This window comes from Dryas octopetala, chromosome 2 (genome assembly GCF_963921425.1).
Source record: "Dryas octopetala chromosome 2, drDryOcto1.1, whole genome shotgun sequence".
NCBI lineage: Eukaryota > Viridiplantae > Streptophyta > Magnoliopsida > Rosales > Rosaceae > Dryas > Dryas octopetala.
In genome coordinates this window covers 32,404,131-32,643,917 of record NC_141367.1, presented here as the reverse complement: position 1 = coordinate 32,643,917, position 239,787 = coordinate 32,404,131, and the positions used below count along the sequence as shown (strand labels likewise).

The window sequence follows — 239,787 nt, the reverse complement described above, 5'->3', positions numbered from 1 at the left end:
TATTTTTATAGATAAATAGATAGATAGACTATAGATCTCAATCTAGTAATATTTTCTTCATTTTATTTGATGAGATTTTAAATTTAAATCTCCCAACATAAATATAAAGGGGTTTTTTTCCTTACATTAATTAAAATGGTGAAACTTTTTCCTCTTTTTTTTGCACATAGAAACTTTTCTCCTTTGGTTGCATATTTTATTCAGATCAAATATTAAATGAGTAGTTAAGTGCAAGAAGTATTCAGTCACCTGTATTAAAAACAAGGAAGGAATTTTACCAAAAACAAAACTAGGAAGGAACAGAGGAAAAAGGAAAAAAGGAAGAAAGAAAATATAATATTTGGAAAGGACATATATGGATGGGATTTGGTGAGTGAGGGGTAGTCTGGTTATTTAAAGCAATAAAGGTTTTTTCCCTTTGCTTTACCAACAAAAAAAGAAATTAGATACGTAGAGATTGGATTGGTGGAGAGAGTCAAAGTGGGTTGTGGGTTGTGGGTGTTTTCAAGATCGAATAGTTGGATTTGGATAGGGATTGGACGGCGAAGAGGCAGGAGATGATGTTAACGTGGGAGTGAGAGCATGTGATTACGGCAGGCCAACAAAACACAGAGACACAACCAGTCACAGAGCTTTTTACTTTTGGCTCCAAAAAAAGGAAAAAGCGGCAAATGTTAGATGCGGAAGGTGTAATGCACTTGTAATGTCCCCTCCCTCTCATCTTCAAACACTTTCATTTTTTAATCTAGATCTATATGTGTATATTCACATTTAATCGCTTTTACAAATTTAATTTTTTATACAAATTATACATAATAATTTTCATCATACTTTAGTTGGAGTAATTTGTTTATTTTTCTTTCATAGTTATATGTTACGTTAGCGTGATCCTGATTCCTACTTAGGTAGAATTAATTAGCACGCTAAATCTAAGTTAATTAGCGTGAGCAAATCATTATATAGGTATAATTAATTAAGAATAGAGAGCAAAACCGGATATTTTGATAGGGGGAACGCTATTCACCGACTTTCTCTTTCATTATTGTTATTCCACAATTTATTTTCATGATTAAAATCGTTCATTGTTTAAATAATTATTTAAAAATTATCTCTATAAAAAATCAATTAAATTAAAAATCTTTTTATTATATAATCGTTATCAAATAAACAAATGGTGAATCAAATTTTTATCAAAATCGTCTATTTATTTTATCACAGTTACATAACCAAACAAATCTGATTTGATTAATTTTTTGTTGTGATGATCTTTATAATTATGTCTAAAAAATAAACAGTTTTGATCATAAATTTACATTGCGAAATGAAAATAATAAATAAGAAGATTAATAAAAAAAGTAAATCGAAGAAAGTGTATAACATTCCTCTCTTAACATAATTAAATATTAGAGGTAAGGATTGTGTCCCTAATCAATTAAGTTGTGCGTTGAGAATGAGATGGATTTAAAAAGAAAATAAGAATCTAACAATTGATACATGACATTAATTGACGTACATTAGGTGATTAGGGACCTGGTAGGGACAATGATCAGCCACCTATATGGCTATATATACTATTATAGTATATGTGTATGAAGGGTTTTTTTTTTAATTTTTTTTCATGTAGTGTTATGAAGTTTGAAGTTATGTTTCAATGGTACAACTAACTCTAGTGAATCTTTAATAGGAAATTAAAAATGGGCATATATGTACGTACATGTTGGTCCAACTGCACCCTTAACTTATGATCTCAATTAACATATATAAATTATTTTGTTAGTCATGGTCCAGGCAGCTGCAGCCACATCTAATTTGTTAGCTACCAATTAAGCAAGCTGTGAATTGTTCATGATCATATATATATATATATATATATATATGAGATGGAAGATTATATATAATACAATGTCGATCTTTTGTTAATTTGGTGGCTACCAATATATGTGGTGGCCGGTGAAATTAACACATAATTAAGCACTAATTAATGGGGCCAATGAACCACATGATGTGCCCTCCAAGTGGAAGATTGTGAACCAAGTGGCCTGATTGTGTAGTGTAGCACATGGGGCTATATATGAATTTCTAAAGGCTATCTGTTTGAATTTTTCTACACTCATATTATATTCACATATGCATACATCATGTAAATTGTAAAGTCTTGAGTCTTGACCACAAAGAAAATCCTGCAATGGACCAAATATTCCAAATCCATGCCCAACCCAAACCCAAACCCAGTGAAACTTGGACCCAGCAATTCAGCCCATCTCCCCTGCACTCTGCACCCAATCAACCACGCGTTTTAGTGCTTTAATTTCCATGGTTAATTATATTTTAATCATTTCATTTCGGGACAGTATTATATAATAAAGCTTTATTTAAAAGTATGATACAAAAACATGCATAGAATAATTGTAAGGTGCAGTACTGCAGGTTTGACAGGAGTATTTGGAGATCCTGCACTTGATTAATAGTTTGGTACGTTATATTGCAGCTGGCAACTGACACTGTTTATCATACTTTATATAATACATCAAATATATTATTTTCCTAATATGGATCGATCATCTTCTTAAGTCGGTGTTCTGTCAGATGTTTTACAATTATTAAAACCAATGAGGCAATGACTTAATTTTATATATATATATATTATATAATTATATTTAGTTGTTGAAACTTGAAACTTGAAAGTTCGAAACAATCATATAAATAATATCTAACTATCTCTTATTTATTCTCTCATTGGAGACAAAATCATTCTTAGCAATTAGCACTTTAGCAGGGATATGAATAATATATATTTGTACAAACTTACTACAAAAAGTCCTGGCCTGCATATATGTCATAATATTGTTGCTTAATTATAATAGTAATTATATATAATAATAATAAAAATGAATAAGTATATATTGATCTTCTCTATCCGTACACGATATAGCACTCAGCCTGGCCTGCCAATCTGCCATGCCCGTATATAATGTTTTTAACTATTTTCAATTGAATCTCCTATAGTTATTTAATGGATGCCTCACGTGGCCCATACTTTATATAATATTTTAATAATTTTTGTTGTTTAATTTTTAAGTTTATATTTAAAGATCATTCAAACAAAAAATTAGACAAATCATAAATCATAAAACTATCTCCCTTTAATCAAATAAATGAGAGAAAAAAAATAGACGAACAAAATATTTTCGATAAACATTTAAAATAATGACCATTTAATCAAATGGGTAAATAGTTTCTAATTTAGTTAATTTTTTATAATGATGATCTTTCAACAAAGGCCTAAAATATAGACGATTCTGATTATCAAAATATAATGTGGAATAGACCCCACAAATAATCCCTTAATAAAGGAGAAATTATTCTGTATAACCGATACACTGTCACGTGATATAACCAATCTATGTGTTATAATATGGGTAAATGTTATTAATAGTATACCCTACTAATATAAACACATCGTCAAATAATACATTTACACATTGAATTGGTTATACCACGTAACGATATATCGGTTATATCCTATAATTTTTCTAGTAGAAGGGGCTTGTGTATATATATGTATATATATATATATATAACATATATATGTTGCATGATCATGCAAATTAAACTATAGTTCCAGTGAGAAGTAGCATGGTCCCGCCGATAGCTTGTTTGTAAAATGTTTGCTGACATTGAAGAAACCAATCTAGTCCAAAAGTAAGGAAATCCGGTGAGTTGGGTCAAACTATATATAATAGATCTAAAAGTCCAAAATAATGGAGCCATTATTTATCTTTAAGTAGTACTATATATATGATTAAGGGAAATGATTTTGTGCTTCAATTTTGTGCCTTAATTTGGTGCCTCAATTTGATGTGTACTCAAATTTAAGTAATATACGTTATTATTTATTGCCAAGTCATATTATTATTACTTGCCAAATCATTTTTTATTAAATACCATTTTACTTCTTAAAATACACCTCCAAATTAAAACTTTAATTGGCTGCTATTCTTGTCTTTTAATTTGGACCATTTATATTTGAGTTTTTCTCATTTTTAGTACATAAATTTTGACCCTTGTCTCAATGTGATAGCTAAATTTTTATTTGTCTCAATTGAGTACCCAAATTTTTATTTTATATCTAATAGGTACCCAAGTGAATTTCTGTTAATATTGTTAACAGAAGTTAGGTGCAATATGATAACTTAAAAAAAAAAAATATAAAATAGAAAACAAATAAATAATTGAATTGAAAAAAAAAATAGGAAAACAAAACAAGAAGCCTAGCAACCCCTTCAGGCCTTCACCCTCCTCCCTCCCCTTCCCCCTCCCCCTCCCCCTCCCCCTCCCTCGCATCGGCAACCCAACCCACCCACCACCGCACATCCATGATCTTGTCGTCCGGTCCATCAAATATTAAAAAAGGATGTGCAGAAACAATCAAGTGGCCTCAGTGGAAGTGATCTTCATGTGTTATTTCGCTGCTAATTGACTGTTGGAAGAAATGTATAGCCATTGCACTTTCGGAGTGTATAATACCAAAGTAATATCTTTTGTTTCTCTATATGATCTTTTCACAAAGGTTTGGTTACAACTCTTGAAAGAAAAGAAGAGGTTGTGGTATATTTATAGCAAATATTTTGAATAAATCCCTTCATTTATCGGTTATTAACACCTGTAATCAAGTTGGATAATATACACATGAACCACCGAAAGGAAATCGACTTCATCACCCCGATTTTGGGGTAGAGGACCTATTCGTCCACCGGTTGTCGATCCGATGGCTTCTGTAGCGTAGAGGGCGAGTCTGTCGAGTTCTTAATCGATGTCGTCGTCGCTGTTGCCGAGGACAGCAAGATCAATTAAGGTTGGGGATAGAAGGGAGGTGGGTGGGTTGGGTTATCGATGTGAGGGAGGGGGAGGGAGAAAGGTTTGGGGACAAAGGGGTTGCTGGGCTTTTTTTTTGTTTTTTTTTTCAATTCAATTATTTATTTGTTTTATATTTTATATTATTTTTAAAGATTTATTAGTTTTTATTTGAAGTGATCATATTGTCCCTAACTTCTGTTAACAGTTTTAACCTAAATTCACTTTGGTATCTATTGGATACAAAATAAAAGTTTGAGTACTCAATTGGGACAAATAAAAGTTTAGGTACCACATTAAGACAAACGTCAAAGTTTAGGTACTTAAAATGAAAAAAACCCTTTATATTTTCAAAGAGAAAATCTAAAGGTTGCAAATTTACCATGTCAACCCATTAGGTCCTAAGCACAAAATAACTTTCTAAACGTTTAGTCTTCTCCCTTTGCAGAAAGATGAAGAATAAGCCTCCAAATTCTATATATACTAAACGCGCAGATTGGCGTTACTGTAGATAGCCTGTAGCTGGAAAATTCTATTTGGCCCTTGGGTTTGTTTTGCTGTGTTGGTGGGGGTTGTAATATTCGGGGTAAGTTTGCCCTTTTTTCGTCTTTTCACGGTTTCGTGGTTTTTGCCCTTTTCTTTTCCGTTTTTTTACGGTTCCTGCCATTTGTTCATGGTTCTCTCACATATAAATTTTTTTTTGATCTGATTGCCACTGTGCAATTATTGAATTGGCCCTGCCCCTTTTCGTAATTCTGCCCCGTTTGCTTTTTGGTTTCTGGCTGTGAGGGAAAGGTCTATTTGGCCCTTGGGGTTTTTTTCCTCTGTTGGTGGGGGTTGTAATTTTCTGGCTAAGTTTGCCCTTTTTTCGTCTTTTCACGGTTTCGCAGTTTCTGCCCTTTGGTTTTCCATTTATTTACGATTGCTGCCATTTGACCATGGTTCTCTCGCATATTTCATCTTTTTTTATCTGATTGCCGCTCTGTAATTATCCAATTGGGCCTGCCCCTTTTGGTAATTCTGCTCCATTTGGCTTTAGCTTTCTGGGTCTGCTCGGTTTCCAAGTATGCAATTCTTTTGTAAGTGGATGAACGATGCATTCGAGAGAGGCGTTTGCTAACCAGATTTGCATTTCGTCGTCGCGCGAATGGGGTGGGTGAAGGGTTCAGACTATCATGTCGTTGATTGACGTTGGAGGTAAGGTGTGCCACAAGTTTTTAAAAGAAATTTCTTCTTTAAAAAAAAAAAAAAAGCGGTGATTGATAATTAAGAGATGTTGCAGGCTCTGCATCCGAGGAGATAATCACTGTTTCATCCTGATCTGGCGTTGCGATCATCGTTGATTTGTGTTTGCCATTGCGATGGGTGAATCTGTCCGTCCGCTGGTTCTTCAACAGATAAGTCTAATTTTCATTACAGTGGTTCTGTTTTATTTATGTCCTTCTGTTTCCTTGCTCTCTGTATTTCTTCTGGGTTCATGTGATTACTTCTCAGGGGTTTGTGAGTTTTCGATTGTCTTGGGTAATTCTCTTTTTAACTGATTTTGTTTGTGCTGCATGATTGTTTGTTATGAGTTTTTGTTTATCTTCCAAATTTATGTTATTGCTATGCAGTTATATCGATGGAGTTGAGTGCTATGACTCATTGTCTGATTTATTTTGCTTTTGTTCTTCTATCACTTTATTTTTATCTAAACCTCCAGACACATACCTTTTGTTCATATGGGAATTTGATGGCCCATGTAATGCGCCATCATCTTATTTATGTTTTATGAATGTATACTGAATGTATACGGGTTAAGGGGTTGAAGAGATGAAGTGAAGTAAATGCATATACTTAATTTCATCCACATCATAAACGCTTCTTTTCATATATGTATTTAGTCTATTTGATTTCCTTGATTATCTTTGACTATATTTTTAGAAATTTACAAGTGTTTTCTTTTATCTTCATTATTTATCATTTGTTTTGTTTTATCTTCATTTTTTATTATTTTGAATGATCATTTCTTTTATAAAATATCATTGTTCATTGTTCATGATTTTCTTGGTTCTATAGGTTTTTTTTTCTTTCTATTCCTCCTGTGGTTCAATCATTTTAATTTGTTCTTATTGTTTAATCCATTTCTATGAGAGTCATTTAGTGTGTTTCGGCTTTTATCATAGGTGTATTATTATTTTTTCTTTTCGCTGGAACTTATTGACAAACCTTTACATGAAAAATTCTTACTCTGGAGGTTGTGTCTCTTTTGGTTCATCAGTACAGTAAATCTTTTCGCACACAATATATGGGACCCAGGCAATATCTTCGCTATCAAATTCACTTTCTTAGTTTTGTGCTGCTTTACATATCCAGTGATAATTTATAACTGCCTTTTGGGTCATGCTACTGGCGTGTGTGTGTATTTTATTATGTTTATACTTCTCCTAATATATCTTTTACTTTTGTCTAGGGACATAATATACCAATTGTTCATACAGTAATTAAGGTGAGAATGAATGAGTTACTTTTTTCTCTTCTTTTTCCAGTATCATTATTAGAGACAACCAATGGTTTATCTATTTTCCAAACTATTCCCATTTATGGGTCTATTTTCATTCTTATATCTGCGCACAAGTGAACATTTGACCAAAAGGGTGTCCCCTGTATGACATCATATCGCTTCCCCACATCTTAGTTTATATTGTATTTAATGTTCATGGTCATTTTGTAGTACGTTCATCAATGCAGAGATATTGGAGAGGTTTGTATCATCACAGAAGGTACTTTCTTTTTATCTACATACATAGATTAAACCTTTTTAATTGGTGTGTTCCTATCAATTGTTCTCAATAAATTCTTTCCACTTCAATCATTCTTATATATAAAAAAAGAAACAAGGTCAAAGAAAACAAAAGTCTTGCACTCATTGCATGATTGCATAGTAATACCTGATTAATTTATATTCGTGTGTTTCAATAATTTAGGTTTCCTTCATTTTTAATAATGTATATTTATAATGACATAACTTCAGCTACAACTCAACGTTCATAGAAGCTAGCAATTAATTTTAACAGTCATAAACCCATTTCACTAGATATCTTCATTGTTATGAAATGCATATACAATCAACTATTGTAAACCAGCCCTGGATTAGTTTGTGTATGATGTTAAGTGCATCAACTACCTAACACATACATAACCAATTTTGATGGTTTAACAAGATCAATCATATCTTCATAGTATTATTATTTCACAGTTAACATACTTGAAGAGTTCCATGCTTGCGTTTTCCTTCAAATAAGGACAATGCCATGGAAGCTAACAATCACATTTCTATCCTTAAATATGAAATCCTTAAGTATAAACAAATGCTTATTAAGCAATTTGAATAAACCAAAACAAATTAGTTTGGAGTTCTGCTCAAAATTATTTTTTGGAGCTGGAATTCAATTACTATTTTTGAGACATTTATGTTAATTTATTTGGTTTCAAATTTATCCTAAAAAAAAAGTTAAAACTATCATTCAATGGCTTTTTGTTTGCATTCACGACTGGCATTAATTTTTTTCGTCGCTGCAGCTTTGGTTAGATTCATTCAATCTTTAATCACTGTATACATTTTATTGACTTTGTTTTTCAGATCAGTATTCAATTTTTTCAAAGTTTGTTGATTGAGCTTTTATCAATTGTGACATAGGTTCTCTTCATTTTCTAATTTGGAAAATAGAATTTGATAGTTTCTTTTTATATTGTTATGGTTTGAATTTTTTAATTTATTTGGTGCTATTATGTTTCATAGGTACTATTGTCGTGCTTTTGCAGCCGTCACCGTTGAACTCAAGTTTAAGGAATTCTGTTAGGCGAGAGGTTGGTTTCTATTCAATACTTTTTAAAGATGTACATGCACATTCATCTGTAAAACAATTCAATGAATCACCCTTAGTATTGGTTGATGTGTTATTTCACTCTAAGAAATTAATCTATGATTATGTATTGACTTAACTTCTGTTACCTTATGCATATATATAGTTGTATGAACTGGGTTTTTAGCATGCCTCTATGTTTTTGCTGACATTTAGGAGGTGTACATCATTTTCTACTCCATCGTACTATAAAATCATAAATAAATGCCTGCGTGTTATTGCAGATCTCGAAAATGTTTAAAATGTGCAAGAGGCCATTTATTTTCTACACAGCCTATAAATAACGTTGTCATTACTGTAAAATTCTTTTGAAGATATCGGTTTTAACACTTTTACTATATACTGATATATAGACCAAGGTATTTAATTTGGCGCTACAAATTTCAATTGCTTCAATCCATTTTCAATTCCAGGTTATATGTAAGGCTGCTTTTGAAAGTACATAAATCAGTTAATCAGATAACTATGTATGTCAGGCAGCAACCCAAAATTTTATGAATCCATTATATATTATTTCTGCTTTTACCAAGTTTCTTTCTAAAGAATAAAGTTAATAAACACATAAATATATTGTATTTCTTAAATCGTTGATCACATAAGCAAGAATAACATTGTTTGATGGTGGATATTCTCTGCATTATAGATATAACTACAAATTTCAATTAGTTTGATCCCTTGAAGCGTTGGTTATAACTATATATGCTCCGTCTTCGAAGTAGGCAAACAAATATCTTATTGTTAGAAAACATTTGTTCAAATTGTTTACCAATCTATTTAATTTTTTTAGGCAGCAGGTCAATTTCTATCAAATATGTTTCAATTGTTTGGTGAATTTTTTATTTCATCAAAATGTAAAAGATCAGTATGATGGTTCTTAATTCTTTGTACTGATATTGTGAGTGTGTTTTTAAAATATTAATTTTACAATTTTAACTAAAAGGATAATTTATTCTGTGGATGTTGTTGTGTTTACAGTGCAAAGGCTGTGGTGAGATTGTTTTCTTGGTGTTTCTAACTCTATCAAGCAATAGGTGAGTTTTTATTAAATATCTTTCAATTCCTCATTTTCAATTCCAGTGTTCAGTGAGCTTCAAAAAAACAAAAAAATGAACTTACTAATTTTCATGAACATTGCTAATATGAACAAATATAAATTAGTATCATGTGAGTCACTGAAATTTAAAAGTCAATACGCAAATGTCTTGCATCAAATTTCATCACTCTATCACACTTTTTTCATGCATGCATGTGAAAGTCCTCCCAAAATTTTTCATTAATCTCAATGTCATCGTAAGGTCTTTGCTTCATGTCAAACGTTTGTCTGAACCAGTGTTTCCAAAGTCCAAACTCCTCATATTCTCTGTCCATTGTCACAAAAACTTTTTTTTACTTGCTCATTTAAACATTTATACAACCTGTTCTTTGCAAATATCAATTTAATTTATGGCATAAAAAAAATACCAATGATCAAACTGAGTATCAAATAATTTAACATAAGAAATTATCATTTATACAAAAAAATATTCACTCTTAAAGTTGTCAAATTTCTGCTTTGTAGGAATTCCTTTCCTGCTTTTCTTACAGTTCTGCGCATTAAGCAAAAGGTAAGTATCTGTTTAATCTTTTTTCTAAATATTTTATTTGCAGTATCATTACAATGTGCATCTCTTATTTTTACAAGTCATGTATAATTTACAGATACTGTTATATATTCATACATTTTTTTTTTCCAGCCATCAATCTACTGCTTCCGAAATTTTTTTGAATGCAATGCTTAAAAAGCCTAGGGTGCGTGATAGAACTTTAATGATAGAACAAAGCCATAGTTCCAATATATCAAGTAGCATTGAAATAGCTAGCAAACAAGTATGTGATACTGATTGTAGCAGTGCCTATAAAAAAAAACAAATAACTCAGAATAAAAGACAAAAAACTGCTGATACTGGATTGTCTAGCTATGTAAATGCACTTGAAACAAGCACATATCAAATGCTTCTAGATCAAGTGGATTCTGATTCTAATGCTTTCATCTCTGATGAAAGTCATTTCGATTCTGGTACTGGAGTTTCCAGTTCCTCAATCATTTCTGATTCTCATGTTTTAGTCTCTAATCAAAGTCACTTTGATTTGGCTATTGGAGCTTCGATTTCCATACCTGTTGAAGATAGTTCAAATCACATGAATAGGGGTCAGGCACATTATCATAAGCAGAGACAAAGTATGTTTTCTTTTTTGTTCGAATTTTCTTTCCAATTTCAAGATTGTTGATATATTAGTCATAGTTTATAATTCTGATTTTCCCCTCTTTTGTGTGTGTCATTTTTTTTAGGCACTGTTCACGAATATGTTGATTTTGGAGATAAGAATTATAAATGCATTTATTGCAATGCACTATTTTGGTTAAATGAATCTATTCTAAGAAAATCTAAAAAGAATGAGCCTCTATTCACTCTTTGTTGTCAAGAAGGAAAGGTCAAACTTCCAATTGTCAAGCCAACACCCCCTTTTTTAGACACTTTACTTAATCCTGCTAAAGGGCAGTCAAGCTTGGCATTTAGGGAGAACATTAGAGCATATAATTCTATGTTTGCATTCACTTCAATGGGAGCCAAAGTTGATAGTTCCATTAACAATAGACCAGGCCCTTACATCTTTAAAATTAGTGGTCAAGTTCATCATCTAATCGGTTCATTAGTACCACCTGAAGGAGAATGTCCAAAATTTGCCCAACTTTATGTTTATGATACAAATAATGAAGTAATTAATCGCCTTAGTGCTGTTAACCGTCTTCAAACTAATCAAAAGTTGGATGACAATATTGTTAAAAATCTCATCAGGATGTTTGACGAATCAAATGAATTGGTTAAATTTTTCCGCACAATGAGGGACAAATTTGAAGAAAACTGTCTTTCTAATGTCAGAATCAAATTGTTAGCTAGGCAGCCAAATGACACCAAACAATATGAACAGCCAACATGTGATGAAATTGGTGGTCTAATTGTGGGAGATATAGGACTTTTTGATTCAAATAGAGATATAATAATTGAATTGCAAGGTGGAGAATTGAAGAGGATAACAAAATTACACCCAAAATTCATGTCTTTACAATATCCTATTCTCTTTCCCTACGGTGAAGATGGTTATAGGCCTGACATGAAATGGAATAATATCTTGAAAAATCATCAAATGAAAAGAGGTAGAGTGCCTATGAGAGCTTTTATCGCTTATCAAATTCAAGAAAGAGAACTTGAGTTCAGTACATTGTTAAAGGGTGGAAGATTATTTCAACAATTTTTGGTAGATGCTTATGCAACACTTGAGGAAGACAGATTAGATTATATTCGAAAAAACCAAAAAGTTTTGAGGAGTGAGATATTTAAAGGCATTTATGATGCTGTTTCAAAAGGTGATAAAAATGCAAATGATATAGGTCAAAAAATAATATTGCCAAGTTCATATACTGGAAGTCCTAGAAACATGATAAATAACTACCAAGATGCTATGGCAATTTGTAGAAAATATGGAAATCCTGACCTATTCATTACATTTACTTGCAATGTAAAATGGCCTGAAATTGTTAGAGAATTGGATAGAAAGCCTGGCTACAAACCAGAAGATAGACCTGATATTATTTCCAGGGTGTTCAAAATGAAACTAAGTGATATGATTAATTATATCAAATCAGGTAAACCTTTCGGAGACACTGTGGCAGGTACAATTTACAAACCTAGGAAGCTTCTTTTAATTAGTTATTTGGTTTTTCATGATAATCAAACTAATTACACTTATATTTTTTGAAATTATTGCAAACAGAAATCTGCGCAATTGAGTTTCAGAAAAGAGGATTGCCTCACTCTCATTTGTTAGTTTGGTTAGAACAGCAATATAAGTGCACTTTGCCAGTAGATTTAAATAGCATAATTTCTGCCGAAATACCGGATAAAACTGTGCATCCAACTCTTTACAATATTGTGAATCAATTTATGATTCATGGTCCCTGTGGAGAATTGAATTTTGAATCTCCTTGCATGCGAGGAGGTAAATGTTCCAAGTTTTTCCCAAAGCAGTATAAGAGCGAAACAGTTTTGGAGACAGATGGCTTTCCTGTGTATAGGCGTCGTGAAAATCCAAACAAATTTGTTTTAAAAAATGGAATTAAAATTGACAACAGATTTGTGGTTCCTTATAACTCAGAATTATTATTAAGGTACAATGCTCATATCAATGTTGAATCATGTTGTCAATCAATGCTCATAAAGTATCTTTTTAAGTATATAAGCAAGGGTTCAGATAGAGCTAGAGTTGTTCTTGAAAATAAACCAGAAGATGAAATCCTAGCCTATCTAAATTGTAGGTACATATCTCCGTATGAAGCTGTTTGGAGATTGTTTCAATACCCTATTCATCTTAGGGAACCTGCTGTCGAGCGATTGCCAATACATTTGCCTTTAGAGCAAAATGTTGTTTTTAGCGCTGATCAATCACTTGAGTCCGTAGTTAATCGAGAAAGTGTTCAAATGACAATGCTTACAAGTTGGTTTGAAGCAAATAAAAATTATCCTCAAGCACGAAATGTATGTTATGCAGAATTCCCTTCAAAATTTGTGTGGGATTCTCGCAATAAAATTTGGAAACCTAGGCAAAGAGGAACATCTTTAGGTAGAATTGCTTATGTTCATCCTGCATCTGGTGAATTGTATTATCTAAGGATGCTTTTGAATTTGCAAAAAGGTGCCTTAAACTTCAATGATATCAAAACTGTTAACGGCATTCAACATTTGTCATATCAATCTGCATGCCAATCTTTAGGTTTATTAGGTGATGACAAAGAATGGCTTCAAGCCTTAGGAGATGTTATTAGTACAGCATCATGCTCTGAATTAAGACAGCTATTTGTTACAATCATTTTGTTTTGTGATGTGGCCAATCCTAAACTACTTTTGGATACTCATTGGCAAAGTATGTCTGAGGATATTTTGTACAAAGTTAGAAAAACTTTTGACATGCCAAATCTAATTGTGCCACAGTGTGAGCTCAAAAATTCTCTTTTGTATGAATTAGAACAGCTTTTTAATGCATCATCTAGCTCTTTAAAAAATCATAATCTTCCACTGCCTGATGAAAATAAGATGTTAGAAATAAAAAATAAACTTTTGAGAGAAGAGCTAAATTACAATATTCATGAATTACAAAGTGAATGCTTGAGCTTAATCTCACAACTAAACACAGAACAAAGAAATATCTACGATTCTGTCATAGCTGCTGTGAATGAAAAAAAACCAGGCTTATTTTTTGTTTATGGACATGGAGGAACTGGCAAAACTTTTTTGTGGCACACAATTATAACCAAGCTTAGATCTGAGAGCAAAATTGTTTTGGCTGTTGCATCATCAGGAATAGCATCTTTATTATTACCGGGAGGTAGAACAGCCCATTCTAGATTTAAAATTCCATTGAATGTTACAGATTCTTCTATATGCCAAATCAAAAAAGGAACACATCTTGCCAAATTAATTCAAAAAGCTGATTTAATTATTTGGGATGAAGCACCGATGAATCATAGATATTGTTTTGAGGCATTAGACAAATCATTGTGTGATATCTTATCAGAAATACATGATTCATGTGATGCCAAACCATTTGGTGGAAAACCTGTTTTACTAGGAGGTGATTTTAGACAAATCTTGCCAGTAATTCCAGGGGGAACAAGAGAGGAAATAGTGGATGCCTGTTTTAATAACTCTTATTTATGGCCTTACTTTAAAATATTTTTTTTGAAGCAAAATATGAGATTATTAAAAAAAGATTTGGACATTAATGAAAAGCAAACAATAGCAGATTTTGCCAGCTGGATTCTTAAAATTGGAGATGGTCAAATTAATGATATGGATGATTTAAATGATGAAGAAGCATCTTGGATAGAAATTCCTGAAGATTTGCTCATTCAGCCATCTAAAAATCCCATTCATTCAATCTTCTTGGCTGCATACCCAAATTTTGACAACAATTTTGAAAACATTGCTTATCTAAGAGAACGAGCCATCATTACTCCTAGAAATTCAACGGTTACAGAAATAAACAATTTTGTCATTAATTTAGTACCTGGAACTCATCGAACTTATATGAGTTCAGATTCTTTATGCTCTTCATCTAGCAATTTTGAAAATCTTAGTCTGATGTATCCTGTAGAATTTCTTAACCAACTTGAATTTAGTGGTCTGCCTCCACACATTTTGACATTAAAAGTAGGTATGCCTATCATGTTGTTAAGAAATTTAAATCAATCCTCAGGCCTTTGTAATGGAACAAGATTAGTTATTACTCAAATGCTTGACAAGGCCATTGAAGCAAAAATTGTCACTGGCAATAACATTGGCCACAAAGTATTCATACCTAGAATTATTCTTTCTGCCACCGAAAAAAAATGGCCTTTCATTTTTAAAAGGCGTCAGTTTCCAATCAGGTCATGTTATGCAATGACAATAAATAAAAGTCAAGGACAATCTCTTAAAACAGTTGGTTTGTATCTTCCAGAATCTGTGTTCACTCATGGGCAACTCTATGTTGCATTATCTAGAGTTACATCTAGGCAAGGACTGAAAATCATGATAGAAAATAATGGAGAAGCACCAAATAAATTTGCTAAAAACATAGTGTACAAAGATATTCTCCAGCCTTTCTTAACAGGTTAAATACACTGTGGACATGTTATAAAAGAATGTCATTTTATTCATGCATATTTGCTATTACAAACATTTCATTGTTTTGTTTTTTTTCTAAGTCACAGTTATCTTATGTTTGCAGATCTGCAGCACAATGAGCTTGGTTCCAATCCGCAATCTGATACCCTTTGAAGACAATAAGAAAATCAGGGTCCGCATTTGCAGGCTTTGGAGGCCAAGGGCATATCGATCTAATGACCAGTTTGCTGGCTTGCACTGCGTGTTGGTAGATTCGATTGTAAGAAAATTCTTTTCTTATACTAATTTATTCATATTGTCCTTAATTTTCAAATACATAAATTTACAATCATTAATATCTGCTATATATTGCATTCACTATCCTTTAATCAATATTTACTTTTCATTTTTGTAAATTATAAGTGTTTGTTATCCATGCATGGTATCAATTGTCTATGTTATTCATTTTCTTTATCAATTGTCTATGTTATTCATTTTCTTTCTATTTCACTTTCATTAGTGACATTCAGTTCAACTTTTCTTTTTCTAGATTATCATACCAAACCTACCTTAGCATTTTACTTACAATTGTGTTTCATTCAATTTATGTTTTTTTATCAACTTACCTAATATTACAAAACATAAATCAATGATCTATCTAGCTGTGATAACATATAATAAAAATACACCAACTATAGTAAAATGGTCTCACAAAAATTTAACCACCCAAAGATGCTATTCACAATCTATCTATCATACTTAGCTGATTAATCTAATCCATACTAAATTTGCTGAAATCAGTCAAATTAATCTTCTTATATCAATTTTTGTCTCATGTCTGCAAAACCATAATCAAATTTCATTAACATCTATAACCAACTTATTTGCATTGTTTCATATAGCCTAACCCATCGCATACATCTATCAAACAAATTCTATTACTTATTAATCATATCCTTACTATTAATTTGGCTCATATATATATGTATATACATATATATATTAACTCAAACATTTCAGCAATCATAACTGTAAATGTATAATACTGCCTGACAATAATGCAACTTCCACATCACAATCCAATCACTAACTCAATGAAAATTACTTTTCCTAATTTTAACTCTTACCATAACAATTCTACACGAAAATAAGTCATCTCAACTAGACCCAACTAAAGCACCTTATGAAAAAGGAGACCTAGATAATATTCTAAATACTTTTCTGCTGCACACACGCTATCAACTAAACCCAACAAAACTACATTTCGTTTTTTCACTTCCTTATTACTTAGTCCACAACTAAACTACAATTCACTTTTTCACTTGCTTATTATCTACAATACTATCAAATTTTTGAAATCATCTATGAGTACAAGAAGTATACTTTTTATTCACTTCGTTACAATTCAGTACAAATCTACCCATAACACAAAAAGATTCATATGATAAGATTACTTACTACTCCATTTATTTAGTGCATTGTCAATCTACATTCCCACAGACAGTTTTGCTATTGCATGCCCCTCATTTATTTAAAACTGCTCCCCTGTGCCAAAATGACCCATGAATAACCAAATAAAAAAAATTAACAATTTATAAATTGATGACACAGCAATTTTCTACCTTCATTACCATACAATCTCCTGATTGGCAGCATCGACTGTGCAATCTACAAATTAATTATATTGTATATTTATACAAATAAACATATTAGAACTTTCATATAAATGTAATACACTTACTACACATTTTATAGACTTTTAGAACATTTCTTAACCTTTGTATGTATCTCTACATTCTAAACACTTCATACATCCACATTTATCCAATTACATCAGTCCACCTTTTTATACCTTTTATTCCAATCAACACTTGCGCTTATTTTTTAAAACCTTACTCCATTACGCTTCTTTTTTAAAACCTTACTCCATATTTCATAGCTCTTTTATTCCATAATCATATTAAATCTACCATCAATTAATTAAAAAAATCCCTTATAATTAAACTTCCTAAATTACTAACAATTTCGAGCATCTTAACAATTTCAATATCCTAACACTAGCAAATTATCTTTCTATACATTGTTCACAAATTCTCAGCTTAACTTCATTCCTCTTTTCAAATTACATTGCATTCCTTAAATTCCTGATCATTTAAATCAATTATGATAAGCTCTTATAAACAACTCGCACTTAAAATAATATCCATTTCAATACATTCAATATCTTCAGTTTATACTGCAAGTATAAAACATGAACTATCATCCACAGCCATTTAAAGAGTAAACCAATCACAAACAAATCCAAAATTCAATTGGTTTCCTTCTCTAATTAATTTGTGTTTTTAAACATTTGTTTTTTTCTTTTATTTTTTTGGTAAACCTTACAACATGACCATACTTATTGATGATTCTAAATTTTTTCCCCTAATTTTCTCTAACACATTTAAAAAATTTATTGTCCAATAATAATTTTCGTTTATGATCATTTTAACTCTGATGCTTATGTGATTTACTTTATTTGCTCACCAACCCTATCTTTTTTGATTAAAACATAGTACTCTTAATCCGTAACTCCCATTTTAAATTCCAACATCTATCCTAATATCTTCTCAACTCTATACTTAACATACTCTCTAATCCAATATACTCATGTGCACAACAAAATATTTAATTTCACACTACAAATTTCAATTAGTTCAATCCCTTCAAAACTTGGTTATATCTAACACTGCTCTTAAAAATAGCCAAACCAATCAAATAACCATATATCTCAGGCCCTCAGATATTTAAGAACCCAAAATTTTATATATCCATTACATATTATGAGTTATATATGTTATATGATTATGTGGCAGTTAACAAACATTCTAGGTATTATGAGTTAAGGATATTACATATTATGAGTTATATATCCATTACATATTATAAGTTATATATCCATTACATATTATGAGTTATATGTCTTATATGGTTATGTGATTAGGTATTTAAGAAACATAATATGCTATGTGTTTATCAACTTTGTTGTTTAGGATATATATGTGTTATATCCTCAGGTATTGTTGTTGATTAGGTATCCTTAACTGAATTCTCAAACGTAAAATGGACCTACAATCATCTCAAGCATGACTTTAAGTCTCTTAAAATACAGACTGCACTTTCTGCTTTTCTTTTTTTTTTATGCTCAATCCTACTCTACAAAAGTCATTCCACTTTTTGCCTTCTTATATACCTTATAATTTAACTATGTATCTATTCTCAACAATTTTCCAGACCAAGCTTACTTTTGTTCATTCATTATTATTAATATTTTAACTTTTCTTTCCCTGTATTCATTATTCAATTATTTTTTTCCCAACCATTTTTGTCTCTCACCATCAAGGGAGATGCAATCCAAGCAACAATTAAAGAGATAGATTATGATATTGTTGGTCCAAAAATTGAGGCTGGGTGTGTTTATGAGATTTCTCATTTCCATACTGTCAACAATCGATCATCTTACAAGATTGTACCTCACGTTGCAATGCTCATCTTCAATGAGAGAACAAATTTCAAAAAATTAACAGCCATTCACCCAGCCATCCCAATCCATCGTTTCCACCTCCTTGACTACAGTCAACTTCCATCACGGATCAATGTCCATACACTTCTTACAGGTAATCATGACACTTAATGTCATAGTTTTGGTTACAAATTTACTTAAGTTGAATTTGCTAATTCTCAGTTGCATTATTTGCTTCAAGATACAATAAATTATTTAACTTTGCTCACTTTGTAATGCCATCAAATACAAAATTATGTGCTGTCATTTGATTCTGCTACCTATTTTACAAACATATCAATTAATTATTTGCTTTTATGTTTTTTTCCAACTATCAAAATGCAAATTATCATTTAATTATGAATTCTTCCTAATAGTAACATAATAAATGCATGGCAAACTGTCAAATCAGTTCTCCTAGGTTTAAATTTTCACACTAATGAAAAATCATTTGAATTTAAAGATCTTTCAAATATCATTTATCCAATTTCAAATCATTCAAACTGTTGAACATCTCATGCCAATGATTACCAGATTTAATGGGACGGATAATTGCTATCCAACCTTTGGAACACATGATGGTTGACAACGCAAGGATTGAGAACAAGTGTGAAATTCACATAGAGAATATGAGGTAAATTCTTAAAAACTGTCTATCAACTTTCAAATTTTTCATATTAATGCTTACACATGCTGTTTTATCTCTATTACTGTAGAAGAAATGAGATCAGAGTTACACTATGGAGTGATGCTGCCAAAGACTTTGATCATGAAGCTGTACAACAATTACCACCGCCAGTGTTCGTTGTTTTCACCAGTTTAAAAGTCAAGGAATACCAGAGTAAATAAGCAATTGTTTTATCCTTTTTCCTATTCAATTTATTTATAATCTTATAGTAAATATGATAAGTTCACCCTCTTATAAACATGTAGAAAAACCAGTCCTGAGCAGCACCAATGCCACTGCAATCTTCCTCAATCCAGAGATACCAGAAATTGATTCATATAAATTAGCGTATGATTCTCACACTTTTTCACTATACAAATGTTACTTTTTTTTCCTTTTAATTAACAATTTTCATTCCTTTTTAAATATGAAACTTGCAGTTTTCGTGGTTTTGCAATGCCTATCAACATCTTACCACCTTCCACAGCCCCACGACTACCTCCTCAGCAGCTAGAAACTACTGACAGATTAACTGTCAAGGCTTTGAATCGTCTTGATCCACAACTTTGCAAGGTAAACACTTATTTACAAAATACATTTAACAATTTTCATGAACTTTATTTTCCTTTCTGATCTAAATTATCTTTAACTCTTATTCTTTATCTCTAAATCTAATGCAGGATAAGATTCTTACCTGTAGAGCTACAATCACGCGTTTTGACACGCATGCTGGATGGTGGTATAAAGCTTGCCCAAGTTGCTTCAAACAACTAAGAATCACTGCCCAAAATGACAAACTCATCTGCCCGAAGCACAGTGCAATCAATCCAATCCCTTGGTATAATTAACAGCTATTAACGTGGAAATTTCTTTACATGATTTATGCTAATTTCAACAATTATACTTGATTGATGCAACATCTAACAAATTCAAATTACAGGTTCAAAGTAAGCTTTGTAATTGCAGACCAAACTGATGTGGCCAATGTGATTGTGATTGGAAAACAAGCAGAACAATTATTCCGGGTTTCATGCTACAATCTGGTTGTTGAAAGTGGTTTCATTGATCAAAACCAATTTCCAGAGGCGCTGCTTCGCGTGAGAGGAAAGGCAAAAAATTTTCAGCTTCGATTTGGAACCCTGAAAAGTGATTTGAATAGGAATGATCTCCTTATACATGCTGTGTTTGATAAAGAACCCCTTCTGATTGAATCATCATCAACTCCACCTGCTGAGCAAGTACCCATTCCAAAAGAAAATCCATTACCTGAAAAATTGCTTCTCCATAGCCCATCACCTTCTGCTAAAATAGCTCCAGTTACACCCACTCCCAGCTCATCCACCAATTTGAGGAAAAAAACCATATCAAAAGCCAACCTCACAGTGAGAAGAGCTCTTTTCAGCGCTATCAAAAAACAAAGGAAAAAATACCAAAGGTAATTCCTCTTCCAATAATTTACATTTTTTTGTATTCTTACTCTTTACCTATAACTTACACACAAGCTCTAATACTTATTAACAGCTTTTCATTTTTGTTTTGCTTTGCATCTCATTAAGTGTTAGTGAAACTGAAGAAAAAGCTGAAGAAAGTGATGCTCCAAATCCTCCAGAACAATCTGATTCAACTTTCGACGATATTCCACTCAAGCAATTGAAGACTAAACCAGCAGCAAAGAAAGCTAAAATCAGGTTTGTTTTTCCCTACACAATGCTACACACTCTTGAATATATCCCCCTCCTATTTATAATTCATAATTTATTCAACTCCAATTAAATTATCTCATTTCTAATTTTTATTCATTACATTAGAACCAACCTAATTCAAAACCAACATAAATTTTGCTTCATTCACAGTATTCTTCAACTCAACCATCTTAAACAAACATAGAAAAAATATTAGAAATAAAAGAAACTACAAGTTTTAACACTGTGTATGTGTATCTATGTTTTGTAAACCATTTTCGCTGATTTCACAATTCCAAACATTTATAATCTCCTCAATATATATAACAAAGAAATTGTTCAAATCAGCTTACAAGTAATATACCAATATAGGAAACAATTCTAAAATTTTTTCCCTTTAAACCATCTCTTTTCCATGTTTCTTTAAAATAGTTTAGCTGCTATATAAAATAATGTAATTATCAAATAACTAAATCTATGCCAAAATATATTGGATAACATCAAACACACAACATACCTTCTCCCAACTATCTACTTTAGATGAAACATTGCACAATTTCTTTTGTTAACTAACTGCTTTAATAATACTGCTTACAATCATTCATTTATCTTTGACGCTTATTTACTTTATCATTAGTTTCCAAAGATCAATTCTTAATCTATTATGCGAAAACAAACTATATACTCTGCTGGACAAATTATTTTTAGGCCAACATTGTTTTCAGAAAAAAGCATATACTCCACATTATTTTCACATCCACAATTCATTCAAACCATTCAATTCCTATTCAAAAATATCATAATGTTACTGAAAAATTGAATTCACATTACTTTCAACTACCAACTGTTCTTAACTCCACACAGTCACAGTTTCACTATTCATGTACACCTAAGAAATAACATATTCTAATTTTTCAGCAGAACAGAGGAGCATCCACTTGCAGGAGACAACAAAGAGGATGAGCAACCACCCAATGTTGAACAAAAATCTCCTCAAACTCATACATCAACCTCTCCAGATCCATAAAACAACTCTTCAACAGTGCATCTTGCTCTTTTTGTTATGTATCACATACAATTCTATAATCAAGTGTTGTAATATTTTGCGCATGCTGTTTGCTTTATTAAGATATCAGCAATATCTTAATCTCGCAACCAGCATAAAAAACATACTGTCAACCATCATTTTGTAACTTTAAATGCATCAGCAACATTGATGCTACTATTCCAGTTCTGCACATTTATCATATCTTCACAGTTTCATACTTCCATGCACTTCTAAAAAAATTCACGTGATAGAGTCTTTACACATTTTCTAATTACAAATACTTTGTTTATTTATTGCTTCAAATAATTAATTTATGTTTATTGCTGTATTTATATTGCACACGCATGACTATAACTTAATTACATTAAATATGAATTTAACAAACCTTAACAACATTTCCAAAATTTTAAACTTAAATATTATAACGTTCAAACACATTTTAAAACTTTTTCAGACCCGCAGCATCGCGCGGGCACGAACCCTAGTCAAACCTAGATGTGATTGCTGTAATTTTTGAGTTTGTGATTTTAGATGAGACTTTAGTTATTTTTTTGTTTACTTTTTAGTGTGTTATTATTTCATACATCAATCCAATCATAAAAAATAAACAATAATGAAAAGAATTCAATCCGATGAGCCCACTAGGGCAGTGGGAAGTGATAGAGAGAGAAGCGTAAAATAGGTTATACAATATGTGATGTGTCATGTATTTTAATTAACATGGTAATTCAGACACCTATGATTAAAGTGTGTAGGTTGAATATACATGAAGAGAAGATTGATTGCAATGACAATGTCACAATGGACAGGTACATCGATCGATCTTCAAAGTTCAAACCCATGTGTCCCTACTTTGTAGGAATAGATAGATACCTATAAATAGGGTAATTACCTATAGGCCATAGAAAAAAAAGTGACTTCATCATCTCAAGGAAGCTAGGAAGAAGAGGTAGCTGCTACATCAGAAAAAAAGAGAGAATTGATGGCATGGGGTAGCGTGGCACTGTGGCAGACCAGCATCCATGAGTGATGGATGAGACCAAACCAGGCCGGCCCCTTCAATTATTAAGCCTTTTTCCATGTTGAAAATTAAGAAAAGAGACTTTCCTTTAAAAGTAACTTTTCCACCTTCAATTCCAATATATCTTGAGTATGCATTATTAATCCTTCTTTCAGGTACCTTCACAATTCGATCTTCAGCTAGTTAGCTAGGAACAAAGCACCTAACCACGCAAGTTATATATATTTAGACATGGCATATAGGAAGCTAGTCACTAGCTACTTCATATATATCCGGCTTTAGATCCATCCATAAAAGTTGCTCATTTGCTAAAGGTTTTAGAGTTAGATCGACCTCATTTGCCTTTATAATATTATATATAGATTTTTGTAACACCGTACAGAATAAGAATTGGCTAATTGTGAATGTGACCCCAATCAATTATCACTTATCAGATTATTGGGGCATCTTGTGAGTTGTGAATTGTGACATTAATAATCACAATCACTCTTTTATAACCACCACAAACCACAAGGGAGCCAAGGGCCAATGGGAACCGAAGAATATTAATTCCACAAAATGCAGCGGCAGCCTAACAGGACCAAATTCGATCTAATTGCCCCTAATTTCTTTTTCTTTATGTATTTTTAATTAATGAATAATACAATGAATTGAAGGATGGTTTCAACTTTCAAGGGCCAAAGATTGATATATAGCTATTTATATAATTTCTGATTGAATTAAATTTGATTCCTGATCATGGGTATGGTATAGGAGGAGGAGGCCCAACATAGATACATGGGAAATGCCAAATCAATTAGAGAGAAGAGATGGGCTCGATCCAAATTCCAAAGGGAACAGTTTGTCTGTCTCTAGTCTCCACTCGATGAACGTTACTGTCCCAGTCTCTTAGATATAGTGGCCTTATCACTTGTACAGGAGGTCAAACAACTCATACCACAAGCACAGCTTCTTTCACTGCAACAAATGAAGCATTTAAGCTAGAACAATACATGGGAACCTCAAAGGGTTATATAGCAATTAGTGTTTACAAAAGAATCAATCCCACATTATATGTGCCATGCATGCATTTATCATTTATGTTACATTTTGCTATTGGTTGTCTTTTAAACAGATAACCCTGCTAATTTACCTACTTAATTGAATATATATTCTCTTAATAAAACATGTTGAATGCATGTTCCTTTAACACTTTGTAGAGTCTTATATATGAGCTACCAAGTACCCAAGTACCCAAGTACCCAAGTACCCAATACCAAGCTTATGAGTTAAAAATAACCTAATATATCTCTTTGGTGCTAGCTATGAGCCTATGATATATGTACCCACAATTACCCTTTTATTTATATATATGATCAGGGGCAAAAAAAAAAAAAAAATTTGTCTACGTCCCTTTAATTTGATTGTACCCTTTATATATGATAAAGAAGACGCGATCATGGGAAACTAAGGGCCTGTTTGGTATTCTATTCAAAAACTATTTTTTGTTTTTAAAAACAAAAAAATAAGTTTTAGTCAAGAAAACGTGTTTGGTAGACCATTTTTAAAAACAATTTTTAGAAAAAAAATTCAAAAACATGCCTCTTTTTAAAAATGATAAAACATCGTTTTTCTCATTTTTTTTTTTACACTTCCTTTTTTCTTAGATGTCATCATTTTTTAAATTTAAAAATTGTTTTCAAATTTCATACCAAACACGTTTTCAAATTTTAAAAATTGATTTTGAAAACTCACATTTAAAAAAAAAATCTTAATTTTTGAAAAAAAAATTTGAGTAGGATACCAAACTGGCCCTAATTATTCAAGTAGTGCAAATTAATTAAGCTTAAATTGATTGATAAAGAAGTTAAAATGGGGTCTCTAAATCGGGGGTTCGCTGATCTTATGTGGTTGCTATTCCTTATCGCGACACTAATGGTTTTGGTAAGTGATGATCATGATCATGTAGAAGCTAAACCAACTTCAGGAATTAAGAGGGGCAATTACATTGTTCATATGAACGTATCAGCCATGCCCAGGAGTTTCAGCAATCCCTACACATGGTACTCTTCTATGATAGAATTAGAGCATCCAACCCAAAATCAATTGGCAATGGGTGGAGAGGCCCAAGACTTATAAGCACATATGTTAAGCCTTAGTTTTCCGATGTGGGACATTGCTCCACATTACTTTCTATAGTTGAGTCCCTCAAACCTCCAAATGAAACCTCCTCCTCCTCATCATCCCTCATATACACTTACGATGAAGCTCTTCATGGTTTCAGTGCTCACCTCTCTTCACAAGAAGTAGAGGCTTTAAAGAAGAGCAAAGGTTTTCTATCAGCATATGCTGACAAGCCTTTACTGCTTGAACAAACAACTCACTCTCTAGAATTCCTCCACCTCAACCATGCTTATGGCTTATGGGCTTGTTCACAACATGATGACCAAGATCAACATGTCATTATTGGCGTAGTTGACTCTGGAATAAGGCCAGAATGCGAAAGCTTCAGGGACGAAGGTATGAGTGCAGAAATGAATCCACAAAAAAGATGGAAGGGGGAGTGCCAAGTTGCAGAGGATTTTAATTCCTCCATGTGTAACAAGAAGCTCATTGGTGCCACTTACTTCAGCGATGGTCTGGTACGAGAAATTCCGCAAGTTAAAGATAGAGCCAGGTCTCCTAGAGAACTTACGGGGCATGGCACCTTTACTGCCTCTGTAGCCGCTGGGAATTATGTGAATGGTGCATCTTATTTTGGGTACGCCACGGGAACAGCAAAAGGTGTTGCACCGCGTGCTAGACTAGCCAGCTACAAGGTTTCTTGGATGGGAATAAGTTACCCCTCAGATGCTTTTGCAGGTATGAGCAAAGCCCTTGCTGACGGTGTTGATGTGCTTTCGGTGTCTTTAGGAAATAACCAAGTAGCATTACAAGATGATGCTATGGCCAAGGCTTCATTTGCTGCGATGGTGAAGGGTGTCTTGGTTTGTTTTTCTGCAGGAAACAAGGGTCCTTCCTTAGGGACTGTAAACAATGGAATCCCATGGGCCTTGACCGTTGCCGCGAGTACGATCGACCGTTGGTTTGCTGGAACCATTTCTCTAGGAAACGGAGAATCCATTGTTGGATTTACCTTGTTTCCAGGTGCAGCCTCTGTCCCAAATATGCCACTCTTGTATGACGACAAGGCACTATCGCAATGTGACAAGGTGTTTGATCAAGTCCCTCGAGGCATTATTATATGCAAGCCTGGACCAAAATCAGCTTCCTTGCAATTATCCTACATTGCCTTGTCAACCAATGTCAAGGGAGCTATATTTGTTGCTGATAGTCCCGACTTCTATGAGTTGACAGATAGTCCTTGTCCTTGCGTTGCCATTAGCCAAAAAGATGAACAAGTATTGATGGCATATGTAGCATCTAGTGACAAGCCCGAAGCCGCAATCACATTCAAACAGACCATTGTAGGAACAAAGCCAGCACCAACTGTGGCTAGTTTCTCTTCACGAGGTCCTTCACTCACAACTCCCACAATCTTGAAGCCAGATATCATGGCACCTGGGACTCTAATTTTAGGTGCTTGGGTTCGAGAAGCAGGAATAGTGCGACATGATATTCTGCACAGTGATTTCAATGTCATGTCTGGTACATCTGTAGCTTGTCCACATGCTGCTGGCGTGGCTGCGCTTCTAAAAGCTGCACACCCAGAATGGAGTCCTGCGGCTATTAAGTCTGCTATTATGACCACTGCTATTGTGTTGGATAATAAAATGGATCCAATTCGTGACACTGGGTATCATCTTCAAATTGCTTCCCCTTGGTCCATGGGTGCAGGTCACATTAATCCAAATCGAGCACTTGATCCTGGTTTTATTTATGATGCAAGCCCACGAGACTATGTCAATCTTTTATGCTCTCTAAACCTTACAATGCCTGAAATTTCCATCATCACTAAAATAGACAACATTGATTGCTCAACCAAATCTTCTGATCTCAATTATCCATCTTTTGTTGTTTTTTATTGTGACGTTACAACGACAAGGGTAAAAAAATTTCAAAGGACGGTAACTAATGTCGGAAAAGGTGTTTCAACTTACAGGGCAAATGTGACAGCACCAGCAGGTTCTACGATTACAGTCATACCACAAACATTGATATTTGAAAAGATGCACGAGATTAACTCATACACTCTTACTGTGAAATACAGAGGAAACCACGAAGGTAGAGTTTCATTTGGTTCACTTGTATGGATTGAAGAAAAAGGAAATCGCACTGTAAGGAGCCCAATTGTAGTGTCACCAAGGGTCGGAGATATGCACACTGATTTTTGTTAATTATCAATTAAAATTTGGTGGCACATATAATGAAATAAATAAGACATTGTCTATGCTGTCACATCTCGAGCAAGACAATAGGTGACAGTCTTTAAAGAACAGTGCAGATAATTTAGTTTACATCATGTGATCAAATCCTCCCCCGGACTGTAGTGCAGGAATCCGGCTCACACCGACGTTTTGCAGCAACTGTTGCAGCCACCTCCTAGTAGTTGGATCTTCCTGGATATACACAAAAAAGATAATGAAATAAAAAACTTCAGTGAAATTCAGCAAATGACTAGATCATGCAGCATCAGCTTATTCTCATGCAAAGGAAAATAAAATCCATTAAACAAGGTCATTCGATATACTGCAGAAACTATAAGGCCTTTTTATGCAACATATGACCCACGCAAATCCAAATTAAAGTTCAAGTAGGATGAAACTCCAATTCATCAGAAAATAACACTATAAATGCAGCATTTAATTCTTAATCTCACAAGTAAAATTCCAAATTTTATGAGATTAAGCGTTGATGCTGGTGCAACATTTGCCTTTCCATGGGGGCCTGGGGCCTCACATGCAGCATGTCTTAAAGGAAAATTTGATCATAGGAGTGCAATGAAGCGGCTATTTGTCACTCAACACCATCTCTTGCTCTAATACTACTTTCAAAACAATCATTTAGCCTTACAGCTTAAGCAGTTGGAAAATCACAACTTTTGACATGTTTATAGTACAAAGATGCTACACCCCTCAAACAGCATACCATAATAATGGGCTTGCAAGGCAAAATTAAAGACACTAAACCCCTCAAACAGCATACCATTACCAACAAAGCTGATGCCAAAGGTTATGAGTCTCAGGATTATTATTATCCAGAAGACTATTTTGAAAGGGAAAAAGAAGAATGATAACAGAGATACTTACACAAAGGAAATTACTGAAGGTAGCATCTCTTAACATATCTGGAAGGCAACTTCTTAAAGCATCACAAGCCCTGCACAATAAAAGAATAAAGAACAACTTTATTAGAGCAATAATAAAAAAGAAATCCAATGGAAGGGAAAAAGAAAAGAATACATGGAAGAGTTGGTTTTGAGAAATGGAAGCTAACCTTGGATTATCTGACAATCGAAGATAACATCGAATGATATGTTTCAAAAGGCGTGATGAGGGTTGTTCAGCAAGTACTCCAACCATGTTCCCTAAAACCCGACCTACTGCAAAAAACCGCTCTGCTGTAGTACATATATAATCCAAGCCCATATCATCCAACAATATCTTTTGAACAATAAATGTGGCAACCTGCCATAAGACCATTTGTCAAACAACTAAGAACTTTTAAACCAGTCCCATGTAACAGGGAAAGTGGCTAGATAAAGTATAAAGTGATATTTTGAGAATAAAGTAACTTCAGCAGTCAACCAATTTAAATGAGCAAGGATTGTGTCCAATTGTACTTTTTTGTGTTATTCCATGACATATATGTATAATCTATTATAAAATCTGCTGCCTACTATGCAGCGGAACAGTAAAGCATAGTAAAGGCAGCCTCAGGATTGTCTATGGCCACTGCTAGGCAGAGCCTGTTAGGAGAAGCAAATGAGGCAGCATATAATTTTACTCTAAAAGGACAGGTAGCAGACAATTGCTAATGGAGTATAAAGTCAAGTTATCTAGTTTGTCATTTTCTTGGAACTAATAATACTTCCACCAATCTTGAGAAGCATGCTTCAGATGATAGAATATTGGTCATGTGGTAATGGTACATATGCTATTACAGCATACTACATTTCCAGTCGGATTCAGATGGAAAGCATTGTAAACTTTACATGAAATAATCACGAAACTCAACTGTTTTTGACAGTTCACTGCCCATTTCCATAGTGCGAAGGCATAGTGGAATTATTTCTGTTGACAGAAGGAAACTAATAACTTCTGTATCATCAACCTGACAAAAAAAGAAGAAAACAGAGAATCAATGTAAAAATATTATGGAGTCATAAGAGATTTGTGATTAAAAAGTAAAGCTAACAAGTGCAGAAACAGAATTATCAATATCCATTTCTTGTGTCTGTGCATGCCTGTGTGCAAACGGGAGGGACAGAGAAGGGTATAAGAAGAATATGACAGGGATTCAATATCTCCTAGTCTTAATTGAACATTCACCAGAGAACTCAAGGTTATAGAAGTAGTAGTTATATTTAATTCAAAAGACTAAAGTATCCTGCATGCAAAATCATTTCCCAAAACAGAGTGAAGTGTCACCCAACAAAGATAATGATCAAGAAAAGTTATCTACGAAATAGTACCTTCACCAGGGCACCAATGACACCCAAACTAGTAAGCCTTAAGTACTCAAATGGTCTTGACTTGCTAGTTGTATTGAGGAAAGGATACAGATACAAGGGTATATGAGCTGCAACGAAGAGAAGTTCAATAAGAAGAATTCGATTTGAATAAATTAATGCAAGTGTAAGCATCTACATTAAACTGCCAGCTACATATTTTCCTTTCAATAAACAAGAAGCACATGGAGAAAAAAAATTTCACTGAAAAAGAATAACAAAATGTAACAACTTGTCATGAAAATGCATATTTAAGCACCCAAGAAAAGGCGTGGCCAAAAAAAAAAAAGCACCCAAGAAAAAAGGAAGACATTATTTCATAGCAGAAATGGGAAACAAAGACAAAGAAATGCCAGTGGATGGACTTGACACCTACCTAAACATCCTGGGGTTCAGTCAGTGATTAAGTACCTAGATCCTAAGCCAATCCAGGCAATCATATCCTTTGTTTGTAAGCTATGCGTACTGAACATAAGATGCTCAGAGGGTAGGAACATTTATAACAAGGCTATCAAACAAAACAAGAGCATTGATGTTCAAACATGAAATCAAGGCATCAAGCTTTTCGCCACCAAAACTTCAACTTACAAACAATGATATATGTACTATATGTATCTTAGTTAGAATTTTCCTAATATGTGTAATACTGTCTTGTATTGCATATCCATATCCATATCCATGCTTCACAAAGTAATAACTCAAACTTTTACATATGCTGATGCTTTTTTAAGTGGATAGAAATTTCTTGAAACAGAAACTTCAAGAAGGTAAGACCTAGGAGCCACTATGTTTAATTTGAAAAAGATATTAAAATAAAGGTGTCATGGAGAAAATAACAGCCCTTGTTTTGCACATTCCACCACTACCACTGACCAAATTATTGAACACTGCAGTATTGCCTGTCTCAAAAGGGTTGATTATGGGAGTTGTAGACACTTGACCTCACATAACATTCAAAGAAACAATGGGATGAGTAAAAACCTACAAAATTAAAGAAGATAAAAGGAAATATAGACTTTCAAATAAACAAAACAAAAGAGCACATATGGTTCTCTCCCATGAAGCAATATAGCACACACTGTAATAGGAAAAATAACTTTACATACTACAAAAGATCAAAGACCAACTTACCATTGAGGAATAACATCCTTGTATCTGGGTGGGAAGCTACACACTGCTAGAAAAAAAAAAAAAAATAACACAGAGAATTGTTAGCATTAAAGTGAGAAGAATTCATGACCAGAAACAAAACAAAAATAAAATTGATTTTTTAAGTCTAAGCAATGCCCATGGTGAGGAAAATAAAACTACGAGCATAATCATCATATCTAAATTTCAAAAGATCAGAATCACTATTGTCTGATTTCAGTTTATTTAAAAATGGACTTCCTAACTCAATCACTTAATTAAGTTAAAAAATAAAAAAATAAAAAAGAAGCTAATCCCTGTGGTTATCACCATGAGTCAGAATGTCCTTCTCATTTGAATGAATTACAGAATTCTAAGTTTATAACAATGAAGAACACAAGTGTAAAGCTAATAAAATGATAAAAATATGATGTAAAATTGAAACTTGAAAAAGGAAAGCATGTGACCTGAAGAAGAGCAAGAGCATTGCAAACTCGATTAGATTGAGCAGGAGTCAGATTTGGTGGTGATAGGACAGGGTATATTGAAACTATCTCCTGCAAGTAGAAATGCAATCAACATTAGGAATATCCTCAATAAGCATCCTTCAAAGAATAAAATGTCAAAATGCCTTCAAATGTGAAAATTGAACTACTAAAAATAAGCTGTACATACAAAGCACAAAAGCTACCAAAGAATCTTGCATGTGGTAATAATGTAATATAGGCAGAAAAATATAAAAAAATATGTGCACAGAGAAAAAACTGACAAAATTCATTTTCTCAGAACAACTGTTAAAAAAAAGAAAAAAAGAAGAAGAAGACAAACAATCCACCTAGACAAGCAATTAAAATACATCATAAACCCATCTTAAACAAACTAAAACTATAAAAAGCTACCCAAGTGGCAGCACAGATTGATTCCCTAAGCTATTTCCAGTTCCCAAAATAAGCAGTTGTATTACTAGCATTAATAACCTTTAGAAAAATATGCCTCTGGTTGATCTATGCTCACCCGTATTTTTGTCAGATAATAATATAATGATATTGAAACCATGTGAAAATTCAACAAGAGACGGGAGGAAAACAAAAAAAGAAGACAAGTAGCAATGACAGAAACATTATTAAAGGAACTTCCTTTACAAACCAAACTTAGTTAAAGAGTTGAGATAGACAAACTCGTGACAAACATATATGAGAGGAAAAAGATGATGGGACTATACTAAGATACCAACTTAAATAACATACCTGTAACAGTGCAGCAATAGTACCAAAAGAATTCCACAACAAAGGAGCCAAATCTTGAAATAATTCTCTCTTCTAAAAATAAAAACAGAAAGAAGCACAAGTTACCTGTATGAGTGCAGCAATAGTACCAAAAGAACTCCACACGAAAGGAGCCAAATCTTGAAATAATTCCTTGTTCTAAAAAATGAAACCAAAGGCACACAGAGTTTATACCACAGCATACCAATGTTGTAAATACAAATTGCACAACCACCTAAAGGAAAGCATGGACATAAATAATACAGGGTTATCGACAAAGACAATCAACCCATGTAGAATAATTAACTTTAATATATGTTGAAATAAAAAATTACGCAAACTTCCCACGGATCATAAGCATATAGCATTTAATCTGTTGAAAGCAATGCAGGTCCTAAGTACTATATAACATATGTATCAAGATGCTGCAAGTAGTTTATGAGATCGTATGTAATAAAGAAAAGGTTAAAGTTTGGAATCCAAACTCATTCTAATGCAACTACTGAGCTCCTGGATCCAGTTTTTCGCTATGGGAAACAAAGGCACTTTCTTTCCTTTTATTAATTATCTCTACAACCAAACATGGGGCAATCAGATAAAGCAATGACATCAATAAGGGTCAGTAATTTCCTAAAGTACCAAGCCCCGGACTTGGAGCTATATAAGTAACAGAATCAAAGCTTGCAATAGATACCTTTGAAAGTTCAAGAAGCGCGTTTTCTCGAAGATCAGGATTACTGAGGTCAAGCACCAAGTGCTCTGCTGATGCCATTTTACGATCCTTGTTTGCTTGCGCTCCAGCGATGCTTGGTGCTGAAACGCTTGGACCTCCGAAAGGTACATTTATCGAAAGCGACTGGGGCCGATTTGCCATTAATTGCAAAGACCCTCGATTCACTTTCTCACTTTACTACTTAGGTATCAAGTTACAGATATTATTGTCAAGTGGATTAGACAGACTGCACCTGCAAGTACTTAATTCAACTGATTAATTTAAATGAGAGATTAAGTATGGAAGTAATAGGTCGAAACGGAAACCATTTAGCAAGAGCAAAAGCACGAGAAATTTATATGGTTACCAAATATTTAAATTAACATCATTAAAAGTACTTATTACCAAAATAACCACTGTGTATGAATTGCTAGTTTGCTACTATAAGTATATGAGCTATTAAGAAACAACGGTAGAAAAATATAGGGATGTTTGACAATCCACAAAACTAAACCTGCTGTGAATTGAGTAACTCGTGCAATCTTTTCTCTTTTGGTAAACTTTTAAAAACAATAAACAATTTCTTAGCTAAAAATATGAATACTCCTGAAAAACTATTACACACACACACAATATTCCAATAAAAATTATGAACCCTCTCTCTCTCTCTCTCTCTCTCTCTCAGTACAAACACACAAATGTTTCATGTTTTTTTTTTTTCCCAGTGGAAGTTCAGCCAATTGAATATCAACCCAAACCAATTCAAGTTTCAGTTGATCCCAGAATTGGTTCACAACCTGGGTTTTTCAGTCACACCATAATAGCTCAATACCACAAAGGGATTTTCCTTTTAACAATAGTGATTATACATTTGAAAGGAGAAGAAAAAAGTGCCAGCATTTGAAAAACCATCAGGAATACTTGATTGCAGCTCTGTTGTATTAAACAAAGAGATAATTATAAGTCACCCAATCAACATTCAGGGCACAACAGAACCAACAAGTATAAGCAATTAAGCATCACTAGCTTGTACATGGGCAAATTCATCAGAATAATGCACTGAAATTTCAAAATAGAGAAAATCCATCAACCTTTCCAAACAATTAAATATATATAATTTGTTGTTAAGATTGAAACAATACATAAAATTGAAACTTGAATAGAGCAGATGATTTGGTTGCCGGTTCCTCACCTGAAGAGCGTTTGGCGGACAATACAGACGTTGCCGATCTCTCTCTCTCTCTCTCTGGCTTTTTGTTTCTCTTTGTGGGCTTGGGTTTGGTTACGTGAGAGGGCTGTAGCTTCAACGTGTTGGCCTACGCTTGTTCATTGTGGCTTAGGTGGGTACCAACGGCTCTTTTGCTCCAATAGCACAGGCTCGGCCCTAAATATTTGAAAAAGCCCAATGAACTTGGCCCGGTCTAAGCCAAACTTTGGGCTTTGACCAACCCGACCGGCACGTTTTAGGTACGGTCAGTGCTATTCCGACCACTCTAAATTGCTGAGTTGACCACCCTATTTCAAAATTCCAACTTTACCCTTAAAACAAAAAATTTTAATTTTGTTCGTCGGGTCATTCGACAGTTATCTACTGAAATATTTATGATTATTTGACAGTTATCTGCTGAACATTGGTGGATTATTCGGTGGATAACTACCGAATGAAAATGAAAAAGGCATTCGACAGTTATCTGTCGAAATATTTGTATTTATTCGACACTTATCTGCCAAACGTTGATGGATGTTTCGGTAGATGACCACCGAATGGATTTGGGTGATTTTATCATATTTTTGCAATAAAGGGTAAAATAGAAAAAAAATTTAAAAAAAATATGTTAGGGTGGTCAACTCAGCAGTTAAGAGTGGTCTGCATAGCCTCACTCTTTAGTTACCTAGGTGTTAGGTGTGCAAGAGGAGGGACAAGTTCTATATGACCATCAGTCCAACACGCAACGAAAAACCTAACCAAGAAAAAATGCAATTCAATAAATAATCTTACTTCTTTGCTTTCATTGTTTTGCTACGAATAAAACGTGGTGCATTGAGGTGCATAATGTGAGACTAATTTACTCGCATTATCTTATAGCAGTTATCAATTATCAGTTATGTTTTAGTGAGATTGATTAACGAGCAATGATGAGATATAATTTGTAGAATACATACTTTTTTAAATCAGAGACTTAATTCATTATCTGACTCTAGAAATACCTCAACTATGAGGGGCATAATAATCTCCAACACATGCACCTAGGGGTGTAAACGAGCCGAGCCAAGCCGAATACCACCGTGCTCAGGCTTGGCTTGTTTTAAATTTTTCGAGCTTGAGCTTGGCTTGGCTTGTTTCTTATACGAGCCGAGCTCGAACGAGCTAAAAAAAAATCGAACCCGATACGAACTCGAGCTGTATCGAGCTTTTTAACATAATTTTATCGAAAATATTTTATTAACTACTATTTTAAAAAAATATTAATTTCTATTGAACATTTTCTTCTTGAAAGTATTATAATATGTTAATTTTAAACTTAAAGTTAATATATATTGTTAATTAAATTAAATTAGGCACCAAAGACTTCTTTAAAACACTATATAGATGAATCTGGTTTCCATGAAATACAACTGTACCAAATAATTCCATCTAAACATTGATAACTTATAACTTTTGCAAAAATTCTCATTAAAAAAGAGACGTAAGATAGTAGAAGTCTTATAACCAAACATTACAAAAATAAAGTAGGAAATAAAAATACCAAGTCCTCATATAAGCTATGAAAAATGAGATATCAAACATATAAACTAGAAAATACGAGCGGCTCACGAGCTTTTCGAGCCAAACATACTAAAGCTCAAGCTTGGCTTGTTTCTTAAACGAGCGAGCTTCGGCTTGGCTTGTTTGTTTTCGAGCCGAGCTTAAACGAACCAAGCTCGAGCCGAACTCGATACGAACTCGAGCTGTATCGAGCCGATTTACAGCCCTACATGCACCCAACTGATATGAGACCCAAAATTGTATTAAGATGGTCATTAACATTAATGCTAGCAATAAACCGAGTTGCTTGATTAATTATGTTTTATGTTTGACGATTTTGGCCAACAAAAGGCCTGTTGACAAATCTATATTCATTATTCATTAATACATAAACTTCAATTCAAGATATCATGCGTGAAATTAACATATCCCTTAGGCAACCTTATATTGAGCCTCACAGCATAATAAGGCTTCATCAATCTTGCTTCATTTAGTTCGAAGATCATCCACCTACTAAATACTGGCGCTTTAAACATCAATCTTATGTGGCGCAAAGCAAACAATTAACACCAACAACATATGTGCATGTGTGCGTGTGTAAAAATAAAGAATAGGAATGCCTCGTTCATCTGAATTTAGGTTGATATATTGTACATTCTGTGAACAAATCCTGTTATGGCTGGACACATGTCTGGTGAAAAGAAAATGAGCCATAGCAAGAAACCAGCCTTAACATTAACACTTGTAATCTATCAAGTCAGTAGTGGTACACTGCTCCAAGCAACGACTAAGCTGCAGTAGGAGATGAATAATTCTCAGTTCTTGATGAAGCAAGATGAGTGTGGCAGGGAAATTCAACCCTGCCCACAGAATCCCTATCTTCACTTAATAAAAGGCACCCCAGAAGGCACCCGTCTGGCATATTCGTCATACTGTGACCCGAAAAACTGCCTCAAGAAAAACTCTTCATACGGAATTCTTTGTGCAAAGAAGCGCCAAACTATAAGTGCAAATGCAATTGTTGATATGGGATTACAAAGCATTACCTGAGTGCCCACTGACCATATGAAGAAACCACAGTAACCAGGATGTCGAACAACTCTATAAATTCCACTTGTAATCAATTTGTGATGCTCTGAGGGATAAATCCTGATGAGATGTGTGAAGGCCTGACCAGCTGTAATTATTGCCATCTTCCGAATGATTTCCCCTATTATAACCATTGCAAGGCCCGAGTTACTGACCCACCAGTATTCCTTGAGGCCAGGAAACAAAATAATTTCAATGCAGTACTCCAGCAGGGAAAAGATCATTGCAAAAAGATAGCTTTTGCTGATCAGAAGAGATTTAAGAGTAACATTTGCTTTCCCATGAATACCAATTGCTAAAATGTATTCAGAACAGTGAAAAAAGAATATTGCCAGGAACATCTGGGACAAGTGTCTGCAGGCTGTGTAACTGAAGACTTGTTCCATGTTTGTTACAATAGAGTGAATCAAATTTTGGCTCTGGTGTACTGTAATGAGACCTAAGATAAATAACTGCCTCAATCAAGGTTATGAATCTTTGTCTGCAAGCTGCAATGAAGTAATAAAGAAAGTATCTGGGGGTTTACTTCAGACCTGACAACGATGAACCGCTATATGGCATTAAAACCAAAAATTGTCTCTCAACGCCACCCCAAATATGCTTCAAGAATGACATACCCTGCACCCTGCACAAAAGAAAAATAAAAAGATTATGAAATAAAGTTGAGACTTAAGGAAACTGTCAGGATGCTGTTCTGCTAAAGATCTTATAGATTCATACAAGTTTTTTCATGTTATTAACTATGAAAACGTACTTGTTTCTGTTTGGTTTTGGTTTCTGCTGTATGCTGGACTTTGTCCTCTGTTGTTGTCTGGTAGTTTTGTTTCTTTGTTTAGCAATTTAGTTTGTCTTCTGGTTGTACTGTCTGGGCTTTGCCTTTTGCAATGAAAGTATTACATTCCCTGGCCAAAAAAAAAAAAAAAACTATGAAAATGTACATGATACCCGAGCCCAAGTAAAATTGTCATAGAACTACCAACTCTTGTAATCTTGTAATTGTATCACACAAGCTAACAATGCCATGAGAATGAAGGTCATAATAAATAAAACCCGTCCAAAATCAAAGAGCTAAATCAGATGGGTCCCAATTGAGAGATTAGAGGAACCAAAGCTAATCAATGCCAAAAGCAACGAAAAACTTGAGGTGCTGAAGAAATCAAATTTACAACCTAAATTAAACCCCAAACTTGAACTTCAATTAAAGCTTAAATTAAAATCTTAACTGAAACCTAATTAAATCCTAAATTAGAAAAAATAAAAAACGAACAGGAGAGAAAGTGAAATGAATACCAGGGGTTCGTTGGTGAGGCTTAGAAGAAGAAGATCCCAACAACAACAGTCAACAGCAGCAGCAAAAGGAAGAACGGAAGAAAAGCAAAACGAGAAAAGAGAAGAGAAGTGAGTGAGAGGGGGTTACGTTCTGGACTTGGGGTTTGGACTGATGGGCTTTCAAGGTGGGAAAGGATGGGCTGTGGGGGTGGGTCCTCTTGCTGATGTGGCAAAACTGGGTGGGTGGCACAAGGGTATGGAAACTTAAGGAGCCGTTTGGTATCTTACAATTTGTTTTTGAAAAATTAAGATTTTTTTTAAACGTGAGTTTTCAAAATTAATTTTTAAATTTAAAATATGATAACAGCTAAGAAAGAAGAAAGTATAAAAAAAAAAAATATTTTATCATTTTTTAAAAAAAGCTTATTTTTTTAAATTATTTTTAAAAATAGCCTACCAAAATACGTTTTGTAGAATAAAATTTATTTTTTAATTTTTAAATAGAATACCAAACAGACAGTAAGCTTTGCCTATGCCAAAGCAGAAGGAAGGAAAAGGAGGAGCTTCAAGTCTTCAACCTTTTAGACTTACTGTGCAAGTAGTATCTAGTATGAAGTATCTACTATTTCTATTATAGTACTATATACATGTAAAGCTAATAAATTCATAGTGTTGCTGGTGGCGAGTGGCTTCCTTTTCTTTTGTTTTTGTTTGTTAATTAATAAGTAGCTGCCTTCGTTTACTTGTACAGTTGTACCCAGTAATCAGTGGTCAGCTGCAAAGTAACGCAACAAGCCAGGTGACTCACTCCTTAGATTCTTGGATCATCTTTGTAGTCATACTCAGTTACTCACTATAGGTCCCTGGTAAACTTCTTTTCTTGGATTCATTTGTAGATTAAACTAGTAAATGATCTTAATTTTATTTTTGTATCGTGAATACTGTAATACGTCTAATCCTCTGCTTAAATTTGCACATTTTAAGTAATCAGTCTACATCTTGATTCGTAATACTTGTTTTGGTAGATTTGAATGAGTCCATACTCCATACTTTAGAGTTTAGACACTAGAACGGTTCGGTTCTTAACTTCTTATAAATGATCAATTATTAGTCTTTGTGTTTAATTTGATCACGGAAGGACAGCATGACAAATTGTTTTGATTTCTTAAGATGCCTTGTTTGTTGTTTCGATGAGGATGATTATGATAATCAAACTTCCAGTCAAAGAAATAGAAACGCCGCTGCTCAGTGTCCAGTATTTGAAGTGACTCAGGATTTGGAAACTTCGTCATTGCTGCCTCATCGTTATTGTGATTCACCCCGCTGGTCTTATAAACCACCTCAATACACACCCCCCCAACCTCCAACATCTTTATCTAAAGTTAAACCACCACCCCCAACTTCTACTTCTATTGCTCCATTTCCAATCATCTTTAAACCCCAATCAACTTCTTCATCGAAACCAATTCTATCCCCTTTTAGTCCATCTTCATCTTCCTCTAAGCCACCTCAGGCTTCATCTTCCTCTAAGCCACCTCAGGCTTCATCTTCCTCTAAGCCTCCTCAGGCTTCATCTTCCTCTAAGCCACCTCAGGCTTCATCTTCCTCTAAGCCTCCTCAGGCTTCATCTTCCTCTAAGCCACCTCAGGCTTCATCTTCCTCTAAGCCTCCTCAGGCTTCATCTTCCTCTAAGCCACCTCAGGCTTCATCTTCCTCTAAGCCTCCTCAGGCTTCATCTTCCTCTAAGCCACCTCAGGCTTCATCTTCTAAACCATCTCCATCTTCGCCAAAGCCCCCTCCAGTCTTTAAGCCACTTCTATCCCCAGCCTCCTCAAATCTAAGAAACCAAGAGGGGAAGGAAAATTATGTATGGGTTGAAAAGGATTCATTACCCATATTCACAATTCCTGAGGATATCAAAGCCTTGATCAAGAACGACATTGTGCCCAAAGTTCTAAACCGGCCTTTGTCTCCCACGACATATAAGGATTACTTTGCTGCTCTGTTATATTCTGAAGATTTTTACTCGGAGGTATGCATGAATATTGCCCTTTTGTAATGCCTTTTCCTTTAACTTGTATATCTAAATAAATTTAATCTGCAACCTGGAACTTGGAAAAGATTTGGACTCGATTGCTTTCTTTGAAACATTATATGCACTCATTTGGTAGTTGTCCTATTGCATTGCACCAATGACCAGAGGTTGGATCCAGTTCTCTGGCTGGTTAGCTTTAGCTAAGATGGTTCACAAACATTTAAAGTTTGGCTCTCCAACCTGTTTTATCAGAATGATTATCTTGCACCTTTTTGGACATCCTATTGTAGCCTCTGCTTTCAGGATTTAAATTTTGGATAGTTCTGATAGTCATGCAAAATCAAAATTGAAAACTTAAATAAAATATATTAGGAAGTATTTTAGAATCCTATTTAAACCAAATAGCATAGTTTTAATTGTATATAGCATTGTGATTTTCAGTATCTTAAGTGCTTTTAACCTTGTGGGTGGTGGAATGGATAATGGATTGTAGAATGTTGTGAGTGATAGAATATTGTTATTTTCTCAATCTTGTATGCTTTTGCATGCTGGCTTTAAAAAAACCTATGCTGTTATTTGAATCAGAAATGGAGTGATTTCCTTTTGGAGGCTGTGACATTGGAGTTGCATAAAGCTACAATTTATAAAAATCGAAAGCAGGAAGTAAAAACCTTTATAGCATTTGAGATTGATTCTGTTCGTGAGAAGCGGCCATTCCTCTTGTCAAGGGACTTAGTTCATGCACGACCATCGGGGGGTACGAATGATAAGCACTTTCAGGTAAACTCCAAACATCCATTAGCATATGCTGGATTCTATCATTAAGTTTTGCTTCATTGTGAAGACATATACATGGGTAACTTTGTCATATGTGCCCATTGAGCAACTTTGAGAGGCTGCTGCCTGAGTGGTATTGGCAATTTGATTCACTTGGAATGAGAATGGCTAGGACATATAGTTATTGACAGTATCTGCATTATTGAATTTTCCACATTATAATGATCTCACATTACATGTTATACAGGGCATTATTTATCGCATTGTTAAGAGCACTCGTGTTTTAGTTGAATTTGAAGATGGCTTTTATACTCATCATCATTCGTCCCAAAAATATGATGTCAGCTTCTCATTCAATAGAGTTTGTTTAAAGAGAGCTCACCAAGCAGTTAAAGCTGCATCAGACGCTTTGTTTCAGAACTTCCTCTTTCCTGATTGTGTCTCCCGTACGAGCATTCTCAATGCACCAGCACTGCATTCTACCTGTCATAAGCTTGATCCTGATCAATTTTCTGCCGTTAGTCATATTTTAAGCATTCAGGGGTCAACACCTTATGTAGTAGCAGGCCCACTCTGCGTACCTGAAGGGAAAGAATCTGCATATTTGAAAAAACCATCGAGAACTGGAGTGGTTGTTAGTGAAGCAGTAAACCATTTATGTCAAACATCGCTGGAAAACCGGATTCTTATATGTGCGCCTAATAACAGCTGTTGTGATGTGCTTATGAGAAGCTTGGTGAAGAAGATTCCAGAGTCAGATATGTTTCGAGCCAATGCTGCATTCCGTGAGAAAGATGAGGTACCTGTTGACATCCTCCCCTCATGTCTTTACAAGGAATCTTTATTTTCTTGTCCTCCAATCCAGCAACTCCGGAAATTCAGGGTGATTTTCTCGACTTTCATGAGTAGCTTTCGGCTACATGATAAAGGCATATCTGCTGGACATTTTAGTCATATTTTTCTGGTGGATGCTTCATCTGCTATTGAGCCGGAAACAGTGATCCCCCTGACTCATTTTGCTGAAAATAATACCAGTGTGATAGTTACTGGTAAACCTGGAAATAGTCCACGTTGGGTTCGTGCTGACATTGCAAGGCAAAATGGACTCAAGATTTCATACTTTGAAAGACTTTGTGAGCGCAGGCCATATAGAAGGCTCAATCCATTGTTCATCACACAATTAGATTCAGACCAGACCTAGTACACCTACAACAACAACAAAACTTTTTGAGTTTGTTTTTCAGCTGCTTTTGAAGGTGAGTTGGTCACTCACTGTGTGTGTATGTATTATCATACTTACCTGCGTATTCATCTCCTATATATGATTTCTGGATCTATTTGTATGAAGTTTCTCACTCTCATAGATTATTGATGAATGTGTAGCCTAGAGGAAGTGATGTCCTTCCCGTTAACAACTTACAAAATTTTACTTTTGACTTTGTGGGTGGCACAACGAATTAATGACCTATGAAGCTTCAAATTGCCATTCACAAAATTCGTATCATTCCCACAACTAGCCAGAATCCGAAACAAGGAAAAGGTGCCATTAGCATCCGTTGCATTTTACCAGACCAACTTTTAAGAAAACCCTTATCTCAACCAAACATTTTTGCAAATTGAACCTTTTTCCTCTCAAAAAAGATGAAATTTGAAACAAGCAAATAGTTAGTATAAGTAGCTCTGCCCTACTACACCACAGCATTAGTGTTTCTAGATTCAGAAGGATGACTTGATGCAACATCAGATGGAAAATCAATCCCAAAAATATAAGGCAACAAAACAGCACTTGTTCTCGCTCAAAAACCAGTACTTGAACATGATTTCCAAATTGAATATCATAAAAACACAACCTAAGTCATCTAGTCCTATGGCGTTGGAGCCAACTGCTTCAATTTAGCTTGCAAAATTGCCCCAGCTTCATCAGCTTCATCAAATTGTCTCTCAACGCCACCCCAAATATGCTTCAAGACTGACATACCCTGCACCCTGCACAAAGGAAAAATAAAAAGATTTAAGAAATAAAGTTGAGACTTAAGGAAACTGTCAGGATGCTGTTCTGCTAAAGATCTTATAGATTCATACAAGTTTTTTCATGTTATTAACTATGAAAACGTACTTGTTTCTGTTTGGTTTTGGTTTCTGCTGGGTTTTGGTTTCTGCTGTATGTTGGACTTTGTCCTCTGTTGTTGTCTGGCAGTTTTGTTTCTTTGTTTAGCAATTTAGTTTGTTTCTGGTTGTACTGTCTGGGCTTTGCCTTTTGCAATGAAAGTATTACATTCCCTGGCCAAAAATAAAAAAGGCTTATTTGCGCCAATGCCCCTGAAAGTAACTTCGATTTTTAATTTGCCCCCTGAAACTTCATTTCTCCCACTTTGCCCCCCGAACTTTACAATTTCAATATTCCGTCAACTCCGTCTATGGGTCTGTCAAAAAACGCTTACGTGTCCCATATTCGGAACTGACAACCCGCCATGTGGACAAAAAATTATTATAAAACTATAATATATAAAAAAAAATTAAAAAATTAAAATTTGAATTAAGTAAAGAAAACAATTAAAAAAAAAAAAACCCCAGCATTCCCTCTCCTACCTTAACCTCGACCCAACCCACCCCACCATTCACTCCCTCATCTAAACCCCAACCCGACCCAACCCACTAGAGGTGGGCATCAAACCGTCTGAGTTGACGAAACTGCCTCCACCAACCACCGAAAACCTGAACAAACCACCGCCTGTCGCCACGACGTTTTACCCGCCTAACCTGATCAATAACGGGTCAGTTTTGGTCCAGAGCTTCCACCGACCATCGGCAACTAACCTGCCCGCCACCCAACCAGTCATCATCTTCCTCAGCCCAGCTAACCACCCCTTATATTTTCTTCTCTCCTCTTTTCCAACTTCTTATTCTCTTCTCTGCAAATCACAGCAACCTTCACAGTCACCCTCACAACCACCATCTTCTCCACTCTTCAGCCCAACTGCATCCTCTCTTAGCCCAAACCACCACCGACCCACATAACCTGCAATCCGACTACACCCCCAACTGACCAGACTGAAAAGAAATGGGTCGGTGGCAGGCCAGCACCACCGCAAACCGAGCCTCTCAGCCGGCTGGTGGTTTGGGTCCCAAACCGACCTACCTCGACTGATGCCCACCCCTACAACCCACCCCACCACCCTCCCCATCTTTCCTCACTGTCGGCAGCTCCTCCCCACCTTCCTCACCTTTCCTTCTCTCTATCTTCCTCTCATTCTCTCTCCCTCTCCCTTTTCCCTCTTTCTCTCAGATCTGGGTTTTGAGGCAAACCGAGCCGCCGGCCACCCACCAACGACTTTCGTAATTGGCAACTTACCCGAAGGTCAACAACTTTGGGTTTTGATGTGGTCTGGATCTGGGCAGAGATGACAGAGAAAGAGAGGGAGAGAGGGGAAGATAGAGAAAGCTAGAGAAAGAGAGAGGGGAATAGAGCGAGAGAGAGAGAGAGAGAGAGAGCGGGAAGGAGAGGGAAATAAGAGGGAAAGAGAGACAGATAGAGGGAGGGGAGGTTGGTTGGTGGCTGGGTGATGTGGGGTGGGGTGCTGCACAAGAAAAAGGAGTCGTCGGGCCACCATCGGCGGCTGAGTGGGTGGGGTGGGGTTTTTCTATTTTTTTATTTCCTTTTTTTTAGAAAGTATTTATTTATTTATTTTTAATGTAAAAGACCTAATTGCCCTTCCACGTAAGCGCCACGTAAGCGTTTTTTGACAGACCCATAGACGGAGTTGACGGAATATTGAAATTGTAAAGTTCGGGGGGCAAAGTGGGAGGAATGAAGTTTCAGGGGGCAAATTAAAAATCGAAGTTACTTTCAGGGGGTATTGGCGCGAATAAGCCAATAAAAAAACTATGAAAATGTACATGATACCCGAGCCCAAGTAAAATTGTCATAGAACCACCAATTCTTGTAATCTAGTAATTGTATCACACAAGCTAACAATTCCATGAGAATGAAGGTCATAATAAATAAAACCAGCAAAACCCGTCCAAAATCAAACAGCTAAATCAGATGGGCCCAATTGAGAGATTAGAGGAACCAAAGCTAATCAATGCCAAAAGCAACAAATCACAATGAAACGAAACACTTGAGGCGCTGAAGAAATCATATTTACAACCTAAATTAAACCCCAAATTTGAACTTCAATTAAAGCTTAAATTAAAATCTTAACTGAAACCTAATTAAATCCTAAATTAGAAAAAATAAAAAACGAACAGGGGAGAAAGAGAAATGAATACCAGGGGTTCGTTGGTGAGGCTTAGAAGAAGATGATCCTAACAACAACAGTCAACAGCAGCAGCAAAAGGAAGAATGGAAGAAAAGCAAAAGAGTGAGGCTATGCAGACCAACCTTAGCTGCTGAGTTGATCAGCATAACATATTTTTTCCAACTTTTTTCCTATTTTACCCTTTATTGCAAAAACATGATAAAATTACTTAGATCTATTCGGTGGTCATCTACCGAAACATCTACTAATATTCGGCAAATAAGTGTCGAATAAATACAAATATTTCGATAGATAACTGTCGAATGCCTTTGTCATTTCCATTTGGTAGTTATCCACTGAATAATCCACCAATGTTCAGCAGATAACTGTCGAATAACCATAAATATTTTGGTAGATAACTGTCGAATGACCAGAAGAACAAAATTAAAATTTTTTGTTTTAAGGGTAAAGTTGAAATTTTAAAATAAGGTGGTCAACTCAGTAATTTAGAATGGTCGGAATAGAATTAGCCAAAGCAAAACGAGAAAAGAGAAGAGAAGTGAGTGAGAGGGGATTACGTTCTGGACTTGGGGTTTGGCTGATGGGCTTTCAAGGTGGGAAAGGATGGGCTGTGGTTAGGGCCTGCCAGTCAGAAGACTTTAGTCTTTATCTGGGGTTAGGTCCTCTTGCTGATGTGGCAAAAGCGGGTGGGTGGCACACTGGCACATGGGTATGGAAACTTAAGCTTTGCCTATGCTTAACCAGAAAGGAAGGAAAAGGAGGAGCTTCAACTTTTTTGACATACTGTGCAATTGTGCATATACTATCTACTATTACTATTATAGTACTGTATACATGTAAAGCTAATAGATTCGTAGTGTTGCTGGCGAGTGGCTTCCTTTTCTTTTGTTTTTGTTTCTTAATTAATAAGTAGCTGCCTTCGTTTACTAGTACCCAGTAATCAGTGGTCAGCTGCAAAGTAACGCAACAAGCCAGGTGACTCACTCCTTAGATTCTTGGATCATCTTTGTAGTCATACTCAGTTACTCACTATAGGTCCCTGGTAAACTTCTTTTCTTGGATTCATTTGTAGATTAAACTAGTAAATGATCTTAATTTTATTTTTGTATCGTGAATACTGTAATACGTCTAATCCTCTGCTTAAATTTGCACATTTTAAGTAATCAGTCTACATCTTGATTCGTAATACTTGTTTTGGTAGATTTGAATGAGTCCATACTCCATACTTTAGAGTTTAGACACTAGAACGAACGGTTGATTATTAGTCTTTGTGTTTAATTTGATCACAGAAGGACAGCATGGAAAATTTCTTGAGATGGCTTGGTTCTTGGTTCGATGTGGATGATCAAACTTCCAGTCGAAGAAATAGAAACGCCGCTGCTCAGCGTCCAGTATTTGAAGTGCCTCGGGGTTTGAAGTGCCTTGTTTGTGGTTTCGATGAGGATGATTATGATAATCAAACTTCCAGTCAAAGAAATAGAAACGCCGCTGATCAGCGTCCAGTATTTGAAGTGACTCAGGATTTGGAAACTTCATCATTGCTGCCTCATCGTTATTGTGAATCACCCCGCTGGTCTTATAAACCACCTCAATACACACCCCCCCAACCTCCAACATCTTTATCTAAAGTTAAACCACCACCCCCAACTTCTACTTCTATTGCTCCATTTCCAATCATCTTTAAACCCCAATCAACTTCTTCATCGAAACCAATTCTATCCCCTTTTAGTCCATCTTCATCTTCCTCTAAGCCACCTCAGGCTTCATCTTTCTCTAAGCCTCCTCAGGCTTCATCTTCCTCTAAGCCTCCTCAGGCTTCATCTTCCTCTAAGCCACCTCAGGCTTCATCTTCCTCTAAGCCTCCTCAGGCTTCATCTTCCTCTAAGCCACCTCAGGCTTCATCTTCTAAACCATCTCCATCTTCGCCAAAGCCCCCTCCAGTCTTTAAGCCACTTCTATCCCCAGCCTCCTCAAATCTAATAAACCAAGAGGGGACGGAAAATTATGTATGGGTTGAAACGGATTCATTACCTATATTCGCAATTCCTGAGGATATCAAAGCCTTGATCGAGAAGGACATTGTGCCCAAAGTTCTAAACCAGCCTTTGTCTCCCACGACATATAAGGATTACTTTGCCGCTCTGTTATATTCTGAAGATTTTTACTCGGAGGTAAGCATGAATATTGCCCTTTTGTAATGCCTTTTCCTTTAACTTGTATATTAAGAAAATATCTAGTATATCAAACCATTATGTATACTGTCTGCTTACGAAATCTTGTTTGTGGCGACGTTTAAACTCCATGCTTATGTTGTTATCCCTTGATACACAGGCGAAAAATATCTGTGTTTAATGGTTTTTCTTATTAGCGAGAGAACTGGAAAAGATGACAGAATATCTAAATAAATTGAATCTGCATCCTGGAACTTGGAAAAGATTTGGACTAGATTGCTTTCTTTGAAAGTTGAAACATTATATGCACTCATTTGGTAGTTGTCCTATTGCATTGCACCAATGACCAGAGGTTGGATCCAGTTCTCTGGCTGGATTAGCTTTAGCTAAGATGGTTCACAAACATTTAAAGTTTAGCTCTCCAACCTGTTTTATCAGAATGATTATCTTGCACCTTTTTGGACATCCTATTGTAGCCTCTGCTTTCAGGATTTAAATTTTCGATAGTTCTGATAGTCATATAAAATCAAAATTGAAAACTTAAATAAAATATATTAGGAAGTATTTTAGAATCCTATTTAAACCAAATAGCATAGTTTTAATTGTATATAGCATTGTGATTTTCTTTATCTTAAGTGCTTTTTCCCATGTGGGTGGTGGAATGGATAATGGATTGTAGAATGCTTTGATAGATAGAATATTGTTATTTTCTCAATCTTGTATGCTTTTGCATGCTGGCTTTAAAAAAACCTATGCTGTTATTTGAATCAGAAATGGAGTGATTTCCTTTTGGAGGCTGTGACATTGGAGTTGCAGGAAGCTACAATTTATAAAAATGAAAAGCAGGAAGTAAAAACCTTTATAGCATTTGAGATTGATTCTGTTCGTGAGAAGCGGCCATTCCTCTTATCAAGGGACTTAGTTCATGCACGACCATCAGGGGGTACAAATGTTAAGCACTTTCAGGTAAACTCCGAACATCCATTAGCATATGCTGGATTCTATCATTAAGTTTTGCTTCATTGTGAAGACATATACGTGGGTAACGTTGTCATATGTGCCCATTGAGCAACTTTGAGAGGCTGCTGCCTGAGTGGTATTGGTAATTTGATTCGCTTGGAATGAGAATGGCTAGGACATATAGTTATTGACAGTATCTGCATTATTGATTTTCCACATTATAATGATCTCACATTACATGTTATACAGGGCATTATTTATCGCTTTGTTAAGAGCACTCGTGTATTAGTTGAATTTGAAGATGGCTTTTATACTCATCATCATTCATCCCAAAAATATGATGTCAGCTTCTCATCCAATAGAGTTTGTTTAAAGAGAGCTCACCAAGCGGTTAAAGCTGCATCAGACGCTTTGTTTCAGAACTTCCTCTTTCCTGATTGTGTCTCCCGTACAAGCATTCTCAATGCACCTGGTACAAGCATTCTCAATGCACCTGGTAGAAGCATTCTCAATGCACCTGGTACAAGCATTCTCAATGCACCAGGTACAAGCATTCTCAATGCACCTGGTAGAAGCATTCTCAATGCACCTGGTAGAAGCATTCTCAATGCACCAGGTACAAGCATTCTCAATGCACCAGCACTACATTCTACCTATCATAAGCTTGATCGTGATCAATTTTCTGCCGTTAGTCATATTTTAAGCATTCAGGGGTCAACACCTTATGTAGTAGCAGGCCCACTCTGCGTACCTGAAGGGAAAGAATCTGCATATTTGAAAGAACCATCGAGAACTGGAGTGGTTGTTTGTGAAGCAGTAAACCATTTATGTCAAACATCGCTGGAAAATCGGATTCTTATATGTGCGCCTAATAACAGCTGTTGTGATGTGCTTATGAGAAGCTTGGTGAAGAAGATTCCAGAGTCAGATATGTTTCGAGCCAATGCAGCATTCCGTGAGATAGGGGAGGTACCCGATGACATCCTCCCCTCATGTCTTTACAAGGAATCTTTATTTTCTTGTCCTCCAATCAATCAACTCCGGAAATTCAGGGTGATTTTCTCGACCTTCATGAGTAGCTTTCGGCTACATGATAAAGGCATATCTGCTGGACATTTTAGTCATATTTTTCTGGTGGATGCTTCATCTGCTATTGAGCCGGAAACAGTGATCCCCCTGACTCATTTTGCTGAAAAAAATACCAGTGTGATAGTTACTGGTAAACCTGGAAATAGTCCACGTTGGGTTCGTGCTGACATTGCAAGGCAAAAGGGACTCAAGATTTCATACTTTGCAAGACTTTGTGAGCGCAGGCCATATAGAAGCCTCAATCCATTGTTCATCACACAATTAAATTCAGACCAGACCTACTACACTACACCTAGGGCTGTAAATCGGCTCGATACAACTCGAGTTCGTATCGAGTTCGGCTCGAGCTTGGTTCGTTTAAGCTCGGCTCGAAAACAAACAAGCCAAGCCGAAGCTCGCTCGTTTAAGAAACAAGCCAAGCTTGAGCTTTAGTATGTTCGGCTCGAAAAGCTCGTGAGCCGCTCGTATTTTCTAGTTTATATGTTTGATATCTCATTTTTCATAGCTTATATGAGGACTTGGTATTTTTATTTCCTACTTTATTTTTGTAATGTTTGGTTATAAGACTTCTACTATCTTACGTCTCTTTTTTAATGAGAATTTTTGCAAAAGTTATAAGTTATCAATGTTTAGATGGAATTATTTAGTACAGTTGTATTTCATGGAAACCATATTCATCTATATAGTGTTTTAAAGAAGTCTTTGGTGCCTAATCTAATTTAATTAACAATATATATTAGCTTTAAGTTTAAAATTAACATATTATAATACTTTCAAGAAGAAAATGTTCAATAGAAATTAATATTTTTTTAAAATAGTAGTTAATAAAATATTTTCGATAAAATTATGTTAAAAAGCTCGATACAGCTCGAGTTCGTATCGGGTTCGATTTTTTTTTAGCTCGTTCGAGCTCGGCTCGTATAAGAAACAAGCCAAGCCAAGCTCAAGCTCGAAAAATTTAAAACAAGCCAAGCCTGAGCACGGTGGTATTCGGCTTGGCTCGGCTCGTTTACACCCCTAACTACACCTACAACAACAACACAACTTTCTGAGTTTGTTTTTCAGCTCCTTTTGAAGGTGAGCCGGTCACTCACTGTGTGTGTATTATCATACTTACCTGCGTCTTCATCTCCTATAGATGATTTCGGGATCTATTTGTATGAACTATGTAGTTTCTCTCTCTCTCATAGATATACATGCCTTTACTGGCTGCTGCTTCTAAGCTTCTTCCACACGGGGCATCCGGCTTTTGTTTTCTTTTTATATATCTTGCTTCGATCTCCTTTGACTGAGAGAAATTATTAAACTTCTCCTTAACAGGGTAGGCACAACCTTTTTACAGATCCTTTGCTACAGCGATTGAGTTTCTTACCATCTTGATGGCCAAAACACTGTAATTCATGCAAAGCAATTCTAGTAACTAGATTATTTGCCATTTTTTTTTTCTTTATCTAAGCCAATAACCGGATTGATATCTTCGGTGGCAATTCTCCAGCCTCCATTTTTAACTTTTCCAAAGTGCAGATTTTTGTGGTAGAGTTTGTACATAACCCATTTGGATCTTTTGTATTAGATTATTGATGAATGTGTAGCCTGTAGAGGAAGTAATGTCCCTGCCGTTTAACAACTTACAAAATTTTACTTTTGACTTTGTGGGTGGCACAATGAACTATGAAGCTTCATATTGCCATTCACAAAATTCGTATCATTCCCACAACTAGCCAGAATCCGAAACAAGGAAAAGAGCATCCGTTGCATTTTACCAGACCAACTTTTAAGAAAACCCTTATCTCAACCAAACATTTTTGCAAATCGAACCTATAGCATATCTTTCCTCTTAAAAAAAAAGATGAAATTTGAAACAAGCAAATAGTTAGTACAAGTAGCTCTGCCCTACTACACCAAAGCATTAGTGTTTCTAGATTCAGAAGGAAGACTTGATGCAACTTCAGATGGAAAATCAATCCCAAAAATATAAGGCAACAAAACAGCACTTGTTCTCGCTCAAAAACCAGTACTTGAACATGATCTCCAAATTGAATATCATAAAAACACAACCCAAGTCATCTAGTCCTATGGCGTTGGAGCCAACTGCTTCAATTTAGCTTGCAAAATTGCCCCAGCTTCATCAGATATGCTTTTCTTTTTAGAAGCAACCTGCGTAGTAAATTCACAATTTTGTAATTGGAAGAAAACAGCAATACAATAGGGAGAACAAACGAGTAAAGCAAAGCAATAACTGAAATTAAAAGAATTCCCAACATTATAAGAAGTAGGAGATGAACAGAATCTTAGGTTAGAGCTTAAGATATTCATTATTTGTGCTTGTCAGTTTGGCAGTTGCCACACACACCAAGTTGAGATTTGAAATTGGCATGCATAAAATCACCAATCATCAATCCTAGCAGCCAGCAGGGGTACAATTTACAATTTACAATATAACCTAAGTCAAAAATAGACTAATGGAGTCGGTCAGGTTCCAGCCCTAATGATGCAATAGGATGGAATAAGTGGAATTACTCAAAAATAGAACCAAATTTAGATGGAATTTTATAAAAATAAAAAAAGATGAATAGTTTACCTCGATTAGTTGGTCGAAATTAGATTTGAGCAAGTTGATCTTGCGGTGGCAGTAATCTTTGGCTTGAGGCATGGTTTTCTCGATGAAGTAACCGGTGCCGACGTCGACCAAGACTTGGTCGGCGTCGTGGAGGGTGCCAGGGACGTAAAGCGACGCCGTAAGAGGGACGAGCATCTTCTTACCTTTGGGGCGGAGGGAGAGGTCGTTGAGGGCGGAGGAGGCGATCTCGAGGCGTGCGCTGGCAGTGCGGATGTTGCTGAGGCTGTCCTGCAGAAGATTCACTTCCAAATCTGTTTGTTCTTTCACTGCCTTCAACTGCTCCAAGCTCAGCTTCTCCATCTCCGCTCTCACGCTCATGCTCACCTTCTCCATCTCTACTCTCTTCCAAGTTCCAACTGCGACTCACTCACTCACTCTGCCACTTTTTATTTCGGTCCCTAATTCTAATTCATCTCTCTTTTTCATTTTTGAGTGGATAAATTAGGTAGTAGATAGCTCCAACATCAACGGCCCCTATAGCTCAGTGGTAGAGCGTCAGTCTTGTAAACTGAAGGTCTGTAGTTCGATCCTGCATGGGGGCAACCTTTTATATATTTGTTATCAACTTTTTTCCAATTCTATATGTTCATTTTCTGCAACACCGTCGAGGAAGTGACACGACACCGTTTTGGAATAAGAGAAGCCGTGAAGGCGATGACATTCACTTACTCAATTTCCACTTTACCACTCGATCGATCTTTGGAGTTTAGTGTACGTACATGCACAACAAAATATCTTATTCACAAAAAGTTTCGACACTCAACCCAAATATCTTGGAGAACCAGAATTACTAGTCTACAATTAAGGCTCTCTTTCTCCAAAGTCTTATCTAGAAACAAGTGCGAACGAATTAAGATCCGAAATGCCAGCAGCATGTCTTCCTCTGTATTATACTACTACTCCCACTGCTTGGGCTTCAAATATTATAACAGGAAGCAGGTCCTCATCAACCACCCCAGCAGTAAGATCAAGTTCAAGAAGTTGGGGTTTTCAGTACATGACTAGTCCAACAAGAGAAATGATTACATGCTGCAGGGCTAGGGATAGTAGTAGTAGTACTGATATCACAGACTTTGATCTGTACGACCTTTTGGGAATCGATAGCACATCCGATCTCTCCCAGATCCGAAGTGCATATCGCACTCTGCAGAAGCGCTGCCACCCAGACATCGCTGGCCCACCAGGCCATGACATGGCTATCATCCTCAATCAAGCATATGCTCTTCTCTCTGATCCTAATTCACGTTCTGCTTATGATAAGGTCAGTCCATTCAATCTCTCACACTTTTTAATTACTGGAATATTTAAGAGCTAGTTAAGCATTAGATCGCTCTGCAGGAGCAAGCAAAATTTGCACAACTTCGAGGTTACTCGGGGAAACCGATCTATTCAGTATGGTTTGGTTCAGAAACCGAAGAACGAGCAGTTTTTGTGGATGAAATCAAGTGTATTGGTTGCTTGAAATGTGCGATATGTGCTGAAAAAACCTTTGCAATTGAATCTGTGTATGGAAGAGCCAGAGTTGTTGGACAGTGGGCTGACCCTGAACACAAAATTCAAGAGGCAATTCAGGCTTGTCCTGTTGATTGCATCTCGTAAGTACCAAGTAGATTCTTTGTTAATTCATTCATTTCTCTTTCTCACTTGAAAACCTTCCATTTATTTTTGGATCATATAACACTCAATATCTAATTAAGTCACTTACTTGCACAACAATATTCTAGCTATTACAACATGGCCGGAGAAGAGGCTCTGACTCATTCACAACATATACATATATGTCGATTTATCTTTGGTGAATCAGCTGTCATTTATATATTTACAAATGCTCTCTTGAATCGATAGAGGCTTTGACATTTGAACACACAAAGCAGTTTGCTTCACTATTTATGCCTTTTCCATGAAATTGGGACTGGCTATCTGATTTTTACATCTCCAGAAGTAGTTCCGGGTAGTTCTAGTGGGGTCAAGCTAACACTAGCATCACCCCACTCAAATTGATTTTCTCATATAATTAAAGTAATATTAGGAGTGGAAACAGAGCCACCCTTCAGTTTTTCCACAAGTTTGAGGACATTCGTGATCAGCAAGGATAAGTTGTAACTTGTAAGTAGTCCTATAAATAAGCTTATATATACCTCACATTAGTATTGTGTGAATATGGTTTCATTTTATCAAGCATGCTCTTCATGGAGAAGATTTTAAGAGATATTATAGGATTGTGGGTATGGTTTCATTTGACTATGCACAGCACAGCACTGAATTATAATATGTACTTGAGAAGTTATTTCTTACTGGTTGATCACTTGAACTATATATGTAGGATTGTGGAGAGGTCAAACCTAGCAGCTCTGGAGTTTCTAATGTCCAAGCAGCCACGTGGCAATGTAAGATTAGGCATGGGAAATGCAGCAGGTGCACCTGTCTCCAACATATTTGTAGATGTTAAAAAATTCCAGAGCAGTTTGGAAGATGCAAAAGAGAAAGCTTATACACAAAGTAGCATGGTTAGTTCTACTTGCGATAACTGTTTATTTTGCACTTGATCTGCAGCCTGCAGTGCAGGATCGTCTAAACATTGTTACTAGTTACTTTCCAATCTGTCTTTGACTGTGAGTAAGAATTAATTAACGATACACCATTTCAGGAGACAGAACTACAAAGAGAAGCCAGACTGAAAGCAATTCAAGCTATCAGATCCATCTCCAACTGGTTGTATTGGAAAACACCTCCCCATGCCAATGCAGAGTCTCTCCAAAATTTGACCCAAATTGGGCATAAATCCAGTAGTACTGAACAAGAACAACCCACCATTGGCAAGCTCCGAGATGCAGCTGCTGCTATGAAACAGGCAAGAGAGAGCACAACATCCCCCAACCGCCCAACCACAACCCCATCAACCGAGGAGGACTACTATTGGGTTCCATTAAGTTCCAATGCTGTTCCGGCCTCATCATCACAACCTTCACCTGCTGCTGCTGCTGCTGCTGCTGCTAAAAAACGGAAGCAAACAAACGACTACAGAGAGTATAGAGTGGCACAAGAGAACAAGCAAAGGAAGAGGAACCCCATTCAACGGGTGGTTCCAGTGGGAACTGCAATGGTGGCTGCAGTTATAGGTCGATTACAGGGAGATGGGGCTGCTGTTGGTGGAGTAACACAACATATGGCTGGCTCTTTCGCATTGGAGATAGTTAACAGTTCTTGGTTACCGACCATATTGTTGGGAATTACATGGTACATCATCGGAATGCTAATGGTTGGACTTGTAGATGCCATTAGAAGTAAGCAAAGTTAACAAAGATTGATTCTTCATAATTTACAGAATTATAAACAAAATGTAAAGCACCAAGTACTGTAAGAAAGTGATCACAACTTGTTAAATAATACACAGGAGTACTTATGTATATAATATTTTATATATATTCTGTACGAATTTTCAACTAAAAAATTAGAATAAAAATGTGGGTACTTGGTGTTGTGTCCACAAGTCACCTAAAAAAACTGAATGGAACTCCATTCCATCCAAACCAGAAGATTTTCAGTAAATCTAAAATCTAGAATCTATAGAAATTAAGACCATGAAATGGGGTTTCTAATGTTTGTCTTACAAAGTCTGAAATCAATTACAAAACCTAGCTAGTAGCGGTATTTGGTGGAGTAATCCTTTGGAGCAATCACCAGACCACGTCCCTTCCTTGCCCCGCGGTACACCGTCTCAACAATGTCAATGAACTCTTGCTTGTCCTTGAGAGCCCAGTTGATCTTGTTGTTGTTCCCAGTGCCAAGGTCAATCATAATCTGCTTGTTTCTGAAAAAGAACATCACCGTGGATGGGTCATACAGCTCATACATTGTGTTGAAATCAGGGACCTCCGTGATGTCCACAAGGTAAATCACAGCAAAGTTTTTAATTGTCTCAGCAACAGAAGCTAGCACTTCATCCATCTAATTAATAGATAACAATCCAGAAATTAGCCAGCATTCAAACCAAGGTTAATAAATAAATAAAGTCAATCTAGAAAGAATTGCTACATGAAAATAGAAGGAGGACAAGATGCATATACATAATTAAAAGGTAATTATATATAATTTATACGATTCCCATGGCCCATCTAAGGTTTACAATATATAAATAAGGAGGAGTATGTTAAAACTTGAAAGCATCTTCATCAGAATTAGAAAGCTAAAGACCACGACAGGGACAAAGAACAGTGCTTCTCGTCCTCCTCTACAAACCTTATCCCATATCCAACGGACCCTAGAAAAGAAAAAAACAAAAGCACACTAACAAATCTTTGGCATCAGAAGGTCGGTCCGCACAGAATGCGTATGAATTATCAAGGCCGTTGGATGAAACGAACGGCCAAGATTGAAACATGAGAAAAACGAAGAGAATCGGAATGACCGGAAAACCCCAGTGAGTCCTCGGACCAATCTGAAAAAGAGCTTGCAAAATGTCCTACTTTCATCGTCGTCAATTCTCTCTCTCAATTTTTAAAAGGAGTTTTAATTGAAAGCAATTACATGAATGAAGCATATATAAAATGAATTAAGGAGGTAGGTAAGGTAGAGATGGAGTAGAGAGAGAAAGGAGCGTACCTGCATGCAAGTGTCGTCCCAATCATGGCCGAATCGGATGATGACGACACGCTCTTCCTCGGCAAGAATGGCCTGGTCGACGGCCCACCCTGAGTGCAGGTGTGGTAGCAAGTACGACATTGCTGCTCTCTTCTGATCTGATCGCGAGTTGAGACTCGAAATACCAATGCCAATATGCCATGCTCATGGTTATGGTGTCGGAGGAAACCTCCAGAAGGAACCCGACCTTTCTTCTTTGTGAAATCTACCCACCCCACCAATCCTATTCATCCACGTGTACCATGAATTTGTGATTCTGTGTAGTGCGAGGATACACAAGTAATCCTCTTCTTCCATTCATATTACTCCAACCAATACTTACTCTCCTCTCAGAAAACCCAAATTGAAGTTTCTCAAAAAACGTACCTCAATGGCCTCCTCCTCCTTCTCGATTTCAAACAATTACAAAAAATACGAGATCAGAAAAAGAAACCCAAACCCAAAAGTGGCAGCCCTTTTCGTCATCGATATGCAGAACTACTTCTCCTCCATGGCCAAACCCATCCTCCAAAACCTCCTCACTACCATCCGCCTCTGCCGACGGGCCTCCGTCCCCGTCATTTTCACGCGCCACTCCCACAAGTCTCCCTCTGACTACGGCATGCTGGCGGAGTGGTGGAACGGCGACCTCATCTTCGACGGCACTCCCGAATCCGAGCTCATGCCGGAGCTCGACCTCAGGCCCCACGAGGACCTCGTCGTCCACAAGAACACTTACGGCGCCTTCAGGGGCACGACCCTCGAGGACTATCTCAAGGAGAGAGGCGTGGAGGAGGTCATCGTCACGGGCGTCATGACCAACCTCTGCTGCGAGACGACGGCGCGTGAGGCCTTCGTCAGAGGGTTTAGAGTGTTTTTCTCTACAGACGCGACTGCCACGTCGGATCAAGAGCTGCACGAGGCCACCCTCAAGAATTTGGCTTATGGCTTTGCCTATTTGGTTGACTGCAGCAGGCTTCAGGAGGGCCTTTTTGCCACTTAACTTTTTTAATCAAACCATAAATTAATGTTTCTCTTTTATGTATTTTTACTTTAATTTCATTTCCTTTATGCTTTTTGTCCGCTGTTTTTTAAGTTTGGCAGCAACTTTTTTCTGCATTTTGCTTTGCCTCTTCCATCTCGTGTCATTTGGTTAATAGGCCATATTGTGTGCTTTCGTTCTTACAAGTTACAACTTTGTTTTGTTTTTTCTCCAAAAAGAAACCAATAACGATAATCCCTACTACACCCTAAAATCAAAATATTTTGGATCTAATTTAACACTTATATCTCACAAACCTTCAATATGTAGTTGTCCACTTAGCAATTATATCTGAATTAGTTTCTTGATATATAAAAATCTAGTCACCATAGTTATCAGTCGTCAAAGAATGAACTCTCTATGGAATAAGCACTCTTCTTCTATAAACAAGATGAATAACAAGTTTAGAACTACTTTCAACTTGAATTCGACTAAATTTGCGCAAAAGTCAAAACATTCTATAGCCAACACATACGTAATCCTAATATTTTGTGGAATTTGTCGTCAAAGAAAAAATTGAAACTAATTCATGATCAAAAGTCTTTTTATGATGCTGTGGAATTTCTTGATTAAAAAAAGGATAATAGAACTCAAGGTAAAAAAGACCCTATCGAAACAAAAATCAAGGTAAAAAATGATATTTATTTGATAGGATCGTAAATTGTCTGGATGGTAGGCCCATCATGATAAGGTTTTTCTCGAGTTATATATTAGACGAAGCCCATGAGAATTGAAATCCGATTTAAAGCAGATCGGATCTGGTTCGAAAAACCAACGTGGCGGGCCGTATTGGAGTGGAGCCATACCCTGCAGTGCAGTGCAATCCCAATATCCTAATATCCTAATATCCTATCTATCCATCAACAACCTCAGACAAAACTCCCCTTCAAAGCCAAACCAATCCCCCCATCTCCTTCACCTCTCTCCCTTGTTCTCTGAAAGAGTTTGTTTGTGCAATGGAGGCCCTTTGTTCTTCTTCTTCCTCTTCTTCATCTCTTTTGACGAAACAGGCTCTTCCTTCATGTCCAATCAAGTTCGCTGGAGTTGGGTCGGTCTCAGTCCTTGGCTTCTCTTTGCCATCCCTCAAGACTCGAGCTTTTCCCAATTGTATCAGAAAGCACAGTGCTGGGATCACAAGGGCCTCTGTGGCTGTTGAGCAGCAGACCCAGAAGGCCAAAGTGGCGCTAATCAAAATTGGCACCAGAGGAAGGTACACTTTTCATGTTAGTGCCCACTTCTTACTTCCGGGTTTGCTCATATTTGAAAAATGTAACTAGCTGTGGCTCAGTTCACCATTTATTTCTGTTCTTTGTCAACTGGTATATTTAGTTTTGCTCAATTGCTAAAAAGTTTAAACCTTTTCTTATGAAAAAAGTTGTAATTTTGATGCCATCTCTTGCTAACTCGTACGGGGTTGATTTATTCTATATTTGTAATTTTTCATACTTTGACTAAATTCTACTTCTGGATCTTATTTGTTACATATCATTTTCTGCTTGTATTAGTTGCATATTGATGGTTTCTTTTCTAATCTTGTGCCAGATGTGTTGGATTCCATTATATTTTTTTTCGTGAATTATTCATACTCTTTCTGGATATAGGATAGCCCACTAGCACTTGCTCAGGCTTATGAGACAAGAGACAAACTCATGGCAACGCATGCAGAGCTAGCTGAAGAGGGGGCGATTCAGATTGTAATTATAAAAACTACAGGTGATAAAATACTAAGTCAACCCCTTGCGGACATAGGTGGGAAGGGCTTGTTCACCAAGGAAATAGATGAGGCACTAATAAATGGTGAAATTGACATTGCTGTCCACTCAATGAAAGATGTTCCTACCTACTTACCCGAGAAGACAATTCTGCCATGCAACCTTCCGCGGGAGGATGTCCGAGATGCATTTATATCCTTAACTGCATCTTCGCTAGCAGAGCTGCCAGCTGGGAGCACTATTGGTACTGCTTCCCTTAGAAGAAAGTCACAGATACTGAATAGATATCCATCGCTCAATGTAAGCTACCATATTGTGTCATATGTATAGGTGACCTTTTACATACTTCATACCCACGAGATGTATGCTAGCCTTTAGTGTTGTTTAACTCAAATTTGAAATTGGCTTTCTGGTTCATTGTAATGGAGCCTGGAGGGAGCAAACTGTTTGGAGCTATGTGCTAGTTTTGGAAAGTCATAGACTTGTGTTTTTCCTGGACTATTGGATATCCATTGGTCATTTTACTTCATTCTAATCTATCCCACTGAAAAGGTTTTGTTCTAAGAGGGGGTTGCGTATTTGTTGGGGTTGGTTTGAAGGTCAGTTGTAGAATGTTTGTTCTCTGAATGCAAAAACTATATGATGATTTTAGTTCCTTCCTAGGCAATTGTTATCATGAGCAAATTTTGAGGATGGATATGAAGTGGCACCAGATGTTCAGATCCATGACATGCATGCCCTTTAATTCTAGCTTTCCATGAATAGATGGATGTCCCCCCTCCCCCTTTGCTTCCTGCATACCCCCTTGAATATTATTAAGGCATGACTCTCCTTTACTTTTCAATCCATAGTTTCCCCATGTGGCACTTATGCATTTCATTTTTGAGATTTCTGACATGTTTCTGTTGCTTCTCATTCATGTTTTGGTTAATTCTTGCAGGTGCTGGAGAATTTTCGGGGTAATGTCCAGACACGGTTGAGAAAGCTTAATGAAAAGGTAGTCCAAGCAACCTTATTGGCCCTAGCTGGACTCAAACGCTTAAATATGACGGAAAATGTTACTTCAATTCTTTCATTAGATGAAATGCTTCCAGCTGTTGCACAAGGAGCAATTGGAATTGCCTGCCGAAGCAATGACGATAAAATGGTGTGTTTTAATCCTCTTTTCCATTGTGGAGCTACCATATTGAGTGATGTTACTTTTGTACTAGTTGATTAAAATACTTCAGTCAGTAAATTGGCCCCATGAACACACTTGTGAATTTGGCTAGAGAAGTTACATTGGCTAAAGGGGAGCAATCCAAGCTAGTTTAGTTTGAATTAGTTGTAGCTAGAAAATCATGGATGATTAGGATTTAAGCGAAAAAATAGAATAATGAGTTTTAGTTGATTGCTGGTGGATTGATGGCGTGGGACAAATTGTATCTTGAAAGTGGGAGGAATGGATAGTTTTATTTATTGGCATTTAATTTTTATTAGAGGATCAATCATAGAGGTCATTAACCTGCATAATATAGCCGCAATTTTGATCAGTTTGTATGGGAAGGAGCATTCTTTGTACCAGATATACATAATTGAAACTTTAGATCCATGTGTGACTCGTCAATGAGAATGCTCCTAACTTTTCTTGTGGCAATTATATATATTTATATATATATATATAGATTTTTTCTGACTTCATATGAAAATTTTAATCTAAATATTAATGTTGAGATGGTTGCCTGCTAAACTTTGTTTTGCCTCTCTATAATTTTGTTCATATTTTGGTTGGTCTTTGGTTGCAGGCTAATTACATAGCCTCATTGAATCATGAGGAAACAAGACTAGCAGTTGCATGTGAGAGGGCATTTCTTCTGACCCTGGATGGGTCTTGCCGAACTCCTATTGCTGGATATGCTAGCAAAGATGAGGATGGTAATTGCATATTCAAAGGGTTGGTGGCTTCCCCTGATGGAACTCGCGGTATGCTCATGCTCTGAGGAAAATTCACTCAGTTTCATTACCTAACTAAACATGATACTAATTATGCTTCCCTCTGTCTATTTTCAGTACTTGAAACTTCTAGGAAGGGCCCGTATGCTTTTGAAGATATGATCAACATGGGTAAGGATGCAGGCCAGGAACTTTTATCACTAGCAGGTCCTGGTTTTTTTGATGGTTGAAGTGAACTTGAAAATAATAGAGAAAGCAGCGGAAATCAATGCGCCCTCCCTCCCTCAGCATGCAATTTTTGGTGATTGCAAGCAATGAGTTCATTTATCATCCTTTGAGCTGTCTGTTGTAATAGTTTAGTATTGTTTTTTTTTTTTTTTTTGGTTGCTAGGGTGCCTGTTGTTACAATTTTAAGAAGGATAATTGCTTGATTGATTGTATATTAGAATTTAGATGAGAAATCAGTCACAATAGGCTTAGCTTGTTTGTTGATGTCTGAGTTTATTTAATTGCCAAAATTTTGTGACTCTCTCTTTCTCTCTCCTCGTATAATCGAAAATGGTTAATTGTTCTATTTGTACCTTTTTTCCCCCAATGGAGGCTGCCTGATCTGGGATGCAGTAAACTTTGCAAACACAAAAATCCGGCCTTGTATTTTTTTTCTTTCTCCACAAAAATTATGTGCCAAGATTGAAGAAAACAAATTGCACGTAAGTTGACCAAGGATTTTTGAATTTTCTTTTTCAACTACTACAAAGTAGAAAGTTTCGAATGATGGCATTTAAGACTTGAATTTTGACTGACTAGTAAAATTGAAGGTCTAAACCACTAGGAGAATGTCTGATGTGAGAGACTCGCCAAGAGTAAGACCAAGGTGCTTTACAAATTCCAAAGAAACGTAAATTGATCTATTTATTAATATGAAAGAAAAGGAAAGAAGAAGAAAAAGAGTTAAAAAGGTTTAGATGGGAGTTTCCTATCAGCCAAGAAGTGTTCTACGAGGAGGAGTGACTGCTTTGGTGCAAAAATTGGAACTTCGTGGCCTGCACCTCTTATTGTCACAAACATAAGCCCATCGTAGGCAACTCTCCACCCACCAACCTAGACATTATAATACAAAACGTACATAATCAACAATCAATTGGCAATTTGGCATAAATACATTGAAAAAGAAAAGAGTAATTATATAAGCTGGAGTACCTGTTTGTTGTTGTACCAAGGAGTCCAATCCTCCTTGATCTTCAATCCCAGCTTTCTCAACGCATATCTTGTTGATGTTACTGGAACTCTCCCGTCAGTATCCCCACTGCATACACACACACACACACACATGTCACCAGCTATTTATTAATTGTATTTGACAAATAATATATATTCGATCACTATTAATTATGAGATGATTGGTTTGTACGTGTACTTTACTACTATATATATATATATATATGTAAGAAAATTCATGTACCTGTAAACCCAAACCCGGAGACCCCCGGCTACAAGCTTTTCAATTACAGGAAGAATCGATGCTGGTGCATCTCTCCAGAAGGTGATGTTATTGCTGTACATACATACGTACGTGCACAGTAGGATTAATTATTTAATTAATATACATCACTGATGAGTGATGATGCATTAATTATGCTTAATCTGGTTACCATGCATATATACTGATAATAATAATACCTGCAGTGAGTCCATGGATAGGGAATTTTGGTGAGATTGGCATGCAATGCCTTCTGCACATCTGGCCTATTCAAATACGCATATGTGTAATCTGATGCACACGGATCATAACCTGCACCTGGCCGTCTCTTAAGATTGTCTCCTCCATTCTGCAGTACATGGTAATGCAAATTAAGTAATTATTCATTTTCACTGTCATGATATATGCATTTAATTTGTTAATTATTCTGAATTTAATTTTGGGGTTATTTGTGATGATATATGACTCACAGCTGATCTAGAAAACAAAGCGGAAGCGCCTTGGATAGCTCGGGGTTTCCTGGTGGTGCTACTGTTACTATTACTGAGACACCTGGGAGTGTACAAGCTGTACATGTCTACAAGATTGTACACTTGAAAATACTCATCCATCAGATCATTACACTGTTTTGTTACGTTTGATGCACTGAAGTTGCATTCGCTTTTAATATCATGGTACAGCCGATCAGAAATCACGGCGTGATCCCACGCATAATCAATCAATCCCGTCTGATCTGTTTCATCGTCAATTGCTGCATTACCAATCTGCATTGTATACTTTGTAAATTTACTTAATTCGTGTTTGTTATATATATATTCAACCCCATAATTAAGACAAATCTCAGCAATATATATATAACATAAAATAAACTAGCTAGCTAGGAGCCTAGGATAAAAAGTTGACCATGAACCCTTGAAGTTTATAAACTTGTCCTTGGATGCATGCTTGTTATTGTCAAAAATGAGCTCAGAAAGTTGTGGAACGTAATGCCCTGTAAAATGCATGCGTATATAAAACGTTATATACTCAAACCAAAAAGTAGATATGTAGATATAACTTATTTAATGAAATAAATGACAAATAGATGCTTTATAATTAATTTGAATTAATTTGGGTTTCAGGGAACTGCCATACTCAGATTCAATTGAGCTAGTATGAGCAATATCACATTATGCATGCATTTATTATAAACATTGTGTTTCATATATATATTGTACCTGCATAGCTTTCTCCAGCAATATAGAACTCATGGGACTTGAATTGTGGAAACCGTTGAAACCAGTTGAGGAGAAAATTGTATGAATCCTTAGCTGAAATTAATTAACAACTGGCTGAGTCATAGTCATATACTCATATGATCATATCTATAAAAGAAATGAAAATTATTGACAGATCGAAAGAATTACCTGTAATTGTGTCCCCAAGTTGCTTGATATCTGCACTCGTATTGGTGTAAGAAAATCCCACTCCCACCGGAGACTCCAAAAACAATACATTGGCAGCTGAAATTTACAAAGAGCGTACATTACGATATTTATTATCTTAATTGCTTAATTAATTTAAGGCAACCAAGACAAAGTTAAAAACTCTGAATCTAAAGCATGCATGCAGTTCAAATTAAGTTCAAACCATTGTTCCAGGTGTAAGGGTTGAGCTTTAGCTTGGGTTCGCTGCCTTTTTGAGGAAAGAAAGGCCCTAGCTCCTCTGCCGCTCCGTACCCAATTGAAGAACATCCAGGCCCTGAAATTTTGAGATTGATCGACACAATCAATTTCTCATAATTAATTCACAACCTTTTTATGTTATGCACAATTAATTCCCGGTCCAGAACCAAATGGGCCATTTCCTAGGCCCGGCTAGAGCTACCGTGTTGGCCTTTCAGATTTAAGCCCATCAAATAAAGAAGCATTTCCCATCATAAAAAACACAATTGGCAAGCATACATACCAATATACCATCACTGAGATACGGATCATGCATATGTCTACGGTCTACCATTATATTTTTATTACCTAGATATAAAATTTACAAATATAAATGGAAAAAAGATTAATGTATTTCCACGAGGCAAATAGAACCACTATTGGATTCACTTACGTATAGAATCAAAGTTGCCAAGTTGGAATACAAACGACCCACTTCTTTTCACTTTTTCGTTTTCAGTTAGTGTTCCTAATTTTTTAGTATAAATTAGGGTATAAGAAGAGAGAGAATAAGCCAAAACAAATGATAAGTACACTGGTTGAAGTCATCAAACCATTATAATATTTCTGTTGAAACTATTATTCAATGAATCCATCATTGTAGGGTTTGACAGCTTCTATGAGGATATGGAAGTTACACCTATATATGCATATATAATACATAAATATATATGCTTCATTGCATGCATGCTTATAATTATTTTATAACATTTAAAAAATGAGCTTTAAAATGTTTTATTTGAAGGTCGCTTTCTCACCGGACCCATCTATGCGAAGAAAACTGAAATTAATAACAGAAGTTATGATTGTATGGTTATTGTTAATAACTAAATATTAATGAATTAATACGAAGATGGTAAATTATTTTCAATAAATATGAATACTGTTACATAGAAGTCAACATTACAGACCATATATGGGTCTTTGCTAGCTAGCTATAATTAATTTGTATATATACGTACATAGCTGTATATGATTATGACAGGTTGCTTGCGTTAACAATTAATTGGGAGTATCTTTGGGATATTTCTAGTGATAAATCGCAAAAAAATAAAAAAGGAATAGATCAATTTAATTAAGACAATAAAAAAAATTGTCAATTTCCATGCTGCAGCTAGCAAGATGGAGAAGATGGTAATAGACATAAATTTATATATATATATCTGACTCCATAAATATGGATGAATTACAACAAAATATATATGTTTGTTGGATTGGATGGAAATATCAAATATATATGGAATTTGGTTTCTGAGCTTAATTAGGTCCCCCTCCTCACCAAAAAACAAAGGGAAATATATATGGAATAGAAATAGAAGTGAATTGAATTGAATTGAATTGAAATATTACCTCCATTAAGCCAAAGGAGGAGAGGTTTTTGTTGAGGGTTGTGTATGGCTTCAAAAAACCAATAGAAGAGTGCTCTTCCATGAGTCTCGTTGACTGTGACATAACCAGAATAGTGGTTGAAGTTCACCGGAGGCTGACCAGGAAGTCCAATTACTTGGTCTTGTTTTTGTCGAGCCAAGACGTCATGGCTGAGTACTACTTCAACATTAGCTGAATGATGATGAAGTCTGGCTAAAGTTTGTGTAGCATTTAAGCAAAAACTAATTACCAAAACATGAATAACAACAAGATTCAAAGACAAAGCCATTGGGACTGAGTACTCGATATGATCGATCCCTCTTCTTCTTTATCACAAACTGACACTACCCTACCTGGCCTCTATATAATCCTATACTCCTATATATGCACGAGCGCACACACACACACGCACCTAGTCCTCCGTCAAACTTGAAATGGTATATAAGGGACCCAACCAGGCAACCACAGATAAGAATGAATCAGCCGTGTGGTTTATATAGTAAGGTCCTCATCATCCGATCCCAAGATGTACAGATAAGAATACTACTCTATACAGACTAGCTAGCTGTATATTTATACCCTTGCTATTAATTAATTAATTAATCAATGCCTTTAATTTCACCATTAATCTCTCTTGGTATAAAAGATCCAACTTGATTCTCTCTTGTTTCTCAATATATCCTACCCATATCTTATCAATCAATTTAAAGATTATGAATTTACAATATATATTTGAAAAGTATTATAAATGCACCGATACTCTTTTAATTTCTCACCATTCATTCATAAAAGATTGACCATCTTTTTATTCCCAGTATTTGTGGGCACACTTCCTTTTGGCAGTATGCTTCAGAGAGTAGGTAATGTAATATTTTATTTTATTACATTATAAATTAGATATTTTATGCTTGCTTACCTTTGAACCAAAGGGTAATATTTCTTTTAGACTTTTGACTCTAGTACTACAGCTTTGATGCATCATGATATCATTTGAAGTAAAAATTAGGCAAATATGCATATATGCATATATATTTGAAAGGGAATGACACGTACACCTTGGCATAACCTAGTTGAAGATCTACTTAGATTGACATGGCACGAGTAGTGCTAGACATCCCACATTTTTATATCATAATTTCATACCACTTTATGTGGCAATTTATATGACATTCATGCATTGGACACTAAAAAATAAAAACAAAAATTCAAAAAGAAAAAGAAAAACTTTGTCCAGTAAAATAATGATACGTAAGATGGTATAAAAATATGGTATAAGAATGTGGTAAATATAGCATTATTCTTAAGGTTAAGATGATGGACATCCATCCAATTAATGTAATTAAAGCTCCTCCTAATTACAAGGATCGATCAAACCGCCCATTTTATTTGATTTGATCTATCAATTTATTGGGAGAGATTTTCGGTTGGTTGGGTGGCTGAGGTGAGGCTCAGTCAATTGCTTTGAATTAAAGCTTTTGAAACTACGCATATGTAAAGAACACCATATATATATATATATGCATGATGCATCATAATGTAACTTAATTTTGTGACCGTGACATAATATATCTTTGACCCAAGTCCCCAAATATTAATCGTAGCATATATCAGGCATCGATCCATCGAGTGTGGCCAAAGGGTGATCATCAATCCTGATCATGATTAAGCTGCACCAGAGAATTAATTGGCTGAGTGGATGAAGGTGATCGTTTTTGGAATTCGCCCAAGGCACACTGAGTATTTTTATATATATATATATATATTGTTTCTTTTGTTTTTTTATATTTTTTATATGGCTTCATTTTGTTTAATTTCAGTGGAAAATAAAGTCCGGATTATTACTATTATTTTACTACTTACACCATATAAAAGGTTTGCGGTCAAATTAATAATCCCAATTTAATTTAGGCTATTTAACTTGGTTGTATTGTTCATTATTTTTCTTACATTTCAAACCTTGTATAAAAGGCTAAAAGCTATGCGCTTTTAATAAAAAAATATGATCTCAGCGAAGCAAGACAAATCGATAATGCAAGGGTCCCGACTCTCGACTCTCGACTCTCGATACATTCCAAGAAAAATAATTTTGGCCAAATTGATATGTAGTATTTTATGTTGGAAAGAGAAGAGCACATCAAAAGTCGACAGGTGGCAGCTTCTTATTGGCCAAAAGGCGTCTGATGATCTGGAGAGAAGGTCTTGGACCAAATGTGGGCACTTGATGGCCTGCTGGCCAGAGTGAGACTCGCAAAAAATCCAGAACCACATTTCAAGAATGAGATTCATGGTGGGGGATTTGGGAATGTGACTCATTCAATCATGAATGAATATTTTTTTCTATTTTAATAATAAAATTACCCTTATTAATTATTTTCACACGATGCTAAAAACGACTTTATATGAATGACATGACCAATTTCTTAACTTTTAATCATTCGGGGTGATATCAGTTATTACAAGGTTATAGACTTATAGTGATCAATTCTCATCGCTGAATACATACATATACAGTTAATACAGATACTGATGAAGCCGGCCATAAAAATCTAATTCATATATACAAAGTTTGTGAACAATATCAATCGATTCTAACTCGTCGTCTTGACTGTTTAGGCCTGTTGTACGATCCAAACACTAATTGCTCAACAAGCTGCTCACATTGTATTTTTGTTTTTCCTCTAATAGAACAATTCTGGACTGCTCATGATTCATGAATGAAATTAAGTAAATAACCAAAAGGAATTGATAGAAGATCAACTTAATTAGGTCACAATAAAAGACAAAAAATTCTCAACCAAGTATCAACAAGAATTAAAAGTACACTCATGGTCAGAAGTAACCACAAATATGGGATACACATAACACAAAATAATCACTTCAAGAAAATTTAGCTCCACCTCCTTCGGTCTTCCTCTTCATCAACTGGAGTATACCACTCTGGCCGACGCTTAGAGTTGCTCAACCTGTAGTTTAAAAGCACTTCTTCATCACAAAGTGCCCTGGTAGCCACCAGAGCAAGAGTCTTCAAAACAGGAGCATCTGATCCACCATTTTTTGAACCCCCAAGTTTGAACCAAAAGCTGCCAAGTCTCTTCATCTTCACTTCTTCTGCATCTCCAAATACTACATTTGGAATATAGACCCTCATTTCATTTTCGGCCAATGGAAAGTCATAAGGGCAAACCATAACATTTGGAGCCATACCCTTTCCAGGGTGGTTTGCAAAATGAGCCAAAGCTAATGGGTTCCTCCGCTCTATAATGTCACCACTATTTCCCAGTTGCCTGCTATCCAAAGGCTTACTGAGGAGTCTCCACAACCGGTCTGAACCTTTCTCATCTCCTTGCATATTAGACCTTATTTCTGGTACAGTTAAGCCACCCCAGAAATCACGGGTTTCACCCCCACAACCCCAAGGTTGTGCATTGATCACAGTTCCATCATACCTTGTGATCAAATATGAATTATGTGCATCAACTCTTGGGTACCCAGGAATATAGCGGTAGTAAGCCGGGGAATATATTACACCAGGGTACATGGCCACCACTGCACCAACATCAGATTCACCATTCAAAAATAAACCCTGGCCCGCTTCCTTGTGGGGTATTTGAGAAGCTTTGATATCAAGCGTGTAGCCAATGAGATCTTTTAATCTTTGGGAGACATCAACATGCTCTAATGGCCTTGTCTCAGGCACATCTGTGCTGAAAAATCATAACTAATCAGTACTTATTATCTATGTTATTGCTGAGAATAGATGAAGAAGATTGCATATAAAAACTCACCAGCATGTCTAACAGGTGGGCTATTCCCGCCAACAGCAAAACTAAGGCCACTTTGTCGAGGAGCAGCATTTGATTGTTCAGGTGATTCAGTTGCCTCATTTATCTTCTTTACATCAGGGAGAAGAACTTCATCCATAGACGTGCAGAAGCTTTTAATCTGAAGATGAATGTTTTCTTGGACTTGCTTCTGTTGATCAGCAACAGAGGCTTTACTAGCCATGTCAATGATCACATCCACATCTGCCTCATCAGCATTCCTTCCCAAACGATTGTAGCTGGATATATAAATCTTTAGTAATCAGCATTCAAATATTTAAAAGAAAAAGCAATGCAACATGCACAATATATGAATGAGAATGGTAGCATCAATTCACAGAGGATGCATTACACTGAGTAAATATAAAGAACATAATACATTATATTTGGAAAATAAAGATTAATCATGGTTCTTTAAGCTTTTAAAGCTTTAAAAGTTACTTGAAATTTAAGATCAAATTATCAGACTAGTCTCATAACAACAAAGTAATGTAACTTTTTTGCAGAAACATACATTCATATCAGAAGATGGTAACGTGTCACAAACCTGGTATATAGGAATAGGCGATTAATATCTGCTTCAAATTGTAGTTGCCTTGGATTCTTGGCAAACTTAGGATTTTTTGCAAGAGTTTTTACAGCCTGGAAATAAAAATGATCATAACTCATAACCAAAGTTTCATACTTTCATGAAGAGGCACAGAGGACAAAATAGCATTCATTTTAGGTATAGCATGGCGGTGTAATGTGGTAGCCCATTTGGAAATTCAGAAAACCAAATTCCACCAAGAACTTAAACTGTACTAAAACCCCAAAGTGGTACAAGCTGACCTCAGCAATAAAATAACATAAGCAAGTATAGTACCCAATTTTTGGCATCTCACACAGTTCAGTTCACGTGTTTAAAATTTAGTGGGTTCCTTTAGAACCAGTACACTAAGAATCAAAATCCTAAACTAGTATTGTTTCTTATGGGGCACTGAAATAAAATGATCTATATGAACATAAAACAGATCCTCCAAAATAAATTACATATTCAAAGAAGTAAAGTTTGGTGCTTTTTTTTGCCAGCTAGTATACATCTTTTAGAGGCTTCTTCACGAATGTCCCTAAATTCGTGGAACCCTCTTGATATTTTCATCGAAAACTAATCCCAACCACTCCAAATCAGAGAAATGAAGAATTTAAACAAAGATAAAGAAGCATTCCAAATCTGTAGTCACTAAACTCTAGTGCAAATATCTAATTGACCAATTACAAATACTGACAGCAGACTGCAGAGACATAAAAGAATCAGGAAAGCACGGAAAGGAGAATCCTTAACCTTCTGTTTGGCTGCAGTGAAATTTTTGTTTTTTTATCAATTATATGGTTTCGTATAAACAGAGAGGCGGAATGTTTAGGAAAAGAGAGAAAGAAAAAGATACCTCCTGAAACTTGTGGAAAATAAAAGCCATCGGCAATTCCCCAATCACTAGTAGTAGTCAGTAGAATCAGTGCTCAGGAAACAAAAAGATCGGAAGATCCTTGTGCGATTTCTATTCTACATTTCTACTTCATTTGTTTCCTAGGAAACCAAATAGAAAATGAATTGGGCCAGAAATGAAAATGAATTGGGCTACAAATGAAAACGAATTGGGCTGTAAACAAGGACAAGGACCGCTGTTACGTTGAGTCCTAGGGCCCTATGGGTCAGATTGGACAGATGGGCCATCAGTCATCCTCATGTATAGGTTTTTTTTGACTTTTTTACAAATCATCCATCTGGATTATAACTCTCTTTTGCCCCATTTTTTCAAGAATTTTTTCGTCATTCCAAGCCTCTCTTAAATTAAGTTGACAAATTGATTCAATTTTTATTTTGAGTGGTGAAGTGCAAACGGGATCATAATCTAGATGAATAACTTGTAAAAAAACCTTTTTTTGGGTAGAAAATCTCATGTATCACAATGACTGGGGTTTTTTTTTTCAGTTGATTTTTCAAATGCTTGATGGCGAATTTAAATTCACAAATGCTCATATAAACAATTGGACCCGTGATGCTTGTGAAATCTGGGTAAGAGTGACAATTCGTGTTAACGAGTTGTATATGTGTCGTATCATTTCCTTATTTTGTATATAATTAATCCATCATAAGCCTAAATATTTTTGATTAATGTCTTTTTATTTATTTTGAATAAAAAAGACAATTTGCAGGTATTAATAAGTGGGTGAAACTATAGAGGGATGAATAATTATAGAATGGTGGATTAATATGGATGATTATTGTTGTTCCACTAGGTAGGTAGTAGGTAGAAGCCTATAAGATAGAGTAAAAGCTAGCGAGAAGATGGGAGGGTGTTGGCAGAGAGGAAATGGGTGAAGAGAGAAAGAGACTGGTGAGGAGCAAAGACTGGGACTTGGTGGCCTGCACCTCTGACTGTAGCGAAAGTGAGACCACCCTCGTACGTCTCTGCCCAACCGGCCACTTGAGCCTCATGAAACCAAGCCCTCCATTCTTGCTTCACTTTTAGCCCCATGTTCTTTATGGTGTACCTTGTTGATGTTACGGGCACCCTCCCATCTGTGTCACCACTGTAGATCCATATGCGCAGCCCAGCTTTTAACAGCTCCTCAATCATAGGCACCACGCTGTCCGGAGATTCATTCCATCTCTTGATAACTCCACTATACATATAAAGCAGCCAACCATTCATTCATTCATTCATTCATATAAAGCAACTGAGATTTCGAGAATGTGGGCCTGAATTAATTGTGGCAGTGGAGACACAAAGAATGCTCCAGTTCGTGCAATTAATTCATTCATTCAATTAAATAAAAGAAGTAGGTACCTGCATGGGGTGTAAGGATAGGAGAGTTTGGTAACATTGGCATGTAAGGCCCTCTGAACATCCTCTCTGTTGAAATATTGCTCCACATAATCCTCTGTGCAGGGATCGTACCCTGATGGTAGCCTCTGCCAAAGCTCCTATATATATGTATAGGATCGACTACTTAATTAATTAATTTGGTTAATTGTGAAATTAATGATGATGATGATGGCCCCGCGGGACTTACATGTTGAGTGAGGAGGCGAGGTGCAACAGCAAGTTTGTTGATGCTTGATTTGGGTTTGGGTTGAGAAGTAGCAGTGGCGGAAGTGAGGCATATTGGTGTATAAATGCTGTATATATCGATATCAGAATAAGCCTGTAAGAAGCTTCGGATGTGCTCATTACACTCATCTGTTATGTTAACACTTCGAACATCGCATTCCTTCACTATATTATTGTACAGCTGGTCCGAGATTATGGCGTGACTCCATGCGTAATCAAACATCCCACTCGTGTCTGTTGCATCATTCATCGCAGCATTCCCAATCTACGTACGTACGTACACTTAATTCATTAAATGAGATCCAAATGAATGCCTGCATCTCCAACTCTAATTAGCTTAATTAATTACGTACCATGAAACCTTTGAGATTTATGTAGGAGTGAGATGATCTGGTGTTGGCTGCTCGTTTGTTTCTCTGGTAGATGACGTGGGCAAGTTGGGGGACATAATGGCCAGCGTAGCTCTCTCCAGCAATATAAAAATCATGGGATTTGAAGCTTGGGAACCTCTTCAACCATCCCACCAAGAAAGCATACGAGTCTCTAGCTGTAACTCCATCACCCAGCTTATATAGATCGTTTGAGTTGTTCGTGTACGAGAACCCTACTCCAACTGGTGCTTCCAGGAACAGCATATTTGCAACTGATCCATCCATCATCATTATCATCGTTATCAATTTAATATTGCATATTAATTAATTAACTAATGTCGAACAACTCAAACATATATGCAGTAATTAGATTAAGATTCATTAAGACATAGAATTGTACGTTCAGGGTTTGATCATCGATCACAACCTTTATTCCAGGAGAATTTGTTTAGAACTAGACTTCCATTGTTTCGAACAAGAAATGGGCCAAGTTCTTGTGCAGCTCCATAGGCTATGGATGAGCAACCAGGTCCTGCAATAACATTACGTACAATAAATAAATTTCCGACCTTGTGAAAAAGAATAACTACTACTTAATTGCAAAAGAAGGGTTGGTCTTGGCTTTTGAGTGGCCTAGCTGCCAATAGTGTAGACTTTCTTCTCGATCCTAAAGAACGAATTAATCTTCATATGATTTGGAAGAAATGGGCAATAATATCATAATTAGAAAATTAGCTGAGCGCACCTTGTTCCACAATTCATACTAGCTAGCTAGTTATGTAGGAAGTATACAATATTTGAAAACTATGGAAAAAGCCAAAATAAAAAGAGGGGAAAAAAACAAGAAAAAGAAGTATATATAGACAACTGACAACCTAGCAGTTGTCAATTTCAGTAAAAAGCAAGTAGAATGAAGCTCGTGAGTAGTGGCCAGTAATTGCATGCCTAATTACTAATTAGTAAAGTATAAATGACTCACGGTTTCCAAAAAATCAGTACTTAGGGGCTAAATTAGAAATTGGTGGGTATAGTACTATAGTGTGAGTAATGGGCCTAATGGCTAATGCATAGATATAGATATATATGCTCTACCAAGAAAAGAAAGAAAAGTGGATAACATGTGGTGGGTGAAAAATGATGGAAAGGAAGTTAGAAAAGGGGTGTATTGCATGCATGAGAGGGGTGAGAATAGTGGGTCCTGCCTGTCACTACACACTAGTAGCACTTTTTTTCTATAGAAATGAACGAGACCATAGGCCAGGCCTGCCATATGGCCCATATCAGTGATAGGCTAGCTGTATGTGGGTATGTATGTATATGGCTATATGCCAATTGCCATTAAGCGTTGGGGGACAAAATAGATAGGGTAAATTACAATTTAGTACCTCAACTTTACCTCGGATTTCAAGTTAGTACCTCAAGTTCAAAAAGTTGCATGTCAGTACCTTAACTTTCATTTCGTTGCAATAACATACCTCCGTTAGTTTTTCCGTCTGTCAGACCGTTAAGCGCCTACGTGGGCACGGTGACGTGACTTTAAAAAATGCCACATAGACAAAAAAAATTAATAAAAAAATAATAAAATTTTTAAAAATAAAATAAATAGTTATAAAAAACAAAAAAAATTAAAAAATTAAAAAAACCAATAATTAAATTATAAAAAAAAACATTTATTTTCCATTTTCTCTCCATTTTTCAGCCCCCTCCCCCCGATTCTCTCTCCTTCCTCCTCTCTCCTCACTTCTCTCTCTGCCCGATCTCTTTCTCCAGCGCCCATCTCCGGCGAGAACCTGCATCTTCTTCCTCTCTCTTTCTCCGGTGACTGGTGGGTCTCGGGTTGCCCACCCCCTGATTCTGTCTCTTCTCTCTCCTCACTTCTCTCTCTTCCCGATCTCTTTCTCCAGCGCGCATCTTCGGCGAGACCACCCCCATCTTCTTCCTCTCTCTTTCTCCGGTGACTGGTGGGGTGGGTCTCGGATTGCTCGGGTTTTGGGGTATCGGGTGGTGGGTTGATTTGTGTGGCTGGGAGGGAGGGTTGCTCGAGTGGTGGTTGTGGGTTGGGGTGGGTCTCGGGTTGATTTTCTCTTGCTCAAATCTTGATGATGGTGAAACTACTCTAATCTCAGGCAATCCCCTTTTATCAGATCAGATCGAAGACCCAAAAATCACAATCTTCTGTAATCAAGAAATCAATTGATACCCAGAAAATCATATAATTCTTAAGACTTGAAAAAGAAAAAAAAAAGAGAAATAAAAAAAGGGAAGCCTGTCAGACAACCGTGCGACCACCCCAACCAGAAGAACTCTGACTGAGAACGATCATCTACAGCCACACCTCTGCATCTCGGGGTGATCAAGGGCCGAGTTGGGGTAGTGGCTGAGTTGGCCCGAGTCAGACCGGAGGTGACTCAGGGGTTGATTTGTTGGGGAAGAAGGAGGCGGTGGCAAATGAATTTTGGGTTGATTTTTGTTAATTTATTTTTGATGAATTTTGTTGATGGTTTTTATTGATTTGTTATTTGTTTGTTTGTTTTTTTAATTTAATTTTGGTTTTTTTAATTTTTTAATTTTTTTGTTTTTTATAATTATTTATTTTATTTTTAAAAAGTTTATTATTTTTTTATTAATTTTTTTTGTCTATGTGGCATTTTTTAAAGTCACGTCACCGTGCCACGTAGGCGCTTAACGGTCTGACAGACAGAAAAACTAACGGAGGTATGTAATTGCAACGAAATGAAAGTTAAGGTACTGACATGCAACTTTTTGAACTTGAGGTACTAACTTGAAATCCGAGGTAAAGTTGAGGTACTAAATTGTAATTTACCCAAATAGATATATCATATATGGTTGTATGAATCATGAATCATGATGATATGGGACATTTGGGTATGGCCATGGAGGCCGTTAAAGATAACGGCGTGGGGGGAATATTCCTTACGGCTTACAGGTTACTTTGTAATAAATTAATAATAAGTTATAACTGAGTTGAACCCCTGTTCTCTGAGTCTCTCTTCTGTTGTGCTCTGCTCTGCTCCTCTCCAGTAGTCCAGACTCCAGAGAGGACCAGACCGCCAGAGAAGCAAGTCCCTTAGCAGACACACATGTACTTGCACTCTTGTCTCTCGTGCGCAGAGATCACGGCCGTCCAACATGACGGCAAAACTACTCCATCATTCGAATCATCTTAATTATCCAATACTAGCTAAAACTGCCTAATCAAATATATATGAACTAACATTTAATTCAAACTATATTCAATTCAAGATAGACTCTTACTATTACTTACTAGTGGTACAAGATTTGGGCACACTCAAGTCTCAAACTTACAAATTGTGTCATACTATTACTACCAATAAAAAAAAAATCGGAGTTTGGAGAAGGTTGGTGGGGGAATATGATTATTTTATGAATTAAACTCATACTCAGCCAAAACATTGTACGATCTCTTATCGATCCTATGTATTTAAAATATTTCCTAGGTAGGAGGGAATTCCAAAAAAAAATCTGAAATGAATTATATTTTGGGGAGGGAGAGAGAGATGAGTCCTGAGTGCTGACCTCCATTGAGCCAAAGGACAAGAGGCTTTTGTGAGGCATTTTGTTGGGCTTGGAAAAACCAGTAGAAGAGTGCCTTTTGGGAATGGGGTTGGAGTTGAACGTAGCCAGCGTAGTGAGGGAATGAGACAGGCGGTTGTCCAGGCAAGTTGGTCACTCTGTCAGCTTCTCTTTGATTCTGAGCTGCTGCTGCTTCTTCTTCTTCTTGAGGTCTCATGCCCACCACCATGGGCACACACACAGTAAAAAGTAGACAACAAATGAGCAACTTCAAGAAAAAGGCCATTGGAGATAAGAGAATGAGCTGTTGCCTGTTGGTGTGCAAAATGTGAGTCACTGCAGCGTCAGACAAAGAAAAACAGAGAGAGAGAAAGAATGCAAGGGTCCGTTCGAGTTATTATATAATATAGAAAAGTGGCCAGCTGGCAGGGTGGGGACATCCGGAGATGGTAAAAAACATCCCCCGCTCCACACTCTCTCTCTCTCTCTCTCTCTCTCTCTCATAGTCTCATATACTCACTCATATAGTCATATAGTCATATGTATTTTTCCTTCCCAAACATCGTCTTTTCCTCTCATTTCTTCTTCTTTCTTTTTTTTTTTGGTCAGATCTCTTGACATTTTTTCTCCCCCCATCATTTTTCAATTTTCTTCATCATTCATCTGAATATTTTCCCACCAAATTCCACAGTTTTGTTCGGAAGTTAGACTTTTCTTCTATTTAATAAAATCTGGGTGGTATTAGTGCAAAACATTCTTTTAATAATTAAGACTCCAAAAAGAAAAATGGTGAGATTTCTCAAAATTCGTCCTAGAAAAAGCTACAACGTCTGATATTTACCAAGTAACACAATTTTAGGAAGCTTTCTTGAACACACCGATGTAAACGGCCTCATTTGTTTGGTCCTCAGAAGGATCAAAGGCCCAAACTAAACCAATCTACCCAGTATCGATCGTGGGCACATCAGAGAGAGAGAGAGAAATTAACAAATAAGTACACACTTATTGCCAAATTCTCACAATGAGTTGGTAACAAGAAATTAACAAATAATTAAATTAAAAACACAAATATGTCACCACTAAAATAACAAAATTATTATCGGCCATCATCGTATGGCATTATGATATGATTTTTCAAGCTATCAAATCCTGCAGTAGCAGTAGTAGTATTACTGCAACTAGCTCCTTGTTCATCCTGAGCACCAAAATAACTAGGCTCACAAGATTTGAGCAAGTATTCAGCCTCTTCCGAACAAAACCCATCATTTTCCCATGGATGCTTCCCCAAATTAATGAGTCCTTCTAGCTCTGTTGTCACTTCCTTCATGCTAGGCCTGTCCTCTCCTCTCACCCTCAAACACCTTTTTGCAAGGTTGGCAACTTCCTTTACTTGCTTCATCATCCTTTCTTCAGAGTCAGTGACAACCACATGATGGTCAAGAATTTCAATCAACCGATCCTCTTTCACTAAAGACACAAAGTGCATTGCTAGATTTCTTTCATTCTCTGGCCTGTCAAAAGCAAGTGCCTTCTTACCTGTTAGTAGCTCTGCAAGAACAACTCCAAAACTATACACATCACTTTTTTCTGTCAATTGGCTACTATGAAAGTATTCTGGGTCTAAGTATCCAAGTGTACCCTGTACCAAAGTGGTTAACTGAGTTTGATCAATGGGAATAAGCCTTGAAGCTCCAAAGTCAGCAACCTTTGCTGTGTAATTATCATCCAATAGTATGTTGGTAGTCTTCACATCTCTGTGTATGATAGGCATAGAAGTTGCAGAGTGCAAGTATGCAAGTGCCCCTGCAGTTTCTGCTGCAATTTTAAGGCGCATTTCCCATGAAAGGGATGAGGAATATTGGGGTTTGTCATGAATATGACTTGAGAGAGTCCCATTTGTGATGAACTCGTAAACAAGTAGGGGCACTTCTGTCTCCAAACAACAACCCAATATTCGAACCACATTTCGATGGTTGATTTGAGAAAGCACAATCACCTCATTAATAAATTGTTCAATTTGGCTTTGGTCACAAATTTTGGACTTCTTAATGGCAACCACTTTGTTATCGGATAGCACTCCTTTGTAAACGGTTCCATAGCCTCCTTGCCCCAGGATCATACTCTCCTCGTAATTATTAGTGGCCTTTTTGAGATCCTCTGCAGTAAAAACTTTGGCTGTCTCAATAGATCCTCTGCGATTAGAGAGCTGTTGTTGTAACAATATACCCCCATTTTGTTGGAAGTATTTCTGTCTAAGTAGAATATACTTTCTTTTCTTCATTCCCCAATAAATCCAAGAAGCTCCTACAAGCAACGCCAAAAGGCCTATGCAGATACCTGCATCAATAGTCACAAGTTTTGAAATGGTAAATGCATTCCACCTAAAAGCTATATGCTGTGGTAAAATCATATATTTGACTTTTCAGTTAATGTGAACATTTTAAATAGACATTAGAATTCAAATCGAGAGAAACTTCCTATATATTTGTAAGCTAGTAGCCTAGTACTAAACTCTGACTAATCAAACATGGAATGAAGCATAGAATTTGGGCAAAGCAATTAATGCTAGCTAGTACAGAGGAAACCAGCACGAAAATGAATGGATTTCGTGTTTGATCAGTTCTCCACGCTGACCATTTGGGGATTAGACACAAACAAATTATGGTCCAAGGCCAATAGCCTTAAAATCATTTAAATGCTAACTGTTCATAGATGCCTTATGCTTTTGAAATTTATGAAGATTAAAATAACAAGGCAAAACCTTGAATAGACAGCTAGCTGTCATATAATAGAATCAGTCCACATAGAAAAGTCGCAAAGTTATGAAGATGTGTTTGTGTTTGTGACTAATTAGCTAACCCTTTGGCTTTTGTACACCTGTGTTCACTTGTATCTTTGTTTCTTTTGATTTGGTCAATATTACTTGTTTATAGAATGATGACATTATATAAATAATATATGTTCAAGTTGTGTGGACTTTGAGATTAATCTGCACATATTGATCAAAAAAGAAATCAATCTGCACATGTACCTGCACGAGTTACAACTTACAGGAGACCTAGACTAAGATTGATTTGAGATTGAGAGAGGTATAATTATTTATCAATTATATATATATATATACATGTATAATGTCACACTCAAGTGGCCTTAACTGGATTTGATATCATACAATACAAGAAGATCGAATAAATAATAAGTGTTGGACTTACCCAATGCGATTGCAAGTCTTAGAGATTGAGTACGACGCTTGTCTTGTGGGCTGCAACCTGTTCCATCTATCTTTCCGTCCCCCTCGTGTCCCTTTGGACACAAGCAATTAACGCTTCCAAGAATATTGTTGCAAGTTGCTGTACTACTGCACGGGTTTGAAATCTCGCACTCGTTCACATCTGAAATTACAAAACCAAAATCCCTCAAAATTATAATTAAATAATTTATAGCAATACACACATATATGATTTATGACATGTACCTTGGCAACCATCAAGGAGGTAAGGGTTCCCTTGATAACCTTGATTGCATTTGCAGATGTATCCAGGCCCGTTGGTTGAATTGTGACATTCACTGTCCTTTGCCTGACATGCATAATCTGCAGTGCTACTATTACTGCTCTTAGCTTCTTCACATGTCTGATTTCCAACCGCCCAATTGAGAATCACAGGGACACTCTCTCTGTTCTGGAAATTCTGAAGATCCAAGGTGGAAAAATTGAAGGCATCTTCTTCCACAACAAAAGCATATCCACATGGATTGAAGCTTCTAACATCATGATGGTTGTCCAAGCTTGCAGTAGCCGTAGCATAATCTATCACATCGTCTGGGATAGGTATTTGGCAACAACCAATGCCAGAGCAAGTCCCACTCTCGACATCCTCAATTTGGTTACAGAATGATACACATCCAGTTGTGTAGTTACGCCCTCTTGAGCTTACAATAACCCCAACAGTGTCACACCCAACAGCAGTGAAGCTGTTGCGGCTGCTTGAGATAGGAAATTTGGAGAAGGTGCGCATGGAAGTTGATGAACTGCTATTGCTAGTGAGATTGCCCGACTTGTTGTACTCGTAACAGTCGTGGGATATGGAGCTTGAGACTCGCAATTCATGATTAAGCAGTGATATGTCGAGGATGCTTACGTTACTTTTTGGAAAGAATAACGATTTTTGACCATTTGTAGTATCATTACAAGCGAGGAGAAAAGAGTCGTCATAGTAGCAGTCAGGGGTTGTGCCAAAAGGGTAGGGGATGCTTAGAGAGCCACAGGTGGCTGAGCAGCCAGGCTTGGGTTGCCCGAATGCTGATTTGGCTGCCAAACAGATGATGATGGCCACAAGTAGCAGGAGTTGTTGTTGTAGATGTGCTGCATGCTCATCACCCATGGCTCATCAATTAATTTCTGCTTCTGTGTTCTATGCATGTGTGCAGCCTGCAAGTGTTTGATGACTCAATGAACCCAAAACAATTTAGATGGCTTCCTTATTTCATCTCATTATTAGTGACAAGGTAGGCGGACACTTTAATGGAAAGACTGGGTCGTCCAGACTCGGGATCGACGACCAACAAAAACGCGTTTCAAAGTTAATATCATGATCTACTTAAAAAATGAATCGAGATGAAAACCAAAAAAACCATTCTACCTAGTAGTTTAATTACAATAAGAAATTAAAACAATATTAATCTGTAGCCGGCCGGCCCGGCCGGCTTGCAACTTAATTAATTTATTATTGCTTCGAGTTCTGTTGTGACTTCCTTCATGGTAGGCCTTTCTTCTCCCTTCAAACTTAAGCACTTATTTGCAAGGATAGCAGCTTCCTTTAGTTGATTGACAATTTCCTCGTTGACAGCGACTTTACCGTCAAGAATTTCAGTGAACCGGTCCTCTTTCATATAAGAAACAAAGTATATCGCGAGATTTCTTTGATTCTCTGGCCTAGAAAAGCAAAGCGCCTTCTTACCGGTTAGTAGCTCCACCAAAACAACTCCAAAGCTATACACGTCACTCTTTTCTGTGAGTTGGCTACTTTGAGAGTATTCCGGGTCCAAATAGCCAAATGTTCCCCGCACTAAAGTGGTCAATTCAGTTTGATCAATGGGAATAAGCCTTGAAGCTCCAAAGTCTGAAACCTTGGCTGTGTAATTATCATCCAACAATATATTTGCAGTCTTCACATCCCGATGTATGATTGGTATACAAGTTTCAGAGTGTAAGTACGAAAGTGCCCCTGCAGTTTCTATTGCAATTTTAAGACGCAATTCCCATGAAAGTGGTGAGGGATAACGCGTTCCATCATGGATATGGCTATAAAGAGTCCCATTTGTGATGAACTCGTAGACAAGAAGAGGTACTTCTGTCTCCAAACAACAACCTAAAAGCTTGACCACATTGCGATGGTTGATTTGAGAAAGCACAATTACCTCATTAATGAATTGCTCGATTTGATTTTGGTCCGAAACTTTGGACTTCTTAATGGCAACCACTTTGTTATCTGATAGAATTCCCTTGTAAACTGTTCCAAAGCCTCCTTGCCCAAGGACCCTACTGTCATCGTAGTTGTTAGTGGCCTTTTTCAATTCCTCTGCAGTAAAAATCCTGGCTATCTCAACCGATCTTCTACGATTATTGGAGAGTTGTTGTTGGAATAATATGCCACCATTTTTTTTGAAGAATTTCTCTTTGAGCCTGATGAACTTTCTTTTCTTTATTCCCCAGTATATCCATGAAAATCCTACAACAAGTACCAAAAGGCATATGCTTATACCTGCCCACAAGTGCAAATTAGTAAAGGGAAATTGAACAACTTAAGAAATAAATAAAAAAAAGTGCATTATGTTTATGAGCAAGTAAATAAAATGGCAGCCCTTGCCTCCCTTCATGAATCATGCATGATATTAACAACTATATATTGTAGTATGATATATGATTGGACTCAATATAATTAATATGTATCAAAATAATTAAAAAAAGGACTAAAATAATAAGATTGAAGTTACCCATTCCAATAGCTAGAGATTGGTTGCTATCATTTTTTCGGGTGCAACCTGTTCCATTTCTCATTCCGTCTCCTATGTTTCCATTTGGACAAATGCAATTTACGCTTCCAGGCACGTTGTTGCATTTTGCTGTGTTAATGCAGGGGCTTGAAGTCTCGCACTCGTCAATATCTGAAACAACAATTCATTTACTTGGATCACAATTAACCTTACACGTTACATAGAAATTAAACGACAACCAACCATGCCATTATTGCCACATAATCACAAACACCTCTCAACCACATGGACAAAGTAATATCTAAAGAGATTAACAAATACGTACTCAAACACTATATATAAAGCATAACCACAGTACTCTAATATATAATTAGCAACATATATATGTACATTACTCATATGCAAGTAAAGTAAAAATTTAGAATTAATTAGTTAAATTGAAGAAATAAATGAACGATCGAGTTTAATTAAAATAGGTAGGTACGTACCTTGGCAACCATCAACGAGGTAAGGGTTTCCTTGAAAACCTTGGCGGCATTTGCAGATATAGCCAGGTCCATTGTTGGATTGGTGGCATTCACTATAATTTGACTGACAAGCGTAAGAAGGTGACTTAGGGTTTGTCTGGACTTGTTGACAGGTCTGATTCCCAACAGCCCAATCGAGCACGACGGGAAGAGTCTGTCTGTTTTGAAGGTTTTGAAGATCCAAAGTGGAAAAGTTGAATTCATCCTTCTCTACAACAAAAGCATAACCACATGGATTATTGAATTTGGTTACATCAGAGCGGTTGTTTACGCTTCGAACAGTATAGGTAACAAAATCGATGACATCTGTTGGAATAGAGATTTGGCAACAGCCAGCCCCGGCGCAAGTCCCATTCTGCAAATTCTCGAACCGGTTACAAAAGGAAAAGCATCCAGTCGCGATATTATTCCCCACAGTTTTTGAGGTTTCATTATTGTCATTGGGATCATATTGAATGAGGCCAACAATGTCACACCCAACAGCAGTGAAGATGTTGTGTCTGCTTGAGATTGGAAACTTGGAGAGAGTGACCATGGAAGAGGTCGTACCATCGTCTGTAAGATTGCCTGCTTGGTCGTTGTAACAGTCTCGGGCTACGGGGCTCTCCACTCGCACTTCATGATCTGCTACTGATATGTTGAGGATGGCTATGTTACTTTTCGGGAAAAATGCTTTTTTCTTTTCACCTGATCCATTTCCATTCTTTGTATTATTACAATCGACCAAAAAGGACTCGTCAAAAGAACAACCAGGGGTTGTGCCGAAAGGGTAGGGGATGCTAAGAGACCCACAGTTGGCTGTGGCTGCGCACCCAGGCTTGGGTTGTCCGGATGTTGCTTTGCCTGTCAAGTAGATCATCATCGCCACAACTAGATAGGCACCCATGGCTGCCTGATCGATCAATTCACTTCTTGCTCGATTTCTATCTAGGCATTTCTCTTTGGATCGATTTCACCCTATACCTAAATAAAAGACTAAAAATCTTCCTTTCATTTATTCTTTTTCAGTACGTTTTACCTTTTTTAGTCCATCAAATCTTTCCTTTTCTCTTTTCAATTTGATTATGTCTTGATTTAAATTTTACCATATGAGTGCTTCTGTTTACAAGTATATACACATTTTTATAATCCAAAAGTGCCAAATAGGTCTATAGAGAAATCAAGACGATATAAGAATCAAAATCATTTATTATTTTTTTTGGCCCTGAAAATCATTATTAATGAATCAAAATCCTTCATTTAATGACGGGTATTATATATTGACTGATAATTTTATTTAATGCTCCTTTTGGAAACATAATCAATTTTCTGACTAGAGTCAATATTTTATTGGTTTCTTTAAAAACGTCAAAGATCTCTCTCCCTTCTTTTCTATCCATATTAGAGCATTTCCTCATCTCCTCTCTCATTGACTATTTGACTAGTTAGTTTGTAGCTAATTAGCTATTAGCCTATTACGATGAATCGATCAAAGAAGAGTAAGTACGTGTTATGGGGCTAATTAATGCTCTGGGTGGAGGATCACGTTATTTTGCCATCTGTTTGTTTGTTCATTCTCGATCTCGCTCCTTGAATTAATATTACAAGTCAGCGTTAATTAAAACCCACATATCATTTATATTTGAAATTCAAGACCTCATGAATCTCATGTTACGTCATATCCGGTATCCCCTAGATCTTTTTTTTTTTTTTTCTTTTTTTAAATACATGAATGATCAAATTGAAAATCAAATAGCTAGGGACGCGCGTCATGGAATAAGTCTCCAAGGAAACAAGTCACATTTTCAAAGAAACTAATAAACATGAGAGAGAGAGAATTAAATATGTTACAATTTAATAAAAAATTCAATTATAATAAAAAAAATAGTACTTCACATGCAATATATATATATATATATATATGATTCCTATATAACATTAATTTAAAAGTCCTTCTAGCTTTGTTGCGACTTCCTTCATAGTAGGCCTTTCCTCTCCTCTGTCCCTTAAACAAATGTTTGCAAGGCTAGCAACTTGGTTTAGTTGCTCCATAGTTTCCTCATTGACATTGACCTTCACTTGTTGGTCAAGAATATCAAGCAATCGATCCTCTTTCATTGAAGAAACAAAGTGTATTGCTAGACTTTTTCTACACTCTGTCCCATCAAAGAAAACTGCCTCCTTACCAGTTAGTAGCTCCGCTAGAACAACTCCAAAACCATACACATCACTCTTTTCTGTCAGTTGGCTAGTACGAAAATATTCTGGGTCTACATATCCAAATGTACCCTGCACCAAAGTGGTTAATTTAGTTTGATCAATTGGAATAAGCCTTGAAGCTCCAAAGTCTGAAACCTTTGCTGTGTAATTATCATCCAATAGTATATTGGCAGTCTTCACATCTCTGTGTATGATAGGCATACAAGTTGCAGAGTGTAAGTATGCAAGCGCTCCTGCAGTTTCTGCTGCAATTTTAAGGCGCATTTCCCATGAAAGTGATGAGGAATATTGGGTTTTGTCATGAATATGACTTGAGAGAGTCCCATTTGTGATGAACTCGTAAACAAGTAGGGGTACTTCTGTCTCCAAACAACAACCTAATAGCTTCACCACATTGCGATGATTGATTTGGGAAAGCACAATGACTTCATTTATAAATTGTTCGATTTGGCTTTGGTCACAAATGATTGACTTTTTAATTGCAACCACTTTGTTATCTTGTAACACTCCCTTATAAACTGTACCATTGCCTCCTTGGCCAAGGACTTTGGTCTCGTCGTAATTGTTGGTGGCCTTTTTGAGATTCTCTGTACTAAAAATTTTGGTCATTTCTTTATATCCTTCATGGCAGGAGAGTTGTTGTTTTAACAATATGCCACCATTCTGTTGAAAGAACTTCTCTTTCAGCTTGGTGAGTTTTCTTCTCTTCATTCCCCAATAAATCCAACAACCTCCTATAAGTAACATCAAAAGGCATGCGCAAATACCTGGTCACAAGTTAAGAAACAAAAAAGAGTGCATTATTAAGGGGAAAAAAGTAGAATGGATTAATTCATAGTATCTAATTTTTGCAAGAATACTAATAATTAATATCATATTCATTTATATTCCAAATGATGCTTATTGAAGCGCTAGCAAATATAATTAATCAGAAGCAATAGATATTAAATGTTAATAGATAGTACTTAATTACCCAATGCAACAGCAAGTGTGAGAGATTGATTGGTGACTCTATCTATTGGGGTGCAACCAGTTCCCCTTCTCATGCCGTTTCCTATGTGTCCCTTTGGACAAGTGCAATTAACGCTACCAGGCAAGTTGTCGCAGCTTGCTGTGCGAATGCAGGGGTTTGAAACCTCGCACTCGTTAATATCTGTAATAATTAATATGGCACAATTAAACAAGATCGAATTAAGCATCGATTCTATATAGGTGCAAATTAATTGATTAAACAGGAGGTTTAATTAATTAAATTGATTGATTCGTGCGTACGTTATACGTACCTTGGCAACCATCAGGGAGGTAAGGGTTCCCTTTGAAACCTATTTGGCATCTGCAGAGATAGCCAGGTCCATTGTTTGAATCGTGACATTGAGTGTGGTTTGCCTGACATGCATATGTGGTAAGGTTGGTCTTAGCCTCTTCACATGTTTTGTTGCCAACAGCCCAATCGAGCATCAGAGGGAGGGCAATATTGTCTGAGTCTTGTAAGTCTTTAAGATATGAAGAGGAAAAGTTGAAGGCGGCTTCTTCTACAACAAAACTATAACCACAAGGACTGAAGCTCGTACCTATATGTTGAACCTTTGAAGGGCTCTTTGAAGGATTCAAAAAGTTGATATCAACCATTGTCCAATAACCTATGAGATTGTCTGGAACAGGCATTTGGCAACAGCCAAAGCCTGTGCAAGTTCCATTCTCTACATCGAGAACTCGACTACAGACAGATACGCATGCAGTTGTGAAGGGACGACGCGAGCCCTGATCGGCTGGTAGGCTTTGAAGAAAACCTAATGTGTAGCAGCCAACAACAGTGAATTTGTTGAGCGTCTTTGAGACAGGAAACTTGGACGGGGTGTTGATGAATGTTCCATTGGAGAAAGGCTGCTGATCCTTGTAACACTGTTTGTCTATTGGGGTGGAGACTCGAAGTTGATGATCGTCGAGTGATATGTCCAAAATGGGCATGCCACTTTGGACCCGGGCGGTTTGATTTGCACATTCAATCAAAAAGGAGTCATCCAAGGAACAATCAGGGGTTGTGCCGAAAGGGTAGGGGATGGTAATAGAGCCACAAGAGCCTGGGCAACCTGCCTTGGCTTGCCCGGATGCTGCTTTTGCTGTCAAGTACATCACCACCACAACTACTTGCAATTCTAGTACTAGGACTTGCCCGAGCCCGAGGCCTCCTTCTACATCTTCACTACCCATTTATGCCTAAATGCCTAATTCAATTCTCGATCTGCACGGACACTCCGCTACCGGCCTCTCTTTAAATTCACTACTAGCTGCTAGCTAGGGTACGTACCATTTTTATTTCTTGCGAGCAAAGATTGGAGTCCATCTTTAGTATTACCCATATATTTAACTAAATCATGAATTCAATTTTACGCGATCAAACTTAAGGAAATTAAGATACATATAAGATTTTCGATCTTTTTTCTTTTCTTTTTTTTATCTCGGTACGTACATATAAATATTAATATATATAATTTTAAAGACGAAATCAAATCTCAAATTAAGATTGCATACAAAAGAAAGATAAAATCAAATTAAAATCTTAATTATATGATATTGGGAATCAACGAATTAAGACCCTTAATATGAGTTGTGAGCTGGGTACGTAACTGGGTAAGGAAGGCCTTGTATGCTCAAAAGAGAACAACTGGCCTAGCCGCCTAGGTGATATGATTTGGGGAATCAATTGGACCATATACTGTGTTCTCCTTAAAATAAATTAACTAACTAATAAGTGTCATTTTATTTAAAGTTATATATATGGCAACTAATTGATATCTAAATAAAATAAGGTCCGTTAATTTTAGGTAACAAATTATAATGTTTTTTCATTTTAACTACTAAAATATTTATGTCATTTTACTTTAGGTACTAAATTTCAGTTTAGGTACCAATTTTAAAAAACATGGTTATATCGAGCTGTGACTGTCTAACAGTCATAACTTTTTTATTGATTTGTTGTTTTTTCAATATTTGCAAGGCTTAAACTTTACTGTTTAGTCTTTGAGTTATATGACTTCATCCCCCAAGCCTAAATCAAAAATATTAAACTCTTAAAAATTTTAAATTTTTATAAATTTGAAACAGTCACAGTTTAATCACAACTGTGATTGTTTGACAGTCACAACTATATAACAAACTGATTTGTGACCTAATCCAAAATGTTTTACTCTAGGTTAGTACCTAAACTAAAAAAAAATTAGTGGCTTACTGCTTTATTGAAAAACTATTGATATTTGGTATTTAATCCTAATTTTCTAAATAAAATAATGAAAAATAAGAAAGGCGTATATTGAGTTTTTTTTTTTTTAATAGTAATTTCGACAATTTTAAGAAGGGAAAATATTGAGTCAATGAAAACAAATGAAACCATATCATGATATGAAAAATCGCTCCTAGTGCCATAACAGGACGCGGATCCTCTCCTGAACTATCCTTAGCTTTTAATCTATTAATTTAGATCTATACAAAATTTTAATAAATAAATAATATGGTAATTATACTTTTTTGTTTGCTAAAGATATATGGTAATTATACATTGTCCTACTTCAACCTACACACTTTCATCTCATATACGTATGTACTTTTCACATTATTTTTGTCTACCGCGTAACCTTATTTTTTTCCTACTATATATAATTTCATGTTGCATATAATCTATTTGTTAGTATGTAAAGTAAAATAAAAAATTAGAATAACTTTTTTTCTTTCCAACTCAGATTTTTTTGTATTCTTCAAAATGATGGGATTTAAGAATTCGATCTCTACCAATTTTATTAAAATCATACTTTAATTCCAAGTTAATTATATATATTCTTCTTCTTCTTTTTTTTTTTGGGTACAATGGAGGGTCCAACTTATATTCTTCAAAAAATAAAGAAGCTAGCAAAAGATTCATCTTATTGCTTCAATTCCGCCGCATGTAGATCGATCCTGTGCCAAAGCTAGATGTGGAAGTTACGTGTTAATTAAGTAAGGGAAAGGGATGACATTTAATTTGGAAAGACTTTAATACGATGCAGTATAATACTTTAATTCATATAATTTCCCAAAATATATTATTAGCTAAAAAGTAAAAAATTGCAAAAAATAATTAGGCTGTGGACCATATCTTTTAATTGCAGCAAATTACAATTAGGGTGGAAATTTTTTGGTTGAAATTTTTTTTAATTTTTTTTAAAATCTAAATTTTGCAAGATTTTTAAAAAGGTTAAAATAGTCTTTGTAAAAACTTAAGTGACAATGCCATGTCATTAGGGCACTCTACCACTCCCCTTAGAATTAATACTATTGAATTAAACCAAAGATAAATATTAGAGGAATTATGGGCGGAAACCTAATTGTTTAATTAAATCCGTTAAACATGTACGTGTGTCTGAGGTACGTAGCTTGCCTTGATCTATGGAGATCAACTTTGCAAACTAACTAGGGGCGGGCATTAATCCCGTAATCCCGGACCCAAACCAATTCCATCCAGATCTCATCTCGTTTTTTTTTTTGTTTTTTTTTTTCAAACATTTCGAGATGATCTCGTCTTGTCCTGTTTGGTATGGGACGGGATCGAGAATGACATTCCAATCCCGTTTGATCTCATCCCATCCCGTTTAAAGGGTGCTAGGTGTAAATTAAATGACTTGGTCTTATTGGATTATAATAAATATATTTTCTTATAAAGTAATAAACACTAGCAGCTGGTGGTGTGGTAGGTCTATGCTCCTTGTGGCTTCTTCTTGGTCTTAGGTTAAAGTCTTATTTCAAGTGTTATTGTAAATGTTTTGCTGATAGAGAATTTTGTAATTGGTCTCAATCCCATCCCAAACCATATGGGACGGAATAATATTGGACCATTTTTTGAAAATGGTCATCCTATCCCGATTCTGATCCCGAACAACAACTCCGAGATGGGATCGAGATGAGGTCCATCCCGTCCCATCCCTACTTTAAACTCTATAGTCTATACTAGTATACTATATATTTTATACTCGTATACTCTATACTAGACCATTGGCCAGCCATATGGGACATAATGATACTGGACCATTTTTGAAAATGGTCATCCTATCCCGATTCTGATCCCGACCAACAACTTCGGGATGGGATCGGGATGAGGTCCATCCTGTCCCATCCTTACTTTAAACTCTATAGTTTATACTAGTATACTCTATACTTTATAGGGGATGGAATGATACTGGACCATTTTTAAAAATGGTCATCCTATCCCGATTCTGATCCCGACCAACAACTCTGGGATGAGATCGGGATGAGGTCCATCCCGTCCCATCCCTACTTTAAACTCTATAGTCTATACTAGTATACTCCATACTTTATACTCATATACTCTATACTAGACCATTGGCCAGCCATATGGGACGGAATGATACTGGACCATTTTTGAAAATGGTCATCCTATCCTAATTCTGATCCCGACCAACAACTTCGGGATGGGATCGGGATGAGGTCCATCTCGTCCCATCCCTACTTTAAACTCTATAGTTTATACTAGTATACTCTATACTTTATACTCGTATACTCTATACTAGACCATTGGCCAGCCATGCTAATATTAAATTAAAGCATGAATCCAATTAATAATATAAGATTTCACGGTTCACACTAACTAGTTCATGAATTATTTGTGTAACATACGATATATACATGCTGAACACAATATCTAATCAATGATTTTAGGAGATTAATTCACCTAGCTACTTAATTAGCTAAATGGTGATCTTCTCTAATCTATAACATATGGTCTAAATTAGTTAGCCACTTAAGTTTAATTTAGTATTATATGTATATAATTGTAGATGCTAAAAATATATATTTGAGCTATATATTTATAAGATTTTTTAAGGCTCCATAGAAATTTTTTCTAGGTGAAGCTATTTAATTTTACACATACTCCTGAAAAGCGACAGGACACGCAAACAGAGTGCACGCATTTCTCTACTCCCTAAGTTCTAAGTTTCTAACTTGCCTATTCGATCAATTAGCCCTGCCTGGTTGGTTTCCGGGAAAGATCATTCCAATTATTTATAAGAAGTTGAGAATTGCATGGTTTAGGCAATAGCGTACAGGTCCAGCCCAATAATGAATAATCGATCTGTCAAATCAAAACCCACCCAAATATTATTAATTTGGGTCTGAAAACTCAAGTAGGTAAGTTTCCCAAGAGTGATATATAGTGAGTGATATATAGTGATAGAGGAGTGCTCTACAACTAATCAGTTAGTATGATAATATAGCGCTAACTATCATTTTGAGCTCACTACACAATGTAATTTTATGATCTAAATTGTTTATTTTTTAGGCTCTCATTCAAAGATCATCCCTAGAAAAAAGTAACAAAATCGGAAATTGTTTAGCCAACTATTAGTAAGCTAATTGTGCTCATATAAATGAACGAACACAAGTTTTTCAATAAACATGAATTGATTGTAATGATAATCGAATGATTAAATAATTTCTGATTTGGTTGATTTTTTGCAAGGTTAATCTTTGAATGAAGATCTAAAATATAAACGATTTGGATTATAAGATTACATTGTGTAGTGGGTCCAAAATAGTGATTAGTATTGTATTATCTTATTAACTAATTAATTCTAGAGCATTTTTGTATAGTAATATATGTATATATATATCAAGAATACTCTAAAACTAACTAGCTATAGTTAGTAAGTTAATACAAAACTAACCACCATGTTGGGCCCACTGCACAATGTAATCTCAAAATCCGAACCATTTATTTTTTAGACCCTACTTCAAAGATCATTCCTGTAAAAGATCTCTAAAATCAGAAGTCATTTAGCCATTTGATTATAATAATAACTATTTCTATGCTTTTATCGAAAATACTGATCGTTTATTTATTTGATCTTAATTACATGACTCCATGATTTTCGATTTAATTGATTTTTTGCAATGATGATCTTTAAAATATGGCCTAAATAATTGATGGTTCGGATTATTAGATTAGTGATGTGGTGGGGCCAAAAGTATGGTTAATTTCGTATTAACTTGCTAACTGATTACCTTTAGAACACTCCTCTATATATATATAATACATCATATAATATGTATATAACGAAACCTATTCCCACTTACCCCGTCACCATTGATTAAGACTAATTGTAAATTTGTAAGTTAATTAGAGATAAGCTTGATCACGAAGCTAGCGATCTACCATCAACCAGTACTCGGACAGTCGGACGCAGTATACATTTATAACAGTTACAAATTAAAATGATTTGTTTCGAATGTACTAATTGATTTCCGTGGATTGTGAGCTAACTACTTCATTTGTTAACAGTCAACACCGTATTTGAAATTCCAATACGTCACTCGATCACACCACGTCACCACTGCACACTGGTGCTGGTTGGGTATATGCCACGTCCACGTCTTGAAACATATTCGGTCACCATAATTTTCGTTGTATCCGAATATTCATGATGAGGTGGCACTATTATATATATAAAGGAAATGAATTTTGTGCCTTATTCTTATGTGGCAAACTCAAATAATACACATCATTCTTTTGTTTTTTTAATAATTATACACATCACCATCTATTTTTAATATGAAATTAATATTATATTTATTAAAACACCATTTTGTGAGTCATTTTGTTTTTGAATCCACCACCTCAAATCAAACTTTGTTACTAACTAATATCAATGAAAAAAAATAATCAAAGAGACAAACTATTGTTTGAATTGTAAATAGTTAACATTCATGGTAATTAAAGCAATAAAATACTGATTTAGTGAAGCAAGCATACATGGAACCATCTTCGCCCTACAACCTCTAATTCTAGTAAAGCCTAATGGGGAGATTCTATCACAAATCATTAAAGAGATAGAAATAGTGAATTAAAGAGAAACTTAATGCACCACTTGAACAAAATTTTTCTAAATTGTAGATGCAATAAGAGAGATGATGTAGTAGCTTTTTAAGGTTTTAAAATTAAGAAAAAATTTCTTAAAGAGATGAACGTACGTTTAATAGTTTTTTTAATTTTGTAGTGAAACCTTTTTCTAAATTTTTTTCCTTTTGTAATTTAATTAATGTCTTGTAGAATTTTTAACGAGGTTATATTAGTCTTTTAAAAGCTTATGTGACAAATATATTATTAGATGTATTAAATGATAAAATTGATATGAAAATTCCATGTTATTAGGATACTTTAGCATTACCTATATATAAAATAAGGTTGTACCCTACTCCCTACTTATTTATTATTATTAATTAATAAATTAATAGGAAACTTGGGAAAGCAAAACTGTAGAAATAGTTGCATCGTAGGTTATCCGCTGCATCCACTTCTCAACCTCCTCCTTTAGGCTTTAGTACGTCCTCCTCCTCTTGGCTTTGCCTGGCTCCCTCTTAGTCCTAGAATTACAAAAGCGTCAACCTTACTTATTTAAATTCACACTCAAACCAAACAGGCAATTACGTACCAGACCTGCATTTGGTCCAAACTCTCTCGATCTCAACGTACAATTAATTAGAAGAAATATTATTCCCAAAAGTGAACAAAGGCTGGCCCAAATTCACACTAGCCCAATTAATTAAGCAGTTAGTTAATTACTTACATCACATTAAATTATAAAAATGCGTAGCTGGGGTACACTAGACAGGCTACACATATAACATTTCAGCTCACCAAATCAAAACCGGTTGGGTAAAGTCAAAACATGCACGCCAAGAAATTAAACACGTACAGTCAGCACCCCCCATGTATATAACACATGACCACCACTCCTCAACCTAACCATAAGGCTATGATATTGTGATCCATCAATAATGAAGTGTGCAGATCATCATTCCAACTCCATGATCATGAGTACTACTTGTGGCCTCAATCTCACCTCTCCCATCTCCTCCTCCTCCTCCTCCTCCTTGGTTTCCCGGCAACTCTTTTTCCTCCACAATATCCAAATCCTGGAACTGTTTGTGGCAATTTGTGTGTTTATAACCATACACTCGTTACGCCAAAGGAAGCAGCAGGGCGTACCCGTTTGGCCGGTGCTCGGAATGTTACCCTCTCTGTTTCTGGCGGTGGTCGGAGTCCACACCAATCTATACGAGTGGCTATCCGATGTTCTTTCCCGCCAAAACGGGACGTTCACATTCAAAGGCCCTTCGTTCAGCAGCCTCAACTGCGTCATCACTTCCGACCCTCGCAACTTGGAGCACATTCTCAAGACCAAGTTCCCCAATTTCCCAAAAGGCCCTTATTTCCAAGACACCGTGCGTGATCTTCTCGGGGACGGCATATTCAGCGCCGACGACGTGACCTGGCAACGACAGAGGAAGACGGCAAGCATCGAGTTCCACTCCGCTAAGTTCCGGAAATTGACCACCGATTCACTGGTGGAGCTGGTCCACGCAAGGCTGTTGCCTGTCTTAGAGGACTCCATCAAACACTCGGCCCCAATCGACCTCCAAGACGTTCTTTTGAGATTGACTTTCGACAACGTTTGCATGATCGCATTTGGGGTTGATCCCGGTTGCTTGCGCCTGGGGTTACCCGAAATTCCCTTTGCCAAGGCCTTCGAGGACGCCACGGAAGCAACGGTGCTACGCTTTGTGACACCCGCGTTTTTGTGGAAGGCCATGAGGTACTTCAATTTGGGGCCAGAGAAGAAGCTCAAGGTCTCCATCAAAGGAGTCGATAAGTTTGCAGACGAGGTCATTCGGACAAGGAAGAAAGAACTGCAGCTCCTGCTTTCGAATAATAATATGAATTCTAGTAATATTGATGATGCTGATGATAAGAAGAAGCAATTTCGGAATAGATCGGACCTGTTGACGGTGTTTGTGGGGTTGGAAGACGAGAAGGGAGAGAGGTTTTCAGACAAGTTCTTGAGGGATATATGCGTCAACTTTATACTGGCAGGGAGAGACACATCGTCTGTGGCATTGAGCTGGTTCTTCTGGCTGCTTCATCACCATCCTCAGGTGGAACAAAACATTGTTGCAGAATTAAGCAGAATAGTTGCTGCAAGAGACCATCAAGATCAACAACTAGTATTCCATCCCGAAGAGATAAAGAAGATGGACTATCTTCAGGCCGCTCTATCCGAGGCTCTCAGGTTGTACCCTTCTGTTCCTTTGGATCACAAGGAGGTACGTAAATATTTTATCAAGTAAATACTGCATGTATTGGATCCCCATTGCAAGAATATAATAAGTTGTTGATAAATTAATGTATAGGTTGTTGAAGATGACACACTTCCAGATGGAACAACACTGAAGAAGGGAACAAAAGTGATCTATGCAATTTACAGCATGGGGAGAATGGAGGCAATTTGGGGAAAGGACTGCCGGGAGTACAAGCCTGAGAGGTGGCTTCGAGACAACGGCCAATACAGCAGCGAGTCCGCCTACAAATTTACGGCTTTCAATGGCGGTCCTCGCCTCTGCTTGGGAAAAGACTTTGCCTATTACCAAATGAAATTCGTTGCTGCCTCCATCATTTATCGCTACCGTGTCAAGGTGGTTGACAACCATCTGGTCCACCCAAAGCTCGCATTGACCATGTACATCAACCATGGATTGAAGGTCACTCTCCATAGCCGTCACCACCATCTTCCATCACCTCCCACTTAATTAATTACTCAAGGATTTCCATCATTAATTAAGCACCATAATATCCTCCTCTTAATAATTAATATTAAGTTATGCCTTCTTTTTTTCTTTTCTGTTTTAACGCTATCTAAATGGTACGTACTGCCATATACATGAAAAGGATTGAAAAGTTGTAGGGAACACTTTTAATTTAATAATATGAACTTTGTATGCGCTTGGATGCTTCGTATTCTTTTTTTGGATGCTTCGTATTCTTTTTTTGGATGCTTCATATTCATTAGAAGAAAATATTGAATGACTGGTGGACCCACCCACCCTTCACCACTATATTATATTATTATTACTTCCTTCTTGATTCTGTTTCTGGAATGTCCTGTCTTGGGCCATAGGCATTACGAAAGCTTTTCACGGATATATTTGAGTTGGGCCCTTGGGCCCTTCATCGTGAGACCAGCTCATCTTTTGTCCAATATGGATAAATGATAGCATAATTCTAAAATGACCCCATAGACTACTTTCTAAACCCTCCACATAATTTTTTTTTCCCCATAAAATACCACATTTGCCCCTAAATCAGATTGAGGTGTATTTGCTTAGGCTTCTTCGACCGTACCGTAAGAAGGTCGTCGGGCATGGGTTGCTTCCCTAAGTAGGTATCCATATTAGTTTTTGTTTGTTTAGTTTTGACAAAAAATTTTATTATATTTCAGGCATTTGACGCTGGTGGACTATAATAAAAAGCTCCTTCTCGTCACATTGCTTACTTATTTGCTTCAATGAGTTAGTTCAATGCAGGAAAGAGGGGTTGACCCTGCCAGGTAACCATGCATACCACATACATGACAGTAAATAGTAATCATACAACACTCACCAACAAAGCTTCATCAAACCATAAACAAGACAACTTTTGAAGCAGCCTCCAGGACCGAAATTGCTAAATTCTAACATATTCACAAAAATTCAGCATTGTTAGCACAATTGTGTTCTAGATTCTTTTTCCTCCTTTTGGAACTTTAGGAGTGCCACAAAATTAAAGTACCTCAGACCAATCCAAATAAGTAAAACGTACCTCACTCAAGCCCTCCCATCCCACTCTTCATAAAACTCTACAAGAAACTCCTCCATAAACTTGTGCCTTCTCTCAGCTCTCTTCTGCCCAGCCTGAAATCAGTGGTCAAACTCCATACCACATATTTAAAATTCTCTACTTTTATTTGGTTAGGCACAAGGTGTATTTACCAATTACCACCACGCTATCCTCATACATGGATGATATATATGAAATTTAGCACATACATGTTTTATGTTGTAAGCATAAATACACAAAGATGAATGAAAATTTGGGAACTCTGTGTCAAGAGTGTATAATATCACGTCCTGTTTCAATAACTTTACCTTTGTTTTCATCAGATCCTTTAGCTTGAGAAGTTTTTCATGGAAGTGATTCACGGTAGTCTGCTCTTCTTTTTTCATGTATTTCTCCTTGGATAAATCAGATCGTGGCTGAATCTTAGGATCATGTAACACTCTGTTCCTACTTCCACCAAAAGTAAAGCAACGTGCAATTCCTGTGAGCGAAAGACTAATTAAGCTTGTACAAAAGTGTGAAATGGCAGAATTTGTTCTATTGTCTAAAGCACTTTTTAACAAAAATATTTGCCAAGTTAGATGATATATATATATATATATAGCAATACCAGTAAAAACTTCACAATACCACTAAAACAATTCGAAATATATAGACCATGTCATTAGAAAGGTGGTGGCCAAATAAACAATAAAAGGAGTATAAATACATTTGAAAAACTTCTTTCTATTATTATTGCCAGTTAAGAAGACAACAGAGATCATTGGGCCGTAGAGAGTAAAAAACTATCATCAAAGTTACCATTCCAGCAGTCATCCCAATTTTAAGCTTACGTAGTGAAATTAGGAAGACAAATTTTAGTGGTTTTAAAATCAAACACTTATCAAGTCCACAAATTACCAATTGCACCAATTGCATCAAGACGATCAGCATCTTGTACAACCCCAAATTCTGGAGAAAATTCACTATTTGATAGCCCTGCAAGCTCATCCTTGAAACCTGGAAAGTAAAAGTACATCTACAATGGTTACATTCCACATCAACTAAATGAACCTTGAGTAAAGAGAAAAAATAACTACATTGAGAGGTTCAAGACTACAGAATTACATCATGTGTATTGAAAGACTAAGAAATGTTGGAGTGCACAACACAGAGAGAGAGAGAGAGAGAGAGAGAGATCTGTGGTGGACAGCCACATAATAACATGTACAAAGGAACATTGACATGCAGAGGGGGTTGCAAAACAAACACAACTACTACTTAATCGACATTGCAGACACCTACAGGGACAAATAATGGGAATCATGAGGCAAGGAGGACGCAAAACCAATTAAGTAATATAATATTAAGTATATTTTCCCACATTCCTCACAGGACATCTTCACAGGAAAGGCCTCAAAAGGCCATGAAATTTATAACAATTACAGATGGTCAAATCAAGCTCAAATTAAATGGTAGAAACCATTTAGTGGTCAAAACCAAGGATGCATATTTTAGAGCATGTGTTGAAATATACAACATTTTCCTATCTGAAAAATACACGACATGGACATTTTAGCAGTTTAAAATTCTGACTGTACACTGTAAAATGAACTTGAATGTACTAGAAATGTATCAGCAGAGTAGGGAGAAGATAATGTGACAGAAGGAGCAGCAACTAACTCACCCATTCCCTTAACAATCCTTATAATCTTGATTCTCTTACTCTCCTCTATGCCCTCCTCGTTAAGAAAGTTCTCAACAATTTTTTCCTCCGAGGGATCTCTACATGCAAAGGTAGTTCTCAAAAAATTTTCTCCTTTTCAGGTTCACTTGAAAATTCAATGTACAGAATGCAGGGCTGTAGCCAAGACATACTAAAACACAAGAAGAAATCCTTCATGTATGTAAGCAAGAAAGAAAGAAAATACCAACCTCAAGTATTTATAATCACCTGCAATAAGAAACCAATAACTGAATTATCAGTAGGTTATACAGGATGTGATTAGGAAAATGAGTGCAATGCTGAAAGCATGCAGGAAGAACCATGAAATGAAAACAATGTAGAGTATAATTTTGTGGGAATGGTTTGTGTAAATATGGGTATCATAATGATTTGATCAGAAATTTAAGAAAGAACAAATATTGCTACATAAAAATTGTGCCTGAGGTGTTTAATACAGCTCACATACACAAGCACATAAGTATCAACGGCATGTAGCCAAAACGAACTTAAAGGTGAGTTTTAATCGTAGGTGCATGTTTTGCATTATTAGTCTTCCCCTAAAAATCCATATGTGAAGGCATAGGTCACCTTCCTGCACCCATTTAAGCACAAAGAAACACATTTCAATGTTAAATTATGACCTTAACACGAACCTATATCGTGGAGAAGTGCAGCAAGTTCTACCTGCCGAGGAAGAAAATTTCAGATTTAGAAAAAAGGGAATGAACAAAAAATAAAATAAAATAAAAATTGAAGACAACAAAATCATTTAAGTCCTTCATGTCCAAACAAATCTCAACTACTCAATCTACAAAAGGTTCAATGTTGTTTCATTATCCAAGAGAATAACATGTCATCATAAGATAACCATAACTCGAACTTGTTGGAGGAATGAATATAAATGATTTAAGTTGAATGGTTTGAAACAATCTGGGACTCCTTTAATGTCCAATGTGGGATAACATGGTCCACTGCTAATACTCAAACTCACTCAACCATCCGTGCAACTGGGCAACTGTAGGGAAAGGAGAAAAAAGTGGTGCTACACTATCAGAATTACAAACTGGTACTGATACCATCTCAAGTAGCATATAATGAGCAATTGTATTTTCCCTAAAGGATTAGCAGCTCAATATATGCTCTATTACTAGCTAATAGAAAGAGGTCAAACAGATGATAAAAGTAGTTGTATGTAAAATCAATGGCCCCAGATGCTGAATGTTAAATAAATTAAGTAGAAACAAACAAGGAAACCCAATTTATATAATGAGATTGATTATTGAAGTTTGCGAGGAAAGGCATAAATGGGAGTACAATTTGCATGGAGTCAGAGTTGGAGGAGAGGCCTTGTTCACGGGCGAGAGAGAGAGCGAGGTCTCTGACCCTCCACACGTGGCCTGCGTCGTGGGATGCATCATTCTCTTTCATGACTTTTTCGACCAACTTCTCTGCCTTTCTCACCGTCTCTTCCCACCCCATCGCTCAATTTCCTTTCTTGCGAACACTGATCGACTCAAGAACAAGGATGACCTACACCATTCGGGTTCGGGTTCGGGTTCCCACCATCGACCAGCCTCTCAGGCCCAAATAAACTTTCCGGGCGGACTGGACTGAAGAGATCATGTCAGGTCCAGTGTCTGCTCTAAAAACTTAAATATATTCAAAAAATATAAGAGGAAATTACAGATTTGGTCTATTTATTTTATACCTAGTTCAATTTTGGTCCACGATCTTTTTTAAGTTCTGTTTTGGTCCACTAATTGTTTCATTTGTTCAATAAAGGTCCAGATTTGTGACTTTAAATCCTTTGGGTTGTGTTTTCTTCAATTATAATTGAAGTATAAGTTATATTTTATCATTCCTTAGTCATAAAAACAAATTTGGAGAATTATAATCTAAGAGAATTGAGATTAGGTGAAATTTGAAAAATTGGCAGTTTCGGATACCCTACTTTGGGGTCAATTATCTTGAGTTTTAGAACTTCAATTTGAATGATCTTTATATGTTTGTAAAGAAGAAATGCATAGCTTTAAAATAAGTATATATTTGCTGAATTTGAGTGAGATTTGATAGGATAAAAGACAGACCAAATTTGAGAAAACAAATCTGGACCTTTATTGAACAAGTGAAATAATTAGTGGATCAAAACAGAACTTAAAAAAGATTGTGGACCAAAATTAAACTAGGTATAAAATAACTGGACTAAATCTGCAATTTCCTCAAAATATAAATACAAGAAATCAAAATTAAAGCTTCATGAATTTTATTCTATTCATAATTAAATTAAAAAATTCACTGTTTATACGTTGTTGCTATGTTTGACGGAATCCAACATTTGACTGATTTTAATCTTAATTCATAATTAATACATTTTGAATTAATCATTAAAATAAAAATTATAAGAAGAATAAGAAGTGAAAAACTTTAAAATTACAACATGTCACATTGAATTGTCAATGAATGGTGTGAATTGTTTATTACATGCGACGAGGTGCACCATATACCACACCACTGATCGTATGTAATATATTAATTACAATACTTGACATCTCATGAATTGTATTACATATATGGATATGACATTGTAGCTTTCCCTTGACACACATATTATGCAATTAGACATGCAACCACACACAAATGCATATTTAATTAACTTGTACATATCTCATATACCATATATAACAAGTGTGAAATTCTTTTTAAATTGGGACCGGGACTAGAACTTTGAGATCTAAATATATATGAAATCTTTAATTTTCATCCTTAACTCAAATTCTAATGGTTTTTATATAAGGAAAATGTTAGCAAAAGGACTATAAATATACCCCTATTTTCAGTTGAGGATTCCGATTTCACTTTGATTCAATTAAGGACTATAATTTTTCAAATTGCTCAATCAAGTACATTCCGTCATGTCTGTCACATTTACCGTTAAAAATTGGTCACGTGACCCTCACGTGACCAATTTATAAGGACAAAAAAGTTTTTTCTCATAAAAAATAAAACTAAATAAATTTAAACAAATTAAAAAAAAAAAAAATTCCCTCCATCTCCCTCCATCTCCCACCTTCGCCACCCCCTGCACCATATCGACCCAACATTCCCCCCACACAGCCCAGCAACTCCCCTCCCATCCCCTCCCCTCTCCTCTCTTTTCTCTCATATCTTTCTCTTTCTCTCTGCCCCCCAGCCAGCTCCCCCTCCTCCCCGTCACCCATCCCTGCCCCCTTCTCCCCCTATACATCGCCATCCCTCCCCCACCCTGCCCTGGCCCCATCCAGCTCCACCACCCCAACCCAGCCCCGGCCCCATTGCAAAACCCACTCAATCCCAAATCTTGAAATTTGATCTTGACATGCTAAAAAGTTGTGAAATTCCACAATTCTTTTTTTTTTTTCGATCAAATGAAAGTTGGGGTAAATAGCATTGTGTACCAGAAGATCGGTTTGCAGCTGACCCAAAACACAGAACGGATTCTATTTTTTCAGAAAAAAAGGACAGAAGGAAATATTCTCAGCTTCAGAATCGCTTCTCTGCTGAAATGGAATATTCTCTCTCGCAGCGACTCGTTGCCTGAGAAGGTAGCCTTAGGGCCGCCGTCTCAGACCTGAAGCACCGCTGGCGAGTTGAAGACGGTGTCGCGGGAAAAGTCAGGAGATTTTGAGATTTTCTTGGTGCCTCTGAATCTCGGCGAAGGTGTTGAAGAAGTGCTAGAAGGAAGTGTCGTCAGCGACGGAGTGGTTGACGGTGCATCCAATAAACACTCCGTCGGCGAGCTCAGTGACCTGGACGGCGGCCAGGGGCTTGAAGTGGCCGGAGTAGCTCAAGGTCCGGTCGAAGGCGAAGAACTCCTTGAAGCAAAGGGGGACGTCGGAATTGGGGACCAGGATGCCGTCGATGGAGAAGTGTTTGGCTCTGGCATGGATGAATTCGAGGCCCGCGTCGTTGCACACGATGTGGACGTGGCCGTCGGAATCGGTCTGGAACAGGCCGGCGAGGGCAGGAAAGTGGGTAAGAGCGAGGGACAGAGAGTGCTTAAGTGAAATGAGAAGGTCGGCGATGGAGTAAGGCGAGGAATTGAACAGAACCCCCTTTTGCGACGGGGCCGAGGCTGGATTTGTTTAAATTTATTTAGTTTTATTTTTTTATGAGAAAAGACTTTTTTGCCCTTATAAATTGGTCACGTGACTAGTTTTTAACGGTAAATGTGACAGACATGACGGAATGTACTTGATTGAGCCATTTGAAAAATTATAATCCTTAATTGAATCAAAGTGAAATCGGAATCCTCAACTGAAAATAGAGATATATTTATAGTCTTTTTTGCTAACATTTTCCCTTGTATATATATGTAGTCAGAACTTATCTGCACAAGGTCGGGTCTAGTTTTTTTCAACCCTGTAATTGAATGCATGCATATGACGTATGCTCCATTCATTTTATCCATGCCACGTACGAACTATATATATATATATAGATAGTTAATTAGGACCAATACACCTACCTAATCCAATACTATGTCAAAGCAATGCCACAGTACGTAGTACCACACTACTTGTAAGTTCTAGCTAGCTAGAAGAGGTCCCTATCTACTATCTAGCTAGCTCATTAATTAATTAAATAAAATGACTTCATATATAAATGGCATTTGTCTTCCGACATATATATTTGGCCACATTCATAACTTAGTTCGGTCAGGTTCATTATAAGATACATCTCTAGTTCCATGGCCAAAACAAAAATTAATATTGCGATCATCTAGTTCTTTTTGTCCCTTTTTTATTATATATATATATATTTAAAATTTAAATTTAAAAATCTTCTAAAAGCTGTAGAAATTAATGATCTTTTATTGATTTTCATTCAAGCAGCAGGCAATTTAATTAATTACATCATTGAACTAAATTTTTTAATAATTGGTTAGTACTTATAATTAATTTTCAAACAATAGTTATTAATTGTATTGTAATTATTACAGAAAATGATCAATAGTCCGTATCTTTAATTCAACTCGTGCCTGCAGGCTATAAGTTAAAAGTTTCAGTTTGGCTAATTGAAATAAAAGAGGAAATTATAGATTTGGTCAACTTATTTTATACCTAGTTTAATTTTGGTCCACAATTTTTTTTAAGTTATGTTTTGGTCTACTAATTATTTTATTTTTCAATAAAGATTCAGATTTGTGACTTTAAATTTTTTAGGTTGTGTTTTCTTCAATTATAATTGAATTATAAGTTATATTTCATCATGTTTTAGTCATAAAAACAAATTTAGAGTATTAGATTTTAAGAGAATTGAGATTTGGTGAAGTTTGAAAAATTGGCAGTTTCGGGTACCCTACTTTGGGGTCAATTATCTTGAATTTTAGAACTTCAATTTGAATGATATTTATATAGTTGTATAGAAGAAATGCATAGCTTTAAAACAAGTATATGTTTGCTGAATTTGGGTGAGATTTGATAGGGTCAAAGACATGCCAAATTTGAGAAAACAAATATGGACCTTTATTGAACAAGTGGAACAATTAGTGGACCAAAACAAAACTTAAAAAAGATTATGAATTAAAATTGAACTAAGTATAAAATAAGTGGACTAAATCTGTAATTTCCTCCTGAAATAATTGTCACTTTTTAGCCAGCTCATGTTAACATATTTTTTTAATAATATCTTCAGATCTTCAAACGAATAAATTTCGTACTTTAAGTTTCACAACTAGCCAATGAGCTGTAATCTAATTAATGGAGGATTAAGTGTCAAAAGACTCAAAATCAAAGAGATCGAAGAGGAACATTTCCAATTATATATCTTTTCCTTGACTTGAAAATTAATCCAAACGAAAAAGAAAATTAAATAAGTGAAATAGTGGGTCAGATAGTAAGAAACTGTCTGTGCTATTAAATATTAAATTTTTTTTTAATATTGGAGAAAATCGAAGTCTGACATATTTTAACTCATTACTTATCCATTCTTACCATTTAGAGACTAACCTTGGGCTTGTAGAATATTTTTAGTTGCATCAGGAAAAAAAAGGACCTTTCGATATTTTCCATTGATAAAATAGGAAATATTATTTGATTTTTCAATTCATGCAAAAAAAAAAAGTAGCAACTTCTACGTGATTTTATAGATATTTTGTGCCGGGCTCCACGTGAGTCCCCCTTGTCTGAGTAGGAATAGGTTATGGGGTTCACGTCTTGGCTATTTGCATGGACGTTTTTAATTTATATATAGCATATTATTATTAAGGCCAAATCATAAGTCATAACATGGGTAATTAAAATTTAGAAAAAAAAGGGTAATTAAATTTAAATAGTAAAAAAATTGCAATATTCATATCGCATGCCTATATAAATTTCGTATCAATTGTATGTACGGATAATTGAAATAGATATAATAATGATATATAAGTATAGTTACAGTGCGTACAATTTTGTGGTTGATTGCATATTTGCATAATAAAGAGGACTCAAGTATATGTCCAACTAATAAAGGTTTTTTTTTTTTCTTTTTGGTCTGACAATTAAAAAAGGTTATACTTATATATTTACGTGTACATACTTTCAGTTTTTCTTTTCCAAATTTTGCACATCTTTTAATTAATGAAGTGTATCTGTGTATGAAAACATATTAAATTGATATTCTACAATTAGGATTAAAACAAGTAACAATTAATAGGACAGTGAGAGAATCTAAATTCAATTAAGAATTCAATTGTTTGAGAGTGTTAGGCAAGGCAAGCGATATATGTGATCGTAAATAGTGATGGAAATTAACGCGGACGTGTTGAAAACGGAGAAAGCCAGGAAGGACTTGTTCTTGTAATCTTGTTAGAACCACGAAAGTCCAAGTCATACATATCCCTAGTCATAGACTCATAGCTAAAGTCCTGATTCATAACCAAACCCATTATTAATTATTACAAATCCGAAAAATAACCACCAATTCTAAAATGAAAATGCAAATAATAAATTAGTAAATTAATATTTAAGTTAAGTGTAGATTAAGATTTTTGATTAGAAAGTTGTGAATATATATAGCGACACTGCAGGCAGGCAATTACCTGACCTCGGCTCCATGTCCATGCGGGCTCAGCCGGCCTCCTCTCTCTGACTTCCATGGCCAAAATCCAAAAGAAAAGCTCTACCGCAGATCCATCTAAACCCAAAGCTTCTTTTCTCGCTTGTTTCGGGTTCTCCAAGGAAACCAAATATATCGGGCGATCCGATAAGAGGCGGTGGTTTTGTGGGTCAGGGTTTGGTGTGAAGAAGTCGGCCACCCAAACCGTGCCCATCGACATGAGCTCCACCGCGTCCGAGAAAAGCGGACCAAAGCCGTCCAAGGTCAACTACTCCTTGGAGTCAAAGTCAAAGCCCGCCAATGACCTCGTGGTTCCGGCCACCGACAGGGAGATAGAGGTTGTGCCGCCTCTACTCACACACTTGGATTCTTCGAAAGAGGACACGTGTCAAAAGCGGGTGTCTTTTTGCCGGAAAATTGATTCTATACGAACGGCCGTAGCAGGAGGAGGAGGATCCAGCTTCGGGGAACCGGGTTCACCCGTGGAAGTGGCGGTTGCAGCGGCTGCTACCAACCGAGCAGCCGCCGTGATGACGCAGTCGGCGTCATTCCCCACTCCGAATCCTAAGAAACAGCCGTGGTTTGTGCGGTCAAACAAGGGCGTATGGGGAAATATTAATGAGACAATTAGCAGCAAAAAATTGGACCCAGTGATTGGTATGTCAATTATTATGGTGACATTGTTTATTATGATAGTATGGGGTCGATTATGTGCGATTCTTTGCACGTCCGCATGGTTCTACTTCCTCCCTCGATTAATTAGAACCACCAGTGCTCCTACTACTCCTCATCATCAAATTATGTCTGCACCATACAATTCCCAATATTCCAATTCCAGGAATCACTTGGATTTCAATTCCGGGGAATACAAGAAGAAGGTGGTGCTGGAGGGATTCCTTGAAAGGAATCACCGCAACGTCATATAATGGATCATTGGTTTTGGTCGTTGGTAGTTGGCTAGCGAGCTTGTGTAAAAAGTAAAAACATATATGTATGAATATCGAATTTCTGATTTTGTATTAGCTAGCTTGGTGCCTTGGTAGATGCATAAATATATCTTTCGACTTTGCTGCTGTTTGTTTTTTAATTGGCAGTTGTAGTTTGTCACGTGAAATTGATGTGCAGCAACTGCTTTAGCCTCTAGCTTAGCTTAGCTAGATTGCTAGAGCTAATTTTTGGATCAACATGACTTTCGCTAACTATTCACTTCTGCTCTGCCTCTCTTTGTCTTCTTCCCCAGACAATTAAGGCCAAGACAAAACCATATATATCCCGTCAAAACATGCATGTTTATTTTTTCTTAAATCTCATTATTTTTTATTGGTTATATCATATTATACATGCATGTCTCTATTTTTTGTACAAATCAAAGATTGAGGGCTAGTTAACAAACTATATATGTTTAATTTCTGATTCGGAAGTCTATCTAGACAACTGAAAATGGGTTTGTTGTGTAACATATATGCCAATTAACCACACCCTTTTTTTTCTTTTGGCCAAGCCAACCACACCTTATTTCATCCAAAACCCAAGTAACAGAGCTAATTTTGTAATACAACAGTATATATTGTAGTTAATTAGTGGGCTGAAGATTTTACAGGCTGAGCTAGAGCTGACCCTAACTTTAGATTGAGGCTAAAATTGCTTGTCGTCGGATTTAGCCTAGTCCAATTGAGATCGAAATAAAGTTTTGATAACTTTTAATCAATTTGGAATTTCTTAGGCTTAAAATGAATAAATAAATTAACAATTACAACAAAGTACGTAACAAACTATATATACATAAAGGTTGGTCAACCATTCAACAATTCAACACATCATAACAACTCCACAACATATTAGAACATACACTACAAACAACACCCGACAAAAATTAATAAAGTGTGATGATTTTATTATCTGTCACATATATACAGATACAGTGGTCGATAATCAAATCAGCAGCAGCTCATCATCTGCTTCCCATTCCCCCAACCAACCTCAGCCAAGAATTGAATGCTACCATCATCGATCTCATAATTCATCTATGCCCCTCTTGGTGAAAGCTTAAGCCTTAAGGCTGGGCCTGGGAATCTGGTACACCTTCACTGACCTAGGGCACCAACAAACAACACTCAGAAGATCGATGGAAGTATGTTTATGATCACCATTCACCAAGAAATTAAGATATCCTTTTTTTCTTTCTGAAAGACAAATACCAACTTTCAATTCTCCAATTATTCACAATGATATACTAATTATAACATTCATAATGAAACAATTAATTGGGTAATGATAACAGTATAACTGTGACCTGTACGTCATAGACAACCCAACAAGAACTCAATGTCCATGCGTGTAGCTAGAAATCTTTTCAGTGATGATGATGAAATGGAGTGGTAGAGTAGGTAGTGAGTCGGTGATTATATATATTCCAAAATTTGGATCACCAACATAGACGATGAGGGGTTGGGCACAGCCTCCTCTCTATTAGTGATACCAATTACCCCATCACCAGTTTTATCATTTTAATAACATTTCTAATTTTCTAATGCAAATAAACTTCCTCTAAAACCTAATATACCTAGCCATGGCCTCCATTGAAAAAGAAAATGGTGAGTTAGACTTCAACTTAACTTCTAATTTCAAAACAAAGCAGATAGAAAGTAGGTAGTGATCTATAATATGACATATTAGATTACATATGTATATTTTAGATTCCATTTTTACTCACCACAAAAAGGTGATGGTGAACATTACCACTATCGTGCATGAGTGACACGTATCCCCCTGTAACAAAAATAAATCCATATATTCTATCCTGTCCTAATAGTAATAGGTATTCTTGTTGACGTATTCGAATCCATGATTTATGTTTGTGTTGGCTCAACTCAAATCTAAATAGAACAAAGGTCAACAAACCAACGCAGCCCATTTGAATAGTAGACTGGGCTTGCTTTTGGGCTGAGAAGGATTTATTAATTTGTATTTATTTTATTTTTTAACATTTTCATTAAATTACCAGCTAACCAAAGTAAAAAAATATAAAATTAAAAAACAGAAAAGAGTAAAAAACACTAAGAAGTCAAAAGAAACCTAAGCCAACACGCACGAGTTACGAGGGAGTCTCCAGTTGTAAATTGTAACTGAAATGTTATTTGAAATTATGGTAAATGTAAAATATATATAATAAATTAATAAGAAGAGGCAGAAATCAGAATGAATAATAATAAAGAAGAAGAATAGTTTGACATGCTGAAATAAAGGGGAAAACAGAAAGAGAGTGAGAGGGAGAGGGAGAGGGAGATGTTTCATCCATATCTCCCGGAAGAAGAAGAGCAACATCCAAGAGCAAGCGAAAATTGAAGAAAACACGAAGATCTCTCTCATCAGAGTCATCTGGGTTTTCCAAATCTCGGATCCAAATTCAAATTCAAGTCCGAGGAGATAGATATGGTTACGTTATCAGATTCTGATTGGCTATGCAGCAGCAGATGGAAACCCAGTTTTGTTGTAATTATGCAGATCCCATAAACACAATCAAAATCTTGATAATAACATTAATGGATTACAATATTAATAATTCAATGTCCTTGTCTTCGTCTTCGCCTACCCCTTCCAGCGCCGGCGCTGGTTATATCGAGCATCCCGTTTCTAAATTCGATACGCTTGCTGGGGTCGCCATCAAATACGGCGTTGAGGTACTTTTTTCCTTCCTATTTTCATTTTTTCGTCTCTGCTTCTTTTTATTTTTTGCATCCGTAGAAAATGGAATTTCTATTTAGGATTGCTGTTTTTTGTTGTAATTGAATATTCACAATATTAGGGCTCATATAGCTAAGCTGGTCAATGACAATGTGTATAATTGTTTGAGTTGTAATGTGCTTATGACTTCCAAAGGGGCATTGGTAATGTGTGTTTTCTTCCCCAGTCTAAGAATGATATGATTGAATCCTATTGTGTTTCTTCTGTTATGGACTTTTTTTAATTTTTTTTTTCTTTTAAGAAAGTATTATTTTGGTGATATTGTAGGTGACCGACATCAGAAAAATGAATGGTCTTGTTACAGATCGTCAAATGTTTGGCCTGAGGTTGCTTCAGATTCCACTACCTGGGAGGCATCCACCATCCCCTTTGATATCAAATGATTCCGAGACACCAGGGTAATTATATATATGCCTCCCGATACTCTTTATTTCATTATACTGTTTGTATCTCTTTGGTAACAACTTTTGGTTTGCCAACCATCTCCTTCTTCTTCTTCGTCTTCCTTCTTCTTAATGCTGGAGAGGATATGTTTTGGGTATTCAAAGTGGAACTGTGGATATGCCCTCCTCTTTGCCTTGGGATATGTTTTGGGTTTTAAAAGTAGATAGCAGGACTGAATTTTAGGTCAATGCCACATCTGAAACCATAATTCACGCTTCAAGTTACCCTCAACTAATCTAGTGACACACAGGGTTTATGGTGTCCTGACGGAGATAGGTAGGGAAAAATAGGATCTGGAATGAATTGTTAGGAAATGCACTTCTGGGGCATCTTCATATTTCTCTGATATCTAATGAGTTTAATTGCCATTCTATGTCACGTTTCCAGATGTTGCTTCCTTTTTGAAGGGGGCAGCCTGGATCCAATTTAAAGGATATGTCATGATATATTAACTTCAAGGGGAATCATAAATTCTGTTGTTAAGAATGTTTGTAATATGTGAATCTTAGAACATGAAAATAATTTTATTTCTTTTTAGTTTATAAATACTGCTTGAAATTTGTGTCATATAATGATTTAATACTTTAAAGTGGATATTATTCTAGTTCACTTGTGACTTACCATGTTGACCCTTGTACAGCCAGAGTAGTTCTGAGCGGACACCACCCCTCCGTACACCCCTCAGAGTTACACCTCAACGAAAATCCTCCTCGGCTATGAACTCTTTACAAAGTTATTATGGGCTGAAACCAAGAAATCTGAACTCTACATCTGAAGGTTTTGAAATGGCAGTCTACAAAAAAGGAGGTGCCCATTATTTAGAAGATGGACCATTCCTTGGAGCCTCTCCAGCTTCTGACCAACCTTTGAGCCATCATCGAAAGTCCAGAAGCTTGGTGAAGTTGGTTGAGAATGCTCAACTTTCTGATTCCATGCCTGTTGCAGAAGCTAGAGAAGGTGACTCTGATCAATTGGGTGAGAAAAAGATTAGAAGGCGTCAGAAATCTGAAGCTGACTTCTCTTGCACCCCTGAGATGCTGTTGGATAATAACAGTGGTGGTGTTGGTGGCGGGTTTTCAGCAATTACAGGGAAGTGCTTGGCCCTTAGACCCAAAGCGGCTAATCGAACTGCTGTAGCAAATGATGTTGAAGTTGGTGGGTTGAACCCTATACCTGTAGGTCTGGGTGATTCTGTTATAGCAGATGGGTTCTCTGTGAGGAAGTCGTCAAGCACATCAAATTTGCAGGTTAATGACAGTAGCAGTTCTGCATCAATGTGGTCAGCATCTAAGTGGAGTTTAAAGCCAGATTTACAAGCATTTTCGACTGCTGCCATTACAAAACCAATATTTGATGGCTTGCCTAAGCCAATTATTGGTCGAAGAAACAAAGCTGCACTTGATTAATTTACTTTAGATTAGTTGCCAATTTTGATCCATATTTTGTCACATCATCCATACCAGCTTTCAAGGGGTAAATAGAAAGAAACAAGAAAGGAAGAAAAAGATTTAATAAGACCATATATCATTAATCGTTGAAATATATGTGAATTCTATTTGATGGAAAACAGTTCCATGCTTCTAAAGGAGGTAGCAGTCCAAGCCATGGAGATAACGATGGAAAGAAGTAACTGATTACATGTGCAGTTTGAACAGATCTTTATTAGAAAAAATTGTAAGCATATTGGTTCTTTATAGAGGATGTATATTAGGTCCGACTATCTATAGTTTTATGGAAGGATCTTTTTTATATATGTATTTTATACTAGCAATTATTTTGGGATCTTGGTTTCGCTCTATTTTCTTTTGGATGGATGTCTTATCATAACCTGACGCTACTATTTACATTCTTATTTGTACGTATCTTGTTTTGGAATAAAATTTATGCAAAATGATGCAACAAAACCCTGAGGTTTGTATTCGAGGTTCTTCTTCTTCGTCCTTGTTGATCATATATCATCCCCAGTTTATATTGGGTTTTAGCCGATTTTTCTGGTTCATCTTCTACTTTAATTAATCTTCATTTGTTTATAGGTGTTTCCAGTGAAACCGATTTCTAAATTTGACTTCTCTTGTTGTTACTAATAGGTGACTCTGACGGGCATGTGCTTAGATACCTGAATAATTATGTACGCTCCGTAGGTTCCACCACACCCATCAAAACCAAATATCCCAAAAGAAGCAAACACTTTAGCATCACAAGAATTTAGAGACGTATCTGTAATTTACTCTACAGGCAAAGAAGAAATTACCAGTCCAGTCCTCTACCAAACGCCACACTTGTACTCGGCTTCCTTTCATAAAAATACAATGTTTTTTTGCAAGATGGACGGGATTGGTTAATAATCCATTTAACACAACCAAAGGGCCAGAATCGAATTTGTGACAATCAAAAACCATGTTAAAATTGAGGTCTTGCCACAAAGCAATTCTAGAGACGCTTTAATCATGAACCGTGGTGGTTCATGCTAGCAGTTCAGAGGGCACACTGACACAGCTTCCTCCAAACAGTAATTGAGTAATCAAATAGGGTGCAATCAAATTTCACCAACAAAGAAAATCAAATAGGAAATAGTGCAATAATGGAAATAGGGAAGGGTCACGTCCCTTAAAGTGAAGCCAAAGTCAATGTTAGAGAGCGGCAGAAAACATTGGTGGAAGGTTTTAACATTAAAACTTAAAAGGCAACAACGGGTGGACGTGCTGCATCATCCAGGGTTCAAAATGCCCATGTACTGCATGGTAAGTATCCTTTGTGGAAGAAAAAAAACGAAAAACGAAAAAGAAAAAAGAAATGAAAGATTGTTTTACTCTCATTAGTACAAATACTAATCTTCTCAGTATAAAAACCTATCTACCTTTACAAATGATCTGAAGTCGAATCAACAACCCCTACAGCCCCAGCCTAGGGGAATGCAGTGATTTCAAAAAGGATCAATAACAAAAAATCTGAAATAAAAATGAAAATGAAATCAAAATGCAGTGATTTTCATTAGGTAATGCTCAATGTTTCATAATACAGAAAGACAACAGAACAATCAAACTCAATACTGTCCAAGAAAAAAACTTGCTTTGATGTTTGCACAAATCCACTGTTACAAACAATGTATACCAAATGATTGAAAGAAAAAATACCAAATAAATGTTTTCAAAACAGTCAAGAAGCATCAGGAAGACCTACCTTTACATTGGAACAGATACTGTTGCATCAAAACTGTACTCAACTCAAAATAATTGCGAGCATTTTCTTGGTCCAAAAATCCATGTCAAATGTTTACCTGAATGTTTCACAGCAGTGAATATGCCAGGAAGTTGGGTTCCTTTTCCTTTGTGAGTGACCGATAGAAAACCCAAAAAAGTGGTCGCTATATCTGTTTTAATCTTTTGCCAAAAACCTGTAACAGTATATGTAGTTATGATGTCGTTCCGAACTAAATACCCCATTAGAAATAAAGGTAAAGCACAAAATTCATCAAAACTCTCAAGTCAAGATTTATTTCTTCAAGGTTCTCCTTGCCTTTTTCTCCCCTTACTTTTTTCCGCTATTTCTGTCTTACAGTACAGTACAAGGGAGTGGCATGCATTTTCAGATGCCATCTAATATAACAGACATATATAAGCAAATTTTAAACAGGAAAAAGAAGGCTTTGAAGCAGACCTTGAACATATATCGATATTTTCCAAAATCTAAATATAAATTAAAAAAATTTCAAGTTGAACACACCACCAAAGCAAAGTGAGCAGAAGGGCTAAGAATAGAAATAGTTTCCACATGCATGGCTCTTACACCTTTATTAATACAAAAAAAAAAAAAACATGCCAGGAACAAGGATATCTCAATGAAGGAGAACTCTCCATGTGTAAAAATATCTAAGAAGTCAATTTACAAACTAACATAGCAGCACACTTGACACAGAATGCGTAACATACAACTTTAACAGTGTATTGAATGCACAAAGTGAGCGCCTAGTAGGGTACCATGTATTACAAAGTTGTTTTTTGGATAACTGACATAGCATTGTCCCGATGCAACACCAATTTGTAAAAGAAATCAGATTCATTTGTAGAACACGTATTCAGACAGCACACCCAAAAGTACAGAAAGTGTAAAGTGAACACATGAAACTGTGATGTGCATCCAACACAAATACAATGAGTTACATTAAGCTTATTGACATAACGACCCTCATCTGACTTTTCCTTCACATTCAATAGAAAAACTACAAATTATAACAATAAAAGGTCACAGATACATTTTGAGCACGTCTTCCCAAAAAATAATCTTTCACTTACCTTCTATAATGATATTTCACAAGTACACAGCACACCAACCTTATTAAGTTACCAACTTACCTCTTCGTTAACAAAGTTCAAGAACTATCATCCATATATTAATCATCATTACAAAGTTCAAGAACTACCAATTTACCACTTGGTTAACAAAGCTCAAGTGAAAAATTAATCATCATTACAAACAGTTACTTTAACTGGACTCGTTTTCTGCTAAACCCCATTGGAATGCAGCTCCTCTCAATGCACATCATGTTCACTAAATATCAAATAAACTGATACAGGGAGCTATCCAATCCATCTGGTGTTCATGATGATTCATATAATTTAGAAACATTATAGAATGTCCGTTTTAAAGGTGTAATAAAAACTGATGGACAATCCACATAATATTGTAATATGTAATTATGTACAGGGGAGGGAAAGGTGTAATAAAAATTGATTTTAAAGTGAAGTTCAATTTAAAGCTGCCTATCCCCCCTTCTCATGCATATACACTTGGTATTGCGCAGGAAGAGAGAGAGGAAGAGAGAGAGAGAGAGAGAACTCATCCCAAGCTGAAAATTACTTCTGAATTTGGATAAAACTCGATAATGTAACAAAGCTAAGACAAACCAAGAAATTTAATAAACAATACTAGTTAACCTATAATATATTGTTAACTAACAAAATCCAATTTTCCTTACCAAAAAAAAAAAAAACTCCCAATTTAAAAAAAACATTTACCATATGTTAGAGTACATACCTAAGAGTCCACCCCCTTATTACAATACTATTGGGGCGTCCACCCTCCCAAATATAGCTAGAAGTTGTTCACTTCCATTTCTTTCTTCCTTTTTTCCCCCCTAATTTTTACTCAAACATGTCTTAGAGTCTATTGGTCTTAGTTAATCTTGCAATATTTAACTTAAATTCATGTTTTGTTATGTTCAGTAGGATTCAAGTTATTTGATTCCTCTTTATTTTTGGCTAATATTCCCGCATGGGTATAATAGAGACTCAAAGATTAAACTCTGAATCTCTACTTCTGCACTACATACATTAGTATAATGCCACAGATAAGCAGCGTAAAAAAATGACGTAACTATGCATATAAAAAATAATAGTAAAACATATTTATCAAAGATTAAAAATCATTGCATAAAATTGATTTCTATCTATTTGATATTGGGTATAATTACATCAGTTAAGAAACAAGTGTACTAACCAAGAAAGAAACATGGGCATACACTTGGAAGCAAATGTTCTTGGGATACATTTGTCAGGAAAAATTACAATATACAGAGTCCTGCCAAGAGCCTCCACAAGTTCTCAATACTGCACCTTCAAGTGGTACTTGGGTTTAGTACACAAGACGAATCTAACGTTGAAGCGCGGAAAAATGTTGATTTGTCACCCTGAGCGCTGAAAAAAATTGCCAAACAATAAGATTAATCATCCACGAGAGAGAGAGAGAGAGAGAGAGAGAGAGAGAGAGAGAGAGAGAGAGAGAGAGTTACAAAACTAAGCTATGATGGAAGCAGTGAGAAAATATAGCTGACCAAATGGATTTGGAGCACATGAAGTTGCACAACCATTATTTATAATGTTTTGTTAAAAGAAAGGTGAGAAAAAAAGATCAAGTTAGGCTCCCATGAGTCAAGGTTGAAGAATCATATAAATGCAAATATGATAAGGATTTCTCAATAATCTTTCTCAACAGAGAAGTAGCACAAGGTCTCAACATATATCTATATTATCTAAACTATTATAAAGCTAGAAGTTTTTGGTTTGGGCATAACTTTGAAAATCCGAATATACCCTTTGTTAAAGAAAATGAGCAGTATCGTAACCAAAATAAATGGAACAGTACAGTACAGTTTAGATTAAAAGGATAAATGAGCAAACTAAAAAATTAACTGCAACTTCTTCCTGTAACTGCTACGTTTTCTTCTTTAACACAATAAAAAGCCTACTGGCACACGTGAGAGCGCATGCCAAGAGGCTATATCTATTAAAACAAGAGGTGGCTGTCAATTTTAATTAGATGATAGACTTCAATTTGGAGATAATTAATTAAATTGTTGTAGTAGGATCAAGCCATTCCAGAACTACATGAGCAACAAAATTAAAAATTAACTTACAAGAATATTTAAGCAGGGCTAAGATTCATTATTAAGCTGGTCTCCAACAATTAACAGCAGGAATGTCTGGCCTACATGGCAAGATCTGTGCAGTGCTATGACCTGGATAAAATACAGCCAGGAAGTCATTTTATGACTGCAATAGTAGTTGACTTGTTTAAAAACATGCAAGCAACTTCCAAACAAATAAACTTTTCAACTTGAATAGGTCAAGGTCACCTGAAATTGGAGCACCAGACGGTACATTATTAGGGCCAGAACGCTGAAAACCCATATTATTTGTTGGTGGCGGTGGCCGAAAATAACCTGCCATAGCATCATCTATTATAATATCTGTAGAGATGTGTAGGTAAGTGCATCAAATTAGGTTAAAATATTAGCCAAAAGCACTCAGAAATTAATGACAGCAACCCTAAGAAGCATAAGAAACATAATGGACTGGCAAAAATTTACATGCAATAGGTGGAAAATCATTGGCTAGTAGTGATCACAGATTTACATGCACAGTGTGCAAAGAAGAAAAAAGAAAGAAGAAAACCACAAGCACAAGGAAGACTCAATCTAACATTACATACACAGCTGAGACTTCACTCAAACATTCCAATCACAGCAAACCAACTATCAAGTACAGCTAGATAGCCCAGAACCTAACAAATTACACAAAAAACCTAAGAAGCAGATCCCACTCAGTCCACATTCAATAACAAGAAAGAAGAATCTTGAAATTTGTAAGAAACCAAAGCCCACAATGGCACCAAGAATATAACCCCTGTTCTGTAGAATACAAACACTTGATTATAGCAAACAAATCATCATTCATTATAGTCATCTAGAGGACCTACCAACTGGATATCTTAATATGACTGAGCACGCATGATATGATTTCTAAGCTCTAAGAACAAAACAATTCAACAACAATAATGGTATAAAATCCAGTTCCTTTACACCAGGTATGCACATCATGAAACTATGCAGGCTACTGCTTGATGAATAGCTTAGCCACCAGAATGAGAACTGTATACCTTCATGGCCAAATGGCAGTCCCGAATGTGGGGGTCTCCCTCCATTCATCCACACACCGCGTTGTTCATCAGCAACAAATCGTCTCTGATTATCAGGAAGGGGTGGCATAGAGTATGGACAGTGATATGGATGCTGTGGATGGTGCTGAATCGCAGGCTTTGTATAGGAGAAATGACTGGATGGATTTTGTGGTGGGGCAGGAGGTAAAGGCCTTTGTGGAAAAGGGGCATTACCTTGTTGAAATTGCTGGCTTGGTTGCGAGGCTTGTGTGCTTAGAAAAATGTCATTATGTCCATGTTCTAATTTCCTCGTTGAATTGAATCCAGAAGGTTCTCGAGGACCACAAACTCCTGTAGGGACAAAGCAAGCTTGCTGCTGCGGAAACATTTCGCTTTTCACGGCTGCATCAATGGGACCCCCATGCGGAACACTTCCAGCCATTTGAACAAGTTGGTTACCCTGCATAAATGAATTAATATGCTATAAAATCTGTCACTGTAACACAAATAAAAGGGGGGGGGGGGGGGGGGCGGATGATCCAGAAGTCTTACACTAGTGCTACAGTATTCATGAGGTACAGGTGGCTGATATGCCAACTGTGGTGAAGAATGCATTGATGGCTGAGGAGGTGGCAGCATCTGTTGGGATAATAATGAAGGCTGAGCTGGTATAGATGACTGAGGAATCAATAATGGTGGAGGACCTGAAGGTGGTAGAGGAGGAGGTGGCTGTGATGGAGGCGGTGGCGGAGGTGGCGATGGAGATGATGGGAGTGGTGGGGGTGGGGGTGAGGGTGGGGGCGAGGGAGGCAAAGGTGGGGGTGGAGGAGGAGAATCGAGAGGCAATGGTGGAGAACCCTCTGGAAGAGGGGGCAATTCAGTGCAAACATTTGAAGCTGGTTCCACAACCCTATCTGATCCCTGCTGTTGTGAATCCATTTCAAAAGAACCATTAACAAACAAGGGTCTTTCATCCTTTGGGTGTCCAGAAACATCTTCCATTTCAAGTTCACCATCAACATCCTCCAAGATACAATGTCGCCTATCATTTGGAGTCACAACACATGTTTCTGACTCCCCAGAAGCATGGGTGGTTTCCACCGGTGAAGGATGACTAGTCTCCTTATATGAACAGCTTGGGACTTCTTCTTCTTCTTCTTCTTCATCATCATCATCTTCAAATGCATGAGAAGATAAAAACCCAGGCAGCTGAAATGTAGCATTACTGACACAAAATCCAAAAGAAAGATACATTTATCAGAAAGTCCATGCATCAACACAAGTGACACATAAAAGTAATAATAGAAGCATGTTTCGTATATACTGGTCTTTGAACCCCAATTTATATACAAGTGGACCAAGTAACTGAACAAGATTATTGCAACAAGTATTTTTCAAGTAGAGAACCCAACAATTGTTGGACCATAATTGGTTCATTAACAACTGTGCACTTATTATTTATTTTCTCTTCTCAATACAATATTATCATAAATTTTTCTTTGGGGAGAAACAAATGCAACTTCAATATACAATTCAAAACAAAACAGTTAGTATAAATAAAATTTAGGAAAAATCATTGAACTGCTTGTATACAATAATAAAAATGAAGTTTCTTTATTTGCATATATATAAAATAAAAATTAAACTTCGCCAAATTATCGATTCACTCCTGACAAGGTTAATACCCATCTAATAATTGTCACATCCTAAACATGATCCAACCTAAATATTTTGGGCTTGCTAATTAAACATATCGATACGGCATTAGATCTGTGTCCTGTACCCACAGCTATGCTACATGGTCAAGCATCAATAACAAACAGAATCTTATAGTTGACTTTAAAGAACAATAGACAATATTGATAATAATAATAATAATAAACAAAAACTATTATAACCATTCAGAGGAAAATAAATAAATCAATCAAATACCTGCCATACTCATCCACAAACATTCCTTCCATTTCTCTGATTGGATCATCTATAGCACGCTCAGATCGAGATGGACGTCTAAGGGAGAAGCCAGCAGTTGTATCATCATTTGAAACTCCAATGTCATCCATGTAACGACGAAGAACAGATTCAGGAAAGACTTTCCTCTCAAGCCACAGCCGTAACACCTGGATGAGGAGATGGTTCACTTTATCTTGTATACAAATAAGTTCTCGTGAATCTTGTCCAATTATATAAGAGAACAATTACCTTAAGACACTGACGACGATTTTCGCGAGCACCAGAACCAGGTGGAGCAGCAGCACCTAGAAGACGTGGCAATGCTGCTTGAACTGTCGGAACATATGAAGCTCCCGCAATGCCTGAATATTAATAAATAATAACTATGAACACCAAAAGATTTCACAAGGAAATAGGATATCACAAGGAGATAGTATATCTAGCACTCACAACCCAGCAAGAGCGTGAGAGAAAGAAGCAAGAATATATAGTATTGCAACGAGTTTCCTCAAACCTTTTTGATTATGCGAGCATTGTGTGATGGAATCCACAAGAAAGAACAGATCAACCTTACGATGAAAACTAGGCTCGCTCTCCAACTTTCGAATCAATAGTTCCACAACCTGGCACAAAACAGGTAGTTAAAATTTTGAATTCTAAGGTCTCTTCCAATCAACATAGTGATGATTATATGTGATAATAATGTTGGATTTTGTGTCATATACTTCACAAATTCCAGAAACAAACCAGGTCGTGATAGAAAGCACAGTATAATCAGACCTGCCTCTGTAATTGTTGTTAATGTTTACTTATTTGTCAGCATAGGAAGTTTTAATCAATCACCTAACTTCCATTGAACTAGGTAGGCAACTGAAATGAGCAAAAGCAACATGCAAACTTGAACATGCGTACATCACAAATCTAGATTGGGGAACAAAGAGGAATGTGCAAATTGCTATTTGAAGGTTTCTTTTCTTTCAGTTAGAATGAAATTGTAGAAGTGAGAATTAGGGATGTTAATAGGCCATACTAAGTGCAGTAACAATTCATGATTGCAGCAAACCAAGATTTTGACTAAAAATAAACTTTTGTACTTACTTTTTAATAGACACCTAGCCCATTGACATGCACATTGCACATATGTTATAGAGTACAATAACGTTACAAATTATATAAGCAACATGCATATAACATAAAGAAAAATCTATAAATTAATATTAGATATTAATAAATTAGAGAATAAAAAAGAATGAAAAATATTGATCAAGGGAATTGATAATTTTATTTGAGCGAAATCAATCAGGTTAACAGAAAGGTGAATGTGCTAAGGATCCTACCTCACTGGCAATACCATACTTGGCACAATCAATGGCAAGACGAGTTGCACGACCAATACTTTCTTTGGTCCTTGACAAAGTCTCTATCATTCCTTCAAAAGCATCACGAGCAACAGCAGCTTCAGTACCGCCACTCAGTGAGCCTCCAGCAGTCCGATGCCCAGAACTAACTCTTCTTTCCGAGATTTCCTCAATGTCAAATTGATTTTGTGATGCAGACTGCCGAACATGAGTAGATGGAGAAGCTAGATCCATGGGTTGATTAGATCCCAAGATATCTGCCTGCAATGCACTGCTGCTAATGGGCAAAAACCCCTGAACCCCAGAAGGGCTGGGGCTCCTCCCTTGCAAATCTGAGGTAGATAAAAGAGTAGAATTGGATATTCCAAGAAAAAAATTATGCGATTGAGCTTGTCTTCTTTTTGCTTGTGCAACTGCAATAAGATGCCTCATAGAGATAGAAGATTCAGGAGTCCTAGAATCTGTCAATAAGCCACTTTTGTCTTCCCTACCAACTTCCATTCTGTTACCACGAAACCACCCAAAAAAATTTTATAACGAGAAAAAAAAAAAAACAATATTGATGCACACAATAGCAAATCAAAAGCAAGCATACCTTTCACCAGGTAAAGCATTGAACTCTGTTGCATTTTCTGTTAAAATAGCTGAGTCATTGGTTCGCGAGATTGATCCTGGAGTAAGTTTAGATTTTTCTCCAGAAGAGGCAGGCCTATTTTTTTGAATTGTTACATGATTTTGAGTAGAAACCAAACTATTAGAAACTGAACTTAAATCCTTGCCGGACACAGCCTGAGCCTTTTTTGGAGTACCAGTACTAGAGACTTTAACCAGAGGTTTTGTGGCTTTCTGCTGTTCTACTACTGATTTACTGGTAGAAACCAACTGAGGAGAATTTTTAGGAGAAGTCAAGGATGGTTTTGCCTCCTTGGAAAACAAATGCTCAGGTTCTGATTTTGCTGGACTGTGGTTGACATGCACTGCCTTTTCAAGCCCCTTTTCATCAGCTTGAGGTTGCCTTTCAGGCCTCTTCTCATCTGCTTGAAGTTTGCTAGCTGATTGAGACCCTCCATATAGCTGGGAAGATGATTCCTTTGTATGGCTCTCCTGAACTTCAGTAACACATTTGGTACTATGTTGAGCAGTATCGGAACTCTGATGATTTTCATCAGCGCTCCTTATAGCATCTGAAGGTGCTTTAAGATTTCGGGAAGAACCTCCATGAACTGGTGTTTTAGGCTTTTCCTCCTCCTCATCATCATCATAAAGGCAAACAGCTCTCCGTTTTCTCTGTGTCTGAGCTGCCAAAACTCTGACATCACTAGAAAATGAAACATCATTCTTCAGAACAGAATCCTTATCCAGTTTATCATCACAAACCAAAGTATCAGAATCAGACATAGCCTCCAGTGCTCGACGACGACGCTTTGCTAGAGGTAGCACAGCTTCATCACCAGAACCATTGGGTCCAACAGTAACATTTTGGGATTTGGATACCACATGGTTCTCTGCTTTCACACGTGACGTCGACATTTTCAAATCCCATTTTTTAACTGGCTTGTCGTCAACAACATCAGAACTAGGAGATAGGCTCTTTACACTTTTTGAGAACGAACCCCGAGGGGTATTGTCCCCTGCATCTACATGCTTTGACGTTTTGGAAGGATGTAAAATATCATTTGATCCCGAATTAGGCCTTCCAAGCCCACCTTGAGCCCTCTTTGTCCTTCCAGAAAGCCTGTCTTTGGCCTGCTCATCAGGATCATCCACAGAGTCTTTTGCCTCATCTAGGGCCTTGACATGCTTTTTGGCTTTATTTAGGTCTTTTGTCTTTTTCCCATCCCTAATCCCAGTATCTGATTTAAGAGAATCTGGGGAAAATTCCCTCTTGCTGCCCCCAGAGCCAATTTTGCCTTTTGTTGCATCTCTCGGTCGCTCACCTGATTTTGGGTGATCAACACAACCAAGAGAGCTATCATCCTTCAATGATGTTACAACAGAGTTACTTTTGCGTACTTCAACTGCACCATCACATCTCCTCTTTGATCCAGTACCCATCTTTGTTGGCCTGTGACCATTTACTAATGACCTCTGTCCGTCACCACGTTTCTTAGTGCGAATATCATCATCTACATGCTTACCACCAGAAACTTCGTCCTTCAGATGAAAAGAATTTTCTGGATTGGATGTTTTTAATGACTCTCTTTTTGGCTGTGCAGTAGACATTTTGTTTTTTTTCTCAGAAGAAAACACTGGAGATGAACTCTCCTTTACACCACATGAGGTAGATGGTTTTACATCTTCACTGTCATTTTCACCTCCTATCTGTGAACAGCGCTCCAACTTAGAGCCAATATCACCTATGCTGTCTTCCTTCACTGTTTCTCCTTTGGAACACCCTGTACCCTCCCCATCCTTTAAGTCAACATCAACCCCATTATCCTCTACCCCATCAACAGACGGAGCCTCACATCCAAGGTCTGATCGATCAGTATCATCCCTTAAATCATTTGACTTCTTTTTCTGTAACTCATCAAATGCCTCACATATTTCCTTCACAGCTTGGGAAAAATACTTTGTTCTACCTTGACACCGAGCTGATAATTTATTTTTTGCCTCATTAGTGAATGCCTGAATCTCTGCAGGCGCAACAAAAGCTCTGTGGAGTTGGAGGGAAAAAAAACTGAGATATCAGTAGTAGTCAAGTTAACCAGCAGAAAAGTAAGAACAGACGGCGCAGAAAATGATAGTAGAGCACAATACAAAGAACCAAAAATTACACAACATAGAGTCCAAGCCATTAGATAAAACCTACAAGAACTCAGAAACTAATGCAAGCGCAAACTTCTCAGTTGCAATTATGCCTTACAATATACAGAGGTACCAAAACCAAAAACAAGGGTGCTCAGATTATCTTATTCTCCTCTTTTCTTTTCTTTTGTGCAAAATTATGACAACTTTTAAAACCAAAAACATTCCCACCTCCCAATATTTGAAACCTCAAACCTATGTTTCTTAAGCCTAAAGTTTAATTTACTTGAATTCTAAAAATCGTTCTACCCCAGTCATTTTTATGAAGTTGAGATACAATTCCAAAGGATTTTTCAGTTTAATGCAGCATATCTGCCATCAAAGCCGAGCCCTTTTCTGTCCCAGTAGAAACTAAATTTCCAAAATCATATAATCCACCCCTTAAAACTGTACCGATTTGGTTTTTCCTCTACCAAAACCCACCACAAAGTAGGCAGCAATTTCAATCTTGTTCTACTGCTAATATTCCTGGATCAATATAATGAACACAATGATAAATGAAGATATAGGATAATACATCAAAAAGGGTCGCAAGAAATTCCTAGGCAACAATTGATTTACCACTCCATAAGTAACCTTTTCCTACAGTTCTAGCTTCCATTTGACCAAGAAACTGGGGAAGAGATAGTATAATGTCAAACACAGACCAAACAATTTATGGAGCCACTACAGATCTGACAACCCTAACAGAAATACCATGTCCCTTCCACCGACCAACAAATGATTTCTAAGACAGTTTTATTTTGATCTTACGAGACTTCCATCAAACCTGACACACAATAAGATTCATAAAATCCAAAAATCCAACGCAGTGCCCCAACAATCATAACACACAAAAACATACATACTAATACTATAGAATGTATATTTAATATTTATACGTACAAATATGTAAGAATACACATTTATACACGCAGATATAGTATAATACTACAAAGATGGCATCTTGCAACAGTGATATATGGCCAAAAGTTCATAATCTATCAATTAATTGAAAATGCAACCTGTAAATTTTCATTTTGTTATGTGATCCCATCAAGCACGTGCTTCCATATAATAGTCATTTTTTTTGTTTCCTATAATTATGAAAATACAAGGTAAACCTAGTGAACCAAAGCTTAATGACTTGGGAAAATCAATAGAAGCTAAGAGATAAGCAAAAGCTCAATGTGGATGGATGAGACCATACAGGTGGCATATATTCACGAGTATAACATTTCATACATAATTCAGATGATTTTGTGTAATCATTTATTTCCTTGGGCTGTGGTAGAGTCAGAATTTGCACCTATTTGTATCTATTTAGTGATCAGTTTCATATTAAGGACATTCAAAACCAATGTCACTTCTTAAATAGTTTATCAAAAAATACCCTCCATTCAAAGAAAATATCAGGGAAGAAATTACGGTCCCAAGATGAACAAGCATCCTAATACCTTCTCCAATCATCAAGACAACAAGGTGCACATGCCAAGGTCAGCATATTGGGTGTTTTCACTATACCACATTGGAAGACACTTTTCCTTAGGTAAGGGTGAATGAGGATGAATCAAGTAAAAGAATTCATGTTGGCATAATAAGTTGTCATTTCACCTTCCTGTGATCTACACACTAGGCTGTCGACATATTAGTGTCTTCTTTCTTGTTAAGAAAAACCCATGTATAACAGGTAGTTCAAAGTACATGTAACACATTTACTAACAGACAGTATTCACATGCATGGACTAATATGAAATTATCAAATGAGATATACTTACATCTTTTCCGTTCCAAAAAATTTGTCAATTTCACCTTTCTGTGATCTACACCCTAGGTTGTCAATATATTAGTGTCTTCTTTCTTGTTAAGAAAATCCCATGTATAACAGGTAGTTCAAAGTACAATTAACACATTACACCAACAGATTGTATTCAACATACATGAACAAATACAGAATTATCAAATGCAAAATACTTACATCTCTTCCGTTCCAAAGAATTGGACAAAATACTTCTTAGGATCAGGGATTTTCTTCCAATCTTCAGGCCTGCTAATCTGAAAATGAAAAACCCACAAGATCTACCTCAAATACTAATCAAATTGGCGCAAAACCTAAAAATCTAAACAGAGTTACTATTATCAAAGAGTACATTAAACCAACACTCCCAAACGTGCCAAACTACTGAAATTCTGTTCTCCAGAAGGGAACTCAATGTAAGCAAATCTGAAGCCTAATATACGTAAAACTATCAATTATATTGATACAAAAAATTGCATACTTTACTTTAAAACAATGCTACCATCATGTAAACAGATAAACGGAACCTTAATTCGCCACAAAATAGGATATGTTCAATCCCGTCAATAAATAAATTACAAATTTTAGAGCAGGATATCCTAAATGACTAAAAATCCTCACTATGTTCAGTCCCGTTTAGTAAACTGATGCAAGTCGAAAAGGCTATAAATTTTTTTTAGTTATTCCATTCTATGAAAAAAGTCAAATCCAAGTAGAACGCACCCATCACAAACAATTCAAGAGTATGATATAGGAAAACCCTAATGCTCATATACAAGCACCAACGTAAAGCAAAACCATAAATGCAAAAACTCGTACATGAAGAAACAAAGCGAAAGTGAATAAAAAAAAGCAGACCTTGGCAGGCCAATACGGGAATCCCTTGACCTTGGCAAGGACAAGATCGCCGAGACTCAACTGGCTCTTAGCCTTGGCCTTGTTCGCTCCGCGTCTACGCCCCGGAGCCATGGCGTGGACGCCGCAATCTTAGAAAGCAAAAGGAAAAACCCTAATTGAATCTTCACAATCGAAATCGTTGAAGCACGAAAGAAAACCCTATTGAATTCCCCGGGGGCTCGGAATTGGAATATTGGCCGGCGGTTGAGGGCCGGTGGATGCTCCGACGCCGGAGGTACTAGGTCATCAGATGAAAGGCGATAGAGCACGAGGGTTCTGGCATTGACAATCCTAGAGAGCCAACGAGAGAGAGTGTGTGACAGAGAGATTGTAGAGAGGAATTGAGGCGGTCGAAGAAGAGCGAGATTGTAGATTTTGTGAGAAGGAGGGCTTGGGCTTTGCGGTTGGGCACCAATGGGCAATGGGAATGAGAATGGGAATGGGACATATTGGTAATTTTCGGGTTTTTATTTTTTGTTTTTTAAATTGAGTATTTGGGAGTTGGGACAAAACCAGTACGATTTTTTTTTTTTTTTTGGGACGTTGGTCGGGACTCGCTCGGCGTGATGGTTTTATAGTTTTAACTTTTATCAGTTTTATGTGGTGTCGGTGTATGTACCAAAGACGATAGGTTTTTTTTTTTTTTCCCTATTACAGAGTTTTTTCTTTTTAATCATCTATCTCTATTTTATCATATAAATTTCTGTTTAAGTGTTTAGTAACCTTTTTTATTTTTTTAGTTAAACAGTAAACAGAAAAAAGATATGAAGGAAAAGAGACATGAGGAAAAAAAGAGAAAATGAATAAAACTACCCATTTTCATTTATTTAGGAAAATTAAATTAAGTCAGCAGCTCTTTTCTTTAAGTTGTCGTCAATGGATCTCAATTAATATGAAACTATGATCGAAAGGTGTATATAATAAAATTTAGTATAGTTTGGAGGTTGCAGCCTTGAACTTGCAGCATGCCTTTTAAGAAAAGCTCGCAGAATATATATATATATATGCCTTTTAAGTCCTACCAATTCTTATTTTACGAGGATAACTACTCATTACCCAATTGAAATTAGTGGTTACCATATTTTGATTATCCCACAAATGATTTAATTTTCTTCTTCGGTGGTTATCTCATTTTACCATCAACATAAATTTTTTTCTATAATCTCACTCAGTTAATGTTTAGAAGAGTAATGTCATGTGCTCAGTGCTGCGCTACATGATCACAAGATAACAAGATAGGAGGGCTAATTATTTTATTTTATTATTGGGAGGAAGTTAGAAAGACAGCCTTTTTAATATTTTACTTTGTAGACCGACTGCCCTGTCGTCTGCAAAATTTATCAAGGTCTTCTTCACATGATAACTCTCATCACTCCAGAGATGAATACTGACCAGCCCACACTAATTTTATAGTGAGCATGTAACAAAATTTGCAGAAACACTGAAATCCTAAATGAATGCCAGCTCGAGATACAAATCATGTTAAATTCAGGATGGTAACATCAACAATATAATTCTAACAACGTAAAAGACCAAACGGAAAGAGAGTGATGGTTCCTCACCGACACCTGAATCTCTGATCCTACTTTGAACTTTTGTCCTTCTCTTTGCCTTCACTGCCAACAGCATCACTCACTAGAGCCATTGGCCTTTCATCAATGACCTCATCAATTATTCCAAACTCCTTTGCCTCTTCTGGGGTCATAAAGTAATCTCTATCCATATTCTTCTGAATTACCTCTACTGATTGCCCTGTATGCTTTGAATACAATGCATTAAGTGAATCCCATATGCGAACAATCTGCTTTGTGTGAATTGTCATATCTTTCGCTTGTCCGCTATACCCGCCTGAAGGCTGATGGATCATAACTGTTGCATTTGGGAGTGACCGCCTCTCACCCTTTGCACCCGCCGCTAACAGAAGAGAAGCCATAGATGCAGCTTGCCCCAGACAAATGGTATTGATTGGTGACCGAATGTACTGCATAGTATCATAAATTGCAAGACCTGTATGAACCAATACACTCATCAACATGCAACAGTGGTGGTGATTTTTAACCAGATCACGAATTCATGATCATTGAGTCTCGTCTTTATATGTATAGTACTAATACAAATATACAATTCAAAATATAAATTAGGGGTATCTGCAAATCAAGGAATTATAACATACCATTTCTAAGAGGACAAACATATGCATTATAATAATGTTTGTAGTATCAACTTTCTGTATTACTGTACCTTATTGCAAACATCTAAACTAAAACTGGATGTTCAATAAGGATTTATTTGGGATGACCCCGAATAGCAGGCACATGGCTTACAATTAGTTGAGTTGAGTTAAGTCGACAGAAAAAAGAAAAAAAAAACAGGCTTGATGAAGGACACTTCAACATTAAATCCAATTTGATAAAGAGTATGATTTGGGACGTCATGCAGTCAAGTGTGGCTTTAGCCATGTCTTGCATCCCCTTGAATTTCTGTCTACCAGTTCAGTTTTACCTATAAGCTTTAAAAGACAAATACTCCTAATTCCAAAAGAGCATGTAAGTGTCAGGCTCCAAAACCTCTAGTTTCTAGACACAATAGATTCAGCAATGGAAAAAAGGGTTATGTTGCAGTTATGTGCTTAGCCTTCAGTTCTGAGACTTACATGCTTTTCAAGGATGTGACAAAGATAGTAGATACATTAGTTTGGGACTCTGGTAGAGTGGTATACCATCATCGCTCTTGGTCTAGGTCCAGGGTCTTCAAAGTGGTTTTCACGAATTTTTATTCGATCTTCTTGAATGCCAATATCAATATAGTCTATATAGGAATTTCCTTCTTTTTTTTTGAAAAGGCCTATATAGGAGTATGTGTTTTTGTTATAGTTTTGAGAAATTTGATCAAATAAAACTGCATAGCATATTCTCTCTCTTCCTCTAAACTAGGAAAATGGCTATTTTATACTATGAACTGCCATGAACAGTTTTGTATCTTTGCTTTTCAAACCTGGCAATGATTCTAATATCTTCCATCACACTTCTTGCACATGACAACCCCTAGCACAAACTTTTCAAGATTGATTAGAATTTCAAGTCCTAGTAGAGTTGGAAATACCTGTACCCTAATTTTATTTCATTTTTTTCTTTTTCAAATCAATTAAGAATAGGTTCCAGAAAATGAGGAATTGCATGACACAATCCTAGCAATTTCCATTAAAATGTAAACCTACAGCAACCTTACAGAACTCACACAGCATTTTCCTCAGATTCCCAATACTTTATAATCCCTCAAAACACAATTAAATTGCAACACATGTTATTCACGCCAATGTTTTAAAATGAACACATAAGAATTTCACACAACCCATCATAAATTAGAGAAAAAAAATCACCAGAAAGTAGATAATGAAAGCAGCAAAGGATGATATTCGAGAAAATAAAAACAGAAAAGTGGGCAGTGATAATGGACCTGCAGTGACATGGCCACCAGGAGAGTTGAGGTACATATTGATGGGCTTGGATGGGTTCTCAGACTCCAAAAAGAGAAGCTGTGCAACGACGACATGGGCAGTGTCGTCGTTGATGGGACCATTGATGCAGACTATGCGCTCCTTGAGAAGGCGAGAGAAGATGTCGTATGCTCGCTCCCCTCGGGACGAGTGCTCTATCACCATTGGGATCAAACCGTAGCTGCGAGAAGATGTGACCCATGGCCTAACCCATGCCCCGCTCGTTGCCGCAAGCTTGGCGCTTGAGATTAGGCCCCTCATCATCACCACCGGGAGACTGATTTGCAGAGGGGAATACTGGGATAGGGTTTAATCACTTCAATCTTATTCAGAAAAAGAGCGACAGTTTTAGGATCTAGGTTGGGTTGGGTAAATGTTAACTATGGTTCTACATATGACATGGACATTTTTAACTCTGGTAAGGAAGGGTAAGATAATTGATAGGTTAAATGATTCTCTCAAATTTAACAAAATTAAAAAATAAAAACTTACGGTCATGTTTGTTTGGTATTCTATTCAAAAAAAATTTTTTTTTCAAAAATAAAAAATAAGTTTTAATCAAGAAAACGTATTTGGTAGACTATTTTTAAAACAATTTTTAGAAAAAAAATTCAAAAACATACATCTTTTTAAAAATGATAAAACATCATTTTTTTTATTTTATTTTTTTACTTTCTTCTTTCTTAATTCTCATCATTTTGTAAATTTAAAAACTGTTTTCAAATTTCATACTAAACAAGTTTTCAAATTTTTAAAATTAATTTTGAAAACTCACATTAAAAAAAAAAAATGGGTAGGATATCAAACCAGCTCTAAATGTTTTTCATGCATTTAGATAAAATTGATGTATAATTCAAACTATCAGTGGTTCCACTCTTTATAAGTTGTATATTTTTAACATTACTTAAATTATGTAGGCGCTTTGTAACTTTAATGTTTAAGAATATTTATTCTTACAACAGTGTGTTTGGATGTGGGAAAAAAAATTAGGATTTCACTTAAAGTTAGAATTTGGAAAATGAAAATCTCTAATTTCCTTGTTTGGAATCACTAATATAGAAATCTTGAAATTTAATGTAGAAAAATATGTGAAATTCGGAAGTCATAAATTATGAGTTAAAATTTCACTAAAATAAATGTTATTTTCAAAAGAATCCATTAATTATAAAGTACTAACAAAGCAAAATATTAACTAAAACCACTCAATCTATTTTTATTAACTTGCGGACATTATCTACCAGCCCCCCAAAATACAACATGTGGATACCTTCCAAAAAAAAACGCATCACAACCAAACTAACTACACAAACAGCCCAAAACTGATCTTCTTCTTTTTTTTGCCAAATCGATCTCTTTCTTCAACTTTACCAAATCGACAATTATTCATCTTCACTCACAACCATCGTTCTGCAACTGCATGCCTATAACTCCAAAAAAACTGTAGTTTTAGTTCACTTTGCAGTTTCAAAAACTGCAGTTTCACTTGCAGTTAGTAACTGCAATTGCAAGCCTGCAGCTCCAATAAAATGCAGTTTCAGTTCACTTGGAGTTTCAGAAACTGCAGTTTCACTTACACTGCAACTGCAATGTTGCAACTCAAATAAACTGCAGTTTCAGTTCATTTGCAGTTTCAGAAACTGCAGTTAGTAACTGTAACTCCAATAAACTGCAATTTCAGTTCACTTGCAATGTTCTAGAAATTGTAGTTTCAGAAATTGAGCTTAAAAAAAAAAATCAAGAACCTTATACTGATAAGAAATCAAAGTATGAGTCTACGTACCACAAGCTGTGATCATGCCCAATCGAGGAGAAGTCGGAGTGGTCAGAGCAGATCTAAAAGGCTTCAATCAAGCTTGGAGCAAATCCATTAGAAGGCTTCGATCAAGCATGGAGAGAGAGAGAGAGAGGAAGCCGACGACATTACTTCCCTTTCTCGCATCGATTTGCTGCAGGTGGCGGCCAGCTGGTAGCGGGGAGGGTGGGTTGAGTCGGCGCCGGTGTAGGGAGCACATCGGTGGTTGCCATTCGTTGGGGGGAAGGCCGGAGCAAGAAGCTTCGGTGTGGAGCAGTGTGGATCGCGAGAGAAAGAGAGAGAGAGAAAATAACATATATTTTTTAATATCATAACTTACAAATGTGACCTTATTGTTAAATTTGAACAATAAATATAGTAGAGGTTAAATAAAATGCTTGTCATGTATTCTAGAGTAATTAATTCTTTTAAAAATTCCAAGAAAATAAATTTTTAGTATATATAAAAAAAAAATTGATCTACCGTAACTATTAGGGCTGGGTAAAAATACCGAAATACCAAAAAATACCGATACCGATACCGAAAAATACCGATACCGAAAATACCGATAAATTCGGTAACGGTATTGGTTTACAAAACCCGGTACCGACGGTATACCGATACCGACCGTATATTGAAAAAGTATAATTAAAATAATTTATTTTTATACATTTCTATATTATACTGGTATACCCTATATATAAAATACTTAGTATTACCTTGCTATATAATTTATAATTTTATATAATACATTTCTAATTTTCTATAATTTATATCAATATGATATAATATTAGTAATTTAGTATATTGTATAATATGATATCATATTGTAAAATATGGTATAATATGATATAATATATTAATATCAATATGAACTATAGAGTTATGGACTATTTATGATTTATGTAATTATCTCAATCATAAATGTATATTATATTATTATTAGTATATGGTATTAGTCATTTAGCCTAACGGCCCTATTAGGTATATGACCTATACCATATACCCTAAGGTTTAAAAGATGATATAAATTAAAAAACATGTAAACTATTAAGTTATGGACTATGGAGTTATGGACTATTTATAATTTATGTAATTACCTCAATCATAAATGTATAATATGGGTATAATATATTATTATTAGTATATGATATTAGCCATTTAGCCTAACGGCCCTATTAGGTATATGACCTATACCATATAGTCTAAGGTTTAGAAGATGATATAAATTAAAAAACATGTAAACTATTAAGTTATTGACTATATACTATAAATTATAAAAAACATATGTAATAAAAATATAAAACTCCAAACCCCAATTGAAATTTGAAACCCCAAAATCCAAACCCTAAACGAAACCCCAAAATACCTTATTTATTCATATACAAAATAAAACTTTATTTTTATTATTTTTTCTTTTTCTTTCCCCCTAACCCACGTGCCCCCCTTTCTTTTTTCTTTCTTTTCTTTTTCTTCTTCTCTCTTCTCCCACCGTGTCTCTTCTTTTCTTCTTTTCTCTTCTCTTCTCTTTCTCTTCTTTTCCCTTCTTTTTCTTTCTGTGTGCAACCACAGCCCCAACCACCAAGTCCACCACAATCAATTCATCATCTCCAACCATCAGTCCGTGCAACCAAATGCTAGTTGGGTTTTCTCAATCAAATATCAAAACAAGTTGCTGCCCAGCCACCTTTTAAATTTGATTTCTGCAAACAGCTAGCTTAAAGCTCGAAGTCAGCCTCGCACCACCATTGACAAGTCGAGGTCGCGCAGTCTTTACGAACCCAGATCACTTGGCACGCTCCCACGTGTGCTCATCAGCCTTGGCACCCACCCCATTGCTGTGACCAATTTCAGCAGCCCAAGCTCCTTGCGCCGATCGTCGGCGCTTCAATACGAAAAACCAATCGGCATGGCCTCTGTATACACAGCTTGGATTGATCATTTTGGGGTGTGTTTGATCAATTAGTATTCAGCATCACCACCACCACCCCCTGTATACACGGCATGGCCTCTGTCGCACCCCCTCCCTCTCTCCCTCTCTCTGTCTTATCTCTCCCCCTTCTCTGTGATTTTTTTTAATTTGGCGTTGTAGTCGGACAGCCGCTCTCCGACCGATACCGCCGCTCTCCGACCGATGCCGAAGTAATCGGTTACCGACCCATATCGGTCGGAATTCGGTATGGGTGTTTCGGTACGGTAACCGTACCGAACCCACCCCTAGTAACTATCTTCATTACTTCCACCATAACAGCCTCCATTATTGTTCCCACCACCTTGGCCGCCACCCCTAACTTACTTCCACCACCCTCTAGCCATTCTCAGTGCCCTACCACCAATTTCGTTATTGTTGTAGCAGTGGTTGCTACTACCGTTGTTCAAAGTTCAAACACCTATGGTAGCTGAAAGTGAGTTGCTGCTTATATGGATGATGATGTCCAATTTTATATATGTATTGCTCTTTTACGTTGCTGGACAAGCAATGTGATGCGATAATCAAACATTCACATTTAAAAAACCTTTTGCTTTCTTTCTTGTTTCATTTTTTTTTTCCGTTTGGGTTTCATGACCCAATCAAAATTTTTTGTTTTTATCTTTTCTTGTTTTTCGTGTGGGATTGTGGGAACCCATAACCTTAACAGGACCAGGATCCTCTGCTAATTTTTCCAATGCCAAACTATACCAGGCTTTTGATCTCAGCCCTTCAATAGTCTTCTATGGCTGAGATCTTGCCATATGTACAATTTTTTTCCTTTTTTTTTTTTTCACAAATAATGTTAAAGACTTGCTAAAATAGAAAAACAAAAAAACTATAAACCCAGCCCACCGAACTCCACCCACGCCACCTCCCTCCGATCACCCTCCTCAGCCTCCTTTTGTTCTCTCTCTCTCTCTCTCTCTCTCTCTCTCTCTCTCTCTCTCTCTCTCTCTCTCTCTCTCTCTCTCTCCTCCAGATTGGAGTCCCATGATTATGATGGCCCGACGGCGGTGCAGCGGCAGCCATTGCAGGGATGTTTCCGTCAGGAACTCAGGATTTAAAAGAAAATTGACTGACGGTGCTTCTATTTTTATGCTACAGTAACTATTGTGTGTTAAGTCCGTTTTCAACCTTAACCAATTATATGCAGAGATTTGGAGAAGATAAAGGAGGAAGAAGAAGTAGCCAGGAGCAGAGCTCCAATGGCGATCTGAATTGATAAGAAAAGTCACGACAATAACACTGCCTTACAAATAAGAGTTGCTGGCCTTAAATCCCTCCTCACCACAAATGTGAGTGCCACGTGGCCACTATAACAACTTAAGCTTAAATCTATTTTAAATGATAAACAGCAAAATTCAGAAGTAAAACTATTAACTAAAATTGCTTGAGATTGAGGAAATCTCACTAAAGCTACTTATCAATTACTCTCCCCTTCAGATGAAACCTTGTCCACAAGGTTTGACTTGATTCAGGATTGAGCTACGACGTTGCTAGACTTGGAAGCTTGGAAACTTTTTCTCAAAAGCATCAGAATCCTCCCAAGTTGCTTCTTCTGGGGTATGGCCCTTCCACTGCACAAGGAACTGAACACCAGCTGTATTATTTTTCTTGAAAATCCTCCTCTGCAGGATAGCTTGAGGCTCTTCTTGGACTAACCCCTCATCTGTGATAACTGGTAGTGTGGTCATAGTAGTGACTTGGGGACCCAAGTGTTTCTTCAAACAGCTCACATGGAACACAGGGTGAATTTTAGTCTCTGCAGGTAGCCTCAACCTGTACGCCACTTTCCCAATCCTTTCAGTTACTTCATAAGGTCCATAGAACCTAGGATGAAGCTTGTGATGAGAGTGAGTAGCCAAAGATTGAAGTTGATAGGGTACCAACTTGAGATAGACAAAATCACCAACAGAGAATTCTCTATCTGTTCTATGCTTGTTGGCTTGGGATCTCATCCTGTTCTGAGCTATCTCCAAATTAGTTTTCAACATTTTAAGCATTCTATCTCTCTCCAGCAAGCTTTTTTCCACTGCATCCATTCTAGCTGAACCCAATTCATAGGAGGAAATCTGGGGTGGGGGGTATCCATACACTAGCTCAAATGGTGTTGATTTGGCGGAAGTATGGTAAGCTGTGTTGTAGCTCCATTCGGCCCAAGCAAGCCAAGCAACCCACTGTCTAGGCTGGTAACCAGTAAAGCATCTTAGGTAAGTTTCTAGGCACCTGTTCACTACTTCAGATTGACCATCACTCTGTGGATGATAACCAGATGACATGCAAAGCTTGGACCCCTGTAGTTTAAAAATTTCCTTCCAGAAGGCACTTAGAAAAATAGGATCCCTGTCACTCACAATTGAAGTCGGCATTCCATGTAATTTTAACACATGATCAATGAAAGCTTGAGCTACAACTGAGGCTGTGTAAGGGTGTGATAATGCTATAAAATGTGCATATTTAGTAAGCCTATCTACCACCACCAGAATTACTGTTTTTCCCTTGCAATTAGGTAGTCTGACAATAAAATCCATACTGATATCACTCCAAACGTGCTTGGGAATAGGTAAAGGTTGTAACAGACCTGGAGGAGAAATTGTTTCATACTTGTTTTGTTGGCATATTGAGCATTCTGCAACCCACTTCTTAATATCTTTTTTCATTCCTTGCCAATAAAAACCTCTCTTGATTCTATGGTATGTCTTTAGCACTCCTGGATGCCCTGCAACTGGTGAAGAATGATGCTCAATGAATATCGTCCTTCTCCAAGGGGAGGTGGGACTAATCACTACTCTTGCTTTATACTTGAGGAACCCATTTTCAACATGAAATTTCTTGAGTTTAGAGGGATTAGTGGAGTTTGGATCTAGAGCAGCTAGCTCATGGAGCTTGTTGATCACCCAATCATCTTGTTCTACATGCTGTCTCAACTCATCTAACCAACCAAAGTAAGGATAGGAAATAGCTTTCAGTTCTATTGGACTCTCTTCCACTGGATCAGACCTATGTACTCTAGACAGTGCATCTGCCACCACATTTTCCACCCCATGTTTGTACTGGATTTCATAGTCATACCCCAACAACTTTGCTGCCCATTTCTGCTGAAAGGGTGTGTTAGCCCTTTGTGTTAAGAAATACTTGAGACTATTGTGATCAGTTTTGATCACAAAATGTCTGCCCTGGAGATAGCTTTGCCACTTCTTAATTGCATAAACAATTGCAATCAATTCTTTCTCATAGACAGATAGGGCTTGGTTCCTTGGACCCAAGGCTTGGCTTGTGAAAGCTATTGGTCTATTATTTTGCTGCAAGACAGCCCCTATTCCATTACCAGAAGCATCACATTCCAACACAAATGGAATATTAAAGTCAGGAAGAGCGAGAACTTGGGGAGAAACCATCACAGCCTTGAGTTGTTGGAATGCTGCTGTAGCCTCTGAATCCCATTTAAAGCCATCTTTCTTGGTCAATTTGTATAGTGGCTGGCATATTTTTCCATAACCAGGGACAAACTTCCTGTAATATCCAGTGAGACCTAGAAACCCCCTCAATTCCTTAATATTTCGAGGCTGAGGCCAATCTACAATTGCTTTGAGCTTGGATGGATCAGCAGCCACCCCATCCCTGGACACAATATGGCCGAGATACTCAACCTGACAGTGACCAAAAGCACACTTCTGCTTCTTGACATACAAGCGATTTTGTTGGAGAATCTGGAAAGCTTGTGTTAAGTGTTCTAAGTGGTCCTCCCAGGAGCAGCTGTAAATGAGAATGTCATCAAAGAAAACTAGAACAAACTTTCTCAAATAGGGCTTGAACAAGTCATTCATCAAGTTCTGAAATGAGGCTGGGGCATTAGTGAGCCCAAAGGGCATCACCAAGAACTCGTAATGCCCTTCATGAGTTCGAAATGCAGTTTTTTCAATATCCCCTGGATCCATCCTTATTTGATGATATCCTGACCGTAAATCCAACTTTGTAAAATACTTAGCGCCATGTAATTCCACTAGCAAGTCATCAATCAGTGGTATTGGATATTTATCTTTGACAGTCAGTTGATTAAGCTCTCTGTAGTCCATGCACATTCGCCAGGTGCCCTCCTTTTTCTTAACTAACAGCACTGGAGATGAAAAAGGGCTATGACTAGGCCTAATGAAACCTGAATCAAGTAATTCTCCCACTGCTTTTTCAATTTCAGTCTTCTGGAGGGGCCCATAGTGATAGGGTCTTATGCTGGGAGGTTTAGAACCAGGCACCAAGGGTATTTTGTGGTCATAAGGCCTGGAGGGAGGCAGTGAGGTTGGAGTTTGAAACACATCCTCAAATGTGCTTAATACTTCCTGCAGCTCCTGTAGTTGCTTGCTGCACAAATCACAAGCCTCCAACTTCTTAGCTTCCACAGAGTAGAGAAGTAGTCCTAAGCTGGATGTCAACAAATCTTTCTCAATTTGATGTAGTGACGCCTCTTGGACTAGTGGAGCCTGAGTGTCGATGCTTGAAAGATTGTAAGTGGTACCCAGCACTGTGAATTCCATTGTAAGAAGTTGGAAATCCCACAGAATAGGACTCACTGAGGCCAACCATTTGATCCCTAACACCACATCACAGCCACCCAAAGGCAAGGAAAACAGGTCAGCATCATAGATGTAGGCTCCCATGGACAATGGTGTTTTTAAGCATCCTCTACTGTGGACCTTACCCCCATCAGCAACCATTACCTCAAAATCACCAGTGTGCTGTGTCATCCAACCCATCCTTTTAACCAACCTGGAGTCCACAAAGTTGTGTGTACTCCCTGAGTCAAGCAAAATCTTTACGGAACGATTTCTCATCAGTCCCTCCACCTTCATGGTTTTGAGTGAATGCTTGGCTTCAGTGCCATAGAAGGCACACTCACTCAATGCCATATTCTGCAATTCGCCACTAACATCAGAGCCACCACTCTTGTCACCAAGCTCTTCATCAGTAAATTCTGTATCCTCCTCATCAAAATTCACTTCCAACATCAATAACTGCTTTTGATTACACCTGTGGCCTCTGGTAAATTTTTCATCACAGTAAAAACATAAGCCCTTGGATCTCCTGTGTTGGACTTCTTCAGGGGTTAGTTTTTTGACGGGTAGGTCGCCAAACTTAGTGGGTAGCTTTGGTTCAATCTTTGGGACAATGGCAGTAGAACTAGGAGAAGGCATAATGGCTAAGGGGTGGTGTTTCAGGAGAGGCTGAGGTTTGAGTAAATGGGATTTAGTTTCAGCGAGCTTAGTATCAATTTGTATAGCAAGAGCAATAGCATCCTGAACAGATTGGGGCTTAAACAGTTTAACATCAAATTTCAACTCATTCTTTAAACCACCCAAGAAACAACTCTTCAATAACTCAGGTCCAATTTCCCTAGTCCGGGTAGCCAATCGACGAAATTCACGAATGTAATCTTTGAGATTACCTGTTTGTTTAAGTTTGAACAAAGTTTCAGCACTATCATCAAACTCAGAAAGCCCAAACTCCGTGCAAAAGGCTCGGGTGAAATCCTCCCAACGTGGCGTCGTCTCTAAGCAGTTCATCCAGCGGAACCACTGTAAAGCTTCATGCTCAAGGTTGAAGGAGACAGTGACAACTTTCTGATGTTCCGGGGTGTTATAGAAGGCAAAAAATTGCTCCGCCTTGTAGATCCATGCAAGCGGATCGTCACCGTCAGTAAATCGAGGGAATTCCAACCGAGGCTGCCATTGGGGGCGAGGGTGAGGTCCCCCTGCACCGTCCGCAGCAAATCGACGGCGATAACGACCACCCTCTGCCACCACAGCGTCGTCATCGGACCCATGGGCCAGATCATGACGCAACTGAGTAAAATAAGGACCGAGACGAGCATCGATCGTGTCGGGGAGGGAATCAGAGAGATGTTTCAGGCCAGCGGTGAGATTCTCGATGGAGGTTTCGATGGTGGTGAAGCGGTTTTCCATTCGACGGTAACGGGTCAAATATCTGGGCATAAAAAAGGAAGGGAACAAAGGACCGAGGTCTGGCTCTGATACCAAATGTTAAGTCCGTTTTCAACCTTAACCAATTATATGCAGAGATTTGGAGAAGATAAAGGAGGAAGAAGAAGTAGCCAGGAGCAGAGCTCCAATGGCGATCTGAATTGATAAGAAAAGTCACGACAATAACACTGCCTTACAAATAAGAGTTGCTGGCCTTAAATCCCTCCTCACCACAAATGTGAGTGCCACGTGGCCACTATAACAACTTAAGCTTAAATCTATTTTAAATGATAAACAGCAAAATTCAGAAGTAAAACTATTAACTAAAATTGCTTGAGATTGAGGAAATCTCACTAAAGCTACTTATCATTGTGATTGAAATCTGTTGGGCTATTCTTGTTTGGTCTGCCATTGGGATCCTCATTAATCTGATCCATGTTTGGTACCTGGATTTCCAAGTTTATTGCTTCCAAGAAGATGCAAGGGCTCTCTGGAATTGGAGAAACAAATCAATATTGTGGAGGCACTCCGATCTGCAGTGAAGAGAGGGAGAGTATAGAGAGAGAAGGGAAGAGAGAAAGAAAAGGGAGGAGAAGGAGGCAACGGGGGTTTTCGGAGGGAGGGGCGTCGTTGGGCTGGGTAGGCTGGGCTTTTTGGTTTTTTTGTTTTTCTATTTTAGTAAGTTGTTAACCTTTTTTTGAGGAAAAAAAAAAGTTTATGGATGTGGCAAGATCTCAGCCATAAAAGACTATTGAAGGGCTAAGATCAAAAGCTTGGTATAGTCTGGCAGGTAAAAAATTGTTAATAAATTGTTAATCTTATAATATAATTATTGCATAATTGACTTGGTATAATTATTGCTTATTTGTAGGCTCTATTTTCTTAATTTGGCAGGACCGCAGGAGATTGTAAAAAAGAACAAAAAAAATAGAGATGCCCTAACGATGAACCACACAGGTGGAACTCAGAGTTTTGCAATCAGTCGACATAAATATGTAAGTAAAACAAATTTTATTAAAATCTTATTTAAATTTAAATTTTATACACTTAGGGTTTTCAATTATTAGAGAAATTAATTAGTTTTTATGGATTACATAATAAGTTCCAAGAGCATGGACGTGAGCCCGACAACATGTCCTTTTTTCAAGAAAAACATTACGGATGAAAAATGGTCTTGGGTTGATGCAGCATCGGAGCAGCATTTTGTAAGTGTTTTATATATATATATATATATATTTTTTTTTATCTTATGGTTTATATTGTATATTTACTTCTTAACTATGAATTTGCTAGTACTAATATATATTTATTAGGCTGCCATAGATGCTCAATTGCATTCAAGGCTGGAATCTGGAGAAGAGGACAACAATGAGCTGCGAGAGCAGGTGAATGTTGCAGAGATGGGTCCTGAGAGAAATAATAGAGTTCGGCTCTATGGAGTTGGTGCGACACCATCTCAGGTGCCATTTGCTAGTGTACAACGTGGGTCATCATCTCGTCAGTCAATCGTCCTCTGACTCCAAAGCATCCTACAAATAGAAGAAGTGCAGTTCAGTCAAAGGAAGATCACTAGTCATAGAAAGACTTCTAAAACTGCTACAAACTGTATTGCACACGTGAAAGGCAAGCCTGTTCTATACTTCTATGCAATTACATTCATGACTTGGCGCAAAACCAAGTAATATTACTTGTTATCCTCTTATCATTGCTAATCGCACTCTGACCAAAAATATCATTGTTCATTGCACCAACACACAAGGAAATCGAAGATTTGCTGAAAACCCCTCCCTGGGGACCAATTGGCAAAATTGAGGAACTGATAATGTCCTTTATACCCTTATTCCTTGACCAGTTAAGGAAACAAAGCAAGGGCACATGAGGCTTTCACAGCCAGAAGCACAGCACAACGGTTCTCTAATGCGGATGAGAAACTCTCATTAGCCGTTGGATAAAGGACTTAAAACAAAGGCGGGTCAACTCAACTAAAACAAGAGCAAGGCACCCGGTTGCAAACCCATTTAGGCCTTTGGGCCCCCTTTGTTAATGAAATATCTTATTCCCTCCAAAAACAAAAAATGAAATTGCTGTTTAAGGGCATAATATTTATTGACGAATGGCAATTTTTATATGTAATAATTACAGCAAAATTACAATATCAATTGAATGAGATTTGTGACCCCTCTTCGTAGCTTTTGATACCGGATCATAGATGTGTGTATCAGCAGTACAAAATTGCAAGCATTATTGATTAACCTGCATAGATGCAGATGTCAATGAATTTTTTTTCTTTTTGCCATTAGATGTCAATAATTTGGTCATTCAAAACCAATTTAAGCACAGTTTCTATATATATATATATTAGGTTCAATTTTCTTAATTTTGTCCATTTCATCCCAGCCAAAATGAAATTTGAACTGCAGATTTCATTGGTCCCAAGAAGACCCAAGGGTAGATAAGGATAAATTACCATGTGTAAATTACAACTTCATCCAAGATACCGAAGCAAGACCCCATCATTCCCCAGCACAAATCCTTGATTATCATTGATAAACCTGAGTGATAGAGAATGTAATGGGTAAAGAGCTCATAGAACCTTCAAACTCGTTCTTTCTTTTGGTTCCTTAAGGACATGAACTCATGAACTCATGAACTCATAAAAAACAAAGACAAAAAAATGAATTGCTATTCCTTTTTGGTGCAAATTCAATAAGGGGAGCATTCTTATGTTGGAAGTGGTAAACAAAAGTGATTTGATCAATTACAAAATATCAAATACATAGAGAAACTTTTTGAAAGGGTTATACTTACTTTACAGAGTATAGATTTGCCGCAATATTGTCAGCTGCTTTGTCACGGGTCCATGTCTTGCCACCATTGGTGGTTCGCAATAAAATCCCACTTCCCCCTGCTGCCCAAGCCTCATCCTGCATAATAAAGTCGCTAACAAATGTAAACATGTATAAATTAACTGAGAAATCCAGACAACACGGGATCCTTAGAAACTAGAAAATGGGAAGATTAAATTTGGCAGCTCACTTACAATGCATGAATTAAAAAAAACAAACAAAAATCTGCAAAGTCAATCCAGATAAACTTTGAAATATTGAAATAGGCCTAATTTAGCAGATGTTGAAGCTTTCACTCTTCTTCAAATAAAGATATCTACATAGTTGCGAGAATGCCAAGTGCACGGAAGCCTGCATTGGACTGAGTGCATTTACTGAGTGCATGTGCAATGTGAGCGCAACCAAAAGGAGCATTCAATATTCAATTTCTTATTGAGTGAGCCCAGACTACAGTTCAATGTTTTATCAATGGTAAACTATTACCTTTGATCGATACCCGACATCAAGAATGCCAAAACCCCGGCTTTGGACTGGAACCTCTTCAAACTCCTCTGTTATCTGAAACAATAAAAAACAGCTTAGCTTCAACAACAAGACAACAACAAGGTTACAGGGCGAAGTATTGTCATCTATGAAAAACAAACTCACACCAAAAGCTAGAACCAGGGAATCACATAAAGTGACGTACAACCCTGAAGGAGGGAAACTTGACGAGATAAAGAAATAATAAAGACATAATAGTTGTAGCATTCATGAATCATCACCTCTAGAATGATGGGTAAGACTTATATATTAGCTACATTCTCCCCTATAGTAATGTAAGGATTCAACTGCTTGAAGCACACATTTATATAATTTCATCAGGTAAGTGCAGAGCATATTGACACCCCAAAAAGGAGATATTTAATATTTACTTACCCCTGTACCTTTGCTAAGATAAAGTCCCCCTCCACGAACAAGAAGCCAAAGACCACCATCGGCTCTCCAACCCATGTTTTGAATTCTTCTTGCAACTGTTCTGTTATGCGGCTGCCAGAATGGCTGAAAATGTAAAGAAGGCAGATCACAGTTAATATGAGTAGATATCCCACACGAAACTCAAACTTTAATGAGAACATGGATAAGCCAACAGTGCATTGTTATTATCAGTGGCACAAGCAAAAAATGACTAAAATGAATGAGACTGCAATAACGCTACAAATGAGCCCTCATGCTTCACAGATACATGTGGTTGATAATTATTCTAGTGAACTAAGCTTTTATCCCAAGCCCTCCTATTTAGCCATATGTAAATGTCATCTTTTGCATCAGATCTTTGACTATCATGCCCTTCCTCCATACTTCAACGACCAGCCTATGTCATTTTTGGTCTCCTCTAACTTGTTCAACTCTTTTAAGGAATTCATATGGGTAGCAGCAAATGCAACCACAATTTCTTGATGATATTTCCAGGATTCATTAGGTCAACTAATGAACTTAGAAAAGAAACCCTCACAATATGGTTCAGTTACTTATATCTAATTTTAAAGGGATAAAAGAAAAAAAAGAGTGATTAGACAGAAGGACATCCATATTGCATCGAAGATGAGAAAACTCACCTGGCCAGGCTCCCAAGTAAGGTAGAAGTTACCACGGCTTGAGACAGCAACATAGCTTCCATCTGGCGAGCGATTCACAGAATTGAAAGTTCCTGTGTAGTAGCTTGCACCACTAATGCCACTAGAGACTGTTCTGCAAAAGCAATGAAGATACATGAATCTTGCTTTTTTATCATTAACAATCTTTTGCAAAATAATATATCTTCAGGTAAGAAAGCTTCTGACTGTTAATATTTGTTAAAGCACCATTTCTTTCAATTTTTTACCATCGCGAAATTAAAGCCCCACTTATTTCTCTTGTAGAGCTATTCATCTTTGTTGCATTTGAGTTACTTCTTTCTTCTATCTAATTCTGGAAGCAATATTAAGGGAGCATATGTTGCACTTATTGCTTTGTTTGTGTTTCATCTAGATGTATCAGCATATTATGGAGCCATTCTGTAATATTATCTGTTTGATCACTGCAGAAGCGAACAGACAAACTTTTGCCTTTGTTTATAGCAGGGCTTATTTATCACTTATAATAAAGGTTACATCTTCCTTTTTTGACCTAAGTACGTTCATCCTCTTACTAGAAATTTTATCCACACTCAGATAAAGTAATATGCCTCTGTCTCTACGCCTGTTATGTTAATATAGTACACTAGAAGACTTTGTTCCCTAATTCAAGTAATTGACTTATTTATTCTTATAGCTTTATCCTGTGGTTCTTACTTGGCCATAAAGTCCTCCCCACCACTCCCTTTTTTTGTTTTTCAAGTTTTTATTCTTGGTGCAGATTTCATTTCATGGGCATGTTTGTATGATATGAGGTGGATAGCATTCTAGACTTACATTTATATTACAAATAAAGAAGTTCCGCATGAAAGAAACTGGGAAAAAAATATTCTTCAATATAACCACCAAATGAAAACTTCCTTGAAAGGTTGGAAGGTTATGCAGTTAGAAAAGATTTTTAGATGCAAAATACCTATTAAGAGTAGCTGAAACAGTCTCCTGAACACCAGCCCTCCAGTTGTATCCCCTATTTGATGTCACATAAATTGCACCTTCATCAGTCACCATCTCTGCACTCTTCTCACCAGTTGCCTTTATATATACCTGGAGACATTATAACAGCGGACCAAAAAAAGCAAGACATTATAACATAATCACTTATTAGCTTACCTATATCCAAACGGAAAACAATGTTGACTACATCCTGTGCTAAAAAACTGACAAGGAACCTTAGTTTATTGGAAAAATGCATCCTAGCCCTAGGAAGGAATGAAATGTTTTATAATAAGAAATTGACATTAAGGGTGAGAAAAACAACAATTTAACAAAGAGAAAAGGTATTTAGCTCCATCAAGTGGTCCAATGTGTCATCGATAACAGAATGCATCGGAAACACAGCATCACCCAATTAATGTTTAGCAATTTATCCCTCACTATACTTAATACTCAAATTCCACTTTTGAAACATGCTATGGAGGGATCTTGAGGTTAAATGAGTAATGTATCTAAAATTGATACGTATCTCCAGAATTATGGTGGAGATATGTATAATAGAATTATAGAAAGCAAGCTTACCATATCTCCGGGAAGCTGAGAGCTTAGCGGTATCCTTTCCCAGCTGTCTCCAGCATCAGAAGTGTGCAACAGAATTGCAGGTTTCCCAACAATCCAACCCTCCTTCCCTTTGAAGCTAATGGCATTGAATCTGTAGTTAAAATCTTCGTCTTCAGCTGACGGAATTGAACGCGGAACCCAAGTCTCTCCACCATTCTTTGTCTCCAAAAGGGTTTGCCTCGTCCCCAAAAGAAAGCCTACCACAACAACCAAGCACTCAAATTTCTTTGATTTGATCTGATTACAGCTATGATTTTTAGCACTTAGCAGCGTATACTTCAAGAAAATTTGATATATCCAGAATGCAAATAATCATTTTCCATTAAAAATACCACTCAATAGGGTTTCTTATGTTCACATAACTCGTGTTTAGTTAAATTGATCGAGTCGCAGTTGATGAGCTCCATCCATCACAACTTTTTTTTCAAAAGAAAAAAAATATCTGGGATGGAGCAGTGCAAGAGCTTAATTGTTCTACTTTCATGTATTTTCTTAGCAACCAAACAAGAAAGAGAAAGCTGGTGAAGTTACCGTGAGTGGGGTCGTCGGGGACAAAAGCAATGTCGAGAAGGACGACGCCGGGGTCGATAGGAAGGGAGACTTTCTCCCACTCAGAAAGGGCGGGCTCTTGGGACTTGGCCGGTGGTACGGATCCAAGCAAGGGCAGAGTGAGGGACAGAGACAACGCTGCGCTCTCAGAAACAAAGTGTCTGCGACTGAGCGAAGAAGAAGCTCTGGGATTGAAGCGAGCTGGTAGATGAGTACTCCTACTGGTGGCGAAGAGAGAGGTTAAAGAGGGTTTCGGGAGACTCACTGGTTTGGAGAAGTCCGTCGTCAGTTGCAGAGTCGCCATTTTCAAATTCACTTGATGCTCAGCTCTCTCTCTCTCTCTCTCTCTCTCCCTTTTCTCTCTTATCCGAAAGAAGATCAACGGCTTCGCGGGTGATTTTTAGCTTCCTGGCAATCCACGTGGATAGGCCTTTTAATTTCTACAATAATAATACTTTTATATTCACGAAAATGAACCAAAGGGGATGTAGCTCAGATGGTAGAGCGCTCGCTTAGCATGCGAGAGGTACGGGGATCGATACCCCGCATCTCCATTTTACACTTATGTTTTTATGTAAAACAATAGCAGACGAGCTCAAAGCTAATTTTGTGTCACCAACTCTTTTTTTTCCCTCCTTTTTCTCTATCACTCGAACAATAATCATTTTATTCAAGAAATAAAAAATCGTTTATGAAGCAAGGAGTTGAAGGGAACTAGAATTTAATTGGGATTTGATCCAATCTCATTTAATCGAGATTGGAATTTAATTAGACGTAGCACCTGCATGTAATACACATGCAGACACAGATTTCCTATTCAAATCATATCCGCATAATTAAATGCATCTGGAATTTAAGAAGTAGCCTAATTCATGACTAAGCAAATTAAACATATTTATAAATTTGAATCACTTTTTTTTTTTTTACAATAAATTGAATGACTTATGAAATAGCAATTTTTTTTTTTTTTTTCTTTTTTGCGGTGAGAGTAGAAGACTACAAAACAAAACAAGATCACTACGTACACGTACAAGAGGCACAACGTACACCATGGGGAGGAAAAACAAAATGAGTCCAAATGGCAAAATTTTCGACATTGAATGATTGAAGAGCAATATTGTACATTTGTACTGTTTAGATTACGAGAGAATCTGGTGCTGTAATAAAACCAAATCCTTATATACGTACAGTAGATTGAGTAGGATATCCTTGTAATTAATAAATGAGTTGCTGCATTTTGCTGTTCTTCTCCTTCCCGTTTTGTGGTATAAATATGATGGAATGATCAGCAAGCAATGCATACCCTACTAGCTATATATACATATATACTTGTCTTCTTCAATATATAGTAGTCATGATGATGTGTGTGAGGGTCAGCAGACTCAGCACTAGTGTTTTTGGTTTGGTTGGGTTGATTTGTATGTTTCTGTTGGTTCAAGGAATTGCTTCTGCAGATTATGCTGCAGCACTTCGCAAGTCTTTGCTGTATTATGAGGGTCAACGCTCAGGCAAGTTGCCCGCTAATCAGAGAGTCATGTGGCGAGGAGACTCTGCACTAAAAGACGGCAGTGACAGTGGAGTAAGATCATCACACACACACACATATATATATTATTATATATAGATAATTAGTTAACAATATTAATCATATATATATGTACGTATAAATAAATAAATGCATGAATGAATGAATATTGAACGTACGTACGTGTACATGCAGGTTGACCTGGTGGGAGGGTACTATGATGCCGGGGACAATTTGAAGTTGGGATTTCCAATGGCGTTCACAATAACAATGCTGTCATGGAGCACAGTAGAGTTCAGAACGCAGCTCAAGACAAAACATGAGATCGGAAATGCTCTGCGTGCCATAAAGTGGGGAACAGACTATTTGATGAAAGCACATCCCAAGGCGGATGTGCTGTACGGACAAGTTGGGGAGTGTGATTCGGATCATCAATGCTGGCAAAGACCAGAAGACATGTCCACCCGAAGGGCCATCTTCAAGATTGATGACCAAAACCCAGGCTCCGATCTTGCTGCTGAAACTGCAGCTGCTTTTGCTGCGGCTTCACTTGCTTACAAGCCCGGGGACCCCAAATATGCATCCCAGCTTCTAACTCATGCAAAGCAGGTTATATATATAGTAAATTAATTAATAATATAAGCCTAGTGAGCTAGCTTCTCATTATCATTTAACATGCATATTGTTAATTGGTTGCATGCAGCTATTTGATTTTGCCCGGAATCACCCTGGTATTTACCAAAACAGCATTCCTGATGCAGGAAAAATCTACGCCAGTAGTGGGTTTCAGGTGATCAATATTTCTAAATTAGTATGAAAAAATAAAAAAGAGAAATTGAAAGGGACCGGAGAAGTATATATATAAATATAATTTTGGCATATAATATATATATGCAGGATGAAATGTTGTGGGCAGCTGCATGGCTGTATCGTGCTACAAATGAGAAACAGTACCTAGATTACCTTGGCCAAGCAGGAGATGTGGGTGGCACGAGAACCGAATTCTCATGGAATGACAAATACGTTGGGGCACAGCTCTTGACTGCAATGGTAATTAATATATTAAAGAAATCAACTATTATTCCGATCATTAATTGATTAATTAATCAATTGTGTGCATGCATATATATGTATGTATATATATATACAGCTTGTATTGGAGGGAAAGGTCGAGGCATCGGGAAAATGGGCGGAATACAAGATGCACGCAGAGGAGTTCATATGTTCGTGCATTCAGAAAGGAAACAACAACGTGAAGAGGACACCTGGAGGCCTACTATGGTTCCTCCCATGGAACAACGTTCAATACGTTGCCACTGCTACATTTCTCAAAACTGTTTATTCCATTTATTTGGAGGGCAAAAATGCCACCATCAACTGTCCCGCTGGCTTCGCCAAGCCATCTGATCTTGTTGCATCTGCCAAATCACAGGTACGTACCCAAGTAAATAAGCTAGCAAAATTTTTTTTTACTGTGAATGAATTAATGTTGTTCATTTAATTAGGTGGATTATATCCTGGGGTCAAACCCCAGAAACATGAGTTACATGGTTGGATATGGATCAAACTATCCGAATCAAATTCATCACAGAGCAGCATCAATTATATCAATCAAGAAGGACAGGACACCAGTGACATGCCAAGATGGGATGAACATTTGGTTACACAGAGAAGCCCCCAACCCCAACGTGCTGGAGGGAGCAATTGTGAGCCCATCAGATGAAACGGATGGTTATGCCGACTCCAGGGGAAATTACCAATCTGCTGAACCCACAACCGTTACGAATGCACCACTCGTTGGTGTCTTTGCTCACTTTGCTTAACTTTCTCATGTACTAGCTCTCATATATCTCATATGTATGCCTACCATCATCATTCATCCTTCAATCAACTGAAATAATGACATATTTTTTTCTTAATTTTCCATATATCAGAATTGTCCGGATGAATTCAACTCAGAGGAATGGTAAAAGCTTACCTCGATTATACCATTCGCCAGCCAAATTCTTAGCCAAAAAAAAAAAGAAGGAATAAAATTCACGGGATGGCTTTACACATAACAAAGATTAATTGTATGATCAATTACTATATTAACTAGACAATTATTTTCACTATTTACAAAAGAAATAGGGCCACCATAAGGGGCATAGAGAAAGTTCCTATGATAAAAATCAATATCAAAACTGAATGTATAAACAGAAAAATGCACAACCCCTTTTTTTTCAAACTAAAAGGGTGATCATGGCCGAAAAATTCTCACGGTTTGGGAGACCTGGAGCCGACAAAATGGACACCTGGAAACAGCAGAAGAGCACCTCCGACAAAGTACATGACCACAAGGAATTATTGTTATGTCAACTTCAGCGGTCAAGCAGACCCGACAAAGCCATGCTGCTTTTGCTGTATCGGCTTCTTTTGCTGCTACATCGGCCTTTTCCTGAAAATTAAATCAATCATATGAAATTTTTATCTCGTTCTTTTCCAGTAGCCGAAGCAACAAAAGGATATGGAAAAATCATGCAAGATATATGCTGCAGTTTTATTCCCCTCTCTTCCAGAAGGGTTGCAGTGGTAGATGAGAAACCATGCAAAATATGTATAGTTTAGTCACAAACCTGTTCGAGCAAAAGGGATGTCTGGGACTCCTTTAACTGCTCTTGCAGCGTTAGTGTTTTTTGCAGCAGGGACTGTTTCTCCACATCCATATAAATCCCAGCTGCAGAAAGCATCTCTTGTACTGCTTGCACCAGTTCTTCAGGTGATACTCGGCCATACTGGAGCTCTTTTCCACCTTGCTGCTGCCCATAAAAACACCATTTTGATCAAATATTGCAGAATCATCTGAATGAGAAAAATCTTAAAAATATAGCACTAGAAAGAGGAGAAGAGCATGCCAAACCAACTTATAATGGTGAGTTGGTGACAACATCAGAGTTGCACAAACCTGGGAAGCACTTGCTTTTCCGGTTCCAGAAGGTTCTGGCATGTCATGAGTTCTGCTATGAACTACTGTAGTATGACTATCATCCATGGACATTGATGAAGTCTCATTGCCCATCGCTATACTTCTGAATGAGAAAACATGTGAAGAAAGAAGAGGCCGCATCACCCCTGGTGAGGTTTCCACCTTGAATCTATACAGTGCTTGGCCAGCTGACGGTCTGACATCACCTGGTACTCTACCATATTTGAGCTTTTCTCCATTTTGAGACCGCCATGCCACTATCTCTCCAGCGTAAAAGGGTCTCAACGGATGAATTTGTACTTGATGAACATCTTGGGGAAAAAGTTCTTTGCCTACCAAACCATTGCTTCCACTTGTAGCTTCCGTTTCTTTCTTGTCAGAACAAAGTTTCAAAATATCAACAATTGCAGTTTCAGAGCCTCCAGGACAAACAAATAAAGATCCAATAGGTAACGGAGTAGGGGACCCTAAAACCAGGCTCACAACAATTGCAATAACATCAAACAGAGAAATATAGGGAGGTGGTTCAGCAACTAAAATACAAGTGTTAGACCGGTTAATGAAGTATAGTGTCCGATTCATGGATCCATTAACCCATTCTGGAACGATGGAATCCTTAGCCACATGTGTAATGTCTACAGACTTTGGGAGGAGCAAAAAACGAGTATGAAGGCACTTAACAAACTGCAACTTTTCTGCAACAGCTTCTAATAACTTTTTTAAGGTTTCCAAAGATAAATTCTTAATTGTAGGAATGTAACTGGCCATGCTATTTACAACAGTCCATACAGCACCCTGAAGTGACTTGCTCAACAGTTTCTCTCTGATGGCCGCTATTGGAACCGATCCAATACAATCCAAAGTCTGCAAATGCTCCTCAGGAACTAATTCCTACATCCACAAAGCAGAATTTGCATAAAGATAATGACTCCATTTTGGCCCAAAAAATAAATAAATAAAAAGTAAATAAGTTTCAGAAGATCATGCTACCTCTATGACTACATCAGACAGCTTTTTAATGCCCAGGAAAATACATAATCTCTCTGGAAGATCTGGGTGAATAAATCTAAACCTGGAAGGGTCAATGCATTTTACAAATCTGGATCCATGGGAATCAATATACACACAGGATTTTGCATGAACAAGTCTGCAGCTATCATCAGGGACTATTGCTTCTGATGACCAATTGGACCCATTGGACATGTCTTCCCCACTAGCCCCATCACAGACAAAATACAGAATTTCCAGCACAGCCCGGAGTTCATTTGGATTTAGGCGCTGATATCCACAAGTTCTCTGTAGATTCAAAAGAAGATCCCTTGCAGAGGCAATCGATAGCATATCCTGAAGTCCCAAATCTTTGAGAATCTTCAAAAAAGGAAGATATAAAGTAGGAAGTTCAAATGCAAATGGTGATAAGTTAATCGTTAGACGAGCAAAAAGCAAGTTTGCTGTCACCAAGCGTGTTCCATTTGCAGCAGGTATAAATGGAACTCTCTGCAACTCAATTATATCTGCAGAAACAAAAATAAAATGCAGAATATATTATTCAAATCATACCATAGGGACCAAAAAAATAGTCATAAATATTTCTTATCCCATAAGTCCACAAATCTGAACCCGAGTTTGCTGATAGTGCCATAAATTCATCTATACGCATGATAATGATGGGAAGACATGAGGTTTCTTTGATAGAGTGAACCATAGTGCAAGACTATTATTATTAGAAAAAAAAAATTACTCAGAGATTCAATTATAAAACAAATACAAAGATGGTATGAGTGAATGACGTGGAAAACAAAAAATTGGTATCTATTCAGAATTCTGCGGGATTTTAGCATGGTACTTGATTTTAGAACAATCTGTTGAACCGTAAAAAAATTCAAAAAAAAAATACAAAGGTTGAGGTTGAGATAAGATCCCCATATGCCATGTGCCACATTAATTTCAAATGAAAACAAATTGAAAAGTGAGATAATGTGGATTTATCTGAAAGCTTAATTATCTCTTATCTTATGAGTTTAAATTTAAATGGAGAGAGTTATCTCATCTCCATCTGATCTCATCACTTGGACTTCCCATGAACTATATAAATAGAGCATAAGGGATTCAGAAAAAAAGGAGAGGAGAGAAAGAGGAGGAAGGACACCGAAAGGCTGCAGGAAGAAGAGGAATGTGCGTCTGCCATCACCAAAGCTTTGCTAGTTAGGTAGACGACACTTCCTTTAATTTTTGTTCCTTTCAGTTTTCTCCAATTGGTTTCGGCTGAAACCACAAAAGCTTAATTTCATTTCCTCTTAATTGGTTTCGGCTGAAACCACGAGAGTTCATAAAAGGATTCGGCTGAATCCATCCTCTTCCAATCGGTTTTGGCTAAAACCACAAAAATTCATCAAAGGATTCGGCTGAATCCATATCCAATTTGGTTTCGGCTGAAACCATAAAGGATTATGCTGAATCCAAATATCTCAAGCACCAAATAGAGTCAGCCGAAGCCATGGTGTGTTGGGTTTCAAAAGGAAAATAAAATGATGCTGCACTTTGCCAGCAAAAGCCAAATGTGCTTCTCCACCAAAAGAAAAGGAAGAAACAAAACAATCTTGCTGCACCAAGCCTCACGCATGTAGCAAGCCTCCGTCCTTTTGTATCAAACTTATGAAATAAAGAGAGGATAAAGAGAAGAGGGAAACCAATAAAAAATATGGGACTAAATTCCAGACTGGCAGAGAAGTCGGCACAAGTTGCATCTGGAAGCAAAGATGATCGTGGCCCATCAAAGTGAAGCTCTCAAGTCTTGAAGCTTCAGGATAAAGGAAAGAGCTATGAAATGCAGCCTCCTAAGTTTGATGTTTTTCAAGTACTCTTTTATTCTTGCTGGCACTAATTCAGAGGAAATGAAAAAATAGTGTTTGACCACCCATTGCAATGGACAGTAGCCAAAAGCTTTGAAAGGACCAAACTTTCAGTCCATGATAAAGAAGAAGTGGAGAGAACAAAGGACAAAGGATGGTCTATGCAAGGTTCCCAAGCTTGCCCCACCTAAACAAGTGGCCTAGCAAATAAAAAGGCAGTAGACTTGTATTGGTTTCACTCCACTAGGCCTCTTGATTACAAAACGTGGAGGCCATTCCAAAACCCATTAATATTTGAAATGCTATAAATGTCTAGCATTTCTTTTAATGGGGCAAAAGTTATCACCTGAAATCTTGTGGTCAATAAACCTGGCCTATGTCAAAGCTCCAGTAAACAATTTATTGGTGAAAATATTGACAGCCAAAGTTAATGGGATAAAACCAATTGAGTTCCCAATTTACAAACCAATATATCAAATAACAAGTAATTGGTATAAAAATCAAACAAAGTCCAATGGACCTCTCCCTAAATTTTTATCGCCCATTAAAAATATAAAGTGTGTCAATTAATAAATAATTGATACAAAGGTATTAGTGGGCACATAACCAAATTCATGTTTGCCCATTAAAAAAATAAAATGTATCAATTAATAAATAATTGATACAAAACAATTATAGTGGGCACATAACCAAATTCATTTTTGCCCATTAATAAATAAAGTGTGTCAATTAATAAATAATTGATACAAAAAATATAGTGGGCACATATCAAATCCAACTCTCTCAAATTCATGTTAGCCCATTATAAAAGAATGTATCATTTAACAAATAAATGATACAAAAAAATATTAATTGGCACATTTTCCTCAAAATCCCAAATTCTTCAATTGGTACAAAACCAACACTCTCCAATCGGTATAAAACCAACTCTCTCAATCGGTACAAAACCGAAACCAAATCCAAACCCCAAATTTAAACTCTCAAATTGGTACAAAACCACCTTTCTCAAATGGTACAAAATCATCTCTCTTAAATTGGTACAAAACCAAATATCTCAAATCTAAATCCTAAACTCAACTCCAAAAATGGCACAAAGCCAATCAAGTCAAATTCTTTCACCGAACTACGTGTGGTTTGATCCTGCAATGGGTACGTAGGCAACCTAAAATACAGGTGCAACCGCAATCACAAGTAAATTCCATTTCAATGGGTCGTTTACCTATTGGAAATCCAAACACTCACCAAGTGATCCGTTGGTTTCATTACATTTGGAATCAAAGGGTGTTCCCTTGAGTCAAGGGACTATAATTAAGAGATGTACTCCATCTTGAATGGGTCGTACTCAAAATAATAAAAACCCTTATTCCATAAATGAATTTGGGTGAAATTATGTTGGGTAATATTATTATTATTATTTATTTAAAAATTTTGTTCAACATAATTTTTGGCACACCCAGTGGGACCCATTCTCCCTTTCATCTCCAATATAATGGAACTAATCCTTTATATTGCATTTGCCTCTTAGGAAAGTCAAAGGAGACAGAGAGATAGATCAAATGGCACCACAAGTCACAATCTACTTCCATGAGCTCTCAGCCTCTCAAACCGAGAGCGGATGCTCGAAACATGCTGGTTACCGTACCACATTTGTCACCGATCAAGCACCATTTTCAAGCAACGTTCCAAGGCTAAATGCTGGAGTCAAAGCTAAGGTCACCAAGGCCCAACAAGTAAGGACTTCATCAAAGAATGCCACCAAAACTTCAAAGAAGCGGATGGCAAGAGCTCTAAGGAAGAAAGCCACAAAAGCTAGTGCTGTTGAGGTTGCTAAAGCCATTTCAAAAGTAGCTGTTGGAGCAACATCCACCACAGCCAATGCCAGCAAGGCCAAAAGTCACATAGTCACCAAGACTGCCCAAATTTTGATTGGGTCTATACCAATCAACTTGACCATTACAGAGTCAACCATGATAATTTCCAGCAAAGAAGAAGAGGAGGTTCCAACAAGCCGAAAGGCCGAGACCCTCAAATCTACACAACAAGCATTAATGGAAGCTACAACAACACTTCCACCACCCATTAAAAAAGACATCATTGACACAAGTGCCCAATCCCAAGTACAAGATTTTGGTTCACATTCTACCGACCCACACATGGGGCATGGTAGAGATGTTCAAGGACCATACCCATGGGGGCAGTCAACAATGAACGAGTTAGTGGACCCGACGAAGGGGGCATTTCTTGAGTCCCAAGTCGAGCCAAGACCCCACCTAGTCCCCATCATTCCTGCATGGGTCTGGGCGATGTCATATGGGTACCCAGAGGATATGTCGATCCCAAATGATACCTCTGAAGATGAAGACCCAGCATGGTCTTCCAATCCTTTGTATGGAAACGCTGAGTCTTTCTTTCAAGAAGAGGAAACTCTAAAGAAATCAACAACCTAGTCTCATGTGTCCAAGACAAATGAGGACGTAAAGTCCGAATACATGTCAGTTATGGTTATTAGCGCAATGAGTATTGAGGAACAAAATCAAGAACTGCAAAGAAAGATTGCTGAAAAAGAGGCAGAAATAAAAAAATTGAAGGATGAACATGATGTAGAAATAGCAAGATTGACTGCTAAATTAGCCAAGGCTAATGTCAACAATAGTGGAAAATCGGAAAAAGGACAGGGTTCCACATGTCCGCTTACTAAAAAGGACATAGAGTCACTGGTAGCTGAAGGAATCAAGAAAGCTCTGATGTCCCAAAATCCACCAATTCTTGGGTATTTGAAACCTTACCCGGACCACTACGATGCATGCCCATTCCCTAAAAATTATCATAAACCAGTCTTTGATAAGTTTGATGGGATAAACGGCTCTCCCCTTGAACATCTAGCTCATTTCTATTCAGCTTGTGGGGAGACTTCACGGTCAGATGCCTTGCTATAAGGCAATTTGTTCAGTCGCTCAAAGGATCAGCTTTCACCTGGTATACTCATTTACCACCACATTCCATTCACACATGGGAAGACATGCAAAAAGCATTTCTAGCTCAATTTGTCAACGCCAAGAAAAAAGTCACACTTCTTGACTTGACTGAAGCTAGGCAAGGTCCCTATGAGAATGTTAATGAGTTCATTGCCAGATGGAGAAGCCTTAATGTTCAATACATAGAGAAATTAAGTGAACAATCTGCAGTACAAATTTGTTCAAGTAATCTCTTGCCTGAGATAGCGTCATTTGTCTGCGCTCGAGAACCCCAAACGTTTGATGCATTAGTCTCAAAGGCATGCAACGTTGAAAAACAAATTGCGCGCCAGAAAACCATAACCCAAGAGGTGTACTCAAGACATGAGACAACTGACAGTGAGGAGGAGACCGAGTCAATGGCTACCTTTGCTGAAATTGACAAAAAGTCTGATAGAGGCAAAGGAAAAGAGGAACCAAGGGAGCTAATGCTCAAAGAAAGGAAAGCAGCCAAATTCACCTTTGACGAAGAGGATGTCGAGGAAATATTCTTTGAGCTTCTCAAAGCCAAAGCTATCAAGCTTCCCGAGCCAAAACGACCGAATGAAGCCAAGAAGGCAAATAGCTCCGGATATTGTTGGTATCATCAAGTTACTGGTCATTCTACAAAGGATTGCAACATTCTCAAGAACATAATCCAAGAGATGATTGACAACAATGAGATAGTGGTGGATTTAACTTAAAGCCACATGTTTCAAAAGAAAAAGAAAGAAAAAAAAAAAAAGGAGCTCGCTAGGCTGAAAACCCGAAAGGGCGGTCTAGGCAAAAGTTAGAGCAAACCCGTTGGATTGAAAACCCGAAAGGGCGGTCCAAGCAAAAGTTAGGGTTGAGCTTAAAAAAAAAAGGGCCTGTTGAGCTAAAAATCCAAAAGGGCAGCTCAAGCAAAGATTAAGGCACAAAAAAAAAAAAAAAAAAAATTCTTCCCCAAATCAAAAGGGGTGAACTACGTATGGCTTGATCCCTTAAAAGGGTACGTAGGCAATTTAGCCTCAAAAGCTAGATGCAGCCGTAAAATCTCAAAATTCACTTTTCTCCACCAATAGTATCTGCACGTGATTAAACTGCTGTGTACTACAAAGTCTTCCATTTATGTTATGGACAAGTTGCAAAGAAGCCTTAAGCGTGTCTTTATAAATGGATCTCAAAAAGAAGAAATTTCAAGCCTCGCACGTGCAAAGCCGTTCCACGCACGATGCTTGAGGGGGCATCTGTTGAACCGTAAAAAAATTCAAAAAAAAAATACAAAGGTTAAGGTTGAGATAAGATCCCCATATGCCATGTGCCACATTAATTTCAAATGAAAACAAATTGAAAAGTGAGATAATGTGGATTTATCTGAAAGCTTAATTATCTCTTATCTTATGAGTTTAAATTTAAATGGAGAGAGTTATCTCATCTCCATCTGATCTCATCACTTGGACTTCCCATGGACTCTATAAATAGAGCATAAGGGATTCAGAAAAAAAGGAGAGGAGAGAAAGAGGAGGAAGGACACCGAAAGGCTGCAGGAAGAAGAGGAATGTGCGTCTGCCATCACCAAAGCTTTGCTAGTTAGGTAGACGACACTTCCTTTAATTTTTGTTCCTTTCAGTTTTCTCCAATTGGTTTCGGCTGAAACCACAAAAGCTTAATTTCATTTCCTCTTAATTGGTTTCGGCTGAAACCACGAGAGTTCATAAAAGGATTCGGCTGAATCCATCCTCTTCCAATCGGTTTTGGCTAAAACCACAAAAATTCATCAAAGGATTCGGCTGAATCCATATCCAATTTGGTTTCGGCTGAAACCATAAAGGATTATGCTGAATCCAAATATCTCAAGCACCAAATAGAGTCAGCCGAAGCCATGGTGTGTTGGGTTTCAAAAGGAAAATAAAATGATGCTGCACTTTGCCAGCAAAAGCCAAATGTGCTTCTCCACCAAAAGAAAAGGAAGAAACAAAACAATCTTGCTGCACCAAGCCTCACGCATGTAGCAAGCCTCCGTCCTTTTGTATCAAACTTATGAAATAAAGAGAGGATAAAGAGAAGAGGGAAACCAATAAAAAATATGGGACTAAATTCCAGACTCGCAGAGAAGTCGGCACAAGTTGCATCTGGAAGCAAAGATGATCGTGGCCCATCAAAGTGAAGCTCTCAAGTCTTGAAGCTTCAGGATAAAGGAAAGAGCTATGAAATGCAGCCTCCTAAGTTTGATGTTTTTCAAGTACTCTTTTATTCTTGCTGGCACTAATTCAGAGGAAATGAAAAAATAGTGTTTGACCACCCATTGCAATGGACAGTAGCCAAAAGCTTTGAAAGGACCAAACTTTCAGTCCATGATAAAAAAGAAGTGGAGAGAACAAAGGACAAAGGATGGTCTATGCAAGGTTCCCAAGCTTGCCCCACCTAAACAAGTGGCCTAGCAAATAAAAAGGCAGTAGACTTGTATTGGTTTCACTCCACTAGGCCTCTTGATTACAAAACGTGGAGGCCATTCCAAAACCCATTAATATTTGAAATGCTATAAATGTCTAGCATTTCTTTTAATGGGGCAAAAGTTATCACCTGAAATCTTGTGGTCAATAAACCCGGCCTATGTCAAAGCTCCAGTAAACAATTTATTGGTGAAAATATTGACAGCCAAAGTTAATGGGATAAAACCAATTGAGTTCCCAATTTACAAACCAATATATCAAATAACAAGTAATTGGTATAAAAATCAAACAAAGTCCAATGGACCTCTCCCTAAATTTTTATCGCCCATTAAAAATATAAAGTGTGTCAATTAATAAATAATTGATACAAAGGTATTAGTGGGCACATAACCAAATTCATGTTTGCCCATTAAAAAAATAAAATGTATCAATTAATAAATAATTGATACAAAACAATTATAGTGGGCACATAACCAAATTCATTTTTGCCCATTAATAAATAAAGTGTGTCAATTAATAAATAATTGATACAAAAAATATAGTGGGCACATATCAAATCCAACTCTCTCAAATTCATGTTAGCCCATTATAAAAGAATGTATCATTTAACAAATAAATGATACAAAAAAATATTAATGGGCACATTTTCCTCAACATCCCAAATTCTTCAATTGGTACAAAACCAACACTCTCCAATCGGTATAAAACCAACTCTCTCAATCGGTACAAAACCGAAACCAAATCCAAACCCCAAATTTAAACTCTCAAATTGGTACAAAACCACCTTTCTCAAATGGTACAAAATCATCTCTCTTAAATTGGTACAAAACCAAATATCTCAAATCTAAATCCTAAACTCAACTCCAAAAATGGCACAAAGCCAATCAAGTCAAATTCTTTCACCGAACTACGTGTGGTTTGATCCTGCAATGGGTACGTAGGCAACCTAAAATACAGGTGCAACCGCAATCACAAGTAAATTCCATTTCAATGGGTCGTTTACCTATTGGAAATCCAAACACTCACCAAGTGATCCGTTGGTTTCATTACATTTGGAATCAAAGGGTGTTCCCTTGAGTCAAGGGACTATAATTAAGAGATGTACTCCATCTTGAATGGGTCGTACCCAAAATAATAAAACCCTCATTCCATAAATGAATTTGGGTGAAATTATGTTGAGTAATATTTATTATTTATTTACAAATTTTGTTCAACACAATCATAAAACTCAGTTCTCAATTTTAGCATGGTGCAAAAAGGCTCTGCCAGATATCCCTTTTCTAAGCAATTTTTATTTATTTATAATTCATATATTTTTGATCTAAAAAGATGAAATAGGTGATTAATGGAAATGTGAAAAGAATGTAAAAAAGCGAAACCAGATGAAAAAAAGCTCGAAATAAACATAATTAACCAACAAGAAGCAGCATGCAGTACTTCTTTACATCAAGACCAAAGGTTTTTTTATTTTTTTATTTTGTATCTTTGGCTAAAGGATCATGAAGGTTAGAAATACTGAATATTTGAAAACAGAAGATCAACTTATGTGAAGAATCTGGACTAATGGAGACAAAACAGGAATGGAGTCTACCTGAAGAAGAAAGGATATTCCAAATCTTATCCAGGTACTTTAACACCTCACAAGAAGCTTCATCAATAGTCATCATGCCTGACGCAGTTGGCCAATGAGCAAGTGTGTCTTCACCGCCATTTTTCCCAATAATCTGGGGTAAAATTATGTTAGCAAGATTTTAGCACATGACTCATCATCTTGGATGAATAAACAGGGGACTACCAGAGTTACCTGCAAGTGTTTTAGTACTGTAGGAAAAGCTGGAGGGCTTCTAAGCTGGAGTGATCCCCAGGAGTACTCAGGAGGAATAACATTTTGTCTCGAAAGAATGGGAGCACAACTCCAAGCCAGAGGCCAATCCTTCAACAGAATAGCTTCACTATATGAAGTGAGTACTCTCTTGCCACCTTTTTTTCCAACGACATTTGGAAAGCCAAATTCAGCAGGAATGCATTTAATCTTGCCAAGGAGATCACAGAAGTTGTTTCCGTAGAGGACAGCAAAGTTTGAGAAAATTGCTTCAACAACAGATCCAGCTAATGTCCATACTTCCATTGAAACTTCACTCTGACTGTTGGTCAAGTCCTCAAAATCATCCAAATCTTTGGCCTTCATGCATTCAGCTCCAAGAAACTCCACTCTTTTGGCACATTCAAGTATTACATCAGATTCTGTTGCACTTCGGAGACCAGTTTTTCTTAAAATGCGAAGCCACTGATAAGTACTAAACCTTTCTCCTGGAAATTTTTTCCGCTCACCAGAGAAAACAGATGTTAATAAAGCATCACCAGGATCAAATAAATCCTTGGGCTTAGACAGATATGTACAAAACTCATCAGCATTCCTTACAAATTTAGTCTCCTTTAAAGCTTCAATTACAGAAGAATCTATTTGGAGGTCTTTCCAATTTGCGCAAAGATATATTAGTATATCCTCCTTTTCAGATTCAGGTTTACCTTCAAACCCAGGCAACCCAAACCTGACTAAAATCTGTTGATCATGCAATTCAGAGACTCCAAGTGCTTGAAGTAATGAAATTTCAACCGAACCGGTGGAATAGGAAAGACAACGTGCATCATAGGGTTTAAGGAACGAATTTGAAGAGATAATACATTGATCATCACTGAGCAATTGTGTGTATGAACCCACAATTGTTTTATATATAGGAAGTGAACGTAAAACTTCAAGTTCTTCCCTTCTGTAATTAGAGCCATTACACAGGAAGTCATTAGCAAAAAGTGTAAACAGTGCATCACAATTTGAAGCTGAAAGGGAAGTAAGTTCAGGGAAATAGCCAGCATTTCTAGCCGCAACCAACTTAGAAGCAATAATCTGCCCTAATGATTGGCCAGGAGCAGGGAAGCAGTTGCATGAAGCAGCACAGTCCAAAAAAGGTATATCAAATACAGGTATATTGCAGTGATTCAACAGTGACAACAACCAAGGGTGTTCGTTTTTAACTACTTCAAAAGCTGAAATGTAAGCTTGAATTGATTCAGATTCAGACGAATCATTGCTTTCAGTTGCACCCATTTCCAAGGCACCTTCTGCAGAAGTTGGATCAATAACAGGGGGTGGAAGGAAGACCAAATTACGCTCCCTAACACGGCATAAGATTGGCCGACCAAGAAAAGCAGGAATTAGGGGCCAATCAGAAAAGAGCAAGAGGTCTTCCGAAGAGCCATTGAAATTTTTCCAGAAGAGTCGTATCCATTCGGGGGAAGGACCTCCTTCACCACCAAAGATTGATGTATTAGTTTCCCATGAAAACCAAGGCACCATATTTGAGCCCATTACATGGCTCACCCAGTTATCATGAAAAACTAGCCTCATATGATTGGCAAGTAAATGAAGAGAGAAAATTTTCAGCTTTAATAATGACTGTAGCACACCATTCGAAAAAATATCAGCCAAAACTGATCTATCCAATACTTTAGGGTGGACAAACTTTTCAGCCAAAGAAACCATCAGTGCCTGTTGCTCCTTATTCCCAACCCAAAGTTCAGTAACCCCCAACTTAGTCAAATGGTTTGCTGCAGTTGGACATGGTAAACCTTTGAGCTCAGCTGCTATTGATAGAAGATTCTGGTTTACATTTCCATAGATGCTGTTACTGGTACCTGCAACCATGTTCCTCTGCAAAGGCCCCCCAGCCCTACCAATATCCTCAACAACTCCCCGACCAAAATCAAATAAAGCCTTCCCCAAACTTGTCACCATTTCAATTGCATCTCCTGAACTGGTAGCATTCTGTGTAGACAACACAGGAAAATTGCGCACATTGGGGACTGAAAGAGAAGCAGAACTGCTACCAACAAGTTGACTTTCCCTATGGATATGGTTAGTGTTACTGTGCTCAACTGTCAGAGAATTTCCAATTGAATTGGATGATTCTCCAATCTCAATATCAGACAAGCAGTATTCAAGAACATCTACAAACATATCAACTGATCGGAGAGCGATAGATGTTGAAGAAATTCTTAAAAGATTCCGAACCATTTTAGGTTTCACTTCCCGAACAGTAATCCCCAGGGCTTGGATTTCAGTCACCAACTCCCAAGGTACTGAAAACACTGGGTAGTGCTCCTTTACAAAGCTGCAAACTGTAGCTGGAAGCAAGTTACCACCCACCCCATTTCCAGGTTGTGAAAGAAACATGCCCTCTTCAGCCTTGGCTAGATTTCCCGAGTAAAGCTGCCACACAGGAAGGTCAACAACACGTACATAGAAAGGCCTTATCACCTGTTCAATTAGGCAGTCCCAATCTGATTTAAGCACTTGCATTGGAACTAAATTACTGTCATTTTCTAGCTGTTTGACCAAATTATGCCCATTAGACCTCGGCCAAAAGGAATAAATTTGATCTCCATAAGCCTTCAAAGACAGGCTGATTGCACGGCCTGTACTTGACTCAATTGCAGAACTTGAAGGGTCTCTTCTCAACCTCTGGATTTCCAATATCAGTTCAATGTAGGAATCGCGCACACATGACATCAGTTCTCTGTTCCAAGCTTCCATTAACCGACTTCCGGCATCAGCCCATGCCTCTGCTGAAGCTTCTTTCTCTTGGTAATTAAATAGAGAGCGACCTCCATTGTGACAAACCAGGAAACATCCAAGAACAGTAACAGGTATATTTATACCTCCAGACAGAGGAAGAGGGGACATGATAGAACTCATTAAACAAACATCAGCAGGATGGCCATCTCGGGATATATGTGCTGCAACTCCGGCAACAGGTGTCAAGTTGTATGCCAGATATCGCCTGCAAATAAATAAGTGGATGTCATCAAGTGCGTAATATTAGAGGACATTTCTCGAAACTTGTCTGAGAGATATCATTCATTAACAAGATGCTCTCCATATTGACAACTTTCAGAGCTTGATGATTCAAGCCATGCTTAAAAACAACTCTACATTTGTTGAAAATTTCCACCCCTACATAAAACCCTAATATTTTCTGAATGACTTATCGCAAAGCTGTAAGTTAGGAATGCTTGTTGCCAGAAACCTGTCAAAGGAAACTTTATCCAACTAAATCCTGCATCAGCTTGGTTTAAAGTAGTAATGTAGTATGGTTACTTTATGTGATCCTCTTGGTTTTGAAGTCATTACCCAAATCATAAATTATAAGGATATTGTAGGTCAGCAATTTTCCAGTTGACCCATACAGGACTGGAGCATTTTGCATGCAGGAATAAAGTCTAAAGATCAAGAGTGAATTTAATGACAGTTCAGATTATATTCTGTCAGAGCTGGTCCATTGAAATAAAAATATGGACCTCCAAATCATGGAAGCAGCATATATTTATGATTTATGATTCTTAATTATCACTTCAAAATTGTGGAAAAAGTAAGCATCATGCCAACTTATAGATGCTGATAACTTAATACAATTTTTTCCATTAAAGTCGTGAATTTTGCATTACCTATGAAAACTACTTCCCAAGCAGTTTTGCAGCCCTCAAAGAGTTGACAGATTTCAAGGGAACTCTCCAAATTAAGACAAAGATGAAGCATCAACATATATTCAACTATCTGCTTCTAAAGTGCAGACTGTGCAGTGGCAGATCAAGGAAAGAAATCTAAAATCCACTTTCTTGCACAACATACCTATCAAGAGCCATATTTCTCGTTTGCCCAGAGCCCAGACTGAGTGCAACGAGCCACCGGTCAACCACTTTTTCTGCCCCATGGTTCAAATTCATATCTATTACATGCAATTTTGTTGCAGCATTGGAGCTATTAAATAATCGAGATATTTGGAACTTCCTCCACTTTTTGTCTGAAAATGGATTCCTCATGATAGCAGATGACGAATCAATGCTAACTGAATAGTCCTGGCTTGGCTGTGGGTTTCCTTCTTCCCATGTCGAGATTGATACCTGATTATACATAAAATTATTACATATGTGCATAACGACAATACCAGCAGTGGCAACTAGTAAATCAGAATATAAAACAAAAATAATGGCAAATGTCCTATTATTAATTGTTACCAAGTGCTGACCTGACAAACTATCTGTTAAGTTTTCTTAAAACATGAAAAAAAAATATGGACATCCACAGTAAATGATGTGAAAATAGCTACATGCACAGAAAATTAAACACTAACAATACCTGCATCACTGACTTTAAGAAAATAAGTGATCTAGAAGAGTGCTCCAAGAATTTGTCACTAATCTGCTTTATTCTCCTTAATCCAAGTTCAAGTCCATTATTCAAACACTCAGACGATAAAGGCATGCGAATAATGGTAGAATCAAATGATGACCATGACATATTGTGACCAAACAGCATAGGATTAAACTGATCTCGGAATCGGTCAGTCAAATTAGTGCCTGAAAAGTGAAAACCGAGCATTAGAGAAGTTTTTAGTCTCCAATTCTACTCAGCACGAGATGAAAGTAAAGTTTCAAACTCATATAATTAGCCAGACAATAAAAAGTACAAAAACTAATAGAATATTAATTAAATAAAAACCAAAAGATTTGAACACCTTTATGCAACATAGGTTTACCGAGTTGGTATCACGCTAACCATGATGCCAAAAAATGGAAGACACAAAAACGATGCTTTTTTTTTTAAGTTTATTTTCACCAATTGCTTTGCATCACTATTATTATGCTTACTGAAGTAATGCATTTTAGTTAATCATAATAAATAAGTAAAGATAAAATGCAGGTGTCAATTTTAGCAGTTCGGAACATGAATGCACTATATTTTAAGTTTTATTGTTATTTGAAGCTTCACCTTAATGAGTTTGATACTCCCCACCCCTTCTGATGCAATTAGTCTCAGACACCTTTCAATAGGAATATGATATACTTAATCAGATAGTGTTGCCATCAAAACTATTTGATCGCATAAGTACTTAAAAGTTCAATAATACTAACAAGACCACCACCGCCACAATATAAAAATCCAATACTTTTATCACTGAGGTATTGTTGACTCCATTTCAAGAGGAAATAAATTAAAGAACTGAAAAAGAAAAAAGCATGACGCCTGTCATAAAGGTTATCAGAAAAGTACAAAAATGGATGCAAACTCATACAACGAGAGCATACAACATAAACACCTTTAAAAGGAAGGAAATAGAGAAACATGAATGGCCTATGAATAAATACCTATCAAAGAAAACATTTTTGCCGCAGGAGCACAAGTTGAAGGTGCAGCAAGCACCAAACCACGGGGATCAAACATGTAAAAGCAGCCACCAGAAACAACTGAGAGGAGATCACAGATAAAATAACAGCTAAGCAAAGCCAAACCATAGTTAAGAGTATTGCCCCTTAGTCTCCATGGTGGTAGAAATTGGAGACTACTTACTTCCTCTCTACTCAAGCTGGACCCTTCCAAAATGGCTAATAGGGCAGGCCCTTGAAATTCACCTGCGCTAGTCACAATTTGTAAACAAGATTAAGAATAAAGCTCAAATATTGATGGCAAGAAGAGGGATTGCTATGACCTTAACCTATTTCTTTTTACAGATAGCAGCTCTGGCTGACATGTTAATGGATAGTGATGAGGTTAAGAACAGTTCAAGAGATCATCAGTAAAATCTACAATTTATCTTTGCTGCTCAAAACTTAAGAAATCATCCCTTTCTCTATGAAGCCATTCCTATACATTAACTCACTCAAAGAAATAAAAATTTACAGAAATTTCAGTTACCCATATTGTGCTGCAGCAAAGACTGGCGAGGATGTTCCCTCTTGTCAAGGATTAGATGTAGCTTATTGGCTTTGCAGCAATCTGCCAACTCCAGTAGGTCAAACAATAAAAAGTCATTGTCCCCATATGATGCTAAAAGCTCTTTTATTCTAGCATAGTCCATGCAAGGAAGATCTTTAGTCATTTCATCATCAACTAAAGATAGGCAGCGAAGAGATTGTACCCCCAACCTATCTGCCAGATCATTGCTGATAGTTGGATGTATAAAATGTTTCCCAACAAGAGTACTGTTATCAATCCATGGTGCATCATTATACACAAGATCGCCAGCATCCATCAGAACTCCAGAAGAATCTGGAATTAAAATTGGAGTGTTAGAAGCTTCAAAAAGTGGCTTCTCTGAGCAACAGTCTGCTACAGCTTCAAGGACACAATGGGCAAAATTTAACTGATCTGTTGACAATGGCAATCCTTTCACATCATTTTGCAAGCGTTGTAAGATATGCAAATAGTCACAAATATCAAAACTAATTCTTACACCTAATTTCAGGAGCAAATCTCTGAATTCTGATAATTCAGATGGAACGACATACAAATATGGAGTAAATTTCACAGGTGAATCAAATGCAAGCGCATTTGGAACTACAAAGTTATCCCCAATCCAAACCCAGGGAACACCATCCAATGCTGATTTCACCTCCAAAAATTCATCAGTACTAATATACTCTTGCAGTTTTGAATAGATTGACGGAATTCCCTTACAAAGTTCAGCATCAACAACAGCTACATCAGATGAATGAAATTTGAGCTGGCTATAGAATTTGGATATCTCAATCAACTGTGTGGATAAAACATTTATGGTCGGACGATCCATCCAACCAAGCTTTTTTTGTAGGTACATCGAATGGCATTCACCATCCAGTATATGCATTGAGGAGGATACCATAAGCATCTGGGATTTAGGTCTCACGTTGCTTGGGCGTGACACCTGATTACTGGATTTTAACCATGGCATTCCTTCTAGAGGTGGATCGACACATACAGGACACCAAGCAATAGCCCTCATTTCAGACCAAAAGTCCTCTTCTGGTTTATCATGAATCAAGTTGCCTACAAAAGAATTTACATCCAGATCATCTATAAGTGGGTTATCATTTCTCTTGTGAGACTCAACATACAAAACATCGCCATCCTCAGTTCCAGTATCCTTGTGGAAAATAAGATTATTCGACTCCTCAAGATTTTCCTCTTCCTCAGTCGAGAGCTTAAATGAAAGAGCATCTAGACAAACAAGTAATTTCCTCCCATAACTGAGTGTCTCTAAGTCCCTAGAATCATGCAACAAAGAAACTGATCTAGCACAATCAAGCAAACCAGAATAGCCCAGAGTTTTCCTGAGTCCAAGCGTAATTAAAATCTCCAAAGTTTCTGTATCTGAGAATTTGTCAGAAGGGAAAAAAACTTCTCTGTGTAGCACATTTCTTAGAGCAGGTACTCGAGGATCATATAGCCTGTGAAAAGATAACAAATCTAAACAGCATTATCTCCTTAGCGTGCACCGCTGAGTCGCTGACAGATATATTTGAATACTAATGTACACAAACAACTTTACATACAATAGTCAATATTTGATAATATTTACTACAGATATAAGAGACATACATGTAAATTCTAAGCATCAATACTAAAAAAAGCTCTTATAGGTTCGAATGTATTAGATGGATTTCATCTAGGTTCGAAAAATACTAGTACTAACTCATGGAATTTGAGCAATCCTGAACATAGTATCACTAAATTTTGTTTATTAAATTGAAAATTAAATTAGGAAAACAATTATTTGATTAGTATTATTTTAATTATTTTGAACTTGCATATGTAAAGAAGCCTTAAGGATATAAGAACATCAAATTGCACTGAACCATAAAAAAAGAATCCACCATAATTAGTACTAGACAAACCCTTGAACAGAAAGCTAAAATAAAAATCAAACAGTAAGTCTTTTATCTGCTATTTGTGTCTTTCTTATGTAATAGACAGACTATTAAGACACTATCCTAACTCTACATTACAAATAAAGTTGGGGCACATGAGAAGTTATACCTGGAAGGCTGCTGCCAAGATCCATTGGCTGTCAAAACAAATGGTATTTCAGAAAGTGTAGATTTCAAAGAATTATCCTCTTCCACCAAATGTTGTACACCATGGAGAATGGCCGCAAGGGATCCCTGCTCGGAAAGGAATTCTGACATGCGGTTAAGCACATGATCTTTGTAGAATTCCATCCTAGAGGGTTCTTTGATCTCTAAATATCTTCTCAGAATCACTTGTTCTTTCTCTGACTCTGTGCGTACGAAGTCATCGCTCAAAAAATCCTCCTGAATATCACCAGGTTTAAGCAATTTGGTAGGATTACTCAAACTTACTAGTTTTCTACTTCTATATGACTCAAACATAGGAAGGTGTTTTATGATGTCAATATGTTCATATTCCATTTTCTCTTCAGTAAACCATTTGGACTGAAGAATGAAACTCCGAAGTTCATGCATCTCTCCTTCTGATGCATCATTGAAAAGCCCCTCAATCTTCTCTGGCCTACCTGCAACTGCCAGAAACGCATTTAATAACCCAATTGCTGTTGGCAACTGCACAAACTTTTTCAACTGTGGATGATCTATTGGGAGGTCTTGCCTCAGAAAAACGCATCCTATTTTCAGCAACAAAGATGACATGTTCTCACTCCACCCGTCATCTTTTATTACATTTGAATTTTCAACTAGTTTCAAGAGACAATTGTTCCCAACAGGCAATATTGGCCACTTAGAAAAAAGAGACAAGTCATCACAAGATGACCTCAAATAGCTCCAAAAAAGTCTTATCCACTCTAAACTTGGTTGACCCTGTTGACCAGGAGCCCATGTCACCAGTTTTGCATGATGCCACTCTGCTGGAAGTAATTTTAAAAGGAGTTTCTCCAGTAAATGGCATGACAGAAAAGAAATATTTGAGGCCTCGCTTTGGGCTATGCAACATAGCTTCTCGTAAACTCCTTCTGGGATTCTGCAATCTACAAGCTGATTTGGAACCGAATCCTTGAGAAGGTCATACTCACCCCCTCGTGCAATATATATTCTTTCCCCAATCCCATTCTTGTCAAATATTGTAAATGAACCGTCAGCAAGGGGTAATAAAGGCAAACCATACAAATCAGCAGATTGAACAGGTATCTTCAAATCAAGTAAGCAATATTCAAGGGTCAATATCATTGTGCTTCTGTCCTTAAATTCACGCTTCCTTCGAATTAACAAAGTTTTTAACAACTGTGGAGTCAAAAAATGCAATGAGGGGCACACCTCCATAAATCTCTCAACAATTGGCTTGGAAACAGCGACCAGAGGTAAACCAGCATCTGATAATGCTTCAATAAGCTCATCTACCTTGTCAAAAGTAAAATCAGGAAATATAGCCTGTTTGGTTGAGATCCACTGGCCTCCTCTAGCTTTTGTATATAATACACGAAGACCACAGTCAGCGATAAAAGTGTAGAGTTCCCGAACCACTAAAGCCCAAGGTTCTAATCCTCTTGTTTTAGGCCAAAGTGAAAAGAACAAATCGCATGGGCCAATCTCCAATGCGATTTTCTCTAGCATGTGACCATAAGCAGGGGCAACAACGCCTTCAAGCAGGTATATATTCCAATCTGAGCGTTTTTTCCCGCCCCCAGCCATGTCATTACCAAACCAGATGTCCCTCCGATTTGATGATAACTCAAAATATGCATTAACATGTGCTGGAAGACCAGTACTAATTGGCAGTGGTAGAAAACAGAAAGCACGGCCTTCAAAATCTTTCCTATCTTGAAAGGAGCCTGCAGGGACTTGAAATAAATTGGAAGCAACAACACAGCCATCGTTCATCTCCGGGATATCACTCATACGGGAACCAACCCTGTCAGAGTGTAAATATGCAGCAACACATGCCCAGGGGATATAAGAATGAGACTTGTCATTCAAAACTGCAGATTTGTTCTTAGCTTGTGCACCACCTAGGCACTCAGAGGTTATCCAGCAGTGTGATACGTTAACAGATGAGCTTTCTTCTGTAATTAGAACTTTCTTACATCTATAAGGCAAATTTCTGTCCACTGATTTTCTCAATTTCTTAAGGAATTGATCCTTATCCATTCCACTATACCGATTTCCATCGAAAAAGCTAAACACATCCTGCATTGCATTGGATTCCATTTCAGGCTCACTATTGCAATGCTTGTGGACACGATGTATGAGTTGCATTTCATGTCCATGTCCTTCCTTCACAAAAACAGAGATAACTTTCACATTACGCAGAAAAAGCAAAGTCTCAGAAACAACTTTGGAAAATGAAGCAAAAAGGGACATGACATCTTCGGGTGCATATCCTTCTTTCTTTATTTGGCTTCTGGAAGCAGCACTGGCACTCCTAAGTGGAAACCGGAAAAGGGTTCCAGGAAATGGATGCTGCAAGTCACAGCCAAAGTGTAAGAAAGGAGAAAATTGATCAGGAAATTGTTCCATAATCTTTCGTCCCACATATTTAATCCTTAGGCCAGGGTGAGATGGAGAGATCCCAGGCAAATTACAGGCATGAGGATCAAACATAACAATGTTTTCACCAGAAACAAATGTGGGGATGTCTGTAAAATGATAGACACAATTAAAACCCAGCCCAAATCTCCCAATTGCAAAAGGCTTCTCCAGTTTACTTTCTTGGCCAATGCGTGAGATTGCATAAAGATCTTGGGGACTGAAGACAGAGTCATTAAAACAGTACAACGCAGGGCCTTGCCAATCTGCCATTTCAGGTGAAAGAACAGAAGAAGTCCCATACTGAGTTTTGTCCAGGAGAAAGGTCACCTCAGAAGCTCCTGCATCCTCTGCATTTTGAACCAGCTCAAATAGAATTCCAGGTCCATCTGCATACATTTCAAGTATGTGTTTAAGTCTAGTTGTCAAGGCTTCATGCTGTCCAAAAGCTTCAGCAGCTCCAGATAAACTCAAGTTCATTGAATCAGCACTCTCAGCTAACAACATCCTACGAAGAGAGCAGACACCAAGCTTCTCTGCAACATCAATAGATATGTTCCCATGCACAAATTTTTGAACTGTTCTCCTTGCGTTCAGTGCTACATTAGATGGACCACCAAAAAGGCCATCATGATCCTCTGCGCCAAGCAACCAGGGAGCATCATTATAAACTAAGTCACTGACAGGATATAATCTGCCAGATACATCTGGTAAATAAATCTTAACTTTCTGATCATGTATCTGAACTTCAGCCAGATGCTGCACAATCAATAAGGCTGCTCTGATTTCTTGTGCATCAAGAGGAGAGGATCCTTTCTTCAAAGCCATTCGACATAAAATATTAGCATAATCTGTAGGCTTCAAGAATTCTCGAATACCAAGCTCTAAAAATAATTCCTTGAAAACTGCTAAATCGATAGGTATAACACGTATATAAGGAGCCAGATGGATAGGACCATTAAGGACAACCTCATCTACAGTTGCAAATCCATCTCCCACCCAAATCCATCTACTACCTTCAAGAACAGCCTTTACAATGTCCATCTCATCTGAACCAATCAATCCTGTCAGTATTGAATATATCCTTGGCATTGCCAAGGCTAATTCCTGCCGAAGAACCTGATCATTAACAATCTCATTATTTTTTCCAAGCTCAAGTAGTTGGGCTGCAATGACGCTTCCACCCGGTGGGGAAGACCACCCAAGGCTAGACGAAAGTGCTGTGGATGAGCACTCTCCATCAAGTATTCGCATGCTAGCTGAAACAAGCCACATGTCTGCTTGCAATCTTACAAGCTTTGGGGGAGCAACCATGGAGGACACGACAGGCCAAGGTAAACTTTGAAATGGAGCAGAAACTAACGCTGGGCACCAACAGATCATCCGAAGATCATTCCAGAACTTCTCAAGGTCAGATTTCAAGTTGCGAGGTCTGAATGCAGTTGCAGCTCGTGAGAATATTCTGTTCACTGTTCCTTGATCATCATTTAACGGATTGGGAATCCATTTCATTGCATTAACTTCTAAGTAGGACAGAAGAACCTTGCCTTTCAAATGCGCCTTTTTCTGATCCTCATGCATTAATCGTTCTACCTGTCGAGCACTTTGTATGACTGTCTCAGGGGTTACAGATGTTTGAAGGCCCAAACCTTGTAACATGTCCAAAATACCAGGCTCCTGAAAAGGACCGTAGGGGAAACTATCAGAATCATCTAATAGTGCATATAATTCTTCATTACGAGGATCATATAATGCAGTAGGACACCTAAGAGCACCGCTGAGGGTCGGGAGAAATTCCAAATTTCTCAAATATTCCCTGAACGATATGTCCTCAACACACAACTGTGGTAGGTTTTGCAAAATAGAAAGAACAATGCTGTCACGAACTTCAGGTTGCAGCTCCTTAACTCGATTTAACACCTGCTGCTTATAGAAACGTGCTTTCCCCATTCTCTCAATTTCATAATATCTTAACAGAATGTCCACCTCAATATCTGAGGAGCAAATAATGAACTCAGCTCCCATAAAGCACTCAGGAATGTCTAATGGTGGTAAGTACTTTCGCGGATTTTCAAGATCAGAGAATTGGAAACTTTGAGTAGGTCCTCCACCATAGACTTTATAAATAGGCAGCCTCTTGCAATTTCTTATGTCAGACTCATTCAAACAGTCTCCAAAATACCACTTTCGGTCAAGAAGAAATGCACGAAGTTCATCCCTCTCTTCCACTTCCAAATTATGAAAGCATGTTAGTATGGTACCAGAATTTAAAGAGACAACATCATATATGGATTCCAGGAGGCCTGCAGCATTACCATCACTTACATAATGAGATAAATCTGAATGTTCAACTCCATAATTGGGGTTCAGAATCTTGCAACCAATTTTAACAAGTATGTCTCGCATCTTGTCAGACAGCTTTTCTGCATTGATCAATTTTGATTGTCTAGAGGCTCTATACAGATGGCCAGAAATAGATGGCAAAATGGGCCAATCACTAAACAATGACAGCTTCTCACACTGAATCCGAAGATATTGCCAAAATAGATTAAACCATGCTGAAGTAGGGTGATTATGACAAGACTCTGGATCCCAGAATACTTTGCTTTTATATTTCCAATCAGCAGGTACAAATCTTGGATAAAATTGAAGAAAGTACTGAACATTGAAAATAACAAGATTTGCCTTTGAGGACTTCGCAATAGCAGAGAGTCTACTTAGTATGTTGGTAGGAACATTCTTATCAATTATTCTATCATATATTTGTTGAAGAAGCATGAATTCTAAGTCATTGCAAATAAAATAAGAAATTCCTTTTGAGGCTTCTGACAATAATCCAAATTCACCATTTGCCAATGGAAGCAAAGGCAGGTTATATGCTTGTGTTCCAACATCAGCATCAACCAAATCTTCAAGACAATATTCCAACAATACAAGCTTGTAATATTTACCCAATGTACTAAGAGATCTGCACTCTCTGAGAAAGCAACGTACTGTATCAGGAGTGACCACCTTCTGCCGAAAACTGGAAGCATAATTCAAGAGCATGTTAAATAAAATGTTGGGCAAACACACAATAGGCATTCCAAGCTCAATGAGGGCTTCACCTAGTTCCTTGCTCTTCGTAACTTCCTCATCTTGCAGAAAAGCTTCAACTGGTGACACCCACTTTCCACCTTCAATATCAGAATGCAACAAGGGAGCATTAGAAATGTTTCTGTATATATGTTCAACAAGAATGTTCCATGGCTCTTCAAAAGCACCACTGGGCCATAAGGAATAGTACAAGTTCCGGGAATCTAGCAATCCCCGTACACCAAGAAGAAGTTGTGTAAAAGCAGGGGCCACAACATCTTCTAAAAGAAGCCTGTTCCAGACAGAACGGATTTTTCCACTTCTGTCCATGTCTGCCCCATACCAGATGCCGCGACGATTCGACGAGACCTCAAAGTATCCATTAACTTGCACAGTCAGGCCAGTTCTTACAGGCAGAGGAAGGAAGCAGAATGCCCGACCAAGCTTTAGAGCATCATTCTGTTTAAAATCACATTGCACCAATATAAGTTCTTTTAGATCTTATAAGAGGAAAGCAATATAAAAACGAAAAGGAAGACAGCCTGCTAAACCAGAAGTCAGAGGGCAGATCAGTAAGGACAAAGGAACACAAAAGTACATTAAAATAAAAATTTTAAATTTTAAAAAAGTGCAATATGCAAACTAATTTTTTCTACTCCAGTTCCATTGAGAAGCATTAAATACAGCTAGTCATACCAATCATACAGTCTATAATGATTTAAAAAATCAAGTGATTCAAATCCACCACAAAATCCATCATCTAAATTATGTTCCGAAGTCAAAACTACATTTGCAATCAAGCATACACCCCCAAGGCTGCACGCACATAAGGCACATAAAATGGTAATAAGAATCATAATAAGTTTCCGAGTCAGGAGATTTTAACCAATACTGTACAAAACTGAAATATTCTCTATGTGTTGGATGGGCCAGCAGGTGGGTGCATGTGAGTGTGAAAGAGAGATAGAGACAGAAACAGAGAGGTGCTGCATGGAAAAAGAAATAAGTGGCAGATACTGCAATGTAAGTGCAACGAAATAGCAAAATCATGAATGCAATAGATATCGCAAATTACATGTGATGAATTATCGGATGTGCAAGCTGCAACTGATGCCCATGGAAGCAAGTGAATATCATATTCTTTAGAAGCAGTAGCTGCGAAAGAGCCAATCCTACTGGATGTGGATGCCAATGTTTGTACTAGATAAAAACTGTCGGTTTTCTTCACAGATTGGGTCCCAACTGTTTTCTCACTTAAGAAGTCCAATGAATAGAAGTCGACCTGACTATCAGTAGAATTTACTGACTTGGGAAATCTCAACACTGCCTGCCGATGCCAAACAATGTCATCACTCACGGAACTGACAGAGCAGGAATAAAGCTTCCTGGGCTCTGAGTCCTGGGCGTCCCACACATACATTTCAATACGCAAGACATTCTTGAGGAAGAGTAATGTGAAAACTCCTTCTTCATATAGCTCAACAAACAAGGAAGAGACGTCGTCTTCCGAATATTCTTGCCTGGAAAGCTTACTGGTTGCCGCCCGCTCTGCATTCCTCAACGGGAAACGGAATAGAGTGCCGGCAAAAGGTGTTTTCATGTCGCAACCAAAAGCACAGTAGGGAAAGAACTGGTCTCTATATACAGATATAGCTTTAGAAGAGACATAATCAATTCGCTTCCCAGGATTCGATGCAGACACATTTGGAAGAAACATGCCTTGGGGATCAAATAATACCACATATTTCCCACTCACAAACGATGGCAAATCAGTTAAATGGTACACTGAGTTGAATCCAACCCTACAAATTAGACAAAATGAAACAAAATCAGAACCCTGCTATCTTTTTTTCCCGCCAAAGCATTTTCTGTATGCTCGCCATGATTACAGTGGCAAGTGGAGGATTTAAGAACTTACCCGAATCGGCCGGTTTTTGAGGCCTGGCCGTGCTTGCTACTGCCACCGATCCTCGAAATACTGACAAAATCCTCCTCAGTGAAAACGGCGTCGTTATAGGCCAAGAGCGAGGGGCCCTGCCACGGCGCCAAGGTCTCCGAGAGAAGGGAGTCGGAGCCATGGAGCCTGCGGTCGAGGCAGAGTCGCACCGTGGTGGCACCGGCATCGTCGGCGTTCTGAATGAGCTCTTTGAGCACCGTGGTTCCCTCCGGGTAGTTCAACAAAACCTCCCGGATTCGCCGCGTCAGGTCAACCTTTTGGCCGAAGTCTTCTAGAAAGATCGACTCCGGTGCCGCCGCCGGAGACTCCATTCTTTCTTTTGCTCTTTTCCGGCGAGTTTATGATCCTTGTTTCTTGTTAAACCATCGTCATGGAATTTTGAGGCAATTCTGGAATGGCGATTTTGAAGAAATCAGGACACACCGACACAGAGAGTGAGTGCGTGTATTTTCCTGTAACTCTAATTATTATTGCTTTTGTGTTTCTTTAGCCGAAATTTTATGGGAAGGTTGGTTTGTCGTTTTGGGCCCGGCGCCTCTGTTCTGCAGATTCAGCTCTTGTTCCTTGTACGGTCAACAAGGGTCTACGATACGGGCGGAGTTTCTAACTTGCGCACTGCGTGTTAGGAGCACACACCTCATGTTTAAGGTTCTAATTAGAGATTTATTGAGATTAGTCCAAATACTAGGGAGAGTGTGAAAATGGTTATAATTAAGAATTTAAGATAGAACTATAGAAGTTCAATCCTTGACAAAAAAAAAAGCATAGAAGTTCAATACCTCAAGTTACCTCATTCTCAAAAAAAAAAAAAAAAAAAAAAACAAACAAACAAACAAACAAACAAACAAACAAGTTACCTAGATTTTTCTTCTTCTTGGTTAGTAATACTTTAGTATATTAATTTCTTTCGAAAAAAATACAAAACACATTTCCTCTCTTTGCATATTCCACTCTCTTTTCATTATTTTGTATTAAAAGAAAAAATGAAGTGTGCATATAACAGCTCTCAATATTTTTTATTATTCATTAAATTTTGTTTGTTTATTTGTAAACTAGAGTTTAGTACAATTTAATTTTTATCAGAAAAGTGGCCATAAAAGTAATAATTAAGAAAAGGAAAATGCAATAAGTATCTTTCACTCATCGTGTGTGATTGCATGGAGGAATGTGACAAGCTTAATTTGATAGAGCACATTAAAGGTTATCCATTAATTTTCCAAAATAGTCGCATGCTTGCTTCTTACACGATAATAAGCATAATATTTGAATCCAATATAAAATCAAGGATGTACAAATTAATTCTCCAAAATGTATTTCAAATTAGGGTAATTTGATCAATTATTAATTAATTGGTATTAAACTTATTTTTTATTAATATTATTTGACGAAAGTAATATTATATATTAAATTGGGACAAATAACATTTTAACGAATGCATGACGGAAGGTCTTGATGAAGAGACATGCTAAGGCCACTTCGATCACCTTAAGTAGCATAGAGGTGCAACAGCATATAGTCGGCCTTGCACGTCGTCAAACATTCGCAGTTGGTGGCCAAAAAAAAACATTCGCAGTTGAACGTGGGAAGCTCTACTGCTCTTAATTGTGTACGTGTGTGAGGGATAAATATTAATAAATATGATATTGTCAATCACAACGTGAGGGCTGCTACTCCTACCTACAACAATGATTACAGAATTTAGAGACCAATTCATTTCTTCTCTCCTTATTTTCTATATAAGCTTGTGCGCATGCATATATGTAGACAGCAGTAGCCAAGTAACATTCCAAGCCACCACCTGATCGACCATTCATGCATATGATGAGGAACTTCAACTCCCTACTCTGCATAGCATTGCTAGTAGTACTACTAGTTCTTGTTCTTCACCCAGAAGCAGCCACCGCCACAGAGTACTTCAACTATAGCGAGGCTCTCGACAAGAGCTTGATGTTTTTCGAGGCACAAAGGTCAGGTAAATTGCCATCAACCCAGCGAGTCAAGTGGCGTGGTGACTCGGGACTCAGGGACGGCCTTGCTCAAGGGGTAATTAACACAATTAATTAATACTTGTACATACACTGATCAGGATTAGTTGTGCTGTAATTAATTAAGGGACATGAATTTTGCAGGTGGACTTGGTTGGAGGGTATTATGATGCAGGGGACCATGTGAAATTTGGGTTGCCAATGGCATTTACTGTGACAATGCTTTCATGGGGAGCTATTGAGTTCAGGAAGGAAATCACAGACTTAGACCAAATGGGTCACACCTTATGGGCCATCAGATGGGGCACTGACTACTTCATGAAAGCACATACACAACCTAATGTTCTCTGGGGACAGGTATGCTACCTATGGGAGATAGAGATAGATATACTTTGGTCACCTATATGCATGTTTTCATGTACAATTTGTACTACTTCCTGTTGAATCTTGGTAGATCACCTACCTGCAGCTGCACGCTTAATTTCACCAAAATTAAGAAAATAAATGCATGGTGTTAATTAATTTTACTATTACTAATGCATGCATTTGTTAATGATTAACATAATTAATTGATACTGCAGGTGGGAGATGGGGGCTCTGATCACTATTGTTGGGAGCGTGCAGAAGACATGACAACTCCAAGAAATGGATACAAGATTGATGAGGATCATCCTGGTTCAGACATTGCTGGTGAAACTGCAGCTGCCTTGGCAGCAGCTGCTATAGCTTTCAAGCCTTACAACTCTTCCTACTCTGCTCTCCTCTTAGTTCATGCAAAACAGGTTTATTTTCTCTGCTTTTTCTGCCATCGATCATTCGTATTGATTTTCATTTCCATCATTTTTAACAAATTATTATTGCAGCTTTTCACATTTGCGGATAGATTTAGAGGACTATATGATGAGTCCATCCAGTGTGCTAAGCAATTCTATACTTCATCAGGCTATTCGGTAGGCATACATATTGTTTTTCCCATCTCCATTTTTTTGGTTTTTTGAATTGTACCTTCTTAATTTGTAAATATATATTTCTCTTTTGGTAAAAGGATGAGCTACTATGGGCTGCTACGTGGCTCTACAAAGCGACCAATGATGAGTACTACCTCAAGTATGTGGTGGACAACGCTGTGTATATGGGTGGAACTGGTTGGGCAGTGAAGGAATTCTCTTGGGATAACAAATATGCTGGTGTGCAAATCCTTCTCTCAAAGGTAATTAATTTCAAAGAATTTTTGAATTAATGTAGTTTATGCATGCATTTTTAGGAGTTGCAGTTCAAAGAAATTAATTCACATATGTTTTAACAAGATTTAGAGCCACTATTATTATTGCAGGTACTGTTGGAGGGAAAGGGTGGTGCATATACTTCCACTCTAAAGCAATATAAGGCCAAAGCAGATTACTTTGCCTGTGCTTGTCTACAGAAAAACGATGGCTACAATGTGCACACAACTCCTGGTTAGAGTCAAAACTACATACAATATGCCTCATTGACCCATTTGAATTATATACTTTCAATATGATTTACATTCCTACTCTTTGATACTACTTTCTTATTCTAAACCAGGGGGATTATTGTACGTTCGTGAATGGAACAACTTGCAGTATGTAACTTCTGCTTCATTTCTTATGGCTGTATACTCTGAATATCTCTCTGCTGCAAATGCCAAGCTCACTTGTCCGGAAGGACAAATTCAACCACAAGAGCTCCTCAATTTTGCCAAGTCACAGGTATGCATGTCTGGGGATATATTTATATGCCTTCCATGTTTGGCCTAATATATATCTTCAATATTTCATATTCAAAACAATTATATACTATGTCATAGTCATACTAAAATTAGACTTGATGGGTTTATAATTTGGTTAATTGCACAGGCTGACTACATACTTGGTAAAAACCCCAAGTCCATGAGCTACATAGTTGGGTATGGAGCAAAGTATCCAATTCATGTACACCACAGAGGAGCTTCCATTCCTTCTGTATCTGTTGTGCATTCTGTGGTTGGATGTGTGCAAGGATTTGAGACATGGTATCATCGCCCTGAGGCAAATCCTAATGTCATCTATGGGGCCCTTGTGGGAGGTCCTGATCCGAAAGATAACTTCTCCGATGACCGGTCCACTTATGAACAGACAGAGCCCACACTTTCCGGCTGCGGTCCCCTTGTAGGCCTCTTCTCTAAGTTGCAGAGTTTAAATGGTATTCCAGGTAACTAGGATTTTCATGACTCATGATGGATGTATAGATATAAAATCCTATATATTCATAGTAATCTAGCTAAGGTCAAATTAACAACTCTGATGTTGCCTTATTTTTTACTTTACAGCTCATAATAGAGGATCACCAAACTCCCACCAAACAACACCAAGTAAGTCTTAAGAAATTCTATTCAGACCCACCTAAATTGCTCACTAGATAGAAATGCAACCATCTGATAAAAAGAGTTTGCTCACAATTTTTTTTTTTTTTTCGCTATTTAAAACATTATATGCTATCTATTTTACAGGTGCTAATAATCACCATGAAACACCAGCACCCAACAAAATATCAGGTATCCGATGACAATTTTAATTTCTTAAATTGTTTTGCTTCTTCATGACAGCCTACTACTTAAACATTCTATGCCATCTAATTCTAGTATGATTATATGTTGGCTTCACCTTTGGCAGACACCCCTATCAAATTCATCCACTCAATAAGCTACACATGGTCTGTTGGAGGAACAACATATTATCGCCACAAGGTGATATTGAAGAACACATCACAGAAACCAGTAACAGATGTAAAGCTGGTGATCGAAAACCTCAAAGGGCCTTTATGGGGTCTCTCTGCAACACCAGACAAGAACACTTATGAGCTTCCTCAATGGCAAAAGGTGCTGCAGTCTGGCTCAGAGTGCAGTTTCGTTTACATTCAAGGCGGCCCTCAAGCAAGCATTTCCATTCTAAGCTACCATTGACCATTCAACCACATGCTACACAAACAAGAACCAACACAGACCAACAAGCAACAAGTGTTTAAAAGATCATTTTCTAGTTTCTCACAACATGTCTTTGTGTAACTGACTAGGCAGTGGCATTTTACTTCTTTGCCCCGTACATTATTCATATAATGTTTCTCACCTATCAAGCCAAGCATTGACTAGTTGCCAACAAATTTTTGACAACATTTTCATGCATATAATTCGTAATTGTGATATGGCCTCAATCTGCAACAGATATATGAAACTAATTATCCCAGATGAGATACACCACAAGTGCGTATGCTGATAAAAACAAAATTATGGACAAGCCCTAATCAAAATTCAAATTTAAAGTAACAATATATATTATATTAATGCTCAAAATTAATTAAATACGTCAAATCCAGGAATTCCACGACTCACTTTCACAGTATGTCTAAGTCAAAGTCAAAACCATAACATGTCTTCCAGAAAAAATATAATAATAAGAACAGCTAAAAAGTCTCCAAAATCTCTCTTGATCTACTCGTCATTGAAAGTTGTCTTCTTCCCTGCAGCAAAACAAGATGAGATTAATCAGAAAATGGAATCATATGAAAGCCTATCAGGTCTATTATAAACCATTTTGCCACTTTCAAGGATGCTGTAATCCTTCAAAAGTATAACAGCCATACACGTCTCATACAGCTAGATTAAGAAATGTTCACAATATAGAAACTTAATCAACGAGGATAAAAGCTGCCAACCTGTTCCAGGAGCAGCTAGGTTTGGTTTATTCGAGCCTCCGCGTCCTCTACCACCACGCCCTCCAGAAAAACCTCGGCCACCTCCACCTCTACCTCCACCTCTACCGCCAAAACGGCCACCACTATCCCTACCCCCAAAACGGCCACCACTATCCCTACCACCAAAACGGCCACCACCACTTCTACCACCGCTCCTTCCACCACTTCTTCCACCACCATCACGGAAATCACCTCGGGGTTTGGCCTCTTCTACTGTCAAGTAACTGTCTCCAAGTTCAACTCCATTAAGTTCAAGAGCTTTGTTGAAACTGTCAGTATCCTTGAAGTCCAAATAAGCCAACCTGCAATTTTATTGAGATAATTAATTTAACTTGAGGGGAAAAAAATAAAAGGAGGGCATTACCAAAAACAATAAGAAATCAGCCACCAGGTGTACCATTTGGTAACTAATTAATAAAACAACAATCGACAAAATTTACTGTAAAAATACATAACCAACAAAAGAAATAGCACAAACCCCTTGGGGCCGCCAGTCTCATAATCTTTTGGGATGGACACCCTAGTGATCTCTCCGCAAGAACCAAAATGATCTTGCAGGGCAGTCCGGACCTGTAAAATTTAAATTTAGTTTATATTAGTGATTAAGAATACAGATGAGATACGATTAAGAAACTAGATAACAAAGTTACAGTATATTGTGCAACATTACCTCATCCTCCCCAAGGGATTTATCAAAACCCCGTACAAATATTGTTTGGGACTGGCCTTGTCCTCCCTTCTGGTATGAGTTAATGCCCTCTTTGCTAAATTATTGTCAATGAAAAAACAAGTAGAAATGTCATTAATGAGATCCTCGAATTGAAACATTGTACATAGCAGTTAAGAATCAAAAAGTACATACGGTGTATAAGCACCCCTTTCACGAGCCAGATCAAGTCTCACTTCACGATTCAGCAACTCCATACCATTCAATTCAAGAGCCTGTAGTAAAACAGTATTGGCTTAGTAACAGAGCTAAGAACCTGATCATATGGTTTAAAGAGGAGCACTATTATTTTTGAGAAGAGAAGTAAAGCACTATAATTGGAATTTAAGAACCTAAAAGCCCCACTTCCAAGGCATAACCTCTCCTCCGTTCTAAACCAGAAAGAGAAATCAAGAACAAGGTCCTACCTTCTTCGCTGCTTCTGCTGTGGCAAATTCCACATGCCCAAATCCCCTAAACTGTCCATCCTCATTTGTGGAGAAACGGACATCAACGACTTCACCGCAATCCTTGAAGAAATGTTCCCTACATAATTAGTAGTTTAGTACTATTAGATAAAAGTCAACTAAAGTAGAAAAAAAGTTTGAATTAAGCTACCCATACACATCAGATCGCTCAACACTGAATGGCAGGTTGCCAACTAACAAAGTCTTAGTTGCTTCAGAAGTGAAGGCATTTAAAAGTCAACTAAAGAATAATAAGAGTTTAAATTAAGCAGAACATACACATCAGATCGCTCAACACTGAATGCCAGGTTGCCAACGAACAAAGTCTTAGAAGTAGTTGCTTCAGGAGTAGCAGGGGTTTGAGGCTGCACAATTATAATAAGAAGATAAGAACACAACATATATGAGGGCAACCTGATAATACAATGGACAAAAGAGGAAAAAAGAGGTCAATTACAGCTTTCTTTCCAGATTTTGAATCAGCATCTACCATTTCTACATCAGTGTCCTGTTCACACAAGAGTTGGGGTAACATGAGTTACATAGCTCAGGCATATAAACAAAATATTAGTTGTTCAACAGCATGGTAAAAAGTTAATGTTAGACACGGTACAAGTTGGACAAATATTGGTAGCTCTTTGTAATTTGATTTGTTAGTAAACAATAATTCAACAATCCTCATGAGCAGATGAAAGATTGGAACATTCAACTTCAGTATGATGATGCAAGTAGAATTCAATGCCCCAAAAGTCAAAAGTCCACTAAATGAGAGATAGATGGGGTCAATTAGAACATTCAACATAATTTTCATGGGGCAAGTAGAATTAGAAGCCCTAGAAGCATAACCTCAATCAAACTAAAACCACAACCAATGCTGAATACAGTAAACATACCTTTTTCTTTGGAGTCTTTAAAGGTACATCCTCATCCTCATCTTCTTCTGATGAAGACTCTTCTTCTGATTCACTACTGTCTTTCTGTGAAGGCTGCAAGATTGCAAAATCAGCAAGACCACAAATGACCCCAACAATAGAATCTAATGCAACTTGTAATTTTACTCCAATAAAAACCAAGACTTCTCACCTTTGCTTTCACTGTCTTTGAAGGCTCCTCATCTGAACTATCATCATCACTCTCCTCCTCATCTGAACTTTCAGAAATGCTTTCCTTTGGAACAGCTTTTGCACTTGGTTTTCCGGCATTTGCAGCAACCTTGAGTTCAACCATGATATAGGCAATATGGTAATCAATTACAGGAAACAAGGTACGCAGAAATATGAAAGATATAAAGGTGAACAAATATAAACAAGAAAGTGACTGATGAAGATGATGGAAGTTCAGAAAAAAGATTCTGATGAAGATGATGACGATGACGATGAGCACTCTGATAAAGGTGAACAAAATATAAACAAGATTAGGCAAGATAAGTGGCATACCGAAACCTTTGGTTTCTTATTTTGAGGCTCATCATCATCATCTTCATCAGAGTCACTTTCTTCTGAACTCTCATCAATCTTTTTAGTTGGTTGAGCTCTCTTAGCAGAAGGGATAACCCTTTTTGTTTTACCCTGCAACAAGATAAATATGCTGATACCGTCGTGGGAATTACTATAAAGGCTATACAAAAAAAAAATTCACTATTTTGCCTCATCCTCTATAAAGAGAAACATTTGCAAGGGCTTTCTGCCCCCACATATAATGCCCAAAATGTTGGTACTACATAAAAACTACAATATCAAACCTTTCTAAGAGTTAACCAGTTTACTAGCTGCAACACATTCCAAAAGGAAAGTGACAGAAACAAACCTTTTCTTCCTCGGATTCAGAGGAACTATCACTGGAATCCTTGTTTCCTTTAGGGGTTGTAGCAGATACCTTATTCACATTTTTTTCCTAGACATGCTCACACAGAATACATTTCAAACTAATTACTAAAATGCATAGAACATATTTCCCAAATCAAGTGATTAAATCTACATTGTAATTCCTATTAAATAATACAAGTTTTTAAGCATTGGCTCACACCTCATCTTCATCAGAGTCACTATCTTCATCAGAGTCACTACTTGACTCTGCCTTCTTAGCAGACACTGTTGGAACTTTCTTAGAAGCAGTAACCTTTGGAGGTTCCTAAACACGCAAGAGCACAACACTGAGCATAGAAATTTTTATCTTCTTAAAACACCCAAGTTTCATGGTCCAGGATCAAACTAAAGACTGGTTCTTGTATGGAGCATGTCCTATAAGACCTCTCACAATGATGTGGGGCCCATGTTTGTGAGTTGAACCTCTTCGTGAGAAGAAGCAACATAGGGCATGCCCCATAGAAGAACTTCTTTTCAAGAATAACTTACACAAACTATTTACATGAAGGAAAGGCAACAAAGTAAGCAAAACCCAAACTCACATCATCCTCTGAATCATCGCTAGAATCCTCATCTGAGCTCTCGGTGGAGTCATCTTTCTTTTTTGAAGCAGCAGATGAGCCCTTCTTGGCTGCAACTTCAGTCACCCTTTTGGATGATGCAGTTACCTTGGATTGAGGAACCTAAAAGCAAACAGTTAATACACAATTAGAAGAAGTCACTCTACTATGAAACAATAAATTAAACATAATAAATTATCAGGATCTATATACATCATAAGTCTTATAAAGAAAATTGCTACTCACTTCATCCTCATCGGATTCTTCCTCGGAAGAATCTGAACTGCTGGATGAGGCTTTCTTAGCAACTGTCCCATTTTTTGCAGCAACTGGCTGTTTTGCGGGAGCAGCAGGTTTCTGCACACACACAAGGAAAAATAAGCGTCTAATAATAAATTGGATTCATGAATGTCAGTGAAATTAGAGTTAAAATGTATACGCACTTCATCCTCATCAGTGTCATCATCTGAAGATTCCGAACTGCTGGATGGCTTTCCTATCTTAGCAGGTGCACCATTTTTAGCAGGAAAAGCCTGCTTTTTTGGAGGTACTGCAGCTTTGGGAGCAGGTTTCTGGGACACGTCAAGATAATCAATTATAATTGTTTATGGAATAAAAATAAAGGAAAGAGATACCATGTTCATTCAGCAGTTAACATTCAGAGTGAGAATCATTTGAAGCCATATAAGTCAACAACACAAAAATGGAATATGAAGATTTTGATACAATGAGCAAATCAAGTTCCCCATAAAACTAAAATCATAACCAAGGCTATAGGACTCTCTCCATGATACACTAAGAAAAATAAACTGGTTCAAAGCTTTTTAATCACAGACCTTTCAGAATCGGTCAAAAATCCTATCATTGTCATATTGCAATATAAACACAAGTGACATTTGGATGAGCAGCAAAAGTCATAACCAATTTTTAAAAAGATCATTGAAATTGAAATTTAATCTTTTTGAATAATAAAACTTCAAGACAAACAATCATATAAAGTTAGTCCTGTAGTCTCCAGATATTTTTAAGCAAATATGTTAACAAAAAAACACACAGCAGAGAGACAATTAACAGACAGTCCAATGAATTATCAACACAAACTAATGAATGACATAACAAACCTTTTCCTCCTCAGAGTCTGATGAAGATAAATCAGATTCGTCAGAGCTAGTTTCCTCTTTCTTCTTTTGCGTCTTTGCTTCAACCTTCTTCTTCTGAAGAGCCTGCTCTACCTCTTCTCTCTTTTGCTTCTTAGCACTCACTGCCTTCTCTATCTCATTCTCAGCTTCTCTCTTCCCTTTAAACATAACCACACCCAAAAGAGCTTAGCCAACATCCAAAAGCATCTCAATGCAAAAGAACCATACAGAAAAACTAAAGCCAATAATTATATATCATCCTCTCACAATATCATGAGCAAACCCATTTAAAACTAAATGAAAATATTCTATAACCTCAGAAAAGTTTATACCTTTCTTTCCAGACTTAGGGGCTGGGACTACAGCAGGAGCTGCTTCAACCTGTGTAAAAAGTAAAACCCCAATCAGAAAAACAAAACAAAACCATCGAAACTTAGAAAAACAAAACCATCGAAACAAAATCAACGACTTGACAAGACAAAACGGGTTGGGAAGAGACATACTTTGGAGGCTGATTTCTTGCTTGATTTTCCCATTTGAAATACTGGGATAGCACTTAAAAGAGAAAAGTGAAAAGAAGAAGTGGAGGCTCTGCTCTGAAAAACCCTAAGGTTTAGGGTGTAGGGTTTTGGGAGAGCGGTGGGTAAATGATGTGGAATACATATCGAGGCTCTCTATTTATATAATTTCGAAACAGCGAGGGGTTAGGGTTTTTGACGGGTAAGCGTGTGTGTTCCTTTTTTTTTCAAGGCATGTAAGCGTGTGTTATGTGCCTCTCTACTGTGCGTTTTGAGTTGTTTGAATCTGCACCGTTCAGTCGTGTGATTATAGAATATTAGTAGTCTGCTGCGCTCACACCCGATACATATGTTATATAGCTTTTTATTTTTATTTTTTATGAAATTATGATTGAGTGACGTGACTCGGGAGCGTTTCACCCAAATTTTTCTCGCGTAAAGAAGGAGATTTACTTGGTATTTTTCTTTATTTTATTGGTCAAAAGATTTTTTTTTTTTTTTTTGTGTGGAATCACAGGATTGATTGGTTGAACTTTAAGAAGTTGTATTGTGTGAAAATTAAATTAGACATTTTCCCATAATTATTATTATTATTTATTAAAGTTGTTACAAATTTTGTTTTGTAAATGAATATTTCACTAAAGAGTGATTTCATTGCAACTCACAAATTCTTTTTCCTATAAAAAATAAAAAATAAATAATTATTATCATTTTATCATTTCATAAAATTACTAAAAAGGTCATACTTTTTTTTTTTACAAAGAAAGACATAAATAGAAAAACAAAACGTAAAATTAAGTATTACTACCTTTATAATTATTTTTGGATTGCACGAACACAACGAGAGATTGAGAAGTATATAACAAACATATAAAACAATATACCGTCAAGATTCAAGAAGAGCCATATTTTGCCAGAGTATGCATGATACAAGTTAGTGCAAACGTCCACAAGGTTATATTCTTGCACTAGAATTCGATAACTATACTAAGATTGCATCTCTCTACTATATGCAGTCAATATTACCCATTCATTAATGATACTAAAAACAACATTTATTGTGACCTAAAGTTGATTTTAGTGTAAATTATAGATTTAGTCAACTTATTTTATATTTAGTTCAATTTTGATCAACGATCTTTTTTAAGTACTGTTTGTTCTACTAATTGTTCTACTTGTTCAATAGAGGTCCAGATTTGTTTTTTCAAATTTGTTTCGCCTTTTACCCTATCAAATCTCAACCAAATTCAGCAAACATATACTTATTTTAAAGCTATACATCTCCTCTTTATAATTATATAAACATCATTCAAATCGGAGTTCTAAAACTCAAGATAATTGGCCCCAAAATAGGGTACCCAAACCTACCAATTTTTCCTATAAAATTTTCAGATTTTTCAAACTTCACCAAACTTCAATTATCTTTGATTTTAATACTTCAAATTGGTTCATATGACTAAGAAATGGTGAAATATAACTTAAACTTCAATTATAATTGAAGAAAACACAACCTAAATGATTTAAAATTATAACTTAAAAAAGATCGTAAACTAAAATTGAACTAGGTATAAAATAAGTAAACTAAAATTGAACTTAAAAAAATCGTGTACTATTATTGAACTAGATATAAAATAAGTGCACCAAATTTGTAATTTTCTCTTGATTTTAATCTCTTCCCATTACATAATGAAAGAAAACCTTATGGGGATTCAAATTCCCACATTAGGGGTGCTTAGCAGTTGAGAAGTCATTGGGATATTCACGCAAGTTAGGGATTGTATCATTGAATTAATTTGTATAGGTTGACTTCGTACATTACTTTCCTTCTATTGTACAGCTAGATTATAGGACTGATAGCTTAATTGTAGGATAGCTTAATTGTAGGATCACTTCTGTATGATCACTGCTGTATAAAGATCTTGCCAACGTAATGAGAAAGTAAGCCAATTACAAATATTTGCTTATGCTTTTTTACATGGTATCAGAGCGGGGATTCTGAACCTCAGCTCTTGTTTTTTCGTTTAGACAATCTTTGTCTTCAGTAAGTTGATCTTTTTTTCAATCATGGGTGATAATTCAAACAGATCCTATTCTTCCAAGGATGGAAGCACAAACGATGCTTCTAGCCCTTTTTTCATTCATCATTCAGATCATCCAAGGATGGTCCTTGTTTCCAAACGCTTGAATGGTGATAACTATGGGACTTGGTATCGTTCCATGAGAATCTCCTTGAGTGCCAAGAACAAGCTTGGTTTCGTTGATGGTACTATCAAGAAGCCATCAGAGAAGGCTACTGCAGATAATCTTTCTTGTTGGCAGCGTTGCAATGACATGATCCTATCTTGGATCTTGAACTCTCTTGAACAAGACATAGCTGACAGCGTCATTTACTCAGACACTGCCCATGACATCTGGCAAGATCTGAATGAACGCTTCTCTCAGAGCAACGCACCGAGGATTTTTCAGATCCAGCGAGAAATCGCTTCTCTTTCTCAAGATCAGATGACCGTTGCTGCCTATTATACCAAGTTGAAGGGTTTTTGGGATCAACTAGCCTCAGACAACGATGTTGTCTCTTGTACCTGTGGAGCCATGAAAACTCATGCAGAGCAAGAAGAAAGGAACAAAGTCATGAAGTTCCTCATGGGCCTTAACGAGTCCTATGCTGCAGCACGTGGTCAGATCTTGCTGATGCAGCCCTTACCATCTCTCCGCAAAGTCTATTCTCTAATTTCTCAAGAAGAGAAGCAACAAGAATTGGGGTCTTCTCGACCAACTATGGAACCTGCTGCCATGGCCGTTCGACAAAACCAAAGGCCTTATAATCCCAATCGCAAGCCTCTTCATTGCTCGCACTGTGACAGGGACCATCATACCATAGACACATGCTATAAATTGCATGGTTTTCCTCCAGGACACCGTTTTCACAAGTCCAACAAATCCAATGGACGTCGTGACAAGCATGGGGCTGGTTCTTCTTCGGCTAATCATGTGGTTTCCAATCCTACCTTGCAAGAACTACAAGCTGCCATGCCTAATCTTTCAGAAGATCAATACCACCAAATCTTCTCCTTGGTAAATGGGAACGAAAATGAACAGCCAGGTATTCAGGCCAATGCGGCTAGATCATCATCAGGTTTGTCAAAATCCTATTTTCCTTTCCATCGATGGTTAATCGATAGTGGAGCCACCGACCATATTACTTCTTCTCCGCATTCTCTCACTACCAAAGACTTGAACACCTCCCTGTCACCAGTTATTTTACCTAGTGGGGACAAAGCTTCCATCTCCTCTGTTGGCAATTTATCCTTGAATTCCCATATTTCTTTAAAAGATGTTTTGTGTGTGCCTTCTTTTAAGGTCAATCTTATGTCTGTGAGTAAACTTACAAAAGGATTAAACTGTTCCGTAACCTTTTTTCCTTCTTGGTGTCTTTTACAGGACTTGGGTACGAAGAAGACGATTGGCTTGGGTAGACAATGTGGGGGCCTTTACTACCTTGTGGCGTTAGCATCCAACCACTCATCCTCCATCACCAGTCCATCTTGTCATCTTGTCACCACCTCTACTCATTTATGGCATCGGCGTTTGGGTCACTTATCTCCATCCCGACTCCAATTTATGGCTAAAAATTTGTTACATTTCCCTTTTCATTCGAATAATACTTGTGATGTCTGTCCATTGGCTAAACAGACTCGTCTCCCTTTTGGCAAAAGTTCAATTTCAACTTCTAAACCTTTTTCTCTTATTCACTGCGACATTTGGGGGCCACATAAACTGGCTTCTCTTTCCGGGGCACGTTATTTTTTAACCATAGTGGATGATTACACTCGGTTCACTTGGATTTTTCTCATGCACCATAAGAATGAAACACAGTCTCTTCTTCAATCCTTTTTTGCTTTTGTCCAAACACAATTCAATTCCAAGATACAAACAATACGTGTGGATAATGGGGGAGAGTTTTTCTCTATGCGCAAATTTTTTCAAGCAAATGGGATCCTTTATCAGCACACTTGCGTCTACACACCACAACAAAATGGTGTTGTGGAACGCAAGCACCGTCACATCCTTGAGACGGCCAGAGCATTGCGTTTCCAAGCCCATCTTCCATTACATTTTTGGGGAGAATGTGTGCTCACTGCCATTCACTTAATTAATCGAATGCCCACTCCAATTCTCTCCCACAAAACACCCTATGAAATGCTCTATGACAAACTTCCCTCTTACTCCCACATGCGGGTTTTTGGTTGTCTTGCTTATGCAACTACGGTGCATCCTTCTCATAAGTTTGATCCCCGGGCTCAAAAATGCATCTTCCTTGGTTACCCTCTTGGCCAAAAAGCTTACAAACTTTTTAATCTAGCCACCCGTAAACTCTTTACTAGCAGGGATGTCATTTTTCATGAAAACAATTTCCCTTTCCAACTTCTGCCATTCGACTCTTCCACCACCTCACCACCTCCTGTCCTGCCTTTTTCTCAACATGATACATCTATCATCACACCCGACCCCACTCCTCCATTTCCCGACCCTGATGCCCCTACTCCCTCGCTCAATAATTGTCCTGATCCTCCTCCTTCACCTTTGCCTACTGAACCAAATACTCTTGTCCACCCCAGTCCTCACCACGAACCCTCTCCTGCACCTCCTCCTCGACAATCCCAACGCCAGAAGACGCCTTCAGTCCTCCTCAAAGATTTCATCTGTTCACAGGTCACGCTGCCCCCACTTGATCCGCCATTGTCTTCATCGTCCAGTCCCACTAAAGGTACTCGTTATCCCCTTTGTAATTTTCTCTCTTACCATCGCTATTCACCATCACATCTCTCTTTTATTGCCCACATTAGTAGAAGTGTGGAACCCCAATCTTTTTCAGAGGCTGCTTCTGACCCAAACTGGCAGGCTGCTATGGATTCCGAACTCCAAGCATTGGAATCCAACCACACCTGGACACTTACCTCTCTTCCCCCTGGGAAGGACCCCATTGGCTGCAAATGGGTCTACAAAATCAAGCATCGCTCCGATGGTTCCATTGAGCGCTACAAGGCACGTTTAGTGGCCAAAGGGTATACCCAAACTGCGGGTATTGATTATCATGACACCTTCTCTCCCACAGCTAAGATGATTACTGTCCGCTGTCTTCTTGCCCTTGCTGCTGCTCGAAATTGGTCACTTCACCAGCTTGATGTACACAATGCCTTCCTTCATGGTGATCTCCATGAAGAGATTTACATGTCTCCTCCTCCTGGTCTTCGGCGACAGGGGGAGAATTTGGTATGTCGCCTCAACAAGTCTTTGTATGGTTTAAAACAAGCATCTCGTCAATGGTTTGCAAAATTCTCAGAGGCTATACAAGCTGCAGGCTACATTCAATCCAAAGCCGACTATTCACTCTTCACTCGGAAGCACGGGACGTCTTTTACAGCACTCTTAATTTACGTTGATGATATATTGATCACAGGAAATGATGTGGCTGTCATCAATTCTCTTAAGCAGTTCCTTCATACTCGATTTCGCATTAAAGACCTTGGGGACTTGAAGTTTTTCTTGGGCATTGAGGTGTCACGCTCCAAGAAAGGTATATATATTTCACAGAGAAAATATGCCTTGGACATACTCAAAGATGGTGGTTTCTTGGGGGCACGTCCAGTGAGCTTTCCCATGGAACAAAATGTCAAGCTTTCTGAAGAGTGAGAATTACTTAATGACTCATCTCAATATAGAAGGCTGGTGGGACGCCTAATTTATTTGACAATAACCAGACCCGACATCACATATGCAGTGCATGTGCTCAGTAGATTCATGCATGAGCCTCGACAACCACATATGGATGCAGCCCTTCGAATTTTAAGGTATCTTAAAAATACTCTGGGACAAGGTTTATTTTTTCCAGCCCACAATGATTTGAAATTAAAGGCTTATTGCGACTCTGATTGGGCTGGTTGCCCAACAACTCGAAGGTCGACTAGTGGCTATTGTGTGTTCTTAGGAAGTTCTTTGATTTCTTGGAGAACAAAGAGACAAAAGACCGTCTCTCTTTCTTCAGCAGAGGCTGAATACAGAGCTATGACAAGCACCTGCTGTGAGCTTTCTTGGCTGCGATGTCTATTCCATGACCTGCAGCTACAACATCCAGAACCTGTCACGCTTCATTGTGATAATCAAGCAGCCTTACACATAGCTGCCAATCCCGTTTTTCACGAAAGGACAAGGCACATTGAAATGGATTGCCACTTCATCAGAGACAAAATTCAAGATGGTTCAGTTGTCACAAAACATGTTACTTCATCACAGTAGGTGGCAGATGTTTTTACCAAGCCCTTGGGCAAAGACATGTTTACAACAATGACACGCAAGTTGGGAGTTCTAGACATTCACTCTCCAACTTGAGGGGGAGTGTTGAGAAGTCATTGGGATATTCACGCAAGTTAGGGATTGTATCATTGAATTAATTTGTATAGGTTGACTTCGTACATTACTTTCCTTCTATTGTACAGCTAGATTATAGGACTGATAGCTTAATTGTAGGATCACTTCTGTATGATCACTGCTGTATAAAGATCTTGCCAACGTAATGAGAAAGTAAGCCAATTACAAATATTTGCTTATGCTTTTTTACAAGTTGGCCATGTTTTTTTTTTTTTTTGGTCTTTTTTTGTTAGGGTTAAAGTTGAAAAAATTGAAAAGAATAAGTGATAGGAGTATTTGGGAAGAATTTTTTAAACAAAGGGTGGAAATTTTGGGTGTGAGAGAGATAGGAATTTGGGTTCATAATAGCTTCATTCTCTCCTAAGTCACTACTAGAAACATAATTCTCCGATGGTCACTATTAGAAACATCATACACGTAATGTGTCTGTAATGTCATGAATGTTAAATAAGTATACATAATCGAAGATGTGAGATAAGAATTGGTTGGTTGGAAGTGTGTTTATATAATTACCAATTATCCTAAATTTTCAAACTAATCACTGAAATCATTTGTGCGTTCTAAGGTTATATTTGTTAATTTACTTTTGAATGATTGAACTATCTCTTAATAAACGGGAAAATTTCACTAAATTACTAGTATTAGGGTTAAAGCATATGGTGCCAATGATCATTTGATCTACTAAATAGCACTCATTTTCAATTTATTGAAAAAGGTCATGAATTCAAATTTCATGGATCACAACAATGCAAAAGAATTTGTTTATGAAATAAAATTTATTAAATAAGATGAAAAATATGATTATAATTATATATATGGTATAACGTTTTCTTGTAAGATATTTGTGATACTAAGTCTATCACCATGCATTCTAATAAGAGTTCACATAATCCACGATCTCAAAAGGCTACACCCAAGTTCAATTCCCCCAACCCCCAAATAATATATATATATATATATAATACAAACATATAATGATATAATCTGGTCACAGCCTCTCTTTATAATGTTGCATTGCATTTGCGTCTCAATTTCTTTTCATTTTTATCAAAATATTTATTAGAAATAATTTGCAAGTAGAGATAATTTGTAGAATTCTTTATCATACGGTCATACCTTAGACAATTCAAGATTTGCCTCGGGCCCCGCACGACTCCCAAGGAAACAAACCCGAATGCCTTGGTAAGAGTTAAGACATTTATCATTGCCTATGGCCCAAAAAAAAAAAAAAAAAAATTTATCATTGCCAATGGCCAAAAAATAAAAAAGACATTTATCATTGCCGGAACAACTAAAAATATTACAAAAACAAATTGTGCTGTTAATTTACATGGAAAGGAAAATTGTGACAAAATTCTATTGAACGACTACAAGATAGTACATTATTTGTTGAGGCCGTCTCTCTCACCCGTTCAAAAAGGATGAAAAAGAAGGTTTTCCTCCTAAGATTACCTATGCCTCCAAAGTTGGGCTTCTTTTTTTTTTTTCTCCAAGAATACATAAAGTAGGGCTTTTTTCTTCTTTTTTCTTGAACGAATACATAATAAAGAGAGAAAAGCCTTCAAAGTTGGGCATTTTTTCTCTCCAAGAATACATAAAGAAATTAAGCTTTGTAAGATCAGTTTCAGAAACCAAATGGTGATTTTCTTCTGCTTCCGTCTTCTCCATATTGCTCATTCCATTTCCTAAGTTCGTTCATGCTTGCAGCATCATAGGAAACTGATGGCCCAACCTACACAATCAAGTTAGAAATAAGTAATCTACATTTCAGTACTAAATATTGCGTGCAAGTAACAACAAAATGAATATATTGAAAAACAAAATACGTATTATGTTATTAAAAAGGATCCACAGGCAAGATTAAATCATTGAAAAACACCTGCAACACAAACATGCACACTGCTGTATGGATATTGAAATGCCTAAACAATCCGCAAAAGTTAAGACTGATTGCTCCGCACAATTTTAAATGATGTTTGGAAAGCTCACAGAACCAGATAGCTATGAACAAGCTTGACATGTACTAAACAGGGAATGAAACAATTATATAATTTAAGTTCTTTACCTTGGCTTTTGATAGAATAAAATCATCTAAATTAAGCGGCCTTAAAACTGGTGATACATCAGTTTTGCTGCCCTGTACAACAAGTAACCAAAGAGTAGGCACAGTGAAATCAGTAAATAATTGTTAACATCTTGTGGGTAAAGATGAAGATATGGAGCAGAAGGCTGAAAACTGAGAAAACAACAGCTAAAATTAAAAATTTATTGCTTTCATGGGAAGAGGGGAGGGAAGAGCAGATTGCTGGTTGTGGTCGGAGATTGCTTTTATCATAACTTTGTGCTGATCTGGTTTGTCCCAACCAAAATAATGCCATCGCCTTCTCCAGTTTTTGATAAGTAGATCATATAAGCATCTAAATAAAACTGAACTCTCTTTCTCCTTCGCTATTTCCTCTCTCTCTCTCTCTCTTCCCCCCCCCCCCCCCCCCCCCCCCCCACCCCAAAAAAAAAAAAAAATCAAAAGAAATAGCATATTAGAACATCTTGGGTGGCCTACATGCCCCCTAAGGATATATCATGAGATACACAACCTAAAAACGTCTAATGTCCAGAGGCATGTACCTTCTTTTCTTCTTCTAAGAGTTCGTCGACAGGCCTATAAGCAGCAGCAATACAGAGGTTCTGCAAAAAAAAAAAAAAATTATAAGTATGAGATACACAACAATGGAATTCCATGTCTAACATCAGTAAAATACCTTCAAATCGCTGCCAGAGTATCCCTCAGTTGCAGATGAAAGTTTCTCAAACTGGAAACCAGGTTCTAGATTCTCTTGAGCAAGAAATATTCTCAAAATCTTCATACGATTTTCAGCATCAGGTAAGTCAACATATATCCTACAAAGCAACCCAACATAACTTGGTACGATTGTCTGATATTGAGTTTATTTATTTATTTTCTAAAGGATCTTGGGCTTTTTATCAACTCTATATTTTTCACCAACACCAGGGATTTACTATATGCATCACGCAGACAAGACATGCCTAATGAGTAGTACCTAATACCTAACCATAAGAAAACAATTGACAAAACCACCATAACCAGTCTAGAAAAAAAAGTTATAAAGCAAGCAGACCTTCTTGGTAAGCGGCGAATGACAGCATCATCAAGATCAAATGGCCTATTTGTGGCACCAAGAATAAGGATTCTTTGACTGTCTTTAGACCTCAATCCATCCCAAGCTGCCATGAACTCATTTCTCATTCTTCTAGTTGCTTCATGCTCAAAAGAACCACCACGGGCACCAAGCAAACTATCAACCTGCAATATAGAATTTGATCTCCAAATGAAGGAAGCAAACTGACAAGCTGACATAATAAGCAAGTTATAATTCTGGGTTGTTGACATAACAAAAGAAAATCATCAAAAGAAAAAAAATTCCTTTATTATTTCTTTTTTTCTTGGATGAAATATTTTGACAAATTACGAAAAGAGAATGTGAATAAAAAATGGTCTTCCTTCTGCAATATATCATGCTTTCAATCTCCAATAAATTTTAAAATTAAATAAATAGTCAACAAAAGGAACTAGTTTCTCATACATCATTTTATCCATTTTCTTTACATATTTCCCTTTTAATTCCAAAATAAGAAAATTTCACCTCATCAACAAATATAATGACAGGAGCAAGCTTGCTGGCGAAGGAGAAGAGAGCTTTGGTCAGCTTTTCAGCATCTCCAAACCACTGTATCAATAAAAGTTGAAAAGATATAAATAAAAAATCAGCTCAACTCTCCCTCAAATTCCATATCAAAATTTAATTATATCAAGTAAAATTAAATTAAATCTGAATTTGCAGGGGTAGAAACAAAAACTGTAATTGATCCTGGACAGGCCCAGGTACATCAGTACATACAACTATGAAGGAAATGCCTTCAAAACTAGAAGATGTCCAAAATAGGCTACGGAACCTTTTGGGTAAGATAAATACAGAGAAAATACATTATGCTACATATAACTAATCTTGAGAAGGCATGTTTATTTTGTAGCAAAAATTTATTAAGCTTGGTATTTATTTAGTGGAATTAAATGATCCAGAACCAGATTTTAGATACTGGAAAGCATACCTTTGATGTTAGAGTTGAACCAGTTATGCTGATAAAATTCGCCCCAGCTTCTGTTGCAAGTGCCTTAGCAAGAAGGGTCTTCCCAGTTCCAGGAGGCCCAAAAAGTAATATTCCTTTGCAAGGCTGAACAAAGCATCACATGATCAGACACACACTTAAGCATAGAACAAACTATGATAAGATTAAAATCAATACCCGCAACAAGTTTCCATGAGAGAAAAGCTCTGGTCTCCTCATTGGAAGAATGACAAGTTCATTTAATGCCCTCTTCACATCCTCAAGAGCACCTATATCATCAAACCTAACACCAATTTCACCAGGAGGTACAACTGCTGAAACAAAATTGGTCTCATATTCATCCTTCGCAAGGTTCTGTCATAGTTTTTATATGTTAAAGGTGAACCAATAGACAAAAAGTCAAAAAACCTTAAATTTTTATAGCATTTTTAGTACAAAGTAATTAAACACACATGCCTTCAAATTTTGAGAAGGCTTCCGAGACAAATTTTCTTGCTCCTTCAGACGTGAAATTGCTATTTCAAGGCTTTACAAAAGTAACAAGAGTGATCAATGTCAGGGTGACATAAAACTTAATATACAATATAAAACAAAAGAAACATGTACCTTTCACGAGGAAGATGCAGTCTTTCGCCTTTGATAGAAGGAAGAAGGCAAGATGACAAGTAATGGTTTTTAGCCCAGCCAACCACTTTCTCAGCTTCTGGGGAAAAACAAGTAAAATTAACTAATAAATAACACATGGTCATTATAAAATTCTAGATTTCATATATAACTAGGGCATTGGAAGTCATTTTTGCATGAAAATCCTGATTCCAATAAAAACGATTCAAAAATTTCAGATTTTGACGTCATATAAAGAATCTGAAATTCTGAATTCCAGAAGTTCCTGAAAAATCAGATCAAAAAATTAAAACTTATGTTTATTTTAGTTTCTTACTTCGCTTTGTCAAGATCACACCATCTGTATCTACTTGCAATAAGTCCGGGCACGATAGCTCATGTTCCTCAAGAACCTGCAATGCAATAGTTTAGAAATTAACCCAAAGAGGTTTGTGGAAATAACACGCCCCTCCCCCCCTCCCAAAAAAAAAAGATGAGTAGCGAGTTCTTCACATGGAGCCAATGAAATTGCACAATACCTTACCTAACACTCACATTAATTACAGAACAAGAAAATACCTTATGTAATTCATTTAAATTGCTCCTTGATATCACAATTCTCCCATCTTCTTCAACCTGTTTATTGAATGTTCGAAGTTCCTCTTCCTCCTGCAAAAAAAAAAAAAAATGAAAATACAAAAAAAGAGGAAAGGAAAGGAAAGGAAAGAGAAGAAATGTGAAACCACCAAAAATAAACAATTGATCTAAAGCCAAACTAGACAACAAACAAATGAACAAAAGCTAATCTCAGCTATCACACACATCTATGCAGGCCAGTCCCCTAGATCTAGTGCCATCTTTGTCACACAGTTCCAACTAATATGTGCATCAAGTTTAACAAGAAGAGGAACTACAAAATTGATATTACACCAAGCACAGATATATCCATCTAAAAATACAGGAAGTAACACAATCACATTGAATACATCTTAAGCGTCACAAATGTTAAGGTAGAGAAAAAAAAAAATTAATGCATGAGCTCTTAGGATGGAGACCCCAACATAAAATAAAAAAATTAAATTAAATAAAAGAAAAATCTAGAAAAAAACTTAACATGAAAAAAACTATGAGCAGCAAAGCACTAAATACTATCTAGGCATGTAATGATTCTTTACTCATAAATTATGTAGAGGAGGAAGTACAACACTTACCTTAGGGGGATATATGCAGAAAACATTTGCAAAGAGCTTATATATTTCATTATCATCTGATCTCTTTGTTGCTTTAAGCCCCTCAGTGAGACGCTTGAGAGAGAGAGGCTGGAAACAGAAAATAGGCAATTACATAATTGAAGAAAAAATGACACAACAACATTCTGTTGGGGGAAACATCACCTAGCTTCTAAGAAACAAACATGCAATTCTGTATAGGAATAGGAGTATCACGAAAGCAGCAAAAAATTTTGATAACTCAAGGAGAAGAAAATAATGGTGTATGTTATTAAATGTTTTTTTTGGTATCATGAAAGCAGAAAAATTGAAATTTGAGGAACAGATGGATGAGCCAACCATTTTGTAATATAATGGTCTATATCTAGTTATCTACTGGGACACTTCAGCAATGCTTAAAGTACTATGTCCCAAGAAGAAGAAAAAAGAGGGTACACAAAAGATAAAGCATGTAGTCCAGAGGATTGCTAGTCATAAAGAAGAACCAGTATGCGAACGGCCACCAGAGTTATAAGATAAGCCATACTCATGTTTAGAAATAATTAAACTTGTTGAGGGTATGACTAGTATCTCTATTATACAGAGAGAGAATATTTTTCATCTCTTACAAATCCATTTTTGACATTTCATTTAGTAGTAAGAGACACACTGGCCAGATACCTTGGAGTATGCAATGGCACTAGAAAGACCATCTAGTAAGAAAAATATGCCAAAACATGTATGATGAGAAAGTTCTAAGTCACACAACTATAAGCTTTTAATATGTCAGGATGGTATATAGCCACAAGATCAACACATCTTGGTCATAAGAGAACAATTCGAGGAAAATAAATCAATAAAAAAATGTTATGCTCCTAAACTAAAAAGGATTACCAGCTTCGCAAGACGCCCAAAATTTGGAAGTATCATCGTCTGTTACACATAGTATTTGTAAGGGAAAAGAGAAGGGAAAATTGTTAGCCATAAAATATAAATAGCTAGGAGAAAGTTAGCCACAGATCATAAAAGGGAAATTAAAAAACGCATGTACAACAAACACATAAATAGATATGTACAGCTTGTTAACTGGAAAAGAATTCTTAAGGCTTACAAATTTCTCTTTTTCCTTTGACCCAGATTCAATTTTGTTCTGCCCACAAATCAAAACAACAGGACCTGATAACTCGTCAAAAATTTCTTGCACTTTACTCACAAACTCCTTACGATTTGACTTGGGGACAGCCCTAGACAACCATTGAGAAGAGTCTGGAAAATAGACAATAAGAGGTTGCATGGCTTGCAATACCTGCAAGCAATGGAAATTCAGATATTGTTTATATATGCTAAACCTCAAGCATTAGAACACAGAGTCTTGGTTTTCTTGTTTTATTTTATCTTTTGGTTTTGTGTACCATACCTCACATAGGGCCTCCATTGCAATATAACAATCCTCAGTCTGAGTGTCGGCAATGTGCTCAACGTGCTTAGCTGTATGTACAGGAAATTAGTGGTTATGCTACTGGAAAAATCACTATTAGCGTTGCATCGTCATCAACATCTTAATATTCTATATCATATTAAAGTTAAGTCTAATTCTGCAGCCAACCAAAAATCAGATAGTTTTCACTCATAAGAATCAGATTTATGATAAGAAGCCACCTGTTATGCAAGCCTTTTTTCTCAATGCCACTATCCAAGGTATCTATTCTAATTATCGTATAACTGGCATTTATTACCACTGATGAAAAGCAAAAGTAATTCAACAATATGATTCAAGAATTCAAAAGCAGTAACGAAATTCAAAAGGGCAAACAGAAGATGGAAACACGAACAGCACAAGTTTGAGCAATAAAATTGTGCCAGCATAAAATTATTGTCAACAAGATTATGATGTCATATATTGATATGGTAAAAGTAAAAAAATCTTAGACCGTATACATTATTATATAAATCTGATAGCTATTGTTAGTTGCAAATTAATAAAAGCACTTTTGTCTATTCATTGATCATAAAATTCAAATGCGGATATGAAAAAAATTAGGACATCTGTAACAGAGTGAATCAGAGAATGAAGTAATCTCCAGAGTCTAGACACAAAAATCAACTAAACTTCAATTTTGTTTAAAAAGAAATGCTGAAGTTCAAAACTTCACAAATGCAAAACTTCATCCACATTAAATTGTACCATGTATCCAATAAACTGGCGGATTTGCAGGCTGCTCTGCTTCTTTCTCCTCTTTATCCACTTCACTTCCTGTGTTTTCTCTAATATCTAAAATAACAGCAACTCGATCTCCACTCACTTCATATACCTCCCCACGTTGACCCTTCGGTAAAGGCCTGCATAGATTCCAAATTCGGTCAGAAACAGTAAGAAGATTCCAGAATCATGGATGTATAAAAATCAACCGCACAGATGTATTAACTAACAAAATTACTGAAACCACTATGAATATATTCTGATACACAATAGAATTGATACAAAACCAATGTCACAGCTACTACATTTCACTTAAAAGGGGTTGACACTAAAATCTTCCTTGCTATTTAGCATTCATAAAATCTAGCTGTAAGCAGCTAAATTAGCTACAAATGCCATCACTACCAAGTTCTACCAATAATTGAAGCATATCACACACACCTTTAAATGTTTTACCCTATATACATAGTTATGTACAGATGCTTGCATGCACATGCATAGGTATTTTTTCAAAACATTATTCAGAATTGTACTTGCACAGTTTGATTGTAAAGGATTATAGATATATTCAACAAGTTTTCAATGCAAGCTTGAAAAAGCCTCCTGAGCGTGCTGAAATTTCCCGGAGTGTACAGTTTCCTAGAAAATCAATTAGCAAAATTGCATACACCAAAATCTTTCAATATGTCCATAATTTTCCAGATCTCAAAGGGACTAAAAGATTATAGAAGGTTATAAGAACATGCCAGATAAAAGCAGCACCAAAACAACAACAAAAAGAGCGAAAATTTTACTAAGTGGGTGTCAAAGGAAGGCCGTAAGGGTGGAATAGTTCAAAATGTGTTATTATAGAAGTATATGGCATCTAACTTCTAGAAATGCACACACATAGAATAGTTGCACAGTGATCACGGGTGACAACCACTAACATCGTTTGGTATTAAACTGAATATGACTGTACACTGAATGGAGAACAATGTACCGTGGTTATGGACTATCGAGTATGGAAGAACCAAGGCTCCAACTTAGGTCCTAAGGACGAAAAAAGATACACCAAAACGCAAAAGCAGTTTTTCGAAAATGCAAAGATAAGGACTCTTAAGAATTTTCTACTGTATTTCTTCCCCTACACATTGACGACTTACCAACCCACCTGCCACGGAAGATGGTATAAGCATTTGTTGGACCATCAGATGTTGATATCTTCCCCAATATGATCCTGTATTGCATTATATATCTCAATGTCAGGTGAGGTCGAAGTCAGTTCATGTGGGATGAGATCATGCTAAAGGGTTTCTGAAAGACAGACCACAGACATGATATTCCGGGCAGCACGTGTGTAAGTTTTCAATATACAACACCTGAAAATCCAGTAGCTCAACACTGTCTTATCTACAGATTCTGGCCAAAAATCCTTGGCACAGTAACATACACTTAAGTGCATGAGATACAAAACCATGCAGAACCTCACTCAAAACTCAAAAATATGCAAACTCATTAAAAGCCCAAAAAGATCATTGAAAACATGACATATTTTTAAAGAGATGACAAAGTTGTACCAAAGACTTATAAGAACAGAGCTCATGCCTAGACACCATCTTTATCCTTCTAAGCTAATGAGAAAATCTCAACTACGCACAAAATTTATGCCTAGAATCTCCTACCCAGGTGCAAAAGACAGCTAGAGGCATGCAAAGCACCTCACCTAAAAATAGAAGGTGCTAAGTTGTTTCATCAATTTGGTGCCTAAGTAAGTCAAACAAGAGGTTTTTACTACATCCAAAATATTTTTGAGTAAATTAGACCACCCTCTCTTAAGGATTAGTAAAACAATTTCAGAAATTACACTAACCTCCCTTGTCAGAATGGAGGTACAATTTTGAATTTTAAGATCAATTCTAATAACAGTTTATTGGTACTTTTTTATGAAAATAACAGTTTACTGGGATTGAAGGCATAAATTTATAAAAAGTTTTTTCAAAATGGTGATCATAATATCATTATCTAAACATTCTAAGAACATTCCCCATTGTGATTCTTTTAACTTTATTCTTTGCTCTTTAGTTAGGCAATTAAAAGTGAAGTCAACAAATAGATAATCTTCTTCTCTTTCAATTCTAAGGCCATCAATGATCACGGATACATTAATCTAGTGTTCCATTGCTCAATTTCTACTCAAAACATAAGTGCATCCTTCATTGGTCAAAATGAATTACATCTTGAATGCCCGAGTATTGACTGTTTAGATTGATAACGTGATATAGGCTCAAAGTATTGCGGGGTTAGGGAATCATGAGTCACAAGATATTTGCTACCCCGCACGCAACATTCACAAAAAACACATGCCATTTCATAAAAGAAAAATCCTGGGTCATAATATGGAGGATATAATTAACAAGGTTCACAAAATTACTTGAGAACATTATCATAATTTTGTTTTTACATTACATAAGTTTTTATTATCCAAACAATGCAGAGAAGGTCACATTCATGAAATTTAAAATAAACTTTAAATTCATGAGTTCTCAATATATTAAAATGTTCCTTTTTTATTTCCTTATACCCCAAAAAAAAAATCACTCCATACTACAGAAAACAGACCAAGCATATTGTGAAAATCTTAAGAACACAAAATGGAGCAAAAAAATGCAAGAAATAATTCATGACCTGTTATCAGCTTCAACACGTAAAGAAGGCCCAATATACTTCACCCGATCACCTGGAAAAGATAAAAAAGCAAGAACTTGTTAAGAAGAAAGGCTGTCAAATAAAGAATGACAATCAAAAACTAATAATTTTCCAGGATGATGCAGATACTGCAATCCAACACCAAATTTCACCAGGAGAAACCAGCAGCCACGCTACTGCCTCAACTAACATTGCCAACACCAACATGAAAACTACCACTACCAGCACAAAAACACATCAAGTTCCAAAACCACCCTGCCATAAATGAAACTACACCTGATTTGACCATGCCTCTAAAGGATAGAAGTGAGCACAGAAGCAAGAGATTCTAACCCAATGCATCACTTGAAAAAAACACCAAAAGCAGAAATGAACAATATATCTCAAGGAGGGTAACCATTTTCCCACAAGAAAAAACAGCAGAGCCTAGCACAAACTGACCAACAAAGAAAAGTATGTAAGAAAAAAGGATTTTGTAAATACACTAATAAAAAAATAAACTAAAAATAAAATTCATAATTGGTTTGACACCTTGTAATTTGGAAAGTTATGAGCACCAAAATGCACAATTTTGTGTGGTTACTTCAACTTTCCTGGTGAGAACCCAAAAACTTATGGAACAATAGTAAAGTCCTGAGGATTAACAACAAAAAGTATACATATATTTTGATAGCAAAAAAACAAGAGCAAGACATGTGCACACATAATAAGAGAATAAGAATGTAACCTCTTATATCGATTAAAAGAAGAAAAAAATCACAAAACATATGATTTGCAATATAAAAAACAATAGAAATCTAAATATTGGACCTTTTTTTAATGGTCGTTTGGATTTATCAGAAGGCTCAGCAGCTTCAGACGTTGAGGATACAGATGGACTCTCAGATTCCTCCCCAGATACCATCTGCCACATATGAATTAACTAAATCATACAATAGATCATAGACCATAGTTTATTATACATTACTGGAAGTGCACTGTGGGTAGCATATGTAAAATATTAAGAGCATTTCTTATACAAATGGATTTTTTAAATTTCCTAATCAAGCCAATAAGACGACCACTTGATACTTTGAACCACCATAATATGCTGAGGGTGAAAGAATAAGGAATAAAAATATCATGATGCTCCAAAAAAATCATACCTTTGCAAAGTCTTCAATAGGAACAAGCTTTTTGAGGGCTGCTTCAGCCCGTGCATGTGCATCAGCTTCATCTTTATCGCTACAATCTGATCTTGCCTCATTACTACTAGTCCACTCTTCTTCATTACTTGCATCATTCTCATCCTCAATCTCTGACTCCGAAGTACACTCCTCCACACCATCATCATCTGATTCAGACTCTGATTGGCAATCATCACCAAAATCCTACTCCAAATTTAACATAAAAATAAATATTAAAATCTTACTTATAAGTACCAAAGAAAGGCAGCGGCGAGGGTAGGGGGGTTGACTAAACTAAAGATTCAATTTATTTCAATCTTACATAAGGAGCAAGAACACTGCTGTCAAGCACCAGTAGGGGAACTTGTAGATCCCGTGCAAGTGCTCTAACCAATCTCTCACGGTACAGTTCAGTGCCTGTAGATGACAATATCATGCAGATAATCAAGACAAAAGGTCAGTTTATTCTTTTCTGAGAAACACAGTTAACTACAAATTATTATCACTTGGGAAATTTTAAATACACAAAGTTAATTATTAGATTTGTAGGACCTGTGACCAACCTGGAGAACTCTGAAGCAGTATTCTCCCGCTTGAAGATGTCAAACGAGAACCATAAGTGGAAGTAAACTTCTTATGTTTCAAATGGGCAGCGGCGCATTCCACCAAAAGATTTTTGGTGGGTTCACTATAAGAGAAAATAATATATATAAATATTCTTAGAAGTGTTAAGCAAGCAATAAAGAAGGAACGATAAGAAACATTAATTAGAAGCTATTACTGAATGTGGTAAGGAAACGTATCCCACGAAACAGTTATCTTCTCCCACGGAACAACCCTCAACAGAAATTCATTTTTGAACTTCTCTCGTCTTGTCAAAAAAGGTGATTCTTTCTTTTTACTCTCAATGGCAAGCTTCTGATTATTAAGCCATTCCTTCTGATCTTGTTCCCCAAGTAGAGCATGTGCATCAAAATGCCTCACATCTTCCCTAGCCTTTTCTTTCCAAGTATTTCCTTTATCAAAGTCAGCACCATCTTTCACTGGTATTTGTTTATCCTCACTTGCATTCCTTCCATCACCTTCTGAACTGTAGGCACGTAACTGACTACCCTTCAAACAGGTATTAGACCTCACATGCAAGCCAGTGCAACTATTACCAGAAGCAACACTCCGCAATGAGAATGACTCTATGAGACAGCTTTTAATAAAACTACCATGTGAAAAGTGGTTTCCAGAAGCACCCAAAGGTTGAGAAGAACCGTGATCAATGTAGTTTGGCCTTATTGAATATTTGGACAGCTGAAGCACCCATCTCTGATTTCTACATTTTATTCTCCTTGCATGCATCATCACTTCTTATTTCCAAATTTTAATGTGCTGCAAAGTATGATTCGTTCAGTCTACAGACGATTTGTAAATTCATGATTAAAATGAAAATTAAAATACATGTAGCATAAAAACCAAGAGCATTACATGAACTTTCTGTTTTCTATTCCCTATTTAAAAGCCTTTTTCTTTTCCACATTGTGATATTGAAACATTGTTGCATGCTTTAACTTATTCTTTCTAAATTTGTTTCATGGTCCATTTCTTTCAACACAACACACCCAACAGATTTTATGGCCAAGAAGAAAATACTTTATCTAAGCATTCATTTAATTTTGTGTGCATTTAACAATTATACCTAGGAAAGCAGCATAGAATGATGCCTCTTACAGTCTTACAGAATTTTGACAGATAAATAATATACAAATTTTTCCCACCTAAAATATATTCTTTCCTTAATAGCTCACCAAATACATATTCTCTCCAATCAATGTTTTTCCGTAACTATGCCTACTGCAGCATTTCATATGTAATTTTCTTTTTTCACTTTGACTATATAATATGTAGAAGAACCATATGTCAATGCCATGTAATATAACAGACAAATTAATGATATTTCATTCATTATGCTCTAAATATGAATATCGAACAAACTTCGTAGCTGATTGTGCAAAGAAGGAGCAAATTTTCACGAATTTCACAACAGGAATCTGTTAGGCTCAGACCATTACAAGCACTTTCATGGCATTCAAAAGAAAATTTAGCTTCTATCTTAACTCACCAAAGAAAAAAAAAAACTCCCAGAAACTGCTTTCATGTTAAGTAACTGAAAAAACCAAAACTTCTAAATCCCTACATTCTTCCCCCTCCCCTTTCTTAGCAACCAAACAGAAGTGAGGCAACATTGATTGCCAATACGTAACAACAAAAACAGGAGAAATACATAATTACTTAAACGTTAGGCAGTTTCATCCATTTGAGATTACCAGTGTGTGCGCGCGCGCGCCAGAGAGATGCCTTATTTTATTGGTTCCTTCAAGCCCTAGATTGGTCCGTGGCCATAGAAGAGAGAGAGAGAGAGAGAGAGACAGGCGGTAAAAGGGGAAGCGAAAGAGGTCCGAGGCGACCGTTTTAGTGAGAAAAAGAGAAGCAGGGAGGGTCAGATAAGATCTAGCTTCTTCTATGGGCTCCGCAAGGTTACGAGCTTTAACTGTTTAACGTTAGATGCACTAATGTCCTTATGTCCATGTCTAGGTTTGGTTTTTTGTCTAGGAACATCAAATATGGACCTTCATCTTTTTTTAGGTTTTGGATATGACCGGACGGCCCACATTTTATATCGGTTTTTCCTTGTTGATCCACTTCGTGGCCCAACTTTTAGTTTCAACTTTGATCAGATAATGGGCCCAAGAGGCTCTTATAAAAAAATAATCATAAATAGTAAATTATTTTTTTGGCCAACTAGTAATGTTCTCCTCAAATTGTAAACTTTTTTTATTTTGCTTTCAAGAATTTTGATGTGTCACCAAGGGTTTAAATTTCGATTTTGAGGGGGTCCAAAATTTTAACACTGATTCGACAAAATTTCGGAATATTTCGACGAAATATTCGAAATTTCGGGCGAAATTTAGAACACCCTAATAACCAAATTTTTTTGAATTTCGTCGAAATTTGGCAAAATTTCGACACTTACCCAGAAACCCAGCCCAGCGAATCGCCGAATCCTCACGCAGTCACGCCTTCTCTATCTCACTCGATCTGTAGCGCGCGCCGCTCTTTCCTCTCTCCTCCATCTTCTCCGTCTTCTCCTTGTCTTGCTGGACTGGACTTATCTCTCTCTCTTCTCATCGATTCTGTTCTGTTCTCGGCTTCTCGACTTCTCGAACTTCTCTGTCTTCTCACCAACTCCGACCACCTCGAAGCATCCAGCCACCTAGCTCGAAGCCTCCGGCCACCCCTCAGCCTTCGGCCTCTCTCTCTCTTAAGTCTTAACAGACTAGGCATCAACTCATCAAGACAAATAAGGAGATTGGAGCCAAGGGCAATTCCGTCTCGTTCCCTGATTTTTCTTAAATACAATATGTGATTTAAATTTTAAACCGAGAATATTTGGGCTTTTTTTCTTTTAAATATTTAATGCAATTATGGTATACAATTTCGCCGAAAATGAGAAGGGTGGTCAAGAAAGTATTTTGGAGTGGTCGTAATTAGCACTCAAATTTTTATGTGTCACACTAACACACACTATTAGCATAGTGTATAGATTAAACTAAATTATAATATGTGTAAATATGTAACACCAAGTCAATATATCACACAATATAATCGGTAAATAAATTGATGTTTTCATAAACGAATGAATGGTAGATAAAGACTGCAAAAATGAGAAAATTAAATAACTTATATGAGACTATTAACAATTGTAAGTATACTGTATATTATCAATTTATCACGGCTAAAGCAGTAAAGCCTAAATGGCTAAATCTGCCTAAATCTAATAGATTTACAATTTATTAGATTAAATTGGGTTACAAATTTACAATTTATTAGACTCTCGGTCCTAAATCTAATAGATTAGATATTTAGATTTACAATTTTACAGTTATAATTTTTTAAGATAAATTATTATCACCTATTAATATATTATCTAAGATCAATAACATATTTTGGGTTTACTTGTAAATTATATTGATCTTGGGTTGATTTATATAAATTTGGAATTAATTGTATGATTTTGGGTTGATTTTGATTTGTATAATTTGTATGATTTTTGGTTAATTTTGATTTGTATGATTTGTGTAATCTGTATGATATATAAATATTGATATGAAAGTTGAAATTGGTGATATGATATGGAATTGAAATTGTATGATTTGTTAATAATTAATATTGAATTTGTATGATTTGTTAATAGTATCTAATATGTGTCATGTATGGAATTGCCAAATTGGTAATTTAGAATTAGTGAAATTAATATGGAGTTGGTAATAAATTAATAATTAATATGAAATTGGTAATATGGAAATAGAATTGGTGATATGATATGAAATTGCCAATTGGTAATATAGAATTGCCAATTGGTAATATCAATATGATATGAAATTACTAATTAGTAATAACAAATATGATATTAATTTCTTGGTGATATTCTGATATGATGATACTGAAGACAGCGAAAATTTTGAACCTTCTAGAAACTCTATGTGGTATTAATTACTTTTGTAATTCATGTGGCAATATTGTAGTAAAAATAAAATTGAGGTGTTATTGAAGTAATTATTAATTACTGAAGCATTTTTTTAACAGTATTTGCCTCTAGCGCACATTATATTCATCACATATCACATGAAATCTACCATATAATTTGATTTTTTCAATGTTTTTTATCAATGTAGTAGATAATATGTTAAATAAACATATGGTAAAGTTTCATTCAAAATTTCCATATTTTGATAGTAATTTTCATCGTTTCGTCGAATTTTTGTCGAAATTAAAAAATCTTCAAAATTTCCGTCGAAATTTCTATCAAAATTTCCTCGAAACCCGAAATTTTATTCCTTGTGTGTCACTATCAAAACAAAATGATTTTGAATGATGTGTTATACATGTGTGTATATACTATATATATTTTTCGAATCTTTAGTATATCCTAAGTTCCTAACAATATAAGAAAGTGTTTGATTTGTTCACTTAATTATTTGGGATTTGGGTGGATAGAGTCATAGATTCCCCCAAATGAAAATTATGGTTTCACCTTTCTTTTTTGCTAAACTTTTCTTATTTTCCTCTTTGCAAGCCCTCAATTGTATTATTCTTCATCCATTATGAACATTTTTTTTTTGGGTCATAATTCTTAACAATGTTGAATTTTTTATTCTGTCTAACATTGTAGATAATTTGGGGATTTAAATTATATAAGTCATGAGAGTAACATTTTCATTTGGAGGATGAAATGAAAGAAAATGTATAAAATTAAAACTTAAAAAAAATTAAAAAATTATGCTTAATTTTACATTTAAATCTCAAATGATGTAGTAGTGTATATATTGAGAAATTATTTTATATAACCGATACACAGCCAAGTGATGTAACTAATCCAACGTGTCATAATATGGGTGAATGTTATTAATAATACTCTTACACATTGAATTGGTTACACCATCTGTCGGTGTATCAGTTACACCCAATAATTTTTCCATTTGTAGGTATCTTTTCCTCTCTCATTCACTCCTATCATCTTTCTTCTCATTTTTTTTCTTTTCCTTTCTTTTTGTCCCTTTTATATTTATTAAAAACTAAAACAAACATTATTAATTTATTACCAAACCTGATAAATTTCAATGCTAATAATCTCACTAGCATTGCATAGATTCTTTTTTGCTGAGAGAGGACATGACATAAATCCGACGTCATCAAAAGCCACAAATTGATACATAATAGCAGCATTTCATTCATCATTTGTTCAGTTGAAATCTTCAAAGGAAAAAAGAAAAGGCTAGCTAAATGACCTTTTATTACAGATATTTAGACAACATCAAAGTAACTAGATCAACACTTACACAATCGTTTGAACGGCAACGATTATACAACCATTACCAATCGAAAGCAGCAAATAATGTACATGCTCACACGCATGCATGCACGAGAGAGAGAGAGAGAGAGAGAGAGAGAGAGAGAGAGAGAGAGAGAGAGAGAGAGAGAGAGATCAGTTATTTGTAGTTGATAGAGCTTTCTTCCGAATTGAATTCACTCTCTACTTCTTCAAGAGAATGGTGGTTTCAGCAATCATGGAAGTGACAACATATGGGTCCATGTTTGATGCCGGCCTTCTGTCCTCAAAATAGCCTGCCATTTGTAACCACAAGTTAAAAAAGTAGATGGTGATGAAGCTAAATTCAAAACTGATCTATTTCGAGGAATTTCAATAAATGGGAATTGACAGAAACACAAGCACATTCACATTCATACCTTTGCCTTCTTTTTCGGTATCGCGGCCAACACGGATGGAGGCTCCCCTATTAGCTACACCCTGTGGTTTGACAATGCAAAGGTGAGTGAGTGCACAAATTTCAAATAAACATGATTTCCACAAACACAAACAAAAGAAATGTGAAATCTTGGATAATAAGTATACTAGTGTTTAACATAATGATAAATTAAACAAAGTATAATTAAGCTTGTTACCCAAGAGAAAGTGTGGATGTCAGCAGTCTCATGGCGACCGGTCAATCTCCTCTCATTGCCTTTTCCATAGGCAGCAATGTGCTCCTTGTGGCGCAAACCAAGCTTTTCAATAGCCTTCTTAATTACCTCAATCCCACCATCATTTCTCATTGACTTGGTACTGAAAGGAATAACAAAAGTCAATCACAATCATGTCATGTCATCACACTTTTGATTTCTCTTTAGTTTAAGTTTTGCACAAATTACATGCAAATTTGACTTAGAGATTTAAGGAACTACCTGTAGTTAGTGTGAGCACCCGCACCATTCCAGTCACCCTAGTAATACATAAATAAAAAAGTGATAAGTACATAAGAAATAAAGTAACAGTAGAATGAAAATAGGAAAATAAAGGTGCTTGTGGTTAAACAAACCGGGATTGGTTTTGGGTCCAAAGAAAGAACCACCCCTGCAATTTCTGTGATTCTCTGTTCATCAAGAATATCAACATATTAACAACACAATCCCTCCAAATATAATATATACATATGTGGAGAGAGAGAGAGAGAGAACCAAACAAACTATACATCCACTAGCTATATCTAATTATATATATGAGCTTTTACCTCAAGAATGTATCGAGCAGCCCATAATTGATCCCCAGCAGCAATACCAACTGTAGGGCCAACTTGAAATTCCCACTATTCCACAACAGCAAAACAGGACCAATTACAACACGTTGATGTATAAATTCACCATAATCAAATCAAAGTATCATATATTTCTCTCATTTTTCTTAGCAATAATGAAAGGTACAAGTGATGAGTATATATACTTGGCCTGGCATAACTTCACCGTTGATACCACTGACGTTGATTCCAGCATAGAGGCAGGCCTTGTAATGTGCATCCACTATATCACGACCAAAGGCCTTGTCTGCCCCTGCGCCACAATAGTAGGGTCCCTACATGGATAGATAGATTGTCATCATCATCTCACAACCATAAGGTATAAGTACACGCCAGCCTAATATGTTTGGGAAGCTTTCAAGTATAATATGGTAATGAAAAGTATAAGAAGCTGAAAAAAAAAAAAAAATTGTTATGATTACAATCATGCAAAGTACCTGTGGACCAGGAAAGCCACCAAGTGGCCATCCAAGTGGCCACTTAGTATCCTTCTGAAGTAGAGTGTACTCCTGCTCAATGCCATACCTAAACAAGAGTTCTCAGAAAATCAGGCACAGTAAACGACAATCTGACAGACAATAGATGAAGGCAAAGTGGCAAACAATAGATGAACTATTTTTTATGCTTTAGAATACTTGTAATTCTTTTTTGTATTTGTTTCTGCTAAATAATGTTACATGTAGTAGATGACCTTCTTGGTCCACATAGTAGATGACCTTATTTTTTAACATTATTACATTGGTCATGGCCCTCATGGGTGCCTCAGCACTTTTTGGTCCACCTCGTGCCAACAACTACAAATTGGATTGGTCGGTCCAATCCAAGTGACCATTGACCAAACTAAAATTAATCCTAATAATGAAGCTGGTCCACCTTCTAGTAGTCTACAGTTTCTAAGAAGATTATTAGCATGGCCCATGGGCATGAGACAACTAAAATAATACAATTTAATAAAGACAAAGCTTTGTAAACGTCAATAATGATATAAGTGGTGGCAGAAAGAGGACAAAATGATGGACCCCATCACTTGAATTATTATTAATGATAATTATTCAAGATTCTTATCGCTCATTGTATTTTATCAATTCCAGGTATTTGATTTGACCTTATCTAAATTATCGGCCAATCTAATTATATACAAACACACAGTCAATCACCAGCCATGTTCCACCACCTAACCCATCAAAGGCTTGGTAGTTTAAGCTTCAAAATGTAATCCACCAAAACCCAGCATAACTTATTGGTATTAGGTATATGATGGTGGCAAATTCTTTTATTTCCATCTTGTACCCCTAAAATGACTCACACCCCAGAATCAACCTAACCCCTGGGAGTGGCATATTTGTCAATCCATCCAGTGGGTGAATGCATAATAGATACCAAGAACAAGTACAATAACATTTTAAGCTCTATGAGTTATCTTGAGAGAATAAATAAATTAGAATTATGATAATTTTTTTTTTTGATAAAAAATTAAGAGTTCAATTAGTATATAACAAATAATTAGTATTAGTATATAGAATAATATAGTACCAAGGCTCCTCGGCGACGACGTCGGAGTGACTGAATATCTTGGCAGCATCGAACCTCTTGTTGGTGGGGATCGGCTCCCCCGCCGGTGTGTACGCATCGCATATCACCTATTTCAGAGCGAAAAGACAATATTAGCCCTTGACTTTTTACGATATAAAAGATAAATAAAACGAAAAAAAATCGAATCAAATCACGTAGATGTTTACCAGGATATTGTTTCCTCTTCTGAATGGGTCCTTAAAAATGGCCTGGGGACTGAACCAGTAATGTCAAAATCAGTTAAAAATTGCATAAAAAGATGCTTTTGATCATGGCCATTTATGAAGATCATAATATATAATTAACAAGGGAGTTGAGGTGATCACTGATACGTACTACAAGATGACTTCACTGTCGTCTCCAGGGGCTTGGTCTGTGCTTGAACCGTCGTAGTTCCACTTGGGGAGTTTTGCTGGGTCTGAAACTGGTCCAGGTAGAGTCTGTTTACTCAACCATGAAAGTAACAACCATATATTCAATTAATTGATTAATTTAGTTTTAATCAGTAAATGAAATGCGGATCGATGCACTAAATTCAAAAAGAAAAAGGAAAGGCCTGCCTACCCTCGCTTTGCTTCTCAAGTCCAAGCCAGATCCACCAATCCTATAAGGGAAAAGAGAAAAAACAGTGTAAGAGAACAGCTTATACGCGTTAATTAAGGGAATACAAAATATGAGGAGTGAGAAAGATGGAGAGGTTACCATATGTACTCGGCGATGATCCTCTCAGTGGATTCTGAGAGATTGAGGTTGATGAGATCGGTGAGGAGAGACATGGCTTGCTTGCTTAATTTGACGCGCGGGTACTCACGGAGTGGGAATGGAAAGGCAGAGAGAGATCTATGGATGAAAATGGGGTGTTTGGTTGGGTGTTTAAGTAGGTGAAAAAGTCCACCACCTAATTAATTTTTTCCAATAAAAAAGGAAGGAAATATACATGTACAGGCGTGTTTCATTGGAAGAAAGTTCCAAGGATCGATATGCGTTGTAACGATATATTATAAGGATTGCGGAATCCCCGAGATACTTGGGAATCTTGATTGTTTTAATTTGTGAATGAAAATCATTTGATTGTGAAGTACAAGTGTATATATGAGACTATGAGTGCTTTACTTATGAGTCTAGGTAGGCCTTCATATGGATTTATGAAATACTACTGCCACATGTATTTGTAGCATCACTCTATATGTAAGTACGTTTAATTATTTATATAAAAGGCTTAAAAAACACTTTTAACTATATATGGATACATTCTACATTTAATTCGAATTTCCTCCGTTTAGATAAAAACAAAATTAATTCTATGTTAGTCATAACTGCTGACAAGGACTAATCTAGGATTGCTATTTTTCTCCATTCTACACAAGTGCCTTACTAAAGAATCTCTCCCTAAATTAGATTTGAGAAATCATAGATATGACTTTGGAAAGGGGTTAAAAGGAATAACGGTTAGTTTTAAAAATAAGAAAGGGTTAAATATAAAAATGATTTATGAACTTTACAATAAATTTTAATTTAATTCATTAATTATAAAAAATGTCAATTTGGTCCACGAATTTTTCAAGTTGTACCAAAGTAGTACAAACATTAACTTTCATCGAAAATTTTAACGGAAACTGGTCATGTGCACAACAAGTGACCATATTTTCAAGGGCATTTCAGTATGTTCATCACATTTTCATGTGATAAATTTCGTTAATTTTCGAATAGAAGTTAACTTTTGTACTGCTTTGGTACAACTTAAAAAATTCGTGAATCAAATTAACACTTTTTATAATTAATTGACTAAATTGTGAATCAATATAAAGTTCCTGAACCATTTTTATATTTCACCTAATAAAAAAAGAGTATACCGTATATTTCTTTCAAAAGAAGAAAAGGGTATAAGTGTAACCATATTTCTCTATGCGAAATTGGTTAGTTTTATAACTTCTTTAATAAATCGCCCACTTTTTTTTTTTTAGAAGATAATAAATCGCCCACTTTGAATATAGTTTTAATTTTTAATTTAGATTATCTGACCATAAAATAATAAAAGAAATAGGTTAGTCTTAACTTCTTAAGGTGCCATTTTTAGAAGAAATTTTATTTTTTATCCCCGGCGAATTGAGGGTCGGCTATCTATCCGTACAGCCCTTTACCTCTACGACTCGGAGGTCTCACTATGTCTACCTGGAAGTGTCGTCGTTTTGGCTGGACTGAGTCACTGAGTGATGCAATTGAATGAATTCGCAAAATGGCGTCCTTTAGGCTAGTGTCTCGCGCTTCGCGCAGGTTTCTGAATCCTTCACTCTCCCTCTCCAACTCCCTATTCGCAGTCTCTTCTTATCACCCAACCACCACCATCAACGGCCTAAATCATAATCCTAATCTTAACCCAAGCCTGTTGATCCCATTAAATCAACGGCACCGTTGGATTCCTAGTTCTGCTGAATTTGATCTGAGACTCGTAGCGCACATCTCGACCTCGTCGTCGTCTAAAGACGCGAAGAACGACGACAATCGGCGCAGCAATGACGCCAAGGCTGACGTGTCTTGGATCGACTTGTATTTGCCGAGGCAGGCTCGTCCTTATGCTAAGCTCGCTCGCCTCGACAAGCCCATTGGCACCTGGTTGCTCGCTTGGCCTTGTATGTGGTAAGTAATTTTTTTTTAAAAAAAACTTGAGTGCATTGCTTGGTTGATTGGAAAATGGAGGAATGCAGAGGAAAATTTGGGTTTTGAAACCCTCCCTGCTTGCAATTTGGCTTAGTTGAATTTACTTTATTTTTCCTTGTTTTTTTAAAAAAGACTTGATTGTTGGTGCAGGTCAATAACATTGGCAGCAAGCCCAGGACACCTTCCTGATATCAAGATGTTGACACTATTTGGATGCGGGGCTTTGCTTTTAAGGGGTGCTGGATGTACCATAAACGATCTCGTTGATCGGGATATTGATACCATGGTAATGTCCATTGCATTTTCTTTCATTACCTGTCTTCTATTGGAATATAATATTGCTCGTAGTCTTGATTATCTATCTTGTGGTGGCTTTGGAAGTATTTGTGAAAGCATATGGGGTTTTGAGTGACAGTGGGATTGAATCTTATATGCTATGCTACTCATTGGCTCATTGGCTCATTGCAATTGGCAATTCATTTGATAAATTTTGATAACTTCAGTACCAATTATGCTACCTACTGTTTCAATCATCAGATCAACTGCGAGCTGATTTTATTATTTTCTTTTTATTTTTTTGTCTATTCTATTACTTTTAATGCCAGGGAATGCTAAATCGCACGACTAACTTGTAAATTGGAGTAGAGGAAGATTCCAGGGGTTAAAACCTTTTGTTTCACTAGACACTTACTAGTTCAGTTAGATCCGATTGAAGCATCATAAATTTCTTTTATCAAAGACCTAGAAGTTTACTTTTTGATTTTCCCTTTTCAATTCCTGGTGATATATGAGAATTCTGTAATGCAGGTGGAACGCACAAAGTTGCGACCAGTTGCAAGTGGTCTTTTGACCCCTTTTCAGGGGCTCTGTTTTCTTGGATTTCAATTGCTTTTGGGTCTTGGAATTCTCCTTCAACTGAATAATTATAGGTTAGTGTCATTTTCATTAGCTACTGTTGTGTTTCTCTTGTAGCAACATTTTATTATTTATTTTAAGAATGAAAGTTATCAAATTATCATGTGAACAGATTACCTAAGAAACAAAGTGTGTGACTCTTGATTCACACTTGCACACAAACCTTGTCAAAGGTGAATTCATTTTTACTTTGATAGATGCAATCTTATTGAGCAAGCATATGAAGATTGTGTAGTTCATTGGAATTGACAGCCGCATTTTGGGGGCTTCATCTTTGTTGCTAGTTTTCTCCTATCCCCTCATGAAGAGGTTGACATTCTGGGTAATTAAACCTCTGGTTTCTTAACGTATCCTGAAGTTTTCTTTTATCTTTAACTTTGACTTTCATGACAGTTGACTAATTGATTGATATATGCTATAATGTGTGGTGCAGCCTCAAGCATATCTAGGTTTGACCTTTAATTGGGGAGCTTTATTAGGATGGGCTGCAGTTAAAGGAAGCATTGATCCATCTGTAGTACTCCCATTGTACATTTCTGGAGTAGTATGGACACTTGTGTATGATACGATATATGCACATCAGGTACAACAAAAATGTCATGAAGATCAAACACTTTTTTTTTCCTCCTCTTTTTCTTGAAATTATCTCTTCGAACCTAGAAACACAATGTCTATAAGCTTCAGGTCGAAATTCCAGAACACAGAGATAGATATGGAGATGAAATAATATTTCATGAAACACTAGTACTTAGACATGCTCCTGTTCTTATCTTCTTTGGATTGCAATTTTAAGTATTTGAGACTACATGTCTAAGATGATAGATGTTCAAATTTATTAGTCAAAGTATGCGTGCTATGGAGATATGCTCTATACTTTTTTGAACATCTTTCTGTTTACATGCTTTGACTGGTTTATAGTCAACTTTGGTTATCGACGCTATTTAATATTAGATTAATTTAATTATTTTATTTTTGATCGTGCTTGCAGGATAAAGAAGATGATCTGAAAGTGGGTGTTAAATCTACAGCATTGAGATTTGGTGATTCAACGAAAGAGTGGATTACTGGGTTTGGAATTGCGTGCATTAGTAGTCTTGGCCTCAGTGGATATAATGCTGAAATTGGTTTTGTTTTTCTTCTTTATTTTCATCTTCTATTTATTTTTATTTTTTTATATCATATTACTGTTATTGGAACTTTAATCTAATTTTTTTTTCTTTTTTTTTTCAACAAATCCTTAAAATGTGGAGCAGGGTGGCCGTATTATGCATTTTTGGCGGTTGCATCTGGACAATTAGCTTGGCAGATATGGACAGTTGACCTTTCATCCCGGGCTGATTGCAATAGGAAGTGTGTATTCTGATAACAGGATTCTGATTTCAAGTATTAGGAGTTAAATGTGTGCATTGCTTCAGTAGTAATCTTTGTTTAGCTGATGGATAATTCTCCAATCAAATTGAGACAAAAAAAGGAAAATAAAATATTTGTTAGGTACTAGGTTTTTAGATTATTTACTTTGATTAGATTTTAACACGATCAACTTGCCTAAGCATTTCCTCTTGTCTTGGTTCCAGATTTGTGTCGAACAAGTGGTTTGGTGCTATTATTTTCGGTGGAATCTTATTCGGAAAACTTGCATCATAGCGGTAAGGTTACTTTTAGTATAGTTACAGCCTTGGTTTTTAAATACATTTCATCTTTTTCATAAGAAAAAAAAAAAAAAAATCTTTCTCTTGGACTGTGACAGCATCAGATACACTGATATGATGGAAGTTTAAATGAATTATGGGGTACTGCTTGTTGAATCTGCAAGGAAGTTCCCAGATTGAATAAATGGAGGTTGCAAGATCATTGATACGCAGCATCCGAAGTGCAAGAATTTGTATGTCACAGCTTTCTTATTTGTTATCAGGAGTTGAGGTAAGTATACTTTAAAAATAGACCCTTTTGTTGGGGCTTGTTGAATTGTAGGGGCAGGGCTATTTTGGCAGGCACGTTCTTAGAACTAGGTGGTAATGCCCATTTTTATGTGGCAATACTGTTTTATTTATCCTTTTGTCTAACATAGGGGCCAATGTTGTTGTAATATTATTCTTTTTGTAGTTCGGGATATTGTTTTGAGATCCATTATTTCCAAATAAATATTGGTCAGAGTAGCTAAAGGTTTTTCCTATCCTTTAAAGTGTAAATTCAGCTGCACGTACATATCTGCAAATTAATCTGCAGATATGCATAACTTCAACAACAAATCGATCACTACCAATCTGAAACACTATATGCATGTATGCAACCAATTAATTAAGCTGCAATCAGCTGCAAATCTTCCGTTATCTCTTAGAGCAATCTTATTGACTAATTTATATTTCCTTGATCAAATCAAACAGTATATGTCTATACTACTGATCAAAGATGGCCAAGAGTACGAGGAAGGTCCTCAAGACGCCTGTGTCAGAGATGGCCAAGAGTACGGTGATGGGGAGAATCCCAATTTACAGAGAGTTGATGTTTTCAATTGTGAGTCAAGACATACTTGGCACAGTAACATTTTCTTTTTTAACTAAAAGAAAAGTTAGAGAAAATTATAAACCAACTGAAGGAAAGGAAAAATGCAATGCGGAGGAACGAGAAGCTAGTTAGCGTTGAGATTTGATAGAATTTGAAGTTTGGTTTGGAATAAAACGGTTTCGATCTAAACTGGATCCAAGCCTTTAATTTCCTTATCTAATTTCAAGACCATATGCCCAATTTTCTCCTTGCGTATCCGAAAAGCAGATTGAATTTCGTAGAAAGTAAGTACATTATCTTGAATGGCACGTCATTTGACTGCTTACTCTTCTCCTCCACAAAAGTCGTGGCTTTTTTTTATGTAACAAAGTCATGGTTTGGACTTCGCACTTGGCCCAGGGATCCAAATGTAATTGACCTTGTTAATCTCGAGGTCCAAATGAGTTTTGCATGGAAACTTCGCTCTAATTTCTTAGAAAATCTGCTTAGACCGTAAGACGCAAACAAAATTAAAATGAATTAATTAAGAAAACAAATCAAATAAGCAAACGCGTTTTTCAGCTACATTATATTATCCTTCCCTTCATTTTTCATAACACATATTCATTTCTTGAACTTGTGATTCTTCCAACTGAATTAGCAAGAAAAGATGAGGTTGGTTAATGATGGGCAGTGGGCACGGCCATTTGGTAATCAAGCAATCCACAGGTTCCTATATAATGAAATTGTGAACAGAAACAATGTCGACGACGGATTCGATTCCTCCTTTAACAAAGTCGAAGAAGGATTCAATTCCTCCGTTAAATGGATGGCAGCTTCTTCTGTTGGTAAGCAGCTTCAAGCCTTGAACCCAAAGCACAAGTAGTGATTTTGTCTTGCTTGCATATATAGCTGTTTTATCATTTTACTCTCGTTACATTTTAATTATTTCATGTCTCTGCTTTTCATACTGTAATAGCACTTGGATTGGTCGATTTTGCATAATGGATTGGATTTTGAACACTGCAAAGTATATTATAAGTTTTTTTAATGTTTTACGTATTGCTCTCATTTGATTTTTCAGTTTATGCATTGGTGGTGGTCATGGCAATTGTAGCCATTGTATACGCCATCATTGATTGCTTGAAAAAGACAGGAAGTGCTATTCCAGCTTATGCCCGGATAGCCAACAGTACTGACAGTACCAATTCATCCAATGATGTGAAAATAGACTCAAAATCTGAATTCCCAATAATTCGTGACTCACAAGTTGAGTTTCAAACCGTCAATGGGTTTCTTAGCAACATGGCAAGAGAGAAGCCTATAAGGTTTTCACCTGAGCAACTTGCAGGGTTCACAAATGACTACTCCACCATATTGGGATCAGGAGGTTTTGGAGTAGTCTTTAAAGGGAATTTCGGAAACGGAGTGGAAGTGGCTGTGAAGGTGCTCACCAACACTAAGGATAAGAGAGTTGAAGATCAGTTCATGGCAGAAGTTGGCACCTTGGGAAGAACTTACCACATGAATCTGGTTAGACTCTGTGGCTTCTGCTTTGACCCCCAAATGAGAGCACTTGTGTATGAGTACATGGAGAATGGCTCACTTGATAGGTTTTTGTTCAGTGAGAACAGAGAAATAGACTTGGAGAAGCTTCATGGCATTGCAGTCCAAACCGCAAAAGGGTTAGCTTATTTGCATGAGGAGTGTGAACAAAGAATCATTCACTATGATATTAAGCCTGGGAATGTACTTCTTGATAAGAATTTGAATCCAAAGGTGGCGGATTTTGGACTCGCCAAGCTTTGCAACAGAGGAAGTAGTGAAATGCTCTTTACCAATGGAAGAGGGACACCAGGATATGCAGCCCCAGAGATGTGGAAGCCTTACCCTGTGACTCACAAGTGTGATGTTTACAGTTTTGGCATGCTTCTCTTTGAGATTGTTGGAAGGAGAAGAAATTATGTTGATGATGATAATGTAGATGAGTCACAGCAATGGCTTCCAAGGTGGACATGGGACATGTTTCAGAATAATAAATTAGAAGTAATGTTGTCACTTTGTGGGATTGAAGAGAAGGACAAGGAAAAAGCAGAGAGGATGTTATTGGTAGCTCTGCTATGCATTCAGAATTCACCAGAAACAAGACCTCTCATGAGCAATGTAGTGCAGATGTTGGAGGGAGGCAAGGAAATTCCTCCACCACCTTTTCCTTTTGAGGATTCAATATCTCCTCAACCAAATTTAAACCAAAATGGTGGAACAGATGAAGACATGAATACTTCTGCATCAGGCAGAAAGACTTCGGAACGATCTCCTTATAATAGTACTGTGCATGCAACATATGAAATTGAGTTAGCTGCCTTTTAATAGTTAAAGAGATAGTTGTATGTCTTCAGACCAAAAAAAAAAAAAAGGAAAAGTTTTGTATAAGTCAAGAACTCATATGTTCTTTTATTGATACTTTCATGAAGTGATTTCACTTATTGTTGCATAATGTAATGTGTTTTATCAATCTGTATATAAGATGCTCAATGGCATTGTTCTGGTTCTTGTACAAGAAAATCAGGTTGTCATAGATGTTAAAGACCTTACAGTGGCATTCTTCAATTTATCTTTATAAAACCAAAATCAGGTTATCTTACAGTAGCTAATTTAAGACAATAGAAGACAAGACAGAAGCATCAAGCATATATGTATGCACCACCATCATGGAACTTGTAAAACCAAATTTTTGGCCCATCCCATGCCAGCCTATTCGAGCTCCCATTTGGCAAATCATAATCACAAATTTGATCAAACTAATTAAGATTAAAACAATTTGAATCCTAAACCTGCTTTCAAGTGTAAGGTACATAATGGAAAGAGCCAGTTGTTTAATCCAAACTAAATCCCAAAAGAAGAAAATTGCATGCTCAAGCCTCTGTGACACCTCCAGCCCCCCCCAAAAAAAAATCTGTTACACCTAATCAACTACTGATTATTAAGAAGTTCCATTTTACAAAAATCGGGCTTTGAAATTTCACAGGCATTTGGCAATGGATAGCAGAAAAATTCATGTTTAGGATTCAGGAAAGAGTGGATGAATCCACTCATGCCAGGTTGATTCAGTCAGTAAATACTGCTCTGGTTTAATTTCAATTTCTACAGAAAAATAGGAAATTCTTTTCTACTTGATATGTCTAGGAAGCTACTAACAACCAAGAAAATCTTGATTTGACATCTCCAACTGCAAATGAAGGCAGTTGTCGTATAACTCACAAAGTTGCAAATTTCCAATGCTTGACAACAAAAGGAAATGTTTGTCCCTGAGACAAGCATGATTTTAAGTACTAAAACATCAGAATGGCTAGACATTGTTTGCAGCATTACACAATATACAAGCCAAAGAAGTTTTTTTTTTCTTTCCTTAAACTTAATCAGAAACGATTCTATATGACAAGAATAAAGAAGCTGTATCATATGAGAAACAAACAAATACTGGTCATCACATGAATATTGAATTGAGCCATATCTTACATATATTTATAATCACATACCTGCTGTAAATAGAGCCATTACAGACTTTCAGTAACCAGTTGCTAACCACAGAATTGATGGTTTAAATTGCGGCGTTTCAAGAAATCCTAAATCTAAACCATCAGTTCTATAAAAATTCCAATTTTCTTTATCAGTAGCATTTCAAAAAGTTAGAACTTTAATTTAAAATGCTATGGAACTTATGAAAGAGAAGTTTGATGTGAAAAATGAGATGGTGTACAGGCACTGCTTTGCTATACATTTATTCTCATGGATCTAGGGGTCCAGGACAAGGGATTCAGTGATGATTACCATATTTTGAGGTGTTGTACAATCAAAAAGTTGGCAAACTTTTTATAATTAAAAATATATGACATTTTGCAAGAGAAAGAGAATGAGGGATGTACTTCACAGTTCAACCAACCTAGGTAGATGCAATTTCAATCTCATATTTCCTCATTATAGGAGTAGCATGCACAGCATATCCAGTTACAGTTTGAGAGGAATCCGAACCAATAGCGCTAGTGTCATATGTTGCATCTGAATGTGCATAGACAGGTTCGTTAAGGTATGGAGTGCCTGGCATCAAGTGCTGAAATGGGTTAATTGAAGGTCTAGGAATCTCAAGTGATCCTTCCAACATTTTCACCACAATACTCATCAAAGGCCTCAATTCAGGCCTATACTGAACACACCAGAGAGCTGTCTTTACCATTCTCTCTGCCCTCTCTTTATCTTTCTCCTCTATCCCACAAACCACCATTAGCTCTCCTAGATCTCCACGTTCAAACTTCTTCCATACCCACCTTGGGAACCAGTCTTGGCTGTCTAGAAGATTGATGTCAAGGTTCCTTCTCCTACCTATGATCTCAAACAATAGCATTCCAAAGCTGTAGACATCACATTTGTGGGTTACAGGAAACCGCAGCCAAAGTTCGGGTGCAGCATAACCAGGAGTCCCCCTCCCACCTGTCATGGTTATATGAGTATTGTCCCTGTTAGAGAGCTTGGCCAATCCGAAATCAGCTACTTTGGGAATTAAATTTGCATCCAAAAGAATATTTTCAGGCTTTATATCATAATGGACTATTCGTTGTTGGCATTCTTCATGCAAGTAAGCGATCCCTCTGGCTGTCCCAACCGCGATTTCATGAAGCTTTTCAAATTGTAAGTTATTTTTTCCGCGGAATAAGAACTTGTCAAGGGAGCCATTTGCCATGTACTCATAAACAAGTGCTCTGAGGTGTCTCTCAAAGCAAAATCCGTGAAGACGGACCAGATTGAAATGATGAATTCTTCCAATTGTACTAACTTCTGCCATAAATTGTTCCTCAATTCTCTTGTTTGAGCTCCCATTTAGAACTTTCACTGCTACAAGAGTTCCATTACTAAATATCCCTTTATAAACTGCACCAAAACCTCCTGAACCCAACAAGTTGGTGAAGTTATCAGTTGCAATCCGAAGTTGCTGAGATGTGAACCTGATTGGCTTCTCTCTTTCCATATCATTTAGAAACTTGTCCATTGTGAGTGTCAGAAAGTCTGGATTAGCAGGGCTGCCCTTCTGACTTCTTTTCTTGCATACTACAACAATGATAACGATCTTCACAAGGAGCACTGCAAAATGTCAGAAATCAATGAAAAACCATTAGCATTTCACTATTATTGCTTTTTCTGGAAAAAAAAAAGAAACAAGTAATTAACAAACCAAGGCAGAAAATAAAAGGAAAAGGGAGAGAGAGAAATCTTACACAAGCCAAAAACAATGGCAGCTGTCTCTCCAGTACTACTTGACGCTGCACTCGACATTAATCGGGAGACAGATTACAATAGAATGAAAAGCGTTCAACAATGTCGCAAATGTGCAAGAGTAGCAGAATTTAGATTACCCAAGACAAAATATTTTCATTAAGAGGAAGAACATTGCATATGAATTTCATTACAGGGCTATAAGGGAAGAACATTGTGGAAAGTCCATTCTTTGACTACTGAAACTATTCTAATGCCATCCTTTCATTATCCCATGAATAATGTTGAAGCCGTGTGGGGTTTCCATGACAATTCTGAGATAACAAGGACGGCAATGAAACATATAAGTTAAAGCATTACAACAATATTAATGCTCCAAATAGATTCTTAGCTGGAACCTTGCTTTGTTTTATCCTATTTGGACTACATATGAAGAAGCAAACAGTGATAAGTCCCAGGATATAATTATTATAAGAAAACAAAAACGGATTAGACCAGGGAAATTATCCCGTATGAATTCATAAATGTTTAATATATATATATATATGTATACACAGGCTCCTTCTATTGAGGTATACATTCGCTTATAATATATATATATGGAGGTAGCTGTCATGACTAAATTATACCGTGTGGGCCCCAATAGGGTATACCTCAACATAAATAAGTTAAAGTATACCTCAATAGAAAAAGTCTGTATATATATATATATATAAAATTTAGTCATGACAACTACCTCTAAATATATATATTATAAGCGAATGTATACCTCAATAGAAGGAGCCTGTATATCTATATATATATATATATTAAACATTTATGAATTCATACGATATAATTTCCCTGGTCTAATCTGTTTTTGTTTTCTTATAATAATTATATCCTGGGACTTATCACTGTTTGCTTCTTCATATGTAGTCCAAATAGGATAAAACAAAGCAAGGTTCCAGCTAAGAATCTATTTGGAGCTTTAATATTGTTGTAATGCTCTAACTTATATGTTTCATTGCCGTCCTTGTTATCTCAGAATTGTCATGGAAACCCCACACGGCTTCAACATTATTCATGGGATAATGAAAGGATGACATTAGAATAGTTTCAGTAGTCAAAGAATGGACTTACCACAATGTTCTTCCCTTATAGCCCTGTAATGAAATTCATATGCAATGTTCTTCCTCTTATTGAAAATATTTTGTCTTGGGTAATCTAAATTCTGCTACTCTTGCACATTTGCGACATTGTTGAACGCTTTTCATTCTATTGTAATATATCAAAATGTTTAAGGAAACAAGGTCTATGGACATAGTCACAAAATACAAGTGACAGGAACGGCTACATATGGAGACATTGCAAACGACATGGTCTCATGACAGGAAAAGACGTAGGAAAGCTACTATATTATTAATTACTACCAACTTGCTCAGACTGCAGCTGAAAACTTGCTCTGTTTGAGTGGTGGTCTTTTAGTTGCAAACTGCAAAGGATGATGTGGGTTGGGGTTAGGAAAGCTCACTAACTGTTAATAATGGCTATGGCAAATGGGAGAGAACCCATGTCATAAATGGTTTCTTGGTGAAGGGACCACGAACCCTCCAAGAACTGCAGAGAATCCAAATCCGTTTAAGAAACCTCCTTTCAATCTAAATTTGATATAACTTGTTGACTACAGTCTTGGTTTCTGAGAAGTGAGAAGGAGATCTGATCACTTTTCCTATCTCAACTGGGACCTTGATGTGGTAGCTGTCATTATTATTAACCTGGAGTCTTGAGGGTTCCTTTCACACAAAATGGACAATAAACCCTTAAAAAACCTATTGTAGTATGTAAGCTCTATGTATTGGATAAATTTAATCTTACAAGCTTGCAAATCAAATCAATTCTATTAATTTCTTTGGAATTAATTTGACCTTGAACATTCTATCATGCACTAAATAATGCATCCATTTTTTATTCCCATTCTTATCATGCAACTATACTGTCTAGGACAGCTATATTGGGTTCCAAATGCTTAGAATACAACACCCAGCTCTCCCCACTCAAAAGATCAAGCATAATCCTCCATTTTGAGTTGACCAAAAGCTAGATCTCTGATTTAGAGCTGCTGAGAGCTTCTCCGACTAGATTTTGCAGTGATGAGGGACAACAGGAATACATACCAAAACAAAAAAGCATCTTCCACAATGGTAAGTTGCAAATTACGGCTTTTACGGAGCATACAAATATATCAACAATCCCAAGGTACAGAACCCATAAATCGAAATAAATAAGCTGGCAGCTTATAGTACAAGAACAAAAGTTTGGCTGAAAACTACAGATTTATATGAGATTACATGGCTATGAACTGTTAGACAATCAAACTCAGCTGTTGCAGTAGGCACAGAATTGGATTAACCAGAATCCGAGATGTTGGCTGGACTCTACACATATTCAGATGCATTTCTGCTACTCCATACATAAGTATATAGATATAGTATACTCAAAAGAAGTCTGCACGAGCTCTCTCTTGCAAGTAATTCTGCAAACCAACATAATTTCCCAGTTGAAAAGCTGAAGAACGATTCCAGTATAGCATAAAGTGGAATTTAAACATCATGTTACCTGTCCACCAAGCATGTTACACACTCTGCATTTTGCTAGATATCTCTTTTGCATTTGCATCGCCCTTTTCCTGCAATCAAGAAAAAGGATCAAGTCATCAGTAACTAATAACAACAACAAGGATCGAGTCAATGGTTACAAATAACAGAAACAATGATCAAGTAAGCTGAATGTTGAGATAATAAGTTGAGAAATGGTGACAGAGATGACGAAGATGATGATCATAATTTGCCCAACTCTAACAGGGGAGCCTAAATTTAGTAAATGCGAGAAGTCCATATACTTTTGCTGACGTTTATGAGAGACGTCTAAATTTAAAAATTTCAAGAAAAAGAAAAAAAGAGGCCCAAAACAAAATTAGGATGACATCAATGACAGTATCATGATTAGAAATAAAAATAGTAATTATAATACACCCTTTACAGAACAGACAAATCAGATGGCAATATTAAAACTGACAGGCCTACCTGGTCCAACCAGGCAAACCAAATTATAAAATCAAATTTCATGCAGCTGTGATAAGTCTATTCAGTCCCCAGATCAAAATAGCAGTTTATATTAAATTTCTTGGTAGCCCATGAACCAATTATCGGCTGAATATTTTGCTTCAAAATTTGGACTTAAGTGGAAATTTCCTCTCACTTTCCAGAATAAAAAATCCAGAGTAATTTTTATTTTTCTCCGGCCTAGTATCTGAAAACAGTGGATCCTTATCCACTGTTGAACCAAATATTTTGATGGATTCGCTTAAAAAAAGAAAAGACAAAGGAGATAAAATGAAATAAAAAACCAAAGAACAAAGCTGAAACTCCATTTGGAAAGACCACAGGGGATTTTAATCCATCAGATTCAAATAACACAATATTCCCTATCGCAAAGTAACATGGCATGACAAAGAAAGGAATAGGAAGAAATTGAGAAAGAAAGAAAAATAAGAAACAAGGCACCAGCCTATAAAACATAGTCTTGGGCTGCAAAAGAAGGTACTTCTCTAACAAAGTCACAACCGTGACATCAGAAAATCAAGAAGCTCTATACAAGCCAAATCAAAACCTTAAGGTCATGACAGAATGGCGCATTCAACACAAGTTTTGCACTCATTAGACACATGATACACAACTAAAATGCATTAATTACATTTCAAACGTGTTATTTTGAATTTATCCCTATTTACATTTTACAAAAAGTAAATTAAAAAATAAGGCTGTTCTTGTAAACTATCTTAGGATTAGGTGTCAATTTTACCTTATGGCATCCAACTCTGAGGACCTAATACTCCATACAATGCATCTTTGATATTCCGTATTATATTACAAATCGTCTTAATGGATACTTAAACTCGTTATTCTTACAGTGAATACTCTTGGTCATTCTACTAGAGAAGCATTTGACATGGAAAGAGGAACAAGTGTTTAACCTAATTTAATATCCTTTCTTTGCTTTTAAGAGACCAAGATTCTGGTTCTCTTTGTGTTAAGCACCTGTTACAAATTAATTTTGTAAACGAACAACAGAAAGAATTTGAAAATAACCCCCTTCTTTTACCAAAGAATTAATTAAATAGCCCGGAGATCCAAAGATGTTTTTGATGTAATGAATAGGTCTTAGGAAGACATTGATATATGCGAAACAGAATCTCATAAGATAAGAAGTGTTAATATAAATACATATGCATCAATTGTATGAGGGTGTATGAAACAAAGGAAATACAACAATTTAACTCAATTGCTTATATCAGAATAGATGAACATATGCACGCTACAATGTATCCAGAGCTAAATTTAACAACAAAATCAACTAAAGCCACTAAACATTACAACATAAGAGCACGTCGAAAAGTAACTAAGTTCTAGGAATGCAAGCAATCAAATGCTTACCAATCCCTTGCTCTCATAATAATCATCTAGTGCCCACTGATATTTTGACTGATTCAATCCAAACCAGCGTGCCAAATGATCATCCAAACTTGAATGTGCTGCAAAATAACCGATGAGATGACCTAACATCATTAACCTAGAAAATATCAATGAAAGTAGCACTAAAACTACAACTCAGATTTCACATGATACAGGACTGGAGAAACTATAACACAAGTGTTCATGCTGAATTCGTCTTTCAGTTTCTGCAAACCATAACATAATAAAATCTATTATCTATTTTCCCATAAACCAAACGTGGGTTATAAAATCACATATAGAGCTCTGCTTACTATTCAACAAGCATGAAAAAATAAAATTAAATGAATTAAAACATCAAATGTAGTGGATTTCTAGTTTCCCTAACAAACAGCATCATTTACATTCATTTAATCTATTATTCAGAGTAAAAATTCATCTAGGTTGTTTTGCTTTTTCATTTGTTCTTCGCTAAAGTCCCAATTTTGCTTCATTTTCCTCTACTTTCCCAACCACCAAACAGAGCACAAGAAAAAAGATAGTAACAAAAGCATGCATTACCATTCTGCACTTTGGTGACGGCATTCTTGAAAAACCCCAAAACAAAGCCATTGGCCGCAGAATCCGAACCGGCAACGGGCTTAACAAATTGCTGAGGCGGCGTCTGAACCCGAGGCGTCTGAACCGGAGTCGTCTGAACCGGAGGAAGCTGAACGGGAGGAGGCGGGACCACCTTCTTAGGGGAATCAAGGACCGGTTCAGATGGTTTTGGTGTGGAGGGTGGAGTCATGAAGACAGTGTAAGGACCAATCTTGCCGATCATCGGAGGGGGAGTGGAGTCCCTGTTGATGGCCATCTGGGTTCTGTTTGGTTCGGCGAAAAATGAGAGAAAATATTGTGGGATCTTTGTGGGTTTTGAGTGAGGAGTAGCTTAGAGTGAAGTGATGAGTGATCTTGTGTGAGTGAGTTGGTACTTGGTGGATACAAGAACAAGTACTGTCTACTTCACGCAACCCAACTGGTCAGATCTTTGTCTTTGCGACTACTTCTAGATTGGGGAATTTTCTTTTTATTTTTTATTTTGATAATAATTTGGTTTGCTACTTGCTAGCACAGGAATGGATTATGGAACTTCTGTCTTCTGATTCTCTGGCAGTGGCAGATATGTTATTTCCCCCTTGTTTGGGAAACATCTTATTTGCCCTTAATCAGCTATAATATATATGTCAAAAGACATTTTATTTGCCCTTAATCAGCTATAGTATATATGTCAAAAGACATTTTTCGCCCATATAGTTTGTTCCAACTTGTATTGGGTTATTTTATTTTTATTTTTTTATTATTTATTATTTTCCCTTTTTTGTTCATTATCATTTTCGGTCCAAAGTCCAAACCATCAAAGGAGTTTATTTTCTTCCATTTTCATTGATCATATTCTCCATTGAGAAACTCAAATTGGATTTCTTTTTTATTAGAATGACCTTGGAGTATCTTAAGAGCATTTTTGAGATTCTAAATCTATTTTCAATTTTGTTTCATGCTCATATGAAGTAGTTGGGGTGGTGGGGAGTGCAATGGTGCTAACGGTACCCTAAGTTGCTGACATTTGATAACAACTATGATGGAAATGGTTTACGGTTGTGAAACATTAGTTTTCCTAATCAAGGCTTAAATGGACATGAAATTCTTGGTTGAAAATCAGCCCTATACTCAATCTCAATCTAGCCCCTACTAGAGGAGAAAAACTTTCGTCCTCACATCAATCAGCGTCTTAGCGTAGCATGACAAACCAACAATAAAACTACACATTGTCGTTTTTGTAGGTTCAACTTTTAAAATTTAAAAATTTGTAGCATCCATGTCCAAATCACCGCATCCCAGTCTATTGTCACTTGTAACTCACACAAGTGAGAAATCATGATTCATGCCCACTCCAAGCCAAAAACATATGCAAAACTTATTCCAATCAATCATTACCATTGCAGCAATTAGCAAAGACTCCATGTCACAAACTGAGCAAGTGGATACAATGGGGAACAGAACTACAGTAAAATTTACATAACCGTAACAAATTTATCTGCCTGTGTAAAGAAGAAACTGTGAAACTGAGAGCAAAGATCAGGGCAGCAAACAAAAGAAGCCACATCCTTCAAGGCTGAAATTGTCAAATCTCAATAAAACCATTTCAGTCAGAAAAAGGTGATCTGGACCCAAAAGTGGCACCACCATGTTCTGCAGAGTTGGGGTGCTGGCTTCTTCAGAAATCTGCCTCACAATCTTTGCTTGTATATCTATTAAGCTGGATAACATACTTTAGATGAGTGAAGGAGAGCTGAAACAAAGATTCATTACATATATAGAGGACTAGCAAACGTCACTATAAACATGCATCTCTTTCTCGTTTGGTTCAAATAACACATAGGCATAATAAGAAACTAAGTCTACATATGTAAACCTACCTGTCCATTATATATACTACTAACCTGACAAGGAAGAATTATTCATTGTCCGTACTGAAGGGCAGTCTCACACAAACCTCACATAAAACAAACGTGGTTTCAAGTCACTCTTGAAAATAACTGAAAGTTCATCCCGAGCCAGAACAATTCCACATTAGTTATGTGCACAACCAGTAACACCCAAAACAAGTCCTGACTAAAATAACATTTTTCAAGAGCTATTACCGACTGAAACAGCAATCTCTGCTAACTGATTCCTCATAATGATCTCAAATCTTGCAGTTGAAGGCTTCTGTGACCCTTGGTTACAGCGTGGTGTTACCATATACACTCTTAATCAGATTACAGAGCTTGCCAGCGAAAGCTCATGGATCTCACTTAACATCCACTCCTCTCCAGTTTGACCACCAAGAACAATCGCCCTTGTCCCCCCAACAACACAAGTACTATGTCCCCAGGCGAACCTTGGGGGCCGCCCAGGTACATTTAATATCCTCCATGTAGGTTTCTCATCTGTTGGATCCAGGAGATAAAGTTGTGAGGCAGAGTGAAGACCAGCAACAGACCCACCAAAGATCAGGATTCTACCACCTGGGAGGCTCACAGCTACATGATCAAGTCTAGGAGGAGGAGCTATACCCCCTGGATTGCCAGCACCAGGCATTCCACTTCCCGTAACACACCTCCAACACGGTTCATCCTCACTCAAATCCATTGTGAACACATCACTGGAACGGAAGCGAAGTGGACCACTCTTGGCTAGGCCCCCAAACATCAAAATCTTCCTACCACCATATACGGACAGTGTGTGACCCAATCTGGAAGGGGGCTTCCATGCTACTGGTATCTCCCTCCAGATAGGTTTCTCCATTGAGAGATCAAGCAAAAAAGTGTCACTAAGGAGTACTCCAGAATCTGCACAACCACCTGAAACTATCAACTTGGTGCCATCAAGAGTACAGGAACTGTGCCATGATCTTGGAAGCGGAGGAGCCAACCCAGATATTTCACGCCAAGTTGGAGACTTTGCATCCAAATCCAGTACAAAAACATCATTTAGCAAGCCTTGCCTTCCACAGCCTCCAAATACCACCAAATTGGATCCATTCACACAAGAAAGTGTATGACCCCAACGACCAGGAGGAGGAGAGCTCACTTGGACATGCTGCCACTCTGGATTACTGGAATTTAGATCCAATACGAAGGTGTCATTCATCGGTTGCATATTAACCCCTTCACCACCAAAAAGGACAACACGATTGCCAACTGCACAAGCACTAAAGTTACAGCGTGAGGGTTCGATAGCACCTCCAACAGTGACCTTTCTCCATGTAGCTGCTTCAAGAGTAGTCAGCTCTCGTGCCAGCCTACCCCACCCTAGTCTCTTTGCACCGGGCACAGCCTCTAAAACAAGAGTTGTTTCACTACCCCATGCATTTTGGCAGACCATTCTCCAAAGGTCCTCATTCTTTGTAATATCATACAGCCGCCTACAGACTGACCCAACAGATCCAATGTCTCTAGGTGTCAACTTTGATAGTATCTTGAGAGAAAGAACCTCATCACTCAATTGCAATATCCCACAGACCCCACGACAAATATTTCGCTCCCCCATGGGAACACCAAGACGGAAAGAGGAAAGACAAGAACGAAACCGATCAGAAGATTTTGCAGACTCCTTGATTGAAGTACCAGGCACTGGACCTAGATCAACATCTGCCTCTGTGAAGAACTGGATTCCAATGACATGAGTTATCATATCCTCATCCCCATATATAGGCGTCAGGCGCAATCTATTTATCATGGGAGATCCATCTTTCCTAAAGTTTAATAACTCGCCTTGGAATTCAATGCCCTCCTCTAGGCATCTTTTAATTTCTGAAATTACTGTAGAATCCACCAGTGGATGCCTCCTTTTTGCAAATGGCCCTCTATATTGCAAAAAACGGCTGTAACAAAAATACACAACATCAAAACAAAACAGAAAAATAGAGGGAGAGATGCATTATTTCTGAAGCTAATATTATACACTAAACCCTGAGAGAGAGAGATAAAGATAATAGAATTAAAAATAGATGAGTATACCTCCTGTAGGATTTATTTTCTTATGGGTATTTTGGGGTTATTAAAAAAATTTGAGGGCAATTTTGGTATAAAGCAATGACTCCACACGGAATGGGAGTTAATACCAACTTTCCCCCAAGGGGTGTGATAGCTCTAAATGGGGTAATTACAAATTTTGGAGTGGGCCCCACTTACTTTTTGATTCCCAAATGTAAGTAACCATAGGATTTGAATGGAATGGGAATGACTCTCATTCCATGTTAGTAAACGTATTCTAATTGATGAATTTTCTCTTCAACTACCATGCCATGGGGGGGAATTTTTTTTTTTTTTTTCCTCTTAATAATCACTTGGGCTTTTGGTGTATTATACTGATGATAGCATAAAAGACCTGTTAAATTTTCAAAGCTTCTTGATTTGTCAAATTAGATATATATATTTGAAAAATTATCTTCATCTCTCTCTACAGGAGGTATGCTCATCTATTTTTTACAGGGTTTTTTAGTAATTAAATTAGATTGGATTCTGATTCATGACTATGGTAAACACATGAGTGGGAATAATTAGTAAACAACTTAATGGGAATGACTCCTCCCCACTCCAATTCCTTTTCTTTCTCATTCCATGTTAGTAAAGGTGACCTTATAGGATATTGAACTACACAGTTGTTTAGATAGATTTTAAATGCTAAGTAATACTAGTCTAGCTCAATGACCATCCAAATATTTTAGTCACACTTAAAAAGTGATAATTAAACATTCACGGACCAGATCAAATCATTTTTCAAGCTTTTGCTCCTAATAAAATGCTTCAAGAAAAATTTAGTTAAGCCACACACACCAACAGGTACACAAACTTGCACACGCACAAATCATGATTTGGAGGTTCTCTACACAGTGGTGAATATTTCAGCTTTATGCTATTTGAAAGTGGTCAATTACTTCATAGTTTCTGAAGGTCCAAAGAGATTGCCATAGAAGGTAGGAAAAGCATAGGATAATACATGTTTCAAGAGACGGTCCACAGAGATTGTATGGTGCTTGGTTGAAATAAAATTTTGTTTCCAATAATAAAAAAAAATAAAAAAATAAAAATCTTATCAACATTTTACAGTGCCACAACATGTCAGTTTTCTTTACTAAATGATGAAAGTCAAGCCTAGCTGAATGAATCCATAATAACCACGGCACATTGACCTCAACCAAGGAACAAACCAACCAAGAAATTGATCCCCATTTTCTCAACCGAAAAACAAACAACTCATTACCAAACAAAAGCACAACCCTAATCAATTAGGAGCCAGAACAATGGAACCAAAGAATAAAGCTAAGCAAAAAGAAATTCCATCCCATTCCCAGATAGTAACATTTCACTGAGTGCAGTCAAACCTATATTATTACACAAATGACTATGAAAGAACCATGAGTGTGCACTTATTTTTTTATATCTAATAATTAAAGAACTTATGCAATTATAAACTAGTCAGCCTGACACCTCAACCCAAAACCAAAAAAAAGGCAGCTTGGTATTCCATTAATCTAACCAAGATCTGACCAAATATAGAAAAGAGGCATGCAAAATCAGTCTAATTCCACAAGATTTTCAAGGATAAACCTCTTCCTAATATGGAAAAAATTCATTTTCAGAGAGAAAAAATTATAAACTAAAGTTTGCCCACCTTTATTGTGTTATTAAATGACAGTACGGCAAATTAATTTACTAGAAAAACTATACAATACACCTTTAATTAAAGGCATCTTGAAGGTGTTAAATTATATAAAAGGTGTCCATACTATATTAAAAAGGATTCAGAGATAATTACACATATGTTGATACTACTTCAGCAAAAAAACATGGCACTCATGAACCCTTTACATCAAAAAAATTATAACTAACAGGAAATACGCTGGAAAACACACCTAAGATGTAATTTGTGTCAATAAAATTACAAGGACTAATATCTCTCAAGCCCAAATAAAAGCTATCAAATTCAATACTTTTTGTAGTGAGAATCGGGGAAATTCAATAATTTTCACACATAGCCAAATACATCAAAAAAAGATAACCTAAGATGCAATTGTGTCAAGGAACCTATTAGGACTAATAGCTCGCAAGAATTATTGTAGTAACTATCAAATTCAACAATTCTATTTGCAAGAGAATTAGATTTATGGCCTCCTAGTGGGCGTCTTTTGTCTAAGCACTCTAAAGATGTTCCCTGTAGTGTGATTCATCTTGACTGGAGTGGAGTTTTTTATTGAGTGTGGCTTGTTTTGTTTCTTTTGCATTGTGTTTTCTAATCGGTGTATCTAGATGGACTGCTTGTCCATCTCATTTTGTACTTCTTTCCTATCTTCTATAAAGTTCTTGTTCCTTATACAGTTCTTTCCTTTCTTCTATCAAAGGTTTAACCTTCGACGGAAACAGAACAGGATGACAAGCCCAACACGGCAACACCCAAATACAGAACAAAAACCTTGCATCACATTATAACCTGAAATTTATAATTTTCTTTAATAACTACAACATGAAATCTTTGTATTTGCTCCTACAGCTAGTAACCACTAAACACAACATGCCGTATCTCTAGTCTCATAACCCCACGGCTACCTATCTGCCCATATACAATCCAAACTAATTATTTGCAACTCCAATTTGCTTACTTTGCATCCAATTTGAAAACCCAAACAAATCCCTAGACAGACTCAAATTGGTTACTAGCATGCTTGTATAACCTTGCACTCACAAACACATGAGCTTCCCAATGCCAACCACAACTATCATAACCTACATCAAAACTACCCAATCCGAAATACCCATTACGCAGCTACTCAAACAAAGAAAAACATATTGCCCTACAATTTTCAGCAACCAAATTAAGCATTTCCAAAAATTGAAAATGAAAATCCAGCTAAACCAGCTAAAACAAAAAAAAAATTGAAACCCAAAATCCCCAATTGAAACCCTAAAACCAAAAACCCAGATAGAGAAACTGACCAATTTCGACCGAGGACCTCCTCGGCTCGGTAGCCGGTGATCATTTCGAAGACGGTGTTGACGTAGATAATAGGATGGTCAGGGTCGATAAAGTCGGTGACAACGAACCCACACGGCGCAGTTTGGAGCAAATTCTCGACCGGAAAAGGAAGTGGGCCTGGGCCTGGGCCCCCAATATCATCATCATCGTTGAACGACAAGCTCTCCTCTTCCTCTTCTTCAGCGCTCAGATCCGAATTGCTATCCCACTCCATTATTTGCTCAATCCACCCGAACAATTACTCTTTCAACCCATGAATCAAACCAGAAACTATTCTCAGCAAAAACGCAAAAGATCACGAACACAGCGAATGTGTGAGAGAGGGTGAGGTTGAGAAGGAAACGAGTGGTAGGCAGTGTTTCGCAAGTTAGCTAAAGCCTAACGGTTGGTCGGCTCGATTTTAATTCACTTGGATCGAATTGTGCGACCCAGAAAATTAAACAATTCCAAACAAACAAAGAAAATGTTGCTCTCTCTCTCTCTCTCTGGCAGCGTTTGGCAAGTTCGCTACTAGTGCCGAATGCACGGTCATTGGGTCAGCTCCATTTTAGTAACGATGGGATTGCACGCCCAGGAAAAGTATTCCTCGGGGGACCGCCTAGGATTTGTTGGGACAAAATATCTGGAATTCGGGTCGGGTTTTATGAAGTGGTGGGTGGGTGCGGATATTGGGTTGTTGGGTTGTGATAGAAGTTGTTACTTGTTAGAACCCAACCTACTATATGTTACAACTTTTGTTTTTTTGTGGGAATTACATGTTACTACTTTCAACTATGTGGGTTATGATATAAAATAATTTGTTTCTCTAAAGTTTCATCATAAATTTTAGTTTTATTTTTGTTTTGAGAGGCGTCCTATTTTTTACAGCAATTATGATCATTTTTTTTTTTAACTAAGTCGTATTCTATAATTTCAAATAAAACATATCCTACGTAATTTTATGTGTGATTTTTTCTATTAAAACACGAGTTTAAAAGTTTATAAGAATTAGAATTTAGTATTTAAAATTTATATTAGAAAGATAATATAAAAATTTAATGATCGGCTTGGACAACGAGCATAAATCAACAAAAAAAAAATTTGAAAAGAATCCAACTCCGTTATTGTTCCAGTTTTATCAGCAACAATCGGTATTCCTTTGATTTGATGGTTTTGAGGGAATAAGTGCAATTATTTGCAAATTATCATGTGTCAAATGGCTTATCTAAACTTACTCTAACAGTTTTGACAAATTTTTGAAAAAAGTTGTACTATTATACATTGAACTGTTGAGTCAGAAATTTTGGTGTGACTGACTGAGAAAGGTGCTTAATCCATGCGGGCTTATTTAATTTATGAGGGAGACTCTCTCTTTGCAATGTGAAGGCCACTGAGGTGGATATTCCCTCTATTCGTTTGGATTAAGATAGGATATGTTCACTCACATCTAAAATATTGCTATATATTTAAAATTTTAACACTTAACCCAAAAAAAAAAAATTTTCTTTTTTTTTTTTTCTCCAAAACCCAGTTCCCCTCCTTTCTCTTTGTTTTTCTTCTTCTCCTTTCTCCTTTTTTTTCTTCCCGTGCTTCTCTCTCTCTCTCTCGGCATCTCCATCCCCAGCCCAGCTCACCGGTGCAGACCACCTCCAACCAGTCAACCAACCTCTCCCTCTCCTCTCTCTACCCCCTACTTTCTCTCCCTCGCGGTTGGGTCTCCTAGGTTGGGTGAAAGCCAGATATCATAACCGCTGGACGGAATTGTTAAAAGTTGGCCTTTTTTGATACTTGTAGAAGGCTAGAAGCTGACTTT

At 36.8% G+C, this 239,787-nt stretch overlaps 35 protein-coding genes, 1 long non-coding RNA gene, 2 other non-coding genes and 3 pseudogenes across 66 annotated transcripts; 19 read left to right on the top strand and 22 right to left on the bottom strand.

The window, feature by feature from the left end:
* The first annotated feature begins 10,748 nt into the window (after nucleotides 1-10,748).
* On the top strand, nucleotides 10,749-14,922 carry LOC147295877 (uncharacterized). The gene is made up of 5 exons (XM_086231289.1): nucleotides 10,749-10,977; nucleotides 11,089-12,471; nucleotides 12,573-14,449; nucleotides 14,540-14,824; nucleotides 14,914-14,922. The coding sequence occupies exons 1-5, from the start codon at nucleotides 10,749-10,751 to the stop codon at nucleotides 14,920-14,922; spliced, it is 3,783 nt and encodes a 1,260-aa protein (XP_086087415.1).
* Nucleotides 14,923-14,932: 10 nt separating this feature from the next.
* Nucleotides 14,933-15,613, top strand: LOC147295876 (uncharacterized). Its single transcript, XM_086231288.1, has 2 exons — nucleotides 14,933-15,446; nucleotides 15,564-15,613. The coding sequence occupies exons 1-2, from the start codon at nucleotides 14,936-14,938 to the stop codon at nucleotides 15,611-15,613; spliced, it is 561 nt and encodes a 186-aa protein (XP_086087414.1). The 5' UTR covers nucleotides 14,933-14,935.
* Nucleotides 15,614-19,035: 3,422 nt separating this feature from the next.
* On the top strand, nucleotides 19,036-22,356 carry LOC147295875 (uncharacterized). Its single transcript, XM_086231286.1, has 9 exons — nucleotides 19,036-19,095; nucleotides 19,515-19,614; nucleotides 19,697-19,821; nucleotides 19,914-19,995; nucleotides 20,088-20,220; nucleotides 20,328-20,485; nucleotides 20,588-21,082; nucleotides 21,204-21,335; nucleotides 22,248-22,356. The coding sequence occupies exons 2-9, from the start codon at nucleotides 19,520-19,522 to the stop codon at nucleotides 22,354-22,356; spliced, it is 1,329 nt and encodes a 442-aa protein (XP_086087412.1). The 5' UTR covers nucleotides 19,036-19,095; nucleotides 19,515-19,519.
* Nucleotides 22,357-25,249: 2,893 nt separating this feature from the next.
* LOC147295874 (subtilisin-like protease SBT3 pseudogene) lies at nucleotides 25,250-27,714 on the top strand (annotated as a pseudogene).
* Nucleotides 27,632-34,452, bottom strand: LOC147295873 (uncharacterized). 6 transcript variants are annotated; one of them, XM_086231544.1, is made up of 10 exons: nucleotides 34,345-34,452; nucleotides 33,135-33,405; nucleotides 32,528-32,599; nucleotides 31,643-31,732; nucleotides 31,179-31,224; nucleotides 30,012-30,118; nucleotides 29,555-29,650; nucleotides 28,814-29,004; nucleotides 28,627-28,696; nucleotides 27,632-27,936 (listed from the first exon to the last, which is right to left on the bottom strand). In XM_086231544.1, the coding sequence occupies exons 2-10, from the start codon at nucleotides 33,312-33,314 to the stop codon at nucleotides 27,832-27,834; spliced, it is 957 nt and encodes a 318-aa protein (XP_086087670.1). In that variant the 5' UTR covers nucleotides 33,315-33,405; nucleotides 34,345-34,452; the 3' UTR covers nucleotides 27,632-27,831. The 6 variants fall into 6 exon arrangements, with proteins under 6 accessions (XP_086087670.1, XP_086087671.1, XP_086087672.1 ...); XM_086231545.1 differs by having other exon boundaries at nucleotides 33,135-34,211; nucleotides 34,345-34,396; XM_086231546.1 differs by lacking the exons at nucleotides 32,528-32,599; nucleotides 34,345-34,452 and adding an exon at nucleotides 32,423-32,494 and having other exon boundaries at nucleotides 33,135-34,333.
* Nucleotides 34,453-36,522: 2,070 nt separating this feature from the next.
* Nucleotides 36,523-38,425, bottom strand: LOC147295872 (protein-S-isoprenylcysteine O-methyltransferase B-like). Of its 3 annotated transcripts, XM_086232781.1 has the most exons (4): nucleotides 38,278-38,425; nucleotides 37,742-37,889; nucleotides 37,521-37,612; nucleotides 36,523-37,426 (listed from the first exon to the last, which is right to left on the bottom strand). In XM_086232781.1, exons 3-4 carry the CDS (start codon nucleotides 37,600-37,602, stop codon nucleotides 36,780-36,782), a joined length of 729 nt encoding a protein of 242 aa, XP_086088907.1. In that variant the 5' UTR covers nucleotides 37,603-37,612; nucleotides 37,742-37,889; nucleotides 38,278-38,425; the 3' UTR covers nucleotides 36,523-36,779. The 3 variants fall into 3 exon arrangements, with proteins under 3 accessions (XP_086088907.1, XP_086088908.1, XP_086088909.1); XM_086232782.1 differs by lacking the exon at nucleotides 37,742-37,889 and having other exon boundaries at nucleotides 38,278-38,410; XM_086232783.1 differs by lacking the exons at nucleotides 37,742-37,889; nucleotides 38,278-38,425 and having other exon boundaries at nucleotides 36,523-37,439; nucleotides 37,521-37,615.
* Nucleotides 38,426-39,044: 619 nt separating this feature from the next.
* Nucleotides 39,045-42,686, top strand: LOC147295871 (putative RNA helicase SDE3). Its single transcript, XM_086233964.1, has 4 exons — nucleotides 39,045-39,122; nucleotides 39,282-40,288; nucleotides 40,877-41,071; nucleotides 41,316-42,686. The coding sequence occupies exons 2-4, from the start codon at nucleotides 39,401-39,403 to the stop codon at nucleotides 42,267-42,269; spliced, it is 2,037 nt and encodes a 678-aa protein (XP_086090090.1). The 5' UTR covers nucleotides 39,045-39,122; nucleotides 39,282-39,400; the 3' UTR covers nucleotides 42,270-42,686.
* Nucleotides 42,687-42,712: 26 nt separating this feature from the next.
* On the bottom strand, nucleotides 42,713-45,438 carry LOC147295870 (uncharacterized). The gene is made up of 3 exons (XR_015120669.1): nucleotides 45,341-45,438; nucleotides 43,185-43,348; nucleotides 42,713-43,054 (listed from the first exon to the last, which is right to left on the bottom strand). It is a non-coding gene; the product is annotated as an uncharacterized LOC147295870 (long non-coding RNA).
* An 848-nt stretch (nucleotides 45,439-46,286) lies between these two features.
* Nucleotides 46,287-50,045, top strand: LOC147295869 (putative RNA helicase SDE3). The gene is made up of 4 exons (XM_086232875.1): nucleotides 46,287-46,305; nucleotides 46,620-47,501; nucleotides 48,273-48,467; nucleotides 48,711-50,045. The coding sequence occupies exons 2-4, from the start codon at nucleotides 46,629-46,631 to the stop codon at nucleotides 49,980-49,982; spliced, it is 2,340 nt and encodes a 779-aa protein (XP_086089001.1). The 5' UTR covers nucleotides 46,287-46,305; nucleotides 46,620-46,628; the 3' UTR covers nucleotides 49,983-50,045.
* Nucleotides 50,046-51,352: 1,307 nt separating this feature from the next.
* Nucleotides 51,353-52,551, bottom strand: PFD5 (prefoldin 5). The gene is made up of 2 exons (XM_086233965.1): nucleotides 52,132-52,551; nucleotides 51,353-51,707 (listed from the first exon to the last, which is right to left on the bottom strand). The coding sequence occupies exons 1-2, from the start codon at nucleotides 52,501-52,503 to the stop codon at nucleotides 51,624-51,626; spliced, it is 456 nt and encodes a 151-aa protein (XP_086090091.1). The 5' UTR covers nucleotides 52,504-52,551; the 3' UTR covers nucleotides 51,353-51,623.
* Nucleotides 52,552-52,640: 89 nt separating this feature from the next.
* Nucleotides 52,641-52,712, top strand: TRNAT-UGU (transfer RNA threonine (anticodon UGU)). Its single transcript has one exon. It is a non-coding gene; the product is annotated as a tRNA-Thr (tRNA).
* A 231-nt stretch (nucleotides 52,713-52,943) lies between these two features.
* On the top strand, nucleotides 52,944-55,591 carry LOC147295866 (DNAJ heat shock N-terminal domain-containing protein). Its single transcript, XM_086232055.1, has 4 exons — nucleotides 52,944-53,431; nucleotides 53,509-53,765; nucleotides 54,494-54,677; nucleotides 54,818-55,591. The coding sequence occupies exons 1-4, from the start codon at nucleotides 53,033-53,035 to the stop codon at nucleotides 55,466-55,468; spliced, it is 1,491 nt and encodes a 496-aa protein (XP_086088181.1). The 5' UTR covers nucleotides 52,944-53,032; the 3' UTR covers nucleotides 55,469-55,591.
* A 135-nt stretch (nucleotides 55,592-55,726) lies between these two features.
* YLS8 (mRNA splicing factor, thioredoxin-like U5 snRNP) lies at nucleotides 55,727-57,044 on the bottom strand. Of its 2 annotated transcripts, none has more exons than XM_086232058.1 (2): nucleotides 56,773-57,044; nucleotides 55,727-56,118 (listed from the first exon to the last, which is right to left on the bottom strand). In XM_086232058.1, the coding sequence occupies exons 1-2, from the start codon at nucleotides 56,890-56,892 to the stop codon at nucleotides 55,810-55,812; spliced, it is 429 nt and encodes a 142-aa protein (XP_086088184.1). In that variant the 5' UTR covers nucleotides 56,893-57,044; the 3' UTR covers nucleotides 55,727-55,809. The 2 variants fall into 2 exon arrangements, with proteins under 2 accessions (XP_086088184.1, XP_086088185.1); XM_086232059.1 differs by lacking the exon at nucleotides 56,773-57,044 and adding an exon at nucleotides 56,238-56,399.
* NIC2 (nicotinamidase 2) lies at nucleotides 57,045-57,919 on the top strand. The gene has a single exon (XM_086232057.1). The coding sequence runs from the start codon at nucleotides 57,182-57,184 to the stop codon at nucleotides 57,791-57,793; it is 612 nt and encodes a 203-aa protein (XP_086088183.1). The 5' UTR covers nucleotides 57,045-57,181; the 3' UTR covers nucleotides 57,794-57,919.
* A 684-nt stretch (nucleotides 57,920-58,603) lies between these two features.
* Nucleotides 58,604-62,056, top strand: HEMC (hydroxymethylbilane synthase). Of its 2 annotated transcripts, none has more exons than XM_086230264.1 (5): nucleotides 58,604-59,055; nucleotides 59,434-59,844; nucleotides 60,485-60,691; nucleotides 61,329-61,506; nucleotides 61,594-62,056. In XM_086230264.1, the coding sequence occupies exons 1-5, from the start codon at nucleotides 58,789-58,791 to the stop codon at nucleotides 61,704-61,706; spliced, it is 1,176 nt and encodes a 391-aa protein (XP_086086390.1). In that variant the 5' UTR covers nucleotides 58,604-58,788; the 3' UTR covers nucleotides 61,707-62,056. The 2 variants fall into 2 exon arrangements, with proteins under 2 accessions (XP_086086390.1, XP_086086391.1); XM_086230265.1 differs by having other exon boundaries at nucleotides 58,609-59,042; nucleotides 59,439-59,844.
* A 313-nt stretch (nucleotides 62,057-62,369) lies between these two features.
* LOC147295862 (serine carboxypeptidase-like 34) lies at nucleotides 62,370-66,648 on the bottom strand. Its single transcript, XM_086230266.1, has 10 exons — nucleotides 66,010-66,648; nucleotides 64,586-64,696; nucleotides 64,363-64,458; nucleotides 64,174-64,266; nucleotides 63,860-63,947; nucleotides 63,427-63,745; nucleotides 63,157-63,305; nucleotides 62,939-63,031; nucleotides 62,677-62,782; nucleotides 62,370-62,577 (listed from the first exon to the last, which is right to left on the bottom strand). The coding sequence occupies exons 1-10, from the start codon at nucleotides 66,314-66,316 to the stop codon at nucleotides 62,428-62,430; spliced, it is 1,512 nt and encodes a 503-aa protein (XP_086086392.1). The 5' UTR covers nucleotides 66,317-66,648; the 3' UTR covers nucleotides 62,370-62,427.
* A 2,121-nt stretch (nucleotides 66,649-68,769) lies between these two features.
* LOC147295861 (uncharacterized) lies at nucleotides 68,770-71,550 on the bottom strand. The gene is made up of 4 exons (XM_086231840.1): nucleotides 71,276-71,550; nucleotides 70,396-70,490; nucleotides 69,813-70,087; nucleotides 68,770-69,726 (listed from the first exon to the last, which is right to left on the bottom strand). Exons 1-4 carry the CDS (start codon nucleotides 71,303-71,305, stop codon nucleotides 68,915-68,917), a joined length of 1,212 nt encoding a protein of 403 aa, XP_086087966.1. The 5' UTR covers nucleotides 71,306-71,550; the 3' UTR covers nucleotides 68,770-68,914.
* A 443-nt stretch (nucleotides 71,551-71,993) lies between these two features.
* Nucleotides 71,994-77,223, bottom strand: LOC147295860 (serine carboxypeptidase-like 35). The gene is made up of 6 exons (XM_086231839.1): nucleotides 76,873-77,223; nucleotides 73,742-73,846; nucleotides 73,297-73,586; nucleotides 72,906-73,208; nucleotides 72,680-72,816; nucleotides 71,994-72,515 (listed from the first exon to the last, which is right to left on the bottom strand). The coding sequence occupies exons 1-6, from the start codon at nucleotides 77,153-77,155 to the stop codon at nucleotides 72,167-72,169; spliced, it is 1,467 nt and encodes a 488-aa protein (XP_086087965.1). The 5' UTR covers nucleotides 77,156-77,223; the 3' UTR covers nucleotides 71,994-72,166.
* A 579-nt stretch (nucleotides 77,224-77,802) lies between these two features.
* On the bottom strand, nucleotides 77,803-81,522 carry LOC147295859 (wall-associated receptor kinase 2-like). The gene is made up of 3 exons (XM_086231838.1): nucleotides 80,345-81,522; nucleotides 80,082-80,261; nucleotides 77,803-79,206 (listed from the first exon to the last, which is right to left on the bottom strand). The coding sequence occupies exons 1-3, from the start codon at nucleotides 81,249-81,251 to the stop codon at nucleotides 77,966-77,968; spliced, it is 2,328 nt and encodes a 775-aa protein (XP_086087964.1). The 5' UTR covers nucleotides 81,252-81,522; the 3' UTR covers nucleotides 77,803-77,965.
* Nucleotides 81,523-81,585: 63 nt separating this feature from the next.
* Nucleotides 81,586-84,276, bottom strand: LOC147295858 (putative wall-associated receptor kinase-like 16 pseudogene; annotated as a pseudogene).
* A 1,031-nt stretch (nucleotides 84,277-85,307) lies between these two features.
* Nucleotides 85,308-87,800, bottom strand: LOC147295857 (wall-associated receptor kinase 2-like). The gene is made up of 4 exons (XM_086231285.1): nucleotides 87,216-87,800; nucleotides 86,873-87,185; nucleotides 86,563-86,742; nucleotides 85,308-86,356 (listed from the first exon to the last, which is right to left on the bottom strand). The coding sequence occupies exons 1-4, from the start codon at nucleotides 87,798-87,800 to the stop codon at nucleotides 85,308-85,310; spliced, it is 2,127 nt and encodes a 708-aa protein (XP_086087411.1).
* A 6,596-nt stretch (nucleotides 87,801-94,396) lies between these two features.
* On the top strand, nucleotides 94,397-96,425 carry LOC147295856 (cytochrome P450 86B1-like). The gene is made up of 2 exons (XM_086232501.1): nucleotides 94,397-95,738; nucleotides 95,826-96,425. Exons 1-2 carry the CDS (start codon nucleotides 94,413-94,415, stop codon nucleotides 96,219-96,221), a joined length of 1,722 nt encoding a protein of 573 aa, XP_086088627.1. The 5' UTR covers nucleotides 94,397-94,412; the 3' UTR covers nucleotides 96,222-96,425.
* A 536-nt stretch (nucleotides 96,426-96,961) lies between these two features.
* LOC147295855 (Metal-dependent phosphohydrolase) lies at nucleotides 96,962-100,508 on the bottom strand. 3 transcript variants are annotated; one of them, XM_086233406.1, is made up of 9 exons: nucleotides 100,307-100,508; nucleotides 99,530-99,584; nucleotides 99,459-99,485; nucleotides 99,202-99,220; nucleotides 98,954-99,051; nucleotides 98,188-98,286; nucleotides 97,596-97,768; nucleotides 97,270-97,361; nucleotides 96,962-97,141 (listed from the first exon to the last, which is right to left on the bottom strand). In XM_086233406.1, exons 1-8 carry the CDS (start codon nucleotides 100,469-100,471, stop codon nucleotides 97,275-97,277), a joined length of 723 nt encoding a protein of 240 aa, XP_086089532.1. In that variant the 5' UTR covers nucleotides 100,472-100,508; the 3' UTR covers nucleotides 96,962-97,141; nucleotides 97,270-97,274. The 3 variants fall into 3 exon arrangements, with proteins under 3 accessions (XP_086089532.1, XP_086089531.1, XP_086089533.1); XM_086233405.1 differs by having other exon boundaries at nucleotides 96,962-97,361; nucleotides 100,307-100,505; XM_086233407.1 differs by lacking the exons at nucleotides 99,459-99,485; nucleotides 99,530-99,584 and adding an exon at nucleotides 99,646-99,676 and having other exon boundaries at nucleotides 96,962-97,361; nucleotides 100,307-100,504.
* A 5,502-nt stretch (nucleotides 100,509-106,010) lies between these two features.
* Nucleotides 106,011-107,287, top strand: LOC147295854 (uncharacterized). Its single transcript, XM_086233882.1, has one exon. It carries the CDS (start codon nucleotides 106,108-106,110, stop codon nucleotides 106,993-106,995), a length of 888 nt encoding a protein of 295 aa, XP_086090008.1. The 5' UTR covers nucleotides 106,011-106,107; the 3' UTR covers nucleotides 106,996-107,287.
* Nucleotides 107,288-109,297: 2,010 nt separating this feature from the next.
* LOC147295853 (uncharacterized) lies at nucleotides 109,298-112,008 on the top strand. Its single transcript, XM_086233355.1, has 3 exons — nucleotides 109,298-109,749; nucleotides 110,081-110,211; nucleotides 110,898-112,008. The coding sequence occupies exons 1-3, from the start codon at nucleotides 109,531-109,533 to the stop codon at nucleotides 111,661-111,663; spliced, it is 1,116 nt and encodes a 371-aa protein (XP_086089481.1). The 5' UTR covers nucleotides 109,298-109,530; the 3' UTR covers nucleotides 111,664-112,008.
* Nucleotides 112,009-113,322: 1,314 nt separating this feature from the next.
* On the bottom strand, nucleotides 113,323-126,888 carry HUA2 (Tudor/PWWP/MBT domain-containing protein). 5 transcript variants are annotated; one of them, XR_015120253.1, is made up of 14 exons: nucleotides 126,446-126,888; nucleotides 125,768-125,844; nucleotides 125,568-125,612; nucleotides 121,598-123,658; nucleotides 120,982-121,504; nucleotides 120,159-120,267; nucleotides 119,894-120,006; nucleotides 119,624-119,811; nucleotides 118,244-118,916; nucleotides 117,692-118,151; nucleotides 116,889-117,002; nucleotides 116,670-116,771; nucleotides 115,754-115,950; nucleotides 113,323-113,651 (listed from the first exon to the last, which is right to left on the bottom strand). XR_015120253.1 is itself a non-coding variant. In XM_086231302.1 (13 exons), exons 1-12 carry the CDS (start codon nucleotides 126,554-126,556, stop codon nucleotides 116,701-116,703), a joined length of 4,545 nt encoding a protein of 1,514 aa, XP_086087428.1. In that variant the 5' UTR covers nucleotides 126,557-126,888; the 3' UTR covers nucleotides 115,662-115,950; nucleotides 116,670-116,700. The 5 variants fall into 5 exon arrangements, 4 of the variants coding, with proteins under 4 accessions (XP_086087428.1, XP_086087429.1, XP_086087430.1 ...); XM_086231302.1 differs by lacking the exon at nucleotides 113,323-113,651 and having other exon boundaries at nucleotides 115,662-115,950; XM_086231303.1 differs by lacking the exon at nucleotides 113,323-113,651 and having other exon boundaries at nucleotides 115,662-115,950; nucleotides 116,889-116,975.
* Nucleotides 126,889-127,867: 979 nt separating this feature from the next.
* On the bottom strand, nucleotides 127,868-130,308 carry NCLPP7 (nuclear-encoded CLP protease P7). The gene is made up of 2 exons (XM_086231306.1): nucleotides 129,941-130,308; nucleotides 127,868-128,491 (listed from the first exon to the last, which is right to left on the bottom strand). The coding sequence occupies exons 1-2, from the start codon at nucleotides 130,242-130,244 to the stop codon at nucleotides 128,067-128,069; spliced, it is 729 nt and encodes a 242-aa protein (XP_086087432.1). The 5' UTR covers nucleotides 130,245-130,308; the 3' UTR covers nucleotides 127,868-128,066.
* Nucleotides 130,309-141,772: 11,464 nt separating this feature from the next.
* On the bottom strand, nucleotides 141,773-146,675 carry HCF136 (photosystem II stability/assembly factor, chloroplast (HCF136)). Its single transcript, XM_086234416.1, has 9 exons — nucleotides 146,306-146,675; nucleotides 145,736-145,971; nucleotides 145,134-145,264; nucleotides 144,164-144,296; nucleotides 143,484-143,606; nucleotides 143,049-143,123; nucleotides 142,528-142,643; nucleotides 142,187-142,271; nucleotides 141,773-141,972 (listed from the first exon to the last, which is right to left on the bottom strand). The coding sequence occupies exons 1-8, from the start codon at nucleotides 146,625-146,627 to the stop codon at nucleotides 142,205-142,207; spliced, it is 1,203 nt and encodes a 400-aa protein (XP_086090542.1). The 5' UTR covers nucleotides 146,628-146,675; the 3' UTR covers nucleotides 141,773-141,972; nucleotides 142,187-142,204.
* Nucleotides 146,676-146,804: 129 nt separating this feature from the next.
* TRNAA-AGC (transfer RNA alanine (anticodon AGC)) lies at nucleotides 146,805-146,877 on the top strand. The gene has a single exon. It is a non-coding gene; the product is annotated as a tRNA-Ala (tRNA).
* A 1,208-nt stretch (nucleotides 146,878-148,085) lies between these two features.
* LOC147295848 (endoglucanase 13-like) lies at nucleotides 148,086-149,734 on the top strand. The gene is made up of 5 exons (XM_086231761.1): nucleotides 148,086-148,457; nucleotides 148,552-148,638; nucleotides 148,746-148,898; nucleotides 148,999-149,280; nucleotides 149,354-149,734. Exons 1-5 carry the CDS (start codon nucleotides 148,101-148,103, stop codon nucleotides 149,669-149,671), a joined length of 1,197 nt encoding a protein of 398 aa, XP_086087887.1. The 5' UTR covers nucleotides 148,086-148,100; the 3' UTR covers nucleotides 149,672-149,734.
* A 171-nt stretch (nucleotides 149,735-149,905) lies between these two features.
* LOC147295846 (Zinc finger, C3HC4 type (RING finger) family protein) lies at nucleotides 149,906-176,959 on the bottom strand. Of its 2 annotated transcripts, none has more exons than XM_086231758.1 (13): nucleotides 176,396-176,959; nucleotides 175,553-176,279; nucleotides 168,944-174,936; nucleotides 166,844-168,354; nucleotides 166,297-166,560; nucleotides 165,287-165,507; nucleotides 164,780-165,051; nucleotides 160,898-163,931; nucleotides 160,685-160,817; nucleotides 151,804-152,327; nucleotides 150,793-151,704; nucleotides 150,464-150,646; nucleotides 149,906-150,285 (listed from the first exon to the last, which is right to left on the bottom strand). In XM_086231758.1, the coding sequence occupies exons 1-13, from the start codon at nucleotides 176,743-176,745 to the stop codon at nucleotides 150,088-150,090; spliced, it is 14,322 nt and encodes a 4,773-aa protein (XP_086087884.1). In that variant the 5' UTR covers nucleotides 176,746-176,959; the 3' UTR covers nucleotides 149,906-150,087. The 2 variants fall into 2 exon arrangements, with proteins under 2 accessions (XP_086087884.1, XP_086087885.1); XM_086231759.1 differs by having other exon boundaries at nucleotides 150,464-150,643.
* On the top strand, nucleotides 156,179-157,362 carry LOC147295847 (uncharacterized; annotated as a pseudogene).
* A 1,293-nt stretch (nucleotides 176,960-178,252) lies between the features above and the next one.
* On the top strand, nucleotides 178,253-181,515 carry GH9C1 (glycosyl hydrolase 9C1). Its single transcript, XM_086231760.1, has 11 exons — nucleotides 178,253-178,477; nucleotides 178,564-178,776; nucleotides 179,001-179,201; nucleotides 179,283-179,369; nucleotides 179,465-179,629; nucleotides 179,753-179,876; nucleotides 179,986-180,149; nucleotides 180,297-180,630; nucleotides 180,749-180,790; nucleotides 180,929-180,973; nucleotides 181,092-181,515. Exons 1-11 carry the CDS (start codon nucleotides 178,253-178,255, stop codon nucleotides 181,379-181,381), a joined length of 1,890 nt encoding a protein of 629 aa, XP_086087886.1. The 3' UTR covers nucleotides 181,382-181,515.
* Nucleotides 181,516-181,731: 216 nt separating this feature from the next.
* On the bottom strand, nucleotides 181,732-187,568 carry NUC-L1 (nucleolin like 1). 7 transcript variants are annotated; one of them, XM_086233285.1, is made up of 19 exons: nucleotides 187,410-187,568; nucleotides 187,239-187,287; nucleotides 186,889-187,064; nucleotides 186,211-186,339; nucleotides 186,014-186,124; nucleotides 185,750-185,890; nucleotides 185,368-185,472; nucleotides 185,149-185,235; nucleotides 184,779-184,910; nucleotides 184,426-184,554; nucleotides 184,236-184,328; nucleotides 183,800-183,850; nucleotides 183,622-183,707; nucleotides 183,304-183,421; nucleotides 183,032-183,111; nucleotides 182,840-182,933; nucleotides 182,648-182,739; nucleotides 182,131-182,471; nucleotides 181,732-181,935 (listed from the first exon to the last, which is right to left on the bottom strand). In XM_086233285.1, the coding sequence occupies exons 1-19, from the start codon at nucleotides 187,440-187,442 to the stop codon at nucleotides 181,907-181,909; spliced, it is 2,076 nt and encodes a 691-aa protein (XP_086089411.1). In that variant the 5' UTR covers nucleotides 187,443-187,568; the 3' UTR covers nucleotides 181,732-181,906. The 7 variants fall into 7 exon arrangements, with proteins under 7 accessions (XP_086089411.1, XP_086089412.1, XP_086089415.1 ...); XM_086233286.1 differs by having other exon boundaries at nucleotides 184,236-184,319; XM_086233289.1 differs by lacking the exon at nucleotides 184,779-184,910.
* A 7,546-nt stretch (nucleotides 187,569-195,114) lies between these two features.
* On the bottom strand, nucleotides 195,115-208,391 carry LOC147295843 (uncharacterized). Of its 2 annotated transcripts, XM_086231657.1 has the most exons (25): nucleotides 208,180-208,391; nucleotides 206,646-207,244; nucleotides 206,428-206,552; nucleotides 206,187-206,281; nucleotides 205,844-206,068; nucleotides 205,509-205,602; nucleotides 204,678-204,729; nucleotides 203,164-203,229; nucleotides 201,996-202,150; nucleotides 201,228-201,298; nucleotides 200,922-201,116; nucleotides 200,705-200,743; nucleotides 199,814-199,921; nucleotides 199,182-199,271; nucleotides 198,940-199,015; nucleotides 198,606-198,702; nucleotides 198,456-198,525; nucleotides 198,177-198,353; nucleotides 197,982-198,104; nucleotides 197,516-197,599; nucleotides 196,991-197,175; nucleotides 196,613-196,751; nucleotides 196,479-196,538; nucleotides 195,919-195,990; nucleotides 195,115-195,585 (listed from the first exon to the last, which is right to left on the bottom strand). In XM_086231657.1, the coding sequence occupies exons 2-25, from the start codon at nucleotides 207,215-207,217 to the stop codon at nucleotides 195,478-195,480; spliced, it is 3,078 nt and encodes a 1,025-aa protein (XP_086087783.1). In that variant the 5' UTR covers nucleotides 207,218-207,244; nucleotides 208,180-208,391; the 3' UTR covers nucleotides 195,115-195,477. The 2 variants fall into 2 exon arrangements, with proteins under 2 accessions (XP_086087783.1, XP_086087784.1); XM_086231658.1 differs by lacking the exon at nucleotides 203,164-203,229.
* A 3,228-nt stretch (nucleotides 208,392-211,619) lies between these two features.
* Nucleotides 211,620-215,581, bottom strand: LOC147295842 (glutamine synthetase PR-2). 3 transcript variants are annotated; one of them, XM_086232409.1, is made up of 14 exons: nucleotides 215,320-215,581; nucleotides 215,182-215,221; nucleotides 214,954-215,057; nucleotides 214,785-214,833; nucleotides 214,579-214,685; nucleotides 213,483-213,570; nucleotides 213,192-213,320; nucleotides 212,983-213,057; nucleotides 212,791-212,844; nucleotides 212,657-212,694; nucleotides 212,378-212,537; nucleotides 212,162-212,222; nucleotides 211,899-212,038; nucleotides 211,620-211,868 (listed from the first exon to the last, which is right to left on the bottom strand). In XM_086232409.1, the coding sequence occupies exons 1-13, from the start codon at nucleotides 215,391-215,393 to the stop codon at nucleotides 211,947-211,949; spliced, it is 1,071 nt and encodes a 356-aa protein (XP_086088535.1). In that variant the 5' UTR covers nucleotides 215,394-215,581; the 3' UTR covers nucleotides 211,620-211,868; nucleotides 211,899-211,946. The 3 variants fall into 3 exon arrangements, with proteins under 3 accessions (XP_086088535.1, XP_086088534.1, XP_086088533.1); XM_086232408.1 differs by having other exon boundaries at nucleotides 211,620-211,854; XM_086232407.1 differs by having other exon boundaries at nucleotides 211,620-212,038.
* Nucleotides 215,582-216,703: 1,122 nt separating this feature from the next.
* On the top strand, nucleotides 216,704-220,352 carry PPT1 (polyprenyltransferase 1). 2 transcript variants are annotated; one of them, XM_086232663.1, is made up of 9 exons: nucleotides 216,704-217,254; nucleotides 217,426-217,561; nucleotides 218,083-218,204; nucleotides 218,443-218,512; nucleotides 218,624-218,773; nucleotides 219,179-219,314; nucleotides 219,444-219,540; nucleotides 219,765-219,836; nucleotides 219,938-220,352. In XM_086232663.1, the coding sequence occupies exons 1-8, from the start codon at nucleotides 216,854-216,856 to the stop codon at nucleotides 219,832-219,834; spliced, it is 1,182 nt and encodes a 393-aa protein (XP_086088789.1). In that variant the 5' UTR covers nucleotides 216,704-216,853; the 3' UTR covers nucleotides 219,835-219,836; nucleotides 219,938-220,352. The 2 variants fall into 2 exon arrangements, 1 of the variants encoding a protein (XP_086088789.1); XR_015120429.1 differs by having other exon boundaries at nucleotides 219,179-219,540; nucleotides 219,944-220,352.
* Nucleotides 220,353-221,307: 955 nt separating this feature from the next.
* LOC147295840 (LEAF RUST 10 DISEASE-RESISTANCE LOCUS RECEPTOR-LIKE PROTEIN KINASE-like 2.4) lies at nucleotides 221,308-223,239 on the top strand. The gene is made up of 2 exons (XM_086232507.1): nucleotides 221,308-221,522; nucleotides 221,759-223,239. The coding sequence occupies exons 1-2, from the start codon at nucleotides 221,345-221,347 to the stop codon at nucleotides 223,042-223,044; spliced, it is 1,464 nt and encodes a 487-aa protein (XP_086088633.1). The 5' UTR covers nucleotides 221,308-221,344; the 3' UTR covers nucleotides 223,045-223,239.
* A 1,378-nt stretch (nucleotides 223,240-224,617) lies between these two features.
* Nucleotides 224,618-226,002, bottom strand: LOC147295839 (rust resistance kinase Lr10-like). Of its 2 annotated transcripts, none has more exons than XM_086234221.1 (2): nucleotides 225,950-226,002; nucleotides 224,618-225,818 (listed from the first exon to the last, which is right to left on the bottom strand). In XM_086234221.1, the coding sequence occupies exons 1-2, from the start codon at nucleotides 226,000-226,002 to the stop codon at nucleotides 224,618-224,620; spliced, it is 1,254 nt and encodes a 417-aa protein (XP_086090347.1). The 2 variants fall into 2 exon arrangements, with proteins under 2 accessions (XP_086090347.1, XP_086090348.1); XM_086234222.1 differs by having other exon boundaries at nucleotides 224,618-225,810; nucleotides 225,945-225,987.
* Nucleotides 226,003-228,163: 2,161 nt separating this feature from the next.
* LOC147295838 (hydroxyproline-rich glycoprotein family protein) lies at nucleotides 228,164-231,497 on the bottom strand. The gene is made up of 4 exons (XM_086233464.1): nucleotides 230,997-231,497; nucleotides 230,418-230,515; nucleotides 228,541-228,610; nucleotides 228,164-228,457 (listed from the first exon to the last, which is right to left on the bottom strand). The coding sequence occupies exons 1-3, from the start codon at nucleotides 231,289-231,291 to the stop codon at nucleotides 228,557-228,559; spliced, it is 447 nt and encodes a 148-aa protein (XP_086089590.1). The 5' UTR covers nucleotides 231,292-231,497; the 3' UTR covers nucleotides 228,164-228,457; nucleotides 228,541-228,556.
* Nucleotides 231,498-232,524: 1,027 nt separating this feature from the next.
* Nucleotides 232,525-238,500, bottom strand: ZTL (Galactose oxidase/kelch repeat superfamily protein). 2 transcript variants are annotated; one of them, XR_015120164.1, is made up of 3 exons: nucleotides 237,956-238,500; nucleotides 232,919-234,843; nucleotides 232,525-232,734 (listed from the first exon to the last, which is right to left on the bottom strand). XR_015120164.1 is itself a non-coding variant. In XM_086230318.1 (2 exons), exons 1-2 carry the CDS (start codon nucleotides 238,207-238,209, stop codon nucleotides 233,232-233,234), a joined length of 1,866 nt encoding a protein of 621 aa, XP_086086444.1. In that variant the 5' UTR covers nucleotides 238,210-238,500; the 3' UTR covers nucleotides 232,525-233,231. The 2 variants fall into 2 exon arrangements, 1 of the variants encoding a protein (XP_086086444.1); XM_086230318.1 differs by having other exon boundaries at nucleotides 232,525-234,843.
* Between the last annotated feature and the right edge of the window lie 1,287 nt (nucleotides 238,501-239,787).

Coding starts and splice junctions, on each gene's coding strand:
- LOC147295877 (XM_086231289.1), top strand. CDS start 10,749: ATGCTTCTAGATCAAGTGGATTCTGATTCTAATGCTTTCATCTCTGAT. Junction 10,978..11,088: donor TTATCATAAGCAGAGACAAA/GTATGTTTTCTT, acceptor CATTTTTTTTAG/GCACTGTTCACGAATATGTT. Junction 12,472..12,572: donor TTTCGGAGACACTGTGGCAG/GTACAATTTACA, acceptor TATTGCAAACAG/AAATCTGCGCAATTGAGTTT.
- LOC147295876 (XM_086231288.1), top strand. CDS start 14,936: ATGTATCCTGTAGAATTTCTTAACCAACTTGAATTTAGTGGTCTGCCT. Junction 15,447..15,563: donor TCTCCAGCCTTTCTTAACAG/GTTAAATACACT, acceptor TTATGTTTGCAG/ATCTGCAGCACAATGAGCTT.
- LOC147295875 (XM_086231286.1), top strand. CDS start 19,520: ATGGGACGGATAATTGCTATCCAACCTTTGGAACACATGATGGTTGAC. Junction 19,615..19,696: donor ATTCACATAGAGAATATGAG/GTAAATTCTTAA, acceptor CTATTACTGTAG/AAGAAATGAGATCAGAGTTA. Junction 20,221..20,327: donor TTGATCCACAACTTTGCAAG/GTAAACACTTAT, acceptor AATCTAATGCAG/GATAAGATTCTTACCTGTAG.
- LOC147295873 (XM_086231544.1), bottom strand. CDS start 33,314: ATGGCAAATCGGCCCCAGTCGCTTTCGATAAATGTACCTTTCGGAGGT. Junction 29,651..30,011: donor TCATTGGTGCCCTGGTGAAG/GTACTATTTCGT, acceptor TTTTTTTGTCAG/GTTGATGATACAGAAGTTAT. Junction 28,697..28,813: donor CGATTGTCAGATAATCCAAG/GTTAGCTTCCAT, acceptor TTTATTGTGCAG/GGCTTGTGATGCTTTAAGAA.
- LOC147295872 (XM_086232781.1), bottom strand. CDS start 37,602: ATGTCATTCTTGAAGCATATTTGGGGTGGCGTTGAGAGACAATTTTTG. Junction 37,427..37,520: donor TAGCGGTTCATCGTTGTCAG/GTCTGAAGTAAA, acceptor TATTTATCTTAG/GTCTCATTACAGTACACCAG.
- LOC147295871 (XM_086233964.1), top strand. CDS start 39,401: ATGACAAATTGTTTTGATTTCTTAAGATGCCTTGTTTGTTGTTTCGAT. Junction 40,289..40,876: donor CTGAAGATTTTTACTCGGAG/GTATGCATGAAT, acceptor TATTTGAATCAG/AAATGGAGTGATTTCCTTTT. Junction 41,072..41,315: donor CGAATGATAAGCACTTTCAG/GTAAACTCCAAA, acceptor CATGTTATACAG/GGCATTATTTATCGCATTGT.
- LOC147295869 (XM_086232875.1), top strand. CDS start 46,629: ATGGAAAATTTCTTGAGATGGCTTGGTTCTTGGTTCGATGTGGATGAT. Junction 47,502..48,272: donor CTGAAGATTTTTACTCGGAG/GTAAGCATGAAT, acceptor TATTTGAATCAG/AAATGGAGTGATTTCCTTTT. Junction 48,468..48,710: donor CAAATGTTAAGCACTTTCAG/GTAAACTCCGAA, acceptor CATGTTATACAG/GGCATTATTTATCGCTTTGT.
- PFD5 (XM_086233965.1), bottom strand. CDS start 52,503: ATGGAGAAGGTGAGCATGAGCGTGAGAGCGGAGATGGAGAAGCTGAGC. Junction 51,708..52,131: donor ATTTCGACCAACTAATCGAG/GTAAACTATTCA, acceptor TTTACTACGCAG/GTTGCTTCTAAAAAGAAAAG.
- LOC147295866 (XM_086232055.1), top strand. CDS start 53,033: ATGCCAGCAGCATGTCTTCCTCTGTATTATACTACTACTCCCACTGCT. Junction 53,432..53,508: donor CACGTTCTGCTTATGATAAG/GTCAGTCCATTC, acceptor ATCGCTCTGCAG/GAGCAAGCAAAATTTGCACA. Junction 54,678..54,817: donor CTTATACACAAAGTAGCATG/GTTAGTTCTACT, acceptor ACACCATTTCAG/GAGACAGAACTACAAAGAGA.
- YLS8 (XM_086232058.1), bottom strand. CDS start 56,892: ATGTCGTACTTGCTACCACACCTGCACTCAGGGTGGGCCGTCGACCAG. Junction 56,119..56,772: donor GGGACGACACTTGCATGCAG/GTACGCTCCTTT, acceptor TCTATTAATTAG/ATGGATGAAGTGCTAGCTTC.
- NIC2 (XM_086232057.1), top strand. CDS start 57,182: ATGGCCTCCTCCTCCTTCTCGATTTCAAACAATTACAAAAAATACGAG.
- HEMC (XM_086230264.1), top strand. CDS start 58,789: ATGGAGGCCCTTTGTTCTTCTTCTTCCTCTTCTTCATCTCTTTTGACG. Junction 59,056..59,433: donor GAGGAAGGTACACTTTTCAT/GTTAGTGCCCAC, acceptor TTCTGGATATAG/GATAGCCCACTAGCACTTGC. Junction 59,845..60,484: donor ATAGATATCCATCGCTCAAT/GTAAGCTACCAT, acceptor TAATTCTTGCAG/GTGCTGGAGAATTTTCGGGG.
- LOC147295862 (XM_086230266.1), bottom strand. CDS start 66,316: ATGGCTTTGTCTTTGAATCTTGTTGTTATTCATGTTTTGGTAATTAGT. Junction 64,697..66,009: donor CCTCCTTTGGCTTAATGGAG/GTAATATTTCAA, acceptor TCAAAATTTCAG/GGCCTGGATGTTCTTCAATT. Junction 63,032..63,156: donor TATCCATGGACTCACTGCAG/GTATTATTATTA, acceptor ATGTATGTACAG/CAATAACATCACCTTCTGGA.
- LOC147295861 (XM_086231840.1), bottom strand. CDS start 71,305: ATGGCTTTTATTTTCCACAAGTTTCAGGAG. Junction 70,088..70,395: donor CGCCTATTCCTATATACCAG/GTTTGTGACACG, acceptor TTATATATCCAG/CTACAATCGTTTGGGAAGGA. Junction 69,727..69,812: donor CCCACCTGTTAGACATGCTG/GTGAGTTTTTAT, acceptor TTTTCAGCACAG/ATGTGCCTGAGACAAGGCCA.
- LOC147295860 (XM_086231839.1), bottom strand. CDS start 77,155: ATGGCCTTTTTCTTGAAGTTGCTCATTTGTTGTCTACTTTTTACTGTG. Junction 73,587..73,741: donor CAAATTCTCCTGGAATAAAG/GTTGTGATCGAT, acceptor TGGATGGATCAG/TTGCAAATATGCTGTTCCTG. Junction 73,209..73,296: donor TAAATCTCAAAGGTTTCATG/GTACGTAATTAA, acceptor GTACGTACGTAG/ATTGGGAATGCTGCGATGAA.
- LOC147295859 (XM_086231838.1), bottom strand. CDS start 81,251: ATGGGTGATGAGCATGCAGCACATCTACAACAACAACTCCTGCTACTT. Junction 80,262..80,344: donor CCTCCTTGATGGTTGCCAAG/GTACATGTCATA, acceptor TTGTAATTTCAG/ATGTGAACGAGTGCGAGATT. Junction 79,207..80,081: donor AAGACTTGCAATCGCATTGG/GTAAGTCCAACA, acceptor CTATTGATGCAG/GTATCTGCATAGGCCTTTTG.
- LOC147295857 (XM_086231285.1), bottom strand. CDS start 87,800: ATGGGTAGTGAAGATGTAGAAGGAGGCCTCGGGCTCGGGCAAGTCCTA. Junction 87,186..87,215: donor TCATAGGTTATTGGACAATG/GTTGATATCAAC, acceptor AATCCTTCAAAG/AGCCCTTCAAAGGTTCAACA. Junction 86,357..86,562: donor CACACTTGCTGTTGCATTGG/GTAATTAAGTAC, acceptor ACTTGTGACCAG/GTATTTGCGCATGCCTTTTG.
- LOC147295856 (XM_086232501.1), top strand. CDS start 94,413: ATGAAGTGTGCAGATCATCATTCCAACTCCATGATCATGAGTACTACT. Junction 95,739..95,825: donor TTCCTTTGGATCACAAGGAG/GTACGTAAATAT, acceptor ATTAATGTATAG/GTTGTTGAAGATGACACACT.
- LOC147295855 (XM_086233406.1), bottom strand. CDS start 100,471: ATGGGGTGGGAAGAGACGGTGAGAAAGGCAGAGAAGTTGGTCGAAAAA. Junction 99,585..100,306: donor ACTCTGACTCCATGCAAATT/GTACTCCCATTT, acceptor AAATGGGTGCAG/GAAGGTGACCTATGCCTTCA. Junction 98,287..98,953: donor AAGGATTGTTAAGGGAATGG/GTGAGTTAGTTG, acceptor TTTACTTTCCAG/GTTTCAAGGATGAGCTTGCA.
- LOC147295854 (XM_086233882.1), top strand. CDS start 106,108: ATGGCCAAAATCCAAAAGAAAAGCTCTACCGCAGATCCATCTAAACCC.
- LOC147295853 (XM_086233355.1), top strand. CDS start 109,531: ATGCAGCAGCAGATGGAAACCCAGTTTTGTTGTAATTATGCAGATCCC. Junction 109,750..110,080: donor CCATCAAATACGGCGTTGAG/GTACTTTTTTCC, acceptor GTGATATTGTAG/GTGACCGACATCAGAAAAAT. Junction 110,212..110,897: donor AATGATTCCGAGACACCAGG/GTAATTATATAT, acceptor ACCCTTGTACAG/CCAGAGTAGTTCTGAGCGGA.
- HUA2 (XM_086231302.1), bottom strand. CDS start 126,556: ATGGCTCCGGGGCGTAGACGCGGAGCGAACAAGGCCAAGGCTAAGAGC. Junction 121,505..121,597: donor AATGCTTTACCTGGTGAAAG/GTATGCTTGCTT, acceptor TCGTGGTAACAG/AATGGAAGTTGGTAGGGAAG. Junction 119,812..119,893: donor ATCGTCGTCAGTGTCTTAAG/GTAATTGTTCTC, acceptor CTCCTCATCCAG/GTGTTACGGCTGTGGCTTGA.
- NCLPP7 (XM_086231306.1), bottom strand. CDS start 130,244: ATGATGAGGGGCCTAATCTCAAGCGCCAAGCTTGCGGCAACGAGCGGG. Junction 128,492..129,940: donor TGGTGGCCATGTCACTGCAG/GTCCATTATCAC, acceptor TGGTTCATACAG/GTCTTGCAATTTATGATACT.
- HCF136 (XM_086234416.1), bottom strand. CDS start 146,627: ATGGCGACTCTGCAACTGACGACGGACTTCTCCAAACCAGTGAGTCTC. Junction 145,972..146,305: donor CCCCGACGACCCCACTCACG/GTAACTTCACCA, acceptor TTGTTGTGGTAG/GCTTTCTTTTGGGGACGAGG. Junction 144,297..145,133: donor GTTTCAGCTACTCTTAATAG/GTATTTTGCATC, acceptor TTGCTTTTGCAG/AACAGTCTCTAGTGGCATTA.
- LOC147295848 (XM_086231761.1), top strand. CDS start 148,101: ATGGCGTTCACAATAACAATGCTGTCATGGAGCACAGTAGAGTTCAGA. Junction 148,458..148,551: donor TTCTAACTCATGCAAAGCAG/GTTATATATATA, acceptor GGTTGCATGCAG/CTATTTGATTTTGCCCGGAA. Junction 148,899..148,998: donor CACAGCTCTTGACTGCAATG/GTAATTAATATA, acceptor ATATATATACAG/CTTGTATTGGAGGGAAAGGT.
- LOC147295846 (XM_086231758.1), bottom strand. CDS start 176,745: ATGGAGTCTCCGGCGGCGGCACCGGAGTCGATCTTTCTAGAAGACTTC. Junction 176,280..176,395: donor TCAAAAACCGGCCGATTCGG/GTAAGTTCTTAA, acceptor TCTAATTTGTAG/GGTTGGATTCAACTCAGTGT. Junction 174,937..175,552: donor CATCCGATAATTCATCACAT/GTAATTTGCGAT, acceptor GATTTTAAACAG/AATGATGCTCTAAAGCTTGG.
- GH9C1 (XM_086231760.1), top strand. CDS start 178,253: ATGATGAGGAACTTCAACTCCCTACTCTGCATAGCATTGCTAGTAGTA. Junction 178,478..178,563: donor GGGACGGCCTTGCTCAAGGG/GTAATTAACACA, acceptor TGAATTTTGCAG/GTGGACTTGGTTGGAGGGTA. Junction 180,150..180,296: donor TCAATTTTGCCAAGTCACAG/GTATGCATGTCT, acceptor TTAATTGCACAG/GCTGACTACATACTTGGTAA.
- NUC-L1 (XM_086233285.1), bottom strand. CDS start 187,442: ATGGGAAAATCAAGCAAGAAATCAGCCTCCAAA. Junction 182,934..183,031: donor GAAAGGGGTGCTTATACACC/GTATGTACTTTT, acceptor ACAATAATTTAG/CAAAGAGGGCATTAACTCAT. Junction 182,740..182,839: donor AATCCCTTGGGGAGGATGAG/GTAATGTTGCAC, acceptor TAAATTTTACAG/GTCCGGACTGCCCTGCAAGA.
- LOC147295843 (XM_086231657.1), bottom strand. CDS start 207,217: ATGATGCATGCAAGGAGAATAAAATGTAGAAATCAGAGATGGGTGCTT. Junction 200,744..200,921: donor CAAAGGAAAAAGAGAAATTT/GTAAGCCTTAAG, acceptor TATGTGTAACAG/ACGATGATACTTCCAAATTT. Junction 198,354..198,455: donor AGCCTTCTCAAAATTTGAAG/GCATGTGTGTTT, acceptor AAACTATGACAG/AACCTTGCGAAGGATGAATA.
- LOC147295842 (XM_086232407.1), bottom strand. CDS start 215,393: ATGTCTCTCCTCACCGATCTCATCAACCTCAATCTCTCAGAATCCACT. Junction 215,058..215,181: donor ACTTGAGAAGCAAAGCGAGG/GTAGGCAGGCCT, acceptor TTGAGTAAACAG/ACTCTACCTGGACCAGTTTC. Junction 214,686..214,784: donor GAAGAGGAAACAATATCCTG/GTAAACATCTAC, acceptor GCTCTGAAATAG/GTGATATGCGATGCGTACAC.
- PPT1 (XM_086232663.1), top strand. CDS start 216,854: ATGGCGTCCTTTAGGCTAGTGTCTCGCGCTTCGCGCAGGTTTCTGAAT. Junction 217,255..217,425: donor CTCGCTTGGCCTTGTATGTG/GTAAGTAATTTT, acceptor TTGTTGGTGCAG/GTCAATAACATTGGCAGCAA. Junction 218,774..219,178: donor ATACGATATATGCACATCAG/GTACAACAAAAA, acceptor TCGTGCTTGCAG/GATAAAGAAGATGATCTGAA.
- LOC147295840 (XM_086232507.1), top strand. CDS start 221,345: ATGAGGTTGGTTAATGATGGGCAGTGGGCACGGCCATTTGGTAATCAA. Junction 221,523..221,758: donor GATGGCAGCTTCTTCTGTTG/GTAAGCAGCTTC, acceptor TTGATTTTTCAG/TTTATGCATTGGTGGTGGTC.
- LOC147295839 (XM_086234221.1), bottom strand. CDS start 226,002: ATGTCGAGTGCAGCGTCAAGTAGTACTGGAGAGACAGCTGCCATTGTT. Junction 225,819..225,949: donor ACAGCTGCCATTGTTTTTGG/CTTGTGTAAGAT, acceptor TGATTTCTGACA/TTTTGCAGTGCTCCTTGTGA.
- LOC147295838 (XM_086233464.1), bottom strand. CDS start 231,291: ATGGCCATCAACAGGGACTCCACTCCCCCTCCGATGATCGGCAAGATT. Junction 230,516..230,996: donor CGTCACCAAAGTGCAGAATG/GTAATGCATGCT, acceptor GTTATTTTGCAG/CACATTCAAGTTTGGATGAT. Junction 228,611..230,417: donor ATTATGAGAGCAAGGGATTG/GTAAGCATTTGA, acceptor TCTTGATTGCAG/GAAAAGGGCGATGCAAATGC.
- ZTL (XM_086230318.1), bottom strand. CDS start 238,209: ATGGAGTGGGATAGCAATTCGGATCTGAGCGCTGAAGAAGAGGAAGAG. Junction 234,844..237,955: donor GAGGTCCTCGGTCGAAATTG/GTCAGTTTCTCT, acceptor TTTTTGTTACAG/CCGTTTTTTGCAATATAGAG.